Source organism: Atractosteus spatula, chromosome 16 (assembly GCF_055471065.1).
Source record: "Atractosteus spatula isolate fAtrSpa1 chromosome 16, fAtrSpa1.hap1, whole genome shotgun sequence".
In the NCBI taxonomy this organism is placed as follows: Eukaryota; Metazoa; Chordata; class Actinopteri; order Semionotiformes; family Lepisosteidae; genus Atractosteus; species Atractosteus spatula.
The window spans coordinates 4402330-4676883 of record NC_142721.1 but is presented as its reverse complement, the minus strand read 5'-3'; the positions used below and the strand labels follow the sequence as shown (position 1 = coordinate 4676883).

The window sequence follows — 274554 nt, the reverse complement described above, 5'->3', positions numbered from 1 at the left end:
ATTTACTTAGAAGGTGAAATCCCAGTCTATGGCATGCATTACAGACTATGTAACCATTTACTGAGGTGTAAGTACTAACATCTGGTCACTGTGGTGGGCAGTGGGGGTGGAGGCTGTAGCTGATAGGGTAACTGTGTATTCAGTTAAAGGAACATACATTCCAGTTTTCCACTGGAGTTGTGAGGTGTCAAACCATAAACTGGCACTGAATCATTCTTGAGTCACTGTTCAGGATCAGCTTTAAGCAATGTTTATTGGAGGTGTAGCACATGCCAAAGGAGGTCTCTGACCAGAGTTTTTCCTTTGAAAATGTACCGTGATGACGTCAGTGATCCTAAAAACTGAAAAAAAGCTCTGTGGTGCTTTTCCAGTGCCTTGGCCAACTAATGTGTTGCAGTTGTCCAGAACACACAGCCATCGCTAATGTTAAACTGCTCTTTTATCCATCTTTTTCTTTTTCAGTGTCCCTTAAGAGATATTTTTTACCAAGATATTTTCTCAGGATGACAGTGATCATACAGATGCCCTCTCTTTGGATCCTTCTGAAGAGGATTTTAATCCCCATAAGGGACACATGTCTGTAGCAGTTGGCCATGATGAGGGATTCTCCTCAGGACAAAGCTTACTTCTGAAGTGCAAGTGCATTCACTGACTTTAACATGACAGATCGTGATTTAAAGTCTGCACTTGGAACTGTAAGTGCTTGGGTATTACTGGTCTTCTTATGGCTGCACACTGTCCAGATGAGGAAGTAAATGAATCAATTTAAACTCCTAGATCTTTTATAGTATGTACAGTATATTGCAGCTCATTTTTCACTATACCATTTTTGATATTGAATGTAATGACTTATACATTGTTAAATTTCATTTTTCACCTGTATTCCAAAACTGAAGATTAAGACAATCTTTTGGTTTACTTTACATTGCAGAAACTCCAGCTCTCCTACTTTTATACATTTGGTATTTTCTGGAAGTTTGACAAATCAACTTATTACTTAGTTTTGCTAATCTAACACTCATCTTTGTGGTGCCCTTAGCTTATTATCTTTTCCAATTAACGTATTCCAGTTCTGAGGTATTGTTATTTCCAGATCACATATTTGTACTTTGTTTCAGAATGTATGTACAGAAGATTGCTAAGTCTTTTAGAATTCATTTTAAATACCAGCCAGTCCTAACTATATGACTTAGTTGTAAACTCTGCATGATTTTGGAGCTTATCTTAAGTTAAAAAAAAGTTTTTTTCACAATGGTTTGGTGTATAGTTATGTCTTTCAGCCAGTAATCAAATTTTTATTCAAAAAGCTTGTCAATAAGGTGTCAAGGTGGTGCAGAGGTTAGCATTGCAGCACAAGAGCCTTGGGCTCAATTCCGGACCTGGGATGCTGTCAGTGTGGAGTTTGTATGGAAGCCCTATGTTTGCGTGGGTTTCCTCAAGGTGCTCCACCTTTCTCTCACAATCCCGAAACATATCGGTAGGTTAATTAGACTCTTCACACACAAAAAGTGTGAAAGTGTGCATGTCCATGTCTGTGTCGATGTGTGCCCTGCAGTGGACTGGTGTCCTGTCCATGGTGTACCCTGCCTTGTACCCATTGCTTGCTGGGACAGGCTCCAGTGTCCCTGTGACACTGAACTGGAAGAAGTGGTTAGAAAATGGATGGAAGCTCGTTGATAGCAAGGCATTTATCAGTGGGTGTGATATACAGGAAGGTTTCTCCTTCAAGGGTTTAGTTAAGAAACCAAATGCCCATTTGTGGCGTGTATGTTATAATCAATGCACAAAACAAACAGTTGGAGCACAATAAAGCCAGTCATAATTTTCCTCCTTTGGGCAAACAGTTAGAAATATAGTTAGAAATTGTGAACTGTAAAATTACTACTGTATAAAATGACTAATAAAGTAGTCACAGGTCATGACACAGGCTTGACATGTTGTACTTTGAAGTGTTGAATTTGTCACAACTTCTGTGGGACTACATAGTGGAGTGTGGTCAGATGTAATCTTTCTAAATTAGGCTGTGACCCCTCCCTAAAGTGGTGAAATCATTTTAGTGCTAGACATAAATAACATTTCATTTAATGAAACCTTAAGGAAAAAAATCTTCATTCTGGAGAATGTAATGATGGCAGAATATCCCTTTTAATGAATTGCAATAATACTCCATTATTTTCTACGAAGAGAGGGTGTGTTAATTTAGGGAAATGACTATTTACAAGACAAATATATTAGATTCTTAGTTAGATTTCAGAGGAGCAGTTAGTAACTAGCTATAGTTTTTTGGCATTTCAGATCAAAATTGCTTTTACTCACTGGTTGTACATATACAATGCAAATATAACTGAATATGTCAGTCCATATCTATGAATGTTTTAATATTTTTGGCATTAACAATGAATTTGCAGTGACCACACGGCTTAGCATATTTGTTAGTACGGGTGAAAATCTTGAACAAACAGCACTCAGTAATTCCTGGAAGGCTTAAGACATTCTATTTAACCTTTTCCATTCTTCTCCAATTGAAAAATGTTTTCTATAATCTAAGAGTATGAAAGACACAAGGGCATAAAAATGATCATGGAGGCTCGTTTTGTCAGAAATCTTTATAACCACATTTTTAATGTCACAGGCTCATCAAAGACGTGATAACAGTGTGTGCCACTGTCCTTCCCAATACTGGCTTCACATGAGATAAACAAACATAAACAGCAGTTCTAATTAAGTCTATGCTGTAAATAACTTTGGTGTAGTGTATGTCTGTGTTCTTTAGATGTATTTGGGCTTATAGTGTTCCACTGGAGATATTTAAGGAGTGTTCATGGAAGCTTTGATCTTACTGTAGACTCAGAGCTTTTAGAAGGACACTGTAGATCCCTTTGTTTGGGTGCTTGCCACTCAGATACAAAACAGAACACCTTCACACTCTGCCTCATTTTTGACCCTACATGGCTTCAGCGTTTGTAGTACTGAAAAGGCAGGTTCATGTAATTCACCTTTTTCTCCACTAATTCATATCCTATTGTGTGAGGTCTGATTTTACAATTTTACAAATAAGTAACTCTTTCATGAAAAGTTGCCCTGAGCCTAAGTGTGATGTTTTGAGATACTGTAGAGTTGTGTTTGTTTTGCACACTATTGCACTAAAAGGGTTGTAGAGTCTAGCATGAAGTTACCATTATTTTTTAGGCCTTTCTAACTTTAACTGGAGGAGAATCATAGACCTTTGAAGAAGAAGCGTACTCGGGAACTAATAGAACAAAGTATTACAAGGAAGACTCTCAGTGGGGTGGCAATATGTGAAATGAATCAACAGGAAAAAGATGGGCAGTTGCTCCAATAAATCTCAATTATTATTTTAAAAATTGTATTACAGATCAAGATAACAATAGTAAATCAAGGAGGATATCCTAAACAAGATGCAAGAAGACACTGTCAGGTAGCAGATAATTCAGCTTAATTAATTAGGGATGTACAGTTGGAAAGGAAGAGCAACACATAAAAAGTGATGCCAAACATTGATTAAACAGCAAAGGCAGTTAGTGGAGAAATGTCCTCCGTAAACTGCTCCTGCTTTCATAGTGATAAAAAGATAAGGACTGTGCCTCAACCAGCATCTTTAAAATGGTTTATCTGAGGATAGGTTGAAAGAGAACCAGACTAACGGCTGTTTTTTTTTTTTGCTTCCTGAAGAGACTCTGGCCAAAGCGTTTACAGACTCGCTGATTTCCTACTCTCACTAAAGGATTTCCTATAGAAAAGTTCTCGTCAGCCAGCCGAGTGAAGGGCTTACACCTTCATTTCCACCTGCATCCGCTCTGGGCCTCGCACTCAGACCTACATCAGGATGTCAGCCCGGGCACAGCAGACCTTATCCATTGTTGTGCATGTGTCTTCAAGTGCACAGTTCAGGCAGTGCCAATAACTCCCTGTTACAACATTCTGAAGCAGCCTAGGCTATGGTTCTGCACATGATTTCCTATTTTGTTACAAGCTGTCTGCCTTGTAAAACAGTTTTGGGGGCTATAGAAATAAATGTATTAATGTTATACATATCCTTTGCGTGCAGCAACCAAAGATTAACTGAATTGGCTCTCTTTGTTCACAGGAAAAAAAATCACCTCCAGCCTCCAGAAAAGCTAGAAAGATCACAAGGTTTTACTTTCTTTTGAGATGCAAACACCTGTTATTATTGTTACACTAACACACTAAAAGTTGGGAGAATTGTGCAAAACTAGCAGGAACAAACTCCAATGAAAACCACATTTTCCACAAGTAGATCCCTCTTTTAAGCCACCAACCCTCTTTGAAAAGGTAACCACATGTGAGAATAGAGCCCAATCACACAAATGCAATCAACCATCATCCAAATAAAGGTAATTTCCCCATCGCAATCTAGATTTGGCTCGCAGTCTACTGTATAATATTAATTTCCACTCACAACATACATACAAAAAATATGCATATGAATGCACCAGTCATTAAAAGGCTTTAAATGAATTAATTCCCAGCAACCACAAAACTCCTTATTGCGCACCCTGTTAGCAAACTGGGAAATCGCTTGCTAACCTTTCTTCAGTATGTTTCACAGTGACAAGTCACAAATATGGAAAAGTTTATGAGGAATCCCCCCTCACTAACTTGTCATCATTATTTGAACTGTATAATGACTTTTTTCAGAGCTTTTGGATGTTGTATCAGAATTTCCACTAGTTAGCTTCTTCATCTGCCTGAAACAGAAACAGCTGCAGACATTGGTAGAATGGTTAGTGGTTTCTGTTAGACTTTACAAGCCTCTATGGATTGTAAAGATTTTTTTTTTTGTTTGTTTTCCTTCATTTCAAAGTGGCCCTGGTCAAGCGCTATGTAGCCAGTCAATTTTAAATTTGTCCTTTATAATGTTAAAGACATGTCAATTGGTATGTGTTAAAAACTCTGGACTTTTATGAACCAAGATGGCAGAATGATGTGCATATTTGATTAAAAAGAAACTTTCAACATCTTTTTGGGTGTTGCTGTACTGTTTTAATTTAAATTTGATCAACACCCAAATCTACTTCCAATTTGCTCCTTGCAAGTTGCTGTGGTAATTTTTATATCCACACCGGGTCATCAAAGTTATGTTACTACATGACCCTTGATACGAACTGTAAACACACTTCAGACTGCCTTTGTTCAGGTTCAGGTATTTAAATCCAAAACTGGCAGGCACAATAGGATTACATTTTCAAAATTTCAAATTGTGCTCCTATGTAAGAACATGGTGGCATTGAAGCTGATCAAATAAGGATGTAAACTCTAAACAACTGTTCAGAACTATTTAGGGAGTTGATTTTAAACTTGACAGATACTCTGGGGAAAATGTAAGTAATGTATTTAATAAATAATCTGATAAATTGGTGCTCCTGTGCAGACAGAGAGAGCTTTCTGATCACCGGTGATCATTTGCGCTATTGTGTTCTGTATATTCAAACTGCTTGTGTTGGAATACTGTAACTGATCAACATAAGCATTAGCAGGAACCATCGTGGCAATAATATTGCAGCTGTATCAACCAAGATGGCTCGGTTCAAAATACAAGTAGACTAATTTATCTAAAACGTGGCAAATATCAACATACCTACTTTCATATACACTTTCAGTATTTTCAGTCAAATTTGTGATACACTTGATATTGTGTAGTTAAAATATCAGAGTATACTTACAAAGGTAAACTGGTTCTGACCAATCCTACATCACAAAAGACTTAATTGAAACAGATCACAATGTGGTGTAAACTTGAAATTACTCATGATAAATTATTTGGACAATTTACTTTAGTAAGTATACAGTATGAGGTAACAATGCAATCAAATATGGAAATGGTTGTTTCTCCATTTTATGTCTTCCCTGACAGCTTTACTCATACAGATATCTAACTCTACAGATCTCCTGGTGTGATATTGATTACTATAAGCACAATCATTTACAGGAGTTGTGGCTGGCCAAGAAAAATATATATTTCTTCTCTGGTAAGCATTTTTGTAACAAAAATTGCATCTATATTTGCATGATGCATAAAGAACTATTATAACCTCAACAACATTTTGATGTTGCTTGAAAATAGTGCAGTTTTTTTTTGTGAGCACTCAGTTACTATTCTTCGCTATAAGTAGACTCTTGTTTTTAATATCAAAATTTAGAAAATTAATTTAAATTCTGAGGCTGACGTCAATTTGATTAGAAGTAAAAAATGCTTAAATGTCAGTGAAATATGTCTGTTGTTCTTTATAAATAACATCATTGCTGTGTAAATCTAACTGCCACTTGCTTTGTTACAATATTTTGTAATTGAATTTGTGTGTCATGGTTTGATATTAGTAAAAATAATGTCCCTGATGACAGTTAATTTATGACATTTTGCCTTGCTTTAATATTGTCAAAACTGCCTTCAGTTCTAGTTTTAACTGATATATTTTTGTTTCTATGGTTCTTTCTTATATAAGAGATTTTTATAACTATTGTACTATGGTTAATGTGGAGTCAAACAACATCCATTTTCTTAAGAGGTCTGAAAAACTATGAAAAGGGTGAAAAAAGCAAAAAGCATATCACCTTGATAAAGAAAGTATTGTAAGATTGTTGGATATTATACAGTTGACACTGTAGAACTGAACATATGAATACCATTCATGCTTCTGTGTCAAAACATGTATTTTTGCATATTTACATTTTATTGCTAAACACCATTCAGCATAGTCCACTTTCTCTTTAAAAAGTTTTGCTTAGTTAAGCAAATCATGATATTTTTTTCTTTACTGTGTTCTAGTTAATCAAAATTTCTCTTTGACCTAACTAAAGTTTCAAAAGAGTTAACAGTTCCAAAGATTTAGTAATCGTTAAGATTGTTAAGAAATAGTATGCGTGACAGGCATGGTGATAGCAGAGAGACAGTTCAACAAGAACTAGTACTAAACAGAAGAGCACTATTTGTTTTGGGCAGGAATTCTGAATGCAGTTTGGCAAATTATTCATAGACTATCAATTTTATTAAAGACAGCCATTATTGAGCACTCATTTTCAAATCAGTATTTCTATGTCAAAATGAATGCCTATACTAATCACATACAGAATATATTTATCTGTCATTGTAAATATTAACTTTGTTTAATTGATTGGGAACTTTTTATCAAGGGACCATGTTTCTTTCTAAATTTCTGTTTTTTTTCTGACTATATTTTGACGAGCATCAAGACAAATGTTTTTCGGCAAAATCACATTTAAGAAACTGTTAGGAACTAAGAAACTAAACAGTGAAAATGTATACTAAGGCTTGTTGTACTCATACACCACACTGAAATCTCCCACCACTAGATAATGAATGGAAGCCAACCCCAGTAAGATAATCACTTGTCGCTGGTCAAAATAAGGAACAGATGTGTTCGTATGTGGTTACTGAGACAAGTACGCACACCAAGGTCACTGTCAATGTGGCATTTTGCAAAAAATAAACAACCAAAAACAGAACCTGATAATATGCATAAGAAATAGTTTGAAAATGATTGTTCTGACTATCAGTTATGATAAGGGACACGAATACCAAGTTTAAGTGTGTTTTCTTCTGTTTATTTTGGAGAACATGAATGTAAGCGATCACCCACCTGAGAGAAATAGTTATTTCCTGAAGGTGTTTCCAATTGGTATATATAATTTTTTTCATGGAGAGTGAGTATAATGCCGAGAACCTTTACCACAGCTATAGTGGCTATCTCAGCTTTCTTCAAAACAAAGATACTGTGTTAAAGGCAGGAAGAAAACGTACCACAGACATTCTATGAATTCTCTTTCAGACAGCCACTGCTGCAATCCAGAGTGTGACACACTGGGAAAAATATCTCTTTATATTTGTCTGCGAAAATGAAAAAAAGACATGATTTTTAAAGAAAACACATGGCTGAGCGAGACTGTGAAATAACTGGAAATTGGAAGAACACAATAGTTTACAGAAACCAAAAATCCATAGCTTTCTAAAACTAATATTATTCTAATTAATGATTTTATAGATGATTATTACAGATTATTCACAGTTTTAATAATTGGTTCTATTTTTATAAAGAAAACATATCTGTCAGAGCTGCACAAGTTTCTGTAGCTGCACTCCTGTTTATAGTTTGGTTAACTTGTTATCTTGTTTGGATTGTATTTTTTAAAAGTAATTAGAAGTAATTTTTAAAACTTTGGTTATGCGTTTGAAGATGACTTGGACTGCCATAATATTCACAAATTCTACCATAGATTGAGATTTCACACAGACTGCATTAAAACTCTGAACTCAGGTATTCACTTACAATATACACGAGATCTCCAGACACAATATGTTTGCTAGCAGTTGTGATTACTAAAAATGACCATGACAAATACTAATGGTTTTGTAATGAATGCACTATACTATGTTCCAACAGCTTCACAACTGAATTATCTTCTTAGATGTAGTGGTAATATGTTTGTGTTGCAGGACTTTATTACAATTGGCAATGTAGTTCATTCTGAACATAATGAACCACTGTCCCCTGTGTGAGTTAATCTGGCACATAAACCACTTGCTCTAGTGCTCTAGTGGGGTTGATATAGGGAGGATGTGATGAATGGCAGTTATGTCATCTACAAGTACTGTACCTCTAGCCTCATCCAGGGTTGGATACTAGGGTTTGAATCTGCATGTAGAAATCTGACCTCTGGACAGCTTTGTGAACATCTCTCTGTTGAGGAAGATTAGCCTGTGGCACAGCAAACTGGCCAAATGTGTTAAGTCTCTTAAAATAATTAGGGATCATAGGGAAACGTTGTTACTGCAGGTAACGTGACCAATTATAAATTAACAAAGTTGGAAAATTATCAGTGGAATTTTGGGGATGTATAAAATGAGACAGATCAAATCTAATCTAACAAATTAAATGATAGGCCTAATGAATCATCCTTTTTTTGACACTGTAGCTTTACAGTTTTCCTGACCTAATATAGATTCCTCACTATTTTACTAATATAAATTAATTGTTGTAGAGTTTGTACAATTTGTAACATCGGTTTCATCCGTTGTTGGGGTGTTGGTGGGTGGGTTGGTTGTCCTCCTGTTTCAATGGGGAGGACAGAAACTGGCCTCCTTTCCTTTCTGAAAGCTCATCCGCTTCATTCCCTCTGTCTGGGTTAGGGTTAGGGTTAGGGTTTTAAAACCCGCTGTCCTGTTCTGAAATCGAACAAGGCCAGACAGGTGAAAGAGGTTTAAAAAGGTCTTCCTCCCTTGCGGTTTTTACAGCGTTTCCCCATCCATACAGCGATACTACTAGTGGATACCATTTCTATGCACTATTGAGGTTGGCAAGGAAAAACGAGAAAACATATAAAGAGGAGAAAATGTAACTTTTTGCACAAAACACGCTTCTTTTGAGATGATGAGAAGTTCTTCACAGTCTCCACTGACTTTTTGCAGTGTGTTGTTAAATCCAAATGGTATCCTCTTGTTATATTCTACTATCCACCTTCAGTTTTGTGAGCAATCTCTGCTTTTGGCTGAGTTACAGATAACTTGAGTGACTTTAATTGCTGGAATGTGAAAGGATTAATATTTTTTGTGTGTACGTGTATATCGCTATTGGTTTCCCTTTTCTACACATCCAAGGCAGTAACCCCAAAAAGCTCTTCCTTAAACCCTGGGATCAGAAAGCAGACAGCTGTTTTTTATTACTGTCCCCTGCTTCATTGAAACATAATTAGTTTCTCTCATACAGAATTAGACTTCCTCTCAGCCCTCGTCCGACCCTTGATATCCTGTCAAACATATAAACAAAAGTACGGATACCTTCGTGGAAATAAATGTCAGTCCTAAATTGGGAATCCCTGGAAAAATCAGAAGGGACCCTTGTAAATATCAATCTCCCTCTCTCCCTCCCATCAACCAACATTCACTACTGTTCTAATTGGAAAGGGTTGCTAATCAGTGGCAAAGCTGCTCGCTATGAGTGATGTCATGGGTTTTTTTCAGCTACCCTGAGGAGGCCTTTTCCTCCAATTAAGTAAGAGGGTTTCCCCACATCAAACCAGCAAAGTCATTACACTCTTAACGCCAGGCTATTAAAGGGAATCGCTTTGAAATTCATCTACCAGATGACTTCTGTTATTTTTTGTGAGCAGCGAACGTTGAACGCTTTCCCGCAAGGCAGCATAGAGCCCGATCTGTTTGTTTGGAAGCTATTCTGCCACTCTGCGGCCACATTTCTGAAGGTACCACAAATATTTACTGGGTCCCTGCTGTTTGCTGGCAGGAGTTGAATAGAAACATAAACCAGAGAATCCATGCAATTTTAATCCGAAAGTTTGATTTTCCTCCAGTTAAGCCAAGATCCCATTGGCTATGATAAGCAAATCTTCTGAAAGTATGTCCAAGAACTTTTATACTGGTTTCAAAAAGTAATGTCCTTGGTCAGTGCAGACATCTGAATCCTAACAAATTTTTACCATTTCAAAGAGCTCAGGGGGATTTTGAATTTGCGGTAAGTATGATATATATATATATCACATGCTTCTAATTTTACTTCAGGTTTACTACATTCCGCCCACAAGCCACAGACTAGAAATATCCCTTTCAAAGTCTAAAAGAAATTCATAGTTACCAACTTGCAGATATTATAGGAAAAAACAATACTCATATACTCACATAAGAAGTCTGCAAACCCTACAAGCCTACAAGTGAAAACCCTACCAGTATCAATCACCATTCCAAGAATATATGCCGTAGCTGTATACAGTACCTTAAATCCATGTTTGCGAATTCCAAAAACAGGAGGAATGTGTGGATAAAAAATTGCATGTTAGACACAGCTCTTCAAGCCTTAGTTAAATCAAAGTTTTCAATTTAAATATTATTTAGTAAGCATGTGTGATTTTTATTTAATCATTTATCCTTTAATTAAAAAAAAATCCTTGATCCTTAGAGGATCATGGTGAGCTGGGCTTTATTTTAGCACTAGGCACTGGCCACACTATTGACTGGATGCCTTTCCATCACAGGGTGCATGTCCAATCCAGCGCACATATAATCTAGACATACTGTACCAAATAAGATAGACACAATGTATGTGGACTGTGGGAGGAAAATGGAGCACCTGGAGAAAACCCTACACAAATCCTACACCTACAGAATAGCAAACTCTATACTGAATTGAGCTCAAAAGCCATGAGACTGCAGTCTCCATCTAATCACGGCGCCCATTTAAAAAACTGATTTTCAGTTGCGATAATATAAAAATATTAGGAAACTTGTTCTCCCTCAGCTCGCTTTGTAGTTTAAACGTACAGCTTGCAAAAATCACATTTTTTTATTTTCCAGCCATTGATTGAAATAATCTTAAAAAATAAATGCAGTGGCTTGTGCAGTGCTCCTGTGTGGTTCGTTAAAGAAGATAAATCATTAAGCAATCAGTTCTGGGCTTACTGAGCCATGCTGTGATGTCATTCACATTGGATGAGGTTTGTAGATTAATCAACCCATAGCAAGGAAACAAAGAAGATAAGTTCAGTGGCTTCCTCTTATTAGCTGCTTTGATCTACTTCTTGTACGTAATGCTGAAGAATGCACATACTGTAATAAATTTGTTATCACAAAGTTCAGCTGTAATTTATGAGTGAAACTGAAGAAACACTTGGCAAAAATGCTGGAAAAACCTGTCTTATGCCTTTTTATTCAATACTGATATATAAATGAAATATTAGACTGCTGCTAGATTTCAGGATTACTCATTTTGAACAGACACTAGAGCATTCCATGAGCACTTAGCTATCTGACTTCCTTGCACATTCATAATTGATTATCCACATACTTTGGAGGTACACATAGACACACAAAAACACTTTCGTAGGCTGGTAGAAGCCTTTATTTTAGGAGGTGGCATCATCTACTGTATACTGGACATGTACCTTGAAGTAAAAGGCTTTCAAGTGGGTTTTTCAAGTTGTTTGAGATGTACTTATGTACTTAAAAAAAAGTTTGTCTTAAAAAAAGTAACACATATTGATTTTAAAACCTTATCAAAGTTTCGTTTACTAATCAAAACAAATGGTTAGACATCTCTGTGTGTCATTTCATTCAGAAATGTAGAAAAAGTGGTGTATAGAGTAGTTATTCATTGTTTTCAGAATCCTCTTCTTCCTCCTTTTTGTTCTTCTTATGTTCTGACACCTGTTCATCCTGTCTATATAGGTTTGATTGAAGTCATAAACATAAACCCATACTGTAGTAAATTTACTGTAGTAAATTTAACATGTGCATATGACTTCATGTAGTTCTTCTGTGCTCATGTTTACTATTGGTTTACCATACGTTTTCTGTGGTTTCCTATGGTTTTAATGGGCTTTCACTGTTTTCCTACACTGGACCTTGAGAATACCATGATACTGTACGTGTTTTTGTACATGATACTGTACATGTATAGGAATGCTTCTTCATAGTTCATCACAGAGTGATCCTCATGTGCACAGGCCACGTGTCATTCAACCCTCGATTTCCCTTCTTCCCAGTTTCACCCTGTTTACATCTGTTTTACATTACAGAAAAATGTATGTGGTGGCGGTCATGTGGTTGGGTGCCCCTATTCAGTGGTTATCTATGTCAGGTTATGTGTCTAACTTTCAGGTCGATTGAAGAGAAACACTTCCCCTGAGTCTAGCCATTGCATTGTCTGAAGTCACTTTCATTTACAGTACATGTGTTCTAGGACCTGAAGCTCATACAGTTCCCAAGTTTATCTCTTTGTTGACTACTAAATGGCTTGTGACGCTAAGAGTTAGGGCAAAGTATAGATTTAGGACCAGAAAAGTGGGTATTTCATATTTCACAGGTTTCACAGGTGTTTCTGCAATCTTATAATTTTACATGACACCTAATTTTTCTTACCTGAACATCAGTAAAAGCACTCTGGCTAACTCTGAAATAAAAGAAAAGATTGACGTTTCATGTTTTTTTCACTCAGAATTAAGAGACAGACTACATGTCCCCCACCCTTTTATTTTTTCTAATCTAGACTTCCTTAATTTTCCCCTAAACTACAAAGACACTGATGTTGCATCAACATTTGGATGACAGAAACATTGTTGCTTAGAAATCTCAAGCGTATCTGTTCCTAACCATCAAATGAGACACTTGTATTTCCTCAGCAGACTGTCTTTGAGCCTTTGTAGATGGTATCTCATAAAAATAATTTATATTCCCCTGTGTGCAGTCTGTCTGGGCGACGCTGTGGGCACATTTTACGCATGTTTTGGGAGCGTCCAGAAGTTGATGAGTTGTGGAAACAGGTCTTTTCCTGTTTTCATGTGCTTTATTAATAGGGATATTCCCTGCTCACAGTGAGAACTCTTCCTGGACAATGACTCTAATCTAGGCCTCCCACGGTGACAGTAACGGATCTGACAGGGGTTAGAAAGCTCTTGGCACTGCTTGGGGAGCCCCTACATTACTTCTCCTGGTGTCACTGCATACAGGCCTGTCTTGGTACAGTATACTGATATGGATCTTCGGACTGCTAACATCCCGGGTGCCAGTGGGTGGAAACTGTGCCGCATGGGGGATCCATTGTAGCTGTCTGTGTTTTAGGAGTCCACAGATAGAAACTTAAATGGAGACTACCACTGAACAGGACAGCAGTGGGGGTTTTATGTGTGGCGGAGAATTTTTTTTTTTTTAATTTTGTATTGTATTATATTGTGTGCGGCAAAATAAACATGTGCGCATGTTTATCCATGCATTCATCCGTTTTCTAACTGCTTTACCCTGTACGGGGCAACTGTGGAGCTGGAGCCTTTCCCTGCAAAAAAACAGGCTCAGGGCAAGATACACCCTGGATAGGACGCCAGTCCATCACGGGGCACACACAAACACAGAAAAGCTCACATCAAGGCCAATTAACCTCCCGGTATGTCTGTGGCAGGAAACCAGAACACTCAGTAGAAACCCACTCATACTCAGAAAGAGCAGACAAGCTCCACATAGATAAAACCCTGGGAATTGAACCCATGGCCTCAGTGCTGCCAGGCAGCAATGCTAACCACTGCACTACTCCGCCTGCTTAAACTTCTTTGCATATATTTTCAGGATACTAGTTTAAGGGTATTTCTTCCTTAACATTTGAAATATGTAATTATTTTTATTATAAACCGTACCCATCCAATCAGGTATTGCCTGTTGTTTTAACGCGCCTCTCAAGCAGTGACTCTTGCCTCCACTTGGGAGGAAATGCAGCACGCAGAGGGGATCCTCCAAAACTCCCTCTGTCGTTTGACACGTTAAACAAACCTGCAGCGCCTGAAGGCAGCGCACCAGCAGGGGGAGCCAGCGTGTGCGTCACTGGCATCATTGCAGGCCAGCAGGAACCTGGCGGTTTCACAGGAGGTGCTGTCTAATGGAAAACAGAGACACTCTGGGCTGACAAATCCCAATCCTTCCCTGGTGGCTCTTGTCCAGTTGTACACTGCAGTTTGAGGAATCCCAGCCCTAGCCAAGAAGTGACAAGACCCAGGCCCGAGCACCTTGTAGATCGTAGAGCTCAACCTGCGTGCCAAGCAAGTGGCTGAGCTGACTGAATATCTGAGGAGCTCCGGTTTCCTGTATTTAAACTCTTCTCCTTTGAAAATTGGAATCACCTGTTATGTTCATCTTTTCTTCTCCAGCCCACATTGGAAGTGTAGTCGTTAATCTGCTTAACTCCCACTTAACGTCACTAAATCCCCTGTACCAGGTCAGTGAGAATGAAGACTTTACTCTGAAACACACTTCTGCCTGGGCTACCTGGCATTTTTCACACTGTGTGGAGAGTGCTAGCATCAGATGGAAGTGTCATACTGTCAGATAATGTTATAGCCTAGGGTCAGATGAAAAATTTGTGATTTATATTGATATTTTGGCATCAAATGAAAGTGTTAGAAGTGAAGTGTAAGTGGAGGCCAGCACTCTCCAGGCACTGCAGTACTTGCAGTGTGAGAAATGCCAGGTAGCCCATACAGAAGTGTGTTTCACAGTAATGTTTGCCCTGTTTTCATAGACAAGTTCATACAGTAGGTGCCCAGTAATAGGGATGACTGTTGCAGGAAGTTTGGAATCTCATATTCAATGAAAACCCTTCCAGACACAGCAACTCTCAATCTTTTTGGAAATAATAACAAGTCAGATTCATTCAGGAAGAGTCAGTTACCGTTTTAGCCTAGGCTCAAACGAGTAATGTGTGATTTATAATCATGCCTTAATTCAATGTTTTTACAGGGTGAGCTACTCAGGAATCTTGCCTATGTTTATGCTTTTATTTCCTTCTAAATTACTGATATACAGTATTCCTTGTATCAAGCGTTGGTATGAATCTTGACTGTGAATTTCATCTACAGGAAGTTTGTTTTTTCCCATGTACACTATACAGTATATTTCAGTTTTTTTACATCCAGCATTAGGATATTTTCTCTTATAAACACGCAAGCAAATACGTACTGTTACATTTCAGGCATCATTTTCAACAAAGCAGCCAGCTGTGGCTGTGTACACAGCAGCTGACATGATCCTTGCTTTGCACAAACCTCAGTGTCAACAGCAAACTTTTGGTAACTTAAACAGAGTTAGTAGTGCCACCCCCCATTTAAATTTTTACATCTACTCAATCTGCCAGGGTCTGCTGAAAAACCAAGATTAAAGCAGCAATGCAAGCTGGGTTTCTTTAATTAATTGTGCAAAATATATTGTTTTAACCTTTGTGCAAACTGAAGTGCTTATGCCTTTATTTGTTTAAACAGTTGAACATTTGCCAGGGGCAGCCCAATTCGACTGAAATGCAATCAAGTTCATAATCCAATCGACTGTGTTTTGCTCTGACCTTTGGAGTGCTTTTGCCTGGCTTGCATGGATTGTACCTCGGTCGCTGGCCAGCAAGTTTACACGAATGTAGCCAGCGTTTCCAAAAGCAATTCATTATTGCCTGCAAATGTATCAGGAAGAGTCTTTTGATACAAACTGGATGATTCCCTTGATTCATATTGTCTGGGACTGCGGCACTGTGGGCCCTGGGCCATTGTACCACATGGTGGTGTGGTTACAGTACAGTATGTGTTTTTTCCTCTGGCTCACATGCTGCCAGTCTGTGAATGCTAACAGAAAGGGCAAATATATGCAGTCACTGAGGACTGATGCTGATTCACATCAGTCCTCAGTATGTCATGGCACTCTGGTCTTTGGAGTTCAAATTATTTTAGATTTTGGGCATGGTTTAAACAAATTTCAAGTCATGTATTTTATGTGCAGTATGTGCACATGGTATGTATGGAATATGGCTGGGACACACCATGCCTTTCTAACAAAACTCTGAACATGACAGAACACAACACCCACATAGAGCATGGAGGGTTCTGGCAAATATACAGCACAACAAATACAGATGAACAAAAGTTAAAGATAAGTGGTAAAGTGCTAGAGGAACAATAGTAGGTACTTATTGTAATTGGGGGTGAGCATTCAGAGGAAAATGCCAGGAACAAAGGGATGGCTCACATTTTTCCAGTCCTACAGACCATGTTATGTATTTAGGATTTCATGAGCCAAGGCCCTTATACAAATCAATATATGGTGTTTTATCCTCACATAATCGTCAATAAACACATATCTAATTTCTGCACATAGTATTGAGTCATATAAGAATCTGCTGCTCACAGAAACCTGAAATGAATGAAATCATGACACGTACTGTATGACATGTGAAAACCTAAAATGTGGAAGTCTGAACTCTCAGGGCTACATTGCAGCCCTGCAAGAAAGCTTTAGAATCAGTATGAAATGGAACAGTTTTCAACCTGGGTACCACAGCATCCCTATGTGAATGCCACCAATTCCATCTGGGAACTGGAAAAATGTCAGCTTCTGTGACGCACAAGGACAATATAAGGAACATTATATCCAAGAGTATAATTGATTAATTAATTCTTTTTGGTCCTCACTGATAACTTAATCTCAACTGATTAAATTGTGATTAATTCTATGGCCATCAGCATTTAGAATTATCACCACTGCTGGGCACCAGTAGCATTTTCATGACAGTAGGACAGTGCCCTTTGAAGGAATGTCTACAGTTCCAAGTAGCATCTCTCTATGTGCTCAGACCTTCGTTTTGCTGTAGTTGCTGGCCACTTGTCATGCTCTAACTTCTCTTCTAGCCCTTACTAGGATGGACTATTGTGCATCTAAATATTTGGGAGCAATGTGAGAATGCTGTGGAAATCCAGTTGCTTCTTTCCACACAATGCTTCACAACACACTTACTGTAGGAACCAGACATTAAATAACCTTTGGTGCATTGCGCTCTGTAGATTTCCTGCTTTTAATTTCATTTTTTCTTTGAGTCATATAGTGATTATGTGGCAACTTAAATACACTTGTGCAACTTCCACAGATCACAAATCACACTTGTAAAGTTTTGCTGTATAAACTGTTTTTTTATTTTATTCATTAAGGAAAAACTCATCTTATAGCAGGGGGTAAAAACAACATGCTGTAAACACTCACTTTTTGTGGCTGACGAAATTGGCTGTTTTGACCTTATTGTCACAGTTTAATGCCATCAGACATATTGAATCCTTCAGCTTGCGTTCACTGATCTTGTTCCAAGTTCCTGCACTATTAATTTATGTTTGTTAGATACAGCTGTGGCACTGTATGTGAAATTCTTAAGGCTATATTGCTGGACTGTATAATTATATAAATGGCATGACTGTTTTACTAAGCACACAAACAAACATAAATAAACAAAACACCTACTAAAATCTAGATAATTTAAAACCGATTTGTGAAAAAAACAGAGGGTGCCGGGTCCTTAAATTTATTCCACAGTCCTAACAGTCTGATAGGTGAAAGTTTGGTGATCTGGGTTGCAGGAAAAAGTTCTGTCTGTTTTTAATGTCTCGAAAAGAAAGGACAGTTGATACAGCAGTGCTGCAGTTATAAACTAGCACAAAGAGAGTGATTTGTTGGTTGTTCTTTAACCTACCAGCTTTTAAAGGGGAATGGCATTCCTTCCTTTTCCCCTCTTTATTTGAGCATTTACCCTCTATTGTGTAAAGCACACATTTATATGACATGTTTCTTGATTCTGTCTTGGTAAAATCTTTTGAGTTGCATTTGAAACCACGACTGGATCATCTGTGGAGCACCTTAGCTATCCATTTAGCTGCATGGCTTGAACTATTGTCCCGTTGCATTTTCCTTCATTATCATGGCCAATTCCTTTTGGATTTTATTTCCAAACTTGCCCGATGTATAATATACTGCACAAGGCAACACATTTCATAAATAAAACATTATCTGACCTCCATGGCATATACAGCACACTACTGTGAACACATTTAATAGTCTGTAAGCTCCTGCCGGGATCATGTCACCAGCCGTCTGTGACCTGGATTCTCCAACTGGAAGTGCTCAGCTACCAGTGATAGGACTGGGCTTAGTCGGCCAGAGTTTCCTCAGATCCCAGTGAAACAGTGACTGCAGCTGCTTCCCAGGTACCTGTGAGAACAGTGATGTTATTGAAGGACACAGCACTGCCCCAGTCAGCAGTAACCCTCCTCTATGGTCCCATGGAGATAACGCATCAAAAGATGAACTCAATGGGTGGAGAAGCTTTTGGAGCTTCTCTGCCTCAGTGCAGGATTCACTGCTGTGATATGAAACAATTCCAGTTGAAATGGGTATAAAAATTGAACATACAGAAACTCATTAACAAAAAGAAATTAATGCCCGAATAATAGGTATTATTTATTTTAAAAATCATTTAATCCAAAACAGGAAGCCAAATCACAGCATTAAAATCGCAGGTTGGCTTGCCTTGTTGCTTTTGTCACAGCTTGTATTGTTCCTGTTTCAGTTTCCTATCACAGAACATTGTGGATAAAGATGCTGTTTGAAAAAAAATCAATAACCCATACTGCAGACAACTGTGGGAGAATTTTGCATCAGTCATGTGTGTAATGCAAACCATTAATGAAATGTAATGAAAACCATTCATCAGAACCATTATTGGAATTTAATCCAACCGATGCAATAACTTCCTTTTCCAGTCTGGAGCAAAGATTCCGTATTCATGTTGGATTTTTTCATGTCACCCCCACTCACAAATCAGAAACGCCACGAGTCTGTACATCCTAGCTCACTGTGCCCTGTACTGCACGGGCCGCCCGCCCCACCCACTCGTCAAAGCCATTCTTCTCTTGGCACCGTGCAAACTCCAGGGCCACCTGGAGGAGCAGCACGTCTCCCACTGACATCACCATAAGGCAAGGCGGTGGGAGCCCTGGCGATCACAGAGGCTGCTGCTTCCAAAAGAGCCAAGACAGCCCTGACTCTGGTGGCACTCTGCCAGTTGTGCACTCGGGGAAACCCAGTCACAGTTGGATAGGGGCATGAATATAGTATAGGACTGGAGAAAAAGGAGTGGATGATCACAAGTATTAATAATGGGAAGTTTGCGCATGTTACTAATTGAGTGTGTGTATGTTTATTGTAGACTTAGGGTTACCATTCCAAATCAAAGGCATTTATGCAGTCTTGACTGTAATTATGCTAAAAAATCCACTAACAATGCATCAAAAAGAACTACTTTTTTCTTGCCTCATTAGCTACAAGTGAAACCAGATTCTGCTGAAATATTGACAGAGAAAAACAGAAGAAAGAAGTCATTGAACATAAAACAGAGAATTATTTCTTCAACTGCAATAAAAAAGCAACAACAATGGAGGCAAGGAAATTTCCAGTGATGACGGCTGAGGCCAAGTCCAGAACCGCTGCAGACCTGACAAATAAGTGCACAAAGGTGTTCGGAGAGCAATGTGTGAGGCAGGTGGGAGGTCGTCATGAATCCTCTGGGCTTAATACAAGTCCCATTGTCTTCAGTCACTCAAGCTCAAGATCCCTCCTTTTATTCTGCCGTTGGAGAGAAATGTTTTATGAAACCCAGAAGACTAATGTCAAAATAGTCACTTCCTAGGCAGAGGAGTTTAATGTAACTGTTTCCACATGGCCTCAGTTGGCAGTACAAGGGCCTTTCTTGTGCCCTTAGTCATGAGAACATTTACCAGACCATGAGTTTAATGCAATCTCCAATAGACGTTTTTCATAGCCTACGGTATATCCTTTGTTAATTTATCAAAACAAAGGAAATTAAAAATTCTTTTTTTTTTGGTCTTTCTTTTGGGGTGGTGTGGGGAACATTCAGATCACAGAGTGGGTACATGCATTTTTCCTTTTGTGTTGTTTGTTTCTTGACTAATGTAATTAGACGTACCTTGGTGAGTAAATTCTTCAAACTGTGTTTTCTTTTAGCAAAATTGTTTTTTCTCCCCATGTATTGTGGCTTTGTTTTCCAAAGCATGCTCCCTTCTTAAAAACTGCTTCTAGGGCCTCTCAAGCAAGCAAGTTTGACTCTACTTCTCTGGCTCCTTCTCGCTGTCAACTGCTTAAAAGATTTCCTCTCAAAACCCAAGCTGCATTCTCTCTGTGGCGCCCTGAATTTGGGTTTCATTCTCCAAACATGTCCACCTTATTCCTAATACACTACCATCTGCCACCATTTATGGGAGCATTCAATGTGCTCCAAAACAACTCCTTCAGCTCCGAAATGATTGGGGATTATCAGCTTATGCAATAAAAGGAACCAGTGTTTGGCAGTAGAGGAAAATAAGTCTTTTCCGTCCCCTTAAGAGTTGAAGAACAAAAGTGCGGTATGGAGTTGTGTTTCAGCTTCAGCTTTACACGGCCCTACAACTAACTAAAAAGGAGGGCAGAAAACACTTCAAGGAATTACAGTGAAGTAGTTGCCAAAAATCCCATACAATTCTTCCTGGATACAGTTTATTGGTTAACATAAGAAAGCGAGTACAATCAATCATGAAAGTATCTTAAAAATGCAAACACGGTGTTATGTCCAACAGAAGTTTATGTGGTTGACCTGGATGGCAGACTAGGATACAGTGGGATGGAAAAGAGCAACTTAGATGTAGCTCAGATCTCTATGCTTTCTTGTATGTTTGGCTGTTGGTTGTGTATCTCTCTGAATACAGAGCAATATCAATAATAGGTCAATCTGATATTTTGGATTCCAGATGTAATTCCGTATCATATTTTAGAAACTAAGGTAGGCTGGGTCCAGTCCATACTGGGATACTGTAGGTACCCTCTAAGGAAAACCTGTTTGCTAGAGGACGTAAGAATTTCTCAATCAATGTCCCAGGAAGGTGACCAGGGTCACAGTGCAGGGTGGGCCATCCTTGGAATGAAACATTAAACTGTGGTTCTGATTACTTGCTAATTATCATCCTATGGCACTGGTTCAAATATAGAGGTCCAAACACCAATGTAACAGCTAAATTCCTCTCTAGGTTTTAACAGTCTGTACTGTGTAATGTTTCCAAGTATCCCATGTCTTCACCTCATCAGCTATCAAGTGGGGCTTCTGTGCATATTAGTTGTTGCATGTTTCCTCCTCTATATGTAAAGCACAACAAATTAGGATTCTTTGGGATGAACATCACTATATGGATGCAATTAATTATTATTACCATAATTTACTGAGGTCATTAATGATCCCATGATTCCGTTCACAAGAGTAGGGACATCCTATTGCAATCTGGATCTGCACAATATGGACTACCTAATTTTCCATGTTAATTAGGGATACTTTAGGATAAAAATATTATACAGATGTAAGCAATAATTATTTTTTTAACAAACAATATGCTAGTTTCTCCCTTGTAATAGCTTTTTGAGCCAGTGTGGTTGCTTCATGCATTACTTGTCTTAACGTTGTTACTTGAATGAGGAAGATTTGAGGATGATACGTAAGTCAAAAGGCATCACACCAAGTTATGAAATGAATTCCCTTTTTTAATTTGTTCATGCTGTTTCCTATGTTTGTTTAACTTTAATTTCCTATTTGTACAACTTACTTTTCGATTAAATTCTTGGGAATCTTTAGACAAAATTCTTGCATTTAAGCGAGCATTTCACAAAGAGCAAAGCAAATATTTTTAAGTGTAGGTATAAGGGATTTAGGGATTTTTCTGGTAAGAGAAATAAGTGTATATATTGTAATGTTTCGATTCTTATCACAACATGCCATGTATGTACAAAGTGGTAAGCTCAGAGACTCACTCCTGCAGATTATGTCCTGAGTACCCTGAAACTGAATGGAAAACATGCAGGTTAGACAAATTTGTCTTAAAGAAAAAATAAGAACATAAAAAATGAAGTCCTCTATGAAATTTAAAAAGAAAGAAGAAAAAACACAATATTTTGGTTATGGAACCTTCTTCAGGTGTAAATAGAATTTTTCTTCTTGCTTTTGCTGCAGTTAGGCAGTGCCACTGTCAATTTATTTTATTCTGGTCTAGCAGATGTTGCATTGAATATATGAATCGTTTCTTGATTGCTCAGAGAAATTCCAAACCATGTTTGTGTTCACTTTTCTGGCAATGCACTCACTGCCTTTTATTTCCATCCCTGATCTGATTGAAATGCCTAATAAATTCCTTTATTAGTCATACAGTATTTGGTTGGCCTTCTGCATCAGTATTAATTCTACTCATACCATGTTTTCCATTTCAAGTGCATTTTGTAATTTAATAACAACTTAAACTTGACAGTTTTTGACCAAGGGTTTTCATGTGTATCTGACATACTGGAATGTGTGCATGCAAAGAGTACTTGAGTACTCTACCCAACAATTGTTAAGATATTAAAATAATTCTGCATGTTAAACTAATTTGAATTATTACCTTACCAATATACAGTATTGTGACCACAATATTTTGAAAAACTGTCAGCTCAGTCTCATCCCTCTGGACTGATACACATTGTTTATAGCAATTAATTAAAATAAATAAATCTGACTGGATTTTTTAACTCCTTGGCTTATCCTTTTCTTCCCCAGGGGAAGTCTAGAGTTCAAGGGAACATGGGCTAGAGTAGAATATGTTAAGTTTGAGAGTGCACACCTTCCCCAGCTACTAACAAGTTACTGCAACATTGTCTCTAGAATGCTGTACTAAGGATAATGCAGAGTGCATGCAATGTACACTTGACTGGGCATTCAGCATTTATAGGTTTTAAGCTTGTAGATAGTTTTGATTAGGGTTTGTATGTACAGCACAAGGCAACATTTATACTTGTAAGCCAAAACATTGTGAATGTCCAATCACCTTCCCTGGCCTGAACAATGTTAAGTGAATTTTCCAGATCATTTAAAGATTTTTAAATGTTAAACCCTTAAAGAATATTTGCTCTTCAATATATCAAAGTCTTACTTGTTCCAGATTTAAAGTCCCCTATGGTTTTAATAAAAAATAAAATGAATACAAGTTTATTTTCAGTAATGAAATACTTACTTCCCAACTGAGGTGTGTTAATAAACAATGGTGTCTGTAATGGCACATTAGAATAAGAATGAGAATAATTTGCATTCATACATTACATTTCATTTACTTAATCCAGCACTGAAGTTCAGCATATGCCTTGATAGTGTATGGTACTCAATTTGCACTAGCTGTCCCAATACACAGGAGGAGAAGAGAGAATAATCCCAATAATCAGGTGGAGGAGTAAGAAACTGTTAAAGAAGTTGAATCAAGGGGTAAATTATGCAGGGCAATTTGTGTGGGCCCAGCATGGATCTTAGAAAGGACCCTGGAATTAAAATCACTACTGCTCTGAACATAGACAGAACCTCACTTTAACAGCTCGTCCAAAACGTTACTCATGTACTGTAAGTAGGTTCAACAATAGCAAGTGGAAAGGAGCATCTTTATGCTTTATGCATATGATAATTGTTTTAAAAGAATAACAAAGGAACAATTGTATCTGGCTGGACTTGTGTTTTCATCTTGAAAAAATGAATTGCATGCAGAAAAAGGGCAGGGCATGGCAATGCTGGAGGAAACGTGAGTCAGTACAAGTGGTTACTGTACAGGGGTCTTTTCCAACTCAGCCTTTCTTGATACCTGCCATGAGTTGGTTTTGCTTCTGGGAAGCACAGCTCTCTTACGCGTCTTTTGATCGTCTAAATTAAGGTCTAGAAATGGAAAAAATGTGATTTTACTCCACCTCTCCAAGTCAGCGCATGTAAAAACGGCACATGCCTTTGCACACTTCATTGTAAAGTTAACTACTACTTGACTGTGTTCCTGGTTGTAAAGACCCCTTTAATTTGCATTTATGTTTCTTAGGGCAGACAATTAAGAGGAAATAAACACTTTTTTCATCAGAAGCAACTTTTTTTCTCTTCAGAAGCTTCTATTTTCCCTTGTGATAATTCTGCTCTATTGGGTTTGGTAAGACTGAAACAGAAACTATGCACTCTCTGATAGGTATTGTCTGGGGGTTATCCGGTTGTCTACTGCACATTCTGGTCATGGTGAGCTCTTTCCACTTCTGACAACTTTAGATCTGAAAGTACTAAGCTCCTTCCCAGAGATTCTTTCTCCGCATGACTAGCTCAAGGGACATTATCTCCCTAGGAGTTGATTTCAATGTGTCAGACAATATATAGGCCCTAATGTTACAATTTAACATAGGGTCTTAGGTACATACTGTACTATGTACTATTTCACTACTAGGGTGCCACAAATGAAGATCCAGAAGCTAATACAATTATTGTGTAAATCTGTACAAGCCAAAAGAGAAAGATAAAAAAGGAGACAAATACTGCAGATAAGAGCATCGTGCAATGCAATTCCATTTATTTACATGTTTAGAATGGGATACACTGTACATTCATATATTGTACAGTATATACTGTATATTGTATACATTGTATATACTCCTTTCAAATAAGAAAGTCCCAAAAATCTTCTTAAAATTACCAATTAATCTTCCTACCATACCGTAGCAAAGCTACTTCACATGTGGGCCCTCACACAATGGTACCTTGCTGGAGCTTATTGGGCTCATCATAAGAATGAAAAGACAAACACTTAAAGGGAAAGCATGCATGGTATACACAGAAGGATAGGAAAAAATCAAATATGATGCCCTGGCAATGAAGGTACAGGCCACCCCAAATTGATTGGGACTGGGGATTATTCATACAGTATACTGGTGCCTGCTGGACCTTTTAACATTAGGGCCATAACTGGATTTTAGTCCTTGCTGCCTGTTTAACAATTTCTAAGCTCTGTTCCACAGGCTAGAATACACCCCCTCTTCAAGCCTTAAATGCTGATGCAGCTGTACAAGGGAAGACACCTGAGCTGGGTTCCAATTTTTCACCTCTGCAGACAAAATCCTTACTGAATCTCTTCATGTCCTTGTCCTTGTGCACAGCCTCACACAGATTCAGCACAGACAGAGATCCGTTTCCTCTGCATGTCTGCCTATTGTGGACATTCCTGAAAAAGAACACAAGAATTCCCACAATCACACTGCAGGTCTACTATTAAGTCCACAACCACCATATATTTTAAGTACAACATACGATCCAAATTCAGTCAAAGCACCAGGACCTAGCCAATAGGATGTTGCAATCAGGGACATTGCAAATAAACTCACATGATTCCCCAAAACTGCAAAATCTTCCGACGTGGAGGCATTTACATCTGTATTAACCTCTCCTGATAATTTGCAAAAGGCAGAATTTTATAGACTCTTGGAATAATACTATTTTGTTTCCTGAAAAGTGGAAAAAAATATGCAGAGGGAAAGACAAGTATTTGCATAGGAAAAGAGCAAATGCCTAGTAACTGGCAGGAGGGTTGTGTTTTGTCTGCTGGTTTTCTGAAACTAATCAAAAATAAGCAGGTAAAACTTTCCCTTTTCTGAAAAAAAACGCACGAATGAACAAAGAGTAGATTGTAATTAATGGTCTCTACTTTTTTAACAATGTCTAAACAGCTACGACGGGTTAACTTATCACAAAAAAGTGTATAGTACACTGCATGGAGGTCCAGCTTGCTCCAATTATGTGTCATGTGGAGCTGTTTTTGATTAGAATCCTGGCAAACACAAGGTGATTCCTTTCTTAATGAAAAACACCAGAGAGGCTAAATGCAAAACACTAGTTAACAAAGAATAATAGCCTGACTTGAAAAGGTCTCTTGCACTCATCCCACTTCCTAAGGAGTTTCCTTCCTTAAGGCCTATATAGCAAACCTGCCAGATATACATAAAAGTGAGGTCATTTAGGGTAAAGTGGAAAAGCCATCAACTTCATGAAATAAATCTTCAAAATTTTTCTCTGTGTTTTCATCAGGAGTTAGATTTATTAAGTTTTTGCGGAAGAGCAGTTTTTTTTTCAAAGTTCACATAATAATGTGATTTTCTTGACCCTCATGAAATCTGAGAGGCTTCTACTGTGTTTCCCCCGCTTTTTCTTAAATGTTTTCTGCTGCTGCCCATCGCTTTTAATTTTTTATGTGGCAAAAAACCTTATCTGTTTCAAATTTGAGACAAGATTTTTATTAAATGTTCTTCAGTTCAGTACAGTACATTGCACTTTATTCTGAACATCTCTTAGTGATGAAAAAATAAAAACCAAATTTTTTACAATTTTGGCATTTTTGCTTTTGGCTTTCTGAACTGAAGGAGGCCAAAAGAGGCTTTCAATGGGAAATATATATACTTCTTTCTTGGACTTGCATGTTAAGAGTGCAGGGACATGATTCACTTACATTTTGTCCTTCACACCTATTCAAAATCTTCTCATAGAAAACTAGTTACAGGAAGTCTCTGTCAAGGAAAGACTTGCTGTAATTTGAAAGTTCAATATGTACAGTGTCTCATAGTATACTGTATGTATGGACTTCTCCCTGCTGTCCTAGAGATGCAGTGAAAAACTTATTACTTGATTTTTAATTTAAGGCCACAAGATGGCAAACCACCAAGCAGCCAGGTGATAAAGTTATTTGTTACCCCCTGAACTATGACACTTGAAATATTATAGACACCTGGAGAGCACAGGGACTTGAGATTCCATCTCGATGTGCCATGTGACACCCACAACAGACAACACATGCAACAATACATCAACATTCTCGCATTACAAAGCAAAGAAAGTGGCCAGTTTCTCTGGCCTTTGCTTGCTGTGATCTCTGGATTTCCAGTTTTCAATTTAGGGGGATTGCATAGGGGTCAGAAAGCTTAAATGGTTGCCTTGCTGGAATCTTCACTGGCTGACAATGTACAATGAATCATTTATTCATGTGTCACAGTTTGAAACTGTATATTCCAAGTCAGATACCAGACAGCAGTCTTATCTGCTGAATGGGACAGGATACCTTCTATGAGTTCTGGCTCATCATGGGCAACAGTAGAAAAGCAGGTTGAGATGCCTGAATAATTCTCAAGAAGATGCAATACATTTTGTGTCACTTTGAACAAACAGTGCTGGACTGTGTGAGATACTGTAGTCCAAATACAAAAAATTGGCTCCAATCTGCTTTAAATTGAAGGCCTTGCTTGCCAAGATAGAACCAGTCATTGGGGCCTGTCTCTAAGGAACTAGTGAAGGCTAGGAACTCACTTAAAGTTATATTGTTGCTATAAATCTGCCAGATGAAAACCCCTCAATCATAAGGGTGCTGTGGAAATGGGCCGACTTTTATAAGACTCATTTTGGGAAGGTGGTTTTCGTGTAGACAGAACTTGTCTGAGTTAGGCATAAAAAGTAAATTGTGCAGTTCTCAAGTCTTAATGTTGTGTGTTTTTTAAAAATGTATTAATACCCTGATTCAGTTACAATCCTGAAGGCCTGAAGAAGAATCCAACTTAAACTTCTTTTGGAGCTAAATCCCTTTCTTATGCTTATACTCTGATTAAAATGTTTGTTTATCTCAAACAGAAAGAACAGAAATCTACAGTAATAAAGAACTATATATTTGTCTTTGTGGCAAAGAGGAACATCAAAAAGTCATTTAGCAGATCTTTAAAATCTTTAAAAAATTAAAATCTTGTGATTTTGCATTAACCAGAACTTGCATAAGGAGGTCAGCCAACCTTCTATAGTAAGATGCAGTATTTTGGTGACTCATTAGAGGTTTGAATCAGGAAACCTCTGTTAATATGACCAATTTGTTGATTACTTGACTACATAACCTCCTAAAAGGTGAATATTAAATTACAGGCAGGAAAAAGAGTCAGAGATAATCATATGGAGTGCATGCTTATTTAAAAATAGTAACGGAATCTATAGATACATAACAATTGCATATAGTTTTTTTATTTCCATCTAACCTTGGAGCATTGAATTTAAATGAAAAACAAGAGTCCCTTAGTTATATTGAAGCCATGTTTTGTTAATTTTTGGCTGGTATTTAATGGTATTAAATAATGTTTGATACATCACTTTTTACTTGTTTCCATTCCTTAATGTCAAATGATGACAAAGCCTTTCAACATTGTCATCTCTTTTGCAATAGCATAACTAGGCCCCTGTGGTGTCAAATAGAGTTATTCCAAATAGATGAGTGAATTACAGCAAAAATAATGATAGTTTGTTTTTCGTATGTTCCTAAGCTAATTCTGAAATGAAGAGAGGAAGTGCCTTGATCACAAGCACTGAGGAATTTTGCCTGTAGATCAGTAAAAACACAGTACTTAAGAGGAACCTCCACATTCTACTGCCAAAGCTATTCCCAAGTTTCAGTACTGGAGGGGCAGCAGTGGATGTATCTGGACATCTGTCAGCATGTTTGGCCTTCAAACAAAAAATGATTACTAAGTTCATAACAGGATATAAAAAGGGAAAGGAAATTGGAATTAAAAAAAGAGAATCTGACACTAATGGAAATGAAAGATTGAAACCGTTAAGCAGGAAACAGATTTAACCTTAGATGTCCTTCCATAAAAATAAAAAAAATAAAAACCTTGGATGTCCTTTTATTTTAGAATTGTTTTGCTGCATTTCATAATTACCTGAAGGCCAAAAATATTTTAATTGTAATGTGTTCCCATGATTGATGGTTTCCTGATCTGATGGCAGCGGCCGGCACTTTGTTTGAGCTAGTGAATGAGCTGTTCCCTGTGGAATTGCGTACCAGAATCAGGATGTTTGTTTCTTTAGGAGAATGTGAAACTTTATCAGGTCAGTGAGCCAGGTGATGCTGTGTAGGTTAGAGGTTCCCAGACAACATTCAAGTCAAAGTCTGTTCTTTAGCTACATTTTTCTTACATCTCCTTGTGAAGCATCATACATTGCAGAATGTTGTGTATGTTTCTTGCTTTCATGTTTCTTATGCTCAAACTTTTCTTTTGCTCACTAAATGTTACAGCAAAAAGTGATCTCAGAACATACTGTACTGTACGTCTCAGCCATGATTCCTAATAAAAGCAATGAGTATACAGTACATTTCTCTGAAGCATGCATTAAGGTTTATTTTTTCTTTAACTTGTTTCGTCTTTACTGTGGATTATTTTTCAAATTTTTCACTGGTGAATGGACAAAAAATGAAGTTGCAAAACGAACATCACTAACAAGCTGCAGTATTCGAAAGTGAAGAAGATGCTAAGGAAAAGAATACATTAAATTGCCTGCCATTATACTATAATCCATTTTAAACCTTCATGGCTATGCTAGAAGAAATCAGCCACTGCTCTCATGTTCTTTATTTAAAATGATTAATAGCAATGATGTCATAGGATAGCTTTGTACTAGACACCAGTGCACCATTTCAAAATCTCAAAGAGATCCTGTAGTGTTTTTATAGCCAAACTTGATGACATCAGAAACAGCTACAGGGTGCACATACTCTGTAAAGTAACTGTTAGATCACTGGCAATAACATTTTTACTAACAGAATGAAATCGTTTAAATTGCATGGGAAGTTTGTTTTGCCTCTTCTGTACAATGGCTAGCATTCCACAGCCATAGAGAAACAAGACAGAAGTGTCTTACTCTCGTCCTTTCTTGATTTTCCCAGCAGAAGGAAATGTTACTGTAGCTGTGCCATCATGTTACCTTTAGTCACAATACAGTCTTTGTTTCAGAAAGAAACTTGCCTGCAGCCACCCATTTGAATTAAACCGAATAGATTGAATGAGTTATTTTTCTTTGGAAGTCTGGGGTAACCAAATACACACAACTATTTGTTTGACTGGTAAAAGAGTCAGAGTTGTTTTCCCATCTCTTATTAGGCTTGTAACAACATTACATAAGATGTTTTCCATAATCGGATACACCAAGTAGATTGCAGAAGCTGAACTTACCTCGAAAGTAACAATAAACCCTGAAAATAAAGCAAGAAACGCAACTACCACATCACAGTTGTTTATAGTTTGGCTCTTTAATAGCACTTTCAGTGTATATACTGTAAACTACCTGAAGCTAGTGGACTTCGTAAAGTACCACATCACACCTTAATGCATTAGCATGCACCACATTTTTGAGGTTCATCACTTACAATGTCATCGACTATTGTCACAGTACATGGCAGTAAAGTTGCGTTGCCCTGGGTCATTTAGGTGGTTTTATACTGTTTCTTTCAATTCAAAATCTGAAAATTTCTTCCTTGCCATTTCTCATATGTTGTTCATTGTGAATGTTCAATCAAGTATCAAGCAGTCCATTGAAGATAAAATAAGAAGTTGCATATGTGCTAAATATGTTTGTGAGTTGAAGTGATTTTCCTGCCTGAACCAAAGTTTAGAATAATTGTTGAATGTTGATTTTTTAATTCAAGACGTCCACAGTATTTGTACAAAACCATTGTTTATACAGCACACCCTACTTAAAAACTGTTTCGCAATCACCTTCTGTTACAGATTGTCAGTAAATGTCAGTAAATTCTCAGACAAGTGATTGCAAACCCTCTTACTAAATACTAATAGTTCCCATAGTGATAGCACTTTAGATATGATTAGTGAACAGGTACCTTATAAGTCAGAAAACAAGACAAAAAACCCTTTCTCCTGCCATGATTATAATCTCTTCTAACTTTACTATAACTAAGGATTTGTGAAAAGTGTTCTAAAACCCTTGAATATAAATAGTTAATGAGGCACCCTCTAACCACCACATGGATGGGAAAAACAATATTATATATAAAAACAAAAAATGTATGGTGTACATCCATATAGATATGGGATGTCTACATATTCAACAGAAATGGGTCAACAATAGTAATAGAACATGGGTCTTTTCATTTTGTAGTAGGGCATTACTTGCATTAATGTCTCATAACTCCTGTCTGCTACGCTGAGCAAGTACAGCATACTGTATAATATGCTTGTTAGATATTTCTTTTATAAAGAAAAGAAAAAATCCAATACAAACAGTACAAAGAAACAATTGAGCTGAAGTCAAGAGATCATAGCACCACTGAGTTTGCATTAGCAAAGTGTAATATAGTAGTTGTACTTTTTTTCCATAAGAACGAAGTCCACAAATTAATACCAAATGCATTTTGAAATGTCTCCACTAAACCTCATGAGATAGCTGCACTTAGATGAAAGTTGATTTATTATGATGGTGTAAAAACCATAGAAGAATCTCTTTATTAAGATCTGTTTCTGGAAGTGTCCTTACATGATGTGACTGAACTTGTACAACTTATAGTTGTAGTTGAACTTCATTCTATTGGGTTAACATATTTTCATACCTTCACCCAGTTCCCTTTTCTCTACTTTGTCCCTATTCTCCTACTTGAACTCTTTCTGATGTCTCACAACATCTTCTAAAATCAATCACCTCCACCTGTTCTCTTCATCCTTGGCCTACATACAATGTGTTTGTGTACTGTAGCATTAACTAACCCTATACATTCTATATGCCATTTATTAATCTTGTTAATCAAATGCCAGCTGCTGTCAAAATCACTTGAGTTTCACATGTTATCAAGAATTCTACTCTTGATTCTACTCTAAGCTCAGTCCTATTTCTAAATTCCTTTCCTGCCCCAAAAATATTGTTGGGGTTGATGTCTGTCAGCTATTGAGACATCTTCTGATGTTAACCTCCCTGAGTCTTTCCAAACTGGATTACAGCCTCATAACAGCACATCAAACTTGGTACAAATTGTAACTGACCTCTTTCTGAATGCTGATGCTGACTCACCTTCTGTGTTTGTCTGTCTTAATGTTAATGCCATTCTTGTTCTGCATTTTGTTCTTATTTCTCAAATTCTCTGGGATCACCTTATAAAATACAGTATGTACAGTAGGACAGTCTAAAGTGTCTCTTTCCTGAATGAGATGTTTGTCTGTCACATGCAACCACATTGGTGTTGTTCAGTGTTCTGTTCTTGGACTTTTATTGTTTTATCATTTACATGTTTCCTCTGAGCCACCTAATTCTTTCCTGCCTATGCAGATGATTCACAGCTTTACATGAAAATTAACCCCTGCAATTTCCTCTCAGATGTCTCAGCTCTCTGTTTGGAGAACATCAAAGCCTGGATGTGTGCCACGTGTCTTCAGTTCAGTACTTATAATGTAGAGGTCCTACTAACAAGATCCCACTCCCACCTCAAAAATCCCACCTCAAAAAAAGTTTCCTTTTGGTTTTAGAAACTGATGCCTACTACTTTCCCTGCTCTACAAAAAGTCAGAGTTCTTTTTGACAGTCAGCTTGCCATTGACCCACAGACCTCTTCCTTTTACCTCCTCCCAAACATTGCTAGAATATGTCCCCATCTTTCTTTATTGGATGCTGAAATTCCTTGCCATTCTTTTGTTGTGTCTCTTCTTCACTGATCTTCTAGTGTGTGCTATCAATAGACTTCAACTGGTATAAATTGCAGCTGCCAGAATCTTGACCAGAAGCACTTGCCATTATCACATTACTCCTCAACTGGTCTTACTTTATTTTTAAAATGCTTCTGCTCACACAAAAATTTCTGCAGTACTCTGGCCCAAAATACTTATCTATCATTCTTCTGCCTTAAGTCCCTAGAGGAATGATCTTCCATCGCATGATCTCATTGTTGTTCTACAGTCGAAATCTGAAACTCGTGGTGATTGTTCTCTTAGCTCTGTGGAATTCCCTTTCCCTTTCAAAGTGTTCCTCCTGTTCATTCTTTTAGATGAAAAACACATTTTTTAAATGGACTTTTCCATAAAAGTGAGTTTTAATGTTCAGCATTGGTGATTAGTCATTGGACCTTTGTTGGGTTCTTGTCTTGTACAGTTGTTGACACTATTACCTACCCATACTCTACATATGTAAATGTTGATGGACACTGCTCTGTAAAGTGTTACAACCAGACACCGGCCCCAGGGAACAGGGGCAGACACGGAGGTGTTTCAGACCCAAGAACTAGGGTGTCACAGTGCAGGGAAAGTGGCAGGCTCTCTGCACCTCGGGCACAAAGCCTGGCTGAGGCGAAACTGTCTGGCGGAATCTGCGAGCGTGGTCTATGGGCTGCCCCGGGTGTCGGACTCCACAAGTTTGGCCTGGATTCCTAGCCGCCAAGCCCCCGGAGAAAGGGCCGCACGAGGTATTGGACAGCCTGCTGGAATTGCTCGGGATGCAGAGAAGCGGACTAGGACTGGAACAGGAATTAGAACGCAGGGGAGCAGGCCAGGAAAAGCAGATGCAGGACAGAGAAAGCCGCCCAATAGCAGAGGTCTGCTTAGTACCAGGGCACTGTGCAGGAAGCTCATATCAGGGCAGTCATCCAGGAGTCGCGCCAGTGCCAGGTTGAATGGGGCACAGCATTCTTCATTACATGTCAGGGGGTCTCCTGAAAAAACCAGACCATTGCAAGCCTTCAGGGCGGACGGTGAGACGTGCCAGAACCTGGGCCAAGGGAGTCATCAGCTGAGACCAGGACCGCAGCAGGGTCCCAGCTTCTCTTCCACAGTCAGCAACCTGGAGGGGCCCTGGACAGCACAGCCACTGGCAGAGCTCCCAGGTGGAGCAGTGAAACTGGAGACCAGGACCAGGAACAGGAAGGGCTCCACTGGGAAACTGGAAGGCAGCTCAGGAGGCGTGAGTGTTGCACACGTCAATGCCAGATTGCCAAGGAGTGATCAAGCAGGTTATATGGTTCTGTGTGACTTCTCACTACTGCCAGGTGCTCTCCTTGGCGATCAGGGTGGACCAGAGGTGCGGCCGCCGGACACTGTGGGTGCAACACACCCCACCACTATAACAGCAGGGCAACCGTGAAATCAAGTTGATTAGTTTTACAAACGTTTCGATTATATTTTGATTATAGCTTCCGTACACTTACAGTGTGTGTTTGAATTGCTTTTTTTAATGTACAAAGCTTTGCAAAAGATGCTTTCTTTAAAATACAAAACGTTTGACTGATGGATTTATTAAACGGAATGTACGATGTCTAAGAAAAAAAGGTATCACATTAATTCTAAGTGCATGCAAGGATGTTTTTCAGCCATGTTTTTCCTTTGCATTTCTTGAGCTCTTGAAGTTAAGACAACATTAATTCTAACCTGCATGGTAGTGTGGTGATTAGTGCAACTTTGCTCCGGCTTTTGAGTCCTGGGATTGATTCTGGCCTGGGGCACCTGCTGCTTAGAGGTGGTGTATCCTAATTATGGTCATGTGGGTTTTTCCAATTGCTCTAGTTTCCTCCCAGAGGTTAATTGGCATGTATAAAGTGTCACATCCAGCACTCTAACCTGCCTTACACCCATTTTCTGCTGGGTTAGGTTTGCTCTCACCATAAGCCTGTATTGAACTACTGTATGCAATCATTTCAAATGTGTGGATGGATGTCTAGTATGTTTTATTGCTAAAAATAATACTTTTATCATCGTACAGGGTGCATTGTTCTTGAATGTTATTTTGTCTTTTATAATGGGATTTGGAGATGCACTACATACTGTATGCAATGGAATCCATATCAGTTCTGGAAAAGTTTGCTTTTGAGACAGTACTTTAATTTAATTTGGCTAATCTCACTATACTGTTTGAATGTATATCTTTAATTCATTTACATAAAGATAAAAAGTTAAATCACTGAACATACATAAACATACACTGAACATTTTATATTTTAACTACAGAATATTGGAAACCAGAAGCAAAATGAATGCCTTTCCTGTGGAGTTAGCTTTGTTTTAAAATAGGTACTGGCATAAGAAAAGAGGTGAAAAATCTTTCTTCAGAGGAGGTGCTATGTGTCAAGACAAACTGAGGTTAAAAATATTTCTTCAAAGTGCCTGTGAGTAAACTATTTCTGTTCATCCTGAGGTGATTCACAACACATACATTTATACCTCAGGTTATCTAAAATAAGTGCTTTACTGTAAGTGTGTTTCCAAACTGTTCTGCACAGGATCACAAAAACTAATCCCAGAGAGGTTGCCCTGGACTTATATGTATATTTTTATGTTAAAAATAATGTATTACACAACATAGCTTTGCCTCCAACTACCAAATGGAACACAAGAATACAAGATGTGAGATTATAAACAAGTGAAGACTGGTCCATCTTTGTTACATGACTTGAGATGCTTCCTGTGGTTTCAATGTGGATCATTGAATGTGGATCAACCATCCTAGGTTATTGAAGCAGTATTTTAGTGGTTGGTCATTAAAGTGATTCTTTCTTTACCCTCCTGCCCTGTAACAGAATTTACTGTACGTCTAAGAATTCACCACAAATAAGAATGAAGCAGCAACAACACATTTCTTCAGATTGTGCACATACTTCAATAGTTGAAGCTTACCAAGACTGTTTTTTGAGGAAATGGCCAAAAGTGGTGGTAAGATCAGCAAAATGTTTCCACAGTGATTCTGGTAAGTGAGACATAATATTGATTGTGGACTTTAATTTGCTCCTATCCAGCTGTCATCTTGAGGAATGGTTGGAATTCTTTTGTTGAAATCTGCTAGAATCCTTCTCTGACCTCTATTTAACCATATACTGTACTGCATTACCTTATGTTTTAATGGAAAATGTCCTTTTGAGCAGGTACTGTATGATTGCAAGGGAACATGAAGTCAATGTACATAATTATGAAAAAATATAATGACGAAATCTCAGCTCAGGGGTTTACTTCACTTGAAACGATGAAACACGGACCCCTGGACACAAGTGGAAGTCATGAGGATTACATGAGAAAAAACAGGACATACTGGTTATTGCCAAGGGCTGTGGGTCTGTAGAAACTAGCAATACTGTTGCAGCAGAGTCCCAGGGCAATGTTGAAGAAATAGCTGGGTGTGAGCTTTGGATCAATAAGTCTTCTGAAATCAAATATGCAAGGTAATTTGCATGGCTTCCTCTCATGTCTTCATGGCCTTTTATGTTCTTATGTTCTCATTCAAGCTTAATTTCAGAATTCTAAAGTCTGTTTTAGTCATGTGTGCCTGTGTGCGTTGTGTCAAAGACAGGAACTCACGTGAAAATTGGAAAAAATGGTTTCAATATATAGCCAATGTGTCAGATCGAGAACCTCAAACCTACAGTATGTAGAACAGCCTCTGAAAACCATAATCATTGTAATTCAAAAAAATGAATACCATGGCTGCATAGGAAGTTCTAAGGAAATTGATTACCAGAGTCTAGAATGCAAATTGCTTTTAGGAGCTTCCTTTATTTCCTGTTCAGATACAGTAAGTGACAGCTGTTTCTTCAAACACAGATGATGCAAGGGAATAAAGAATTGATGTTATAACCAAGGAAGCTGCTCAACACTGGGAGACCAAAAGAAAGGTTCTCATGAAATATTCAAAATAATTCCAGATCGGCCTAGTTCACAAGGTAGACTGCAATTATATTTTAAAATCCTATGGGAACATATGCACAGTCAGGAAGAAAAGAAATTGCCAGCTCTGTCAAAAAGATGAGAGTTTCAGAACTTTTTGTTTTCTAAAAAAAATTAAAAAGTACAGTAGAACTGCTTCACATCTGTAAATTTTAGTCATTCTTTTTATGTTGTCACAAACTGTCAAAAATATGGAACACTTTCACCCATTAATTACAGTACATAGAAATATTAACAATAATACATGAAGGACTTCGTCTTGAAGACACATGGAAAGCAACTGCATTTTCATATTACAGGTTACATCACTAATACATAGATGACAATTTTGACTCAACAGTTTAACATGAGCATTGGATCTGAGAGAAAGGGACAGGCTTAACATTATTTAAAAGAATTCAGATATTTTTTATTACCAGCAGCACAATGTCCTATTCATTCCTATTACTGTTCCAGGTATCAGGGGGGGGTTCTGATATTGCATCTGCTTAGCATGTCATTGTGTTTTACCACTCTCATGCACGTTTATCACAATTTGCATGGCAACTGTAAACGTCTGCCTTGGCTTTGTTTGAAATTTTGCACTTGTTAAACAGGATTTCATTATGATTTCTCATGGCTGTATTATGCTTTTACTGCCTATTGTTTATATGTTAAACTCTGACAATACTATGATTTTGCATTGCATATGCTAGTATGTTTTGTAAGAGCTCTGTAATCCCACTCTTATAAACATATTATAATAAATCAGTGTATTTTTTCAGTCAAGTATTGCAAACCATCCTAGGTTATTGAAGCAGTATTTTAGTGGTTGGTCATTAAAGTGATTCTTTCTTTACCCTCCTGCCCTGTAACAGAATTTACTGTACGTCTAAGAATTCACCACAAATAAGAATGAAGCAGCAACAACACATTTCTTCAGATTGTGCACATACTTCAATAGTTGAAGCTTACCAAGACTGTTTTTTGAGGAAATGGCCAAAAGTGGTGGTAAGATCAGCAAAATGTTTCCACAGTGATTCTGGTAAGTGAGACATAATATTGATTGTGGACTTTAATTTGCTCCTATCCAGCTGTCAACTTGAGGAATGGTTGGAATTCTTTTGTTCAGTGACAAGTGGCTTCCATGAGTGGACAATAAAACCACTCTACCTTTTTATAAACCAAAGATATAGAAACAATTTTTTTTGTTAAATTCTTGTGGGGTTTTAGAATGTCCTCAAGAGACAACCAGTTTGTATCCATGCAAGAGAGGCATTTCTGACAGATATGAATAGGACACATTCCTCAGAAGAAAGAATTTTCTACCATGCATACTGTATTAAAAGCTGTCAACAAATGCCAAATGCACTGACTTCCGACATGGCTGATAACACATTTCACGACAGCGGTTCATTCTTGAAAATGAAAAACAAGACAGTTCCAAGCTCTGGCGTTGTTCAGAAGAAAGTGAATTGTTTGGTCCTTAAGAAAGATGATGGGGTAGAAGTAAAAAAAAGCATTCCATGAAAACAGTTCAGCATCAAGCACTATAATTGTATAGCTACTACAGAGATGACCATCTCTCACAGGACTTGTGTGTTTATTTGTTTTAGCTGTGGAGTCATATAGAAAGAAAAAAAAGTATAGAGAATGACTACTGCGAGTGACAAGAACATTTCCAGGCAATGTTAGTCTTCACAGAGAAGGAAGCTGGCTTCCTCTCATGCCGTTGTGCACATCTTTATAACTTTGCAAACAATTTCAGCTGCTGCAAGACTTCACAGGAGGTCTTTTTGCTTTCTTTTGTACGATCCTCTAATCTTATTGTATTAAACTGGTGGTCAGGCTTTTAGCCAGCTCCAAATGCTTCCTGCCCCCATTGTGCCCACTTGCCTCCATTTGGCAGTGTTTACTTTATATGCCGGGCTAACATTTGTTCTGCATGCTTCCTTTTTAGCTGTCACATCTGTAAACTTGCTGAAAGCAGGATTTTTTTTTAATAGCCTCTCGATGTTATTAGGCTGGTGAATGGCGTCAACGTATCGGGGGTAGGGATTTACAGAAGAGATCATGTCACTATAAGATGGGGCTTAGACCAACCAGTCAGCAGCTGCTAGGTTCCATCTGAAGACTGATTGTGCCTGCCCTGACCTTTAGGGTAACAAGAGTACATATATCAATAGTAATATGCCATGCCTTCTGTATGAAGCAACATTGAATGAAACCAATGCAAACGTAGGGATGCTTTTATAAAGCAGTGACACGCATTTTTAAGAAGTACATGCTTTTTTTTTCAGGCCTTTGTGAACTTAATAATTTATCTCTTTTTTTTTGCCAGGCAGCTTTCATTGTCAAGCACTTTTATTAAAAACATTCTCATGCAAGTAGCACAAGCTAAGCAGCCCTGATTATGCAGACATTGTTTGTCAACATCCGCTCTTGCTTGCGACACACGCAATGGCCATAAAAAATCGTATTAGTTCTGACATCCAAGAACTTTTCCTGACCCAACTGTATCATCACGCAACACACCCTAGCCAAGTTCACCCTTCATCAAACCCACTGGGCTGCGACCAGATCTGTGGTGTTTATTCCTGGAATCTGCACAATTGCTGGCGTGCTCTAGCCTATTAAAAGGCCTAAAAGGACAAGGCTTGAAGAACTGTGAAAAGTAGCCTTGTATACCACCTAAAACAAAATGTGCATACTTCATCTCAGGGACACAAATACATGAATAAATTAAAAAAATGCAGACCTGATTCATTGAGTAAGAAGAATGATGTGGAAGGTTTTATGTACCTTTTATCTGTTTCCTGTGTTCAGACTCCTGGTGAAGTGAAAGGATTACACCAGTAACAGTGTTGCACATTGCTGATAGCAAGGGCAGCAGATCACTGAGGAGTAAATACAGTAACAGTATGTTTTGTTTTATACTGCAGGAGGGTTATTGTGAGGCCATTAGCCATGGTGTTCATTAGTTCCAATAAAGAAAACAACTAATTGCTTTTTATCCACTCTCTTTCCAGATATTGTTTCATTTTCTATTATGCTGCTGTTTTTTATTTATATGTGTGGTTTATAGTCTGTAGGACTATAGACTTTAGATTTCCTTTCTAAATATTATTTTCCTGGATTAAAATAGATAGATAGATAAATTCACTGGGTGTGTGTTGAGTCTGGAGAGTTATTAAATATGTTGGCCTCAAAAATGTTTCCTTATGTGTGACAAATATATAAACATATCATTCAGTACAGATAAAGTTTATAATCCAGTTGAGCTCTTGGATTCAGTGCATACAAAGTTCACACATTGGTTGCAGTGCATCTAAATGCAATTTAAACATGAAAAGTGGTGACAAAGAAAGTGTTTCAATGTGAAAATCTGCACATTCCTTAAACTGCAGCTCAAATGTATTAATTGGAACATGTTCAGTGTCTGTGCAGGTTTTTAGAAGACACAGAGAGCAATCATTAATTCATAACTTGAAAAACTCAGTTATAGTGATGCTATGATTATCCAATAGGCATATGAAACACCTTCAGATGTTACAACCACACCATTAGTGCATTTCTAAGACAATAAATTGTCAACCGTAATAGTGTAATTGCAGAAAGTCACAATTTTGTAAAAAAGGATCCAGAGCAGTTTCCAATTAAAATGTTATAATATTATTATTACTACAATGATTATTGTATTTGGACACATTCAGTACAGTAGGGTCTTGACATCTTCTTATTTAACATATGAAAATTTGCTTTTGTGCAATTCAGTCTGGCTGACCTGTTCTTGTGTGGAAGAAGAATAGAGAGAGATGAAACCGAGCTCATGGCTGTTAACTTCAACTTACAAAAGGAGCTGAACAACAGACTGGGATCATGGGGTGAATCCAGGTAGTGAGCCTCTCTCTGCCCCCTGCCCACAAGTCCCCACTACCCAGCATCCACAGCTCAGTGTGGTCTTGGTTTTGTATTATAATGAACACTTTCGGTTGTGTTGGCAGTAATAATAAGTAATAATACATATATTTTGAAAATAATTCTAAATAGTCCAGCAGGTGATTGATAATAATACTGTTCCTAAACCTCAACTCCCTGGTCCCGAATGACCATTTATCTTCCGTATTTTGTTCCACCCAAGTTAATCACAGATTGTTATATTTTTCTGTTTTAGGTATATTTGTTTCATTTTTTTTTATTTTTAATCCTATCTTAAAATGTTGCTTGGTGTTTGAGGTTTGTCACTACTGTATGTTAATCAATTGGACTTGAGCAGAAGTAAAAAACACACACAATGTTAGACACACTGATACATCATCTTTCCCATCTATCCTTTCATTATAAATGGATAGTTTTTTAAGAGCTTTTTCATTAGAAATAAAGCAGAAATATTTTAATTAGCACATTAAGGAGTGTGAAACGTCTGTATGAAATAGAAATAATGCACTTTAAGATAGTTTCAGAACCATGTTTCAAAATTTTACTTTTTTTTCAGATAGTTTTTAAACCAGCAAACAAATCGGTTACAGGCATCAATTAGCACTAAAGATTAATGGGTCCAATTAAAAAAAATCATCAGACCCAGGAATCCCTCAGGACCAGAATGGAGAACCACTGCTGTAGGTCACAAAACTGTACTATATGATTAATAAAGAGTCCACAGTCTTGCTTAATGGACAAAACACAGGGGATATTTGGAAAGCATCCAGATTGTTATTATCTTAAAAGGAATGTCCATTAATCCTATGTCCAATATTACCTAAGAGGCTGGCTGTCATCATTCTCATTAGAAAGCAGTGGTCTAATGTAGTAATTGTACTGAAAATGTGTCTGAGCACAGAGCCGTGAGTAATGGCTTCATGAAAGCATGAGAGAAGGCTACAAGCATTCACAACAGGATGATGAACATTTACAGGGATGAGTGTATTGCCCTTTCCAATGTGTATCAGCAGGGAGAAAGGGACAACCTGGCTTTAATAATGTTTCAAGATGAGGGAGACCAAAATGGAGAGAAGCTGTTGCAACCATTAAATTGCCCAGATCATTTGTGTTAGAAAATTTGAACACCCCACCAGTTTAAACGTGCAACATGTGTAAAGTCATTAATGCCCTAGACATTCAAGACCATTCTGGTAGACAATACTATTGATCAGCTGTCACCAACAGCACTATCAACAGGAATTGTTATAAACAGAATAATATAACCAGTAAGCCAAAACGTTAACTTGTGCTGCCTACCATCCCTTTTTTTTATTTTCTTTCCTCTCATCTTTTGCTTATCAGGTTTGTGTTGGTGAGCTTTCTGTTATTTCTCCATTTTCACCTCTTTGTACAGTATAACCTATTTATACAAGATATTTCTTCTTTTTGACCTTCGTATTGTCACGATCGCAAAACCCTCCTCTTAAGGGCGCTCCAGCCCTTCCTCGCTTGCATCATTCCCCACACCTGTTCCTTGTTCCTACCCGTTTCAGTTCCCCCTTAAAAGCCAGACGCTCACTTCGCTCGAGGCTCTGCATTGGTTTCCACATCATGCGAGCCCGGGACCTGGTTGCGCCTGGCTCTGTTATGTTTTTAAGTTTCTATGCCTGTTCCTGTTCCCCTCGCCGGTTCCGACCCGGTTCCTGTTTTTAATCTTTTGTCTTGGATGGATCACCTGGCCAAGGACTTTTGCCCATATTTTGGATTCGCCTATGGCGAAACAATTCTTTGGATTGTTTGCCTCGGCCACACCTTCTCCGTACACCAGCGCACCAGGGACACGCCCCCGTCTCCATTCCCGTCTCCTGCATGACTTTTTCCCCAGTGTATCCTCACTACTTTGGATTGTGTCGTCCGCATAGGGTCCGGAAAGAACACGTATGGTGTTGAAAACCCATGACTAACTAAAGTTTTCATATTTTCACAAAAAATATATGGGCTAATTCATCCTAAAATGTATTCTTTTATTTTTCTTAGAAATACAAAAAAAAAGATATTTCCATAAAATAGGAATCTTGTTTAAAATGACAAGATGTTTGTATATTTGTTAATAAGTATTACTGTGTGGGAGCTTCCATTTCCCACACCGAAACAAAACAGAGATATAATGTCACACTTCTTGCTCACATGCTCATACAATACGTTTCATTTTTAGATTTGGCGTTGGCTCTCTTTTTCTTCCAAAAAAAAACAAAGAAAAACCAAATTTCAACATTTTTACCATTTCTGTAAGCCACGAGTCTCCAGCTGGTTTGAAAGCAAAACCAAACCATAAGTAAAAAAAATCATTGCTGCCTTCTCTCATGTCTCCCAGTAGTCGGTCTCACCACACCGACCTTCGTCTATTCCTATCCAGCTGCAGCAAGTCCTCTCACAACTTTTCCAGAAGCCTTCACTCGTGGGGCTTTCTTCCAAGAGCATCTTTTTCCAGCCAAGCCTACGCTTTGAAAACAACCTGCTTGCCCGAGTTGCTAAGCTGCCCCCCCTTTTCCCTTGCCTCGTCCTTTTGCCTCCACAGAGCTCCAGCTCAACCGCTTCACCGGGGACTGCCCTCTGCCCCTGCCTTCTATGGCCGTCCTTAATGTCTGTCTCCCCTCCTGCACTTCTCACCAGGTGTGAGCAGGAAGGGAAACCAAGTGCGTACATAATAATTAACAAATGTGTCTGGTTGTATGGTACCATTTTTGCTCTCACCAGATACAGAGCTTACTGTTTCTAATGCCACCTGCTTCTATAAAGAAAGAAAAAGAAAATAAAGCCTGAAGCCAGGAATTGAACGACTGCAAAGAACTCCGAAGCAGCTTGGAGTTGTCCTAGCGTGTGCCAATGCAAAAGAGGAGCCCTTCGATCTCGACCTTCCCACACAGAAAACGGCTTGTTGGATTTACCATGATGTCCGCCCTTCTCTCCTGGCTCCTCCTGACGTCATCCCTCCTCGGAGTGCCCCGTTTAGCAGTGCCCCCAGGGCAGCTCCCTGTCCCCTCCTTTCTGCCCATACCTTCTCCCCCCACCTCGCTTTCTATCTTGCAGTGTGTGATCCTGGTCCACTTCCCCCCTACTTCTATTTTTCCCCCATTTCATCAATGGGCATCCAACCCACTGCACCTTTGACTCTGGAAATAACTGTGTTGTTTGTTACTGTCCCTTCCCCATTCCTCTCCCAACCGCTGACGCTCATTCTTAACCTTTGGGGGGCAGTGTGCACTGCACCTGAGGTGCCCACACCCCATGACCCCATGACCCCATGACCCGCACTCTATAGCCCCCTGCACTGACAGCACCTCCACCTTTCATTTCATAGATGGCTTTCTCTGCTAAAGCTCCTTGACATGGGTTACACATCGTTAAACATCTACTATTATTAAAAATAATAATAATAAATAATAGCAGAATATTTAATAGTTAAAATGGACTTGAGAATAATGCAAACATAAAAGCTTTAAAAAATACATCATAAAATAGAACAACTAAGGACTCAAAGGTAAAAGAAGACAGCTAATTAGCTTGGCTGTATTGTTTAAAGTCTTTGTCAAGGATCATAGGACAATCATCCCCTGCAGGAGAGCGAATGTATTATTAACATATAATCCTCTGAAAGTGTAGACTGATGCCTTTTATATTAGCTCTAATTGGTATAATCTAAATTTGATAACTTTTATTTAAAAAAAATACATTATTAATAAAAACAAATGTTTTAAATGGTCTTATATTAACAATTTTGGTTTATTTATGAGATTGTTACACAATGTTTTTTCCCTCCATTATTTAAACAAGCTCTTTTATGTAATACAAAACAAAATGTGCCTTTCTCGATTCAAATTGTTGGCAGCAGCTTTGCATATAAATTCCTGGTCTTACAACACTTGAAAAGGCAGAGAAAAATAAAATAAAATAAAGTCAAGTTTACAGAAATCTGAAACCAAGAACCCAGCGGTAGCGCTTTTCAGAGGGGTCGTTTTAAAGTTAAATAAAGTTTATTTATGTATTCATATTCTTTGCTCTGCCATTGATGTCACAGAGATCTCCAGATCATATTCTTTACTATTTATTTACTTTGAAAAATCTACCCCAGGATAAATCTCATTGAACACTTAATGTCCTTAATTCCCTCAGTAATTATTGTTTTCTTCTTTTTTAAAACCCGTTGGCTTTGGAAAAGTGGGCCTTTCCTAGTATTTATTTTGAAACCGTAATACCAGGAAAAATATCTCTGGGTCAAATTCAACATGCTTGCGGTTCAACGTATTTCAAATCTCGGCTACAAAATCCATGTAGCTGAAGCAAACTTGCATAAGGAATCTAGAAACAGAAGCTTCACTTTCTGCCTCTTTCCATATCTCTTTTTAAAACAAGATGTAACAGGGAAAGATTCACTACATCATTCCCCTGTCCACTGACATGACCTGAATATTCCAAATATAACCTACAATATTTTAAACAGCATATTCAAAATATAAAAAAGAATAGCTGGAAGTTTTCCGGTGGCACATTCCTTTAGAATTTAGAATTCTTCAAGAACATTACGCCAGATAAACATGTTTTCCAGTGTGAACCTCAACAACTAGAGTTGTAATGGTAAAACAAGGTGTCAGGTACTAAATGGAACACGTTTTGGTCCAACAACAAGACATCAGTCTTGTTAAGGCTCTTAAAAGAGTTGGAAGTCGTAAAAAACAGCTGGATGGCAGGAAACAGAAACGTACAGAGGTCTTTAAAGGGGTGAGTCACAAACTAACACAATCTCAAAATCGCAATTCTTGTGGAAAGCAAAATGTTAAAACTAGAAAACAATTCCCTGTTGTCAAGCCTTTCAACATATTATATTATGAGCATATTATTTAAACTTTTTATATAATGTGGAGGATAGAACAGATACAATTGTTCTTTTGCATGACTACACAAAGCCAACATAGCATAAAGGTAATCGACAAACCTTTTAGTACATAAATGACGAATAAAGGTGGACCTGAAGAATTCAGATGACTTAGATGAGTCACCTCCAGAATTATTGGCATTCTTAATAAGATGAGCAAGAGCCGCTATACAAAACAAACGAAACAGGTAATGAGCTATATATTATGCTAAAAAATACAGAAAACCTATATTGTATCCTGATGCAGTTGCTCAGAGAAAACAAGTTTTGTTACTAAGCAGTAATTTTGTTTCTCAAAATGTTAGGTGTCCAAATTGTTGGTGCCTCTTTTGATCTTTATTAATAAACTCAAACAAAATTAGATCTGCATTAATATATTAGTTCAGGTGGGGAGCTGCATGAGCATGCGTAGGCTGCAAAGGAACAAGTAATACTGTAGGTTTATTCCATGCTGAAAAAAAGAAGAAAGAAAACGCAACGTTTTGGCCGTGGAGCCTTCTTCGGGTGTCGGGTGATTAATATATTATATCCTTCATACTCGACTCAGTCTTAAAGAGCTGTATTCTGACCTTCCTAGGTGATTAATATGTTATATCCTTCATACTTGACTCAGTCTTAAAGAACTATATTCTTCCTGTTTAACAAGAGGAATTTAAATGAGGCAACGTGTAGAAAATCTCTTTCTTATCAATCAAGTCAAATGTTCGGTAACCAGGGAAATCTCAGAAAGACAATCCGAAAAATGATATCCAAAGAGCGTGGTCGAAAAGGGCAGGAGCAACGATTAGGAACCGGGAGATCAGTCAAGAAGGTTTAAACGCGCACAAGAGAATACTATGGGAGGCTTCTCAATAGTGAGCATGGGTTGGTGCATGAGGGAACTTTAAATACTGAAGGGAAAGTGACGTGGTTGGATAATTGGTCCAGGAGTGAGAATCTGTGGAATCTGGTGCATGTGAGAATGTGATGGGTTCAGTTAGGAATGAGATCGTGAAACAGTGGTTTGGGAATGTAAAGGCGTTTGCGAGGAAGAGTGCGGGTTGTGACAGTACTGTGCACATTGTGTGGTGTCATCTATTCTTCTATATGTATATATCCTGAGAGAACAGCACAAATAAGAATTCCAATGGTCATGTGCATATGGCAAATAAACTCCTCTCTATCTTCTTGTTATGAATTTATGTTTAATACATTGAGATTTAATAACTGCAGCCCCAATTTCTCAGACGAGTTTTAAATCTCAGTAACAAAATAAATTCATTGACATTATAGAAAAAATGTCCAAAGTTCTAATTAAGCACAAAATCATTGACTTTGTGAAAGTACTGTAAGTTGCCATGTTGTCACCTGCTCACATTCGAGATCTCAAAAATTGCAACATGATGCGGCCCTTCCTGCTCACTAGTCACCATAATGACTAAAGTAATGTGATGTACATATGAATAAATACAGGTTGTGCAGCAGACATTTCACCACAAAAATATTCCAAAATGAGTTAATAAGTAATATTTATCTGCAAAACCATCTTGAAATCATATGAAATATTTCTATTGAATTCAAAGCAATGCATTCAGAAACCTGTTAGCTTATAACGTCATATGGCCACAACATATCACAAGATGTTTTCTTGCCTCATTCTGAATCGCACAATATGGTGCTACACATACTAGGAAATTTTGTTTTTTTTGTGATGTAAATTGTAGGTTTTACAAGTTGCAAAGGAAGAAATAAAGGTTTATTCCATGCTGAAAAGAATTAGGCTGAGGAGCCTTCTTCAGGTTTTGCAAGTTACTGTGTGCATTTTATTTTTATTGCGGTTTGAAATGTACTCATCAGTGCTGATTCTTTCTAACCCTGAAATATGAAAATAGCACTGCAGTTCCCCTTCAACTTCTGCAGTTACTGCACATGCCCCAGTAAATAAACTGGCTCTGTAGTTTACCATTTTCATTTCTAAAATTCTGTGTCATGAAGAACTCTTTCCTTTGTCACAACTTTTCATTACAAAAAATGTGTCTTATTGCGGTACATAAAATGGTCACATAATTCACTAGTTCATGGTAATGAATTCACTGTATTTTCCATGTGCAATTCTGTAATTGTGTATTAGCAAAAATGACTTGTCTAAAAAATGGACAAGAATATAGAAATATTAAACAGAAATATGTTTGCTTAATTTGAAATGTTTACAGAATATAGAGCTGAAGGTTTGGCTGATATTTTTTTAGAAAAGGACTTGGATTTTCTTTGTAAAAATAATAGCAAAATAGTATAATAGTATTTTTCTTTTCATGTAATTTATTTAGACCTCTTTGTCTGCTTTGACATAAAGGAGTATTTTGTTTGAGTATTTTGTAACCGGAATTGACAGAAGGGTGGATGAGTCTATAATCTAAAATACAAATACTATCAGCGCAGCCTAATGTAGGACATATGCAGTTCATCATACAAAATTACAACATTATTATGTAGGATTTTCCTTTGGTTTTATGAAAATGTTTTTTGTAAGATGTCAGCACTGACATATGTTTAATAAGATATTTTACAAGTTAGTCTTTAAATGGGCCTGCCCTCTAAAGTAAAATGTGTAATACATTTTCTTTTTTTATAAAACATTGTGATTTAATCTTTAATTAGGCCCTGTTAAATTGTTTATTGATCTTTAAAAAAGCATAGTGTCACTACGACCACTTTGCATAATGCACTGTGCTTCTGAAGCCTTTGAAAAATACACTTAATTATCAAAATAAGGAAGGCCTGCTATTACTTACAAGTTTTATTTGGTCTTAAAACTCATTCACCCTTGAAGTTCATGCCAAACACTTCTATAAACCTCCCATCTCCCAATCCACATATTTTAATATGTAGCTCTCTTGATAAACATATATGAATTTCTACATAATGATGTAATTTTTAAAGGCCATAGAGCATGATTAAGTCTGCAATTACAAAATTAGAAAAAAAGTTTGTTTTTTTAATACTGGTAATGTTTGGGTTTTATACCCAACCTATTTCGAACCATCAGTTGTTTATATATTTGGCTTACCACTAATCCCCTTGTGCCATGCATGAAGAATCGTGCAGATAACTGAGGAGTTCATCATTTGAGTTCCATCAAGCTCCACAGCACTTCACAGAGGAGCTAGCAGCAACGAAAGGATAGGCATATATTTCACTGGGATCATTTAGAGCTTGCAGACATACTTTGGCCAACTCAAGCCAGGTGAACCCCAGAATCATGTAATCAGTTGTGCGCTTCTGCTTGGGGAATCTTGGACTCCTCAACTTGAGAATCCATCAAGGGTCAGCATTCACCGAACCATCCAGCCATTTTCTGACCACTTCTTCCAATTCTTGGTCATGGGGGAGCTGCAGACTATCTTTGCAAACAATAGGCACAAGGCAGGATACACCCTGGATTGGACGCCAGTCCGTCACAGGGCACATACAGATAGAAACACAGACACGCACACATTCATGCCAGGGCCAGTTCTCCCTGAAGCCAATTGACCAAACAATATCTTTTAGGAACTGGAGCACCCTGAGGGAACTCATGAACATAGGCAGTAGATACAAACATCATGCAGAATTGAACTCAGAGCCCCACCTCTGTGAGGCAGCAATACTAACCACTGAGGCACCATGCCACTCCTGGGGACCCCCTCCCCCCATTTAAAAAAATGATCTTAAATACATTTAGCATTATTTTGGATCTTATCATGTTAAATAAAGGTTAGGAATTGTTAGTGGTTGCAGATGGTTGCACTGTAAAATTGCAGTTTAACAGTTATTATTTGGCTTCTAATATACATCTGTATCGCAAAGCAGAGGTTTTTGCTCCACAAAAGTTCATGAACATGTTTCTGTATTACCAGCATTTTATACAATAGCTAATTTTTTTCTGAATTATTTTTCCTGTTTGTCTGACCTATATGTTTCTAGAGATCATTCTTACCCAGTTCAGGCATGAAACAAAGTGAATTATGAAAGTATGTTCTCATTTTATAAGAAGACCAAACAATGTGTGGAATGTCGCCAAATAAATATTTTCAGTCCCACTTGTGTTCACTGCAATAAATAAGTCCAAGAAAGCTCTGGCATCAGTGAGCTAGTATCAATAGAGATGTTACCCTCTTGAACTTTAGCACAGGCAGCCTTTGACAAGGAAAACGAAAAGGTCAAAATTTCCCATGTTGGTGTCTCACTCCTTCTTCTAAAAGCAAACAAACACCAAACACACAAAAATGTACTGGTCTTCCAAATTTGTGAAATATTACCAATATAGTAGTGTCCCAGAAAGGCCTCTCAAGGTCACAACATATCTTGTGCAGATGTTCTTGTCATGTTTGTGGAACGAAACCTGACATGTTTACCTTATTTCCATCAACATTGTGGAACTGAATCAAATGATTCACTTTCACTTGTTGTTTCAATGGGAAATAGCTTTTGTTGCTGTGTTTCTGGTATAACAAAATCCCTAGGACATCTGTCCTTTCCATTTTGTTGTGCCAGCATTCAGCATTGCAGTCTTTTGAATCCAAGACTTTTTTAAAGACACCCTGCCTGTGCTGTTACAGTTTTTCCCCAGTACCTTTGAATAATTTCTTTTAGTGAGCATCTTTAAACTCATTCAATCTAAGAGGAATTACCATTCACAGTACCTTCGCATGGAGACAGAATTTCTAAAAACAAAACGAAGACCTCCTGAAATGGTCTCAGTCTCACTTCTGGCTGCAAATGGAAATGAGGCACAACATACTTTCGGGGACTGACTGTGCACACAACAAGTGTGAAATGGAAGGCACTGCTTGTTCACTGTGAGACTACCTTCCTGTATTTTAGAGTGAAAGAGACAAACTTTGTGGGCAACCAATGAAATGTACAGTACAGTACATAGAAAGCCGTTAAAATCTTGATGGTTGACAACTGTAAGATGTCTGTGTCAATTCAGCTATGGTGCTTGACTAGAAATGCATTCTATCATTTACTTGTTAACTTAAGATGTTGAAGTTAGCATAGTACTAAAAATATCTGTATCACACTTCCATTCAACTGCAAGGCTAAATATAATAATTCCAACTATCCTAGAAGTGAAATGAATCTTCCTAAAGCTATTTCTTTCTGCCCCATCTGTGGCCAGGATTTATTTAATTACTACCAGATGAATAACTACTTTCTCGAGTGCACGGTGTAGGATAACACTGCACCAGACGTCCCGTGGGATTCCTGATGTTAGGGAACTTCCACAAGGGTAAAGTGTTTGTCCCACCGATGTCCTAATGGTGAGTAGAGTAATGATCCATGTAAACAATATGGTGATCCAATAAGCTCTGAAGGTTTTGGAGGAATTCTAGAGGGAACAAACTAGGTTCTAAGTATGATGTTTTCCTTTCCTTACCTCACCTTCAGGAATGAATTCATAGGCTTATTGAAACCAGGGAAGCATTAATGTTTATGAAGGTCATTTAAGCCATTTAGTCCACGACTGTACAGATGGCTTGATCAGTGGTCACTTACACCTGATTGGGGGAGAGTCTAGCTTGTGGGGGATGTAGAATAACTGTTCACACGCAGCCTGAATCGTGAAGTGCCTGGAAGAGCCTGCACTCAAACAGACCGTTTTCAAGGAACACGCTTGTAAGCAGACCATTCTTCTCATTTACAGCACTTTGCAGTCCCTCCCTCTCTGGGAAAGGCCCAGCTGCTCTCTGAACAGCTGACAGTATCTGCTTTCTGTGGGGTCACTTCACATTCAGCTCAAAGGAAGAAGCGAGTAAACAAGTGGTTGTGTTTAATGATCTTTCAGTTGTGGATACAATAGCCCCCAGTGACGTATCCCCAGTGATATTTTTTCGATGCCTTGACTAAAGTAACCAAATACACAGGCCGATGCTCGGCTGCTATATACTCCCTGGTGATACAGAGCACAGTGCTGAAGAAAAGACCACTTTTTCAACACAGTGCAATGGAAGACAGTTATCTAAGAACAAAACTCCTTGTCTTTGGCAACCCCAACATAGATAAGAATATTTGGGTAGTTAAAACAAAAGGACAAAAAAAACGCATTGAAAGTGGATTCTGTGAATTCCAGTTAAACTATCGAAAGATATAAAAATTCAGTTTTAACATTGCTACATTGGTACAACTAATTCATACTGTGACAAAAAAAAGTCTTTTCTCTCCCTTACTTCAGTATTTTATCTTCCCATCTTTTGCTTTGCTTTCAGCCTGTTGTATTTTTTGTATATTTTCATTTTGAAACCAGTTATTCTGCAGTGGACTTTTCTAACCTCTTTGCTGCAATAGCCTTCAATTCAATCCACAGCATCACAGTACAATCCATGTTTGTGAACCAGGATGACCAATCTAGAGCTATAATCATTGCTTTTTACCTACTGTACCTTTGCAGACTATTCAAAAGGATTTTGCTTCTTCTACTTTCTAAATAAATTTTATGTGGCCTTCCATGTAAACAAAAAACAAATTAAATTAGTAAATACTAGCACACAAGTAAAATAAAAAAATATCTAAGTTGTTTTAGCGGTTTGCCAAGTGTGGATTTATTCTATAAAAACACCTCATCTGAACACTTTCTTTTTTTTCTGTGAAAAAATACATAGCTGTCATTTCTGCTGTTTCTACATACTTGCTTTGCACACATTTTTAATATTTAAAATATAACTGAATCAGTGCAGAAGAAAAAACAATCTAATATAGAGCTCATAAAGGAAGGACAAGGTGCCAATTAACTGGATTTTGTGAACAATTATTTTTTCTATCCAGGCTTTTACATTAGCACAGTGAGATTTAGCTGTATTTCCTTATATAAGTGAATGCAACCAAGTATTAGTCAGAGGTATATCATTCTCCACCCAGTCTCACCAAATAGATTTCATTGTTTGCAGGAAGATCTGCCAGAAAAAGACAATGTACATGGTTGACAACAGTCTGCTATTGTCTCCGAGTGGAAGCACTCTGGTCACACCAGTTAGATCTGATAATACATGTTAAACAAAACCAAGAGTGCTCTATTATAGGGCATTCCCAAAACACATGGAAGTAGGTGTCAGTCACACCCTTACATATGTCTAGGGGAGGGAGCTTTGGGAACTATCCCCATCCGGAACAGTTATTCTGGATGGGGATAATGAAAAATTTGCTATGGTGTTGCATAGATTCACTGAGCAAGACTAACATGATTTCATCCAATGGAGAGAACTTATTTCATATGTACGAAAAAAGACGTATAAGGATGAGATCCAACTTCTGGAAGAAGATCTGAAAACCCCAGAACATAGCCTGGCATACATTAAACATGGAAACTCAGGAACCAAGTGTGAACTTTAGATCCCGAAACATGCAGTACTTCATTGTGATCTGAGAAGCTGTCATGGGCCTATAGGCCTATATATAAGACATAACATTATGGTCCTATATTACATTTTCTGGACATTGTAATTGCAGATCAAATTACAACAAAGGATTGTCACACATAAAAACCATACTGGCAAATAAGATTGTAAATATGAATAGCGTACTCTGACTTGTTAACAGGTTTTGCACTCAGCGTGTGGCTTTCTGGTAGTCGTGCTAGCCTGTTTTGTAAATGGGTTTGTAAATCAGAATCTAAAACAAAAAGGATTGGGTTAATAAGGCATTCTGGGAAAGTGTGTCCAGGGTGCCACTCAGACAGCTTATACTGTCAAAAATGGCTACATGGAAACTCAGGAAGGGACTTGGAATTTTCTAGAAAATGCTCATTAAAAATGGAAACTGCTGTGTCAGTGAATTGGGCCAAAATAACCTCTGGTAAACTTTTGTCCATTACTTTCAGCCCAAGTTTCAGTGTATACGAAGATAATTAGTCCACCCTTTCAATGTTGCAATGCATCTATAGAGGGGTGAGGGGAGGGCTTCTTGGTGCCAGAACCTTAAAAATTGTCCTATCATGCATTTAAATAAGAAATACAAAAAAGGGAGCATTCAGCTGCATGGCTATAGAAATACCAGGGTTTCAGTCACCATGAAATCCAAAAGTGGCAGCCAGATAAGAAGGTTGAGACACAAAAGTATGCTTTAAAAAAGGAGAAAGAGCAAATTGCTGCCCACGTGCATTTTCAAGTTAATATCAACATCTTGATCTTAGTTAAAAATCAATGCAGACATCTGTAATTTGCTCCAATAATTTACAAAGTATTAGATAATGTATAAGATTATAGGGCTATCAAGAGGAAGGGCTGAAAACTTAATCCTAACAACATTTTAACAGTGGAGCACTGAAACTGCCTGGGAACCTACAGGTCTATTTCACTACAATACACAATCTTTTTAGATACTTCTTTATTGTTTTTAGAGCAGTCAACCCTATGTAGGCTGCAACGTTAGCTGTATACGTTATACCAGCTAAACTCATTTGTTTGATTTATTTTACACTGTATTAAATTAAGAAAACGAACAAAAAATAGGGCATGGCTAGTTAACTCGATTTCCTATATCTTCAAGATTGGTAATCGCCATTGTTATCATGACCAATTGATAGCTAAATGTATAAAAGCATCACCCATCGAGTACAGGTATGTAGACATTATATTTTCTCTTTGCATAGGCCATTTCAGAGCTACTTCTTACAATTTGTTCACCCAATGTAATGGTTTGGTATCCAAACTAAGACTGCAAACAGGTCTGCTAATTTAAAGACACTTTATAAACAGATACTCCTTAACATCATGAGACCATTATATCACAGTGCAGTGCAATAATATGAAATTCAAAGAGGGTTAGATTTTCTTTCTTAATTGGAATAAAACATTGGTCTCAAGATTAAATTCTACAAAATTACTTGACAGACTTAAAATACTGAGTACATATGAGACACTCACTGAATAGTACACAGACTTCACAAACAGATTTCATTGCTTAAGTAGCCTAGGACTAGAGATAAGCAAAATAATAAAAACAATTCCAGTAAGTAAAATCTTTTTGGCGAAAATATAGGCTGCAGGAATGTGAAGTATGTTCTTTGCAATGCTGTATTTAATTACCCATATATTCCCATGGTTTTATCAAGCTGTACTCACATGCCAGAGAGTATTTCTTGGGTAAATAACTACTAAAACTGTGCGTTTTGACTTTCCAATTGATTGAAACAGCCTCCACAAACCTGATCTTTACAGAAGGGGGAACTGTAAATGAACATACCGATACCTTTACCATACCATACCATTCGAGTTGAATTGGTTAACACTTCACTCTAGTGAATGTGCTATTTATTGTCTTCTCAGCTTTGACACGGAGGATAATTTCAGACTTTCTTATAAAACACAAGAGGAAACTGGTAGTAATTCCCTGCTCCCAGAACAGCAGGTCGTTCCAAAACATATAAGATTCCAAACTGTAGTGCACAAGGTCACATTGTTTTGAAAGTCAGACAGATAAACATTTGCAAGTGCATGGCTTTCTAATACCAAAAGGACTGTCTGAAGCAAGCTGAAGAAATTGAAATGCCAGCTCTGTACTCCTCAGACATCTTTCTCTTTTATTCTCTCCCCTGTTTGTTATATGATACTTGTTTTCTAGGAGAAAACAATAAGAGTATTTAGTAAAGTGTCACGCAGGGTCTAGTTCGTCTCTTTCGCAACTCAAACCTTTGTTCATCAGGGGGGTTTTCCTGTGGTAGCTCTGTTCTTGTGACATTGTGCATGTTTTCCATTACACAGTTCTGATTTGCATTTTCATCATCATACCTTCTGGCCCTTCGTTTACTGTTGATACACACACATCAAAAACAGCAAAGGGTCACCTGAGAATAAGGGAACACAATAAACTCTGTGTACTCTTTTCTTTCAATGGAAATGAAAAATAGCTCCAAAAGCTCGAAAGCAGATGAAATCAAGTGTGCCAGAAAAATATTATGTCTGAAGATAAAGTGAACTATTTCAAGTCTAGACAAAAGAGGACCACTAACCCAAAGGAAGTACAGAAAAGAATCTCCATAGGTTAGGTCTAAACCACTCAAACCACAGAACAAGCCCAAAAATCAAGAGATATATTTGAAGTCAAAGGGTAAGAAGGTTTCTCCAAGATGCTTCCCTATTCCCTTCTTGGAATTCTCTGTAACAGTTCCATGGGGCTGACATACAGTATAAATGCTTGTCTCCTGTGAGCATTCCATACACATACAGCAAGGTCATCTTTCAGCAACTTACAGTACACCCTGTTCGTTGCTTCACCTCTAAAGAAGCAGATCAAAACTCATGCATTGGTTGAAAGTTAATATAGTTTTAAAAAATGAATGACTAACAGTTTCTGAAAGAAGTTGTCCTTCTGGAAGCTTTAACACTGATCCATCCAATACATTTAAGACCAGCCTTCATATCACAGCTCCTCTCCATGTTGCAGAAATATAGAAGACCTTGTCCTCCTATAGTGACAAGCTAAGCTTACATGTAAACCTGTCACATTATAACAAGGTGCTCTATATGGTAGTTTCTGCATAATTGCGCTGTAAAGTAATATATTACCTCTTAAAAACAGTTTCCCCAACCTCTTATTAATTAAAAAGTATCCCCTTACACAAGTAACTTGTAACTGTTACTTTATAACTATGAAGTATCTTTCCCCACCACTGCTAATATCATTCATGAATCTAAAGATTAATCATTTAATGTACAATAACAAATATACATTTCAATTTCAAGTAAGTCTTGATCCACTGTATTTAACTTCTTGTCATCTTACTTTACCACATTTGCAATTTTTACTATGCTTCAGATTTTTTAAATTTGAGACAAGATTTGTCTGCAATCTGTGGCCCAGCTTTTTTACCATTTCTGCTCTTTTTTCAAGTTTAGAAATGTGAAATAAATCATCTACATTGTGGATTATGGTGTACCATAAGCACCACATTAATTACAAGTTCAGGAATGTTGCCATTTTTTGTCTGTCATTCTGTGGAATTTCAGGACTCAGTTTTTGGTTTTTATGCCACACCTGTAATCAGAAAGCTGACCTTTTGTTAGCTCCACAAAATCATATGTCTTGAATTACATTCCATTATCACATTAAAAGACTTGTCATTGCTAAAATTACACATTGGTATGAAAGATTACAGAACAGCTTAAAACATAGGCAGTAAACTTATTATGATGCTAAAAAAGCACTGGAAAACTTTATACTGTCATTTAGCAAATGTGTTTGCCTGAAACCTTGATTAAGCAGAGAATTCCACCTCACTGTCCTTAAAAAAGCTTTAAGGTAAACATATTGTTCGATACTTGGCTGTCACAACAAAGGAAGATACTTCCTCTTTCCTTTCTTGAAGGCAATGATATGTAATTAAAACACTGACAAAGTGCAACACGCCAAAAAGCTAAAGCAGGTGTATCCCCTTATCCTTACTTCATACTTCAACAGCAACTTTTCTGAAGCCCGTCTAAAACCACAGGGGCCTTTGATGAGGCTTCTTTAAATGTCAATGTCTTTATTATCATCTGCACTGATTATAGCAGTTTTTTTAGAACTCTGCACAGAACAGAAACCCATTTAGGGTTGTTTGACATAAACACTAAGCATTTGCAATTGTGACAAACCTTAATCCCATGTACCGAAACTTAACCGCACTGTGAACTATCCATGCACTAGCATTGTGTTCCAGTGTACATTACCAAGAAATAACTCGTTTTGCATATTGAACAGCAGGACAACATATATTTTTTCTTTCATTTGATTTCCGTACACATCCTTGCTTTCTTCCTTGTTTTCCAGCGAAAACCTTCAACACAAAAATAAGGAAGATGGTGACCTTCCATGTATGGCAGTGCAAAAATGACCCCCTGTAATGTCTGGGATTGTGGGTGGATTTATGCTCATGCATAATAAAACCACAACATCCTAAAACTCTAAAACTCCTTCTTCAAGTAAGAGCTTGTCATTTGACATAAATACACAGGTAACTATCACTCTGAAATCAACAGATTGGTGCACATGATTTGATATTTTAATCAACATACTAGAGCTATAAAGTGTTATAACGACAGAGTGAAGGTACAATCTAAAAGTGAGCATATTCTGTATGATGGGTCAACAACAAACAAAGCTATAAGATGGGTCAGCTATCAGACAACAAAGCCACTTACTGTCACGGCCTCTACATCTAGAGGGCGCTCCTTCTCTGTCCTGTTCCTAGTTTCCCTGTGCTTTTCCTGTCCTTCCAGTGTGTCTTTGTGTGGGGCTATATATTTCCAGGTCTCCCTTTGCTCCTCACTCAGCATGGAGGGTTCGGATGTCTTGAGACCTGCCTAGCACCAGGCCGTCTCCTCCGCGGTCTGAGGGCATAGGTTTCTCCCCGACATCGTCTGACCCCCTGAGCCCGGACTAACCTCCGTTTTGCCCCTTTTGCTGCTACACATAGGGTCTTTATTGTTCTCCTGGCCATTCCACAGCATGCCCCTCTGACATCCATGACAGAATGCTGAGTCATACTTTGACCCCGCGAGCGGCATTTTTTCTATTTTTGTTACCCCGCATCGCTTTAGGCCTTTTTTTTCAGTTCTCCTATTTTAGTGACTCCCAACATCTGTGCCTGTGAGCGGATACCTGGCTTTCCACAGGATGTCACTCCTGGCATCTGTGACAGAATGAGGAGCTTATTTTTTTCCCCAGCCAGTAGTGTTTTTCTATTTTTTGTTCCTGGGTTTTTTGTTGTTACTTTTTTTTTTCACTCCTGGTGTTTGGTTTCCTGACTTCCTGGTTTACGTGTTTCCTGCCCGGCCACTCCTTGCTCTACTCAATAAAGGTTTTTACCCTGGAGGAGGGGGTAGCTTTCAGCTGTGGACTCCCAGAGGTTTCCTTTCAGTTAAATGAGGTTTTTCCTCCCCCCGGTACAGTGCAGCTCATTTATTTTTGGTGCGTCAGGAGCTGCGCTTGAAGGGGGTGGTACTGTCACTCCTTCTACATCTAGAGGGCGCTCCTTCTCTGTCCTGTTCCTAGTTTCCCTGTGCTTTTCTTGTCCTTCCGGTGTGTCCTTGTGTGGGGCTATATATTTCCGGGTCTCCCTTTGCTCCTCACTCAGCATTGAGAGTTCGGATGTCTTGAGACCCGCCTATTACCAGGTCGCCTCTTCCGTGCCCTGAGGACATAGGTTTCTACCCCAACATCGTCTGAAACCCCTTGAGCCCGGGCTAACCTCCGTGTTGCCCCTTTTGCCGCCACGCATAGGTTCTCTTCTGCTCTCCTTGTCCGTGATACATCCGTGATACTTACGGGTAGCTGCTAGATTTAAGCTAAATTTGTGTTCTGAAAATTACAATTGTTATTCATGTAATGGGACTTTGTATTGCATCAGAAAAGACAAATGCAGTAAAAGTTCTCTTCATTAACTAATGTAGTCTGAAGGATACAAACTTCCAGATTACAGGGAATCCATGCATTAGATGTCCTGTATACATTTATGAGAAGCACCACAAAGTTTCAGCTGCATATTATTGTTGTTTGAAACATCATGTTATGCTGCTTGATTTGAAAATGCATGAAGTGAGGGGAAGAGTAACAATAGTTAAATGTGCAACTCATTTGAAAATGCCCCTAAAAAGCAATCCCTAGGTCAGAAAAAAAATATAAAGCATTCAGGTTTAACTAAGTAAACCTGTAGAAATATCTCCATAAAGTGCCAGATTTCTAACTTCCAATAAATTTCACATTACTTGGTAAATTATAGCGGAGCCTAGTTATTAAAATCAATTTTAATAAATAATGACTGCACCATGTTATCCAGAGTTGATAGTAAAGCAATGTCCTCTTTTTCAAGGGAAATAAATCCATCATACCAAGTAGCTGTTTCCAGACAGTAATTTGAAAACATCATTCGGTACACTAAGTCATCTGAGGATCACAAATAATCTTTCCCAGATTGAAATTCCAAACCTCCAAACAGCTTGCACAAATTTGGGTGTTCTTCATAAAGCATTTGTTACTTAAACCTAAATGCATTAAAGAATTCAGATCTGTATGCAAGCTCACATTAATTTGCCATCGGTTCAAAACCTGTACATCTGTTAATTTGCTTTTAAATGTGCATAAAAATGGAACAAGTGTAAAACTGCGTCATGTATAATTCTCATAATTCTCGTCATTCCATTCATTTTCCAGGAAAGTGTTACGTTATTATGACAGCACACATCTAAGACTAATAAAACATATGCAAGTGTTGTTAACGAGTCTGATCTAGATAATTAATGTAAAAAAAAAAACCTTTTCATTTTGCTCCAGTGAATTGGAAGTTATTTCCATACCTAGTAGGCACATTTTAACTGTTTGTAAAAACCATTAGTCACTGTGTTGTTGATGATTGTACACAGAAGTTGTGAGCACTGCTATGGTCTTATTTACACATTTACTTTCTTTCTGTTTTAAATATTCTTTATATGAATCTCATTTACTGAAACTGCTTTTCGGCAGGCACAGCATTTGGGTTCACTTACAGAAAAATGATATAAAGCCAGATGAAAAGAGATTAAAGGAGACTTTATAAAAACAAACAAAGCAAAGCTTGAACCCCTAATAAAAGCTTTTTGAATAACAAAACAAAGCTTGCCCCATAGAGAACATACAAAAACTAATCAAATTTTGGTCTGAAAATAAATTGTTTGACGGTTAGTAGAACAAATGCTAACCAAATGTATCTTCCACCTGAAGAGCATTTTCCCTTTTGTTGGTATCGTGAAGAAAGCCAAGATCCTTTGTTGCCATTATTTTCTGTATTAAATATATTTTTGTGCATTTGGACAATAGCAAATTTATTGTAATAGTCTAACCTATGAAAAAAATTGAAACCAAAACTGAAACACTGTATTGTAATAAGGCCATTGTCCAGTGATCCTAATCAAAACTGGCCTCACAAAGGATGGTTATACTACAGTTTTACTGTTTGGGGCTCTGTGACCTTTGGTTATAATATCAGCCACTTTATAAAAGCAAGCATGGCAGACGTTTCACTAGATTATCAATATTACAAGAACCTTTTGATAACCTTTACATGAATAAGGTTAATTTTAAAAGGGAAAACTCTGTTTACTGGGCCTGTAGCTAGTGATTAAGAACATAAAAAAATAAAGAAAACTGTTCAAAACAGAGAAGGGCTTTTGCTAAGAGGGTAATTAGAATCCTAAAGAAACCAGAAAGCAATTATTTTCTAAAAGCTCACAGTAAGTATCCATTCAGAAAACACATTTCAGTTTCCTTTTTTCCACTGGTGTGTTAAAGATGATGTTGAAATTGTATTCCTAATTATATTCTGAAGTTGTGGTCTCATAGCTTAACCAGAGATGTTTAGTCAGTTGTCTTCAGGATTTTACAAGCCTCAAATCAAATTTTGTTGAAGGTTTAAGAAAAATAATATCTTTATATAAAAAAAGGATTTATATTGTTTATACAAACAAAACTTATTTTTCCTTAATTTTCAATTAATGTTTGAAATCTCTAAAATTGTCAGGATAAGAAAATCTTCCACATTTGTCAAATTATAAAAAGATCGCCTTATCTGGTTTCCAGATTTGTGTGCTGAATAAAAAAATAATTAACATCATGGTTGAAATAATGAAGATCATAGCTCATGTGACATCACAACAAATGTGTTTGCTTGGTTTTTCACATGTATAAAAGTACCGCACCACAAGTAAAGAAAAAACGTTCCTATTTATTTTTTCAGATTTGAGGGTTCAAAACAATTACCTCTGTTGGTGTGGTTGCCGCAGAAACCTGTCCAATGTGGGAACCCATGATCCACGTAAATAATCCCAAAAATTGTTCACGAGAATATGTGATGTTGGAAAAACATATAACGATTGTGGATGACATAACATCTGAATGGTTCCTGTGAAAACATACTGCATTTTAATTGCTGTGAAGTACATGTCTGGTAGATGCGTGTCTTTATATTATTAACTAGGTCTCATATTTTCTGGGACAAACTGTAGGACCCAAAAATCTGGTCATTCATTGGCAGCCAACATTTTAAAATACTTCATGGCAGCAGAAGAGCAGCTGTGTCTCAGCTGACCATAAGGTGAAGAACTTGAGATCAGATATACTGTTGAGTGTGGCTAGTAGAATTTATTAAATACCCTTCCAATGGACTGATTTGTTTTTATTTTATATTTGACATACTCCTTGTCTGAAAATCTTAGATATTTAATACGGCATATGGTAATATCCAGCAAAGTAAAAGAATGAGACAGCACTTCACTGAAAACATATTGCCTTCTTATTATTTGATGGAGGTAACTGTTCAAAGTTCTTGTAGAACATCTGTTCACACCTCACCCATTTATGCACTGTTCAGTAGTTCAGGTGTGTCCTAATAAATGCAAGAGAGACAATGCTGCACTGAGAGAGATAACTTAATGAGTCCTTTCACTGTTCTTTTCATTAACTCTGTATACTTGCAAAATATGGTGCATATGATATCAATAACAATAAAAGGAATCTGATATTTTAGTGACATGGCCTGTACCTCAGGAACGTGTTTTGCGGTTCCAACAAAGACTTACATTAGTGTCTCCTAATACTCGTGCTGAAAAGCATATCCATTGTATATACTGTACTTTAGATAGACTGTGTTCTGAGGTCAGAATGTCAAATGTACGTTTTGCCATGCAATGTTAGGAAATAAGCTGTCTGACTAATATTCAAAAGAAGGTTAGCCTGGGGAAAGAGGAAAATAACATAATAATTTTGCGATTTCAAAAGCACATGCCTTGCGTTTTCTGAATGGTTCATTTTTTCATACAGTATAGGAGAGGTCCACCACTAAAGTATCATTGGGTCTCTTCCACAAAGGTAATGGCAAAATGGTAATACTAAACCAAGCACCTTAACCGTACTAGCCTACTAGATTGACCATTTACAGTATATATGCTCATGATATAAATGTATATTGTATATAGATGTATATTGTTTTACATTTTTTGTTCAGTGTTTTTCTTGCTTTTGAGGAAACACTAGTCTATGGTGATCCTAAACTAAAGTTCTAGCAATTTTGATAGTTGTATGTTCCATAAAGTAACTGTACTGTATATATACTGTATAATAAGATTTCCTGATCCCTGTTTGCCCTAGGAGGGGCAATTTGATATGATGCTGATTTACCAGATTGCAGATCAGATTTGTGATAACGGTTAAACAACCACCAATGAATTTAGTTAGATTCTTTTGAAACTAAGAGTCAGTGGAATATGACTTGTTCAGCCTGGTAGCAACTCCTATGTGTTACTACAGGAGTCATTTTGTGATAACCTGGGTGATATCTGTTGGTTCAAAACAATCAGAAAATGTGATCTTGGCATGGCAAAGTAAGAGCTGTAGTAAAGTATGTGCTACAGGATCATTACATCATAGAGTGACCTATTATAATTACATCACAGAGCGACTTAAAAGATTGTGCAGAATGTTCTATTAGGGAGAATGATGTGTTAGCTGTTTTCAACTCATTTAAAAGTCACAAAATACAGACTGTGTTTTTTCCTATTAATGGAGTTTATAACCGATGTTTGGGAGGGCATTTAAATTTCGCCAATGTCTGCTCTCCTTCTTATATACGTACAGTGTGGTGAAAAAGTAAGGACACCCCCTTAAGATTTCATAGTTTAAAATATTCAGCCATATTTGACCTTCACCTAGTCCTTGCCAAGTCCGAATAGTAGATAAAACTAACCTCATTTGACAAGTGACACACAAAAAATCTGCTTTGTCATTATTTATTTAACAGACAGCATTCAATATCTTTTTGAATAAAGAGTAAGGAGAAGGTTGGTTCGGTTGGCCTCTTCCTTACAGGCAGGCTGCTGCTCTCTCAGGTAGGTGATTTACACCAAACAACCTCTCATGCATTCATCCCTCAATCACATTCATTAGGATCTAACTGAACTACTGAACACGGAGTTTCATTATTCATGGTAATGGTGAGGTGCTTTACGGTGCTTTCTAAATAGTCATGCAACGTACTTGCTATACAAGTATACATTTTAGACATTTAAGGGGGAAGGGTTAAAAACGTGTAGTTAGAAATAATTTTGTAATAAGAAGCACATATCTGCCATCCAAAACAACTGACAGTTTTGTCAAACAGACTTCTTTTGTTCAAGACAAATTAAAAAAAGTGTAGCTTTTTCCAAACTCTTACAGTGTTTTTGTAGGAGTAAGTTTTTTTTCCCCCCAATTTAAGGTTTTACTAGCTGCATGAATGAAAAGAGACCTACTTTTGACATAAGGTTAAGACACACAGAGGTATGTGGTCTTACAATCTCCAGAGCAATTGTGCGCAAAGAGGTGGCTATGTCAACTAACTAGAAGTGGAAAATGAAGCAGAAACCACACAACTGCTGCCTTCAGAATTTATTGTGTGCAACTGTTGTCTTTCAACCAAATAGCTAGGTCATTATTCCAATAAATTAGACAACCGCAAGCAGGAGAAGCCTGTTCACTGGATTATATCATGTTGTAGCATATATTTGTTTCCATGTTAATTTTTCGGCTTAGAAGCATATTCTATTAATTGTGAATCCCCAGGTGATGCTTGCAGAATCTGGATGGTGCTCACTTCAGCAGCACCTGTCTGTGTTGGTGCCAGCCTGGTTCACATACTGGACCAATGACCACTCCAGGCTTTACAGCTGGTGTGTGTGCACAGAGCACAGAAGACCGACAGATGCTGAGGAGACACGGGAAATTCTCTCAAGCCTCTGATGTCACACGAAAGCTATCCAGACATGCAAACGTACCCAGACAACAAACCACAGCTATATCCAAAGGAATCTCACTTTACTCATGGCTTGAAGTGACCTTGTATAATAGTGGTTAAAAAAAGTTAGGGAGAGGACATGTTATTGTCAGTGAGTCACTTACACTGTTAGGGAAAATATGTGGTGATACATGTGAGTAGATTTGCAGAGCAAAACTAGCCAATTGAAGACGTAAAAGAGTTCAAAGAAATACAAACAATAGTTCAAATCAAATTCTGCCGGTAGGCATAGTGAGAACATATGTGTTTCAAAGTTTAGTCAGACACCTTTTGTCATAATGATGGGGAACATATATTGTCTAACGGTCTAAATCAAACACAACTACTCGCGCATTGAAAACAGTCATATTATGGATGATTTAAAATATTTTTTTTATTGTAATTTTTAATGAAACAGCACGCAACAGGGCTTTGCTAAATCAGTAATTACTAGAGAAATGGAAAGTATAACATGGCCATAAATTCTTTAAGAAAGATATTAAAACCATGGAGTCACAAAAGTCATTTAGACATCAATACTGCATTAAATATTAAGCAGCATTCTTTTTCTTGTGAGAGCCTTCACACTGGAAATTAGTCTTTATTGAAAAAGGAACGAATAGACAATTTAGCTAGCTGATGAAAAAGCGTTTTTAAGTCTTGTTTTAGACTTTGCCAGTAGAGGACGATACTACTCTGATCTCTAAGAGAGAATTTGGCCAGGTTACCTTTTTTAAGACTGAATGAAAGTTAGGTTTAATTTTGAGAGCTAAGCAGAAAGAAGCAGAAGTTACCCTATTAACAATGAGCAATAGCATTTAAAATAAGAAACAGTAGGAAAAGTTGGAAATAAATCTCCAACAGTTACGAACAGACAGTTACGTTTAAAACTCTTGATGTACTTCTCCTAATGCAATTGGTTTGGGCTTTATCTTAATTTACAAAAGAATAATACAACAGAAATAATTAATTTTGATTAAAAAATTATAGAAAGTATTGTTTAATAGTTGAGGGCTTTGTTTTAAAAATGATCTCCGTGAACTTTTACTGTTTATCCTGAATATGTTTTTCTTTCAGGCATGTAATGAGACATTCAAAGCATTGTGTAAACAGAAAAAAAACAATTAAACAATAACTTAAACTTCAGGTAATGTATATTAATGTATATTTTTGTATTGTTTTTTAAATTTATTTTAAGGGGATGTTTTCAACAAAACATTAAATATTGTTTTGTTTGGTGTTTGTGTGAATCTGTAGAAATTCTATTTAATTTGTATAGATCCAATTCCATTTGACAACACATTAAATTGAGAATATTGTCTTCCTTATAGGCAATAGACAAAGCAAATGCAAAAAGAAATGCATGACGTGAAGTTACATTCCAAAAATGCAACTGAACTAGACAGTTTTCAAGATATAAACGTTTATTTATATTTACATATGTTTTAATGTTTTCTAGTGCCTTATGTACAGTTATTTCATTTAGCGGTGGACAAAAGTCAGTTTTGAAAACAGCACTTAAGAACAAAAATCTCCATCACTAAATCAAAGGAGTTCAAGTTCCTGCTAATAATTTGGCAGGGGCCTTAATAACTATAAACAACAAATACTCCAACAACAGATGAAGAAAATCATATCTCCATTTTTCTTATTTGCAAACAAAAAAGTTTATGACATCTGAAAGGAACACCTGTAATCACAGATTGAAAATGTGAGGAAAAAAATACAGTCTTTTATGGTTTATATTTAACATAGAAATCAATAAACACTATGGATTTGGAATATGAATAAAATGATATAGCATTAAACAGTTATACTGACAAGGAAGTTGTTAAGTTTAGAAGTGATGCACTGTGTGAGAAGATAAAATGTTTGAGAGTTACTATGGACTATGAGACCTCATATTGTCCAACCAAGGTTATCCATGGGTTTTTTGATAGCCTATGATCTGCTCCCTCAAGTGAACCAAGGACATGGCTTGCTGATGAAATAGACAGTTGTTAATTATCAGCTCTGAAGAGAAATGTGAATTGTCTGTCTGAGGAGTCACCAGAGGGTGAAACTAAAACTGATTTGAAAAAGGGGATAAAAGGTGTCTGAACTTTTTTCTCTTAGGTTAAAGGGTACATATTCAAAAAAACTCTACTGTTCATTAACCTTTTTTCCCCAAAGGCAGCAAATATTGGATAGTTTTAGTTGAACTCTTTGGTCAGTTCACATAAGGACATATGAGTCAGGGTCTTTTTGTGTTAAGTCAGAGCTCTTACTTTTAGGCTGACCTGTTTGTGGTGCAATCATTTCGCCTGATAAGCCTCTGGGCTGACCTCACTCTCATCCCTTCACACAGCAGACTTGCTGAAAGGATGACACCTTTCTAGGTGCAAATCTGTGACGACTGTGATGCAGGATACCATTCGGCCCCTCCAAACAAGAAAAGATTGAGCTTTCCCTGTCAAGTTTCAGGCAAAACTGTATTACTCTTCTGGCCCGTGCTCCAGTATTCCTACATCAATCTCAGCTGCTTCTGAAAAAAAGAAACGCTGGATTTTAGCTGCTTTTTTTAAATTCTATTATTAGACTACTGTTTAACTGCATGACAAGTGGAAGAGCACCACAGCGATGCACTGTAAGTAGCCACAACTACATACGTGCTTTAGAAAAAGCTTGATTTTAAACAGATGAATAGCTTGTCTGTTTAAAATCATTTGCTTTTGTTCTCTCTGTGCATTTATTACAGATCTCTGTATCGACTATTAGCCCACCATTCAACTGTTTCTACCCATGCACACCAAGCACTGTTACATTGCGTTAGTTAATAAAAACAGCACTTAATGCTCAAATGTTCAAAAACTTGTTTTGTCAAACTCAATATCAAGAAGTGTGTAGTAAACAGTTCAAATTACCCCATCTGAAATAAGTACCTCAATGAAGAGTTATACCTTCTGTAAGTCTTTTCAGAGATCAGTAGATTTATCATGGCAGCCTACTTCTTGGACAATAAGAATGAGAAGACACACCAGAGACATGAATGGACTGGTTAACAGGAATGGTCTTTTCTTCTTACCTGATACTGAATAGAAGTTTCAGTTTATAGGTATCTCTCATTATAACATTTCTCTTTCAAACACCAGACAGTGTCAAGTGATTATCAGCGGTGTCTAAATTGTCTTTGCATCTTCATGTACAAATTCAAAATGAAATTCTCAACTAAGATCATTAAATAAAGTTTTCTTAAAGTTTAACCCTACACCCTTCAGCTTCAGCTGTGCTGTTACAATAAATGGAAATGACAGAAGAAGTCAAAATTAAGTATGTGCTGGGACCTGTTATTAGATCACAACTGTCTCTGTAAAAATAGAGACAAAAAAAGACTGTGCTGCAGCGTGGGTCAGACACAGCTGGCTGCCCTTTTCACATTGCAACATCATTCATAGCGCATTCAGTAAACTTCAAGAAGTGTTCACCCTGGACTTCCTAGAGCAGTGAGCCAGATTTCAAATTACACAAAACGTAAGCTGCAGTAATTTCCAAGAATAATGTATTTGATTTGGATAAGCCTACGTAAAATGTGACAAAGGTGCCAACATCAGAGATTATATATGAGTGACTGAGACAAGATCAATGCAAACCTTGCACGAAGCCACTGTGGCACATAGTACAGTTTCCCTCTTTTTTGTGTATCTGTAGATGGCAGCAAATCACTGCTAGCCAAAGAAAAAAGGAACCAAGGTGTATTTTCCCTGTCACTCCAGTCCTTGCCTCCTGCTCATATGTTAAACATGGAATCTAGCGCACTCCTGTAAGACATGAAGATTTGCCACCTTAGGATTTCAAGGCAGTCTTATGCCACAGGCTGTTGTTTCAGACAATTAGTGGGAAGCCAAGTCTCCCACATTCCCGTTGTGAAATAATTGCCAAAAAGCTATTTCACATTACAGCAACCTGGCTCCGTGCTGAGGTGCTTTTCTCAGCTGCGTGAGGGACTGTTAAAAAATTACGTCTCTTGAGATGAATACCACAGACAAGCGCCACGCACTGCATAGAGCATGTACAAGGAGGCGTAGTTTTGTAATAAAAAAACAGCATCTCTCCCCCACACTGCAAAGTAACAGCTGTACATGGAATGGATCAGTATCTGAGCAGACTAATGAACAAGCATTAAGACCTTTCCAGGACAGACAGTCTATGACTGTCATCACATTTCAATTAGCCTGATATCAGACTTAGGTATGTCAATATTTAAGGAGAAGTAAAAAGTTTCATGAGAAAACTTTACAATATATTGAGATTTCCTGTATCTTCATTTGCAAGACAAAAGTCCCTTTGTCACAATCCTTTTAGGAACAGAAAGGTTAGATATTTGAAACCAGCAATTTATGATTCATTGGAGTGGTTGTTATATACAAGAAGAAGCCTGAGGGCATTGTTTGGCTTTGGATTACATAAACTTTAAGTTTATCTAATAGTCTTTTTTAATGTTTCAATCTCTTTTGTGTTTACAGTAATTAGTGTCCTATATCGTGCATCAAAGAGCTGAGGTGTAAAACCCATCCCTGTGCTTTCTCTGCTATTTTTCATATGTATTAGTGGAAACACCCAAACAGGATGTTGTCTCTACACCCAAAAATAATATTGTATTGCGTTACTAAACTTAAAATGGATTTAATTGCTGCAGATCCACGTAGAAGAAAACATATCTATATTTCATTTTCGATAATGATACCACAGAAGGATGACTTAGGGTCACCATGAAATGGCAAAACTATAGGAAAGTCACCTCATTGCATTGACCTGGCTTGATGAAATGTGACATCACAGGGTTGTTCCATGTGATCTGTCACTCCTACATTGAACTTTCGGCCCCTGCTCTACCTGCTCAAACAGTGCTATCTGTTCAAGGACAGCCTCTGAACATTTTTTTTCTTAGAACAGATTCCAATTTCGCACTAAGTAGGACTGTATTGTAGCATCAGTAGTAGATAAAGGACAGGCTGTAACATGTGCAAGAAGGAAATACTCAGGTCTTTAAAATAAATCCATGGTTACACATGGTTACAAGGTGCTGGAAAAATGTGATTAATTTGTAAGTAAAGCATCACACTTGCATTACATTCATGTGCAAAAATGAGAGATCGTCCTTCATTTTCTGAACTATTTTTGTGACCATAAACCCATTTGAAACCAATCGTTGATTAGTCTAGACATAGCTTAAGCTGCGAATAAAGAGAAGATGTATGTTGTGATAGTCTTGCAAGTCCAGATGTGAACATTTGTGCAAGTAAAACTGGGATTAGTAGCTGAGCAGATCAGAACCTCTCTGAGCACTGTGGACGTACTCTGGAAGGTACTTAAAACCCTATGGAATTTCACACTCTGGAACCTTAGCAAGCTTTAATGTAAAAGCAAAAATGCACAACAAAAATACACAATTGGCATACCTGTACACAGTTGCAAAAAGACCTACATGCATTTTTCCTATGGTTCAATTAGTATTCTAGTAATCAGGCTGAATCCCCATGTTTAAAAAATGTTTTCTGTCTACAGTTGTAACATTGACATGACAAATAAAACGAGAACAAATTCGTTTTTAAATGCTTTTCTGTTTCCTTCTTGTTTTAAGGTGTTTCCTAGACAACTGAAAACAAACATAATTATTCATTTGGAAAGCAATTTTATACTTGTTTACTCAGCTGTAATGGCCAAAAAAACAAAAACATAACAAGTAGCTAATTTAGATGCAATGCGTGGAATATCATTTTGTAATTCAGTCTACTCCATCGAAAAGGAATTGGAGTCATTTCAAATTATGACAGAACTTGAGAGACCAAAAAACCCTAAAAGGTTCTTGAAGAAAAAAGTGCTGGAGTCTGTAATGAAAAAAATAGGATATGCAAAACCAGGCAGGTGTTAGGCCCCTGTTTTGCCTTAAACATGCCTTCCTTATATGGGGTTTCTGGCTGGATCTATTGAATTTTAGTTAATCATATTCAAATAAACAGATTAACGATGCCTACGTGAACTGTAGAGTGTCTGTTCTCATCTAAAAGTTAACTGCAGCAAAGCAAGGGCAAAACATGTGACTCCAATGTCATCTGACTGTTTTTAACATGTCCAAGTCACAATTTCCTTTTTCTGTTTGTTCATGCATGCAGGTCTCGGCTTAAAATATTTTTGGAAGTGTAACAGCAACTTGAGTATCAAATGTTGGGATTATTATACTTATCAGATCTAAATTGTATATGAATATGAACAAGAAAGGAAGAAGCAATGGAACTTCACAGCTGTTGTTTCAAAAGACTATATTGCAATGTTTGCTTACCGAAAGGACACAATGTCTTTGTGCTCAGTCTGCACAATGAAAGACAGTTCTTAAAGGGCACCTGATCCTCTCTGGGGAACAAAAGAAGACCTGAGGAGTGCCATCTGAGAGTTATAAGCCCAGTCTTTTCCATAAATTCCCTGACTTTCCAGACAACATCAGACAACACCGCCAGCACAAGCTCGTTTTCTGATTTTTCACAGGTTCTTGGAAAGGTACGATAGACTCTGTGATTGCTGTGCAGGCACCACCTGGAAAGCTTGTGAACACTTCTTTTAAAGGGCAAGGTGTTTAGTAATTTACAGGTGTTGTGTGACATGCCTTGCAGATTAATATTGCAATCATTACAAAAAGTCTATGTAGACTCACAATCTGTTATTTATTGCACACATAGACTTTTGAAGTAGTTTGTTGTACAGCATTGTGATTAACAGGCTGCTCATGCTCATACAGTACTATACCATAAATTATAAGTCCTTATCTTCACGTTTGAAGGCTTTACTTTTGTGTAATAGACAAATGTGTTCAATCAAGACTGTGGATTAAAATGAAAAGCAGGTTACAGACATTTTTATATTAAATGGTCCATTTATGGTCATTTATAAAGGAAATTGGTCTTTGGTCATAATTACAATTGCTAGGACAAAGCAATGCATTGCTGTACCACCCAATACTGAGGCCCAAAAAAGATAATACTGTACCTATATTTGCATTTGGAAAGGCAAAATTATTTCATAATACCGTTTAGTGTCAGTGATCTTTTGACTGTGTTTAAACTGTGTGTTATCTTTGCAGGCATTATCTAAATTTAGTTAAAGTGTTACCAAAGGAGCAAGCCAAGGCAGGGACTGAGTAAAGAATTGTTTCATTATTGTTGCCATCAGAGCTGCCAGTGCCTGGAAAAAAATGGAAAATAAAAAGGTTCATGGAGTCCGAGTAAATATTTACAATAGCATTTCGTTTTGCTTAAAAAAAATGTTATCACTCCTGATCAAAATGAAAACAATAATTCTATATTTTGTGTCTATGACAGCTTCAAATACTTGGTATATTAAGAACTAGAAAACAGAAACTTAAAATTTTTCAAATTACAGTATCAGCATATTCCATACCAGACATCTGTGAATCATTTTTTATTGTTTTTCGTATTTTTTCGTATGTTAGATCATGATCACAAAGCACTTCACACAGTCAGTAGGACACAGTATTACAGTAAAGTTTGACTTGATTTTTTTAATTCACCATTAAAACTCATATACGTATAAAGTAGCTCAGGATCAGTTCAAAGGGTTTTTCATTTCAGGTATGATCATAAAATCCTGACAGGATCATTTATTCCCTAATCTGAAGTTTAAATTAAAGACTTCTAGTGCACGTTAGAACACAAGAAGAGATGCACAGGTAATCAAAGATATGCTGTTGAGATTGATTGTGTCACAGAGGCTGCAGTACATGTGGTCGGATAAGAGAAAGTGAGAGAGAAGAGCTGTCTTAGGTTAGAATATCCTTGCTGATAGCATGGTGGCCCAGTGGTTAGTATTGCTGTCTCACAGCACCTGGGCCCTGGGTTCAATTGTGGACCTGAGCTGTTATCTGCATGGAGTTTGCATACCTCATGTTTTCATGGGTTTCCTCTGGGTGTTCCAGTTTTCTCCCACAGTCCAAAGGCATGCTACTAGGTTAATTGGATTCTGGGAAGATTGGCCCCGGTGTGAGTGTTTGTGTGTTTGTGTCTGTGTGTTCCCCTGTGATGGACTGGTGTCCCACCCAGGGTGAATCCTGCCCTGTGCCCGTTGCTTGCCAGGATAGACTCCAGCTCTCCCAGGACCCTGTATCTCCCTGCACTACAGGTGATGCTTGTCATGATCGCAAACCCCTCCTCTTAAGGGCGCTCCAGCCCTTCCTTGTTTGCCTCATTCTCCGCACCTGTTCCTTGTTCCAGCCCCTTTTCAGTTCCCCCTTAAATGCCAGACGCAGACGCCAATCTGGGCTCTGCATTGGTCCCCATATCATTTGAGCCCGGGTCCTGGATGCGTCTGGCTCCGTCATGGTTTTAAGTTTCTGTTCCTGTTCCCATTCCCCCTGCCGGTCCCGACCCGGTTCTGGTTTTTAATCTCCTGTCTTGGATGGATCTCCTGGCCATGGACTTTTGCCTTGTTTTTGGACTTCTCTTTGGACTCGTCCCCGGATTGTTTTCCTCGCTACACCTTCCCCGACCACCAGCACTCCTTGGACACGCCCCCCCTGTTTTTATTCCCGTATCCTGCATGACTTTTTCCCAGTGTTTTCTCACTCAACCCTGGATTGTGTTGTCCGCATAGGGTCCAGAAAGAACGCTTTTGTGACACTGCTGCTTCAAGTTGACCAAGCAAAACTGTGCACATAGGTTCTGCAGGCCCAGAGCTGCAGTAGAAAATAGGACAAAATTGTGTGCGGTGCAAGTGTGTTACGTTGATCACATTTTGAGTCCTTGCTTTGCTTTGATATCTGCATAATCCTTTTATCTTTCAAAATGACAATGTTCATGCCCATGAGCAAGGGTGACTCAGCACCTTCTGCTTCAGTCTAGGATTAAAGCCATGACTAATTTGTTGTATTGCCAACTTGGAGCCAAGCTGAGATGGAGTGACTTGTGTAGAAGCATACATCATTGTCAGCTACAGCCAAATATCTTTGCCGGTCTGGAAAGTGCTAACATCTCTGTGGTATCCCTGGCAGTATGCACCCCAACATTTGCATGTTGTGCCTAAGATATATACAATGTGACCTGTAGCAAATGTACTCTAACATACAAACTTTCTCGTTAGAAGTTTGTTAACAAATGGTGCAATCATGTCTCAGAATTCACTCAGCCTAGCTGCTGTTTATGTTGAATCTGTGGTTCTGTTTTTAAGGATACTTTAAATAAATATACCATCTACGTATTGCTAATGCTGCTCATCATGGTGGAATGTAGATGAAAACTCATGCAAGTTTCTTTTGGCATTGGCTTGTCTGATGAAAACACATTGGATCGCTGAATAGCCTCATCTTGTTGCAACCTTTCTAATTTTCTTATGAATCATTTAAAAAGCAGCTTTTATTTGGCAGGAAAGATGCTATAGCTCACTTAAACTTACTTAAAATCTAGACCTTAGCTTTCACTGAAATGAACATTTAAGATTAACAATTATGTGCTTTAAGTACAAAATTAAGTTCAAAAGAAGCTGTAGGAACCTGTTACATCCCTAGGCTTGTTACATCCCTTCAAAAATAAAAAGGAGTGAAAGAGCATGTTTTTAACATAACAACAGGGGTGAGAGTAAATTATAAAAACAGCACAATGGCACAAACATATTAATATAATGTATTAAATAGCAGACTATATGGATGGTCACCTACACAGGAGCTCAGCCAAGAGCTCTGTCTTTTATTCTGCTTTCACTCTCCGAAGGGCTTCCAAAGAGCCTGATTAAGCTGGAGGTGAGACCTGGAATGTAGCTTCTGGGTGACTGATTGCAGATGCACACTGCAAAACAACTGCATGCTCTTCACTGCCAGCAGAACGGGACATTCCGGTTCCCACCCAGTCAGGCCAAAACAGGGCAGGTCAGCACTCCGCCTTGTGCACAACATACAGCTGCGGTGCATCTGCAGTCAATATCACCATTGAGTCAGTATGAGAACACAGTAACCTGCCATTGATAGATGAACAGAAGTTTTCCAAGTTGCTCAAAAGGCCTCAAAAAGTTGAAAAACATGAGTTAGGATTCTGTTTCTGCAAGAGATAAAATGACATGCACGAGGCAACTGCAACAGTTATTTAACAGCCTTGGTATGAAATCTGGATCTCTCGAGTACATTGTTATTTTGGCAAATATTTTTCATGGTTTCATGGGAAGAATTGACAAACATTGATACAGGAGACGACATCAATAACTACTTAATTATACTTACAGTATGTTTTGTTTTTGATTCTTAGTTACAAATCAGTAACACTAAAGAGAGTGAAGCCTATAATCTTATATATTTTTCTTTTGATGAGTAAGTTAAGACTATATCTTGTCTATAGCAGAAAATTAAGAATTAAATATAGCACACTGTTCTGTACTGTCTGTCATGCTTTTGCTGGAAGAATGTAGGTCTATGAATATATTTAAGTCAGATACTGAAACAGTGTAGTTGTGGCTAACTCAAAATAACATGGGTTCTCAAAAAGAAAACTGCTATGAATAATGAGACACAATGCATTGGAGACAAAGGGAAAAAAGGTCTATGTTCAGATTCCCCTCAAGGGATTGCAAAATGAAACTGCAAAAAGAGGAAAGATTCAACAGCACTATTCGATATTTCAGAAACTAAAGCTAAGTAAGTCCTCAAAATGGAATGGGACAGTACCAACAGCAATCGTGCAGGAATCTGTTCAGGACCGTGGACAGCTCTCAAGCAGTTCACTGCAAAGGATAAGTAGGAGCTTTCTGTGAGAGGGAGGGTCTCTTTATGAAAGAGGAAAGGCTCGTGGCAAGTGGACAGACAGCAGTTGTCACTTGAACAAGCTGAATGCTGCCTTTGCAGGTTAAAAGTCCTCAAATGTTTGACAACCTGACTGGAACACAAGTAGGTATGGACATGTCCTGTTATAGACTAGCATTGAAGCTTAGCAAATGCAATGCTATATTCATTTGTTATATACTTGTTGAATTAATGCATTTGACTACAGAAGGATGGATGCCATCTACTCAGCTCAGTCATGCCCATGTTAGTCCAGTTTCACTTAATTAAAATCCTTCATCTGTGCAGTTGCAGACTCATTTATAACAAGACACAATCAGCCAAAATGGCCTGGTGGTGGGACCAGGGTCATCGATTGTATTAATAGAAAACAGAGCTGTTGATTGTAGTAGATTCCATCTCTCTTCCAGAAAGGACAGGATTGTTTTTACTAAAGGCGATCAAGCTGTTTTCTTTGAAGAATCTGGATCATATTCCTTTATAATGAGTTATCAGCAATTGTTTGTATGAATGATCAGTTTCTGAAGATGGCCTTATCAATCAGAATATAAAGGTAGCAATTAAAATCACCAGTTGATAATGACCTGAAGCAATTTAATTATGATCAGTCAAACATGTGATAATTTGTTTAGATTAAGTAATTTAGATATCTTTTGTAACAAAAACCTAAAGACACTTCATGCCTAAAGACCCGAGTTGCTTTATTTGAGCAAAGTCCTTCCTTGATTACTCAATATCTTACAGGCTTTCCTAATATTATTTTAGAAAGACGATTCAGGAAGATCTTAAAGATGGACTGGAACGGGGCTCTCAGACAGCAGGGCCGGAGACTCCTGGTGTGGAAAAACTGATTTTTTATTCATTAAGTTCCCTTAATTCTTTTAAGTCACTGTACACTTAAAATAAATGCTTTTGAACTGAAATACATTAAAGGGAGGTGGTGTGATAGAGGGAGGTGGGGTTGAATTATATTTTAAATACAATTTAACAAGAATCAGCTCATGTGAAAAACTAGGCATGTGACTTAATAACTGACATTTAAACTTCTCAGTATCCAAATTTGACAGAATTAAGCGGAACAGGCAGTGACAAGATAAGACTGAATTATTGAACTCTGCAACTACTGTTTGTCTAGAGTGATAAGCGATAAGAAACAATACTACCTTGCCAAGCTTTTTTTTTAAGTATTCTTTCTTTCATAGTTGTACTTCAGTAAGACTTTCTAAATGGCCCCATTGTTTTGATTGGAAATGTAAATGTGTACTTAGGTTCTGCAGGAACTGTAAATACTGTACCTGCCCATGAATATATAAACATTTACTGTGTTTTATCACTTTAAAACTCTACCAGAGTTTGTGCTTGTGTTACAGACCTGCAGAAGACGTGCCCCACTTGCATTGAACAAAATGCATGCAAACTCAGCAGAATTGACTATGGTAGCACATCTTCAGGATATACTATGTTTACATTGAAAATAAACAAATGAAGCTATGATTGATCATGCGGATATGCATCTTAACATGCAGGTATTAATATTTCCTTTTGTAGGTTGCAAGTGGAAGATGGCCTGAAACACAAAGAATTGTGAGCATTAAGTGCTTTGAGCAGCATCAAGTTACATGCCTACTTGTTTTGTATAAGATGTTTACTAGTCACTAGTATATATTTTTTTTTTATATTTGCACTATCTATATTAATGATATAATACTATAACACACCCTGGGTGGGATGCCAGTCGAGTGTCTGTGGGACGTGGGTAGAAAAGAGAACACCTGGAGAAAACGTATATGGCAAATGCCCCCCATTCCAGAATCACACCCAGGACCCCAGAGCTGTGATGGTGCAGCACCAGCCCTCAGGCCAAGATGCTGCTTGAGCAGCTAGGTTAAAGGAAAATGTGAATTCCAGTGAAAGCAGATGGTTTGCAAGTGTTCAGAAAAAAACTTTTCCTCATGTAATATACTTTTAGGAAATATTTGCTTTTCCTCTCCCTGTTTATCAGTTAAAAGCTCAGAACCTGACAGGTGCCATTATATTCTGTTTCTCCAAATTTGATCTGTAAACTTTGAGCTTTCCACCTGATTCCAGATGTTCCATATCATTGGGAAATAACTAACTCGAACCAGGCTGGCGCTGGGTTATCTATAGATGTTTGTTCACTCTGTCCTCAGTGACAGCTGGGCCAAAGCCATTGACTTCACAATGTGTTAAAAACACTCATCGTGCAATTTAATTGTAATTGTGATGAGCTGTCACAAGCATTGACTGATAATAATTAGTCCCACTATCACACATTTTCATTAAGGTCCTGTCTACTCCAGCTGTGCAGGTGGGTTTATTAAGTTAAATTGACTGACAGAAATTGATTTGGAAGTACTGCAACCTCAACAGACCATTCTGGAGAGTAAAAAAAGATTGGACATTAACATCAGAACACCTGCACAGTACATTCAATGAAAGGGCTCTCTTTCCCCTTGCTATTAATTTCAGATGACATAAAGTCAGAATTAATAAGTCAGGGAGACAAATTGGCCCATTAAAATAATGTTGTTTTTATCCTCAATCAAGGAAGCCAAGATTTGTTGTTTCTTCTCATTTCATCACAGAATGTACCTGAAGTGGCATATTCTAGACTCACTACAATTTTACATTTTAAAGGAAGTGATTTATACTAACTGAATTTTCTGGTGATCACAATTCTTAGTTGATTAGCTATACTGCATATTTTGTTTGTTGAAGTGCTGTTTCTGTATAACAAAGCCCTGAAGAAACTACAGGACAGAAAATAGTATTATCAATGTAGTAGTACAACTCGCATTCAGAGAAACCTTTTATAAAATATGTTGCCAATGCAATGTTGTGAATAAATAACAGTGCTATAGGAGACATGAAACATACAATGATAAATAAAAGTGTAAAAAAGAATTAATCATTTTGGGAATGATTACCTTTTTTAGTATCTCCACTGTGAAAATGAAGAAGAGAAAAATTGAATCCAAACACAAAGCTAAAGAACATAACAGTATTATTAAGGATCTATATCCGCAATAAACTACTTCCTCTGGAGGTTTGGGAAAGGATGGCTCAGTGGCCATTTTCCATCTATCAGAAAGTCAGCAGTATTGTCATTTCAAAATCCAGAATATGAATACAGCCCAGTATATCTTTCATTAAGATCCAAACATCTGTGCTTCAGGAGGTGCTAACAACAAGATGAATGGCTGCAGTAGTGTCCAGAAGAATTACTGGCACAGTGGTGCTTAATTTAATTAGTGTTGGATTAGATGAAACACTGAATGTCAGCACCACTAATTTCAAAACAGTTTCGTGGTTGCACTTCATAAAAGCAAATGTTTCTGCATGTGTCCAGAGAGATATCTCAAATAAGCCAACCCTTTGTTGTCACAGTGCTCCAGAATCACTGAACAGCCTGTTTGTGTGCTGTAATATCAATGCATGAATAGTGAAATTATATCAGGCAGTAGTTGCTCTATATATTTTAGTTAAGATTCAATATATTTTTAGCACCAGAACAGATTCCAAAACAGAATGTCCAGTTTGTAACCTCATGTAATAGCACAGTAGTTATTAGATAACAATAAGCTGTTAATTGCAAGTTTAAAATTTGTGTGGGTGCAATACACCGGGGATGTACATGTGTATTTAAGAAGCATTTAAACTAGGGAACTGGGGAGCTGGGAAGTTGGGAACTCGCAACAGATCAAATGCTAGGATCAAGAAAGCTCAGATCAATACCAGAGATTAACTTTAGGCAAATAGTACATCAAATATACCATTACAGCAATAACTGCAACATGGCTTAGGGAGAACAACAGGGGTGAATATTCTACTTTTTTAGAATATTCTAAATTTTAGAATATAAAATATAAGTCAAATAGAAGTAGTGGTGGGATAGGACTATAAATCCATAATAACATGCAAGCTGAGAAAATGACATGAGATGGTATAAACAGATTTCATCTATATTGGTTAAACTGGGAAATAAAAAAATCAAAAGACTTAACACCAGGTTCATGCTAGTTATGATCTAGTGTAAATATGACCTCAAACATATTACTCTATGACATCTGAATGGTATTTATCAATGGTGAAGTAGTAGTAATGGAAGACGTCAACTTCCCACACACAAAATGGGATGTCACCATAGTGAATGCAGATGTAGATAAGTTTGAAAGGGTTAATAATTGCCTTTCAACCCAGTTTGTAGTGACATTTACTGGGGGGGGGGGTGCTCTTATTAACTTATCAACCATAATATGGCAGATTATGATGTATACTTTAAATCGAAATGGTCAAATCTCTAATAGCTGTGTCCCTAAATTAGGGTTTAATCATTTTAGAAGAGCAGACTGTGAAGGAAGGAGGACAATGTCACTAAGAGGGAAATGGGAAATGACAGCTTCAGAGCAGAACAGAATAGGGTTGGTTGTACTTTAAAAACATAATGTAATCATAATAATGTTAAACTCGAGGTTCAAAACAACCTCATCTAAAAAAAAAAAGATCCAAGTGTAACGAAATTAAGAAACAATGTGGTGGAGCAGAGCTCTTTACAGTGTCCCAGGTTTCAGAAATAGAAAAAGAAGGCTACCAAGCTACCAGCACAATTGAAAAAACACTTTAGAAATGCCAAAAGAGAAACAGAATTGATTTTGTTGCTTCTATCAATGAAAGTACTTTAAATTTTAAATGGTTTTTGAAACAATATGAGATTACTAGAAAACTAAAAATAAATATAAATGTACTAATTGATATTTTACAGATTTGTTTACAAAGATGTCAAAACCTGCTCCAGGTTATAAAAGTAGTTATCATTATTGAATAAATTTGGCATAACTGTTAAAGGGGTATTACAAAAACAAGGACAACTTATATCTACTGGATCGTGATCTTCTCTTGTGTTTTCTATTTTTATTCCATTTAATTTACTGTATCATTAATACAATTTTATTAGGAATATATACCTGTCATAAGGAAAGTAGCTGTAAATGATTAAGTTATATAAATGATAAATACACCTAAACTAGAAGAATAAGTAGTAAATAAATAATGGCATTTTAAAGAAACCAACAGAAGAAAATTAGAAAAGGAAGGTATCGTTTAACTTAATTACAAGAATTATTTGAACAAGCATTAAGGTGATTTGATATCTCATGTAGAACATATACATGACATACAGTGCCTTCCAAAAGTATGGGGACAGTATGGGGATCTTTGGTATGAACTAAAATAATAATTTCTTCTGTGGAAAAAACATGACTGATAAGTGCAACACCTCATTCTGGATCATTGATAATGTCAAGGAGCAAGACTGCTGGGACAATTTACTGACAAGTGTCTTGTGTTGATCAGGTGTTTGTTATTTGGCAATTATGTTTATTAAAGAGCTGTGAACATACTAGCAACCTGGTTTACTTTGACTTCAGTGTTTCAGGAATCTAGATGAAAGCATGTAAGTGAAAAGCCAAGAAACTTTATCTTAAGGAAGAGCTGGTAATTTTGACTCCCAGAGGTTTCCTTTCAGTTAAATGAGGTTTTTCCTCCCCCCAGTGCTGTGCAGCTCTTTTTTGGGTGTCAGGAGCCGCCCTTGTGTGTGGTGGTGGGGGGGGTACTGTAACACCCTGTACACCTAGAGTACGCTCTACTTGTGTCCTGTTCCTAGTTCCCCGTGATTATTCATGTCTTTCTGGTGTTTCTTGTTTTGTAGCCTATTTACGTCCTGGTTCTGCTCTGCTCCTGGCTCAGCATTGAGTGTACAGATGTTCTGAGACCCGCCTACCACCAGGAAAAAGAAATAAAATACAGATATAACATCTAAATTCAAACTTCAAATCAAACCTGCATTAGCCAAGCAAAATCTCTGCTGCTGATAACAGAAACAACTACAAAAGTTAAAAGGAAAAATCTAAAACTGTCATTAACATTCTAAACAATTTCCAGAGTGAAGTTTTGATGGTATTAAAATCTTCAAAGCTTACAGAAAATTCTCATTAGTACCAAGAACAGAAAAGTCAGATTACAGTTAGCACTTTGGAAGTACAAAGATGAACTGACCTGGTCTAGTCTGGTAAAGCTAGCAAAATGGTTAAACTTACAAATAATACAAAACCAGAAGGAGTAGTAAAAGTACTGTCAAGAACTTGCAAGACAGACAAATCACATGAAATGATGTATATCATATGGGTGATTCTGAGCTTCAGAAAACTACACATGAAAGGGATCTGTGTGTGTGTGTAGATTCACCTGTGTTCTCATGTTAAGAAATGCAGGAAAGAAAATAGCCGAACAACTGGACATTATGCTTAAGCTTTTCTATATATTAGCAAGACTTCAATTAGTATACCGTGTTCAGTTTTGGTCACCATACCACAAAAAAGAATATTACAGCTTTTGAAAGAAGAGTGGAAATGCTTGGTCTCAGGGGTTTTTCACATACAGACATGTTAAAGGAACTAAACCTCTTAAGTCTAGAACAAAGGAGATTGAGAAAAGATGTGATCCAATTATATAAAATCCTAAGGGGTATAGATAGGGTCACTAAAAAGGGCACCAGGTCACAGTGGCAACTAAGAGACAATCTATTCACATTTCTTTACATGAAGGGTTGTGAATGTGTGGAACACATCCCAGTTTCCCAGCTGAGTTATAGAGGTACAGATGCTTCAAAAATAGTAAAAAACTAATTTTATATTCACTAATTACAAAGCTATATACGAACAAATAAACAAGATGGGCTGCATGATCTCCTCTCATTTATTACATTTCTGAACATTTAATTAGGCTCTTCTTTACCCCAGAATTAAACAGGTTGTCTCCAAATGGGTGAATGATACATGGATCATTCAAATAGCTTTATGTCAAATGATATTTGGTGAATGACAAAGACTGCAGGGTTACAATGCCAAATATGATATATGTATCTCAGCAGGAGAATAGACACCTATGCATATATACTCATATATGAGTAGGTCTAATATGTTTTTTGCTCATTTTGCAGAGCTATTTGCACACTAGGTACTAGTACTTTAGGTGGGTGAATCAAATATTTTTTGTGACCAAGAGCAAATTGTCTTTGTGCTTGACACACAATGTGGATAAATCAGTCCAGAGCATTTCATAGTGGTACTGTCTGAAAGAAACAATACTGTGGGCTTGAATGTCTAGAATGCATCTCAGTTGCAAAAAGAAATACAAAGATTTAGGGGGCTTTACAGGAAATGTGCCTGAAATGTGCCAAAGCTACTAATGCATTCTTGCACTCCTCGAAAACCAAACATAATATGTTAACCTCAGAGTCAGTATTTGAGTATTTGGGTTCCTCATCTCACTACCCTCCACTGTCATGAACTCCTGCTCTTTTTCTTTGTTTTCCTCTAGACGAGAGAGACAAGAATGAACAAAATATTCTCCTCTCCAGGACGCAAACCAGTATTCCTGCTGATGAATTGTGTCAAAATGGGGCCCAGCCGGCACCCACTGAAGGGTCAGGCCACCAGATGCAAGCACTTCCATTATATAATAAAAGCATTTTAAATCATGTCTCATCAGATTTCCAGTGGGACAAATGGAAACTAGCAACCATTATCTCCAGTGTGTTAGCTGAACCATTTGTATGAAACATTGCCCAGTTATACAGTAGGTACTCCAAAGTTGAAATCCAAATGGTCTTTATAATATCAATATATACAGTAGGCCATTGCATCTGGTTTATGAATCATTTCAGCATCTTTTTTACACTGTAATTCTAGTTCAAACATCACCCATTGTTCTCTACTGTTGTGTAAAGAGCACTGAAGAGCTGTTTTTTGACTTCACTTGTATGTCTGAGTCTTTGTCATCCTGAATCAAATCACTAGATATTACCAAGCTACTGAGTCGGGGTGGATGGAGAGTTTAATCCAGATGACCTCTGAATGGCCTTCCTGCATGTCTGTTCAGTAACTCTAATCTGAGTTACTTTAATCCCAATCAATTTTCTCACACCTACCAGAAACTGTCATGATTGTAGTCCCTCCCACTTAAGGGCGCTCCGGCTCTTTCACTTCGGACCTGATTTTGTGCACCTGCCCCTTGTTCCAGCCTCCTTCCAGCCCACCTTAAAAGCCAGACGCTGACGTTAATCCGGGCTCTGCATTGGTTTCCACATCATGCGAGCCGGGGACCTGGATGCGGCTCCGTTATGGTTTTAAGTTCCTGTTCCCGTTCCCCCTGCTGGTCCCGACCCGGTTCCCATTTTTAATCATCAGTCTCAGTTGGACCGCCCGGCTTTGGACCTTTTGCTTCCTTTTGGATTCCCCCTTGGACTTCTTCCTGGATTGTTTGCCTCGGCCACACCTCCCCCAAACACCAGAGCACCAGGGACACGCCCCCCTGTTTTCATCCCCGTATCCTGCATGCTTTTTCCCCGTGTTTTCCCTACTCGTTCCCCTATTGTGTCGCCTGCATAGGGTCCTTAAGAACGCTTCGTTACAGAAACCAAATGCCACAGATGCCATATCCCAGAAGGAATCACTCTGCCAGTGTTCTGGGCTTGCTTTCTTCTGGTCAAATAATAACAGTGGGCTAGTTTCCATACCAATCAATCTGCTGACAAGTATGCAACATGAAAAGACCCAGTCATTAATGTAAGTAAAGACGAGCTCTCCAGGGAGCTGATTTAGAGAAGAATCCAGGTTTTCCAGTCCGCTACTTCTGTTCCCCTAGTGTCCATCGAATGTATGTTGTGTCTATTGCATAATCAAGTTGCACTCAAGTAGACGAAAGTTTAGTGTATACAGTGTGGGCTTTATGACAAGCTGTATAACCACACATGACACTTTATGAAACATCCATATGTCACATCATTTATTTTGGACTTCCTCCAAAAGCTTTTCTAACTGTTCACCAGACTTTTGACCATTCACATTCTTTGAATTTGTATGAGAAGATGTGATATTTGAATCCATATTTTCTGATCACCAAGGGGCTCAACCACTAACAACTCTCACTCTGACCACAATTGTCCCTTTTTGATCTTTATAGTCCAGATGTTGTCCGTTCAAACGACTTGAGCTCCATGGTAGATTTATGATGGAATAAAAAAAACCTGTTTAATGTAAAAAATAGGCTAACTAGTTTTTGGTTTGACATTGTGAAAGTGTAAAGAGGATTTAATGTACATTGGTGAAGAAGTATAAGATCAGTATAATTTTTTTATAAAAAGAAGAAACCTATAGAACTCATGGAAAATGTATGTGAAAATTAAAGCAGGAAGTTTGTTGTTTTATGCTCATCTGTTTTAGCTCTGCTCTGAGGCTTTCTACTGCTGCTGTATAGCAGCTGCATTACCGTATGTTTGAGCTTTGAGCTTTGGGAAAAGACCATACATTTCAAGAACGTAATCACAACCTTGGCAAATACAAACCTGCATCACAGCTGAACTCTTCCAGTCTGAGTTGAGGACAAACCAACTTAGGAGAGCTTAAATAGAACACATTTCTGAAAAGGCACCTGCAGTACTAAAAAGGACCATGTGGCATACTGTAATAAACTGAATTGTGATTGATTTTCAGAGATTTTTTATTGGACTTCTTACAGCTAATCCTTTGAATCTGTTTACTTTCAGATATGAAAGGGCTGTACTGTTTGAATATTTATCATATCAATAGATAAATGAGTAACCACAACTGAAGTACAAATCATCCATTTTTGTACCCTTGATCAATCGTTTTTGGGGGCATGTTAAACAGGTGGCTAGACGGTGACAATTGGCTGTTTGTTGGCTTAAGCATTCAGCTCAGGAACAATTGTGTGTAATGACAAAGAGTTGGAATTCATTATGAGGCCGGTGCTTGTTTTCCTCTGTACTTGCTAGCAGATTTCAGCCATTATTACTGAGGTGCTATTGATAGGAAGGAATGCAACTGAAAACCACATTAACCACTGCGCTGAGAGCTGAACGGTTTATAAAAGAACACAAGCGAGAAAGGCTAAAAGATTAATCAGTGTTTTCTTATACAATTTTTCTGTTCTTCTTTTCTTTTTTGGCTCCTTTTTGCAGCTGTCTTGGTGTCTGTGAATAAAGGCGAAAGGTCGCTTTTAGGAAATTCATTCAAAGTGCCAGAGCCTTCAAAGCATACCAGGCTCTGCTAAGACCTGGAGATTTAGTGGTCTAACTCAGACTTTGCCCCCGACAAAGCAGACTGACTGATGTCATAGGTCAAATTCCTCTGCAGAACTAGGCCAGTCTCCTGTATGTTTGAAGATTGCTGACTAATCAAATGGAGAAGAGGAAAGGGTTGGTGGTAACGTTTAAAAAGGGCTATTTGTATAAGTGTTTATCTCATTGGTATTCCTGATTATTGTGCATCCCATTCCTTTTAAGCCTTTTTATCTTTTGTTTTCTTCTTTGATTGGGAGTAGCATTATTTAAATTGTCTGACAGCAATAGCTTGTGAAAAGCTCTTTGTAGAGTAGCAGAGCAAGTTAATGTCACACAATTTTCTGAGGTCTGTCAATTCAAGAATTGTGCAGTTATCTCAAGGCAATGCTGATGAACTAATGCTTTTTCTTAGATTGAATCGCAGTTTTCTCACATCTTGTTACTTCCTTAGTTAATTTTACTGGAACAGTAGTATGCAAAGAAGGTTCCTTCAATGACATTTCATCAAATGGATTGAGAAAAGTTATCACCTTTGCAACAGGGGTTGAGAAAGTAAAACCTAACATTAGAAAGCAAGTAACACAACAACACTGACATTCTCTTAAACTGTGATTTTTGTAACCCCTTCATATATCCATATGAATACGGCTTCATGGTTCTCATATGATAAAGGCAGACAGTCACAATGAATTCCCCATAAGCATGGTTCCAATCAGTTTATACTTAAAATGAAACTTTCGAGAGAGAAAGAAGAACTTGGCTTGCTTTCTGGAGTGGATACTTCACTATGCAACATATTATGCTGGTAGTTTCTGTTTGCATTTGAGAATGGGAATCAGATTTGCATACCTACAGTAACTATGTCCGCAGTCTAATCGCTGTCAATAGCCCCCAGACATGGCTTTTAGTCCACTTAGGGGAGCATTTTGGAGCACTGTAGAAAACAACAGCCAAGAGAAAAAGAGAAAGTGCTAACACAAAAAAAACATGCAGACATGGTCACAAGAGGCTAAGGCGTGCTGTCAAGAAGGAGAAGTATGTGTTAAGCAAATGTGTGTCAGCTTCAGAAACTGGCAACTTTTAACCAGGAGAACTTTGCCAAAGTTAAAACTAAGTGACAACTCTGTCTAGACTATGTTGCCAAAGGAATTTGTATCTGGATTTCTTTAAGATGAGATTTTTATGACTTAAGTCCCCATATGGCTCCAAAGACTGCTGTCCATCTGGTTACCAATGTGGAGGAGAAAACAAGAACACAAGGGATTGATAACAGAGTCATAACAAAATAAAAACTGAAACATTCCATCTCTGGCTATAAACTACTATTTGCCCTCTGCTTTCAAAATAGGCTCCGACCCTAACCAGGAATCAGAGGTAATGTGATGATGGGTAGATAATCAGTCTACAGCAACTGTCTATGGTTGCCTTACAGTACATCCTATATCTAGAAAATATACGAACAATATATTTGCTGGATAACAAGAAGATAAAATCATGAACTAATGTCTTAAAGTAATAAACCTTACAAAAACTCACTTTAATGTTGATATTTTCACAAATTAAAGAAATAAAAAACCATGAAAAGGAAATTTACTCCTTTTTTGTGACTATAAAAATGTTTGAAAATTGCAGAATCTTGTTAGGTCTGGATCGTGTATTATGGTTGATGCAACAGTGACGTTTATTGTAGCAATTCATGCTGACCTCTCTTTGTCATTGGGAGGTCTTAGATCAACTAAAACCACAACAACCTTAGTTAAAACACATTGGAAACTTTTCATAAAAAATTAGATCTTCTGTTGAACTTAATAAATTATAGTGCTTCTGTCCAACACATCTCCTTAGTAAAAGCACACTCATTGTGGTTTGTGGTCCTGGGACATCAATCAGAATACTTGAGTCCATTTCTAGGGAGGTTTTCTGTCTCTGACAGTACAGCAAACGTTTTATATTATCTCAACAACAAGTTCAATGTACAGAAACATCATTTTCATAGTGTTTGAGGTAATTTATGAAACAATTTAATAATATAAATGGGTAAATGTAATTAAGTTAAGTCAGCTGAACATTAGTATTAGTATTCAATTAGTATTAGTATTAATAGCATGAGCTATTCATTTTTATTTTCATTTAGTGGAAGATGTTTATTAGCAAAACCTTAACAAAAATAATTAAACAATCCTATTAATTCTTTCACACTGTTTATTAACACCTCTGAGAACATAGAGTCATGATCTTTCATGGTGAGGCATGTGAAGTTCCAGGGTATTGAATTTTAGGGCCCAGATTTTCTGGAACCTAGTTACCCTTGAATGTTCAGAACCGAGATTTGAGCAGCAACTAGCAATTTGGCCATTAGTGTGCTTTTTCTATCAACTGTTTCCACATCTGACCTGTAGGTTATATCCCTAAATATTTAGTTATCTTTAGGGAAATCGTGGCATAATGTAAACATTTGTTTTTAAAGCATTTCAGTACAGAGTAACCCATTGATTCAGTTCCTCTCTGCAATGCCAACACAACCTTGTTAGACAGTAAGCATGCATCCTGAAGAACGTATATAGGCATGTCATCACTTTTAACTGTCAGTCTAGAGCACTAACACCTATGACTGATACCAGGGATGAGGAGTCATTTCTGCGTAATAAGATGAAGATCCTTTGCTAAACCCCACTTAAACTCAGAGGCATTTGTCACGAAGCGTTCTTTCAGGACCCTATACAACACAATCCGAGGAGGAGTGAGGAAAACACGGGGGGAAAAGCATGCAAGGGGGCTGGAAGGAAAACAGGGGGCATGTCCACGGTGCGCAGGTGTTCTGGGGGGGTGTGCCCGGGCGTCCATACCTACATACTTAATACCTAAGTGTTAACTTGCCTGGCTGTGGAAAATGACAGTATTGGTTTAAGGGGCAGTGTGTTGACTCTGTGGCTAAGGATCTGCGCCTGTGGCTGGAAGGTTGCCGGTTTGTATCCCGTGGCAGGCAGAGGAATCCTACTCTGTTGGGCCCCTGAGTGAGGCCCTTAACCTCAACTGCTCCAGGGGTGCTGTTTAAATGGCTGACCCTGTGCTCTGACCCCCAGCTTCTCTCCCTGTCTGTGTGTCTCATGGAGAGCAAGCTGGGGTATGCAAAAAGACAAATTCCTAATACAAAAAATTGTATAGGGCTAATAAAGTGATCTTATGTTATCTTAAGATCAGCACTGTCACAACATCCTCGCTTATGAGGAATGAGCCATGGAGCTGCTGCAAGGCTGAAGTTGGAGTGGAGGGAGGGAAGCTAAATAAGGTGCAGAGTTTTGTGAAGCCTTTATATGTAAGAGACTGGTAGTGTGCGAGTAGAATGTGACTTCTTACTGAACTTTTGTTAAACACCACTAATGTATGCTCTAAGAAAATTTATTGTTAATTTATTGCATCCCTGCATTATCTTGAAGAGATAAATGATATGTCATTATTTAACCCTTTAGTCATTTTTACAGGAAGCTTCTCGGAGTTCTCATCTTACTTTTTACTGTTTTGCGACCTGCATGTAGTACTCTGTTCTTCTGCCATTCCTGAATATTATCTTTCTGATTTCTTTCACCGAAATTTCAATTTAAGTAAGAGTTATAGGCATTCAAGCTTATTAATTTTCTGTGAATTTATTCTAGTATTAATAAATCTTTTAGTGTTGTTGCAAAATAAAAAATTAGCTTGCATAAAAAATACAAATGAGTAACATTTAATATCAGGGAGAGTATTCACACATTTCTCAGCAGTGTTTCTTTCTGTTTAAAAAATAACATGACACAATCTTAATCCCCTTACTGGAAGGCAGACCAGCCACAGTGTTCAGTCATACTTGTTTCTGACAGTATCGGCAGTTGGAACAGGCCTTTCGCAGGGCAAGTTTTCCTTGGCACCTGCTCTCAGTACACCCACACAACCGATGCTCCAGATGCTATTAATAACCACGAGAAAAAAATGTCCTCATTCTTTTCCTAATACTTTTGTTTTTCACAGTTGTGCCTTAATTTCCTGACTTCCTTTAATTATCAACAGCAGCACCATGATGAGGCAGTGACCCGGTACGAGCAGCTCAGACATTGTACCACAGCCGATGACCTAGTCAGCATGCGAAGGCTCTTACGTATCAGCAGACCTTTTTGTTTGCATAAAAATAGAAAATGTGTATTCACAAAAACAACAACAATAATAAAACAAAGTACTTTTTATTATTTTCCGCATCTAGCCAAGTGGAAGTCAAAATAGGCAAACAAAGTCAAATCAGGCCGATTTAACATTGAAATTGTGTGAAAAGTCAAACCGTAAGATGGTTTGCGCTTAAGATTATGTATCTAGTTTTTAATTCAAGACTCTAAATGACAGGGGAAATGGGATACCCACAGATGAGAGATGGATGCCTAGCCCTGTTCCAGTTTGAAGTTTTTGGAAAGTTTTAGAAAGTAGTTTTAAAATCCATTCCGGTAACCCAAATCCCACATCTTAAGCAACAGAAAGAAAGAAAAACATGATGAACTTTAACTCCCCTTGATCTGTTATGGTAACTCTCCTTTGACAGTTCCGATGATTCAACAGATGGTTCCGGGCTTTAGAATGAGGATTAGTTTCATCCTGATACTTTTCATTTTTCATTGTTTTCTTTTTTTTCTTTTTTTCTTTTTGAGGATAATCAATTAAATAAGAAAAAAAATATAAAGGAATTCTACAGTCGTATAAGGATAAATGCCAGTGGACTTTCTACAGATTTATCAAATTTACAGATTTCTACAGATTTATATAAAACTTTTAAAGTCAGGCTTTTGAGTGAATTGTAATGTATAAAACATTCCATTGTGAATAATTTCACACATTTCACCATCAATTTCAAAACATCCATCCATTTTCTAACCACTTCTTCAAAATTAGGGTCACAGGGGAGCCGAAGCCGATCCTGGCAAGCAATGGATACACAGACACAAACATGCACACACTCACACCAGGGCCAGTTTTCACAGAGCACTCTGAGATCACCCACACAAACACTGGGAGAACATACCGTATCCATGCAATAGTACCTCTGTTCCAGAAATTTGAACCTACGGCTCCAGCACTGCGAGGAAGCAGTGCTAACAACTGCACCACCATTCAACCCAATTTCAAAACGGATTCCATGTGGAAATCATTTATGTTCCACCTTTAGCCTGACAGTTCCCTTGATTCTTAGTTATCAGGAACTGTTGTCTTTTTCTGGATCAGGGAAGCCAAAGAAAATATTGATTTTTATCGTTTGCAGGAAACAAGCCATGGTGTTTGAGGTAATTTACAGCAACAATGGTTGAATAAGGAATGCAGTGGCACTTAAATGTAACTTGTCCCTATTCTGGCAAATGTTGAATACCTGATTATTTAAGAAAGCCCTGCAAATGTTTTAAAGTTCATTCAGTTTACGAACTTCCTGACATTTTTAATACTAACAATATGCCAAGATTATTTTTTAAAAGTTGTGCATACTTTGAACTCTTTCCCTCTTTCGTAAATTTATAGAGTTTTGTTCAAGTGTTTTTAATATGATTGCAACATATGAATATAACCATAAACATTTTTCTGATGGGCCTGATTTCATTTCCAGTAAAGTCCAGCAGTAGGTTGACTGGAAAATGCTATGTTAATCTAAGAAAAATAGCAATGGTAATTTGAAGCCCATTCACAGCAGAAACAAGAAAAAAACGTACTCTTGTACTCCATGTACGTGCTCTAGAGTATTTTTCATGTTTACTCAGAAATGGTTATTGTACAATGTGTAGCCCTTGGTCTTCATATCTGAAAATAAAATGCCCTGTTATCCTGTTAACTGGGAGGGTCAAAACAACAAGGCTTGAATTCAGGAAGAAAAGCAATCAACTGCATCTCTTCCTAACTGTAAACTGAAGAGTCTAATTCAGGAAGATCTGAGGGCTATTTATCATTTTTATCAGCAGATGGGAACTGCAGGAGACGGCGGTCTGTGTCACTCTGTCTTAATAATCTGCAGGTTTGTATTTCATGTTGTACAAATTGCAGAGGTCGCCTGATCTCTCAACCCTTAATTTCCCACTTCTGCCACATTTGATATAGCAGCAGATATTTAGATTGCCCTCCTCATCTGTGTTTTAACTGCGCCAAAGTCCAAGAAACACTGAAAATCCTGGCCACATTCCCAAGATAATTTATGCCATTTTATTTGAGGGGCGTTTGTTGTTCTTTTGGTGCCTAGTTATCTGTTTAGACAAATGTGACTTTGTGTTTTACAGTTATAGAGTTAACTGTACAGTGGAATATGTTCCTCTTTGTTGATAATGTGTCTTCAATTAGCTTCCATGAGTGTGTGCGCGTCTCTCACAATTAAGAAACACTTTGCTCATTCACTTGATATTTCTGTGTCTGATATCTTTTATTACTGGACTCATTGTTTTCCTTTCTTTTTCTATTATGAAAGAAATAAAAACACTCAGAGAAGTAATCCCAATACTACCAGAACTGAAAGATTTAATGTGAATGGAGGAAGGAAATGGCCTCCTTACCGTGGATTAAAGAATACTCAATTCCATACTACTGGTGTTTTGTAATGGCTCTGTAGAGAACATACAGAGTCAACACTCATTTACCCTAAGAGTTTTGGGTGTGTGGATCATTAGTCCACACCACACTGGACATTAGTTCCTCAGAATCTTTCAAGAAATACCTTGGTGTATAATTAAACCCCAAATGGGTGAGGACAATAGCACAGATAGGCTCCTTATTATTCTGTTCTTTTATGAGCATACAAAAGTGATTACACTCTGTACCTTCCTTAAAAAAAGTCTTAATATCAAGTTTCAGGGTGCCCCAAATGGTAAAGATGTTCCCAGAGTGCAGACTGAGCTCTGTGATCCAGATTTCACAGGTTTAAACTTGGGCTGTGGCCCTAGCCAACTGTGACCAGCATTCTAGAGGTAGAGTTGGGATTAGTCAGATAGAATTCTGTCAGCTTTTGGTGAAGAAGTGAAACCTGTGCCCTCCCAGACGAATGCAGGCTTGCAATGGCATCAGTGAGAGATCTGCAGCTCCTTCAATCAGCCACACCTCTCCTGCATGGTGCTGTGAAACTTTCAGAGTATCAATAATGTATTGCTATAATTGTTGCAAGGGTTAGAGGAGCCTGTCCTTCTGCTTTCTCCCTATCTAACAAAGGAATTGTTGCTGTGAGTTGAGGAGTAAAGAAACAAAAAAACCTTGGGTGGGTCTAAACAGAAAAGTATCAAACAAACTCCTTTATCAACATTGAGGAGACTGTTATAGGTCTTAAATGTTGAAACATCAATTTGGGATATTTATTCTTTTTATGTACAAGGACCTGAGTCCAGTGAGTGGAAAATATACAGTACAAGGAAGCTTTCTGCTGTCTGGTAGATTATTCCACAGAGTCTAGCCTGAGACTACCTCTTCACCTCCCTACATTAATTACATAGCTCACCAGCATGCAGTTAGGTAAATGCTAATTCCAGTTAGAAATTATATACCTCCAATATGGTGTTCATTCAGTCTGTCTGCTGGGGAAGAGATAATGCTTGTTTACCCAGAGAAAACTAATCACATTAAAGGACAATTAAATCATGAGCAGAGGAGATTGGGCCTTGACTTATCAGTCTAATTAACTTCCCCTGGCGTTGAAAGTAAACAGGTTACAATAACACAGAGTGCTCTGAAGATGATTCATAAACAAAAAAGTCATAATTATTTTGTGTCATGCAAAGAAATTATATAATGCTTCAACTTGACTTTGTTCACAGCAGCCCAGAAGGTTTCAGATATGCAGCATGTAAGGCCCTGGGCAGGTCAGAGGACATCATGCGATGGCTGAGTTGAGTCTCTTATGTGCAGTGCACAGGACACAGTCATCCTCTAAAGGAAAAGCACAATCTGGAGTAAATGTTTTTTTGTTAATGGAAGTTTTGTTACTGGAAGAAGTTACAGAGGCCCAGGTGCCATAATATTAGAACAGGACAGACCCTACAGCCTAGAGGCTGCATCAAATCCAGGCCACATCAGGAGCTAACTGTGTTTCAATTTTCTCAGGGCAGAGCAGTTCCAGGACCAGAAGGTTGCATGGAATGAAAAACCTCATCTCACCACATACAAGTGATCTCTGCTGCTAGTCAGACATCTGTGTACTTGTGCTGTTATCAGTGAGAGTCAGTTCTCTTTCTAACACGACAGTCCTGCTGTTTTGTTTTGTACCCACAACTTGTCTTTGAAAAAGGTATATAGGCTGTAACGACAAGCTTTTTAGAGGTCTTGTGTGTGTTGTCACAATATTTCCTGTGCTTCTTCAGAATGGGTCACAGTGCATTTGATGAAGAAATCAACCCTTCCAAATTAATTATAAAATAATTGACCAAAAAGGCGGAAAGAAATAAGCTTCTTCTCAGTTCTTTGTTGGGCTGGTTTATACCATCACTAGCTTTCTGATTTATTTTTATATTTTCTTTTCTGTGTCTTCCTATTCATTTATTTTTCATTCTGCTCCAGTTTGCCATGCTCATAAGCATTAAGCAGCACTTATTTATTTACTAATCTCACATTCTTTAGAGCAGTAATCACAGGCATTTATATCTAGTCACGAAGGCCGACTGCAGTGAGAGATTTAAGCAGCAATAAGTAAAAAATGGAGAGACCAAAATGTAACGGCCACAGAGGTGTGCTCCTACACATGGGCAAGATTTAGCATGTGCCTTGGAAAAGATGCACTGAGCTGGATTGGCTTTGGCTGATCTTAATCAAGTGTAAATTATTTCCATGTTTCAATTACAAAATCTTATCCCAGTTATGTAAAATTGAAAAAGCAAGTTAATGTTTAACATGTCTTGTTGAAATTGCACATTTGCCATATTTGTTTTAGCCTGTAAAACATCTTTACTTTACGCGTGTCCCTTCAGGTACATGTTTTTTGTACTTTTGGCTTCTGTGAGCTAAATGCTTACTTATTAAACATTCCTGATCTTGGCCCGATGGAGTGTGCGCCATCCAGTCCAGTCCCGGTGTGAGGAATTGGAGGAAGCTGGGAGGGTGTGGGAAAAGTGGGAGACTGGGACGCTTGTTCTGAACATTTGCATTGCGGGGATTCTTCCCTGTTCTTCTAAAGTGTAATTAAGTCTCTCACAGTGAACTGTTTCGCTGATTTTAAATGGGATAAATGCCATACAGGAAGCAACTCAAAAAATGACAGACCTGTTTTCAATAGTAAGTGCCAAAATCTCTGTGTGGCAAAAACATTGTTAGTGAATTACGCAGAAGAATATGCAGGATGTTTTAGTTTTTGAATTTCACCTTCTCTGTTCTGTGCTTACAATGTGTAAGGAGGAAGTTGTTCAATATCAAAGAATTGTATACCTTCAAGGACTGCTTCAAATTAGTGGGCTTGTGAATACCAGCTATTGATGGATAAGCTTAAGTCTGCATAATGCAAAGTATTTGTTCTCAGCACATTACATAGGAAAGGCCTGGATTTTAGCTATGAGGGGCACTGACCTATATAACAAAAGGAACAGTGGAGAATTCAGATTTAATGAAAGGTAAATGGACTTCTGATGTTTCTTCCTTCTAGTGATTTGAGTCCTGTGGTAACATGCCTGGTGTAACGGTATCAAAGTCACAGCTTTGGAAAGGCATGATGTTGTGCACTTTTGCAATAGATTTCTGGCCTAGCCTGCTGTGCCTTATTTTTTTCACATGAAGAAAGAAAGCTGTATTGTAGAGTTTAAATATTAAATATTACAGCACTTACACAAAAGTTGGCTGAGGTTCAAATGAATAGACCAGGAAAAAGATTCAGTACTCTGAGTGAAAAACCACAAGAAAGAAAGAAGTACTTGTATTAAAATTTATATTGCAGGTTCGCAATGCTGTCACACAATTTTCCTTTCAGATAATTTAATAAGCAACACAACTGACCGGTAAGAGATGTTACTTTAGAAATCCAGTACCTCAGTTATAAATGAACTTTATATTCTGTATGACATTGAGTGGCACAACGGTTCAGACTTTGGTTCAGACTCCAAAAGGAAAAGTAAAGGTTATTTCCCACTGAAAAGTAAAAAGAAGAACATTTTAGTTATTGAGGCTTTTCTGGGTCTCTTAAAGTAAATTGTTCACTTTTTTTCTTCTGAAACATTCTACTCTTGAACAGAGAAGATTATGATGGGACATTATATACATTAATTCAAAATCATTAAAGGCATTGTCAAATTGTCTCCTGAATGAATAGTTAAATTAAATGAACTAAAGGACATGAGTAGAAACAACATGGAAGTGTATTTAAAACTGAGAACAAGAGGCACACCCAAAGGATTGTGGGAGTATAGAACAAGCTAACCAGACAGGTGTTTGAGGGCAGTGCCTAGGCTTCCCTCAAAAACAGACTAGATGAGATCTTTGCATCATTGTCATTTGTTACCTTCATTTTATTGTGATCATATTTACATTTAACATGGGAATTTTTATAACCAGCATGGGCAGCAGAGAACATTTTAACCACATTCAATTCTAGCTTAAATGTGCATGCTTAATCACATCTACAAATTAGCTAAGGACAGATTAATGTATTACTAAACAAGCTTGTTCAATGAACAGCAAAAAGGGATTTTTTAAAAAGTTACCTTAAACAATCATACTTCATCAGTGGCTACCACCTACTCAGCCTTCATCTGTTTTTCTTGTTCTTCCTGTCTAAAATGAACTTGGAAAAGTGTTCCTCCTAAACAGCTTTAATACTTCTCCTTTCATACTTCTGAATAAGAAGAGGCAATTGTTTCACAGATGTATCTGGCAGAAAATCAAATCCCTGCTCTTTTCTTTTGAAATATATTTGAAATCTTTGCACGGATCTTTCACTTCTTGGGAGCTATTTTAAGATGTGTAGCTTGCTTTGCAATTCTGAATGCCAGAGTATGTTGTTAAATTCTCTTTGTTATTAGTTTGAGTTGTATCGAAATATGATCCTGGATCTCTGAGATAATGCTGCGCTGGAAGCTGATGTTGTGAAGTACTGTGCATTTGAATGCTTCCAGATTGTTCTTGGTAAATCAGACTATCCATTTAACAGCTGAGTTTTAAACCTGATGATGACATTATCATTTCTATTGCTGGCTCCCCAAAGGCATGAATAGCAGTGCATGATCACTGCAGGCTATTGCACAAAAAACATGTGGGCAGGAAAAGGAGAATCTCTGATATTTTGTCTTCTTGGTTAAAACTGGCACCTACTAAATTTCTGTACAGAAAATGGCTAAACAAAACCAGTTTCACATTTCAGTCAATTTTCTTGGTTTCTATTTTGTATTTTTATTTCCTCTTGTTTCCACCTTTCCTCTGTCAGAAAGCCACTTGTTCGTGGGCTATCCAGAATGTATCAAGAGTACAATATGTGAATACTCCTTGGATGAGATGCCCTGAGATGAAATGGCACACACACACACAAACAAGCATACATCTGCGAGATAGAGAAACCAGTCAGCCTGGCCTTCTACATGTCTTTAGGACATGGGAGGACAGCCAAAGAAACCCCCTTCTGTCAAGGGTACAATCTTAAATTTCCACACTGCAAGCACCCACTGGAGTTGAACCCAGAAATCACGAAGCTTTGTGTTTCCATGCTGCACACTTCCTAAAATGCTGAAATTGCTTCTTTGCTTGTTCAATACTCTTTTCTTATCCCTATCTAATTGTCTTTCATATGAAACACTGCACACTGTCAATAGAAAGAATAAGGCCTTTGAAGTCAGAGCAGTAAATTTGGATGCAAGTGATACTTCAAAGAAAGTCATCTGGATTCAATGAAGATGCAAGAGAGAGTGTGGCTGGAAGTGCTTAGTTTCCAAGTGTAGTCAATGGGCTGTTTGCTCGGTTCTAGACCTGAGACACTTAGTTCATCACAGATCATGAAAAGAGGAAACCTCAGGATTATGCGGATTTAGTTATCATCTTGAAAGACTAGACATCACTGCAGGTCTGATGTCAACATGAATAGATGATTATATCAAGACTGGGATTGCGCCACTGCTGGCCATGACCACTGAGTGTCTGCGTAAGTCCAAATATTACTGGAGGAGAGGTAAATTGGTGGGAATGCGTCACATGCTGATGTAAAGGTGATCTCAGTGTTCCACTTTCCTATTTCATTTTTATCAGGATTTGCTAGAAAAGGCTCTGTCTGAGCTGTGTACTCTTTCTTGCTCTATATGCATTCTTCAAGGAATATTAGAGCTCTAAATATTTCGGACCACTATTCCACCATTTGCCACAGTTAGAAATTGAGAAAAGCCTGGGTTTTCACAACACAAAAAATACTGGAAGAAGAAATTAGCTTGAATGTGGATTCAGACATTAAAATGTGGCCAGATGTTTGAGGTCCTCATAAAACAAATTTGGAAAATCAGACTATAAGTAATTTCAAGGTAAAAAAAGTATTGCAATGTAAAAATTACTTTGCAAATAGATATTTTTAGTAGCTAAAAGAACCTTTAAGTATACCGCACCTCTTATCTGCACTATACATCTTACAAAACCTTTGGAAACCAGCCAGGCAGCTCAAATACACATTGTTAATAGTTGCCACAGAATATATTGTTATATCCAAAGACACATACAGGCAAAAAGTAAGCTTAAGTCAACTGTTGCACAGGGGTGAAATATCTTTATATAGAGATTGAACAATGGCTGCCAGATGTCAATCTGAGTCAGCTTTTATCAGCTCGTATATAAACACTCCCCACTCTTTGCATTCTCTAATCAGTCACCTACCTTTTCTCCAAAGCACCCAGCAGAGGCTAAGGGATGAACTGTGTATCAACATGCACTGCTGCTTCAGCACCACACACTGCAGGACCTCAGCATAACAACATTCTTATTAAACTTGGTAAAGATTCAATGACACAAATGGGAAACTGAACCTTGGCGTTTAAGAAAGTTGATTCCCTCAGCTGTGGAGTGCTTAGATCAGAAAATATATAAAAATAATTATTTATTTCACAGCTAAAATATTTCATTCCTTCATTTATGGCTCCTGGTAACATCCTTAACTGTCAGGTTTTACAGGGCTCTGAAACCCTTGCATCATGATTTATGATCTGTAGATGCCCTTAATGGGCCTTAACTTTAACTTTAAATGGCAGATGAATCATATTATTTAGTTATGATGCTTCTGTGAAGCACAGTTCAGCTTAACCTAAGTGTGGATGGCTTTCTTTTTCCTTAACTTAGAATTCATCATTGCTTTAACCTATCGATTTGAATTGAGTGAGTCAGCCGACTGGTGTTTGCAGTGGACTAAAAACCACATACCTCAACCAGTACAAGGTGCGCATATTTTCTTTTGCCATGATTGCACATAAATGAAAAAGCATCAGAGTAGGAACATACTGGGATTGAATGCAAATAATAAATAGACTTCATGCAGGTTCCATCACGTTTACTGTATATCATATTCAAAGTTGTATTAGAACACCCCATTAATAGGGCTAATCAAGTTAGAATTAGTGGCTGGAGTTGGAGGAGTGGGGGGTTTTAAATGCACAATGAGTTTTAGTACAGAAAGCCTGTTTACCACAAACCATTTTATAGTTGGTTAAGTTTGTACTGACAACTTTGTTAGCATAATTAAGGACAGCTGCTCCTTTAATTAGTTCCTCAAGGCTGAAAGCAGTCCATCCTTTTGTCAAGCAAATCTGAGGATTAACAAAAAGGCCACTTGTTGTCCAGGTTAAAAACATGAAGATGTGCAAAATGTACTTGAAATGGTTATACCCTGTCCTTCTTGTCTTTTGAAACCAGGCTCCCCATTATTAAGCACAGCTAGTGCAGAAAGTATACTGCAAGTTTCAAATTTGCACAGGATGCTTGTGAAATCAATTTAATGGTTCTTAGGAACACAACAGTAATCGTTTGTTTTTTTTTGGCACTTATCTTGAAAACTTCAGATAGGAACACACTTGTTAATACCCTTAGTCGCAGTTTGCTGGTGTTTTTTGCCATTCTATTAAATGGCAGTTTTTTAAGTACATATTGTATGGTGCCACACATCATTAACTACTAAGTCTGTCTTTAGTGCGAAACAGAAAGAAGCTGTCATTTAAGCTCTGCCAACATTTGAACTGGCTCGGTGTTAAATGTGCTTGGGTGGTGTCCCATGTACATTATTGAAGCATTAAACTGAAATTGACAGTGTTCGGGTAGGGGATGGTTGGAGGAAGAATTTAACAGTCAAATCATAACTGGCAAATTTCCTCAGTTTGTTTAAACCAACAATGGTTTGCAGTAGCAATTCAGCACTGAGCAATGTTTTTTTATACCAGTTTGGAATTCATTCCATTTCTTGAGTTAACAGTATTAAATATTTGTTTTAACAATTAATTCCGTTTATGCATAGGAACCCAATAATGACTTACACCATCAAATTCTCTGGTACTTACAAAATAAAAGGTAGTTTGCTTTCTGAAAAGAGGCGGGATATTGCTGTTGGACAGCTTTTTAAAAACTCCTACTGAGGGATATTTTCTAGAGACGAAGACCGTCTTCTTTGGAACCTGTTTTCACCTTCCATAACCATTTGCACTATTCTTCCTTCCCTTCAATTTCTTTCTTATCCTCCTGATCCACCCTTTTCCCTCATATTTCTGCCCCTCCTTCATTCACCCACATGTGTGAAGAAGGCTGCGCAGCTCAGTTACTAACGTGAATACTAGATTCTTAAATTTGGCGGTGTAATTCTAAAGGTTCCACCTTAAAGTCAAATTTAAACATGAAAAAGTCCTGTTTTTCTTTTGGTATGAAAATCCAACAAAAGTCATTGATAATGGGTGCAAAGACAGTAAAAATTAGAATGATACTTGACTTGTGGAGTCCCTAAATAAGTACATTTTGCATTTTGCATCTCTTTGAATGTTCTATTATTTATAAATCCCGAAAGGCACTCCTTTTGACCTTCTCTCAGTTTACTATTTATCAAGTACATATCCATCCTAGCATGCCTGCTAACTGTGGGAAAGTATGGACACCAAATTAATGTTACAAAATATTGTACAGTGTATCTATGCAACTTTAAAGAATCCCCCCCCTTTTTATTATAATGTGAAGATCATCACATCTGCACATTGTAGATTAACCCTTCATGTAAGCACTGCATGTGATCAATGAACAATTGTCAGGCATGACTGAGTTGAAGTGCATTGTTTTTCTCTGGGAGATGACATGTAAATTCTAAATGTTGACAGGCGAGACAACTGTAGCATGGCACAAACAGTGCTACCAATTTTTTTTGCATTCAAACATAGTCATTCTCAGCTTACAGACCCCCGCAGAAGGATTTATTATGGAAGTAATTGGTTAGGATAGAAAATAAAAATATACACAGAAAGAAACAGCTGAGAATAGCTTATAGCGCAGACAACAGGAAACGAAACCATCAAAAACGGAATAACAGGAAAAAACAGGGAATATAAACTGCCCCTGTCAGTCGTCTTGTGCAAGAACGTGGCTTTAGACAAGGAGATGTTTACAAATGCCAAAGGTTAGGTTAGTCCAGTCACAAATGCATGCATATTTTCAATAAGTAGTTATAAGAAAAGGGGAAATTCTTCTAACATGCCGAGAGCCAAGCTCTTATAATGGGCTTGAAAATGCAACTCTATTGTGCAATAAGTGCATTTAAAATATAATTCTGTGCTGCAGTCATGAGCACTTTTGATGTAAACAACACTGTTCTCTCAATTTCCTTCATTTTCCAGTTTTCTGATTTTTATCCATCAGCATGAGAGTTTTAGAAAATCTAATCTTACCAGTGTGCATGGTCTTTTGCATGTTTTTTTTTCTAATCTGTCAACCTAAGTTTAAGCCTAAGTTTAAAGGCTAGAAAATCCTTTGTGTTTGGATGTTTCAGACAAATGTCCTTCAGCTCTGTGAAAAGCAATATAAACAGTGAAATAAAGTTATTCAAAAGTTCTTGGCATGATATTCTGGTGATGTCAGATTTTTATTTCTCCAAAGAGCTTCCAAAGTACGTGAAATATTCCTAAAACCTGAAATCAAAACATCTTTATAGTCTTCCGTTATATAATTGTTTGCATTTTATAAGCATTAAACTGTTCCTTTATAAATTTACAGAATGTTAAGGATGGTGAATGATAAATTATCGCCATTTTCACAGAATTAAGATTTGATCTTCTGCGAAACTGACATTTCTTTAGTTAGTGTCTCTTGAAAGAAGTGGCGGAGTAAAAAAATTAATTCTATAGATGAGTCTTGCTATTGAAATTTAAAGTTCTTTGTGTTCTTTTGTTGGTGGGGTGGTAAATGAGGACTAGAAGAATTATGCTGTCTGCGTGTTTTATAAGCCATTCTTTCTGTTTATGGCCAATACTCTGGATTCAGCTGTAAAAATGATTTCCTGTGTAAAACCACAATTTTCAAAAAAGCCACATGTTTCCTCACTTTTATTTTAAAAACTCTGTGTCTAAGACATTTGCAGTAATGACCTAGAACTTGAGAATCATGATCTGACTCTCAATGAGCCTTTAGGTGTATGAGTAGTAGTGTTTATTTGTAGATTTAGTAAGTTTAGCTGTGTTCCTTGTGAAACTCAAAGCTATAACGGCAAAGCCTAAGAAAATGCAGTTTTCAAAGCTGGCTAAAAAATTGTTTCCAATTGAATGATCTCAGAAATACAAAGCCTATAATCAATGTAATAATTAATTAATAATGTACCTAAAATACAGCTTAGCTGAGACATTGAATTGCTATAAAAACATAGTTCAACAAATCCTACAAATATCCAGGTGTATCCTGGTCTTAGTTCAGTGCCATGCTGTGATGCAATTAGAATTGTGGAAGCTGTGAATTAGAGGCTCATAATGAAATTTAGCAGCTCAAAGCCTTATAAACCTGAATACACATATGCAAAAAGTCAAAAGATGTATATATGTCAGTGCTACATATGCAAAATGTATGATCATGCATGCAGATGATGAGTAAAGATAGAACGATAATAATGACATTTAACAGTATTTAATGCCAGGGGCTTGTTGAAGATGTGATGTCACTTTGTTGAAATCTAAGCAACTCAGAATCCTTAGTTAAAAATTTTACTCTGTACACAAATGGACTTCTGCAGGATAATTTGAAACTAATGCAGAAGCGATCAGTAAAACAAGGAACACAATCATAATAATTAACAGTTCGATCATACTGAAGGTAGTCACTTGTAAAAAGAATGAAAGATAAAAACAAGTACTAATAATTCAAAATTATTTGCCTGATACTGATTCATCTTTCTCTATAAGATCTTTCCTTGGTGTTACTATGATACATGTGTACTATATTGATTTAAGGCCTTGAACAAATTTGTATGAATGAGTTGATGAAAAAAAATTAATCTTCATAGCCTTCTGGCACAGGGCAGAATTCTTTTAATGCAAGTCAATGTTAAGTTAAGGATATACAGTAGCTGTTTATGGTCTCTACTTCACTCTGGAATGACAACTTTCTGAAATCTAAAATTGTAGAAAAATGATTAGTGGTCAACAAATTGAGGAATGTCAAACATCAAATGTCTAGCTACTGTTTAAATAAAGGCATTTCTTTATCCTCCAAGAATAGAGAAACGCAAACTGAAAGATGTAGATTCCAGTGAACGTTTACTCACATGCTTCCTAAACACGTTTTTGCCACCTTTTCACATTTTTCTGTTTTGGTCTTGACTGTGATTGTGAAAGATCTATCAATGAGAGCTGATTGATCCTTCTTAAGCCTAGGGGTGGAGCCCCTTTAGTTAGTCTTTTTTTCCAGGTCCTCAGCTTTTGATTATTTCAGAAGATTTGGACCATGACCACCGAGGACTGGCACTGAGGAACCCAGGTCTAATCTGATGAATGTTGTACTATTTGCCATGATTGTCCAAAGTCCGGCTGGCTAAAACAAAATGCCAATAACAGCAGCTGCCTGAAGACTCCAGAGATTTCTATAATGTAGAACTGAAGCCTTAGCTTCACATTCTGGCTTGTGTGTGTTGGAATCCATGTGAGAAGCTTCATAACTGTCAATTCTTGCTCATCAGAGCAACTGAGCCTTCTGTTCTGTAAATCACCATTCTTTTTCTGCATAGAAAACAACTTATCTCTTCCACTCTAACCTACAATTAATATGTGCTGCTCTTCTGTGTGAAAGCTAAAGCCACCCTGTAGCACAAACAGACCTTATGCATTCCTTTATGTGCAGTGCCTATAGCACAATTACTTCTCAGAAAGTTTAAGCATTTGTTTTGCACTTTGGATATTGTGTGTTATGATGTGTAAATGAAGGTACAATATATTCTGATTTAATGTAAAGGCTTTTAAAAGGCATTGTATTTATGATTGTTTTACTTAAGTATTAAGAGAAACTGACAATGAAACTAAATTGACATGGTACAGAAATCTCAATTGCATTTTGTGCTGTCCATCATCATTTAAAATTCTTTTGCTTTCTAGTCCTTGCTTCCTCTTCCTCTTCCCCCAACCACGTTCTTGGCCACATTTACTTTAAGCCTTCATCCCACCCCCTGAACCCCACCTCAAGCGCCTTCGTTCCACCTAACATATTGCCAAGCACCACCAAACAAGCCAAATCTCAAACAAGCCATCAAATAGATCCAAACTCAAAGTGCAATATGTGATACCCAGCCACCCCAGAATCAGCTCATCCTTCCTATCTGGAGGTAAGAGCAGAATGCCACACAAAATGTAAAATAACAGGTTGCCAAAGGGGACAGAGCTTATCAGCTGAACTGCTAAAGATCCTTTGTATTCCTTTTCTTGTTTTGAAAAGGAGAAAACCTCTTAATCCTGCATTAAAACTGGGGTGGGGGATAGCCTCCAGCTAAACAGGACCCCCCATAATCCAGAAATGCAGCAAACGTTTACCTCAAGTGGTTTAAGAGTAGGTCCTGAGAGTAATGTATATGGACTCAGAGGGATTTGCAATACATGGATGAAAGATGCTAAAATAATGGACCAGCTAACATAACCAAAACAGGGTGGGTCAGCAACTGTTTAGAGTGTTTGAGCTGCAGTAATTTCAGATGATTACGGATATTGAACCTAGACAGTCATATGCATGTGGATTTCCTACACTCGTGTTATTTCAATTTAATACAATTGACTGGATATTTATAAAGGCTGCTGTCATTATGTCATGGTGTGTTTTATGTGATCTATGCATTCTTAAAATATTGTTCAAATCTGCCAGTAGAAATAAAAGCGTCTCTTTCAAGAAATCCAAACCAGATGTGTTGACTCTAGAGAAGTAAACCGAGGCACCACTTGTAAATAATGATTTATTTTTTTTTAGACTGCTGTGGTCTTTGTTGTGAAACTTTAGATCACAAATTTGAGGGCCTTTTGTTACAATGCCTGTAATCTTGCATGCCTGTAATAGTGCGCCACGCATGTGTTCTTCAAGTCCTAAAACTTTGCAGGGCAAGGAGATGAATGCGGTGAGAAGCGAAACAAAAGACATTTTGAAATACTTTGTGTCTGCTACCGCATCTGCAACCCTTTTCAAAAACAGCCAGTAAAACGAGCAGGGTTTGTCAGTGGGATTCCCAGTACAAATCCCTGTGACAATCCAGAAAGTGCACAGACACTAGAGGTTTTGGGGTTCTGAATTATTTCCTGCAGCTTTGCAGCCGGGTTTCCAGAGCTGTTAAACAATTAAGGTTAATTGAAGCAATTGTGCTTCCCAATGTTGCTTGTGGCACAAAATAGCTGCGCAGTTAATGAAATTGTGTTACTCATTGCTCTGTGAAAGGGGGAGAACTTAGGGGGACTTTTCATTTTGAAAAAAATGAAAGGTTGAAAAAGTAGTGCAAAGTCATGTTTTTTGGAAGAGTGCCACAGTAGTTTTGTAAGAATAACTTCATTTTTAAAGATAACCTGTGCTGTCAAAATGCCCACCAAACTGTCTCATTCTATTTTCAACGCCCATGTTGTGCTTATTTAAGCAGGTGATGCAGATGTAATGGAAGAATATTCTGTATGACAAGCTGTTAATCCCTACATTACTTTGTACCTTTTGAAGTGCTGTGAGCTCGTATGTAGTCAGGTACGCAGTGGTACAGGTTTGTCCTTCTTTTTTACACTGCATAAATAGCAGGAAGACATATACTAGTCACAAGAAAGGATGACTTTCTATAAGAACTTTATCTGCATTATTTTTATCTGCATTGAAATGGACATAATGATATAGCTTCCAAAGTAAAATAGCAAAAATACTATCTTGTTTGGTTATTGAGTAGCCTATTGATCAAGTGCAGAGAGTCTGCTTCAACATGTTTGCTAGGTTGTACATTCAAGACCTCTTCAGCTGCTTGCCTAAAGACGTGGCTCCTATTTTCTTCTTCTTGGACATTCCACATTCTCAGTTCCTTGTAACATCCATATCAATATTTCAGTAGAGATTTCATTCAAAGCCAGGTGATAATAATTTACTGTAACACACATCTATTATGACAGGAAGACAGCACTTCCATTTCTCTGTAAACAAAGCCCGTGTTCAGCAACGGCAGTGGTGATGAACTACGCAGCTCAACGCAACCTGGTCAACAGACCTAAGTAAACGCTCATGACATTCACCTCGCCTCATGTGAAAGGCATGCATTAATATTAGGACAGCAGTGAGGTTGCGAGCGAAAGGCATGGTGCTACCTCTGCCCATAGATTCAGGATTACGTGATCACCGCAAGAAAAAAAGTGTCTGCTGCTTACTTTGTAATTAGTCCTGTTCTGCTCTTTTTCCTAAGTGGTTGTTGGTGGAGATTTCTAATTGCACGTTGGCAAAAATGAAAGGGAGAGCTGAGGAATGCCAGAGACAGGTTCGCTGACTCAGTGATTGTCATAATGGTGCTTACACAGCAGTGCTACATACTTTCCTCATCTTGCCCCCTTTGGAAAAGGAGCACAGCTTTGGCAGTTATAGTTCAAAGAGTTAAAAACTCAGCAGTATGGATGCATTTCTGAAGTTTGATGGAGTTTAAATTAAGCTGTAAAATAAAAGCACCTGAAGTACAACAGTCTCTAGGTGCTTACTTTTGATGGGTCTCAGATTAGATAAATGCTCAGTGTTTTTATAAACCTACAAATTAAAACACATCCACAAGCAGTAAAGTGCAGACCTTTCTTATGAGCCTTTAGTGAAGCTCAAACTATGTAATTATAGCTAGGGGTGAGGTTTAGTCCATTTTTCTAAAGCTCATTAGATGCCAAACAAAACCCACTTTCCACAAAATGTCCTGAAAGGTTTTTCTCACGCCTCATTAACTGAGAGCAGTGTCTTCCTCCTGGGGGCTGGTGCTGTTACTGAGTCTTGTCTGTCGGTGACATTTGTTGGGAATTGCAGCTATGCTGAGAGCCACTCATTTAGACCTGTAAGAGATAAATCCTGTGACAACACAGTGCATATCATCACTGATTAAAATGATGCCTCAATTTAAAGGCTTTTACCTTCTGACAGTGAGAAACCAGGAAACTATTAAGGTGACCATTAAGAAGAATTATTGTGAGTAGTACTGCATTTAAATGTTATATTTACTGAACTTGTCAGATTAGGCATTTATCACTTAATATCTCACTCTCAAAGCTATCCTCTGTGAGATAATGTCCATCTGAAGCCATGTCATTTTACATGGATTCATCCTTGATGAGCACTTTTAAATCTTCAAAGATTATATTTTATATACTAGATTTACATTTTTGGGTTACAAACAATTGGTAAAAATTCCTCACTAAAGCTCAACAGCAGTTTTATTAGTAAAAAGAAAAAGAAAATCAGTTGTCTACAATATATAGAAAGATTTAATGCAATTTACACATATTCTGGTAATCGTGAAAATAAAGGAATGTGTCACCCATTAAATGCAAGTAACTAGAAATGTTCAATCTAAAAGGACCACTAATAGAAGACTGTCATGTTAAGATAATCATTGGTTGCTATAATTCCATCTAGAAGTATCTCAACAAAATCATTGGTTGAATTATAGGAATCTGACATCCGTGAATGTACCAAGTAAAAGGCAAAATCAGTTGGGCTCCAGGAAGATTTTAACTTTTATGCCTTAGTCAGAAGCACAGTGATTCCAGGATCTGCCTGGGCCACTTTTTGATCTTGACGGGGATATAATTCCTGTGGGTTGCAAATCAGGTTACTTTGCTCCCAGCAGAGTCCACAGCAAAATGAGTCAGGTAGAGCTGCCTTCATTAATGTGTCTTGAGCGGGCCCCAGTGAGGCAACACAGGTGCCAGTTCTGTCCTCTTGGGGCCAATCCACAGTTTCCTTTTGAATAGTGCATGAGTCTGTAAGGAATTCATTGACAAGCACAAGGAAAGCAGCGTGGCACTGACTGACATTCAACATGAATTTTACATGTGGGAATGTTTTTTTTTTCTTTTTTTTTTTAAACCCACCTCCACCCCCCCAACTTTGGAGGACTTCTTTTTTTTTCACTCTCTCATTTTTCTCTCTGTTCTTATTAGACAATAACAAAAAAAAATCTTACATTCACCAAAAAAAAATAATTCAAAAACTTCCTACTAATATTCTTAACATCCAGTGCCATTCAAGTATGTCTCTAATGGGCCCCAAACATTCCTATACTCATTAAGTTTCCCCTGTAAGTTATATGAAATCTTTTCAAATTTAACTTGTGATGCAGCCTCTTGAATCCATCCTTTGTATGACAGTGCTGTACTGTCCACCCATATCATTTTTAGCAATATTTCAGAGAGTCAAAAAAGTATTTTCATATTGAATTGCTACTTTAACCTTTGATAAATCACCAAGGATACATGTAATGGGAGTAAGTGGAATTGAGATATTTAGGTACCTGAGAGCTTTCCCCACTGTGGAGGTCCAGAATGACTCTATGTGCTGACAATACCATAATAAGTGCAATAATAAGTGCAATAGTGATCCTTTATGTGTGTTACATTTTGAAAACATTCCTGTATTATGCCACTTCATCTTTTTCATTTTTTTCTGGGGTATAATAGAGTCTGTTTAAAATTTTGTGCCGAAGCAGTTTGTTATGTATAGCTCTAAATGGATAACTAACATTATGCCACACAGTATCCCAGTCTATGTCCTCTGAACCTCTGACCCTGACCAACAGTAGGAATGTTGAACTCATGCTGAATTCAGAATTCCAGTTCCTTTTGTTTTCCAATTTTGGCAATTAATTCATTAGAGAACCATCTGTACAAAGAGAAGATTATTGTGCCTTAAACTTTTCGTAAAACATTTGCATATTAGGACTGACAGGTGAAGTGTCTGTGAATTTAGAAACTGGTCTGTCTTCACAGTGTATGGCAAATGTGTCTTGTTGTGATGTTTGAAAGTCAATAATTCACACTGCACACTGGAAAAATTAGTCTGTTTACAGGTCCAAAAATGTTTGTGCTTTGAAAGGCACATTGCTGAACACATAATAAATTGGGATGGGGGGTGGATAAACTGAAAAATATGCAGTGGGAAGCAGTTATTTCTAGACAGCACTACACCAATTAGTGTAAAACATTTGCAAAGGTCACTGAGTGCGTAGTCAAAATAGGCCAGGACCCAGAGATCACACTAGCATTCTACAATGAATTTGCTAATCACAAACTCTTCTAAGGAAGTTTCGTGGGCAGAACCATCCTCTAAGAAATGTGACTTTTAATGAGACATGTACATTTTCCCTGAACTTTGTTTTTCACAGTTTATTAAAAATAATTTTGACACATTAATGTCAAGCACAGGTCCTACGAGTTCAGCGGAGAGAAAGCTGACAATCTCAGAAATGCAGAAGAAAGTAAGGAAAAACCAAAGCATTCTTTTTGTTGTGACATTTGCAATACCTTTGGTCATTCCTTAAAGAAACTGGCTTTACTATAGACGCTATATTATCCTTGTTTATGTTTCTTCTACTCATTTGGTATTTAAATGTGCATCAAAAAGAGATCCAGTCTGAAGGCGACAAAATATCACTGTATGGTTATCCCTACACAAGCTACAAAATTACACACAGGTGTCATACAGAACAGTCCTTTAAGTTTCACATGTGTGCGTCTGTGATTCTTGTCAGATGTGTCTTTCTGGTCCACAGAAGTTGTTTGCTAGTGGACATTTTCCCAGTTTTGTTATTCCAATGAGACATCTGCCAGGGAAGCCGTTTCCTTTTGCAATAGCCCTGTCACCGATTCCGCTATTGAAATCTCCTCAGCCTACCCACATCACAGCCTGGGTGCAACTACCCAGTGCATTTCCAGTTTAAATCGCCCACCACAGCTTAACTTACATCTGGAGCACCATGATACTCTAATAATATATGAACATAACAAAGTTACAAGCAAGAGGCAACCATTTTGAGACCTTGTGCTTATTTTTTTTTTATATCAGCTTATTGATCTGAGCATCTCATCTGTACATTTTTGGCTCATTTTCGTCTTACCCTTTGAAAATATGAACATTTAGGCTTCTGTTACACAAATGAACAGCAGCAGCAAAAAACAAATGTTACACCATTGATGCATTAACCAACCAAAACACTGTTACAACCCCTAATTTTTATTTTATTTCGTCTTGGACAAAAATGTGCTCTTCCCCATGTTTGATTGTGAATAAAGCCATTGTTGTAAAAAGCCGCCATGTAGAGTATTGGTTAATATCCCATTAGTAAATTGATTTTGTTCAAATTTATTTTGCTCAACATTCCCATCTGACATTCTGAGAAGTCCATCATTCAGAAGAGCACACAAAGTCAAGTATCACTGGCCTATTGGCGAGTTAATTGAGCATGAAGAGACATTTTTAGAATCATGTTAAAGCTGACTAATGATATTCCCAGTGCAGAGGCAGTTCTCAGACTTTGCCCTGTGTGTACTTTGATTAATGAGAAACAAGTTAATGTCTGAACCAGAAGCAAGAGACCCTTGTACTTATTACTAAAAAAAGACCCCAGCCACACTGTGAGAATGGGAGCATGAATGACATCTCAACTAAAAGACTTAATTTTCATGTGTGATAAAGCTAAAGACTCTAACATTGTACTCTAATCATCTTGCATGACTCTTTCATTGTTTTACAATCTAGCTGCTATTCCTATGTCCCATCTAACCTTAAAGATACAGTTTATCAGCACAGTACTGCTTGACATCTATTAAAGATGTTCATTTTCTTGCATGCAGAGCTGAAGCAATGATTTACTTTGTTTTTATTTTGTATTGTCACATTATTGCTCTTCACCTATTACATTGTATGTACCTTGTATGGCACAATACCTCTTATTTCAGTAGTTTAGGTTGTAACATTTATTTAACTGGATCACGTAGTGCCCTGTAAATTGAAAAACTGTCATTATTTTATGTATTTACCGTAGAATGGTGTCCATGAGCATTTAGCTGCCCAGAAGCCTTTGCTACTGTACATTTTTTTTGTTTTGCATTGTCTCCTAGGCAAAGGTTTCTGAGTGATATTAAACACATTATTACAATTTTATGCATATGCGTACCTTACTGAAGGTACTTTAATAAAAGTTCATTCCTATACCTGCAGCAAGGTTATTTCCAGGATAAATACTGGATCATTGCCAATCATGCAGGGAATATGCTGTGAATAATTCAACATTACTTTTAGAGACTTTGGGTTTTCTATGTCACCAGGATCAGTTTTATAAACCCTCTCAGAGCCTTACATGAAACATGAAGCTGGTCAACAATCTGTCAAACTAATAGTATATTAAGTCAAATTTTATTTATTTATACAAAAGATCTTAATTTATCATGTGTAATTTGCATTATGTATCCATTTTTCATTTGTGTACTGTAATTTGTGAATTATGAAAACAATGAACCTTCTATATGTTGAAAAAGGAGAAACCATCTTTGTCACTCCCAAATATTCTGAACCAATTTTGGCTGCACATCTATGGTCTAAATATAGATGCTTTGTGTGTGTGTGTGTAATTGAGTTTTGTTACAGAACGTCTAGTCAGTTTGCCTGCATAAGAGGGAAATGCATGTTACCTCTTGTTCTGTCATTAAAATTGCTACAGCTGTATAAGGTTGATTGGTTCAAATACTAAATACACACTAAAAGCACAAAGTAGTCCCTATATGCATGTGTGCAAATATGTTTCCTATCTATACAGTTTAAAAAGTACAACAAATTTTGTCATTTGTTCATTTGAACCATCACTGAGCTGAATGGGCAAACATTTTATCAATTTATGAAATATGCCAAAGTAGATACAGATGGTAAAGAGGGCAAAAGTGAAGACATGGAGTGTCTCTTTATGAGCTATAATCAGACTAAACATGTGAAAATGAAATCAGAAGATTTGAAGTTAAATATTTCCAAATGCCATATTGTATCCTAAACTTAGTTGTGTTTCTTTCATACATGTACTGTATATTAACCATTCATCTTTACTTTCAGAAAATCTGAACTCCTCCTTCTCAGAAATGACTCCCAAATTACCATTTGCATAATTTCATGCTTCATGCATAACTTCATGCATAACTTATGCTGGTGGGTTTAACTGCATCTGAAACTCTTTTAAGGGTTAACCTTAACCCTTAGATCACACTTAGATAACCTTAGATCACACTTTACCGGATGGTTTACAGTCTCAGAAACTGTTTTGGAAAGAATCATGGCTAAGTTAGTTTTTAGACTAAGAAGATGTATCATAGTATTGTCAGATGCTTTTTCTCATCTTGAAAACATTAATTTAGCCCCCTAATCCTTCCTTAGCATGCAAGCTCCCATTTTGTGTATGTGCCTTTTTTGTTGCATTTTTGAAAAATCAAAGAAAACATTGTTAAAAAAAGATTAGATTCCATGAAAAAGCGATAAATAAAGACTATATTTGGATAACGTCTGGCTTTTTCTCTTTGCGCAGATGTTGTTTGTGAAGTGGTAACAAATTTGTCTCTCTCTGTGTGCTGCCTTCAGCCTTCACAGCCAACGTCTGACAGCAAACTCACACGTACAAGCTGTATGTGTGAGGCACCAGTTTCAGCTTAACAAAACTGTGATCTTACACTAATTTCTAAACAGCTTTTCTTCACTAATCATCATTCTTCAAGCTGTGTTCTGAACTGCTGATGTCCACCAGAACCCCTACTGACTCAGTTTTGGCTTAATGTTTTCCAACTTCAGAGCTGAAACTATTAATCAGCACTATATTGCTCATCATGATTATGCTGGACCAATAACCTTGATCAAATGACCATAGAATTATGCTTTCAGCCATGAAACCATCATTTTTTTGTCATTTGTGTAATGTGAGGAGAATGATGTTTAGACAATGTCATCAACCAACAATGATTCGAGTTCAGTTGTGCTTGCGTTCCCTGAAACATCACAAGGTTACCCAGTCAGAGGAGTACTGCAGATGTACTGTAAGTAGGCAGTGTTTAAAAAAGTGCTTTAGTCTTTAATGCATATTAAAGAAAATTATATCTGAGAAACTCTGATTCAGACACCAAATCTCTTCCACAGCCTTCGGAAAAAGAAATCCCAGTTTATTAAATGCTTCAGCTTCTGTTCATAGCTGGTCAAACACACGTGGTGTGAGGTTTACTCAAAACTGACCCAGCATGGTGATGTCACATTGCATCAGAATGCCAGGCCATAATCCACAAGACAGAAGTATTGCTGGCACCCAGTAAGGTGTGGTAACTAGTGACAGTGAGCCGGCAACGTACATTTGCAGGGGGTTAGTCATGCATTTACAAGCTCAATCACAAGACAAGTCTTTTAACTGTGAGCCAGCATTGCTAGCTAACTAAAACAAGTGGAGTCCCAGTAATTGTCTGTGTGTGGCAGAAGGAGTCAAGGACCTGAAAAAAAAACAACTCAATAATGTATATTTTGATTATTGAGCATAGAATAGCTATAGGCATGTTTGCAGTCTTTCTCTTAATGGTGAATCAAACAAGGTTGATAGTGTCACAGTGGGGATGGAAAACACCTGAAAACATGCTTTTTAAACACCCAGTCACACAGCAGAGGGAGTAGTTCTCAGGGGCTAGAGCCAAATAATGGCTTTTGGCATTCCTAGCAGGCATTGGAGCACAAAGTGTCAAAATGAACAAAAGCTCGTGTTCAGGCTCAGAAGTGGTTCCACTCTCAAGATCTGCACAAGGCCTTCAACGTTGTTAAGAAAGTGCTATTGCTTGCAACTGATTTAGTTTTTAAAATCCATGCCCTACAAAGCATTATTTTCTCCAGCCATGACAGAATCATTTTCATAACGCCTCTGACCTTGTTCTGAAATGCTAATAGAAAGATGTTTTTTATACATCTAAATAAAGAGTGGTTCTTTTTCAAACACCCAGATTCCATAATGAAATCAGTTTCACTCCAAGTCACAGTATGTGCTGCAATTGTTAGAGCAGAGCTGTAGCATAAAGCTGAGTTTGTATTTCTTCACTGCTCCAAAAAGCGATCTAATTGTCATTTACTAATCAACCAGAGCCTGCCAGTAAGGTTTTCCAATTATGTAACCATGGTTTCTGACTTGTAAACAATTTGCAGGAAGCTTTTTCACCACTTTTTGTCATCAGCAACAAAATGACTAAAGCACAAAAGTAGAAAAACTTGGATATGCTTTTACTGATTAAAAGATAAAAAATGTGTTAAATTGTGATTTAAAACACACCCATAAATTATCTGCGACATTAGGTTTAGATTGGAAATATTGTTAAATGGATGGAGATCTTGGATGAGACTAAATTCAGAACTGTAACAGAAATGTACAGTGTATAGCTCTTCAATATTAAAGGTTGGAACTTCTTTACCACCCTAATGGGAATATCTGTCAGACAAGGGTTCAGAAAACAACTCTTTAGACTACCACAGTACCACACTCGTGACATTGTTTTGACATGTTTTGTACACAGAAAAGAGTTTATTGCAATAATGCTATTCTAATCGTGTCCAGTGCTTAGTGATTAGTAAGGGATTATTGTACAGTCAATAAATGCCTATGACTCTCCCAAACTATACATACGGAAACTGGGGGAAAAAAATGAAAATCGCACATGATAAAATTCCATCTGGTGTAAAACTGAAATGCAGCATGGTCCAGTCATGTGTTGTTATACACTGTGATTGGCTGTCATGTACGCAATGAGAAATTACCACACATGCGTAATTCAGATATATAAAATGATGGGTAGTGTGGTGGATATTTCTGCAAACAACCTATTGTTCCTGGGAGGGAAATGTCACATGACGAGTGTCTTAATCCATGAAAGCTACTCCATGTAACCAGCTGAAGCCCAATTCCGTGTTTCAGTTGGATCGGTATATATGTCTGTTAATAAATAGCTGTCAAGGCAATAATTATTCAATTAACTCACAGTATGACACTCTGTTGAAAATACAGATGTCGGTGGTACTTCTAGAACCGTACCATATACATTAGGCCTTAGTAATCTCAATGAATTTGCAGCTGCCCAAAATCCTGAAGGGACGTAACAGGTTGAAATACAGAGACCCTACTGTCACAGCAGGTGCTGCTCTTTCTAACCCAATCTCCTTGGATAGGTCAGTAGTAAACATGCACTTTTTTTACTTTCCAAATGAAAAGTGTAAAACCCTTCTTACAACCTCTGGTGTTACATTTTAGTATTAGCAACAAAAAAAAAGTTTTTTTTATTTGCTTCTTTGTACTCAAGTACTGAAAACTGGGGTGTTCTTCACTTATATCTTATCTCAAGACAGCAGTAAGGGAGGTCCTAGATTATGGTTATTGGTATAGAATCACTGGGAGAGTGGAGAGCAAGGACTGACCTGGTGTCACACAATGGCCTGAGGAAGGCCAAAGTACTGTAGGTCCGTTTCATAAAAGAATGGCTCCACCACAAAGCACTCAAGTGAAGTAAGTGCAGTTTCTTTACAATGCTTCCCCACTTCCCACATAAGAACCCCGAAGGAACAAACACAATCCTAGTACATCTAGTATGTAAGCCCCTCCCCCCTCTTTGGAAAAAAAAATTCTCAAAATTTCACAAATTATACATCCATAATACATTCATTCAATTGCTTACAAAAGAACAACATCAGATATATCTTAATAACACACAGTTTACATTTCCTTTTATCCCGGTTCAAATAAACATCAATACAAACACTGACATTTCCCCCTCTTCGCACGCATGTGGTTTTAACCATCTCGATAAATTCACCTTTAGAAGCGGGGACTAGGTTTGGCCATCCGCGGCCACCATAGGCTGACCCATCCCGGAAGTACCAACACCGACCTAATTGTATTAACAGTATCATTCATTTCGAGAGCGCTCTCCATTCACGCAACAGTACTCACTCATACCCATATGTAAGTATATGTTTTATGTATGTGAAATGAAGTAATAGCAGTTACTAGTCAAGCCCCGAGTGTGTACTCTCAGGAACATATCTAGCAACCGCTCAACGGGAGGTGTATGAAGAGTGTATTTCCCGTGCTACCTGTACCTCCTCGTAATAAAGCCGAAAGTAAATGAAAGTTACTGCCCTTGAATTGTATTTAAGTACAGACGGATGTATATAATGAATGTTAGTTCTTATTACATGCAAGAGCAAGAAGGTGTGACTCCCACCCACCGTTTTATGCCTGCTCCCTCATGAATCCTGATCACGGTCCGATAGTGACATCATGAAGTTCAAACTGGCCAGAATGTCCAGTTGTTCTATAAAGGAAGTATTGAAAAGGCAGCATTGGCTGTTCTATTTTTGTGACTTATAATATAACGAAATATATATCTAACACAGGAAGCCTATAGGTTGCTGAAACAGAACAATCATCTATTACTATTTAAAAAACTCACTGTGCTCAATTGTTTAATTGTAATGTGTAGCATCTAAAGAAACATTTATAATTAAAAAGTACAAACCAAAAAGTATCTTATATGCTGTTACTGCATGCCTTTTAACAACACATCACTTTCAGAGTTGCTGCTCTAAAAAAACTATTTTCTTATGCAAACTCCTAGTGACTCAAAGCAACCCCAGCCAATCTGTAGCATCCTGTAGCATTTCAGTCACACTAGTGCTCAAATCGTCATCACCCAAATTACTATTTACCAAGACACATGGAGAAATTTCCCAAATAGCTAATTATCATCAAACAAGAAACACTGCTGCACTAACCTGTTTCAGTCCCACCCCCGTTTTCTGCAGGAGTGCCCCATCCATCATCTTCAAAACTAAAGGAATAGCACGGGTATCATCTTAACTCTTTCATTGCCATTGGAAGGGAGGTCCAAAAGTGGATGTGTTCCCGACTCTTAGGGAAATTCAAATTTCCTGTCCAGGATTTGCCAAGGCAGACAGATTATATGGTTTTTTTAGCCACCCAATTGTGTCTAAGATCCTTGCTCTTAAGCACTTTGCTGACACCGTGTACAGTACATCTGTGATTGTCACTATAGTGGTGGCCTATTGGCAATGTGGGGTCCTGTATCATTAGTTTGCCTCACCGTACCTGAGCCATCTGCTAGGCTAATTGAATAGGCATCTTCACCCATTTTAGGACAATGTCTCGAGTCTTGTACGTCCGTAGTAATGTTTTAGAACCTCATGCTGCTGTTAACTGATGTATAAACTGACTGACTACACTGCAAAATCCTGCACTTCACCGTCTTTCCACAACGTGTGGCTGCTGCTTCTGGACATCGGCTGATGTTGACAAATGTTGTGCAAAAGGCTGTCCGGTGTTCTTCCTTCCACTGAGCTATCTGCAAGCACACCTTCCGTGTGAAAACTCAGGAATAGCTGGGCTGCCCAGTGAATGAAAAGATCACTCAGTACATTGGTGTTTAATACAATGATAATGTCCGAGATATGTACTCTGTGCTTGCTCCTTTGGAAAAGAAGGGATAAATCTTTTCCTAAAGGGGAGTCCCTAACACATCAAGACATACAGTAAATCGAATGCTTATATTAGTTATTTTATTTCCTTTGATCTCAATAGAGACTGTAAATGACAACCTTGAGCACAACTATTGTATTTTATACATGAGGTTAATACTTCAAAGCTTTAGCTAAACAACTTCCTTCTCTATAAATGTTATAACTAGTTCTGTTCCTTTAGCTCGATATGCAGTCACTCAACTGGGGACAGGCCTGTCTGAGCTCTACTCCTCTGATATATCCTTGCTCCATCTAGAAGCATGTTTCTTTTTCATAATTACAAAGGATTATATAAACGCACTGCTGCATTTTCATTAATCAACAGACACCCTGCCATTTAAGACTAAATGCAAATGGAATAGGGGGTAATTAGAAGTGGCACAATTCCCAGTTAATAAAAAAATACAGACGTTTGCCACTAAAAAAAAGACCCACCTCATCACAGTACCATAAGTGACCTTTTTTTTTGCTTGTAACAGTGTAGAGAAAGGAAACTCTAGGAGATAATACAATTGGTCACAAGAAAATGTGTCCAAGTGAAAATGAGTGTAATGTCTACAGTCAGTCTCTAGCTGTTCATTCCCTTTCTTTTTTGGAATTGTTTGTCGAACACAGGGTCACAATGCTGAATGTTTCTCTTGCCAGATTCTTGAGAACTTCAGTGGGTTATTCAAGGTCTCCCTGTCAACAACCTTAAATTGCATGCACACATTTTTCAAATATTTATACCGTGTGTCACGACTGCTTGCAAAGGGATTTTAGTCTACATTCGCTGCAAACGAGGAAGCATATAAATATTTAATCTCATGGTACTGTTGTTAATTATGCAAACAGGTAAGCATCTTGTAACAATTAAGTTTTATTATACACTTTTATCCAAGCAGGCTTATAGTACTCAACTTAGTACTCTTAGTACACTCACCATTGCTATAAATCTATGTCTTAGATTCAGAGTGAGAGAGCATTTGCTTTTTAACAGACTGTCTCAGCCACCTGCAACTAATTGATCAACAATCAGCCAGGTATTTAACCCTCATTCGCCATTACCCCAGTGCTCCAATACGTACCTTGTTTCAAGTAGTTCTCTCACACCAAGGTTTCCTGTGAGCTTGCGGTCCAATTTTCCGTTGCCTGTAGTTACCAGTACCTGATCCAGCCCACAATAATTCCCTTGTGTCCTGATCCCACCAGCCGTGCTTTCTCCTTGCGCACCTGTAAAGCAGCAGTCCTGGGTCTCCGGAGCCCCATCCACTTCTCCATTACTTTTGTAAACACAACCTCGGCTCCCGGGTCCCGGCTCCCAACTCCCACGTCTGCATCACTCTCGGATTTCTCCGCCAGCCCTTTGAGTGTCTCTGTGGCCAACCAACCACTGCAGCTCACGGATGGATCCCTATTTCCCTCAACCAGACGCGGTTTTTCAACACCTAGCCACAGCATAACATGAACACAATCAGTTAAGGGCGGTAGGCGTGGTAACTCCAGAGTCCTGTCTAGATTATTTGGCCTTGCACAATCTGGCCATCCTAAAGTTCTCCTTTAATTCCATAAGAGAATCAATTTCTCCCTCATCCACCTGATCTGATATAAACCCGCCATTGGGATGGATCTCAAGACCATATCATCTGATACGTGCAATCAGCATTATGACTGCCATGTGAATGTTGGCGGCTGTGGCTGTTGCTGTGCCAAAGTTCTTTCACGTTCCTCAGATCTGTGCAGGTGCTTCCTGTCAGTTGGTAGGACTGCGGAATCTAAAGGACTAAGGAGTGTGGAGACTGTGTATTGGCCCTGAATGCCCTTTGTATTTAAGAAACGGCAAAAAGGAATGGAAAAACTGGAAGGGAGATCTCTTCAAGCACACAGCAGTTTCTCATATTACATTAAAACAATTGTTTTCCATTCCTTAATTGATCATTAAGAGTGTTGCATTTCTAGTATGTTTAAATATCATCACTCCTGAAATGTGTGTTGAACTCTTGAGCCTTAACCTTGTGGCAAAGCCTCAATGAGGTGAACTGCCATCATCTCATTAAAAGCCCCAGCGAATCAGAAAGATCTGTAGTTATCTTATGTAAGGGTCACATTCCCTACTAAAGGAAGTATGTTCTCACATCTTGATGCCCAGAAACTAAGTTACTTGCAGTGTTGTTGGTCCTGGCTGCAGAAATGTCACTGAATCTCCTTGTGTATCACTGTGTTTTTACAAAGCCCCTCACAATTGATTTTCATCACATCGTTGTAACAATTGTAACATCAATTCTTTCAGAAATATACCATGTGCTTTTGCATCATACTGTTACAGTTGCACAAATCTTTTGGACAAATGGCATGGGAGTAAAGTTATTATTTTTGGAAGAAGTAATATCTGCCCCCAAGAAAGAAAAAAGGGTACTGTACTTTTTTTCAAAAAATAGTCAGCAAGAAATGGAACTCATGCTTATATAGAGTTAGTCTGCATGCTTTTCCTTTATGGTAGTCTGCCATAGTAAAGAAGAATATTTTCTGTGATTTCAGTATGGTTCTTTACCACTTATTTTCCTTCCACCATGGTGGGCAATGGTCGTTTCTAAGGGATTTCATTGTTTTGTGAAACATTGTGCCATTACATTTACATTTTCAGAGCCATTCCTTGAGCAAGTTATTTTATACCACTTGAGGGCAGTAACATCTTGTCTTTGTGTGTTCTGACTGAGTTACTTTTCAATGGACGATCTCAACTGATTCGTCAATAAGGCAAGCCTTACCAGTACCAGCATTTCATAGCTTCCTCTATTTGTTAGTAGGGCGAAAGTCAATACTCAACTCTGCATATTTTTTTTTTAATTTAATGTTGTACTAAGACTTAGCTGCAGTCCAAAAGCAACCCTAAAAGATAAGCAACGAGAAATCATCTCTGAAACCAGAATAGGACCACTGTTCTTCGTCTCTGCAATGAGACCATGAGAAATCAAGCCTCATATTTCTTTGCTTTTGCAGCCTGAATGCCCATTGCTATATGTATAGACAACCTACAAATGTGTTACAGTTAAAACAGCATTTCAGTTGAGGTGAATTTTTTGCTGTTTACCTGTGCTGTCTGCACATCCAATTTGAGCTGTCCTGTTGGGTGGATAAAAAACTAACAATTTAGCTTTACTCTTGAACACTGTCTTTTATATACAGGGGACCCAGAGCATACAACTGCATTTTCAGATTTTTGAATTTTTAACTGAATAACTTTCCCTACCTTTAACTTTTACAGTGTTGAATTTTTGCACTTCCTTTCTTTTTAGACTGACTAAATCAGTTATCCCACAGGTACTCTTACATTCTGATAATCAGAATGTTTCTGAGGGGGTGTACAGTGCAGTGGCGATTCAGTGGATGAGGAATTTGTTTTGAGCTCGGCAACAATTGCAACAATGGATCTCTTTTAAAATATTAATGATTTTTTTTATTTCAATCCAGATACTCCATTGCGTTATGTTTGTTGAAGCTGGCATTCAATAGCTGAGAAAAGCATTGATTTGAAAAAGGAAGCAGTGAACCTGTTAGTGTCTTGCCGAATAGAGGTTTTGGGCAACTCTGGCTGCTGTAAACAAAGCAGGCCCAAGCTTCGTTTTGGCTAGAATTGTGCCATTTTGTCTCACAACTTCTGTGAAACAGCCTTACATAAACAGCTGCAGGGTTCAAACAAATTCCAATTAAAATCTGGTATTCAGTCTTTTCTCTTTAATCATAAAAGAACAGACCTGTAAGAGCAAGTCTGCCTCTTATTAAGCTTCAGCAGCCAACGACATTAATCATTTTTCTTTATAGTTTGCTTTCAATTGGACCTCCCAAATTATGGTTTACGTTTTTAAAATCTACTCTTTTTTACTCTTACCGTACAATCTTTCATCAGCCCACAGTAACGCTTGACTGGGCTCCTTAGCGGTGTTTAAAAAAATAAAAGCTTAGAAAAATCATGCCAGATGATTATTAATGTTGGAGACAGTGGGTTCGAATCCAACTGGCCTGAGCTCTGGAGGACTGTGGTAAAGAAAGACAACAGGGGCTTCATCATCTGCGAGCAACTGGCCTGGTGCCTGCAGTCTTTTGCACCTTTTCTTCCTCTGTTTTCTGCTTCTGTCCTCCAGTTCGCAAGAGAGTGTGAATTTGCAAGCAGGGTCACCTGAGGTCATTCCCATTGAACATGTCTGGAATGTTCTTGGAGGACGTGTTGCATCCTGGCAACACTGTCCTACAGCTATTTGGTAGCTAGTCAGCAACCCAAAAGAACAGATAAGAGTCCCATCAGGTCTTATTGCCCCCTTGTCTGGAGCACGCTGATTGTCAGACAACAGTGAGGAGGGTTGTAATTGTTCACTTTCCTTCACATGAACTGGAAATGCATGGCTGTTTTCTTACCCATTTTGTCAGGGATGTGGCAAGCTGATAGCTCCTGTCATGGTGTGGTCATTGCAAAGGACCAGAACAGTTAGTTAGCAAGACAGAAGAGAACCATTAGGAAGCTGTGATCACACCATCTTTCAGCTTGAAGTTAACTTTAGTATGTCACTCCTGTACAAAAAAAAAAACAATTTCCAATAACAGAAAAGCCAACTCATAATTAAAGAGAAAGAGTTTAAGGAACATAGGGCATAATTAAATAGATATCACAGTAGTAGAGAATTGGTGATCAGAGGCACTGCTTGACCAACCAAACTAATAAAAACATATCCCAAAAGTTAAGTCCAGAAAGTCCAAAAAGCAGGTGGTTTAATGGCTCAGTAAAGAGACCTGGACTAAGCAAATTAAATGATTGAAAATTGAGTAAGATTGTCCAAATGGCCTCTTTTTATTTTGAACCTTATGTGTACATATGCCCATCAAAGGGGGAAGGGTTTTCTTCTGTTCCATTATTCCATTCTTGTTTTGAGTTTTCTTGTGTTGTACTCAGTTGACCTTGCGTTAAGTTTTTCATTTTAGTGTTGTATACCTTACTTTTTCAACAGAGGGTGGGTGTACAGTGCATGGTGTTAGCCAGTCAGAGAAGAAGAAACAGGAGATTTTTACATTTGGATAAGAAATGTCCAATCATATGAGAACTACTTACATAATCTAATCTCCGAGCCAACACACGTGAGTATTGGTTGAAAAGTTACTACAGCTGCACTTTTTTAAATCATTCACTTACTCCATTTAAGTGTCAAGTGTTTAGGCTGTTTAAACTGCTGTTCACATTCAACAGAATGGGGTATTTTATCAAGTTTGTCTTGTTTTACCAAAACTATCTTTTTGGATTTGGTAATTTTGAATTGACCACTAACGTTTAGAATATGCCATCTCTGTACATATGTCACTTCCCAGTTTGAAATGATATGACAAAAACTAAGAACTTCTGTTGCTCAAGACTTCACATGCGCATTGTAAAATAATCCTTCAGTCCATTTTTAATTTACATTCTGTGAAATACTGTGAAAAAACATCTGTTTCAATGAGATCTGACTGGAGTTATCTAAAATTACAATGGGATGCCTGCCACCAACAGGATGTAGAGATGCACCCTTACGTGGAACAAGGTATAAGGAAAACATATAAGAAATACTGCTCTAGGTGTTTTTTTAACACTAATTCACCCTAACAAGTGATGTTTCAGACCTTTTCATCAATTTGTGTAACACAGAAGGTTCCTGAAACTGAAATTTATACTAACACATTTGTCATGAGAGCTCATGCCAACAGGATTAAGGATGCAAGGCCCATTTCAATGTTGTTTTGAACTTGGACACTTGGAAAAATGTATGGTTTCTGTAGATTTTCAGTTTGCGGAGTCAGATTTTCTCAAGGTCAGAGTCTTCTTGGAAAATGCACATTTTGTAATAAACGCACTGATTGTCAGCATAAACATGCACTTTAGAATTTACGTAATACCCCATTACAGGAACTCATTTGACATTTCTACCTAATCATTGAAGTAAATGGTGTATTTCCTGAGATTGCTTAAAGGTTACCTTTCAGATTTTCTCAGTATGAGGCCCTGTGTAGCACAGTAAACATTAATAAGACAGGAATGCTAGGGGATTATGATAAACTGTTAACATTTTTATTGATATTTAAAATGAAGGTACATGAATTGTGCATGTTGAAGGTCTAGCGTGCGGAGGTTAAAATTAATGAAGTACACACAGGCAGGGTGGGTCACTGACATTGTATAAGAATACTTGTCTTGGAAAGCAATCACAAATAGAGATCCCTTCATTAAGTGTCCAGAAGTGATATTTTAAACCAGTTTTTACAAATAGCCAGGTTGAGAATAATTGCAGTCCTTACAAGGAGAAAAGTCCATCACTTTCATAAGCTGTATATGAAATCACTGGAAAAGGGTATAATATGGAAAAAATAATAATTGCACTGGATCCTGACACAACTGAAAAAAGAGCCAGATCTGTGAGCAGGAAACGTGAACATAGCAATTGAACAGGCAACCAACTCCATAGTTTTTCAGTGTGAATTTGGATCCTTGTTCAACTGATAAATTCTGAACGTTTTCTACAGTGGAAGGCTGATAGGCAGACGCATTGGCTGCAGTAACCTCTTAGTAAAAGTGAGTCACATCGCTAGCACACATTCGTATTTAGACAGGAAGTGAAGTGAATATTCAGAATGTAGCCCTAGCTGAGTGTGAGGGTAAGCTGCACAGGATAATGCATGGCTACTTTCACCTTAAATATCATAGAATCCCTGAGCAGGTCTCTGTTTTAAAAATGTATCTTATTTAAATGAGGAAGCTCTCGCATATCTGTAATGAGAAAGTGTTTCTGTTCATTTAAGTGAATTCCTAATACCTTGTACTGTAAAAAGGGATGCACTGTAATGATAGTGCATATAGTCTTAGTCTTACAGACATATGGTCTTACAGTCTCAAAAACATATACATTTTCCATTTTTGAAAACATGTTAGCTGAAATGGCAACACCCAAAACATCACTCTATTAAAATGTATTCTGAGTAGCTGAGGATAGTGGTGGATACTCTCCCTATACCATCTTTTTTCCTGAGTTCGTACTTGCTAAATGTGATAACCCTTCAACAAAGATGGTATTGTAACTCTTTGCCACAGATGGCATTTGCAATAGAAGAAAAATCATTCACTACCTAGCTAGATCATGCCCGGAGCTTTGGCATTTAAAATCTTTTATCTAGTGTATATACAAAATGACAAATACCCCAGGCTTTCATACTCAGGAGGTATAATTCTCACTTGAGGATGTACGCTCTTGTTTGCGATACAACTTTCTCATCACAGACTGCTTGATGATCTGCTCACAGAAAGTTAGTAGCAAAAGTAGTAATAAATTAGGGTTTGAAGGAGAAAAAATATTTTCTGTGCCCCCAGCCCTATCTTGGACTCCATTAGAAGGCAAGATACTTCTCGAATGATAACAGATATATTTGTATCTAATCTATCTACATACACATGTATCCAAGCATAAAGAAATACACTTTTCTACTTACACTCTTACACACTCACATTAAAAAAAAAATTAAAATATCAAAATATTATATACATGTATATAATATTCTGCAGAAATAAATACTAAAGTGGCTTACAAGATAGTGGGTAGAGTACAATCAATGCAAACATTTAAAACTTCATATATTACTGAGAATAGTATACTTCTATTTATTTGTCCAGATTCTCGCGGTTTGCTGAAAACATAAGCTAAGGAAAGTGAATAATAAGAATATGTGCCCACTTCTGTGACAAAACATGCCCGTGCAATCAAGGCTACTGCAGCTTTTTAAAATATCCATTTGACATTTCCGAGGCAAAAAAATGTTTCTTTTTGGTACAAAGCATCTAGAAAAGCATTACAAGTAATACCAGAAAAATGAAAAACACAAAATAAAAGTCAGTTGCGCATCAGTGCTAAGTATATTATTTGGACCAATTTTCATATATATTTTATAACAAAATAAATAATGCCTTTATACAGTGCCATTATTTGTATTAAACAAAAAAAGAAGCTTGGCGGCTCATTATGCAAGATACAGCTCATACTAAGAGAAAATAACATGATGTCCCTGGTAACTAATTATACATATTCAAGTATTTGTTTTCAAGCAAAAGCATGTGAATACTACTGATACACAATAAAAAATGTTAGTTGACATTATTGCTTTTTTTCCCTTTGACTTGAAATTTGTGCCTTTTAAAAATTAAAAAAACAACAATATAATAACAAAAATAAAAAAAATCATAAAAAAGAGAATAATCTATCTTGGAACAGGAATGTCACGGTACCAGAATTTGACAGTCCAAGAAAACATCTCTAAGCAAAGCAACGTGCTAAAATGATCCCACAGTTTTTATTTCTTTCAGGTTGTAAAGAAACAGGACAGTGTTGTTTTCAAAGTCTGTCTGGAAGCATGAATTTCCTCCAGGCAATGCCTTTATCCCACAGTTTCCTCCCACATCAGTGGTCTTCTGGGCAATATCGTGGTACGCTGCAAAAGGCATCTTCTGACTTGTAACGAGCCGCTGAATTGTAGTGTACTGCCACATCTGCACACTGTGACATCCCAGTTTAGCACTGCCAGAACCAAGCTATTCTTTTTTTTCAAGTCACACTTTCCCTAAAACGGAAAGTTTTCTTCAAGTTCTGCATTGTCAAAAAAAACGTGCATTTTCATCTTCCTCTTCTTTGAGTCCATCCCCAAAGCTAGCACCATGACATTGTTTGATAGCTACACGTTTATTGTTCATAAAAAAATAGTGCCTTTTTTTCCTTTAATATAAAAAAAAGATTTGACGTAATCCGTGGCGATGTGCAATTGCAGACGTTTTTTCTGCCTTTTGTTTTGTGATTAGAAGGTGCTGGATCAGGAATCTAATTTAAACAATATAAACTCCTTACGGTGTGGAAATCCCATTAGTTACAGGTGCAAACTAGTTTAAAAAAACTAACAAGAAGAGATGTTTGTATCTCAGTAAATTTGCATGGAATGAAGTCTTTTATGTTGGCTGTTCTGAAGTTTAACCCCCCTCCCCCCCCTCCCCCGAACAACCATTCTTCTGCACTTCCTCTTTGCACTTGCCAAGCAGTGAACTGCTTTCATCTTCTTTGCCTTTTTCTATTTCGGATCCACCTGAATTGCCTTCAGTTTAATTGTTAACTTGCTTTTCATGTTGCGTGTACATGTGTGTGTGTGTGCGCAGCGTGTAAAGGGAGGTGGGGTGGACCGAGGCTCAAGAAGGCTGCCACAGGACGTCAAAAACAAAGCTATAATCCCCTAGTCTTTTTATCTCGCTTGTGCAAAGAATCCCAGACTCATTTGTGGCTGACAGATTTCTCTGTGGAAGACTGAACTGCAGGGGGCAGTTTGCTGGGAAGGGTGATCAGAGGCTTGTGAAAGAGGAGCTGCTCCTGGGCCTTGACCTTCTCCGCCTGGTGCCTGAATTTCCTTGCCCTCAGAATGGCGGGGACGCCTCTCCGCAGTCTCTGTGCTGCCTTTCTCTGCCACACGTCGTATTTGGAATACTTGACCGTCAGTGGCTTCCTTGGGGCTTCCTGCAATTGGAAACAAATGCAATGAGGACAAGTCAGCTCTCTAGACCTGCTTTTATAGCAAACATAATTTCCTACATACAAGTATACCAATAAGCACTTCCTTTGTTACTGAGTGTCCAGACGGGTACTCTAATAGCTTTACTGAAATCAAGGTGGGCCCAGCACTGCAATATTTTTTTAAGAAAGTAAATTGTACTACTTTTTTCTGCCATCTTAAAATACTACTAACATGTCAGCTAGCCTAGTCTGTTTAAGGCTCTCTCTTTATTCTGTTTTTCTTTTTGAAAATTAGATGTGCTGGCCTCCCAGGACTGTGGCCTACTAGCTTACAGCACTACTATGCTTATGCCAGTGGCACTGGCTGGTTCTTTCAGTGTTCTGTCTGCTGCAATGCACTGTAAGACACAAGAGGTGACCATGTATTGTCCCACCAGTGCCCCAGAATCCAGTCCATTGTGCAGAGATGTACCTGAGTGTATTCTCTTTAAAGATGAACATAATTGAGCTTAGATCCCTGTCACTGCTCAGTCTGGTCTTCCTGTCTCTTTCCATCAGGAGAGCAAATGGACTAGTTCAAACCATTACATGCCTAGCAAATAAACTACTAACAGCACCCTCAATGTGAAAAGGTCTTTGGGGGCGAATTTAAGTCTCAAGGTTGCTACAACGTTAAGAACCTCATAATAATGCAGGTGTGTATCTTGATAGATTTTATCAAGTTTTTATGCTGTGGTTTTCTGCACTTCTAACATCCTATTTATGCTTTTCTACACTGGACCATAAGTAAAACTTCAGTTCATTGGTAAAGCTTATTCAGAGACCTCTATTTTGAAATATTATAGATTTCCCATAGTCCAGTGCAGTAATGCACAGTGAAGACCAGTTTAAAGCACATGATACCACAGCAAAATATGAAACCGCAAGAAAATTGAAAATATATCACAATAAATTCACCTTGGTAAACTTTTACAGTGTAGCAGAACTACTAATTTTATTTGCTCATAATTAAACGATTTAACTTATTTGAACTTGCTTTAATAGTTTTAAATGTAACCTTAAGACAAGATAAGATGGATTTTTGTGCCTCCTATGTCCACTTTGCAAAATGTATCTTAATGTGTAATGTGTAGTTTAATGTAAAGCATTTTGAAACGATTGCTTTTAAATGTGCTATATTGATAAAGTCTGTTATTTTAACTGCTCCTCAGTTGCACTAAAATATATTATATTTGTCATGCAATTCAAGGCTTAGATGTATGTCTTGTACCAATTAAATGAACACAGGTTCTAGGATCCTTTGAGTCACCACATATTGATTTCCACTGGTGCTGTATGCTGAAATATGTCATGCACTCAAGACAAAAGAGCTAATACAAGCAATCCAGGCTATTATATTTACTTGATCAGTGTGAGTTTCAATTAAGTATCCAAAATAAAGCTGAAAAACAGTGGGGGGTAGGATTTCATTCAAGGGTCAATGATTTAAAAGTGGAATATATTGTGTATCATGCACAGTCACTTGAACATGTACTGTTTACCTTTTTTGATCTTTTGGTCTTGAGCACAGTACTTTACTAACTTTCCACCTATGTCAGCATTTTATGTCAGGTTCTTGCTTAGTAATGCTTATTATTTTCCAAGATAACATGCTTGTAAAAACAAAATGTCCCACTGTCCTCAGCAACACCATCATATGGGTTTTGCATAAACAAATTCTTGAGTGCAGATCAGAGAAAAGATAGAGCTTTGCAAAGTGTCACTTCCCATGGATACAGGTTCTACACGTACCTTTAGTGCCGGTAATGCAGGTATCCCCTGAAGTGATGTAGAAGAGACGTCTCGTTCTGACTTAGCAGGTTTAGCGCAGTACATTTCCAGAAGGTTCAAATCACAGCTTCGGAAACAACATTCTTCAACTATTCCTTTCTGTGCTCTTCGACTGTTTGATCTGCTTGTTGGCCTGCCTGGGGAAAACAAAAAACAAGACAAAAAAGATTAGCACTTGAGAACAAGTAAACAGTAACTGATGTTTAAGGATTTTTTTTACCATCAGTTCAATGCATTATTTAATCAATGTATCAACCAGAATGAAGCCCTGTTTCTATGTTTTAAAGAATAACCACACAAACTATGGGCAACTAAAACACAATAATTATGAACCATCATAAACACTTTTCTTAATATTATGAAAATTCTACAGGCAGCCTTCATGTCAACAGATTGCAGTCTGACGTTTTTATTTGAGCAACAGCCATTTGTTTACTTTGTATACAAGAGTCAGCTGCTATGTATGAGCAATTTGCCCAGTAAATGGCTAGACGTGTACATTTCATAGGATTATGGAGTTAATTATGGAGTTTGCATGCTTTTGCAAGAAGAGCAGACACTCTGAGGTTAAAGTGCTATCTTATAAGATTATGAGAATGTAAATTAAACAGAACACATATTGCACTACCCATACCATAACCATATGATTTTCATGTAATAACACATTAACATGACCAAAAATGTGACTGACCCCCTGAAAGTTGTATTTTCTTTACAGAAAATATGTATAAAACAAAGAACTCTATTGGGAGCACAGATATGTTTTTTTAATACCAACACTGAAAAAAGACTCATGTTGTTACCTGCTTTTTATTCTCTACATTGTTTGCTATATACATTGTGTCTGAGGCCACATCAAAACCCATTTGTTTAAAAAGGACATTGCTACTGATTTATCTGAACAGTGAACCTGTGATGTTTAGTTAAAAGATTAATCAAAGATCAAGAGATTTTTTTTCAAAATCATACCCTGTGGGAGGAAGTGTTTAGAATAAGGGAGCTATTTAGATATTAGAAAAACACCATCAAAGCTTTTAAAGCCCTGAAAAAATCCTTTGTTATACAGCAAAAAAGGAAACATTGAGCTCTATTGAGTAGTTTTCTTAATAATGGAAGCTACTTTTTGACCTTGCCACCTCAGCGGAGATAAAGAGACAGAGGGACATGAAAGGGGAAAGTCTTCAAAAATCTGACAGAGCAGCAAGTGGTCAAAGTGACAGTAGCAAATTGAGGACCTTGATACCTTTTTAGTACATACAGGCACAAAGTAAGATGCAAGCTCAAAGATCTGTAGTGGATATTAGTGTGATTCAGAGAGAAGGGGGAATATATGGATTGAAAGAGAGACAGCTATTTTTTTACTTTTTTTGCCTTTCACTATGTCCACAATTAGATAATATTCTTTTGGATTGTGTGGACAACAGAGTACAAAGGCTGAGCAAGTCTGCTACTGTCAAAGGCAAACAGAGGGCAAATATGCAAAAGGTTATGATACTGGAAGGGAAGAGTTGGCCATACAGCCTCATGCACATTAATTCTTCAACTACATCAGCGTGTGAAACTGTCCACACCAGCCCTTGGAGATGGATTCAACAATCCAGATTACCCCCAGCCAAACAAGATAATTCACTCGGTAGTTAGGAAAGACAAAACTTGTTCGTCGTCTCTTCATTCTGCAGAGTACCATTCAAACTTCATTTTAGGACGGAAAACAGGCATGCACACATTAGCCCCCAAAGGACTAAAACGGAGGATTTTAGAGGCTGTAAATCTGTAAGCAAAGTAGATGTACTTGCCTTCCTTAATTATTAAAAGTTTTTTTTTTCTTTCGCAGAGCGTAGCCTGGGAACGTTTAAGAAGTGGACAATGGAATGGGGACTTGGGTATTACTTTCACATGCGGAATGTGCGAGTAAACAAACAGCCCATTGTGGTGCGTTCAGCAATGCGCCTTAGCGCATTGTGCGTCCTTTTCATACGCAGTGAAGACAGTGAGAAAATGTGCCCACTCAGCACAATCGCGGGGTCGGAGCCTTTAAGCACAGCTTGTAATTTGCAAGTATGTATTTGCATACCTGCTCGCCAATTGTCGGCTGTACTCCCAAACAACTCACCCCCTCCAAAACAGGCGGGGTATTTTACTGAATTGCTAATTTACTCACGAAACCTACTTTTTGTTGCTTTTCAGAACATAAAATAGAGAAGTAGCGCGCTGTCAAGAGTTTTGCAGTAATGGAATAGGATGTGGAAAAGGCTTCTGCTGGACAATAACTTCAAAATTACTATCCTGGAACATTTGTTTCGGATAAAGCTTGTAATAAAGCTCGGGAATCTTAATGAATACATTTAAAACACTTACTGAAGTAAAACCCTCTGTCTTCACACACGAATTGTAGCGCATCTACCAGCTCTCCACCGCAGAGCGTTTCAGCGTAACTGAATGGTTTAGCCACATCCATAATGTAAAAAGTCAGGGCGATCGTGAACACCAACATTTGTCTTGATGTGGACATCTTTCGCACCTAAAGAGAACAGAGAACCTTGTTAGATTGTCGAATGACGTACTTTATGAGCAACAAGACGACCCCATATCTCCCAAGTACGAACTATATACTCAAAAGCACGTCAGTTGTGTCAATGTGCAGTTTAATGCTTTATGAATACACCCGCCTAATATCTTTATGAGTTAGATATTTTTAAAAGTGTATTATATCCGAAATGTTTGCAAATTAAACATGCAACTCTTCTCTAACTTTATCATTCATAATCTAAATTGTCATTAGACGGTTAACGGTTTAATTATTATTTTTTTCTGAACTGGTTTTGTATCTAAACTGGAGAAATGCAATTTAGGGTCTGACTTTTATACCATCTCTTACAAGTTACACCGAGGGATACCAGATGCAACTTCAAATGTCACACAGGTCAAATTAACCTCACTTTCCTACACCAAATAAAGCACAATGTTATCGCCCCCTTGCGTTTAATATTCAAGCTATTAGATGTTTATCCCATAGTAGCAATCGTGAAACGGTATCAAATCTTTAGACGGAACAAGTTTTAAAGGAGAAGTTTTTATATATACATATTGCCGAAATAGTTTGAACAAATTCGTAGCAACTGATTTCTGGAAGTGTCATTGTAATCAAAGCCCTTCTTTTTACAACTATATATACATATGTTTTGACGTATTGTGTTTCATTTGTATGCTCTACACCAGTAATGCCGTAGGTGGAACACGTCTTCAAAGCAAATACGGAAAAAAATAAAACAATTTCATGCAATAAAAAAGTTCTGCAGTATTACCTTCATTCTTCTGTTTTCAGTTCCTAAGCAGGTATGGCAGAGAGCCTGGTAGCTGTATTTCTGCTGATCCTCCATTTCTGAAGTTGTTTGATATGTATGTAGTTATTTGGTAGTGAAGTAGGTTATGTTCCCAGTTGCTAATGTAGAGATGTTGTGTGAAGCTGCCCCACAGCTTAGGAGACAGACTAAACTTCTGAGTGTTAACTATTATATACCAAATCCCGCCCCTTAACCGCCCCCCTCACCCCAAACCCTTTTTCCGATTGCGCATGTCAGAGCTATTAAGATGTGTAAATGCTAAGTGACTGCAGCGTAGTTCTTAAACTCGAGGAGTTTGCTCTTGGAACAAAATTGATATTGTGCCAGACAATTGTTCCTTTCTGGGGTCCTGACTTCAGTTCTTTTATATCTTAATATTGCGTTATTCCGTGAAATAGAACGTATTTGTTCAGTGTCACTAACGCGAATCTTTCACATCTGTATCTGTTATCAAAATGTATTTTCAAATGTATAAACCGGTCAGAGGGAGTCACTAAAAAGAGTAAACATGCATATGACAAAACTTTTCATAGAAATCCGTTTTTTTCTTTTTAACTGTCTTAAATAAGAAAGGCGGTTTTGTCCAACGTACAGTAATAAGTGTAATATTAATATTGGTGGTCAGTTTAAAAGGAGCTTTGAAACTAACAAAACCTTGAAAGCCAACATCTTTCGACTTTGAACTGCTTTCTTATGTGTGTCGTACTAACAGTGTGCGGTAGAAAAACGCAGGAGTGAAGTAGTCTTCCAAAGACTTCTGGTCTTCGTGTTTTGGCGCTAACTACTGGAGCAATCGGGTACTCGCTGCTGAATTATTGTAATCTGCTGTTGGCCACTGCGTTTAGCACCTTGTGCATTAACATCTCTGCCGAAGACAGTCCGTTTTCTCTTTCCTCAACTTCAACTGGCCAAAACATGCATATGTATCTAAGGCTCAAATGCTTAACTGTTATCTCTGTAAAAACACAACAGAATGTCAAAGGAGAGATTATGGTAGTCAGGACATAGTTTATTTAAATGCCAAGTAAATACCACCTGAAGGCTTTGATGAAATGCGCATAAAAACGCCTTTAAGAAATGCAAAGAGCCGCTTTAGGGCATTGTGTTACTCAGTCTGTTTGGGTTATTGCCTCTTGTGTCAGGAATGCTTGGACCTGTGAAAATGCATGGCGGGTTTGCGTCGATTCATTTGTACTTGCAGATCTAAATTGACCCAGTTTGGATTTCCAAACTAAATCAGTTATGCTTCTGACAATCATGTTAAATTCATATAAAAAAAAATCACTTGTGTGTTTTAAATGTGCGTGAATTTACATTGTGCTTCAGTAACTTGAATCAAGTGTTGCCCAGAGCATCAATAAAGACGCGACAGAGCAATCCATAAAGGGTTTTGGATCTATTCCATACACTTTTATCGCGTGTGAGCTCAAATGTCCTTATGCATTCTGTTCTGCATTTTAGATACAAAGTCCTCAGAGTACAACCAAATACTGCTGGTTGAGATTGTGAGGGTTCTGTTTCTTCCGCGGTAGCAGTTTAATCAACGGCACGGCAGACGAAACCATTGTTTGTAAAGGAAATCAAAGCTCACTGCATGATACTCTCGTTACTACGGTAGTCCTTTAGTATTTTATCATAAACCACGCACACTATGTTAGTAATGAAGGGATTTTTTCAAAGCCAAAAAAAAGTATACCGTAGCATTCCAGGCCTCAATACAGCAAGGCTCCAAATTTCACAAAACGACCCGTTTTTTTTATTCTGAAAGGTTGCACAACACCCGGGCACTGTTTGGTAGGTGTCATAGCCTGCTCGTTATGTAAAATGTTAATTGTCAGGATTTCTTAAATCTTTCCAGCACTTAACCGTGGTTCCACGTGAAATGTTGAACTGGCAGCTGTTTTTCAGTGTTGACCACTCCTGCCAGCACCGAGGAGCCCGGCGCTCGCGTTCACGCAATGAATTATTACTACAAGTGTGTTCGCTGGTGTCTTGAATCTGTTCTGTTGACAGGCTGTAGCGGTGGACTCTGACCTCATCTCTGACATTTCTTACTGTATATACTGTACCTCCGGTGCTGGATTAGATAGATAGATAATACTTTATTAATCCCGTAGGGAAATTGATGTAAAATGCATCATGGCACCTTTTAATTATATATATATTTGTCTCAACTAGATTATGTTTCTCGCTTTCAGTAGGTATTATCATTAGCCAGTGTTGTCTACAGCTAATGAATCACTCGGAAACAACGAAAACAGGGTTGTGCGACGGTTTTCTTCAAAGAAAATTAATCTGACGAAGAAAAGGATAGAAATTTATTGAATACCCTTTTAAAATATCTAATACTTTTTGTGTTGCAGGAAAGAACATTAACTTTAACATTAGATATGCATTCAAAAATAAGAAAAAATCATAAATGACACTGAAACATCTAAATTAGCTATTACAAATATTTAAAAAATATTTGGTACTTTGTGGACTTCACATATACAGACTTTTCTGTAGTGATTCAGTTCTGCCTTAGCTATAATCTGTGGTTTGACCTTTCTAGATACATCTCAATTTTCCACCTCTGGCCAGAGACAAAATGACTTTGTAACCAGCACTGAAGTTTACTCACATCCATGACAGATCATCCATATTTCCTTCATTTTACAAACTTCAAGGCATGAGGATTTTCACATATAACTATTGCAACAATTGTGGGTAATGACTTATTATACTGCCATGTTACAGCTAAGTTACAGTAATTAAGTTAGGAATGTACCAAACTACTGTATTAGAGATTGCATATGCTTCTGAAGCCTCAGTTCCAAACAATGCAAAATGTATTTGTGTCCTACCTATTTAAAGAACAGTCAATGTCAGAAACAGATATAAAATAAAGGATCTATTTGAGTGACTGATTAAAAGCCCTTCGATTACTATTTGTCTCTTGTATCAGTTAGGAGTATATTTCCTCTTTGATCTGTTTTTCTTTCAATACAAAAAAAGCTAAAGTAGTGTTACATATGCCAGGCTTAGTATAACTAAACTGAAGAAAATTCTGATTGCACATTTTCTAGTTTTCATATACCCATATGAGGAAAGTTTGCTAAACAATTTCACCAAAGCTGTCCACCTAACTGATATAAGTGCCTAACAGAATATATAACAGTTCAAGCACACAATTAGTCTGTTGTAATATTCAATTATTCTCAAATAATTCTTTAATACTTTTATAAAAGAAAAATAGTTGCAAAGTTAATAATTGTAACTGTATATTGAATCAGCAAACTACTGAAGATAGGCACTATTGAACATCTTGAATGTAGAATGCCCATATACTACTTTTATCAGCTTGTCTAAGACAATCAAGATCAATGAATAACTTTCCAGTGTTGAAAGAATGTACCTGGAGATAGTGTGATTTGGTTGCTTGTTTGGAAGATAATTTGATGCCGTTTGCCGACTGAGCAGCTTATTCAGTGCTCTGCTTTGGGCCATTCACCAAGACTGAAGACACTGCAGGAGACAGGAAGATCAGGGCCCTCAGAGACAACAGCAATCTAATCAGATTGACCTTTTCCTTAATTCAACCTGAAGAATTGTTCTGAACCCACATTTTCATCTTCTATAGGAGTCTACCTGCCACATGTTGACACAAGCGATAAGGGACTGCTTGCACAAATATGGCTCCTGAACACCGTGATCCTGCCTTTAAACAAAACACCATTGCCAGGCTGGTCAGCAGTCATGCTATCTGATCTGCTACACTAGAGCAATATCACGTTTTGCTATGTTTATAGGCTCCATATTCTTTTGAAGGACTGAGAAAGTAAAAAGGTAAGAGCTACATCTGGTGCTTAAGGTGCCCTTTAAAGGTATTTCGGTAGATTGGAGGAGTGGTGTGTGCATACTTTATGAGCACACAACTGACAGGAGTGGCCTGCACAATGTGTCATGAATGACTTTCGGTTCATACAACTTAACAAAGCATTCGCTGTAATTCATATACTGTATACTATACCTTGCTTACTGTATTTTGTTAAATGTTTTGTATCTGTAGCACTCTGTATTGCATTGTTCACTGTTAGCTACAGTTCATTATTTTGCTATGAATCAGGCTGAAGCAAGATATAATTCAACCAATCATAATCACAGCAAGAGGGTGATCTGTACTGCACTGTATTTGACGTCTCTCATTTTATGACAGATCAGCATGTTTTTTAGCCTGATGTAGTCGGATCTCAGAAACAAAGCAAGGGCGTGCTCTGCTGACAGGGGGGAGAGAGCCAAGAGAGCCTCCAAGAAAAAGCATCTCGAAAAAGTGGCGGCTGGAAATTCTTTTTGTAATCGGTTGGTGGACCAGTAGGTGCTACACTCCTCTGCAAAACAAAGTCCCCACTATGGAGGTGTCATCCTTTGAATGAGACTGAGGTCCTGATAATCTTATTAAAAGTTTGTGACCCTGGTATACTTCAGGTTTACCATCTAGCCTCAGTTAATTCAATTGCTAAAGCACTTTTTCACTTCTGCGTCTTATCTGTTGTTTTATCCTGTTGGGCGCTGCACCTCAGTAGTTGAAGTGTCTCCCTCCTCCGTTTTGTGTGAAAGACTTTTAGAACTTTTGAGCTGAGCAGTGTCATCCAAATGCCCACAAATACTGACAAAATGATAAGATACCGATTCAAGAGTACAGAATAAGACTTTTTTAAAGGATACGCTTAGATTTGATTTATTTTCCATAAATATTCTACACCCTTTTTATCAGTAACATGCTGCCTTTGACACAATTATCTCTCATTTCTTATGTCTCACTTATTTACTGCAATCGCTGTAAGCAGAGCTTTGTTGCTTCCAATACAGTTTAAGCACGTCGGTGTTTTCTGTCCTATTGAACGTCGGTAGTTAGTTTGCCCTGACGAAAATAGTGCAATATCGTCATCTTGTGGCAGATTGCAGCAACAACATCAGGGCTGAGTGATTAATGGTGCTGGTACATCTAGTTAGTAGCTCCGCGTGTACTATGTACTGTCATTGAAATAATACTTTGATAACAATGTAGTAAAAAGTATTACATGCACGTAGCCAAAACGGTTCGTTATAAAAGCAAAAGGAGTGATCTTAAGAAAAGTACTTATGCATGTTAGGATTTAGGCGCGAATGTGTACAAAGTTCTCATTCAGAAGATGTGGGGAAGCGGTAAAAAAGATGTTAAGGTGCAGTGAGACCCGCAGAAGTGAAATCGACCTCAGTTACATCAGGTTAACATAACGCACTGCCTAATATAGCGTCAGCTCTAGTGCTGGTGGGTCGCGCTTCACGAAAATGACACTGATGCTGTATAATGAGATCAAAGAAGGGTAACAAAGTTAACTCCCGACCTCAACGGAATGTCTTACGAAAACATGTTTAAGAAACGTGATCTCTTTAACCAACGACTAGCTATGATCAACGCATATTTATTTACTGATGTGTTTAACGTATCTTGACACTTTTATGCTTTTTTTCCCCTTACATTGACAGTTAATCCGTTGAGATTATATCACCTAATTTTCATAACGAAATACGACAGTAGAATTTAAACCACATTACATGTAAGATCGTTCCAGAAGATGGCGATAATAACCCATTAAAACTTGTACGGAGTCTCTCTGCACAGGGATTGTAATGACAACTGCTTTCCTTCCTGTACTACAATTCTAAATTCATTAGCTACGAAGACAAATCTTTGTTCTCCAAATGTTCAATACATTTTGAATTACACAATTATACAATACCCGCGACACTTTTTTCTCGACCGATTTTCTGTTTGTACAGTATTTTCATTCATTAAAAATCGAATTAAAAATAGAAAAATCAAGTGTAACCAGAACGCAGAACTATTTTCCTTTGGACCCCTCAGATATTTTCTACTTTAGACATTCTTGAGAAACTCTTTTCCCACCACTAGTGTCTGATTTACAAAGGCTCTTACAGCATTCACGTAATAATAATCCTCTGCTGGTAACTAGCCGCCGCTGTGTATTCGTGTCTCAAGTTAAAGACAGACTTCAGAGCCTCTATGATTTACATTCAGGAACGGGTCATGATTAACTGCAGTGCTGTGAGTATTCACCTCCTTATCCCAAGGGGAAGTAAAACCTAAGAAAAGAGTGAACCAAATCCTCAGATTAGGGCTGGGAATCAGAGCACTATCCAATATAAAATTACATTAGGTGTAAAAATGAAAAACTGTCTCTTGAAAAGAATACTTCTTGCTCCCTCAGCTTTTTAAAGCACTTGCAGGGCCATATTGTTTACAGCCAGATTAGAATGTGCAGAAAAGCTTCCATTAACAGCTCGGAGCAGTGTAAAATCCACTTTTTTGCTTGTTGCTAATGGGTATTTTTAAATATTCTTACAGTCAGACACTGAAAGGACTGAAGGAGTCTTGACTTTATAATTCCTGCCACAAATGGAACACAGTAAATTTAGCACAAAAAAGCTTGGCACAGCGGGTTCGCATGTAAAGGTGATCATGAACAAACTGTACAGTCTGTCCTACAGCCAATGGAAATCGAAGAAGTACAGAAGACAGAGAGCGAATTTTAAGTTAAATGACAAGAAATTTACGTGCCGTGAGAAATAGGTCTATTTAACTCGGTGTCTGATTTTTATCAGCAAAATACATTAGAAATATAGTGAACGTTGTTTTAAAAAAAGATTTAGAACACATTGTTGTTGACTATGTAAATATTGTAATATCTGTATTTTTTTCATTGACAGTCTCATTCTAATAATATGCATGAACTGCTTTTGAATGTGAATTAATTGCTTAAACTTCTGCAGATTCTAGTTGTATGAACATCATTTATTAAATTGTTTTAAAAAATGGTTTTCTCGATGCATTATCACAATTTGATACATGGGTGAAATGTAAACAGGTTTGTTATGCTCTTTATTTCCTCAGTCCTGGGAATTTTTGGGTTGGGGGTTAACCCGGATTGCCCAGGTTTAACGGTGCTGCCAGCCTTTAGGGGCCTGGCTGAGGTTCTCCCGGAGAATCAGGGCGTATGTGCTTGACATTAGGCTGCCAATGTTTGGTGATGTGTCTGGGTAGGGATCCAAGATCCTGGATTTCACTTACAGTGAAACTCTACCTCTCTCAACCTTCAGCCAAAGGTCTGGTCACACACTGTTGTCCAAGAGTTCCAATAATAGAACCCAGGCTGTCACAAAGACTTGACTGGTCTATCTGCGGTGCCTGTTTCTGTGCTAGACTTATTTACTCCCAGTTCTGCTAACAACCAGAGATACTGCAGACACTGCCCATTTAATTGCAGTGAACAAATTTCAACACTGCATCGTAAATAGTCTGCGTAACTCAAAAATGGCAAGTTGTAAACACAGAAGTCATATAATTAAGATGCAAGAATAACTAGAAGTTCACTGCTATGGTAAACTGTTAATATCAAGCAGCCTCCATTGCAAAAGATAACCAATATGCTTTTTGTATCTCTTTTCAACAAGGAGTTTTCCCCCTTAATACTGGGGAGCAGTAATTTGTTATACAGTGTACTGAAGATGAGCATTGACCTTTAAAAACCACAGACCACATAAATGCTGAAATAACTGGTCCCTTTTAGACTTTAAATCTAGTGGATACTTGGTAGATTTTTAACTACTTACTGGAGGGGCACTCTTCTACAGTTGTAGTCATGCAGGGGTAATTGTAACTTTTACAGAAGCAAATGCCCCAGACTTTACCCAGCTCAATCTAGGTTCCAATCAGCCACATTTGGTATCTCATGGACCTACAGTAGCCCTGACAGACTATAGGCTGAATCAGTAGGATGAATGGTAGCTGCTTCCTTTTGTGTTTGACTCGGTTGTTGTTGTATGGACTGTATGGACAATGTTGGAATGAGAAGGCTGCCAATGTAAAGCCTAATGGACTACTGTACAGAAAGACATGAGAGATGCCCAGAAATGTGTAAATTCAATTGTTGGAATTAATTAGGAGAGTTAGGTTATGCAGCCGAAATTTAAACCATGAAAATGACTTCCTCCAAGGACTGCTAAGGAATACTGTTTGTACTGTATCTCAAATAAAAAGGAGTTATTACCTAAGAAGGATACTTGTACATGCCAGAGAGGAAAAGGGAAAGTCAATTGAATCATTAATGTGAGTTTTCTTCTTTCTTAAAAGTACCACAATTTGTTAGCTATCTAACTTTGTTTCCTTTACTTTCAGGACATTTCACACTGTTTTACTTTTTTCCCCCTTGACTGCTCAAAGAGCTGTTGGAAACGTTACACAGTATGTGTTTAGCATCAGCAGTTTGAGCCAAAACCATTTTACTGTTTTTCAGGGGTAGTGAAAAGTATTTGAGATTGAAAACACTAAGAGAGATGAAAACATGATGATGGGGCTCAGATTTGACGATTTATAGATGTATGCATTTCCTTCACTTTGGGGGGAGAACCAGTGATTGTGTGATGACACTTTTATTATTTTCTGATATTTCTATTTCTTATGGTTTAAGATAGAAATTAACGAATAAGATTAAACTAATGCTGATCTGCTGTAAGAGGGGTCACTTGTCACTGAGCCTGTCACACAGGCTGACATCACTTCCTTGTAGCCTGACCAGCACCCACTTCTCTTGCAGTGGCAGGATCAGGCCTTCAGCTCCATGGAGTTCACCACCCTCGTGGAAACGGCGCTGTGTGGTCCTGGAGCTGGAGGTGCCTGTCAGAGGCTTTGATTGGCTCTTGGCTGGGGTAGAACCGTGATTGTCACACCCACTCTTTCCTGAAGTCCCCTGTAACTAAACGCTAGGCTAAACTCAATAAACCAATCTGTACTCTTCTGTCTTACCTCATGCGGCAAATTTTGCAGTTTTTATTGGCCAAAGACCTCACTCCATTCAGTTAGTGTCAAAATGATCATCAAGTTTGGTCATAAATTTGCTTATTTAAAATATTAAGATCAGATTTATATATTTAGACCTGATTTGTCTCCTGATTAGACCTAAACAAAACAGTTCTTTTCTGGCGCTTAAATTTTGAAATGCATTTAAAATAAATGTTGTCACTTTTTCAGCATGTTTCCATGGGCTATTATATACAGGTACCTATGAAGTGTAAGTGTTGGAGGTATATTCATAGTTTTGTGATGAAATGACAACTATTTGCTACTGTGTAAATTCAAGTCTGCACAAGCATGCTTCCGATGACCTAGAGCTTCACAGCTGGTGGCCTTTGTGCAGGAACTTGACCTTAAGACTTAACTACAGCTGGTCTTGAACTTGAATGCCTGTGATTCAGTTGACCAGCCAGGTACCCGGCCTCGTGCTTGATAGCTATATCATTAAGAAGGAGCATTGCGACAAGGATGAATTCCTGCAGCCTTATCCAATGACTTTCTCCCTGCCAGAGGTACTGTATGTTGAGCATTAGAGGGCTGACCTACTATATAGAGTCGAGGTCTCAGGGATCTGATCCTACAGACATTTTAACAGCTACTGGGTACATAGATCAATTCTACTCTTTATGATTTACAACAGTGTTTTTGTTTTTTTTTAGAGGAGCAGCAACTGTTGTCTTTTTCCTTTCAGTTTTTAAGGTTCTAAGATAAGAGTACACACAAGGACTCATCAATACTGTTTGTAGCATGCAGAATTTACTACATGGTGACTTAAAACCGCAAAGCAAATCCAGGGAGAAGTCCAGCCGATGAAAGTTACGCTGTTTTAGTGGTTTGGTTGTTTTTTCATTCTTGGACAACTTTCTCTCAATCATCCTTCTTAAAGTAAAAACTATCAGTTTGTTTAAAACATCTTCTGAGTTTAATCAGTAGGTAAATACACAACTGACAATACATTCTTTCACTTTGGTAAATGGTGCTCTACATGTCAAAAAGGCAATGAGGAATTGTAAAATCTTTATCTAAAATCTATAATAACAGACATCTACAGAGACAGTACTGCTGTTACCCTTTCCAAATTCATGTTTTTTAGTCTTAATTAGATGCGCCCACATTGTACCACAATGTAAAAAATGTACAAATGTACACTGATAGTAAAGTTCTTCAGTGTAGTTCCTCACCAGTCCTAAGCAAGGAATTTGAAACAAAGAGCTAGGGAATTTCCAGACTCTCAAAGGGAATGTCGTGGCACATGCAAGTATCTGCAGCGTAAGGCTAACAGCTGTGTCCTGGGTGGGTTTAGAGGCAGGTGGTCATCATCTCCCTGAGGGCCTCAAGAAGTACAAGAACGCAAAGGTCCTTCCAGCACAGAGGCCTGCGAGTCACTGATGCAGACGAGAGCACAAGCTGCTCTCCTATCCTTGAGCTGTTCAGCAGTTATTCATGAAACTTTCATGTACTATTAGAAACTGCAACCATGTGCTCCATAGGCACTGGTTAGGGTCATTTTAGGATACCTAGGAGACTTGTAAAACATGACAGATTGATGCTCTCTGGGAATCAAACAACACTTAGTCTGTCTAATAGCTATTTAGGATACACTTTTTACACAGAACATTCAATAACGCAACTGCCAAAATGTTTGATACCAGAGTACTATGTCTACATGCTACAAAGGTTTAGTCCCATGCAGTGCCTTGCAAAACTATTCAGATCCTGTGAAATTCCATTCTCTGAAATTGCAAAATAATGCCTATTCATTTTCTACACTTAATATTTTATTCAAAAGCTAAATGTTCAGACTGTAGACTTCTACGGCTAAAATAAGTTTTATAGTATATGTCAACTAAAAAACTAAAAGACAAAAAAATGTTGACTACATAAGTATTTAGACTTCAATATTTGGTGGAAGTACCTTTGGCAGTAATTACAGCCACAAGTCTTTTTAGGGAAGTCTCTACCAACTTTGCACATTGCCGTTTTTGCATGTTGTTCTGGTAGATTTGCTCTAACTCTCTTGAGTTGCTTACAAGTGGACAGCAGTTTTCAAGACTTTCCTCAGATGCCCAGTAGAACTGGGACACTCAAAGACATTGACTTTCTCATTCTTAAGCCACTCAAGTGTAGTTCTGACTTTGGGTTTTAGATCATTGTCCTGCTGAAAGGTGAATGTTTGCTCCAGTTTTAAGTCTTTATATTCAATTCCTCTAGCATTTGTCTGTACTTTGCTTTGTCCATTTTCTCCTCAGTTTTAACGGTTGCAGTTCTTGCCGAAGTGAAATTGTCCCATAATGCTAACCCTAACTAGAGAAGTTAAGATATTCTCTGTCTCTTTCTCACCTCCTCATCTACTATCCTTAATACCTTTGTTAATTATATAACAATTATATAATAAAATAATAACAATAATTCTGGCCAGTCAGGGGCCCCTGATCAGTCTGGGCCCCTTGGCTACAGCCTATGCCAGCCTCTCCGTTAATCTGCCCCAGAGAGCATGAATACTTTGGCAAGGCAATGTATACTATCTGGATTCTGTTAGAGATGGCACACGTTGCCTGTAGGATTTCACATGTCAAAATACAGTGCTCACCCACGATATTTCATTATTTAAGCACGTTAGGCAGTTATACTCCACACGATTCACTGATTTGCTGTTTGGTCGCATTTATTGAATAAGTTGACAAATGTATGACTTGTGCTTTGCGACTGGTACCTGTTGACTTATTTTAAATACTCGAGCACCTCCCGTAAGCGCATCTTCTCCCCCGTCCCAGACTGCGTGGCCACGATCGTCGAGTCTTGATTACCTGAGGAAAGAAAATTTGAAACTAAGTTCCTAGCGGGTCAAAACTGATTGTGCACTCTGTAAAGCAGTCGAGTAAACTAACACTAACACATGATCCAAACCATGGGTCGTAAATGTACTTCTAGATGTAAATACAGTATTTAAAGAACTGCTAATTTATGTTTCCTTTTCTGAAAATCGGAGAATTGTCCTGAGGTGCATACTGGTAAATCGCTCGCTGAAACATCAAAAAGATTAATATCTAGTATCTCGCTTGGGCTTTCTGAGTATTGCACATATACTGTATAACAAGCACCTTAGAATACAATATTCATGTATTCATTATATATACATATAATACATGTATATATACATGTATACATTACAATAACTATAACTTCGAAAGTAAACAATAATTCATACAAAGAAACATAATGTGTTGTAAGGACTGAGAGAAAACAACACTAACAAGCGTGTTTTACTGCCGTGTCGTTTCTGCATTTTGGCTTCACCTAGCTGTGAGAATGCTTTCCTAAAAATAGACTAGCTCTCCCAAAGAAAGACATTAATTGGGCTAGCTAGCGCAAGCCGAAGGAGCTATCTGGTTTTAGCACTGTGTCCAGACAATAGCTGTTGATATTGTATTGGTCGCATGTACTGTAAATGTAATTCCCACCCTGGTACGTTTCAATTCCTGTACTGTAGCTAGCAGGTTAAAGGAGATAAGTAGCTTAAAAACTGAGTCTGGTGGAAATAGCCATGAACAACAATTGTGCAATTGACCTCATCCATCGACGAAAACTTCCATCGCCTTTATGCAATTTTCCACTGTGCACGATCTTTGCGGAGGAGACAGTCGAAGTTGAACGGGTTTGATTTAAAAAAAGTCTGGCCAGATGTAAATCTCTATTTAAAATAGTTTTTGTTGTGTAGCTCCTGACTAAAGACGATATCATACCCTGTGCTTTACTGTTACTGTGTTCCAGAATTGCGGCTTTTCAGCATCTTTTCGACTATTGTATGCGCAACAATCTAAAACTGTAGCTGTTCCTCATAGCTACCGTATATGCTGCTCAAGTTTAGTCGGAAATTCCTCTCAAGAAATGCCTAATATCTGGGTATCTACTTTCTTGTGAATTTGTCATGAATTATTACCAAACATATTCAGTGATAGTTCGATAATCAAACAAAAGGTGTCATGATTTGTAGCTTTTCTTACCATGAGATGTAAGCAAGCATTAAATTAATTTTTGAACATGACATTTCTGCCGTTTATATTTGCAGTCATTGATCCCTAGACTATGCGCATCTAATCATTCAAAACACGAATTAATGAAAGAGTATTAATGGATACGTGTAAGATAGTTAACCTACAAAGTACTACTGTTAAACCTAGTAATACCGCCAATCATGTAATATGTTAAATATATCCAATAAAAAGATTTATTAACATGTGACAATTGTCGGCACATTCTGATATAGTCAGCATCAGCGGCTACAAAGACAGCGGAGGAGTAGGATCAGGGTGGCAGAAAACGATCGTTAACTAAAAAGTATGGCAATCATACATTTAGCATTTCGTTTATTCATTATATTATCAATATATCGAGTTTCTAATTATTGACTAAACGTGTTTACTTAATCGTGATCAATACCGGTAACTGGAGTTTTCGACCAATTCAATTTTCATGCAGCCAGCTATATACATATACATATACATTGATGTTGCATAGAATTTTTAAGATGAGAAATTCTTTGATAGAATTTAAGATTTTAGGATGTCTACGTTTTAGTACTATTCAGTTTTAACTATATATCGTACTCCTTGTGATCAGGATCTTTGTCACTTTTCTCTATCCGCAACACGATAATCATCAAAATGCGCTCTGATGTGCTGCTACTCAGTAGGTGAAGCTAAGTAAGCACAAATAATGACTTTTCCGATCGACTCAGAAGTAAGAATATTACTTATTCCAAACACGGATATTAATTTCAAATCGTTTAAGATGATAAAGGGTATCAATCGTGAAAATATCAACAAAAGCCAGAAACTATATTCCACTTTCACCAGAATTCATTTCAATTGGCATCCCTCTTACATTCCCCACTGTATTTTTGTTTTAACTTGAAATAGGGAATTCTGATTATTACTGCGGCATTTCCATACTTGTCTCAGCGTGGAGGACAAAAACAAAATACCAAAGACTGCAAATGTGTTGCAAATCCCATTTCAAGCAGACGGGAATTAGACATTGAAATGAAACGCGAAGGGCTGGGGATGGCGGGTGTTCAATGGTGACCAAGACTTCGCTCTCAATCACGTTCCACGCCCGACTTACTGGCCTGCGTGCTTTAACCTGCTTCTTAAAATCCGCAAAGCGCCGTGTCCAAAGCACATTCTCTGCTCCCCTTGTGAAGAGCAGCCTGGAGTTACGTCAGACACTGGGGGAAAAAGTGCAGGCAAGCAAAGAAGTAAGGAGCTATTTGTAGGCATTGCGTCCAAACCCGGGTTAGACTGCTCACTGCTCCACGATCAATGCAATTAAAAAACATAACTTTACACTTAACAGCATGTGGTAAGTCACCCTTTTCTTGGAAATTTCAGCAGTGGGATGTAGCTTATTTTTCACTTGACAGGGTTTCAGTTGTGGGCATAAATGCGCATGCATAACAGATGCATACTACTAACTTTTTGTGCTGTTAATACTAAATGAACCAATGATATTTTTTAACTCATAGATTTTTTTCTTCATTACATTTTTATGTCAAAACAATATGCCTCACACTCGAAATAGGAATCCTAGTCCCATCCCAGAAGTAACATGGGACTCGGGTCTGAAGGAAATGAACGAAACGTGGAAGGGAGCTATTGCCTGTCTCGGTGTCGCAGTCTTCTTCGTAATGACCATTGGGATCATTTATTGGCAAGTGGTGGATCAGCCACACAAGAACTGGATTCTCCAGGGCGGTTTCAGCGGACTCATCTGGGAAAGACGGACCCACTCTCTTATCATACAGACACTGGCGGAGGATAAGACCTTTGCGGAGATCGACGTCGGAAACTTCCCGGACTCCGATGTGCCGTTTGTGAAAAACCTGTGCTGGCTGAACAAGACCGAGTTCTGTTACACGTGGGATGCAATCGCAGATCTGAAGATCTCCTTCGAATCCGATTACGCAGCAGCATCAGAATGCTATAGCATAAACTGGACGCCTCTGAATTGCCAAGTGGAACTCAAGGTAAAGACACAATCGCGCAGATCTCATTAGTCCAGTCAAAAGGAGGCAGGTTACCGGTGACTGTGGCCTCAATGTTTACGGCCATTTCAAAATAAAGAAATTAGTCATCGGTTATTATTTCCGTGTTTTCGATTTTTATTTCCATGCATATTCTTTATTCATATGATCGTTGTTGTTGCTGCTGTTAATACTTTTATGATTGAAATGTGCAGTTGATTTTAAGTCAGTAACTTGTGATACGCGAAATCGATCCGTGCTTGTCACGTTATTCGTTGTTTACGTATATGTAAAATATGCTTTTTTTTAATTAGATTTTTTATTTTTAAGTGTGTTCTTTGCCCATTTAGAGTGTGTTTTCCGCATAGGCAATTTTGGTTTAAAAAATACCTATACAGAAAACAGTTATTATTGTTGCATTTTACGACAGCTCCCTTTTATGAAACTAATAAAAATATTGATACTTGTAGTCACGGATCTATGGCAACAACAATGCTTATAACTCTCAATTAAGTAGCAAGTTAAATCATTTTCTAGAAACAAAGTACATAACCTAGCCCACTGACGTTAATTATTTAAGAGTTTTAGCAGAAATCTGAATTGCCTGATTATTAAACAAGGAGTAGCTATTGTCTAGAAGGAAAAAAACCCTGCAAGGAATTAGGATTTTATTAATTAATCCCACAGTTGCGCGTAGTGTCGAATAATGTTTGTCATGTGGTGTTTTAAACCCCAAATTTACTGTTTGTTGGGAATATTCTTTTGGATACTGTTTACCAGGATGGATATATAAATTAAAATGAACCATTTGGTGGAATTAAAGTGGGAAAAGAAAAGAAAATACACGCAAGATGCATGTGTATTGGGACAAAGACATTTTCGAAATGTGCCCTAGTTCATACAAGTTCGCCAATTTTGAAAATTAAAATATAATGAATAAAAAACATTTTCCGCGTGCGCGCATATATATGCATGAGTATATATACACATATTTCTGTGTTGTATATTTTTATGTTTAACAGACGTTTGTGTTGACGATCATCTAACACATTTTCAGCCTAGGAACACTTGCAGTTTGAAAGTTTAAAGCCAAGAGAAATAGCAAATTACCTTGTGAGTTCCAGGGGTACAATACCACACAGTAAATAAGTCTCTCTTAAATTGCAGCAGTTCAGGTTAATTGTCTTGCCTTAAAAACAAAATTCTAAGACTGATTTTACGACGTGAAATAATAATCGCAAAAGTGAAAAGAAGATGTACTAGAAGCAGGACATTAAAAGCAGCTTACAGTTGTCTGTAAACTCAAGCATGTGTGAGTATTTTACGAGATTTTGAGGAGAAACGACCAAGATTTAACAATATTTTGGAAATAGAGAATTCCTTTAAAATTTTTTTTTTACAGTGTTACAACACGTAAATGCTACTTAGTGGTTTAGTAGATTTGCGAAGTCTTGTCCTTGAGTTTCTGTTGGATAAGAAGAGGAGTGACATAGCGCGTATTTGTTTTATTCATTTCTCTTTAAAAACAACAAACAGGAAAAAGTTATTTTTTCTGTTTATGATTACTTGCTTAGGTTACATCTTCGGAAATGTGGTCAGTGGTTCCTCTGCTGTCAGAGATGGAACCGAGTGGTTGAATCACTTGTTCCATTTTAATATGAAGACCGACAAAGGAAAATGTAGAACACAAAACATTTATTTCATTGTTTTAATCTACTACATTCAAAGTGCGGAGGTTTAAAATAAAAGCCTTTGGGAAAACAATGTGCAACGTTACTCTGCGTCCCGAATTGACCTTCATGATAATGATATAGGCCTATTTTGAAATTTCCCAGCTGAATTATTAAAATAATAGTCTCTAAACAAAACAAAGCGTCAGCATTATTCACCTTCCAAGAGAGACAAAATCATGAACGAAAGTACTTATCCTATTTACTTTATCCTTCACCCGCATTCCCCGTTTATTCTCCAGACTGCTCTGGATCTAAAGCTCATTTACTTTGGAATATTATTAGTCGATTTAGTATTTTATTGCGGGTTTTTTTCTCCAGTTCCAGACTCCTATTTTGAATTTCATTTTCTAAACTAAAACGTGGTGTAGGCTAGGCTGGGTGGTCTTGTAAGTTCAGTGTAGTAGCAATTGCAAATAGATTGGCTCAATATTTTCAGATTCAAGGTCTAAAGTGCAACTAACAGCTTCATAAATTCAAAAGATTTTTCACGTAATTGAGGAATGCATAGTATCCTGGTGTTTTTCTATATATTGCTTGCTTGTCCTGAATTTGTGTAAATGGCAGCTGTATGTTAGCCATACTGTACATTTTACTTAATGTAATTTAAATATTGTCTTGGAATTAATATTCTGTTTACCTTACACTCAGTATTGTTTTGTATAGCTTTGTTTTCAATAGGCAAGTGAACTGGTATAATTGTTTTTAAAAAGAAATAGTGTTATTCACTAGTCTTCTGTGGATTGATGCAGTTATGTGCTATTTTCTTTCTGGTGTTTTCAGTCTTGACGCTTGATCTTCCCTGGGTTTCTCAGCTCAAATTAATGTTTGTGAACTGGCTGTAAGAGGAAAGTTTTAAAGCTTCTGTTTTTGATCCCTGCAAACTTCATTTTGTAAATATCCTGATGTTATAAAGTGATGCTTATGCAAAATTATAGCGATGTAAATGCTGTCTATGGAGATGGCTCCTCTAAGGTCTCTATATCGCGATGATTTATAAGCGTTTTATTAGTTTAATGATGGCAATTTCCCGTTGTTGTGTTAAATTCAGAAACAAGCTGTTGATTCCATTTTGAGCTACATGGAAGGATTTATTCCCTCAGTCAACATTCTTTGTCTTGTGTGAACGGGTTTAGAGCTTTTTTCTCACCTGTATAAATGCCTTTGGTGCCACTTACTATCGTCTCTTACTAAAACATGAGAGGAAACTATCGTGAGCCATCTCTGCTACAAATTTACTACAAATAATACAAATGTCATGTAAAATATTTTGTTTCATTTCACTAAGTTCATAGTACAGTTATTTTTTCAATAATCAAAATTTAATGTAACCCCATATAATCGTTAACCTTAGTGACAGATCATTAAGGATATCTACTATTTTACTGCAGCCTAGTTATTGTAATTGCATGCATGCATCAAGCATGAGATGTCTTGGCATCAGTTTGCCAATAAATTACAGAACATGTGCTCTATTGATTCTGTATCACTCTGTTTCAGGACTGCTTTTCCATGGCAAATATTTCCTGGTATGGTGGAGCAAGTGTTCATGCACAGAACTGGCCAATTAACAATGTGAATGTTTCATTGCAACCATTCGTTGTGAGTAACCTGAGAGACAACCCCACAGGTTATGGATCAGTCTTAGAACGATACTTCCTAGGATCAACAGGTAAGTCATTCTGCAAGCTAACCTGCTTAATTGCCAAGATCTGTGTTCAGTTGTCTCGTTTATCAGTCTTCATCTGCGAGTGCAAATAAGTCCATGTTGACATGGAAAAAAGATAAATTTTGCCTTCAGCCTAGAATAGTGCAGCCAAGAGCATCATGAGTACTAAGTAGTTAATAACAATTGATCATGCGATCAAGATGTAGAAACTCTGTGTCCATAAAGTTTGGTTTTACAAACAAAATTACAAACTATACAAGCAAAAAGCAATACTCCAGGGAGGCTGATGTGGATGTTAGTTGCAAAGAAAAGGTGTCTAAGTACAGGTGTAGTTCAGTTATTGGCTTAGTTGTACCTGGGATACCCAGTACCTTTACAGCTATTGCCCGACTGCCACTGAATAAATTATAAGTTCTGTGTGGAATAAGAAGTTCTCCGTGGCAAAGTATTGTGAAGGGAGCTGTAGTAAAAAAGGGATTGATTGATTGTTGATTGTTTTTAAGTGAAGTATAATATATTGGCTTGTACAGTATGTCAGTTTACACATGAATTAATTTATTTTTCCTTCTAGAATACTTTTGCAAAAGCTTTTCAATAGGATTTGCAGAAACGTTAAAAGGGGTATTTTCAGTACTTCTGCTGTTAATATACTGTAAGAGTCAGTTTTGTGTAGTCTACACCAACAATGTGCAAAGGAAATATGATAACAAGCAGAATAAATTTTATAAAAGATCTTTTCAAATGATATTTCTGTTTACACCAGTCATACATTTGTTTTTCCTAAATAGCACATCAAAGATATTTCAAGAATAATATTGCCATTCAATATTTTCAATGTACTTCATGCAAATATCCCTGTGCAGTCAAAAGTACAAAGTATATGAACTATAAACTGATCATGTTCAAGGTTTAGACTGCTGGTAAGCCTTGAACTGCAACAGATGATTCACTCGGGACATTGCTCATTGCAATTCGACAGTACTTGCACACAGTATCTTGCATATTGCATGCAAGTGGTATGGATACCACTCTTCTGAGGTCTTTCTGTGACTAAGCATTTTTCTTTCACAGTTAGTATTTTTCAGATCCACAGGGCGTATGCTATTCTTGTGATCTAAATGCAGTGGAATAAGTAAAAGTTAATTTCTTGACCCAAAATCCAACACATACAGGCCAAGCGTTTTTCAGTAATGAAAGAAAAAAAGTAACAAGTTTCTCCATGCTGAGAGTTTTGTATTTAGATAGAGGGCTCTGAGTATTCAATACCCCACACTCGATAAGGACATGGTACAAGACACAGCAAGACAGCACAATTCTTTCGCAAACAGTGAAAAAGTGCTCATGATAAACCATAAGCTCTCTGGCTAAACACTGAGGAGAACACCCCGACAAGAAGATTGAACTTAACTTTACATGTAAACTATAAAATATTTTAAAACTTTCAAAGAATTTTGTAAATAAAAAGATCTTTTGCAGTTTTGAATATATCTTGTCTTAAAACTTTATTGGCCACTTTATTTATTTTTGTTAAAATCTTGATACTTTAGATGTTTTACACTAATAATGCTATTCTTTTTGTGTGACAAGTATTTGTTTCAGTATTTTATGTGCAAATTTATTTTTTTGTTACAATTGTTCACGTGTTCCTGTTCTTCCACAACATTTTAAAAACTTATTAGCCTACACAACATAACTAAAACTTTTGACTGAGTTATTAAAAGTTCTAGTTTACACCACAGACACATAAGCCATCTGTGCAGATTGCAGAACTATCCATTCTACTTGTTTAACCTACTTAGCAGTTCTCAGAGACTCTTTTTGCAAAACATTATTCACACACACTTTAAGCTAACTCTAAATTAAAGCCTGACATATCAATAAATGCTCTTTTTTGTTGCATTATTCTTTACATAGTCACATCATTGTAGTATGTACGCTGTTTTTCAGTTAAAATTGAAAACCGTAATCCCTTTATATAAGACATTTGATTAATATAATCATGCATTTTATATAAAGATAAGATTCAATAATATTAATTTCTATAACTGATAGCTATATAAGAGACACAGTTTTCTAAATGATTCTGTAACTAGCATATCGGTGCATAAAGCATTAACAGATGCCAGTAGTTAATGCATTTAATTCGTCAAGCATCATGATAGCTTCTGGGGACTAAGTGCCCTAGTAGCACTGCAATGTTAGGCATGTGTTGCCTGTGCATCACTTCGGTCTGTGTGTAGCAGTTGGCTTGGTTAGGGTGTATCTGCTGGTATTCCTGAGTGAGATCCCTTTTAATGTTCATCTTCAGCCTTCTCTGTGACTGCAACCTAAGCCCTGCCACCCTCAAACAAAGAATCAGGGCTTATGAAATACCCAGCATCACTAGAGTGTGTTTTAAAATAGCTTCAATAAGTGCTACGTCAAGCTATTGCACCAAGGCCAACGACGAATATATTGAGCTCTATTCTACAGTCCTTCCCTGCTCCTACAAATCAAGCACCAAATGTGTCGCTGCCAGCATTTGAGAGGAAGCTCAACCGGCACAGCGGACCTGTGGACCGTAATCACAGCCCACTGGTTCAAGAATTCTTGAGCGCCTCTTTCAAAACTGACTTCTCTCTGTGTGTAAAGTTTGAGGACATTTTCTATTCTGAAATATCTAGATTAATTAAAGATGAAGATGATGTCGTCAGAAATAAAAGTTCTGCAGCCTTACTTCATACACATTATCGGGGAAATAAAAACAGATTTTATGGTGCATTCATGACTTGTTGACAGCTAAAAAATAGATAGGTCTCAGACAGCAGTGTAAAATGAAATAAATACATTTTTCTAATGGCCAGACCATTTTCTCTAGAACTGAGATTTTTCAAATTTTCTTTCCCTGTAATTCAAGCATTAATGTGATGCCAGAAGATAAAACCAGGAATTGATCGAGCTAGACTTTTTTTTTTTACATTTACTTGTAAAGCCATAATATAATAAAGGCATCCCAAGAGTGTGGAGGTGCTTGGAGTTTTTTGTGTAAAGCACTTCACCCTCTTGTGAGTTAAATGTTTCAAAAACAATTTATACACACCATGGTATTTAAAGAGAGAGAATTCATAGAACTTTTACTAGCATCAAAAATAACCGAGCACAGCAAAAACAAGAAAATACAGGAAAGATTTTTTTTTATTTTTAATAGTAATAAAATGTAGTTCAATCTTGAGTAGTAAAGGTTGAGGATGAGTTGAACGCAGTTCAGCCTGAGATTCCCCAAGCAACAGTTCACAGGTAGCTGTGTGACACTATATATGTATAGATTAGTCTTCCAGCGTCCTCTTGGCTGTCTTTGGAACAGTCCCTTTTGTGACTTGATGGTCACCACTGCTCCTCCAGTCACCCTAAATTCTTTTTGTCAGGTACTGAGGGTCTTGCAGTGTGCTGAAAGACTGCAGGGCTCAAGGAATGCGTAACTTGAAGAAACAACTTATAATTCAAAATTTCTGCTCAGCAAAGATAATGTAATTGAGGAATAATAACTGACACTGTTCACCACCTTTTAAAAACATGGCCTTCCCATTCTGAAGTTTAGACAAGCTGGACGTTTGGCAGGACAGACTTCTTTGTGTTTTTTTTGTGTCCGGTTCATCTCGATCTCGTCCACGTAGGTTGGCGTGCTGGAGTTTGGCAGCCAGGGGAAAAAAGATGAAAGCACTAAGCTCTGTTCCCGACAGCTGTACTGAATGAGATTTAAGTCGGGGCATGACAAGAGCTAAAAGGCGTAATTACTATCATGTGACATAAACAAAAGAGTATTATTAGGATTTCCTAGACAATTGTTTACACAGACATTAACACTCTCATTTATGTAACATCAGAACAGATTTAGCTGAAAGTACTGCAGTTTTTAATCCATTTTCCACCTTCTCAAAGGTCGTTGTTAGTTACTGGAATGTCTTAACCCTTTTTGTGCGTCAATAAAGCCTACAAACAAGCAAAATGCAAAACAGTTGAAAGAAAATATAAGGTGGTTCATCTCTTTGGAAAAGGGGAGACAAAAATACATCTCTGGACAAATAGAACTACGGAAAAAAGTTTACTGTGTACCAAAATTCATGTTTAAGCCCTCCGGCAAGAATTTAAGAATATTATGCCTGGGCTGGGAGAAGCTCACTTCTCGATATTGCTTAGGGCAACCAGCTCATTTGCATGGGTTCTCAGCCTCTTTCCTGAACCCGTGTGAACTCACTCAGGACACATCTCTCAAAGGCCACCAGTATTTCAACTGGGCAGAATCTCCCAATCTCAGACGGGGAATAGAGCAGGTTTTTCAGGCTCTTTCTCCTCTTATTTGGTGCTCTGAGGTTGCAGCATTGCCATGCTCAGACTACGTGCTGAGCTTTGCGGTACTGAGATGATAGCCTGACAAACATTTTTTTTTTCTTTTGTGTCCCAAGTCCTGACATACAGTAGCTGGGGTTATTCACCCCTTGCTGCTTTTTTTCTAAGTTTGCATGTCTTCAACCTTTTTTCTTTTTCACCGTGTCCTCTGAAGCTACGGCTCCACTGGCCTCTCCACTGCCGTTTCTAGACAGTCTCATTCTGCGGGTCGCCTTCACTTTAATTCAGGCAGCTTCAATGCAGCCAGCCTCTCTGCTGCGTCACGGCAGCCTTTTTTCTGCTCAGAAATTCAGGCAGCTTCAATGCAGCCAGCCTCTCTGCTGCGTCGAGGCAGCCTTTTTTCTGCTCTGTAATAACTGGGACAGCTCAATTTTCAGTCAGCCTGCATTATTCACTTCTCCTTTAAGCCTCGCTCCCACTGGCCTTGCTGAAGATGTCCATATACCTGCGCTTGGAGCTTGGCTTGTGGTTCACCACCAACCTGAAACCTCAGAGGCCACAGCATAACAAAGAACTAAAGAAACTTGAGGGCAAAATTAACTTTGAAAGAGTTACTAAGCACTTTTCTAATCCATCCGGCCATTATCAGAAATCAGCTTATCCTGGCGAGGGTCGTGGCTAACTAGAATTGTAATAAAGCTTCGGGTATTAACTCTAGCCAATCCATTTCCGCTTTAGAATTAGGATTGTGTGACATTTGTTTGCTTTGTTGCATTTTAACACACAAGGTTTACTGCTGAAAAAATAGAAAATTGTCTCTAACACTATGTAGGGGTCACACTGAAGGTGCTCTTCACCACATTTTAAACACTCCACCCACCCCCATAAAAATACATGTAATATATATATAGCTAGGTAGCTCACACCAATGCACATTCACATTAATTACAGTATAGCTAGTGCAGGTTGTCTCTCACCATGCCCTGTCCCTCCTGAAAATTGTACATGCGCCCATATTTATCTCTGCCTTCATTAAACCACATATTTTTAATACTAGTGTTATAATATTGAGCACTTTTCACATATGCTTTTAACTCTTAACACATTACGTTTTATAGTTCTGCACAGTTGTGCTCTGATTCTCACAAAATTACATTTGCTTTGAGCTTCCTGACCCCTGTTTTTTCACTGCTATAAATATACACTTGCCAGCCTCATTAGTGTCCCTCCAATTCAGGTGCAGCCTATTGCATTTTTATTGTCCCCCTTTCTATAATCATTCTACACCCATTTTCAGAATGCCAGACTTGTAGTCATACTCTTGGTAAAGCCTAGTCCACTGAAATCTAACTAAAATTCCTCCAACTTCTAGACAACTAAGTCTGAATTAGCTGTAGTCATGGTTTAGTGATGCATTTTCATTTTTATATGAAATGTATAAATATTTTAATTATTTTCTAGTCTTTTGAATATAAAGGACATTACGTTTAGTTATTTTTTAACTTATAATTAAGACTGTTCTAATTTGTTAGCATTTAAATCCATATAATAAGTGTGTGACAACGTTTACTTTACAAGTTAATCAAATACCAAATGCATAAATCAGATAGGGAACCTTTACTGTTATCTTTTATACTGAAAATAAAAAGATCCATGAACTCGTGTATACTGATGTATATTTAAATGGTGACAAAATCATTAAACAAATGTTAAAAATGGAATTTGGAGGATTTATTTTGCTCTTTAATGGTCTGTACTGAGATGGAATGGTGGACTTTTTTCTGCTGTATTAAGGATCAGCATGGCCACATTGTTCAGCTGGGGGAGCACTAAGTAAAGGGCACAAGCAGGCACGAATCACCTCATGAAATCACCTGAGGTCACTTAATGATCTTGGCTATTGACCCTAAGCCTGGTAGATGTTCATACTGTTTATTTAGGACATAAGAACATGAGAAAGGTTACGTCCAAAAGAAGACCATTTCACCCATCTAGCCCATTTGGTTGTCAGTAGTTTAATGATCCAAGGATCCGGTTTGGTTGGGTATTTTGCCCTAGATCTTCATAACCCTATCTTCAGCACGGCTGTGATTCATTAATAACATTTTACAAATGTTTATTCGGTAAACCTCAGATCCATTATTTTTTCAAGGTGGAAATTCATTATTGAAATTATTTCCACATCTTCATTTGCCTGCCCAGTTGTGGGACGTAAGCACTTACAAAATCAGAGCAAACTTTGAACTGGAAAAAAACGTCTCGTAAACCTTTGACTCATTTCATTCCCAAGTTGCTACTGGGATCATAAATATGACTTTGTAAAGAGAACAAAGCATTTGGCAAGCAGCAGAAACAGGCAGACCTGAGTGTTTACTGCTGTTGAAGCAGCATAGCAGAAGCAATGAATAAGGTGCAGGCAAAGGGTAGAGACTATTTAATATCTGTGTATATGCCAGGATTCAAATTCTTGACACTGACGAGTTTATCAAAATACTTAAGGAAGCAGAGAGAGGTATAATGTGTGACACATATTACATTGAAGTATACCTGTTGCATGTTTGCTTTGGCTCAGTTTCTTTAAACGATACCTGTGGCCCTTGTGAAAACTTGTGAACCCAAATGTTTACTATGCAGTTGCTAAATAATTGTGTTCTTTTAAAGGAGTTGTTTAGTCAGGCGGTAGTGTTTAGAGGACAGTACAGTACTAAAAATAAGAGGCCCCGCTCTTAAACTTTGAAGGAACCCGTTTTGGCCATAACTCAAGCTTTTATTCTCTCTTACATTTCACAAAATGACAGTTATTAATTCTCTCTCTGACTGGTTGGCCATATATTACACTCCATCTCTGAGTGGTTTCCAAGGTTCTGATGGCTATTAGCAAGCAGGTAGACATTTGTTCTAACTTTTGAGTTTTAGACAAAATCAATGCCAAATGAACATCAGAAACTGGCTGCCCGATAGGCAGTGCACTACCTAATGCTTTTAAGAAAAAAATACTTTTCTTTTGTTTCCTTCACATCCACCCACCCCTAATTCCCAGACACGACAGACTGATTGCAGTGCTCATCTGTTATCCATCCTGTTCTATTTTAACTGTTTTTTTTTATGAAGACAGTGCATCTTAAATTGTTGAGACTGACAGTTCACTGTACCTGCCCCAGTATATGAGCGTGGATGAATTGTCTGTCAAGATGTGCTTTCTAAATGTGATAATTAGGATGAATGCCGAGATTCTGTATATTTTCTCAGAAAATATGTCCCCAAAACATAAATCAGGAACATGTCTCTACTAAATTGTACACTGTATTGTTTAAACCATGGACTCCAGACCATACCCAAAAGAAAATCTCTTCTCCTTGCAAGCCTGTAGACATGCCTGTGACACTATCCTGGGAATAAAGTGTTTTTTGTTGTTTTCAAGGGGCTGTTGTCAGCTCCAGATGAGCAATCCTCACATTCTCACACGTCTCCCCAGCCAATTAGCCTCACCCAGGAAGTCCCCATCAAACTGATCAGTGAGGCAGGTGCAAGGACCTGCCCTGACTCAAAATACTTTAACATTTCGAACTTTTTCCTGAAGGCTACATTATTAGACATTTAATAAGGTTGGCATCGCTGCCATGCTTTGCTTCAATTCCCAGGGCGTGCTGTATGTTGTATGTTTTTCCCGTGTTCATATGGGTTTCCTCTAGATGCACCGGTGTTCTCCCACAGTCCAAAGACATGCTTAGAGGTTAATTTGTTTCTGGGAAAATTGGCCCTTGCTGTCCTGTCCAGGGTGTGTCCTGCCTTGTGTCTCTTGCTTGTCTGGATAGGCTTCAGCTCCCCCACAGCCCTGTGTTGGATAGATGAATGGAAGTTATACTGTATAAGGACATTTTAACTTTATTGTGCTTCTTTGTTCTGAACTACTAGAGGGTACATTTGCATGTTAAGAGTGCCTTTTGTGAAAATGTGTCTGCAATACTGTATGCTCTCAGGCATTTAGTGGCTGAGAGCCTTCGTCTGGCGAGTGCTTAACATTGAAGCCTCTTTAAAAAATGCACAGAACCTCAATATCCAGGGCTTCTGCAGCTTGCAAGGCAGCTGAGCTGGCATTGAATGAAACAGCTTCATACGGGAGAACGACAAGCGAGCAAGATTTGGCATGTTGGAGAAATCCGAGAGGCTGGAGGGATTCCTAGGAGGGCAGCTACATCTGTGGACAAAATTATCTGGTTCACATAATCTCATCACTTAACATGGCTGCCGGGATGCCATAAATATAAACAGAGAGAGGGGGATGCCACATTGGCTACCTCCTCACAGAAAACCTGAAAATGACTCCTGCTTTTTTATCTTTTATCTGTTACTCTTTAATGTTATGGTAGCTGCCAGACCCAGACGGCTGCTAAGATCAGCTTACCCTGTAGAATGCATCAGCCACCTAAACACCATTCAGTGAGCTACCTGATCATGAGTAAAATCTTCCCATTATCTACATACAACACAAGATAAGCAAATGCTTTAGAGGGAAAGGCAGCTGTTTTGGACACGGCAAGACCTTTTCTCAAGATTCAGTACCTCAGGCCAAAATCAAAAGTATGTTTAAACTTTTCGGCTTCCTTATTACTGAATAAGTAAGTCGGAGTATTATTTTTACCTGCGTAGTTGTGTTTGCCCTGGCTGCTAGGTTCATGTTACTTCTGAAAGGGGTGTGAGAAGTGTTTGTCAATCTGGTTGTTTGGTTTTATAATGTCATCATGGTGTGGTGTCATCAGATTTTATACTGCTGAGGCCTGTATCTGTATGATACATTTATATCATCAGGATAGTTGCGATTTTGTTTACCCCAAGACACACTTAGAGTAGTTTTAGAAGATCCATTCTAATTTGGCTTAATAAAGTGAACTTGTGTAGGTTTACAGATTATTTTAATATATGTGAACTTTATCTCTGATATAATGTTCAGTCACAACAGAATTTCCACACTGATCGTCATTTGTCAGAATAACAGATGATTACTTTTTTATCTGCACTGTGCGATACCATGTTGAATGGCCTTGGTGCTGTGCTGTGTGATACTAATGTGTCAAACCCAAATTATCTTTCCTTTTAAGTTTAATGAAGAACTAATGTGCTCCTAACATTATGCATAACCAAGTCTGAATGCTTACAACAGTCGGATGAATAAAAAACCATTTTACTACATGTATATGCACACGTAGGCTTGCTCACTGGTAAATTATTCTGTCTAAAAGCCACCTTCTACCCTCTACTATTTTGAAAGCAGGTATACCCTGTTACTCTTTAGATTCTTGGAACCTCTGTGAGTTTACTGTATTTACCTCGGTGAATTTACTAGGTAAATTCAGTTGCACTTCCAGGAGAGACTGCCTGATGTTTCATTTTATTTAAAGCTATTTGGAGCAAAGTGAAAACCTAAAACCTGCGTCATGCTTCAGATGGATTTTGGCGAGCAGCTTGCACCGTGAAATCTGTTACAGTTGCTGGGAGGCGGAAAGGAGAGCAGAAGATATGGAGTGTTACCTTGTCCAGTGGGCTTTTCAGCCTTATTCTGAGCTGCTGGTAAAATAGATTCCTAGGCTGGCAGTTTTATTGTACCATCCAGTTGAATCTTACTACTTATATCAGGGCAGTGTTTCTGCAGCACTGTAGAAAGTAATTTTGTGTTCCCTTAAAAAATATATAGACAATAGTTTGCTCTGAACATTTTTTGACCTTATTAAACACGTTTTAAGGTAATCAAATCTTTAGCAAATTGTATTTGCCAGATTTTAGTAGGTCATTCTTTTAAGTAAAAAAATTAACCAAAAACGTTCGCTCGTAGTACGTTCTAAGATTTGCTGTATAAAAGCAGAGCATGAAAGCAATGCTTAAATGAGGTTTACTGGTGTTCATTACACATCCAATGTCCTGCTTATTTACACCTTTATAGATATGCTCATCCAGCTGAATATTTAGGTATCAAAACATTTGATCATTGTTAGGCTTTTTTTCCCTGCAAAAAAATTGGAAGAGAATCTCCACTGAGCTAGTTTTTGTTTCTTTGCACTTGCTGAACTTTGAAATAACTTGAAATCCTTAACTTCGTGAATTCTTTTGCAGTTGTAAGTAATGTCTCTTTTGATGCTCTGAATTCTTTTGAAGCAATGATCATTTTTTATGTTTCTATCTTACAATCATGTTTAGTTGCATATAGAGGACTATAAACAATGATCTTACTGGGCTCTCCACTAAAAGCACTTTACAGGTAATGGGGTCTCCCCTCCACCACCACCAGTGTGTAGCTCCATCTGGATAATGCAACAGCAGCCAAAGTGCGCCAGTATGCTCACCACACACCAGTTATTAGTGGGGAGGAGAACAGAGTGAGGAAGCCATTTCATAGATGGGGACTATTAGAAGGCCATGATTGGTAAAGTCCAGGGGGACATTTGGCGAAACACCCTGGGATTTTTAATGACTGTGGAGAGTCAGGACCTCGGTTTTATGTTTCATCAGCAGGATGGCGTCTTTATAAATCACTATATAGTAATTTAAAATATTTTTTCACATTTGTTTCTTTACATATTGTGATGGTATTTCTTGGATTTCTATTCTTTTTCTTGGAGTTTACTGAGCCATGACCGCAGTTTGCTTTTCTTCACACAATTAATTTGCTCCAGACGTGGACTAAGGTTAAATTACTTTTCTTGTTTTGGCACTCTTTAAAATCTCACAAAAGTAGCTGCAGAACATAACACGAACATAACATTTGCTTAAAGCTCATTGCAGTACTTGGATACAACCAGTACCTTACTTGTTACTGATCTCAGCACTCACCAAACAAACAGTTAAGTATCTAGTGCAGTGGAATGGATTTGAAGTCCCACGTTAAGTAGCCCTGGTGTGAAATCATCCTGGCATTTTTATGATCTGCTCCTCCACCCTGTCATGTTTCCCCAGGTGACCTGAAAGGGTAAAATCATCCCGTGCAGATGCTGTAGATCCAGAATGTGATGGGAGGAGTCTAAACGCCCACACTCTCCGGTTAATTGCTTGTTGTTTTTTGCCTCCTTTTAAAGGTGTAGCTCTGCTGGTTGCTCAGGAGGTCCCAGTGCACATTTCTATTGGCAGCCAGAGGCACTTTTGTGTGCAGACGCCGCCCAGTTCAGAGCTGGTGCCCCTTCAGTATATGGTTTGCGTCAGCAACAACATCAAAACCGTCCACCAGGAAGTGGGAAGCCAGCTTTCTGAGCATGAACGAGTGCTGCCAAACACTGACATTTTACGGTAATTAAATTCCGGCGCAGCCAGTAATGCTCACCACTAGTGTCAGATTGGCCTTGAGACACACTGTGACCTCTGGCTGACCTAAACTTGGTCTGTCGCTGTTGCCATCCCTGAAAATATTTCACTCCAGCCTCCACTCCATACAGAAGGTAATATGCTTTACGAGGCACAGGGGTACTGTATATATTTTTTAATTACCCTTATTGTATTTGAAACACCCTCATTGAAAACTATTACCTATAGAATTTCTGTTTAAGATGAGACAGTTGTGTACATTAGAGAACATAAGAAAGTTTGCAGACGAGAAGAGGCTGTTCATCTTATTTAAGTTATTCATATTCTGTAGGGTTAGTGTAGCCTAAGTTCTATAATTTTTGGAATCTGAAAATGTGCTGTTGTTGAAAGCATAACTTTTTCAGAGACTGCTGTTTTAAAGGAGATTTTCCAGGCATAGTGGAACAGAAAAAAAACAGGAAAAGTGTGTCATAATCCTGTTGTAATATGATACACATAGAGGTGTATGCAGTACTTACTATATATATATATGAACAGAAATAATGACATCCACATGAAAGAATGGTTTACTAATTTTAAGTGTTTTAAGCAAAGTTACTTAAGTTACTTAATTGTTCCCTTTGTATAGGATTGGATCGGAATTGAAAACCACTTCTTTCTGAAACCCACAGATTGCCGTTCTGGAAGCTGTTGGTCAGCGTGGATTCGGGGGTGAAAGTGGAGCGAGAGCTGAGGACGTTCCACAACCGGCTAAAGAGACACCACCTGGGAGAGGGCGTCATCAGTATCGGTGAACATTCCACGATGTTGCTTTCGGATATGGTAGGTTCACAGAAATACACACTTATTCACACGGCTGGGAGTTATGTGCCGTAACTGGATCTCTTAAAAAGAGGGGGTCTAGGTCAAAAAAAGCACGCACAAAAGGTACAGAAAGGTTCCAAGTTCCAAGTCTTTCTCCCAGATTCTTCCAAGAATTTGCATCACTCCACAGGGCCCATGGTTTTGTTCTCTCAGCTCCTCTCCCACTGCTCTGCCGCCACGAAGTCTAGTGAAACCTCCCTCTCTTCCCAGCTGGGAGATGTGGAACAATGTGGACTCACCACTTTCCTGTTTTTTCTCAATCACCTGATCAATTTTCGTCTAACTAGCTTTCTGGGGAGATGTTGCTTGGGCCCATTCGAACTTCTCATGATTTTTTAATATTGTACTCCCTTTGTCAGGTGCCCTTCTCTTCCCATTTCAGCTGCTGAAATGCATGTAACCGATTGTGTGGAAATTATGCAGCCATGCTATACTAAATATGAGCACCTTGACTTGGAGGCAATACAGCAGCTACAGGACACCAAGCACAAATTGAAACAGACACAACACATTTGTACCTGCCAGCTTTTAAGCATCAGCATCTCCACAGATGATGGTGGAGAAGGCTTATTTATCCCTTGAGTGTAGACGTATTGGTGAAATATTTGGAGTATTCATTTGACTTATTTTAATATGTCAGAGATCTGTGTGTGGTAAAGAACATAACCTGATTTGTAATGACATTGATGCCTTTTCAGCTTAAAGATAAACGATAGTGATTTGTATATAATCAAAGGATATATGGCACCTTCAGGAATTCATAAAGGTTTGCTGAATCACAGACAATGATGGCACTACGCATACACTGAAACTTCATCTCTTTTGTGATGGAAATTGGAGGTTGTACACATTACTGTGTACTTGGTAGTATCATTGTGGTTTGAAATGCACTCATCATTGCTGATTCATTATAACCCCAAATGTAAAAATAGCATTGCAGTTCCCCTTTAACAGACCAGGATATTTCATGTGAAAGATCTACATTGACACAGAGACTGCATCCGTCATCAAATTGCAAGTTGGACTGCATTTATTGCAAACCTTTTTTCTAAAAAAGAAAAAAAACAGTAAAACCGTGTCAGGTGGCCCACAGGGCAGCGACCTTTGGTGGTGTGTTTCTTCAAGAACCCCAACTGCTTGTGTTGCTGACCTTCAGTCTCAGCCTCAAGTTGTTGAGTGGATTAGTCTTACAGCCGTCGCCAGGCCACAGGGAGCACCTGTTGTGTGGGCCTCAGGACCGTCAACTGTAGTGTGAAAGGTTGGGGCTGAATGATTTATACTGGCAGAGCACTCAACTCTGAGCGAGCAGAGATGACAGTCATATGATTGTATTGGTGAACTTGAAGAACTTGGAAGTAGGATAACTTTGTTGCAGTGCAAAACAATGAAGCAGTGTACAAGTACAATTATCACAGAAAATTAAATTCCGGGTAATACTGTACCCTACAGCTATGTAGTGTAAATTCAAAATATAATTGTGGCACACACAGCAAAAGAGAAGATATGTGCTGTTTCACTAAAAAGGCTTTTTGTACATAGTTTTATTTTAATGTGTTGCTGTACCTTTGTCATAATTTCGTTTAAAACCTTTTTAAAAACTACTGCTACTAGCTTCAATGGTTGTGTTGACTAAACATTGTAAATACTTCATTTGCTTTAATCTCCTTGTTGCATCATAAGTTTCATGGTTTTATATAAGTAATTCACAGAACTACATTTTAAAAAAGAACATCTGATTTAGTTTAGTTTAGCCAGACCTGAGTAATGAATCTATTTAGATGGATGATTTTTCAAGAATGTTTTTAACATTCTTTTTTAAGCAGTTAAAATAAAATGTATGCTCTGGCATTGGTCATAAAGCTACCTATCATATAGACAATATAATTAATCAAAACATTCAAACCACAGATTACCATCACCCCCCCCCATTAAAAACTTGTACAGGCTCTGCTTATGCTTACAGTGGCAGCAGTCTCTCTTATTATTGTATCCATTATCTACCTGGAGGGCCGGCATGACTTTTTGTTGCTTCACATTGCTTGTCTGATTTATAGGTTGCGCATTCCAAGTTGCCTCTTTTAAAACTTGTCTTAATCAATGCCACAGTCTTTAAGTTCAGGAAAACTGATGTTGCTTTGATGCTTGAGAGTGGACCATAAGGGGTAACCTAAGAGCTTTAAAACTGCTGTGTGTCAGGGCATAAATATTACATATTAAAAGACACCAGCTGTGTTGTTACGTTGGGTTTGACAGACAAAAGAGCTTGCAGTGGTCAGGGGTTTTCAGCTTGAAAGGTTTCGTAAGTGCATAAAGGCAATTGGTGAGAGCAGAGCATAACCTCCAAGTGGCTACTGAGCTCTAGAGTCAAATAGGTGTCTTAACTAGTAGGGAGAAATAAGCAGACTGGATTTACATATATATGTGCACAGTAAGTGTTTTTAATTTTTGTGTAGCATTCTGCAGACAATGGATTTCATACATTAATAAAGTGCCTCACGTGCAAAAACATGTCTCAAGGCACTGGGCAACAGAGTAATTAAATGACTGAAAAATTAAAAGAGTGACTGAACAAGAAAGGTGGCATGTGGTGCAATGATTAGTGTCATTCCCATGCAGCACTTCATCCTTGGGTTCAATTTCGAAGCCGGGGTGCGGTCTGTATTAAGTTTGTTTGCTCTCATATTGTGTGTTGTGTGGGTTTCCTCCCACAGTCCAAAAACAAACTGGTAGGTTAAGAGGCTTCTGGCAAAACAAGCCCTGGTGTGAGAGCGAGCGTGTCTGTGTCTGTCTGCCCTGTGATGGACTGGCATTCTGTCCAGAGAGTTACCTGCTTTGCTCCTGTTGGTTGCTGGGACAGGCTCCGGCTCCCCCATGTCCCTGTATTGGATAAAGTGCTTAGAAAATGATGAGATGGATGATTAAACAAAAATTGGGTTGAGCTGTTTATTAAAATCCAAGAAGGTTGTGCTTTGTTACTGTCGTGGTCCAGAGCTATGTGGTCAAACCACAGTAAAAGAGTAGGCATCCCAAAATCACTGTGTGCTGTAATGACAAAGAATGGCAGGGTCTGCTCAGCATAATGCTCAGTTTGGGATTCAGCACAGTTTGAGTTTGAAAAGATGCAGAGGATCAAGACTATGCAATGCTTTGATGGTAAACAAAAGTATTTTATCATCAATTCTTGAAGAGACAGCGAGTTAGGGAAGATCAGACAAGCTGTTGAGGCTTAGTATGACTAAAAATTCTAGGAATCGAATTTTGAACCTTTGGGAGATTACCAAATGGTGTAGTTTTAACCAAAGTTCAGGAGACAGTCCAATTTTAATCTTGGCCATCCTATGTATGAAAACTCACTGGTTGCCCATTTGCCATTTTAACATTTCTGCATATCAACCCATGGCAGTTGAATAGATGTGGAATAGTCTACTTTACACTGTAGGGGATGTTTGGCCTGTAGACTGAGTAGGGTCATTGGCACTGAAGGCAGTGTTGTTACCATGTTGCCAAATGGCAGAAGCCTGCCTGCCAAGGTAGTAATTGGCTGCTACATTTATCCAGTTAGTCTGGAATGGTTTCAGGCTTGAGCAACTCCTAATGGTATAAAACTGTTTTGAGTTTTTGGTAAAATTGAATGCCAAGTTTAAAATGAAAATATTGGGAGAGAAAGCATGATTTATTTTCTAGAAAATACATAATAGGTTCTACACAAAACAAGTATCAAATGAAAGCGTTCGTGTTTTTCACTTGCATGTGAAATACTACAGAGATTCAAACACCATATTAAGTAACAGCTCCACTTAATACTCTCATTAGCAATGTGATTGACAGAGCTCTACCTTTTAGTGTTATCAGAAAAGAAGACATAAGAATCAGTTGTCCATAAAAACATTACACCAGAAAACACAATTATACTGGCTGGAATAGAGATTTAGAGGAAACCTTGCCAAAACTAACTCTTTTCAGGTAAACCTGATACATGGTAATGTACAAATCTGCCAATGAGCCAGCTAAAGGAGTTAGTCTTGCAGGATAATATTTCAAATGGGTTGTCTGTTATACCATGGGAGATTAGTTTCTTTTCCATCCATTTGCATTCCTCAGCCTAGATTACTTATACATTTAGACAGAGAGGACAAAGAGGAACTTGGCTCTGCTATTTTGAAAGTATGCTTTGTGGTCTTTGTCAAACTACAGAAAAAGCACACCTCATAATAGAGAAACAGGAAACGTTTAAAATAAATAAATCTTATCGGTATAAACTCCTCTTTATATTTTGTGCCATGGCATTTAATTTCATCCCAAACATTTAGAGAGATGTATAAGTTATGGCTAATGCTATGTTTTCTTTTTTTTTTTAATTTGACAATCCAGTATCATGAGTTGGATGAACTGCTTGGCATCATCATGCTTAGTAAGAAACCAGAAGTTTGTTTTAGACACTGAATTGATTATGGTTAAAGTACAACTGGGCAAATGGATTGTTTCGCTGTTTTTATTTTATCAATTTTCTGAATAATGCTGACCATATGTCAAACATAACATGTCCCAAAACATATATTTTAGTCTTTTTAACTAGATTATTTGTCTAAAGCTTAACTAAATGTAATTATTCAGTTCAAATGAAATTATACATTGATGTCTGAAAGAAGGTACTTTGCTTTATATAAAGTAATTCTAGATTTTAATGGAAGAAATGACATAAAAACGCATGATATTGTGATCATATACTTGTATATTGTGATGCCGCTGGGGGTATGGTCATCAAACAGGTCGTGTTAAAGGCAGGTTTCGATACTAAACACCCCAAAAACATATTTAAATGGCATAACTTTATTTAATAAAGAAAATAAGCTAAAATAATTCCTAGCTTGTCTAACGTGTCTGTCTCACTCTTTTTTTCTAACTATCAGGGGTGGCTGTAGTTGATGACCATGACAGCTCATTAACACAACAAAAAATATATTTGCTGTCTATTAAAATACAAAAATATAATTTTCACCCAGCTCCAAAAATTGTACAATTCATGGTCTTGTTTTCTGCTGGCCTTTAGCGTATTCAATTCACCTTCTGTTCAGGGTCCACACTTCGTAGTGTGTTGCTTTGTTTTCCTCACTCTAGTTCATGGTGCACTATGTCTTTAAAATCCATGTGACTTTGCTTTTCGTTTCTCATTTCTCTAGGATTTAACAAGTTTATTCCACCAGACATCTTCCTAGCAGCTCATTGACCTTGCCCCTTATATTACTTCAATATTTACTGGTGTTTTGAGTATCTACATCGAGCATTTAAACAAACGTTGTTACATACGACATGGTGCAGTGATCACAATTTGGCAGTTTCCACTTCAGTTCTCAGTGTTTCCAATTTGGGAAAGGATCTTTTTGTAAGGATTAAGCAGTTGAACTGTCTGGAACAGGGTGCGCACCTGTGCCCAGTTCCAGGTATTATGTCACGCCGCCATTTTGTATGCTGGTTTCCTTTCACTGCCATATCGGTGCAGTCAAAAGCATAACAAAATCCATGATGTGCACAGGAAAATACTACCTATCGACTATACAACCCCTAGTGGCATTACAATATTTGAATGGTGAATTTGAGTAAGTGAATTCATATTTTTGATTTACAAAATCTTAGATTGTCAATTCATATAAATTTGTATTGGAAAAATGTCAGACTAGTAAATCATTAAATTATATTAATTTCCAAACACTTTAAAAAAAAAGGAGTTGTTTTGGGGAGGATAAATGGCATTGTTTTATTGTAGCTCCGGAAAATGTTATTTAACAGAAGCGTGGGAGGAGGTCAAAAGAAAGAACAAGAGGCAAAAAAAAACAACAAAAAAAGTATACTAGAGTTGTGGAAGTCTAGAACAGGCTACCCAGCCATGTTGTCGAAGCTGATACCTTGACCAAGACCAATAGAAAAACTCTTTAATGCTCAAGTTGACTTCCAGTGTGGAGACAACAAGGCCACTTGAGGTCAGAAGCTGTGGGGTTCAAGTGAAACTACTGCACGTAGCAAAGTCTCTATGTACAGTAGCAAATCTATAACTAAACAGTACATCCAGCTTATAGTACTATTGAAAAAAAAATTGAGTAACCCATATTGCGGCCATGTCAGAGAAGCACCAAAGTGATTATTGTTAGTTTCCTTTCTTTCTCTCTGTGATCAGCTCACACCTGTTAAAACAATTTAAGGAAAAAACGCTGGTGTGCCTGCAGTACTGCTCTCCTGTTCATCCTTCCTCACTTCCAGACACAGATCACTACAGTATCCGTCCACATATTGATTTTCTAACCAGTTCAGACTCATGGGGGAGCTGGAGCCTATCCCAGTAAGCACGGCAGGATTCACTCTGGACAGGACACCTGTCCATCACAGGGCACACACAGACATGCACACACTCATTCTAGGGCTAATTCTCACAGAAATCTTCGGACTGTAGGAGGAAAGCACAGCACCATGTTCCATGCAAACACTGGGAGAATATTCAAACCGTACACGGATCGAATCCCAGCTCTGGGATTGAAACTAGGACCCCAGTGCTGTGAGGTAGCAGTGCTAAGAAAGGGTCGCTCCTGACTTACATAGGATTTGGGTTTTGTAAAGACTTGAAGAACCTAACCCTTATGTAACCCGGTTAACGGGTGCATACATATTATCCTGTATAAACAGGTACCTAATCATTTGTGAAGCACTTCAGTTGTTCATGTTATTCCTCACTGATGCATCCTGTCTCTCCATTTCTTTGTCTTGTTTCATAGCAGGACCACGAATCTCTCTACGGCAGGAAAGAAATGTCTTCACAAGAGACGAAGGATCTCTCTCTTGTCAAACTTCTGAACATTTCCATTACTCTTTCTCCGTACATTGGTGTGGACACTCGCCCATTCCAGGTGTCTTTACAGGATGGCACTGAGAACTTCTGGCTCAGTCTTCCCTCTAAGTCACACTCCTATCAGGTGAAGTTTCTTATTGTTACCGTTCTCTTTTTAACTCCCTGGTTATGTCTTCCCAGATGCCGAGAAAACTACCCTGGCCTCTGGCCTAGGTTCTCCCATGACAGAGTGTCTAACAAGGTGTTCTTTTGGTCTTGTGGCTTATAGAACCCAGGTGGACCTAAAACTGTTGATTTAGTGCTGAAATCCAAACACTCATGCCGTCTGGAACTTTGAATTGGTTCCCACTGCAATATTATAAGGGTAGATCCTGTCTTAATCAGTTTTAAAAATGGACATACACCTGCAACCACCAGCAGAAGAGCCTGAGGTACTCTATACTGGGTAATATATTGTGTGGTAACTCATTTATCGTGTTTTCTGTAAAACAGTGTCATTCGCTGTAGTCTTGGAAACTTAAAACGATTTTGACTCTGCGCTGACTTTTTTCCTCGGCTTCCCCTTCTCAGGCTCCCCTCTTAACAAAATGGAAGGGCAAGTTTTCTGTGAAGCTGAACATCACAAACCATGCTGCGGTCAGCTGGTTCGTGGACCGGGTGAGCAGCCTGCAGTCTAAGCTGGGGGTGGAGTACATCACTTTGGAGGGAGGAGAGGGGAACCCCTTTGCAGAACAGGCTATAGCCCCTCCAAAAACCCTGGCGGGTGATGAATACATCGGCCTGTTTGCTGCTGTTGGGGCCCGGATAGGAGACTCCTCAATCGTCACAGCAGGTACAAGGTGCGTGTAGAGAGTGGCACTTTCCAAAGTCTGCAGGAGATTCTTGTGAGGGTTATTAACATTTGCCCCGTGGTCACAAAATGTCTAAAGACATTAGACAGGTCTTTATTTCATCAAAATTCTTAATTTACCCCCAAACTAGCATATCTGCTAGTATTGATGAGGGTGTAAAAAGGATTTTTTTTTTTTGCTCCAAATGTGTATCTAGAAAAGCGGTTAGTACTGTATGTCTTGCTAATTTTTTTATGTTTTTCTTTCCTTTGTATGTCTTGTTTATTGATAATCTTACATTTGCTATGCATTCCATATTCAAGTCATAAAATACTGAAGAGTTTAAAAAATGATATTTGAGGATGGTGCAGCAAATTTAGCAAATTAGCAAGATATCAAATTTGATATTGCTGCAGTTTCCAGACAGCAGAATCTGCCTTCACAGTTATCTCCCCGGATAAAACCTATTTAAAATCCTGTATCTTTTTATGTATACTAGTATCTAATGGGAAACAGCCAAACATATCCTTTAAGATTACCGTAAACTAAATAAGAGAAATAGAATCCTTCCACTAACGTTCAAATACAGTTTACAGGACAGTTCAATCTCCCGAATTTGAGATTAACATTGTAAGTCATGTTTATCCAGAATCTACTCGTATAAAGTTGCCCTGTGCAAAATATGCTTCACAGTTTGTCTCCCTGGATAAAACCTGTTTAAAATCCTTCTTAAGTGAAAAACATATTTTTATTTTCCTTGGCTCTGTTGTTGGTACTTCCATTTATCTTTATTTCCTTTCACTAAATCAGAAGCAATAATCTTTGAAAACTCAGATTAATGGGGTAACTTTAGCAGTAATTCCATGTCTGAAGGATATGCAATTCAGGTCTGGTAACTCTAAATTGTCCCCACAGGGTTTGTCTCTGTGAGGAACATTGCTGGGCTCCCCACCTCATTACTTTTCTATGAGCCTCTCTTCCCTACAACCAATTCAGTAGTTCAGTTAGATCCCTGATGAATGTAACAGAGTGACTAATATATTAGAAGTTATTTGGTGTACGTTGCTCAGTGGAGAGCCTGACTGTGAGGATAATGTTGACCAATCCCACCCTCAGTTTCGTTAGGAATGAGCCAGGGAGCAGCTAAAAGGGTATAGATGGGGTGGTGAGAGGGTCGTGAAAGAAATGCACAAAGTGAAGTCCAGAAATTGAGATGTATATATACACAGGAGAGTAGAAGTAGACTATAGAAAGTAGGGATTAGACTCTACCCTTCTGACCATAACTGTGTTATAAAACTATAAAATTAAATAATTATTAATACACATTATTTATTTACACATATTTACACAGTTTTTCCCTGCATTGGACTGGCATTCCATCCGCGGGGGAGGGGGGGGGTCTCTTGTTCCTCTTAAAGTCATAGAAACCAGGATGAACTGTGGCCCAATGGTCACTCTGACACAGGTATGGACTTGACCTGTTTACCATCTGGAAATGTTCCTTCCTTTAACTTCACACTGACCCGTGTTTTTACACTGATTTGATATTTCCAGCTGCTGAATTTTGTAAGGTCTGGGCAGGAAGGAAATAGCTATAAAACAACGTACAGCCTTTAAAAGACACCCCTCAGTAACACTTGTTCCATAATTGCTTCTGTATTTCTTCCCCTGTGGGGTTGGAGTATAAATAAAGATGAGGGAATCGTTCAAATAAATGACAAAAGTGCTTTCTTTTCCTGTCTTTACAGATCAAGCCACTTGCCTCTATTTGTCCAGATGACACCACTGCAGGCTGACTGGAGCTACTCGGGTATAAAGGGGATTATTCCTTCCATTCTGCACTACAGTCTTCTGGGATACAACTTCTTCATTCCTGATGCAGTAGGTAATACTCTAGCTCACATCCCTTGTCCTCTGAGACTTTAGTAGGAAAATAAATCTTGAGGATATCCATAACATGAAACAGTCACATCATCTTAAGCAGCCTGGCAAAAAAAGGGCTTGATTCAGTTTTTCTTTACTGACTCTTTTCCAGCCATTCCTTGCATATTCACAACCCAGCTCTGCTGCTGTCTAAGCAAAGCAGACCAGATCTGCTCCTTTCACAGTCATTGCTCTGTGTAGATTTGTGAGATTTTAAATTCAGGTATGAAGAGTGAGGCAGTGTGCATGTTAAGTTTTATTATGATAATTAGCTTATTATCTACGTAAGACCTACTTCAATTTGCTTTACCTTTTACCTTAAGTCTGGAATCAGCAATATTTTTTTTATTATAAAAAGCACCCAATTTGGACTAGACTAGCTGTCCACGGCTCCATCTCAGGAGATGGTCAAGCTCCTCCCACAAGCCCACCTGCAGAAACAAAATGCATACATATTGTAACAGATGACGAGAACGTTTAAAACCTTGTCTTTTTTTAAAGACAGGGAAGCCACAATAATTTCACAGTGAAGCCACAATAATGCTCTAAAAGTATTTTGTACAAAGTGATAATTATTAAAATTTCACCTGATTTTGGGGTTTAGCAGTTTGCTGAAGAAGGTGAGAATTTAGAACAAAACTTGTTGCAGAATTGATTTAATTTTCAAGGAGAGTACAGATCCCCAGATGATGAAAAGAATTCTTAAGCTAACAGGCACAGAAGAGGCCTTTTCTATTAGTATTTTTGGAAAATACTCATGAATATGTATATATTTATATAAATATGAATACATATTTTTGCCATTATCTGTTGTATAAGCTCACAGTGTATTTTGATATTCAATCATTAATTAGATAAAATCTCTTGATCTTTAGTTTTTAAACACATTATGAGCTTTGCACCTGTAGTAACATACAGTTTTTGATATTTTGACATTTCAGTTGCATTTTATTTGTCTGCGTTGGCACGGTTTTAGGAGTTGATTACTTAGTTTTAATGTATAATTAAGGTAAAGTGCACTCAGAAAACTTACAAAAATAGAAAATTTCCCATTGTTCTCCTTGCTTTACATTACTTTTTTTTTTCTTTTTTTAATTTTCCAAACACAAAAAGCAGCATATGAACTTTTTAGGAACAGAAAGTATGTGAGACGTTTGAAGGGGCTCATGTTGAAGGTAAAATAAATTTTAACATAATACAGTATTAGAAAGATAAGGAAAAATCAAGTGACCACGCTGCAGTATCCTGCTGGTGCCTGACTGATGTTGTAGGGCGGGAGGTCTGCCCAAGGTGGCTGTTTCAGTGTCTGTACTTAGAGGAAGGGGAATTTGGCTGGATTCTTCAACTAGGCTGTCAGAAATCAGAGAACACCAGAGACGATAGCTCTTCCAAACACTTACCTTTCCAAAATGTATTCAATATTCTATTTCTAGACCATTTATGTTTGTTTAATTAAAGTGTTTCATGAAAAAATGTTGTGAAAAGAAAGTTCGGGCAACGAGATATGTCCCTGCTGGTCAAAACCTGTATTAATTTTCCAAAACTCAGTAAGTATCATGCTCTCCCAAACAGAACACAGAGCCTCTCAACATTTAAACACAATTGGACACAGGTGCTCAAAAGTCTTGTGCCAAGTCTACAGAATCTATGGTAATAATTCAATTTCTCCATGAATATCGTTCGTGTAATTTCAAACTGACGTTACCTCCCTTTTCCTGTTTGAATAAACTGTTGCTCTTAGGATAACATTTTAAGGTTTTTGGACACATTCTGTCAGAGAGAGAGAAAAAAAAACCCATAATATCACAGAAGCCCAAACCTGTCGTTCATCTCCACGTGTTCTCTCTGTTCCAGGAGGATCTCTGTCCAGCGAGTTTGTAACAGACGAAGAACTCTATATCCGCTGGTTGGAGATAGCTGCTTTCCTTCCCGTTATCTCCTTTCACACCCCACCCTGGGTCTGCGGAGAAGACAGGGTATGTGCCTCACACATCACTATCCTCCTCACTACCTCCTTGTATTATAGAGGTTTGCTTGCTAGCCCTGCCAGTCGCAATGTAGATTGAAAGAGTATCCACTGACCTCTAAGTTTTTTTGTATGATTTCATCTTCCCTGGAACTATAAAAAAAAAACAGTGGATGTTGCAGTGGATGTCCCCAGCATGTGAAAGTGTTGTTGTGGCCTGTGGTAGACTGGCGTCCCATCCAGATTGTACCCCGCCTTGCGCCCATTGCTCGCTGGGATAGGCTCTAGCGCCACCATGACCCTGAATTCAATGAAGTGGTTAGAAAATGGATAGCAGTGGAAGTCATCCACTGCCAGTAGATACAGGGTATACAGTCCTTTTCTCCTTCACTTTGTTCTCTCTTTGTTTCTTTGTTCAGAAATGAAGGAGGTGATTTAGGATACATTTCCGTGAATTAGCATTAGCATTCACAGCTATTTAGCAGTTAGTGTACATTTTTTGTATTACAAATTACAATACATAAACTGTATTTCCACACCATGCTAGTATTGATAGCAGTAATAGATGTGAACTCCAGAGTGATAAAAGCATGCCAGGATTTTCCCATGTAAACCGTATAACCATGTGGATTATGGAAAGATTAATTTCATACCAACAGTATGTAACGGTATTAGATTGGTAGCCATAGTAACAACTATATGCCCCACAACATCAAGATTCTGTTCCTTTTACCAATGATTCTCCTGAGCTGAATTTTCACATTTGAAATTGATTTGGATTCAAATCTCTTTTCACTGCATTGAATTTATTTCTCTCCTCTTGATACTTTTTTTTTTGTGGGAGAAATCCTTTATATGTTTTATAAGCGGTGATCTACTGCGTTTGAGTGTTATTCTACCCTTTATTCTCATCAGCTGTTAGACAATTCCACTAAGCTGTGTGTTTACCACTCTGTTTGACTGAAATGAATATCTCATGTGGCTATTGTTTGTGGAAGAGTACACTTGATGCCCATTAATAGAGTGAACATTCAGAATAGCAGTGTTAAAAACAAGGCCATAACTATACTTTTAAGATTTAAGAATTCTACATTTTCTGGCTTTTTATATATATACACATTGAGTGAAGATATACAAGAAGTTAAGATATTTTGTTCTCCACATACAGTAATTGTAATACAAGCAGAGACCTGGAAAAACACAATTAGTTCAGCACAGTTTGTGTCATTGGAAGGAACGCATGCCTAAAAACACTGAGCCCTACATTTACATTTAAAGTTAAACTTGCAAGTTTACATTTACCTGCAGGTCTCATTCCTTCTTGATATGTTGAGGGAATGGTGACTGGTGTTTGTTGTGTATTTTCTCTTTTGGAAACAATTAGTCTTCTCTTTGGAACAACTAATGTTTTGTCTATGTGGGTTATGATAGTCAGTTGTTTTTATATCAAGGTTAAAGATGTTCTTGTGAGTTGTAACAAAACTGTCTCCCTTTTTGCTTGCTTGTGTAACTGGAATATGATCTTTGTTTGTACTGGAAAGAATTATAAGTGCAAAATGAAAAAAAAAATGCTCAGGAGCCAGAGTTAGAAAAATATATATCTATTTTAAGATATTGATATGTTTAAATTCGTGGAAGACAGCTCAGGTTTCTAAGTAAAGGATCTTCTGGGGGTGCACTTTTTCCAGCCCGTTCTCAAGTAATTGCTTGGCCTTCACCCAACATCACCTGTGGTTAAGCTACCATCTGTTTTGCATTAGGTTTTGTTTTAAATTTATGATCGTCAATCGCAGGAATAATGAGAGGCACTCTAGCAGGAATGATAATGAATTTGAGGATAGGCTTGGAAAAAAAAACTTTATTATGACAATTAAGGTTTCCATTTTTAAACTGACAGAAGAGTGACAAGGTGAAAAGACACCACCTTTTTCCAGTTCAGCTTGTAAGCCCTGGCCTTCTGACCCAGATTTTTGCTACAAGCAAAGAAAATAGATGATGTGCTGTATACGTTAGCACTGTGAAATATTGTTCTTTTGTTCTGAGACTTTGGTGCTATTGTTGTGTTTCAGAGCTCTTATCAGTAGTCATAACTTGGGGCTGTCAAGAGTCCTAAGGGTTGAACTAGCATGGAATGATGTTTTAACTTGGCTGAATTATAAAATAAATGCAAGCATGAACTGGTTCTTATAAGGTGAGCCATATGGAAATTAAAATATAAAGAATCCTATTTTGAGTTTCGTCCCGAAGACGTTTTTCAATTGGAAGCGTCCAGCTGGTGCGGTGCCGGCTCTAGACTTCATCCCTCCACCCGTGGCCTCTCAAGCGTGTTACACTCCTCTTTGTCCCGAGGACCATCGTTTTAGGTGATATTTCTATTTCTTTCGGGGGAGTTCCACGTGGTATCCGTCCTCATTCTCTTAGCTGTGGTGCAGCTCGCTGTCGGTTCCTGTTGAGCTTCTGCACCAGTGCAGATGATGTCAGGCTACTTTTCCCGGGTCACGGTGCCTTCCTCTGCCCACCACAGGATTCCCGTCTCCACCAGCTGGTGGCGCTGCTGCCACCTGTGTGCTGAAAAGCGTTCCAGTGTCTTGATTATATGCTGTTCTCATTCAGTACAAGACACAACGCACATTCTCTGATCTGTATATGTATTGGCGCTTCTTCTTTCGTTTCTATGTTGTAATCTTTCTTGTCCGAAGGAAAGGGGAAGTATTAGAAAGGGACCAAGTGCTGTATTTTTCCACTGCATTACAACATCTTTATAAAAAGCCTGTGCTGCCTGTAGCAAGCTGAGTCTCTGACACACTCTGCAGAGTGACAGCAGGGCTCCCAATATTGCAATACTGAAATAAAGACCTTACTCAGGTGAGAACTCTCTCTTGTGGCTTCCTTGATAGGTATATTTCCATGACAGCTCCTCCAACACCTTGTGTATCCGAACAGACTCAATCACACAAAGCTCCTGCGCCAATATCTCTGTCGTAGCAGGAACCTGCATTGGTGGGTTGGTGTTCCTTAAATCCTGTTTGGTTGTTTCAGTAGATTTGACCTGCGGCCGGGTCCGTCATTTGCTCAGCCAGGCATGCTAACACCAAACACTTAAATATTAAGGACAATATCTGTTTAAATTCGCTGTATCATCTAGTTATTTGTCCAAATTCTGTTGTTGAGTTAATGAAACATTCATGAAGCTGGGAACACTTGCGAATGTTGACTTCAGGTTTTGGAGTAGTTGAAAGTCAAAATGAAAACTCAAATACTTTCTGTAAGAGAAGAGTAGACTATTTTGAGCTTAAACAAAAGAAAATCAAAATCAGAACCATGGCACAGAAATTGGTGATACTAATAGAATGGACAGATACTTGATAAGCTTCACAGTCCGAGATAACCCTTTACCAAAGTGATAGAAATGTTAAAGTTGGAAGAAACAGAGGAACTGCAGATCTACCAATAAACACCACCTCATCTGCAAAGCCTGGTGGAGATAATGTTTTGGTCTGGCCATGCATGGCCACCTCTGAACTGGTTCCCTTACCATTATTGATGATATAATTAATGATGACATCAGTAGTATTAATTCTGAAGTATACAGAAACATTTTGTCTGCTTATATATACGAAAACGCCTCCAGACTTATTGGGTGGCATTTCATACGTAATAAGACATGATCCAAAACATGACCAATGCAAAAAAAAATGAATTCATCAGGAAACAAAAAAATCTTAGACTGGCCATATTAATCACTAGAATTCAATTGAGAAGCACTTCAACAATAGGTAAGAACTATGGTTGTGGCAAGAGCTTGGTAAACCATTATTTCAAATGATTATATAAAGTGTTTAGTTAGCTCAATGGGTCTCTGTTTCATGCAGTGATTGTGTGCCAACACTTACGGTTACCTGAAATCACAACGTATGTTTTTGTTAAAATACGATCAAACATATGCATGAAATTACCTAAATATAAAACTTATTATATTTTACTTATCATTTGTATTAATCTCATTATCATAAATACAAATTTGCTTGACTGTAAGGCAAAATTAAGTTTTGATTTTGCTGTTCTAATACTTCGGAGAACACTGTATGTATGAAAATCCCAATAGTGTTAAACAAGCGTAATTAGTTGGAGTGACTGAGACAGTTCGTTGTTTTTTTTTTGTACGATTAAAAAAATCCTTATTTTATATTTTTTAGGTGAAAATCAACAGTATATATTTGAAGTAAAAAGTGGCACAATAAATACAAAAAAGACTCAATATTCAAAATGATAAAAGGTGGTTGGCATGTGTCAACACAAACACAGTGGAAAGGTATGCCTGTTTAACATCAGCAAACACACAAATTAGATCTTTCACAAATTACAGACACTGTTTTCCTTGTGGTAGCAGTGCAGTGAACCTCTTTTCAGCAGGATTACACAAGTACCGGGCTTACCCAGCCTGCTGGGCTCCTGTTTCTATTTCCAGGGTCAGGGCTGCCTCAGGTATGCCTGGAACTGACATGCCCACAGAGCTGCTATATATAAGCCGCGGATCATGTGTTGGAGGTGTCTTACCCTCCCGGCTCTGTTTTCCAACCTGTTTAAGGGCCACATAAACAAAGCATGTGTTGGTTGCAGACCAGTCCTGTCGCCAGGACTTCCTGGTGTGAGGCACACAAATCCCACACATTTGCTGGGAGTCAGCAGGTTTGGACAGATACACACAAACAAAGATAACTTAAGACGGAGACCTCGGCTTAGTGGCCTCCCCCCCTCCCCCACTCAACAGTTTTAACAGATCCCCAAAATTGTTGTTGTTTTTATTTCAAGATGAGAAAGCATTATAGTTTCAAATGTGAAATTCACTTTGAGAGGCATTTTATTTAATGCACTTTCTGGGGTCATTATGTCTGAGAACAGGAGCTATCTGTAGCTCACTCGCCCGGGGCCCTGTATTTTTATACAGCGTTTCATCAATTATATTCTATGTTCTGATACACATTAAAATAAAGGTAACCATACTGAAGAAAATAAATATTATACATTTGTACAGTAGGTTATTAGGTAATAACAAAATGACTTTAAATTTTGTTCTAGGTGCTCATGTTAGACCTTAAAAATGAGTGTCAGTAGTCTCTGCTTGTTTAACTTTTGGTTAAACACAAGCCTTTTGAAAATGAAGAGAACAATGAAATATTTCTGTTACCTACAGATCACTCAATTTGGAAGTTTTCAGGTGGAGGCAGACTGTGCTCTATGCTAAGGGAAGGCTAGGCAGGTGGCAGAGTCAGACGACGGTGGGCCTTTCACAGTCACATTCACAGATCTGTGCCTTTGCAGCCAAGTCTTCTCTGACACTGTTTGGTCTTTGTCTTCACTGGAACTGCTTCTCTGCCAAACTGAATAGAATAGCTTCTTCTCCTTCTCAGCCTGAAAATGCACTTCAAATGAAATCCCAAACCCACTTCTTTCAGAGGAATGTACAGCGTCTTAATCTTCCCTTAGCATTTTTGTTTTAAATAACTTATTACAAGTTGGAGGTGTGGGCTGGGGTTAGTGTGCATTTTGTAGGGGATATTGAAAATTACTAGCAGATTTAGTAAATCCAACTTCGATTTTTCTTTTCTTGTTCTAATTCCATCCCCCAAAATTTACTCCCTGTACTTTCACACGTCCAAAATAAGCCACTGAGGTCCCAGAAATTCCACGAGGATCCTGTTTCCTGAGGTAAATCATTCTGCTTTCCATGTCTTCTGGAGCAATCTAAGATTTGGTATCAGTTTTTAAATACATCCATTTTTTCTTGGATTACAGGTCCTCAATCTCACCCGATCGTATATATCCAGACACCAGGAGTTCGTCGTCCCTCTCGTAATTAAGTACGCAGAGGAGTGGCTGGCTGAGGGGACTCCTATATTCCGACCCCTCTGGTGGATCAGTCCCGATGACCTCCTCACCTTCACCATCGACGACGAGTTCCTGATAGGTGATGAGGTAAGACACTCCTTTGATGCTTCACATTCAACAGTTGTGACATTCTCTTTTCCAAAGTTTAAATTAGATCTGCATCATGTATATTCATTCTTAGGCGTGTGTAGAAAATCCAGCCGTCGCAAAGTTTCTAACTAGCTGATTTATTTGGCTCACGCTGTTATCCAGAGTGATTTACCTTTGCCTCCACTCATACAGCAGGGTCATTTACTGGAACAGTTCAGGTGACCACTGAAGGGCTCGCCTGCAGGGTCTCATCTGGGATTTGAACCTAAAACCTTCCAGTTATGAGTGCCGGCCATCAGTTAACAAGTCCCAGCTCATCATCTGCTGATCATCTGTACTAAACTCCAGGTCATCCACAGCCAAACTCCAGCATGGGTTTTTTAATAAAGATAAAATTACATATGAAATGTTGTTTTATAAAATGCAGTGCACAGATATGACAATAACTTCAGTGGGCTTTTGGAAAATAAGATCATGGCTGGAGAGCTGTCTGAGAAACCCAAACACCATTTTGATCCCAGTTTTGGAAAAGCCTGTAAACCCCAAAGCTAGCAGAAAGCTCTTATTTCTAGGTCTCAGTTGTAACTGGTATTTAGATGATGAGCTTTTTAAGGAAAAAAGTTCAGAATGAATAGAGTGAATCACAAACTCTTCAGCCGCTTCAGTTTCAAGGTTGGGATGATTGGTACACCAGTGTGACCCGAGCGTGTCACATTAAGATTTTAACTTTTTTTCATAACCGTTTCCTATGATTGTAGTGTAGTTAAAACACCAATAAAAGAGATACATGCTTTGAGTGTACTGCAAGATTTCTCAAAGGCCGACAAAGCATGTCAGTGCACAATTTAACGACACTTCCCTCCTGGCATGCTTTTCAAACTCCCTATTTACTACGCCAGTTAAAGGAGAGATGCAGAAATAAACACAGTCAGCTTTTAAGGACGCCCATAGCCACTGCTGAGTCATGTGTAATTTTGTTTTCACACATTGTCACAGCAAGTGCATGAATTCCCACCTATTCTTCTGTTCTGCTCTACTATGCCCATTCTTCTCTATTTCTGTCTAAATTTGAACTCTGGTGCCTGGGAAAGCTGCTGCATACAGTATTTAAACTACAAGTGTGTAGAAAGAGGTGTGGATTACAGCTACATATATCAGTAAGGTGGCTGACATTTTACTAATCAAAAGCAAGTGGTGCAAGAGAGTGAGAAGTGAGATATTTTAACTTGGAGCTTCTAAATCAAAATGGAAAACTGCTTGTGTTTTCTTTAGCGTCTTATGTGGCTACAGTATGTGCTGTTAAACACACCAGACCGAGTTTCAGCTGGCTGAGTGTTGCCTGGAACTGGTTGAGTGGAGGGCGGGCTGACCAGAGGACATCTGGGTGTTTCACATGACCCCTCTCATAGTGTGGAGAGTGTATAGCTAGCTGTAAGAGGCTCCAAGTGAAACCTGAGTTGCACCATTTCTGTTCCAGAATCCCAGTGTGCAAAAAGGCAAACTTGAGAGTATATTTCAGAGGACACTGGTTCTTCTGGGTCAGTATGAAGTGATATCTACTTCTCAATTCCAAGTGTTTTTTTTAAAAAGGTCATACTAATTGGTAATTCTAAGTAGAAAAAAAGAACTCCTTCCAATAGTTACATCCATACAGGACAAGCCATCCAGGACATTTTGCTTATTTTGGTTGCTAATGGCTAATTAATATCAGAACCTCAACCAGCAACATAATGAACATTAAAATCACAGCTGGGCAGCAGTTGAGCAAATATGCCCAACTTTTTATGTAAATAGGTGCCTCGTATTTTCTCTCCACTTCCTAATTTATTTGTTGAGCTTGAAGTAGTTGCCTGTGATGACTATATGAAACTCTTTTGGGATTTTGAATTCTTGAAACATCTTCCTGATCCTGTGACAGTCCGTGTTGTTCAAGACTAAAGAGTTATTGTTACTTCAGCATGCTTGTGTGTGATAACCCTTTGAGACCATCGTGCTGTAGCAATGCAATCTGATGCCTTCTAAGTATTATCTAATGGGTGTCATCCCAACATTACCCTGTGCTGAATGCTTCAATTAGCCTTTGCTTTTCTCTAACTTGTGCAATGTAAGCTGCAGATTTTTCCACCATTAATTTTGACATGAATCACTAACACTATTTCTAGACTGACCAGCTGTGTTTTCTACAAGATCTGTCCATCTAAGATCCTGCACAGTCAACCCCCAGGCTGCCACTGCAGCTTTTTTTGTTGGAAAAAAAAAACACATAAAAAGAGTTTTTAAATTCTGCCTCAACTAATCTTGTGAACATGTGATATGACCAAAAAGCCTAAAATGCTCCGCTATAGCAAAAACAAAGGTTCTCCAATTTCTCTTAGAAAGGAACTAAGGACTCAAGATTAAATTTAAGTTTTACCAAAGTGTGTGTCTTCTTTCAGTCCAAGTCAGATTCTGTTAGTGGAGTGCTCTTCATACTGTGAGAACGTATCTGATAAATCACTGCTGATGTGGTTTCGATTTTAATTTTGTTTACTCTGGGGTGTTTTCAGGTCCTTGTCGCACCTGTGACAGAGAGAGGCGCTGTTCACAGAGACATTTACCTGCCTGGCAGTGATTTCCAATGGCAGGATATGAGCAATGCCCAAGTGTTTGATGGTGGGACGCTGTTAAAGAGTTACCCTGTCAATCTAGAAGAAGTGGCTGTTTTCTTACGAAGAATTTCTTAAAAACCTGTTACGTTTTTTCCCACTCAGGCTATTCAGACTTGCACTTGTTTCAGAGACCATTGACACAGTGTCTTCAGACAATCTTGAGACAAGTCACAGCCTTTTTATATAGCTGTATAGATATGTATTTGCACTTTACAATGACATGATTTCTATATTCAAATTCATGTTTTTTATATCCTTTGATTCATATCATCACAGTACATTTTGGGGATTTTTATTGGTTAGTTCTTTTTGGGGTTTTTTGTCCTCCGAGCAAGCTGTGCATTTACATTGATCATACTTCTACAGTCCTTAACATCTACTGTGACTGCCTTCCCCCACCCAACGGCAACACAAGTTAACCCTTCCTGAATAAGAAGTCAATAAATAATAAAGAAGACCAAATGAGAGCAACAGTAAAGATCTTCAGTCATCGCAGTCAGGAAGACCCCTGTGAATGCAGTTGTGTAAGATGGTTAAGCTTGAACAGCGTTTTAAGTCAGGTGCATTAAAGGTAAGGATTTTACTTGAATTAAACTGACTCCAGTGCAGTTACTGTGCCCACATTTTTAATGTACCTCAGTGTAGGTATTCCATACTTTATACCTTACACAGACTTCTCTTTTAATGAATACTTAATACTACATGAGCATACCTAATAAGCATTGTAAGCATTTATCTTCAAAAATAGGGAATTTAAACTGTTCGAATTGGGTACAATGTGTCGCAAAAGACTTGCATGGGTTTTGAGCCTTGCTGTTCAAAACCAATTTACAAGTGTGCTATGGAAGCCTTCAGCCAGACTCAAAGCTCTCCAGGCTGATGGCTCAACCCCTCTTCTAGCTGCTTCACTCTACAGGTGGCCTGGAATATGTCTGTTTTTCACAAAGAACGCCATCCTTCAGAGAGGAATGAACCTGTTGAACTTTGGGCATATTGCTGTGAAACTGGACATTGAAAAAAGCTACAAAATCAACTGCTTGGATTCATTGTCCCTATGGAAATGTATAACATGTTTTACTCTTTCGACACTGGGATGTCAAGTGGCCAGTCCTCTGTGTTTGCCTGAGAAAACAGGAGGCTTTCTGTTGGTCGGTAATGCAGCTTCCCAGTTCACAATGAGCACCATCTTCAAAGAGATCATGAATCTTTCTTCATGGCTCACTGAATATCCTCAGAAGTGCACTTAGGGAGGTAAAATGTAACTGCTATGGAAACATGAGACTCTTTCTTTCTCTGTGGTGTCCATATGCAAAAAAGACTTTGCAAGAGGTCTTTGCGCTGGTTTTGTTCATGTTGTTCAGCTGTGAAATGCTGTATAGTGTTTGAAAGACGCAGTGGCACGTGTGACCACAGTGTGCTTATTAATCTGGACATGCAGCCGGAGTAGTGGGGCTGTGCCAGTTTGAATTGGTGTAGATTGTGAACATTTGAGCAAGAGGGAACCCATGAAGAAAAGAAAAACATTTGACTTGTTACCCAAAATCGGTATTTTCTAGGAACTGAAAACAGTAGACTCACATTTTACGTGGTAGATAGGTTCCTGACATCGTGCGAATTCGAGCCATATTGAGGGTGATGCTCTCAATTTTGTCGCCAACCTCGTATACACACATTTTTGTAAAAATATTTAGTTTAAAAAGCGAGTCTACAGTATTACCCAGGTTTGTGAAATCTTCTTACGATCCCGTTCTCAATATCACAACTGCATGTAAAATGCACATTTGTTCATAATGAATATTTAGAGTTGAGACACAACAGCTTCCTGTTTTTGAGAGTAATCTTCAACTCGGGCGTTAATGGTATGACCTGAAAAAAAAAAATGTCATACCTGCACTTCGTAATTCATTAAGGTAGTGGGAAACAGTGTTGTCCAATTTGAAAATTCTGCTTCTCTTTCACTAGTTCAGTCTTGTAGGTATTTCTGATATTTGGACTCCTGTCCAAAGAAATCGAAATCATCAACATGAATGTCATTGAAGTGTGACTATCAGTATGTAATATTGTAATCTTCTACATTCATGGCCAAACGTTTAATATCACCCTAATAAAAATAAATGTTAAATAGTTATTTAACGAAGGATTTTACTTAAAGCTAATAACAAACTCAATAGTACACCAACAGCTGCCACTGCAATATCATTGGCAATCCAATCTACAGTATGTTTTATGTCCCATCTGAAGGAGGAGTACACACAAGGTAAATAAATTGCTCTATAATTCCTTGCACTTACAGTATATAGTGCTTTTCTGGACACTCCACTCAAAGCGCTTTACAGGTAATGGGGATCCCCTCCACCCCCACCAGTGTGCAGCTCCACCTGGATGATGCGACAGCAGCCATAGTGCGCCAGACACTCACCACACACCGGCTATTAGTGGGGAGGAGAGCAGAGTGATAAAGCCAATAAAGTGAGTTTGTGGCAGAAGAAGGGCTTGATCTGGGGGAAACGTCTAACATGTAGCCCATCATAACTTTTATATTGTTAGGGGATTGTAAAACGTGGCCACAATTGTAGATTGTGGAGTGTGGAGATTGGTGGGGGTGGGAGGGATAGCTATTATTATGTGAATTTCACCGTAAACATCTGTGGCCTCTGAACACTAGTGCTGTAGCAAAAAACTAAGCATGTGCACAGTGAAGACACACTCTACACTGGTCATGCTTAAATCAGTAGCATCATGAATCCTTGGGTAGTTTCATCCTGCAGGTTAAGCAGGACCTGACAGATGTGTTCAGTCGGGACTTCTATAGATCATTTGGAAAGTAATTTCAACAGCCTCTTGCACTCATAGACCACAGATGGATCCTTTTTCATTGAATGTGGTTGTGAACCCAGAAATGGATGATTTAGGGTGACATTGGAAACTTGTAATATTGGTTGAATCCATGCAATTCCCCTTGGCTTCTATTTTACAATTTAAACTTTAAATTCACCTTTAAAAAATTGTTGTTGAAGAGGTAAAATTAGTAAGAGCTATTCTGTTTTTCAAAATTGAGTTTTCGTATGATAAACAGTATATTCGGTAATATACTGTGTGTAGATATATATAACAATACTACTGAGATGATAAGATAATTCATCCATTCAAAAAAACTTTTTCACCTTTGCCAGGTCAATTTATCAGTGGACAACATGCCCTTAGTGGCTGATAATGTTCTGATGAACAATGACAACACCAGACAGCTCCTCCTCAGGGAAGAGGGCAGACTGAGCCAGATGAGAGTGGCCAGCAGTCTCCACTCTGAGCTTCAGATGAGTTCATTTGTGTACAGTTGTGTAGCAGGGGGGGAGAGATTAAGTTGATCCTGTGATGTGCCTTTGGGGATTTTTCTTCCTAAAAACTATTAAGGAAGAAAACTGTGTAATTGGAGGTAATGCCATAAAAATGTGCTATTAAAATGCCAGAAGCGTTAAACTACCTTACAGCATAATATTTTATTGTGTTTTTTTATATTATACTGTTGTATATTTTGTTTTTGGCATGAACTGGATATGTTTTGGTAATGACAGGCTGAGAAATGAGTGAAATCCCAACATGTGTCTCTGACTGCAGCAGTAACTGTAGTTACGACGGGTAATACCAGGTTATCACATTTAGTTTTAAACATTGAATTGTACAATGCTGAAAAGATTACAGTCATCAAAGCCTGATTTATCAGCCTCTTTTTTCACAACGGTGATTACACTGACTCAACATTTTTTAAGTGAAGGTATTCACCATAAAACACCTAAAATCCTGGTTCATTATTCATTTAAATAAAGAGCAGTTTAAATAAGCCTTCCAGATGTTAACAGAATATTGTACAACAAATGATTGTGTTACCTGGTAAGCAAGCATTATGATCAAATATTTTTTTCTGGTGCCTTATGTTAAAAAAATAAAATACTTTTCTTAGTTGTTTTCTAATAGGAGTAATAAGCATGCTGAAAACTAAGAAAAATTATTTTTTCCAAAAGCAAGGCAGCATGTGTTTTTGTATAAAGTTAGATAAATGCAACCCATCGTTTGCCTTCTGGGACCTCAACATGCATTTCTTAATTTTTATTTTGAATTTCTTTGAAGGAAAACTCAGGTCTACTTATGTCTTAGTACAATATCATGTTGTGTATACTGTAATGTCTTAAAGCTCTTTTTACAAGATACAGTTTCAATTCAAAATGTGTTTTAGCCACTAAATACCAACAGATTTCTAACAGATTTGTTTCTGTTTTTTTTTTTTAACCCCTGATAGGACCTAAGTCAACATCAGGTCATGTTTACTGAAATTATTCATTTGTAGTGCTATGAAAAAGGATATTATTAATATGAAAGGTTACATTTCTATCTGCCATGAATTTATACTTATTAAAATGGTAAATAATATATACATATATTTAAAATGGAGTTACGTGATAAACATTGCATCTTTTTTTTAGTTCTTCATAATGCTTAATATAAGTGACTGAAGTGGCTTCTGAAAAAGTATGACAGAAGATCAAATTGCAGTTTATGTATGGGAATGTTAAAGATTAAATACTTCTATTATTCATATTGTCCACCCTTCATAAGAGAAATCCTTATCTGTATTGATAAGCATGCTTTGTGCCATGGAGAGTTAAAAGGTATACAATATACACCCACGCTCACCCTCCACCTGTCCGTTTAGGCCTGTCAATGTGTATCGGTTACAGCGCTGGTGAGTAAGACCATCACTAATTCCAGTTAAACCTATTAAAAGTTATTTATAGCACTTGTGGTAGACATGTGAAGAAGTTCATATGGGCAATGCTCTCACTCTGCCCTACCAGTTTAACAAGACTACTTCATGTGGTATTAAACAGTACCCCGTTCATCCAATAAGACATCATGGGTTAACACGCTGATGGGACTTGAATGTATGTGGCTTGAAATCAAACTTTCTTATAAATGGGCAGTTTTTAGGCTAAAACTGACCAGAAGGCATAAAACCATCCCATAGTGTGTTCATACCCCATGGTACAAATGTACATACAGAATGTAAAGCACTAGAAACCTTTTGTAAGGAATGACATTTTGAGAGTGCAAAGCTCCATTTTTAAGCACAATTCTTTTGAATATATAAATTAAATGTTTCCCATTAAAAGCTTCTGTGTTTTAAGAATGTTTTGTTTTTACAGAGCTCTTCTGTATCTGAATATATTTGTCCTAACAAGATTTGAAAGGTATAATCTTCAAAATAATGATGCAGTGAATATGCTCTCTGTGTAAAAGAAAACAGACAATATTGTTTCAAGAAATGAAAGAAAACAGATTTTGCTAAAGAATGAATTGAAACTGAGTCTTGATTTTGCCCCAGCTGCTGTTGAAGGTATATTAATAATGTCACAGTGAAGAAGGAGTATTATGTTATTAGGTTTGTTTATCTGTGCCAGTGGTAGCACAATCATTTTTTTCTGTATGTGATAATTTAAAAATCAAAATGTTTTACTTAAATTAATGCTGTGATCGTATGCATGAACATAGCCTGTAATCCAAAAAATGATGTATAATTTTTATTTGTGAAGTGAAGGTAATTAAGTGAAGGTAACCTCATGAAAAATATAGGCAGGCTTATCATTTGTCTAACTTGCCTATATGGCAGGCATCTGGATATTTACAGATGTATGTGTATATTTTATAGTAATCATTAATTACTTAAAATTCTTATATAAATATTATATTTTTTGTTTAAAAAACTAATGACAATAAATTTTATGATATAGAAATATCTTCTGTGAGTGTGTTACTATTTTTAAAAACATTCCAGTCCTATTTGTCAAAATATAGTTGTATATTATTAGTTTTATTATTATATTATTATATATTATTATTATATTATTTGCAATGCAGAAATATAATGTTAGCCAATTGATTGTTTTACAGTAGAACTAACCATTAATAGGCAAATAAAGATAATTGTAAAGACTTCATAAAACTGAACATTCTTGTAAATATAAGCCAATATGGTACAAAATATTGAGACAAGAAAATATTGAATTTTCACCATATCCTGGTGTAAATGATGGCCAAAAGATGTACTTCACGTGACAGATATGACCATTATCTATTAAATGTCAAATAATTTCCCCTTTAAAATAGGGGTTCCCATCTCTAGACTTCAGAATCCCAAAAATGTTAATGTGTCTTTAGACTGTGAACAGCTTAAGGCTGAGGAGATTAAATAAACTGGAGTAGCTGAAACTTGAACTTGATCAATTTAGCATTTCTCCCAGGTGAAGAGCTATTCATACCCTGTGGAGATACTGAAAACCTGCTGAACTGTGGACACCAGGACCAGAGCTGGGAAGCCCTGCTTTGAGAGACTTAAGGCATGACGAAAAACGCCAACAATATCCCTCTGCACAGCACTGTGCACACGGCAGCACAGCAGTGCCATCAGTGACAAACTGCAGGCACAGTGAAACCTACAGCTGGCTACTTTTAGAAAGTGCAAGTCAAGGTTTAAGGTTTCAGTGTCTGGTGGAGCATTTCCAGCTTGGTAATTAGAAATGCAATTTAAAGAACATCGTATCAGGCAGCTTTCTATTGAATCCCCACACTGCAAATTATTACACCAAGGGGCTGGAAAAAAGGGGGTGAGAGAATGTCCCAAAATATAGAGAAATATCCTTTTTTTTGCATTCTATAAATATTAACACTAACATGGAGCCTGAAGAATTCTGGTAGGTTAATTGGCTTCTAGGAAAACTGGCTGTGGTGTGAGTTTAATTTGTGTGAAACAGATCTAAACAAGGCTACTCATCTGATATGGTGCTCTCACCAAACTCATCGCTTGGTCCCATTCTTTTCACTCGATGCAGTGAGTCTGCCTGAACAAACTGGGGCCTGTTTCATGCTTGGAATTTTATTTTTATTTTCACTTTTATGTCTTTCCTGCACTAGACCACCTATTTGCCCGTTCAGCCAGGTGCTGGAGATGTGTCGCAGTGAATGGAAATAATTAGGAACAGAACTATTTACTTTCCTCGGTTATTTCTGCTTTTGTACCCTGAAGTGTCAACACAAGTGTTTCATCCTCATGAAATCTACTGTACTTCTCCCCAGTGGGTGCCAAAGGCCCATTCGGCGTATTAATACTTTTCATCTAACGATTGAAATGTGGCATTGCCGATCCCCCTAGACTCTCCCACAGACGCGGGTGCTGGCCTCTTGTGAATGGGAGTCAGCACGCAGACAGCTGCAGGGCACTGTTCCGCAGAGAGGCTAGGAAGGGTTAAAAACCAGGCCGCCCATGAATCTCGCATGCGAACCAGGCAACTGTCCTGTAACGTAAGCCGCGAGACGGAAGCGAGGTTTCGATGGGTGGTGTTGCCCTATACATGCTTCCTGCTTCCCCTCCTCCCATCCCTCACACTGACAGGTTTATATGTCTCCTTTTAATTTGGGGATTTAAATGTAGAATACTATTCGAATGCATGCGATTCCAGGTTTATTTATAAGCTTAAAAATGGAACTCTCTCAGGACTTCCATTTAAGCCCATGCAATCGGTCGCAAGACGGTTCCTCAGGGGAACCGCTGCTGAGAGAGACGGGGTTAAAGTGAAGGCCGGTTGGCCAGACTTGGCAATTGGCATCCTGCATTGACGAGTCTTGCATTAACATCTGAAAAGCGAAATGTTTTAAAATGTATATTTTCATTCCAATTGGCTTTCACCCTGACTTTTGTCTTTTTAGTAAAAGAGTACGGTGATAAAAGAAACAACTTTATTGATCATATTATATAAGAATTAGTATTGTTTAACCAAAACACTACACACGGCTACAGCCGTCAAGAACAGGCTGATGATTTAATGTATTTCATCATAGTCACAGAACTTCCCTACACAAGTGTGGATTGGTGCAACTGGAACACTAAATACAAGGTGTCTTCTTTACCCAAGTAATGTCGACGCACAGGACCTCTGAAATACATAGTTAGAGGTCCAGGTGTTTTTAATTGTCCAGTGAGACACTATGGTCTTGGTCGCCATATTCCCCAGATCTGAATCCTACTGTCGACTTTGAGTAACAGGACCAAACTGGTTAGGGGAAATCAATCTGCAGATGTTCTATAATTGCTTCTTGAGATATGAAGAGTACAGAATTGCCATTTTCTGAGTCCAAAAAACAATGTGAACATTTCTGTGAATTTTCACAAGTCCAACATAATGGGGGTTATTTTTTCATAATGTCTGTAAACACCAACATTTATCTGAATGTTTATCTGAAGAGAAGAGAAGATCATTGTCACCTTCCCATACATTCTAACTCACTGGTGCTCAGTCCTGCTCCTGAAGTACCCCAGGGTCTGCTGTTTTCTGTTCCATCTGTGATCACAATCAGCAGTGCTTTTTTACTGCCAGTAATTGATCAGCTTGTTTAGGCGTTTTTTTTTCTGCACCAGGCCTTGGATTCAAAAATACCCCCAGTATAGTGGTTTTCAGTCCTGCTTCTGAGTAACCACTGAGTCTTCTTGTTTTTGTTTCAAACAAAAGTGCTTAATTACAGGCTACATATTTCAATTTTCTTTCACAGCTCTTAAAAAAGGTGAGTGAGATGTGTAATTGGTATGACCTCTGATAATTAGTGAGTTAATTGTTCACTGACTGCTTTCATCCAGGTGTGCTCCCTGAAATATAACCAAGTAGGCTTACACCGCATTGACTTACAGTACTGTGGCAGTGTTATTCCTGCAGGGTCATTCCTACCTGTCTGTTCAGAAATTTCTAATTATAAAGTTGAGGAGAGACTGCATCACGTTCTGTGTGTTGACATTCTTGGAAATAACGCACTCTAACAGCGGGCTTATTTGAAAGCAAGGCCTTGATTGCAGAGAAAAGCCTATACATACAGGTCATTTATCAGTGGTGTTTAAGCACCCATTGGAAACAAAAAATATCAGACACAGGGTTACTCTATTGCCACGACTAAGAACCACTGCTCTAAGCAGTAGAATGTAAGGCACAAAGAGTGGACAAGGGGTCCCTCTTGTGGTGATCAGGGGAAACTTATTTTTTGCAGAGCATGTTTTTACTCTGTTATGCACACTGGAAGGAAAAGTACATTCCCTATGTTAAACAAATCCAAACTAAATATTGGCCTGTTAAATGCTAGTTGAGTTCATGTTTCACTTTATAACCTGAGCATGCTGTTTTCTCAGTGGGAAAATCAGGTGTGACTTTAGCATGATGGGGAATACGTTATGAAGGTTATGAGTGCAGGGCTGCAAGATGTGTGGGTTTTTACTTTGCTAGTTGTTAGAATGCGTCTCTGGTGCAATCATGATAATTGCTGGGTCCCAGGTGAGACCCCCCCCCCCGCCCCCTACTTTATTCACTGGAACTGCAGCAGGAAGATTGTCACCTTTGCAAAGGAATGGAGTTTGCCATCCAAAGTTTACGTTAATGGAATAAATCTAATGGAATTAAATTCTGCTCGACAATGTAGTTCTCCTACTCTCAATCCCACTTCCTTCAAAATCATAGAAAAATGGATGGGACTTTAATGACTCTCGATAATTGTTTTATCTCCTTTCTCATGTGTTATGTTGGATGTTGCTCTCCTCATCAACATTTTTCTACATCACTAGAATTCCTAGGTTTCCTACCTAGAAACGGATATAACAGATAGGTAGGTAGGTATTTCTAATCCTAACACCAAACAGGATTCATTCATAAACCTGCAGATATAGGCCACAACACTTTTTGCAGCCTAGCTTATATGCTCTCCTGAAGCAAGGACAGCCCTAAAAGCATGTGATAATGCTTAGTAAAATGAGTGAGAGTTTCAGTTTCAAGGTCCCCTCTCGGATCTCTCAATGCGACTGGCAAGAGGCTGTGGGGTACAAAAAGAACAATTTCTGTTCAGCATTCGGTTTGTACTCCTCCCCACATTACCAGTGTCATTAACTGCGAACAGAAAAGGGCACACTGCTTCGGAAGGCGAGTGAGAATACAGCACAGCTGTGACATATTACAGTATGTTTCTGCACTAGCGGCTGTGTTGATCACTTGCTGAAAAAAGTGTTGCGATTTGCTCTAAGAAGCTTGGGTGACACCTCTGAGCTCTGTTAAGGATGTAAATGATTTTTGTGCCAGCTGTTTATTTTGAGAGGCTGTTAGAAATTTAGGCAGGGGACTCTGGTCCTTTCAGCAAGTAGCTACCATGGCCCAGACATCTGTCTGTGTGTGTGGTCATTGCCAGTCACCGTCTTCTTGCAGCCCGGACACATATGATCTCATAAAGCATGGACAGCCCCAAAAATCATGTGGTGAAAATCCAGTTAGTAAAAACAATTCACATCGTGGTCTCTGAGCCCTTCTCCTACAGAAGAGGTCGGTCCTCCATCATTTCAGTCAAGAACTATGCGACTGTCAGCAACTCTATTTTTTAATATCTCCTTGACCAAGCCAAAGAGCACTGGGAGCAAAATGTTGTGGTCAGTAGATGTCTTTCAACCAGCATATTTATCAGTGACCAACTGTCAATTCCATTTAGATGGATTTATGAAAAAAGGGGTATATTCCAAATTAAAATAACTGTTGTAGCATGGTTTTGAATCCATATAAATCAATACTAGAAAAAAGCTATTGAGTTTTGGCAATCTTTATTGTCCTGGGAAATCTTACTTTTGGTTTCTGAGTTCTTGTACATAAGTTGTGAAATAGTCAGCTTGTGTAATTGTACAATCTCAGCATTAAATCCATGCAACAAGCACTACAGCCATACAAATGTGAAATCAGCAATAATATTCATGAATAACAACAAAAGGATGGAATACCCCTTAACTGAAAATTCAAGTACGTTTTTTTCTTTTTAATGATAAAGTACATACAACACTAAATCTGCTGTTAATGTTGAACTGCCTCACACTTCCAATCAAAAACAATGTGTCCTGAACCAATCACATTTAGCCAGACTTGCAAAGTTTCTCTTTATTCAAAGGGTTATCAGAACCATTGAAAAAAAATGCAACTGTCTTTAGTAAAAAAATGCATGCATGTTTGTTACTGTATTTGTACATAATTTTAGTTCCGTTCATACTTTGTGTTTTGTCAAGTGTAACAAAATGATTCTAATAACACTTACCATTAAAAAAGGAAACAAATGCAACAACAAAAGACACAATTCTTACCATCATTTTCTGTTATCCACTTAAGTCTTCCCAACCAACAACCTTCAGTGTAAAGCACTTCATTTTCTTAAAGATCAATATCAAAAGATGATAACTGTCCTAGCACAGAGGCTCCTAGGAAGCCAGAGAATGCAGGCTTCAGTCTGAGAAGACCTACAATTCCCATTATTTAATATCATCTGTCAATATTGCCTCGGCAAACAATAATGATGTACATCAACTCACCAATCCATTACAGAACAGATAGTGTAACTGATTTAAGGCTTAAAATTAGAAACATAAATGCCCACACAATTAAACCAGTTCTAACATTGAGCTAATGTGATGGTCCTTGCTGAAATTTAGCTGGTATAGTAACTTTGATCCAGACTGGCAAAGCTTCCAGACCAGTGGTTTAGGCAGCAGTACAGAACCAGGACTCACCCAACAGTTCTGGGAGACAAAAAGGGTTAAACATGCTTTTTGCCTGTCTATCTCACCTGACAGTGTAAAACGAGAGCTGTCCTGATGCATACCAACCAGCACAGCTACTATTTTCTGAATTGTGATTTGTCACTTCATCTACAGCTACTGGAAAACAAGTGTCATTTCTGCAATTCATTGCAGAACGCCTAATGTGGATACAGAGTTAAAAACCTGAGTGAGAATGAAGATAAACTATATTTCTACTTTAAATTAATCAAATAATATAGCAGCTTATACGGTTACTGCACACCCATAACAGTGCAAGACCTTTCATCATTCTAGACTGTAAATGCTGTCACAAAATTCCCGTTTCACGTCTGATGTGCCCCTTGCAAATCACAACCTTACCATCTTTCCCTTTCCTTCACTCTTCATTCCAGTAGAAAACTCATAAGGCAGCAGTGCATACAATCTTTTAGAACAGGTCTGAATATCACATACGAAAACTGCTTTTATCCCACAAAATTTGAACATAGCCTTGAACACAATATCAGTTTAACTTCTATTATTTTTAGCCTTTCCTTGTATTTTGTACTCATTACATTAGAATTAAAACCCAAAATACATTTGTACAAGTTTATGGAACAATATTTTTGGAGCCTTTCTTCTTTTAGCTTTTGCCCAGGCAGGAAGTGCATCACTTGACAGGCTTATTGTCCAGCTCAAAGAGGTTGAGGATGTCAAGCATGGCCTGTGTGATGTTGTTTCCAAAGCGATGGGAATCCTGTGCAGAAAAAAATGGAGTTCATGACTGAAATTCAGAAGCTGAAATATACCCTCCCCTGCTATGTGTAAATACATTATAAACTAGACCTTACTGTTAAATACTAGAGCTCTTGAAAAGGTCAATAAAAGTAACTCAGGTTTGTGAGCCTGCAATGAAAATACACTAGAACACTATGGAACAGTCTCCTCTAGTGCAGGACATCTGAACACGTATTTGCCTACAGCTCTTCCCACAGTTTTTTCAGGATATGACAACTCATTTCTAGGAAAAATTGGGATAACAAATCACAAACCTACTCATACAAAATGTCATGAAACAGGTCATCAAAAGTCTTGAAACCTGCAAAGATCAATTATACGTTCCAATAAGTGTGTGGACACTGTATTGAAATCCAGAAGACTGCTGAGGGGTCTCGGCAAAAAAATACTGAAATCCTGTGTTTAAATATCATTCCTGGACCATAATATAAATTTAATTCTCAACCTTAAGTGTCAAATCTCTTGCAGAAGCTGTTTTTTGAGGATGTCTTTAAATTCATAATGGTAAAAACGCTGACACAATAGTAACAGTCGTTAAACCCATTAAATTATTTATAGACCTGTGGGTCTTGAGGTCAGCAGTTTATCTCCCCTGATCAAGTGGAAAAGAACACTGGAAAATTAGTCCTTAAGATAGATCACTGTTAAAGTGAGAGTGAACTTTCTCACAGTTAAATTTCCAAAGTTACAGTGTTTATTTCTAAGCTGCAAGTGATAATCACAGCCCTCATTAGAAATGTGCACATTGTGAGACTTCATGATTCATATCCTTTTGTTAGAGTGGCAGATGTTATGACTCCACGAGGCACGTATAAATAGGAATGTCATCTTGTGACTGCATTTTAGAACAAAGTATTCTACCAAATGCTCTATATTGTGTGAACAGCAAATGCACCTTCCAGCCCTAAGCTGGTTGCATTGTGGCTCTTTGCTCACCGTCTCATGACTGGAGAGTTTGCTGGAAATGTGGAAGTTGATGTGGTTTTCTCCAATAATGATGTAAGACACTCCATATCCATCATCAGCCACCTGAAAAAGACAAGTTGTATTTGCAACAGTTTCTTGCACAAGCACCTTCCTAAGGTAATCCATGTAGTGTGTATGTTTCCTGTGGGTGGGAGATGGCATATCATAGCACAAGTGTCTTGGGCGAAATGAGTGGCCAAAAAAAACCTACATGAAGCCACCATCTTCAATGAAAGGAAACTGAAACTGAAAAAAAAACCACTGGCAACTACTCTCACACAGTTTTTCTGAAAGTACAGTTTTGAAAGACCTGCCATATGAAAATGAATACCTCACCAAAAAGTGTGACTTTTTCCTTGCCTGTCGCATAATTTGATATGACGGACCACCTGGGTTTTTGTCATATATACCACTCAATGTTGGAGACATGCCTTCACGTCATGTCATCCAGCTCTGAGGAGCACTATGTCCCCTGCAGAAAAGACTCACATGAGGAGGACGCGGATTAGCCCTGTAGTCAATGGTGAATGACAAAAACCCACATGGGTGTTTTGGTCTGCTCAATTTTGTGCTTTAGGTTTTGGCAAAGTTCTAATTTTCCTGCTGTCAAGGCTGCTCACTGTGGCAGAGTGAGCACTCACCGGTCCAAAGCCGCCACCGCTGGTCACGTGATTTGGGTTGTTGCGCAGGTCGAAGAGCTCCAGCTGCTGGTGGGGTGTCTGGCTGGTGGACAGCCTCCAGGGCTCTGACAGCACCTGGGGGAAAACCAAAGCAAGTGTAATTCCCCATGAGGGAAAGGAGCTGGTGTGACAGAGAGGCCTGTGTGGAACTATTCACTCCTATTCACTATTCACTAATTAAGAGGCTCTAAGAACTGCCAGGAGGCAAACGCTTTCAGTGTAGAGGGAGGGAAACTGGGAGACAGAGAGGTGAAAATGGCCCATAGCTGAGAGAATAGTCTAGATGGCACAGGTTGAGTTTCAATTAGACTCAACAGACAGATATGTGGTCATTATGAAAGAAGCCAACAAAAAAGCTGCTGCTGCTTTGTCAGGGGAGCTAGTGTTGTTTACAGAGAGTGATCCATGGCCAAAGAGGATCAGCCAGGATAGTTAGAGAAGAAAGAAGATGCCAGATATGAATGGTGATCTGATGCTTGGTGAAGAGTTTAAGTTATTTTAGTGAAGACTGTAATTGGATGACACAAGGTGAGTCTAATCAAAGACTCCAGTGTCTTGTGATTTATGAGAACTTCAAGTGAAGAGTTAATGAGAAGATCTAGTGATGTGTGTGAGTAGAGCGAAGTTAAGAGCAAGCTAGAAAGAAGATTGTACACACTTCCCAGAGAGGGGAGCAATGGGAGAGCCTGAAATAGGAGACCACTTAATCCACAGGAGACTGAAATGCATTGTGATTGTGGTGGTGTATGCTTGTGTTGTCACAGTGAGATTAGGTTTGCCTAATGTTCAGAAGGTGAAGAGAGATTTACATTTTACATTATGAGGCACAGACTAAAATATAGCCACTAAATAAATCCAGTGGTTCCCAAAATGCAAATTGTCCGAGCTCTGGTAGGGTGAACAGAATTCAAGTCTATTGTATTTTTTTTGAAAGTTTAGATTTGCCATCTGTTAGCTTTACTCTATGATACATACACCAGCACAGGAGAGGCAGCGTCATACACACTTTCAACAGAAACAGGCTATTGTCAAAGATGTGCGCTTGTCAGCCCCACAGAGCCAATGGGGAAAAAGCCATCAATTGGTTTTCTCACAGACAACACCACAAGCTCACAGGACCTGGTTACCTGACAAGGGTTGCAGTTGTGATAGTCTGGAAGTCACCTGCCCTGTCAATCTCACTCAACTTCATGTAGTGGTTCCCAGTCCTGGTCCTGGTACCCTACACATCTGTTGTTTTTTGTGGTTCTGTTTTTCTATCTGGTATGTATCATCACCTCTTAAGTTAAAACAAATTTATTGTAGGACATTTACCTGCTTGAGGAATGGGGAGTCAACTCCAAGATACTTGGACACAACGTAGAGACAGAAGAGGTGACGGTCAATGCCTTTTCCAGTCATGGCCAAACGGTACATATGCTGGTGTTTCTCAGCTGCACGTTTAAACAGCTTAATCTTCTCTTCTTTCTTGAAGAAGAAAGCAAAATTAGTAAGCAACTGAAATAGCCAAGTTATTAAGAACATGACAAGAATGAACTTGTTACAACAAGCCTATACTTGAAAATCCTCACCATCCATTCTTATGTATACCATGCATTGATAACTGTATAAGAAATAGTTTCTTACCTTAGTGTCCAACCGGTTTTTAACCACTGCCGTGTATACCACTACATTCTTCTCTCTGAACTGAAGTTGCAGAAACTATCCATCTTACTATTCCCTGTACAAATCTAAGTGAAGACGAGTGTTCTGAGCTGTTTCGGCTGATCTGAAGGGCCAGGTCTCTCTTACCGTTGCAGAGTTCATCATGGCTCGTACAAACTCGCTGCTCTCCACTGTGCAGGAGCGCACTGTTTCTGTCCTCCCTTCTCGGAAGAGACGCGTCATTGAAGCTTCATAGGTCAGACAGAACTTGCCTTTGTCCTGCCAGAAAACCACACACTCCTTTACATTTAAGCAAAAGTAGGCTAAAAGCTGGGTTAGTTGTTTTGAGCATGTCACACCTGAAACTTACTGGGGGAAAAGGCTTATGCCAAAAGGTAACCTAAACCTCCACCTAGCTGTCTAATAACTTACTGTACAAGCTTGTGAACTAGCTACCTTATTATTGTAACTAAAAAATATTATCCTGAAGAAAACGTTATTTGACCACAACGACTAGTTTGGTTATAGAGGATTCATCCAAGTTGTGGGCTACCCATGATGCTGCCCGAGGAAGAGCTCTGTGTTTGAAACGTGTTGCTATTTGCTATTTTCTGTCTGCATCTAGTTATTACGGTGTTCATTAGGCTATTCAGGTACTGTTTTATATTTTGTGCTCATTGAGGCAGTAAATCTGTTTCCACTTTAAAATTAAGTGATAAGTGATGAAGAGACACATATTTGTCTGTGACCAGATGATTCAGGGTTGAAGAAATGTGTTTTTTTTCTACATCTTACTAACACTGCTCTCAAGGGTATTCGAGCTGTGAACCATGATGTATATGTCCCTTCTACTTTCTCTTAAAAACCACTGAAAATGTAGGTTCCTTTCCTTCAAAGTATGTAGATTCAGCCATCTTACCCTGAAATGTGCAAGCTGCAGGGCAATCTGAATGAAGGCATCGGGGCTGGTCTTGCATTTCTTGATTAGCCCCTTCCCAAAGGTGTTGAAGGGGACAATGTGGATGTCAACATCATCGGACAGAGCTTTGGCAACCGTGAAGGAACTGTCTATTACGCCCTGGCACTGGAACACAAGGCAGAGAACAGCAGACCAGTGGGTAAAGCAGTGCATCTTGGTTCCTCTACACTAGTAATGGTCACAGGTGTACAATGCAGGGTTAAACTGGAACAGATAAGTCAAATGTAGTTCACGATAATGGGTGTGCTTAGAATAAATAACTTCAAACAATGTATTTAATGTAGCTAACAAACTAAACATTAAGTATGAAAGGAACTGAATTCTCTTAATTAGTGCAGCGTCTACACAAGTGAATAAAAAAATTCAAAATGAACCAAGAACACAACACAACACAATGTGATCAGCTAGTATATAATGTATTTCAAGCCAGACCAAGAAGCTCCCTTGATACTCATGCAGTGTAAATATGCAGTACACTGAGTATTAAAACAAAAATACAAACAGTATGCTTAAGGATCACCAGGGGGAGACAGACTACAGAATATGAAGGGCTAAATAGCCGACTTGAATCTTTGGCTCTGTAGTGCTTATATACTGGATTTTGCACAGATTAACCAAGAAGAACCTTGAAATGAGGATTTCCTTCAATTAGCAGTCTAACACTGAGCATGCAGAACAGTCAAAACCCATTTTCTACTATACTGAATTATCTATTTTAAAAATACTGCCAAATCGAATCATTTTATACCTATATATATAGTGGAACTGTACATAGGGTTGCCATGAGTCGACGTCGACTCGACGGCACTTAACAACAACAACATAGTGATACTATGACTGAGTTACTGTTATTAAAGGCATTTTTAAGAAATTAATGCAATAGCCTCCCACTAAAACAAATGTTAATCCTTTGTCTCCATCAAGACAGATCTTGATCTGCACAGAGAAACATCAGCTCCTTTATTAGAGAGTCCCACTTGATTTGTTGGCTACCATTCTTAAATGATCTAATTAATCTGAAGAATCACAGCCTACTTTTTCCGTCTCATTAAACGCCTTTGTGATCAAAGGCCTAGCAGTTTTTCTATAATCTGTTGTAGGAACAAAGTTCAGATAAGGAAGCAAGGAGCCTGACAAAGGGTAGTGACACTGACTCCTGTGCTCCTGATCTCTTTGGCACAGACTAAACAGCCTATGGCAATCCCATACACCTGTCCAGATTTGAATAAACCACCCTGCATGTCAGGTATAATAAGGTTTCTGAACTGATACGCAGCCACACATACAGTACATGAGACCATTGCTCCTACATTGTTTTGCATACTGTATGTGGGGGACGAGTAAATTAACTGGGATCTCTCTTGTTAAAACACAACTTTAAGGGGATATCTTGAGCCAAACTGAAATCCAACAAAAACTATTGCAGACACCAGTTCAGAACATAACTGTAGTTGTTAGTAAGTGCATGCCCTAAAACATTTCCAAAGGCCACAGTTACACTCTGAAATATCAGCCTTCTCAACCATTTAAAATTGTTCCATGTGTATCAACCCCTGCACTGATGTCACTGCCACATACAGTACACTGCTCGTAGACATGCTAACATGTCCACATGCACACAGCTTTGAGCTGTGAAAAATCCAGGCTAAGGTGGATTCGTAAATTACTAGGCAGCAATATTTTGGTCAGATATTAAATAAATAATTATGTATACATTTCCACATTACTAGCAATAACATACTTGTCAAATACTATGGTACCTATGCGATAAATACACTAGAGGGTAGGCATGATCGCTCTTGGGGGCTCAGAGTTTGCATTTTGTGGAAAATAGCAAATTAACGTTTGATATTTGTAATATTTTGATTATGTCAATTTGTAATCTTCCAAAAGAAGAAGGTGTATATACCATTGCTGTTTCTGTAAACATTTATTCTAGGTTTAAAAATTTAGAACATTGATGATTTTGTAATGAAAAATGTTTATGGAAGGGATAAGGTTATGTCTTGGAGTATGTTTGTTTCTTTAAAATAACTTCTTTGGGTATTTCTGTGGTTTCTGCACTTCTGTAACTGTTTCAACATCACACTGCTATCTATACTCTTAGCTACACTTTAACCGAAAACTACTACAAAAGCCGACACAGCCAACACGATATAATGATATACATAGTACACTTAACCCACTACTCAATTTTGCAAAATCAGAAGACAAAGAAAAGCTGTGCTTGCGTCCACCACACCTCCAGATTTAAGAGCTCACCTCTTCTGTGATGTCCCACTGCAGTCTCTGAGGGCCGGGAATACTGGAGTTGAGCTCTCCTTTGCAGTGCCCATCCTCCGTGTAACCGAGCTGGAAAGAATCGATTGCCAGGACTTGCTGCAAAACAGGAACAGTGCAGACATGCTCACAGATCATTTCTGCAGTAGAGTAAACCAGCATCACAAATAATCCGCCACAAACTGGTCAAGGGAATTTAATAGTTTAAACTCGGCACAGATTCAGGTGTTCAGTTTCAGGGCACCAACCATGCAAAATCAGGAGAATATCAGCAACAAGACTCTCAGCTGTAACCTTCCTTATAGTATTGACACAGAACCCTGAAGTAGTAAAATCAGAAGCCATGAAATTGCAAGAATTCACTTGTGAGCTACAACAGCTATTATCACCCTGCAATTCACAAAGGGCAACTCAAGCTCCGCAGGTGTGACTGAGCCTGGTCAGTACCTGGGAGGGAGACCTCCTGGAAAAACTGAGGTTGTTGCTGGAAGAGGTGTTAGTCGGACCAGTAGGGAGCGCTCACCCTGTGGTCTGTGTGAGTCCTAATGCCCCAGCATAGTGACAGGGACACTATACTGTAAAAAAAAAAGGTGCGACTTGAAACTGAGGCCCTGACTCTCTGTGATCATTAAAAATCCCAGGACGTTTCTTGAAAAGAGTAGGGTTGTTGCCCCAGTGCCCTGGCTAAATTTCTCCCTGGCCTTTACCAATCATGGCCTCCTAATAATCCCCATCTATAAATTGCCTTCATCAGCCGTCGCATCATCCAGGTGGGGCTGCACACTGGTAGTGGAGGGGAATCCCCATTACCTGTAAAGCATTTTAAGTGGAGTGTCCAGAAAAGCGCTATATAAATGTAAGGATTATTATTATTACCAAGGCACAAAACAGAGCCGAAAACAAACAATTTCCTGTATTCAACTGACATTTAAGTCAAGATGGCAAAGAGGAAGTAGCTCCAGAAATAATATAAATTAAAAATAAAGAAGTTGTGTCATAGTATTAATTTTAGCTAACATATGCATAAGAAAATACAGGATGCTTTCTCATACAACCATAAATCAATTTATAAATGTATAATGTCTGTTAAAATTTATAGCCTCAAGTGTTCTATAGTGACAGTGTACTGTACATATGGTGATCCCATTCATTAAGACGTAGGCAAACATTAAATTAGCTTATTGGCAAAAATGCTAATATTCATTTACACAATTGCAAAAATGAAAGAGAAATCTCCGGATCAAGAAAATGAGGGAATTTGCTGAAATATATGTCTGAAAGAAACTGATTGAAAAGGCCACTAATCACACATTTCTACACAGGTTCCTGCTTAAATGCATGCAAGTATTAGTTGAGCAGATACGATTCTCTTTGCTTTGTGAGTGCAGGAATGGTCTTATCTGTGTCGTACCTCCCACAGGTGTCCTACAATAGGGGCATCAGCCCAGGAGTGCTCTGCATTCAGCCCCATGGTTCCATTCTTGTAGACAATGAAAGTGAAAGATTTATCAAACCACCTAATAAAAAAATAACAAATTTACAAAACATTTAAAAGTTAGCCAAGTCTTAAACACGTTTTGTATAAAGATTAATGCAAATCCATACTTACATTAAAGTAATGTTACTAACTGACCTATTCTAAAGCGACTAATTCTGTACTACAGCTGGGACAGTACAAAATTGTACAGACTTATCTGTAGAGTTGGAAGATATTTTCTTATAAAGTCAGTTCCCATTGGGAACTTTTTTGATTGAGAAACAGTTGTCCTTATCTTTCACGACTTGAACTAGCCCCAGATCTCCATCCTGCTGAAACCTAATGGAACTAGTAAAAAACGCAACTCGATCCTACACACCATTATTATTCATCACATCCACTGAAGGCTATCCTACAAGAATAATGGGATGGAACAAGACTTTGGACACATGCTGAATCCTGTTCAGGATCCTCTTTCTGCTCCCTGCAGCCCAACACAGGGCTTAGCAGGAGTTCTCAATATTTGTCAAAAAATCAAGTTAAAGGCATAATTAAAATCAACTGGAAACTGGGAGAACTAAAGGAATAGGATGGATTTCAGAAGAATCAGGTCAATTGGTACACCCAGCTTATTCGTCAATTCCTCAACGTTACAGGACAGTCTCTACAGGACCAGTTGGCACCAGAATGGCTGCTGTGCACACAATTAGGCCACAGAAAACCACAGGAAGGCCCAGGTGGATTGTGACTGTACTGTGGCACACTGCCTGCAGGCCTCACAAGCCTTTCAATACGAGACAAATCACATCTTTTGTGTCATTAAAATACACGTTTCCTTGGTGGCCAACACGACCCTGGCTCCATGAATAATTACATTTTCATTCAAGCCCGTCTAACAACAAACGACTCTGCAGGTGGTTGTGTCCGCAGTTGTGGGAGCACGTTCACGTGCCCGATTCTTACATCTCACAGGCCCTGCAGAGACCTGCGGCTGTTACATCTCTCTGTTTGCGAACGGGGAGCTCACCTGTCATAGCACTTGCCATGAAGCAGAGATTTGGCATAGTTGCTCAGAGAGTCCACAGGGCTGTCCTTCACGAAACCCTGCTCGGTATCATCCAGAGTCATGAAGAAGGCTGCCTTCTCCACAGTGTCCAAGGCTTGCTTATTCTTCCCTTTACCGAAATAGGCCTGACGAGCACTGGCCCAGGGCACTCTTGGAAAGTAAGTGAGAGAGCAAGGTGTTCCGTCAAGCTCAATTCTGTTTTGACTTCATTCCTACTTTACAAAATATTCTAACAGGCATAACTTATTGTAACAAAAACACTCCTTCAAATCAAGCACTGTCAGAGCACAATTATACTATTCACAACTGCAGCCCTTCAACAAATTTCTGGAAGTTCTTAACCAATGTTCATTAATGATAACGAACAGACAAGCCAGCAGTAATTTTGGTAACAGTAGATTCAGTAAAATCAGTAATATTTTACCAATTATCTCCTGTGTTTAATGTGTTGTTGGTGTTAATATCAAAAAGATATTGACATTTATTAGAAGCAATTAAGTTGAACTTTACTTTTTACTTCCAGATAAATCACTAAGACAGTATTTTATCATAAGACACTTTACACACTGATGATATGATATGATAAAAGAGGACAAGGTGTTCAGAGCAACCTCACCTGTCTCCTGCTGTCAGGGCAGCCAGTTTCTCCTCTCCTGGCTGTGGTTCAGACTTGTCTGCCAGAATTCTCTCCATCTGCTGCTCAATCTCCCTGGGCTTCAGCAGACGCCCATCATGATACATCCACACCTTGAAGAAGCGCCCCTTGTGGTAAACCACAATGTGCTTGCTGTCCCTCATGTGTTGAAGGGTGTCTAGATTCGCACACAGGGAGTGAAAGGAGTTTTCTGTACGTCCAAGCCTGCCACAGCTCTTCACAACACATCAGGCAATGGCTCACAGTCTTGGCTAGAGTTCGCTAAGACCACGAGCAAGCATTGCTTCTTCAATTTGTGCAGCAGCAGCTTCATTTCAGTGTGTGTGGACTGGCACAGAACCCAAAAAGTGCATGGAAATTTCACAGTGTTTCATTCATCTTTGTTTTTTTTTGCTTTTGCTTTATTTCAAGACAGAGGTCTCAAACTCTTTGTGTCTTCTGGTTTTTGTTTCATCTTGAGTAGTCAATTAAACAGTCCACCTAATTTTGTTCTAATTAGACATATATGGGACGTAGGTACAGGTACCGAACTCTGAGCCTGGTTAGAAGTATTGCAGCTAGTTAAATAATTTAACCAACTATATAGCTGAGAATGTGGTTGAAACAAAAATCAGAAGAGGTTATCCATAATTTGAGACCCCTGTTGCTTTATATTAGTTTAACAATCTGGAACATCAGGTTTTATTTTACATTTCACTTTACCACAGGCCAAGTAGTCATTAGCTATCTATCAAAATTCAAACAATGTGGTGCATATATGATATAGTGATCACAGAAATTAGATTTTTTTCTTTGGCAACACAACTGCCTACAAAAGTGGTATCAATGTTCTGTCAATAAAGTCCTTAGATGAAATACTGTGAAATCTCCATCCAATATTTTGAGTGTACTACGTGTACTTTTTCTTAAGTATTTTTAGTCATGTATAGACTTTACTTTTCTCCAATTCCAGAATTTCTTGTTCACAAAAGGGCAGACATTTCAATTTTAGTGAAAAAGAAAGCAACAGAATACAAAATCTGACTACAAACTAATGAGGGCTATTTTAAGGAACCAAGGAATGAAGAAAAAATGTTGATAGAATGATTTACAGAGGCCTAAACAATGTTGTTTCATGAGCAGCACTGACTGAAGAATGCTTTTGAATTGGCTCCCGGTTTTGGTTTTGTTTTTGTGCAATGTTTTAATTTTTTTAATCAAACTTTCCAGCGCTGCTCACTCGGTATGAAACAAGCTTGTAGCCCAGAAAAACAAGACAGGGATTCGTGATCTGACACTCTTCCTCTGAGCTTTAGTCCAGAACTACTCTCTCGCACCCAGGATGTTTTGCGGAAGCTGATGTTTGAGAGTCACACTAAATACCATTGTATCGTCACATAGTAATCAAGCCTAAAGAAAGGGACAGGTTTGTAGTTACATGAAGATAATAATCTCTTGTTTCTATCAAGCGCAAAAACCTGTTCAACTAATCGAAAGCCTAGCTCTCCTCAGTGACAGACTGATTCTTGCATTAAAGGGGCATTTAAAATAATAAAAGACTGCATTAAAAGGGCCTCTACTACTTGTAGACTTTAATCTTGAACATGAACAATGACCCATAAAGAGAAGGAATTACTGCACACTGACTACAGTGAGAAAAACGGTGTACATGTATTGTATGAATTTAGGAAATGTCACTTTTTTTCTGAGAACAGACAGTATTCAACATGGTTTTTTTTAGATTTTATCACTGCTGTCACACAACATCATCTCTCCAATACAATGTGTTCTCTATTCCTCGAGAGTTTCCCACCAATTTGCTTCAAAAGAATTTGTTTTCCTTTCTGCAAGGAATGTAAGTACAAAAATGTGAAGACTCACCGGTTTCTGTGTAGTTAATTTCATTATTCAAAATTCTATGGGCCTTGATTTCAGTGCCTTTAGGGAAGGGGATTAGCATAGGAAACTGGGGGAATTCTCTGGATGAATAAAGCCCAAATAACATCTCTTAACACACTAAGGAAAGCAGAAAGAACACACACAGGACCACAAGCAGGAAGAAGGCTCTCATTCTCTAACTTCTCTAAATGATATGTCTGCATTACTATGCATTAGGGTGAGCTGATAACTAATTCTTCTTCAATATTAAATGTAAAAAAGAAATTAATGAATCTCTCACTACTGCAAAACAGAAGCAGAAAAGGAATTATCTTGGCTTCTCTTTGACATCCTACGGTCAGTCTGCAGTGGAATTTTCATTTATACTGGCTTTTACATATACACCTATAAACATTTCTTCATGTATTCTATGTTCTGCTACTACTATTAATATTGCACAATAATGACATGAACAAAACCCACTTCATTTGTCTGGAAAACACAATAGGTGTGTCAATTTGTTTTATTTTGTTTTGGTTATTTTGAAAACTGAAAGAAAAATGTTTCCACTCATTTAAAAAGGGGCAGACCAGTACATGGCTCCTGCTCCCCAAACTCTCCTACTTGATCCTGCTTATGCTCAGAGTCTCATGTTTAACTACACAATAACCTCCATTATCTACAAAACTGAGAAATGTCTTGCTTACAGTCTGTTAGAAAGACTAAAGCACTTTCATACATACAGTAGATTCTCATTTCAATGTAATGTACGAATTGTCTCAGTAATCAATTTTTATAACCCATCCTGTAACAGGATTTGCAAGATTCTAAGTCAGTGCTTTGGCAGGACAGTTATCAGCCAGCTGAGAGAGGTGATTTATTTCTGCATGCCAGTTTAAGTATGTATAATTAGACTAATGTTATTTTGTTACAGTAATATAGTATTAAGATTTTAATTCCATTATCATTTTCTTTAACCACATGCAGGGTTTAAAGCAACTAGTGGTGAGGAGCCTTCTCCTGATTTCCTGAACTTTCAAAAGCCTTTCAGATGTGTCACCCTAAAAATCAGATCGGTTTTATATCTGGACTCTGAACTGCTAGAGTACTTTGTCTTAAGAGTTGCCTTGACAACTCCTGGTGTGGAACTCCAATTATGACTAAATTTGGGTTATCTTTATTTCATCTATGCCATTATCACAGGTGAAAGCTTATTTATTAGACAGAAATAAGGCAGGTCATGATTCCTGCAGTTGGGTACAAGGACACTGTAAATTTTTAACCCTGCAATGGCCAATATAAGAATAGAACAGTAACACAGAGGAAATACAGTGCACTCCATGACTTTTCTGTGTATCTGTTTTCCCACTGAAAATATGGAAACTATGTTCTTCGTATACAGTGAGAATAATCCACTCTGAGCTGAAACGAATATAGTCTTTTCAGTTCTTTGAGAAGCATATTACAGATTTTACTCTTTTCAGCTTTCATCCTCGTATCAATCTGGTATCAATCTGAGACATAATGTATATAGTTACAAAACTTCACAAATAACAATAAGAATTATTTTCAGTGGTGAAAAGTATCTGCAAGTTATGAAGTCTAAGGATAAAATGAATTTTCCTTCTATAATTCAGTTATCTAATGAATATGCACAATCCATGAAATCCAATATTTAGCCTTCAGCAAGTTTTTCTCACACTTATGATATAGTGTAAGACACTTTATAGACCACAGTTTGTTAAGAAACTCTGAGTTGTACACTAATGTCATAAAATTAGTTACTCAGGGGCTTGAAATGTCTGTACTTCCAGTTTCTCTTAATAATCTACATAAGCTAAAACAGTAAGAAAAATTTAAATCTGTAAATACAGAAAAAGTAAAAAAAAAAGTCATGAAGCCCACTCTAACAATGATCACAATTACAAAATTTCCAGTAATGGTTCTTAGATCCATTTGCTTTAGTGTTTGCGCTTGGCTTTGCGTCTGTCTTTCTAGAAGAGCATGCAGAACAGCCACAGGAGTTGCTTGGTTAGAAGGAGCTAGATAGCACAAAGAGAGGACAGGGAAGGCTCAGACTCTACCTGTGTCTACACCTGGGATGCGACTGGTGTTGAACATACGCTCATACTGGGACGAGCACATTGGAATAGTGTTTTGAACCATAAGCTGAAAAGGAAAAGTCAGAGTCAAGAAAAAAAAACGGAACTAAACCAGACCAACAGAATAAAGAAGGTCACCCGACAGGGTACAGGGAGATGAGCTCAGGCTGGTGGTGAAGAGGTCCCAGGAGAATGAAGACAGAGCAAGAAGCCTGCCAGAGTTTAGACACAAAGACAGGGAGGAGCAAAAATCAAATAAATTGTTTAGTGGGAGAGGATTGCCTGCAGGTGGGAAGGGACCGCAGGGCCGGATTTTGGTGCTCGTAGGCCCTAGGCACTTTCACTCCAGAATGTGCAAAAGGAGGGGTAAACGCCAATTGAATTATGTCGACTGACATGACGCACTTTAAACTATTCTAATGCTAAACCACGTGATTGATGGAGTGAGTCGAGCGACCATCACTTCGGTACTTCCAGTTTCTAGAACAGCCGCTAGATAGCGTATGATTATTGATTTGGAGCAACTAGAGTCGACCGGAAGCATGTTGTTTCAGCTCGTTTTTCGTTAGTCACTAGTGTGACCCTCCTTCGTAGGCCCTAAACATTTCGTAGGCCCTAGGCACTGTGCCTACAGGGCCTTATGGGAAAATCCGGCACTGAGGGACCAGCAGAACCTCCAGAAACAAAAAAGGCTGGAAACAAGACAGGCCTGACAGAATGTCACCAGCTATCACACTGACGAAACCATCATGGGACTGGGATTGGGAAGTCTGAGTCTTGGAACACAAGTGCTAGTCTGACGTACTGTATGTCATAGGAGGGACTGACACTGGGAAGGTGCAGTCCTTCACTCAACACTTACAAGGGCCAGGATACACAGCAGAAAGCATGGATCACAAGCATTTCCAATCTGTTCGCTATCCTGCTCTTGAAGTAATGAAACACTCAGTCAAGCATGAACCAGACAATAAGGAGAAATTCATGGGAAATGCATTTAAAGTACAGGAGACACTTTACACAAAGAGTTGCTACCCAGCTAGGTTGTAAAACCTGATGCCCTGAGATCCTTCAGGAAACAGCGGGAACAGATTGTTTTCCAGAATTTCAAGTTCATATTAACAGACACACAATTATCAAAGCCTTCAAGGAATAAAAGATTATTTAAAATTTGAGCACCTCAATTAACAGCTCCTTAAAATAAAACAATACAATATAATAAAGCCTTATTTAGCTCTTAAAAATGTATGGCAAGAACTCACTATATCAGAATAGTTTTTAGTGAGGATTTTAACCAGAAACACCATCTCTGAAATATTATTATTCATATTTTTAATATTCTGTTATTCATCCCTACATTATCTAACTGCTTCTTCCAATTCAGAATCGTTGGAGCCTGACCCGGCAAGCAACGAGCGCAAGGCAGAATACACCCTGGATGGGACACCAGTCCTTGGCAGGGCACACACAGATACGCACACACGCACACCAGGGGCAATTTTCCCAGAAGCCAATTTACCTATGAGCACATGGAAGAAGCCCAGGCAAACACAGGAACAACAAACAAACTCCACACAAAAGACAGTCCAGGTACATAACTAAACCCAGGGCCTGACTGCTATGAGCCTCTGCTCCACCATTCTGCAGTGCTGTTTTTCTTTTAGCATAGAGATAATTATGGCAGCACACTCCTGACATGATACTTTAAGACAAGGAAGTTGAGCCATATGTCATGGTCATTAATGACTTGAGCTGTGACTACACAAAGTTCAAGACAAAGCAGTGTAAGCCACATGGAAGAAAACAACTTATGAAGACAACAGCTTGTAAAGTTCAGAGGAGATCAATAAGGGCTGAGTCAGTGAAATAAAGAATTTAATATCCTAACCTGCATGTCAGAACACTGCAGTTTGTTTAAGACAGTTCTACAGGAATTGTCCCACTGGTTTTCGCTGATGAGTCTGCTGGTGACATTGTGCCTGCTGTCCAATTTCCTCTACCCGTAGACGCAGCAGTTACTCTCTTACCTGTCTCCGGGCCGGGGATGCGAGATGTATTAAACATTCGCTCCCACTGTGATGAGCAGAGCGGTACGGTGCTGCCCAGTGCGAAAATCTGTACCACAAGCACACACCATGTCCCGGCAAAAACATACCGTTGCATTTTACATGCAGGGTGTGACAGAGCAGACGGTAACAGTACAAATGAAAAGAAAAGAACAACACAGAAACAGAAGAAAAGGCTGTTAAATGTGTTCAGAAGAGCTTCCACGTGCCAGCAAGTCCTACCGTGCTGCAGGAGTTATAAACATTGCTGTGGTCAAGTAAATGGGGCAAGCTGGGTAAGATGGTCTCTTTTCAGTTTCTAAACTTCCATCGATACCTTTAAATTTCAAAGAATTATGGCTCTGAACAGGCAGAGAACTCTGAGCAATTAGATGACGGATTGCCACAGCACTATGAACCTCAGGGACACATGCTGAGGTTTCAAAACACGTCAATACATTGCATCTTAAAAGAAACAGGTTAGCGCTATGCATTATCCCAATTTTATAATCTTATTCTTCTATATAATAGCCACCTTTCTGGGAGGAATTCCAGATATACATGCATTTCAGATCACAAAAGGCGCCTTTGGGTTTGGATTTAATGAGAGGAAAAATTACACTTTTCTCTAAGGTTCAGAGAAAACTTAAAAAAACACATACTGTATTACTTGTAATAGAAGACAATATGCTACCAAGGTAACACTGTGAGTATGGCAGTAACACAATTCTGATGTTGTACTAAATAATAACTTGGTAATGCCGCGCATTTATCAATCAGATGCCTAGGCTGTGGAAATTTTAAAATACAGAAATGTCAGAAACTCCATCTTCAGACTTAAAGGGCTTTAAAACACTAGGACCATCTTACCCTTGTTGGTATAAACATATCCAGGAAACAACTCTATCATGAAACCTGTAGAAACCAGTAGATGGACCCCACCTGGATGATGCGACAGCAGCCACAGTGCACCAGTACGCACACCACACACCAGCTACCAGTGGGGAGGAGAACAGAGTGATGAAGCCAGTTCAGAGACGGGGATTATTAGGAGGCCATGATTGGTAAAGGCCAATGGGAAATTTGGCCAGGACACCGGGGTAACACCCCTACTCTTTTCGAGAACTGCCCTGGGATTTTTAATGACCACAGAGAGTCAGGACCTTGGTTTTAGGTCTTATCTGAAGGACATCCCCTTTTTTACAGTATAGTGTCCCCATCACTATACTGGGGTATTAGGACCCACATAGACCGCAGGGTGAGTGCCCTATGCTGGCCCCACTAACACCTCCTCCAGCAGCAACCTTAGTTTTTCCCAGGAGGTCTCCCATCCAGGTACTGGCCAGGCTCACACCTGCTGAGCTCCAGTGGGCTGCCAGCTGTGAGCTGCAGGGTGATATGGCAGCTGGCAATACGTTCATATCTCAGCTGCTTGGCTGCATCAGCATTATTTTCCTGATTTGGCTTCCTAGAAAAGGTTTCCTATGGATTTTAGAATAAAATCCAAAATACTGTCGCTGCCCTTTAAAAGGGCTTGCAGTGTCTGGCACCTGACTACGTCTGTGACCTGTTGCCTCTTTATACACAGACACGTCATTTGTGGTCTTTGGACTCTGGCCTTCTACCAGTTCCCCAAACTGGGCTCCGGACATCAGGAGACCCTGTGTCCTGTTCCGTTGCTCCAAGCCCATGGAATGAGCTCTCATCCCATATTAGATTGTTCAAGTCAGCCAGCATCATTAACTCCTGTCTTAAAACCTAACCTTTACATTCACACTTCCCTTTATTATATTACAACACCTATTCATGTGTTCTTAATGTTTCTGCATGAGATTTGCTTTATTGTAAAGTGCCTTGAGATAATGCGCCATTATAGAAAATGCTATATAAAATAAAAAAGATTACTACTTTGGAGCTTATGGCAATTGTGTCCAATAACCGTGGTTGGCACTAGCTCTGCCAAAAAGCAAAGTTGTTTTACTGTATTGTTTCTTGGCTATCATTCCAAAACTAAAATCAAATTAAATCTTGCATTGTCAATGGCCGGATACTGCAGGTACACGTACAGTACCACGGGGTAACTATGGACTTACTGGCTTAATCTCCTCTCTGTCCAGCTTTCTTCTGTACAGCATGATGGCGTGGATTGTGTTACCAGCTCTGGCCGCCTGCAGCCTGGTTGGAGTGACATAAAGAAAGTCCTAAGGAGAGAAACATGAATAAGGTCAGTCCTCACTGAGAGCTGCTTGTTCCCTCTTCTGCCTGTTTCTGGAATGAGAACCTGAAAAGGCTGAAGTGGGGCTGAGGAGCAGAGCTGTCACAGGGTAGGGTCACATTACCCCTTTCTCTTTCCTGCTGCATTGTTCTCTTTGAGGCTCTGATTACTGTGTAAAATACCCCACTATGCAACTTGCTAAAATCTGTTCTGCTTCTGTCTGAAGGTCTGTCTGTTGATCCCATTCATCCATCCATTTTCCAGCCACTTCTGCCGATTCAGGGTCATGGGGAAGTTGGAGACCGTTCCGGTAAGCCACTGGACTGGGGGTGGAAACCCACACAAACATGGGGAGAACACACAAACTCCAAGCAGAAAGCACCCCAGCTCCAGGACTGAACCCTGCCCCAGCGCTGCGAGGCAGCGATATTAATCACTGCGCTGTCCTCTTGTTCATTACAATAAAACCGAAATAAATTCCTACTGACGGAATGTTAAATCAAACAACATGGTGAGTAAGCAACAAATAAAAAACTGATGTTATAACACACAAAAAGAATGTAAGCAAGTTACAAAAACAACAGGCGTGAAATTCCTAAACCTTATGTCGCCCTGCCCAGTTTAACAAAATGAAACTGCTGCATTCCCTAATTATATGTGTGATTAACCAGAATCTGAGTTTTTTTCTGGTCAGACATTTTCCCCTTTCTGAGCCCTTAACTCATGCGGTTTCCACTCTGCATGTGTTTACAACAAAACACAGTGTTCCAGCCAGCAGCAGGCAGTGCCCTGAGAGACTGACCTGAGAAAGGTCTGGTGTAGTGTTGTCATGTGCTCTTGAAATGGACAGCGGTCAGTCTGTAGTCACACTCTCTCACACACCTGCTCTGTGATGCATGAACAGCAGCTCCTTTCAATCTCTTCTCTTAACTGAAGCCCTTTTCTAAAGGCTTTCCAGCAGGTCATTGACAAACAAACTTTATTGTAGTACCAACACTTACAAACACCTCAATTACTCAAAATAATCTAGACCAGATTTCCAGTCTCTGACTAGAGAGCAATAACAGACCATCTCAGTGGAGATACAGACCACCAAAACAAAAGACTAAACTTCCACTTGAGAAATTAGCTCAATGTAGACTGAAGGCCTGTTTACAAAAGACCAGGACACACTTAGTGACATGAATGTAATTTCCCCTGAACAATACCCTTTTCAGAACACCAAACAACAAAACTAATATTTAACAGCAGTTTGAAATGAATCTAGCTGCAGGATGAATTCCATTAACTCAAAACACACTGATAAGACGTGTTGGAATAATAATAAGGTGCCTTAGCCAATTTTATATTACATATTTTATCAAACGTCACAAATTGTTATCATAATGTTGTGTTGATGTATTATAAATGTTAAACTATATGTTATACAGTGAGACCATATAGCTATATTCCATTAATAGTAACAGATGCGACATGGAAGTCTCCTGTCATTTATACAAGTATGCTGTCACTTGCCTAGCTTTATAAATTATATTAGGGCCTAATAACACTGATATGACTGAAGGCATAAGTAAAATAAAACTTTTGCTCCAATTGTACCTTACACAACATCACTGGCCTTTTACCAATTTTCTATCGTGTACTTGTGCTTTTCTGAAATCCCGTCTGATAATGTGCTCACGCAGCAGTGAATTAGTAAATAAACAGTATTAACAGGCTGCCTGAAAGTGGCAAAGGTCTCTATTATGTAACACAAACACAACTAGAGCACATACAAAAAACAGGCTCCTTTCAGGGTCAACATTAATTCCTAAATGTTTTTTTTTGTTAAAAAACTAAAAAACTTACATTATTCGACTGTTAGATTTGTTTGTCAACTCTCAATCCACAAAGCAATAAAACCCAGTGTCGACTAACGGCTCAGAAAAATTTCAACATTTTCGAAGTCTAATGAGCTAATGAGCACAACAGACCTCATTTGTTTTCAGTGTGTTTGTGAAGTATATCTGTAGCAGAGACACATATATAGTACAAGCACAAACACATGTGATACTACAACATAATTCACAGAACATGGTTTTCTGGTGAGCTATAAACAATGAAGAATATGAATGGCAGAATTTAAGAAGTTTAAAGTTCATCAGAATGACTGCCAAACTTTAGAAGGGCCTTAAGCACTTGCCAACTTCACACTCATGAATAAAAAACCCATGAACTGAATACCCCACTATAAAATACTGTTTTCTTATCACTCCAACAACACAGATGGTCCACGCCAACAGCCATATCTTTTCTAAGTACTTTAAGATATTAGAAACCACAGAACACAGAGCAATTACTGGGCATGTGTAATCACAGATTAAAATCTGAATAATGGGAAACCCACACCCATCTGACAACATTTTCAACAGGCCTTCCAACGAAAGGTCTTGTGTTCTTGTTATTGACTTGTCTTAAAAAGTGTATTGTACACTTGTCCATTATTAATAGGTGAATTTAAGAATTAAAATAAATAGTACAATAACTGTAGAAAGTATATCGGTATTGAATTTAAGACTATTTAACAGTACTTCTACCTTTTTACAAACTGTACCAAAAAGGAATTTCCTGGTTCTAAATAAATGGGATACAGAATAATGTATGTTGCACATTTTCTGGCCAGTTGTCTGTTTTGACACGTCCCAGGAAGAAAAGGTGATGACCAGACCTAAATGAACGTAACTGAGCAGACACTTGCCTTTTAAAAAATATTTTCAATTTTAAAAACCTAAGGATACACATTAGGTGAAGGTGTCACCTAATGTGTATCCTACGTGTGCAACTGCAGGTTTCCTGTGAATTTCACTGATTCCTCACCATAGCGTAGTAGTTGCTGTTGACCATGATGGGGCCGCGCCCTCTGAGGTAGATGTACTCTTCCCACCAGTCACTCACCTGGAACGCAAGGCAAAGCAATTAAATACAGAGAAGCATGGCTGCAGTGGGAAAATATGTGTAAGCATTTCACTACTACTACGACTTATAATGGTAACTTACATAATTAGTGGCCCACCAGGATTTCAGATTTAAATACCACTGGAGTCGAGGGCCCAAGTTTGCTTCAAAATCTTTCGCTAGAGCCTCCATCCTTTTGTACTCCTCGTCGTCCATGAGAGGACGGGCTGACTCCAGGTACTGTGTAAGAACACAAGCAAAGTGACACATGAGAAGCTATCCATCTCATCCTAAGTGGAACAAGACTTTCATTCAGCTTCTTCCTGAAGGAGCCCAGAATTGTGCTATAACCAATCCGAGGTGTGGAATCCTGTTACAAACATTTGGATCTCTTTGTGTAGAGTTTCCTGTTTTGTGTGCAAAGTGATTTACCTCTTAGTTTCCAGTTATGGCCCTGGGCCCTTGATTTATAGCCCTGGTTTCCAGTAGCTCCCCAGGTGGAACTTTGTACACGATTGCTTAAACCATGCCAATTGGACTTCCTGCCCCTTAAGGTGACTCACTGTTTCTTGTCCATTAACCACTTCCAAATGGATGTGCAAACATTACCTTGGACAGCTTTTAATTTTAGGAATTAGCCTTTTATGAGGGGCATTATCAAAAGCTTTCTAGAAATCTCTATATGTTATATGCTGTATTAGTACCAAATGCCCTTGCTGCTTGATCAAAGAATTCTAGTGAGTTGGGTAATCAAGATCTTTCTTTACTGAAACAACACTGATTTTGAAATGTTTGGTTGTAAATATTATTATACGCCAACAATGAGACAGCTTTCACATCCAGTTCACTCCACTGTGTTTCAGCGCCTTTAAAGGTTAGACCTTCACAACGCAAAACTGGACCAGTGTCATCACCATGACATGTAAGACCACAAACCACACATAACACAGCCAAATTACAGGAAAGAAAGGGTTCAGAAATGAGCCCTTCAGCAACAATATCGGTCATACAGATACTTAACCAGGTCATAAACTTTTACTGATTTCACAGTCCAAATCTAGATTTTCCTGCATCCGTTAAGCATTACTCGTATGGCTCCTCACGACCTGATTACAGCCTCACAGTTTAAATTTGCAGACAAGCCTGACAGTCCAAAGCTATAAGAAATTATGAAAAAATTCAAGCACACACAGCCAAGAGGAGGGTCATCGTCACAAGGACCCTACAGTGGCACAAGCATTGCTGGGATTCAGAAACTCGCACGGGGAAACAGTCCGTCAGTGGAAGAAAGAAAACAGAAAGGTTTGGGGGCTCAGGGGTTAAAAGAAAAGCTTTTTTCTTTCTTGCCCACTGAATGAACCAGCATCACGGTACACGCTACACTCACTCTTCTCATGGTGTCCTTGACTCTGGGCACTGGAAGGCGTGGAAGGGATGTCTGGAAGCTGTACAGCATCGGCCTCCGGCCGGAGAAGAGCTTTACAAACAGCTGTGGAGGAATAAGCACGACACAGGAACGTCAGGCTGAATGGGCAACAGAAAACACCTGTAACACCAGTTACTGTTTTTGTCAGAAGCAATAATGAGGGACCTTTTCTACAACAACAAGAGGTGTGACAGAGCACAACAATTCCTCACTTCTCACCTTCTTACTATGCTGGTTACATTACACAAAGCAGAGATGACCCTATACAGTCTGGTGTCTAATTCAGGTCTCAATATGAATACACAGTGTGGTATTTTTTACCCTCAACAGACCTGTCCCCCACTATGCCACCCTCACGCCTGCTCACTTCACCCCCGAGGTCTGAAACCTTTGTAGGCAAACAAAATCCATGTGAAAAAAACAATTACAACTTCATTATTTTTCAATCCAAGGGGGAATCCTTCGCCCAAGGAATCGCGCTGCCCTACAAAAAGCAGAGCTACAACTACAATGTCAAGGTAAAGAGAATCATCTTCTTCCTGGGCGGAGCCTTTATCCCTTTAAGGGACCTTTAATTAGTGTCCCACCCTGGAACGTCCACCTATAACCCACCGGTCAGACTGTTGCCCCGTATTATAGCCATTGCTATCTAAGGCTCTTCAAGCACAAACTAAAGGCGAATTCAATTGCAGCTGAGCCTTGCAACAACCTCACAGTAGTGGTCAAGCAGGGGCTTGTTTCTTACTCACCATCCAGAATCGGGTGGTTCTTGAAAGTGTGCCATGCTGGCTGTACATCCATCCGTGCCAGGACAGCAGGGTCTTTAAGGCACTCCTCATGGTGTAGATCAGGGCCACCCACAGTCCTGTCCCCACCAGAACGCCACCTACTATTCTCTGGTTCCCATCTGTCAGGTACTTACTACAGGGGGACAAGAGGAGGTACCCTCACTCACAACTGAAGAATGGGTGTCTTATGGTAACAGTAAAATGATAAAGGCGTATTCCCAATGAATGGGGGCACACAGCAGTACATTAAAAAGGTCATCTGGTAAAGAAGTCTCAACAACTCTCCTTTCAAGCCTACTGCCTCTGGATTATTTTGGAAATCAAATGATCTCAGAGATGATTTATTCAATTTAGCAGAGCTCAGCATCCTCAATGGGTCAGAGATGAGTGGCAGGCAGTTGCAGAGAAGGGAGACAACTCCTTTAGAATAGCATTTACAATCATTCTGTTCTTAGATGTGACAAATCTATTTCGCAGCTGATGAGTTAAGCAGTGTAATCTGAGACACAACTGAAGAGAAGTGCCACATACTGCAGCTTTTCTGTATGAAGAGGCAACCAGCATTCAGCCAATTCATCCACTGGATGACCAGTGTAACGAGAATGCACGTCTCCAAAAACACATTGCAAATGTGATGAGTTTTTAAAATTTTCATAGAAAAGTGCTATGATGAAGAATACATTTAAAAAACAGGGAATTTCTCAATCTTAAATTTATTGCAATTATCTTTTTATGACTGCCATTATAATAAATACAACTTGCATTCTTTGCATATTGGCTTTTGGAAAGTTTGCAAAACAAAGTTCTCTGCAGGGTTAGATGAGAGAGTGGCTCTGCACCTGCAGCCTGTCTCTAAAGTGGTTTCCTTCCGAAACAAAATGAATGTGCGCATTACCTTATGGGAAAGTGAGCCCCTATTCTTGCCATCAGCCCAAATGAGGGATCCTGGCGCATGTATGATGTTGTGGACATGTACCCCACCACAACCACCAGCAAGCTTGTGGGGGTGCCTGGATAGACCCCAGTCATGATGCCATTCTGCAGGGGGAACACACACAGCAAGCACTGAATCCCTGAAGGGCACTCCAGTACACAAGAAACTGAAATTCAAAGTTAAATTTAAGATCTGGGTGATCACAAACAAAGCCAGTCCTCTCCAAAACCATCATTATTCAACACTGTGAACCTGGGAGATACATATTAAATCATAAGAGAGATGTAATAAAAAACATGCATCGTGTGACATACTGATAACTCTCATGAGGTCATACTATATGGAAAATGGCAATAAAAATGCTGACATTAATATAAACCGGTTTCACCTCCTTCTTTTCACATAAAGAAACCATTCAGACCAAGTCACGGGGCCTCTACCAGATTATAATAATAATAATTGCTTACACTTATATAGCACTTTTCTGGACACTCCACTCAAAGCGCTTTACAGGTAATGGGGATCCCCTCCACCAGCCCCACCTGGATGATGTGACAGCAGCCAGAGTGCGCCAGAACGCTCCCCACACACCAGCTCTCAGTGGGGAGGAGAGCAGAGTGATGAAGCCAGTTCAGAGATTATCTGTGATCTGGTCTCGAAAGCTTTCTGCTCCAGTGCAAAATTTCCTCCGCTCTCTTCAGGTCGGCCCTTTCAGGGTCACATCTCTAAAAGCTATCTTTCCGGCATTCTGCTTAAGCCACCTGCATGGCTATGAACATCCCCTCCAGACGCACCTTAAATCTGATGAACTTCTTCTTCCAGGAGTGCAGCCCCGACAGGTAGATCTGCCGCAGCGCCTCGTGGCTGAGCCGCAGGTCGATGCCATCTGGGGTGACGGTGAACTGGAAGGCCACGGCCTGATGAGCTTCTGCCATGCTTGCTGGTCAGCTACCCTGGAGAAGAAAACCAAAGAAAATAAGGTCTTATTAGAAAACAGAAGGCAACACTGACTTAAGATAAGATCACTTTATTGTCCATATACAATTTCTTGTATTCGGAATTTGTCTTTTCACATACCCCAACTTGCTCTCCATGAGACACACAGACAGGGAGAGAAGCTGGGGGTCAGAGCGCAGGGTCAGCCATTTATACAGCACCCCTGGAGCAGCTGGGGTTAAGGGGCTTGCTCAGGGGCCCAACGGAGTAGGATTCCTCTGCCAGCCGCAGGATAGAAACCGGCAACCTTCCAGCCACAGGCGCAGATCCTTAGCCACAGAGCCACCGCTCCGCCCCGGACATAAGGACCTACAGTAAATGTTTTGAATATAAAGCCTATTTTGTTTACACTACTTATACAGTAAGAGATGGTTCAAAAAGTTGAAAGATAAATTAAAGATTAACAAAATATTGCTGCAATTTTCTTCAAAGCAATTATTACAAAAGAACATATAATGACTTTTGCATCTAAGATGATTACTCCCGATTCCACCTATTCATATTCTAATGAGTGGGTGTCTATGAAGACTAGATGGGCAATACCGATTTCAGCTGTGCAGGGATATCTAAACAGTTAAAACATGACAATAGAATCCAACATATGTTTTTAATGCTTACCTCTGTATCACCCAAATTATGAATGTACAGCATTTTCCTTATCTAAACCTATTGAAATTTAAAAACATGTACCATTACTGATGTACTATGTATTATCAGGCAAGTGGTCATAAAACACGGGCAACAACGTTCTAATACCGAACAGTGGATCCTTTTACAAATGTTGTGTTAAATGACACCTTAGGTCTCCAATTGCCACAGGAATATTGACTGAACTACAGTGAATATGTGATGCATTAACTTGGGTTTATTCCCAGAGTATTATAAAGCCGCAATAATGATGCTCAAATCTGCAATCTCGCAATTCATCTTTTATGAGAACCTTTATCAGAAACCTTCAGAAAATATTCTCTGAAATACCCTTTCATATTCTCTGTTTTATATCTATCACTGCTGTTGCTTGTTCAACTAACTAAGTTAAGCAAGACCTGTCTTTTGTAAACCTTTGCTGAATATCCCTTGGAACACACTTTCCATACTGATGATCATCTAGTTCTAATTCTCTTTTCCATAACATTACACATAATACAGGTAAGACTTATGAGTCCACGCTTGCTTTGGTTCACAGTTCTGTCTAATTCATTATTTAGTTTCACAGAATTGCATCAGAAAGGCCAGCCCCCAGGTGAGTAAGTGGGTACCATTATAAAATAATGGCCTCTGGTTTTCTCCAGAGACGCAGTTTCTATTAATATGTCAAAGACCTCCAGGAGGACAAGAGGATCCTGTCTTGTTGATCTGCTCCGACATTATGCAAAAAAATCCCAGGATTTGTTCTGATTCACTTATTAACAAGGTGTCCACCATGTCATCTTAAGCTCATTTTTCCTCAAAAACAAACTGACCACCAACTGAAAGGTCAAACGCAAATCACCATTGGCTGTTTATTTCATTTCATGCAACAAGGACGACTGAAGTTTAGAAGTCCAGAAAACAGGAGTAAGAGTTCCAGCCAGGACATTATGGCTGAGAATGACTGATCACAATGGGTGGTGTGTCTGGTTTGACTGAAGGCATCAAGCCAAGTGCTTAATCAGCTCCTCCACATGCTGGCTAACATCACAGGACTGCAGCTTTGTAGATCGATTACAGGTTACGAGACCTTGTAAATACCTTGTCATTTGGAAACTTATTACGAACAGAAACCAAACTTGTTTGCTACTGATTATATAGTTTAACCTTGAAAGAATGCATCTGTTTTTAACTGCTCTGTACTTTAACTATGGCAGTCGAACCACAGACTGCTGTACTGATCCTCACTTCCGCAGGAGAGTCCCAGAGAGCAAGAGCTTTCAAGATGTGAAGAAGCTACCTATGAAAAGGACTTTCATTTATATGTTGTGATATAAAGGTACTTATATTGACACACGCTTCTCTTCTAGACAGTGTACGTAAGCAATGAGAAATGATAGTTAAAATGGTTAAATTTAATACCCCATCCATCCATTTTTCTAACTGCTTTATCCGATACAGGGTTGCAGGGGAGCCAGAGCCTATCCTGGGCAAGGCAGGGTATACCCTGGATGGGACGCCAGTCCATCTCAGAGCACACGCAGCCACAAACACACTCACACCAGGGACAATCTTCCCAGAAGCCAGTTAACTTACCAGTTTGTCTTTGGACTGTGGGAGGAAATCACTGTAACCTAAGAAAGTCTTCAAACAACTTCTCCCAGTATGTTGACTGCCGAGCCCCTAACAAAAGAACCCTGGATTTGTGCTACGGCTCAATCAGAGGGCCGTACAAGGCTACTGTGAAACCTCTGCTTGGCTCATCCAACCGCAACACCATTCACTTAATGCCAACCTACAGAACAGCACTGAAGAGAGAGACAGCACTCATGCAGCCAGTAGAGGTCTGATCAGATGACAGTACACAGCGTCTGCAGGGCTGTTTTCACCACGCAGACTCTTCTGTCTTTTTAGAATCTTGAAAGTTTAGATGAACTCACAGACGTGGTTTGTGGTTACATGTCTTTCTGCCAAAAAACAGAGATTCCTATGACACCTGTGAAAGTTTATTCAAATAATTAGCCTGGGGTAAACAAATCACTGAAGAGCCTACTTGTGTTTCAAGCACATTGCTTCACAACGGGGTAATGAGTCTGTTAAGAGGGAAATCAGATCCGAACTTTGAGCAGAAATTAGAAAAGAACAAATGCAAGGAAAGATATTGAAGGCAAACTCAGTTCTACTAATGGGGCTGAAGGACTAAGGTAATATTTCTAAAAACATAGTAAATATTTATGGTTTTAACACTAGCTAAGATCTGGATGATGAACAAAATAGTTTTTACTTTAGATTTGACAAGCATGGCTTTAGTGGAGAAATCAGGGAATTTATAGAGACACTGCTTCCACCAGGGTTGAATTTGACACATAATATTTCAGAATTTGACAGTTTCAAGAAAACAAAACTCAGGAAAAGTCTCAGACCTTCTAACATCAGTGGGCAGGTACTGAAGTCATGCACTGAGCAGCTCAGTACTACTTTTCACTATATTTTCAAAATATTTGTGAACCAAAAGCACCCAAATTTGGGAAACAGGCTCTGAACCTTTCAGTTTGGGCTGGGCACACCGCGAATACTAACAAAGGCTGGAACTTGCCCTAGATTGTTTGGATGAATGGAGGAATATTAATCCTGACTGCCATCCAACACAAGTAGACTGTGAAAGTGGGGGAAAAGCTTAGAATTAAAGCAGGATACATTATTTTATAAGTCACTCATCTGATACCCCCTGTAATCAAACCAGAAACAATGACACAATGAATGGTGTTTTCTGCATGTGTGTGGAGGTGGTTACTGTATATACTGGTGCCAGTCCTTGGAACAGGTACAATAATTCAAGAAAGAAATTTAAGGACACTAAAGGAAACATTAAGAAAAAACGAGCTGTTTTTTTTTATTCCAGAAAACAATGGAGCACTATATCCTGTATTCTTAAATCTAAACTGGCTCGACCGTCTTTACAACGTATTGAAATACGTCGCTCCTTTACTGGAAAGCATAGCGAGTTGTGTCACTGTACTTGGCCACCATTAACTGCTGGTGAGAAGAGTTTCAATGAACTTGTTTGCACAGGACATCCCTGCAATCAACCTGCTACTGTACATCTGGGTTACAGAACACTACGTGATTATTACATTTTATTTAAAAATGGGGGTTTCTATATTTTCAGCTAGTAGCAACAAGAGTTGTGTAGGGTTGATGCAGCTTTTTTGCCTGTACGTTTAAAATTTAAACTCTGCTTTGTTGATACTATTTGCCCTGTAGGAGTTAAACAAGCAGAAATGCAGTAGTTTTAAGTGCAGTGAGGACTGGAAGTTTATGGGTTTCTAAATCTGTAATCTCAGATGCAATCCTATTTTTAGTGGCTTAGCGAATACTTGACATTTTTCTTCCCAACGGAAACCCCACCGTCTCGGGTGCGGAACTGCGTGTCCATGGAAACGTGTAGCGGGCAGAGCCGTGTGTTTCCGAGGCCTACAAATTGAATGAAGAGGGCCGCCGTTTGTCACCGACAACGAAATAATGTGGCCGTTTTACAAACAAGTAGCCAGTGTTGTCCGATTTCCGCACTGCGCTGCCAAAACTAAAAAAAAAAGGCAGGGAAAAAAAGTTTTGCCTTTCCGCGGTCAAACGATGGCCGTGCAGTAGAGGTTACGTTGCTTTGACTTCGCTTAATGGTGCACCTTGGTTGATGTTACGTGAAGGACACACTCTTCAATTTCCATTCAATGCTGTCTGTAGCCGTGTGTGCTTTACAACCTGCACCCATCCCCCCCCAGCACAAGGGGATCACATGACCAGCTGGGGCTGCTGGAAACTAGGGGAAAGGTTACAGAGCCGAAGCTACTACGCAACTGAGAAACCTGCAATTTTATCACCAGAATAGAAAAGGCATCCTCCTCCTAAAAGCTCTGAATTATTGCCGTGCAGACAGCGAGCTCTGCATTAGCAAGCTCATAACAAGCTTATACGTAAATGCTGATTTAATGCTGTGTTAATCACATTGTTTTTCGGCAATTCTAAAATACAAGCCTACAGTATTAAAAATCATAGAAACTAGAAACACATCAGCGCAAGGCCCCTATATGATTGCATACAATATCTTGGCATATACAACTTAATTCACCTTATATAAATATATGCACCCCCTTAAACCCCCTTGGTCGTTGCTCTGTCTTGTGTACCAAAGTCATAATCATTCCCAGCCTATACCTGAAGGGCTTAATCAAGTGTATATCTGCCTGCAAACTGCGAGTTTTAAGACCGGAGAAAATCAGGAAGATGTCTCTGAAACTTTCACTGCAGATTAAGCAAAACGAGTCCCTAGAACCTTTCTTCTCTCTAAAATGCGTAGCATTCAACGCGTTTTTATATCATTCCAACGCTGTCTGGATGATCTGAATTATGTAGGTGTAATAATAATAATAATAATAATAATAATAATAATAATAATAATAATACTTCACACACTACAAAAAAATGGTCACGTTGAGACTTCAGACGCTTGAACCCTCGCCAATATTGTTGAGGTACAGTAGGTCCTTTCCGGGCGCAATCTGGATACATTTCAAAAGCCAGTCTGTTTAAACACACACACATTATTTCTGTTTCAAGTACGAGAGAAAATGGAAGCAGCACACCAGGCAGTAGGTGACCTCTCTTGGGACACTAGACACTCAGACCCAGACACATGGGATATGGTATCATCCCTTCTTCTGTAAGAGAATTAGCCGCCTGTGGCACCCTGTTCACTCGCTTTTCCTGACGCACAGTTCACCTCAGCAGGTGTAAATGCACTACGAACCGGTGCCGTGCGCTCCCTTGATTTTTCGCAACGCCCAGGGCTCGACCCGCAGACGCAGTTCACACCAGTCCCGGTACCGGGAGGTAAATCTCGCTTAGTCACAACCTAGATGATCGGACCGTGTGCGAGCTGTTAAAATAAAACGTAAACACGGGAGTAACGCGTACTCCCCCCCCCCCGACTTTTCAAATCACTTTCACTTTTGCAGTGTTGCAGTGTGCAAAGTGAAATAACTATTGCCTCCTGAAGGCTGTATATGCATAACTGGCGTTCATCAGCTCCAGATCTACACGCAGCTCACTCTAGACTCTTTTTTTGTTACATGTAGCTAGATCATATGCCGCTATTTGTGCCAAAGGTCATTACCATTACCAGCAGCCATATTTTTCCCTTCCAGCACAGACAGCCCGCTATTCTCTATACTAAGGAACAGATGAAGACGTCAGTGTCTTACCTGCCTTCTTCCTGTACAGTGGAGAACAGCCCGATGTCCTCCTCTTCGGCGGATTAAAAACTTCTGCGTTGCCTTAACAGTGAGCAGTAAGCTAATGAATGGGCGTGCAGTGACAGTGTAAAATATCGACCCCCCCCCCCCCCCCACCCCATGAAAACGTCACATCTTCATATAATTTATGCAAAATGAACTCGGTCACCTTTTTTTTTCCGTGTTGTGGAGGAGACTAAGGAAACTGCGTGTACATAAAGCCTTTGCCCTCCCCGCCTTGTTATTGAGCTTTTCCTCGTATTGCCCACCGCCGCCGCCGGGTGTAGATTTGACCCCACGGTCGAGAGACGGGGGTTGCGGCTCTTTTCTTTAAAAGAAAACTCGTACCGTTTTTCATTTAGCTGTCCTTCACCCGATGATAATGCGGTATCAGCCATGAAAGGAGAGTGGGTCGAAAAATAAGCTGACTTCTAAAATTTAAAACTTAGCTTACAGCTTTGTAAAACCTGATTTGTGTGGCGCGGTAGGGATGACTTTCAAGCTACTCGTATAGATTGCTTAAACTGTCCAGGTTATTGAACCGCAATAGGTAAATAACCCTATTTGGATACAGAGGTTACATAAATCTAAAAAAAACATATATTACCTGCTTCTTACCTTCGGCGTGAACCCATTTGTTAATTTAATGGGAACAAATCTCAATTTCCACAAAGTCTGATTAAAAGTCACGTAAGGGATGTTACATCTTGAATTGCCGCAAGAATAATGACATTAATGTCTGGCGATGTTTATGTATAAACATGCATGAGATACCGTTACCTACAACCTCTAAGCAAAGAAGGATCTGGCCCTCCACAGCAGCTTCTTGGGAATTGTGAGTCGATAGAGCAGGCAGTTATGGCCTCTATAAACTGATAATAATAAAATAATAATAATAATACTGTAACGCTTACGGCCGTCAGGTACTGTGTAAGAGCCGGCGTACCAGAGCAGGTGACGTCACCGCCCTTCCCTGTGATAGCAGGACCACAGCTACTGGGCTGTGGAGAGATCTCTCTTTAGCTCACGGGGCTAGGTCGCTGCAGAGAGACGCGGAAGTCCCGGGTTCGAGCCTCAGTCGGGATGGGGCCGACCTGATGCGGCAAGGGCGCCCGCCTGAGCCCCCGTTGCGTTACAATACATTTATCTGTGTGTGTGGGGAGCCGCTTCGTCTTTGTATATACAGTCGACTTGCAATTTACACGGGGGTTATCTTTTTTTAGTATCTCGTAAAGGCAAATTGTACCCTATAACCCTTATATCTCCCCCCTCCTCCCGCAAATAAAAGTGCCTTAAATAAAGAACCTTAGATAAAAGTAAATGAGACGAATGTATAGACTATCTCTCGTATTTCAGGGAATAAAGTATTTTTTTCAATATTTTGAGGAGACGACCGCACAAGGCTGCGACTGCGTATCTTGAGAGCGCATTAGTTGCGAGTCAAGAGGAAGTGGATCGTGTTCATGGTGCGCTCTTTCTTGGAATTACTTTCTTACCCGATAACTAGAAACCACTTAATTATTAAACCGTGATAAATATTATGACAACATTCCACTGGATTCCATATATTAAATTCTGTTAATCACCAGTTTTCCAGTGGTTTCAAAGTTCCTGATTATATCAGATACTAATACAGCCAGTTCGATTTCTGAGCATTACATCCGAATTTATCATTCATTTGCAATGACCTGCATAAGTCTGTTATGAGAGTGCAGAGTCCATAGGCTGTCAGCTGTCGAGGAATATCCATCAATCCATGTATCTTCGTCTAGATACAGGGTCAAGGAGGAGACAAAACCTAACCTGGGAAGCAACTGTGGCAACATAGGGTTCACCCTGACTAGGATACCAGTCCACTGCAGGCCACACACAGACACAAACACAGACACACAACATGCACAAACTCACACAAGGAGCTCAGCAGGTGTGAGCCTGGCCAGTACCTGGATACGAGAAGAGGTGTTAGTGGGGCCAGCAGGGGGCGCTCACCCTGTGGTCTGTGTGGGTCCTAATGCCCCAGTATAGTGACGGGGACACTATACTGTAAAAAGGAGCTGTCCTTCAGATGAGACGTAAAACCGAGGTCCTGACTCTCTGTGGTCATTAAAAATCCCAGGGCGTTTCTCAAAAAGAGTAGGGGTGTCACCCCAGCTTCCTGGCCAAATTTCCCATTGGTCTTTACCACTCAAGGCTTCTTAATGATCCCCATCAATGAATTGGCTTCCTCACTCTGTTCTCCTCCCCACTAATGGCTTGTGTTTTTGGAGTGTACTGGCGCACTATGGCTGCCGTTGCATCATCCAGGTGGGGGCTGCACATTGGTGGTGGTAGAGGGGAGTCCCCATTACCTGTAAAGTGGAGTGTCCAGAAAAACACTATGTAAATGTAAGGAATTATTATTATGTTTTATCTCTTCTGTTAATTCAATTCAAGAAGGTTTAGTGAATTTTATTTTAGTTTGGGTCATTTGAGAGCTGTGAGTGTGCCAACTTTAAGGTGTCAGGGAACCTATCACTTCTTTATTTGCTTTCCTGCTAACCCACTCTATCCAAATTCTGGCTCAAAAACTCAGCCACCCCTCACACCTCCACGCGTCAGTACCCAGGGTGTGGTAATTCCTTGGAGGGTCAATGTGTTCTTAAATTGTTACTAATTGTTCCCTGCCTCACCCGACACAAACACACAGTCCTGGCCACCAATACAATTTAATTAATCACAGCCTGTTCTTCCTTCAACGGTATGCATTCTGTGACGCTAGCACCTTCATTTGGCTCTTTTGTTAAATATTGTTAAATATCATGATGTGCTCGTTGGATTCAATTTCCCAACGTTCTGAATTGTAATCACTTTGCAGATTTGTGGAAGGCCACCATTTAAGTTTTGAAGATTTTCATTTGCTATTTTACTTTCTGAACATGTTATATAAATGTTTTGGTCAGAGAATAAAATACATTTTATTGGACCTATAAACTATTCTTTCACTGTAAAAGTTGCAGTAGTTGCAGTGAATTGTAGTGGAGAGTTAATCCCAAGGTGTGTGATGGATTTAGAACAAACACAGTAGCTAAGCGAATGAGGACCCTGTTGGCTGAGATCAATGCAATCAAATATGTTCAATATAGCAGGAAGACAGCATTCATCTTGGAAGGGAATATTAGACAAAGGATACCAGATATGTCAAATGCGTTTATGTATATATGTTTCTTTATATTCACTCATACAAGCATTTTGTTACTACAACATATATACACGGGGGTATGGGAATAAGATTCCCGTTTGACATCAGCACAAGTAAGGTGTTATCACGACAGAGCTTTGTATTGAATTTAAATTTCTAGTGAAGCAGAAAAACAAGACTATTATATTTAAATTAACACATTATTAAATACACTGCATGCGTTGCTAATAAACACCGAGTGCTCAGCGCTAAGTGTTGGGATACATTCAATAATTTTTTATTTCCATTTCTGAGGTTTAGAACGCAAGTTTGCAGATTGACCTTGCTAAGATGGCGCCAAACCTCAGCACTTTGAAAGACGGAAGTTGAACAGCAGGCTGCTTCCGGACACGTTGTTGCATCAGATTCAGGCTTCAGAGATTTCATAGGATCGAAATGGCAGCAAGTGGGGATCAGGGTGAGTTGTGGTATTATTATATTATTAATTTGGAGGAGGTAGAGGTCAAACGGGTGTGCTGTAGCCCTTTGCAGGAAATACCACAGAGAACCATGTGTAAAGGGTTGATTTTCAAATCGAAAACACTTTACATTCGCTACATCTCTCTTCTGGGTTTCATTTTTCAGTCACTTTAGGCAGTTCTAGATAGGCTAAGCGTCTTTTTGTTAACATACGATTATTTTCCAAACCAAGTGATTTGATTTTTTTTTGCTAAGCCATGCGTGGTTCTGTATTCGCAAGTAGTGCTACTCCACTTCATACCGACTCCCTCTTTAAGTTCAACTGCTTTTCCTGTCCTGGCATCCTTGGTGACATATGCTATCGTATTGACTCAGTGCGTCTTGCGCTACCAGTTGTGTTGCACTGCCATCGCTTGAGCCGAAACGTTAATTAGGATAGAGGCTTCAAAGTTGTCAGAAGCAAAAAAATGTTAAGAAACCTTTAGTTTCAATTTAGGGGCAATTGTGTGTTTTAGCGTTAAATGAGAGAGGATCAAACTGGGAAACGAGAGATTTTCAAATAACAAATCAATGATTTTGCTTATTGTAGTCCAGAATTCAGAATATAATAATAATAATAATAATCATCTTTATTCATTTATCCATCCATTTATTTTCTAATTGCTTCATCCAACTCAGGGTTGAGGGAGTGTCAGAGCGAGCAGTGGGTGCAAGGCAGGGTACACCCTGGACAGGACGCCAGTCCATCACGGGACAGACACACAGATACAGGCACATACACTCACACCGGATTCGGTTTTCTCGGATGCCAACTAAACCTACCTACCAGCATGTCTTTGGACTGTGAGAGGAAACTGAACCACCCAGAGGAAGCCCACAAGATTATGAGGAATCATACAAACTCCACACAGATAGCACCCCAGGAATTGAACCCAGGGCCCCAGTGCTGTGAGGCAGTATTGCTAACCACTGCACCACCATCCCACCAAGTAATAATCATAATGATCATCATCATCTTCCCCACCAGCACAATAAATTAACACTGCATTACCCAATCTGGACCCATATCTCAAAGGACTGCATTCTGTCCTAAATCCTGCAGTTATCACAGTAGATCGTTTAGGACACATGCTTGGGTCTCTGAAGACTATTCGTGTGCCCTTTGCTGCTGGAGTGACCACACCTGGCAATCCAAACAGAAGCAGAAACAAATACTCGTCATCGCCCATTAGTACCCTGAAAGCCATGAGCAGTGTGTTGAAGGAGAAGGAGACCTCCAGCAGTTTTAAAACACAGCAGACTAGCCGCTGTGCTGCGCTGCGCTGCGGCACTATGAAGTAACCTGTTGTAGGTGTCTGCCCCTTTAGAAGCAGGACTGCGGAGCCTCAAGCCTCTCTGGTGTGTGTGTGTGTGTGTGCCCTTGTGTCTTGCAGCGTTTGACTATGGTTTCTTGCTGCACATAAGCGAGGAGTCCTCCAGGGTGGCGGCCCTGAACGAGTACCTCAGCACCCGCAGTTACCTCGGGGGGTTTGTCTTTTCGCGAGCGGACGCCGAAGCCTTCGCGCTTCTCCGCCGGCCGCCGGCCGAGCCGCTCTCCCACGCTCTGAGGTGGTACAGGCACGTGGCGGCGCTCCTGCGGGACAGCTGCAGTGAGTACGGCCAGGGGGCGCCCTCCTCCCTCCTCGCCTCTTCAGAACCCGGCCCCGGGGCTGTGCTTGCAGGTCCCCTCGCTCTGGGAATCCCGATCAAAACCACTCCTAGACCGGTAATCAATCTTGTTCATGCCCTCCGGGACTCGTCCTGAGCAGGGTTCAGCTCAGGCAGTCTCTGTCTTATTTCGTAACTCCCAGTTCCGTAGTAGATGTTACTGGTCATGGCAAAGCTGCAAACATCATAATTCTCGTCCAGGAGTCTCTGTTCTGCTCTGCAGTGTCTCAGTTTCTGGTCTTCCAAATGTGAGCTCCAGTATTTATTACTCGTACTGAAGATTTGAGGTTCATTTTGAATCTGAGAAGCAGAGGATGCAGGATTGTTTTTTTTGGGGGGGACATTCCTCATTTTTTTCTCTTTGTCATATGTGCACACTGCCAAATTGGCATTTTTTGGCAGAAGTGTGTGATCTTCAGTTGTGCTGCCATGTTGAGTTATTTTGTTTCTATTTTCTTTTTTTGGTCCTGCTGTTTTCTTTGCTCAATTCCTAAAGCACTGAAATATTTTAGGGAAACTGGACATGTCATGTGGTTGTCCTAGTTAAAACACAGCCCTGCCTCAGATCTCTTGATCTAGGGAAAACCATGACTACAGTACAATTGCAACACAATTGCATATGACTTTAAATGACCTTATTTAACTCCTGCTGTGTAGCTCTATGGGAGATGACTTAATTCATGCAATATCACATTAAGGTATACTCTTTTAAATACAGGCCTCTAGCTTAATTTTGTTAAGTCTTACAAGCAAGACAGGACTGGACCCATATCACTACGGGGGTAGAAGACCTCTAAGGAAAACCCGGGTCCTGCTGATGCAGAATTTCCAAACCAGTGCCGTAGGATGTTGACAACTATGCTATAAAAGATGCTGTCCTTCAGATGAGATGTTAAACCAAAATCCTTACCTCTTGGCATAGTTTGTAAGTGTAGGGGTGTTCACCATTCATATCTACACAGCTGGCACAGTCGAGCTGATTTCAGGTTCCCTCTGAATGAAGCAGAAGTAAAACCTGACCATAGCAGTGGTTAGGATTCTGTACTCCTGAACACAGACGGGGACACTGCTGTGGTAGCCTTGAGCAAGATTCTTTATCCACATTCTTCCAGCAAACCCAGCTGTAGATGTTGTTACCAAAAGTGCAGTGCAGAAACAACAGGCAGTTGCCGTCTCTCTCCAGTTGCTTTGCGTAAAAGCATCAAGCAAATCAAATAATGAAGCGTTACAGAGGAGAGGAGGGCACGCACCCCGTCTCGATTATTTGGTTCATAGTGAGTTATTGTCATCCAGCTGAGCCTCCCGGTCCGAGTTCAGAATGCACTTCCCTGTAGTTTGACCAGTTCCAGAACAGCATTATCTTTTTTAGTAATGTGGTGACCAGAGTTGTGCTCAGGATTATAAATGGGTTCTAACTAGAGGATGATGCAATTTTAGCAATCCTTGATTTAAATCGCACAGTTTTAATTGTACAGTATATTCCGTTTGCCTTTCTCATTACTTCCCACACTGTCTAGACTCTAGAGGCTCTGTCACTGTAGACCTTTTACGTCTTCTTCAAAAGTGCTATTTGCCAGGTATTGCCCAGTCAAGAATCTATCTAAATTCATGACAAAAACTAAAACCTTGAATTTCCTTTGTTACTTCTTCAGTGTTTACTATTCCTCTCTTTTGGAAGGATACACTGAAGTGCAAACTAACACTTGCTGAGTGGGTTCTGTTCATTCAAAACAGGGTTGATGCTGGGTTCTGAGTTACTGCAGAATGTCAGTGGTCACTGAATGTCCTGTGTCTGTTGTTTACAGTGTTATTTGGATTTGCTGTACTACAAAACAGACTCATAATAAAGAAGAGACTCAGCTGTAACTACTTCAGGAGCTGATGAACCTTCTTGTGTTTTCCAGCAAAGGGGAAAAGAGTTCAGCCCCCATGGACTCCACCCAAAGGAACAGAACCACCAAAGCTGTGCCTGTACAACAGCCTGACGCGCAGGAAGGTGAGAGTCACAGCCTTTCTGCAGGCATGACTGCAGGATGAGGACATCCCACAGCCTCCGCTACATCCACAGAGTAGGCTCAGAGTACAGTGGAACACACAGGGGCTCAGAGTGGAGACCAGGGAGCTGAGGAACTTCTCCAGCTCTGCAGTCTCACCCCCTTGGTCTGTGCTGCTGGGCTGACAGCACGCCAGTCAGAGTCTAGCCTGTGTTTTATGAGCTGAAGAAAAAATCATTACATTTCCTGAAAAGAACAAAGTAGTCCATGCAATATATAAATACCGTACAGACTTTATTGGCTCTGTAGTAAATATTCAGTTTTTATTTGTTCTCTTTAGAATCAGTGTGGAGGTTTTTTTGTTTTCAGGGAACATGCTGTTTTTTTTATTAGTTTTGGAGCACTATCGTTATTGTTAATCTGAACTAATACAGTCTCTTGTGCAGAGCAGCTGTGCGTCTCCAAGCCCAGCCGAGGTCTTTCAGTAGCCCTGTGTCATTGTGTTTCACGCCGTGTTGTTTTTCAGGAGGAGTTTGTTCCCCAGAATGGGAACAGGGTGCTGTGGTATTGCTGTGGACCCACTGTCTATGATGCTTCCCACATGGGCCATGCCAGGTAGTGTCATGGAGGAAGGCTGTGCTCTTTCCTCTGTTATACTGTTTAGACATTACTCTTTAGAACTGTTTGGAATGCACTGCTATGTCGTGAATTGTTACAGATGTTAATAATAGCCACATCTTAAAGCTGCATACTGATCAAGTGTGGCAAAAAAGATGTTGGCTGTTGTCGCCATGTTACCTGTGTGTTTCCAATGTGCTGCACAGTGATGTGATTTAATACATGCTGTATATGCAAAAGAAAATCACAACTGACTGTCAAATGGGCACAGTTTTTTCAGAATGTGGCTGAAATCATAATTGTGTTCAAAGGGATTGTGCCGTGCACTCTGTAGCATGGATCGTTTTGAAGACAGTTCTCCAAATGGACACCTATAGATGTTGCATATAAATCCTGCAGAAAGAAAAAGTAATGTTAAAACTGCATGACAGCCTTGTGCTTTAATGATAGCGCCTCTCTCTTTCTGTCTTTTGTTTTAGATCCTACATCTCTTTTGACATCCTCAGACGAATTTTAATGAACTATTTCAAATACGATGTGTTCTACTGTATGAACATCACAGACATTGATGATAAGGTAGGACAGAGGTCCTCCAAAACATTAAACAAACAGAAGGATAATTTCAATGTGGAATCTGTCAGAGAAAAAAACAGTCGCAGTTTGATCCACTGTGACCCCCACTTAATGTGAAACTGGGGTAGTTGCATGATTCAGGTGTCATTTTAAAATTAAAATTTTAAAGCTGTGCAAATTGGGCTATACTGTAATTCTATGAAGGTTTCTTTATAACTGACTCAATGACTTTGTGGATTTTTAACATATGTTTCATGTACTAAATTAAAGGTAAAAAAGATCTTCTAGGGCCTCACTGCAGCCATGCAGGCTGGAAGTAAGAAGGAGTATAGTGTTGCTGAAGAGGCAGGGAGAAAACTGAGCGGGTGACATTTTTTTTGTGCACTGACCTGATGACTCACTTCGCAGATCATCAAGAGAGCCAGGCAGAACTACCTGCTTGAACAGTACATAGCCAAGAAACCAGCTCCTGCCCAGATACTGGAAGATGTGCTGACAGCAAGGAAGGTGAGTTTGTATTTGTGCCGTCGCATAAGACATGCAGCGCCAGTATAGTCTGCCTAAACCTCATAAACAAAGTTAGTCCATTTAGTCCATATTACCAGTGGTTCTGTTTAAATCCTCCACAAACATAAATTCTGGTATCATGCCCGGTCTCAACATGGTGTTGAAATAGAAATCTTTGGAGTTTTTAAATAGGTGATTTAAAAATCAAGCCCCCAGTTTGGTCCTGTTGGTCCACTGAGCTCCGCCTTGGAGAGGTCTTGTCTGTTCAGTTGAATTCCATGCAGAGGAACTGAGGGTTATGTACTCCTTCCCGGCAAACGCGTGTGGAAATGTTGGGAGCTCCCTGCTCACCTGCGTGTGCCCTGTAGCCCTTCCAGGTGAAGCTGGCGGAGACCACAGACCCCGATAAGAAGCAGATGTTGGAGCGAATGGACAAAGCAGTGAGCGAGGCGCTGGCTCCCCTGCAGGGGGCAGTACAGAGCCGAGCAGCAGTCACTCACAGCCAGGCTGAGGTACGTCTTTAAGGGGAAACGGCCACCTCACTCTAGAAATCATCCATAACAGCACAGATTTTGTAGGCGTAGATCCCCTAACTTGCAAGCGAAAGCCCTTGGAAAGCAAAACTGCTGTGAGGCCCACACTCAGACTCCCAGTGAGTGAGAGCCCTGCAAGGAAGTGGGGCAACAGGAGCCATCCCATAATCCCTTGAGTCCCCCTCCAGTAGCGGAAGCTCTAGAAACGTGAACAATAAGTCATGTCTCTCGTTCTTTAGGGTCAAATCAAGTTAATCCAAATATAGTATAATAATTCCCATCATTATAGTTTATCATTTTGTAAAAAAAGCTGAATGAATTTGTAAAACACTTTCAAGGGTTTTGTGGCTGAATAAAATGAAGAGGATCTGATAGTCTCATGTTTTTTTCCCCGAAGGTTTTATTGGAAGAAGCCAAGGATCTGTTGTCTGATTGGTTGGATTCCCAGTTTGGCAGTCAGGTGACGGATAACTCCATCTTTTCCCTCCTGCCCAAGTACTGGGAAGGGGAGTACCACAAGGACATGGAAGCCCTGAATGTAAGAGCCTTTTCTGTAAAGATTCTAATTGTAAAACTAGTCTAGTCTGTCATTTATAAGAACGCCTTTTAAAAATACACTGCCAGTAAAATGAAATGGAAGGTTATTGATACTTATTTGTATTGTGCTTTCTACCTGTGAATGTAGTCTGCAGCAGTAGGCATCTTGCACTGCAATATTATTATTTCTGCTACTGAATTATTCAGAGTGACTTAAATTTACACCCATTTATGCAGTGTATAATGGAAGGTGGATGTGTGTGCTGTGTGAGTACAAGCCTTAGGGATCCCCACTGTCACCTGTCACTTCAGCAGCCCCTGTCTTCCTCCAGGTCCTGCCCCCCGACGTGCTGACCAGGGTCAGTGAGTACGTGCCCGAGATTGTGGAGTTCGTGAAAAAGATTGTGGACAACGGCTACGGGTGAGCGAGAGGGACGTATTTTCATCCCGTCGGTTGTGATTGCACTTCCAGACACTGCGTGTTTGGAGTAGGAGGGGGGATCACACTCTGAATAGTCTCGGATGTGACTGGTGCAGGGGGTGCGTTTGCATTTTTAAGTTTCGGCTTCGCTACTTTTATGTCTGACAAACTATTCTTTTGTAGTCTGTGTCCTGTAATCGTGGTGAAATTCAGAAAATGTGCTTCTGTACCTCTCCCCCTGCAGGTACGTCTCGAATGGCTCTGTGTATTTCGACACGGTGAAGTTCGACGCCAGCGAAAAGCACTCTTACGCCAAGCTGGTGCCGGAGGCAGTGGGGGACCAGAAGGCTCTGCAGGAGGGAGAGGGTAAGAGAGGAGAGACAGCGCACGGAACAGCATGAAGCCCCCCAGCATAACCCACAGAGCTGAAATCCCCCCTTACCTGTTCGCAGGAGACCTGAGCATCTCCGCGGACAGGCTGAGCGAGAAGAGGTCTCAAAACGACTTCGCTCTGTGGAAGGGGTCCAAACCTGGGGAGCCGTCCTGGGAGTCCCCCTGGGGAAAGGTGAAAGGGGTGTGGGGAGGACCCCAGTGTCTGGGGGCGAACCCCTGGCGGGGTGCCCACACTGTAAAACAAAAAAGATCCACATGCTTTTTTTGATGTCTTTTGACGTTCAGAAATATTGAGACAAGGCTCAGAAATAGTCATTTCCTCCACCTGGGGGGTTTATTCACTTCGTATCTTTGCTGGGTGCATCTTTGTGTGAATGTTCCAGTGTGTGCCAGGAAAATTTAAAATAGCTGCGGCACCATGAGCTTTATACCTCACGACACTGAGGAGACACTGTAAGGTTTCTGGCATCCTGTCCAAAATAATTTTCACTGCAGGGGCTTCTAGGTTTTTCTGTTGTCTTGGAAACCGGTATTTCATTCTTGCAAATATCCCAGGAAATCACATTACCGAACACAGAAGTGACTCTCGTTGGTCTTTCTGAAAGGGACGGCCGGGTTGGCACATCGAGTGCTCCGCCATGGCCGGCTCGATTCTGGGAGAATCCATGGACATCCACGGGGGAGGGTTTGACCTCCGTTTCCCCCATCATGACAATGAGTTGGCACAGTCTGAGGTAAGGCAGCCTTCCCTTGGAGGAGGTGGGCAATCCTGCTCCTGCAATATCTCTGTAGGTTTTCTAGGCCTCTTTAAAGTGGCAGCACCTGAATAGCTCAGGGAAGCTGTTCAGTTAGTCCCATTAAGCCTGTAATGAGCTCATTGAGCTGTGTTAAGAGGCGAGTTGGAAAGAAAACCAGACACTGGCCCTACTGGACCAGGACTGCCCACCTCTAGATCTAGGGATCTTATCCAGGTGTTGTAGTAAGCCAGAAAAGATTATGTGAGGTTATATCCGTTGGATTGAGATTGGGACACCTGAAGTGTTTTTTTGCTATCAGTCTAGTTAATACAAGATCTTTCCTGTTTTTAGTGGGTTTTTTTTTCTGACAGAGGAATAGTTCTTTGATAGTTCCACAGCAGTGTTACTGTACATATAATGGTTGACTTAACATATGGCAAATGAATAAAAAGAGAAGGTGTACATGCATAGAGAACATTGAAACACAGGTGCTGACGTTTTCAAATCTCTGTGCATGTGTAAAATGACATGAAGATTTTCTGTATGTTAAAGACTTACTGACATGTCTCACAAACATTCCCTTCCGTTCCTTTAAAATACGTGGGGAGATGAGATCATGTGATTGGCTGCAGAGGGCTGGAGTACAGTCTGGGGTGAGGTCATCGTCCACGTCCTTTGTTTCCACAGGCCTTCTTCGAGAATGACCACTGGGTTCGCTACTTTTTGCATACCGGCCACCTGACCATTGCAGGCTGCAAGATGTCCAAGTCCCTGAAGAACTTCATCACTATCAAGGATGCTCTGGCCAAGCACACAGGTGACTCCTTAAGAGGTTGTGTGCTCAGTGAGCCTGCTCCCCTGTGCATCTGTCTTCCAGAACTGCCCGGCTGCAGCTGGACCCATGTCAGCTGCTGCTCCTTAACACATTTGTCTTTCAGCACTGATCTCCAGTCTGTGTTTATGTGATGATTAGTTTTCCCTTCATAACATGAACGTGATTTTTATTGTGATGTTAGAGTGTAACTTTTTAGCTTCTCTTTAAAATTAGTGTGTTCATTTATGTTATTGTTAGAAATGTGCCCAGTTTGGAATCAAACGGGTGTTAATCACAGCTCATCGAGTAATCTGTGCAGTCAAATACAGTCATTGTTATCTATCTTTACCATTAGGGAATGTCTTTTGATCGTACTGCTCAAGGGCAGGAAGGGGGTGCAGTGGTTAGCGCCTCTGCCTACTGGGGTTCTGGTTTCAATTCCAGACCTGGGGGGCTACAGTATCTGCGTGGAGTTTGTACAGTCTCCCTGAGTGTGTTGGTTTTCTCTCACAGTCCAAAGAAAATACTGCTGGGAGAACTGGCCGTGGTGTGAGTGTGTGAGTGCCTGTGTGTGCCCTGGGATGGACTGGCGTCCTGTCCAGGGTGTGTTAGTGTGTGTGCCTGTGTGTGCCCTGGGATGGACTGGCGTCCTGTCCAGGGTGTGTGAGTGTGTGTGCCTGTGTGTGCCTGTGTGTGCCCTGGGATGGACTGGCCTCCTGTCCAGGGTGTGTGAGTGTGTGTGCCTGTGTGTGCCCTGGGATGGACTGGCCTCCTGTCCAGGGTGTGTGAGTGTGTGTGCCTGTGTGTGCCCTGGGATGGACTGGCCTCCTGTCCAGGGTGTGTGAGTGTGTGTGCCTGTGTGTGCCCTGGGATGGACTGGCCTCCTGTCCAGGGCGCACTCTGCTTTGTGCCTGTGGCTCGCCCTCGACTCTGTACTGGGTAAAGAGGTCAGAAAAGGGAAGGATGAAGTCTTATTTCCTCGTCTCCGACTAGTTTCCCAGCTATCGTGTACCATAGCCCTTTGCTCCTGTCGTTCCGTGTCCTGTGTCTGTGCTGTACTGATCGAGTCCTTGCGGGTTTCAGCTCGCCAGCTGCGCCTGGCCTTCCTCATGCACTCGTGGAAGGACACGCTGGATTACTCCCCCAACACCATGGAGTCAGCCATCCAGTACGAGAGGTTCATGAATGTGAGCAAACAGATCTTTCTTTCCCTTTGCCTTCAAGATCGCTTTTGCAAGACACCTAATTACCACGGCCTGGTGTGAGATAATGCGTCTTCGCTTTCTCAGGGTCACTGTTCAGCTTCGTTTGGAAATGTACAAATGGCCATCTTGAATCTTCGGTGCCTTTCCTTTCAATAATGCAACTAGCTGAGTACAGGATAATAATAGCTGGTGCTTTGAATGCCATCTTCTGTTCCATGCGCTGTCCGATTATACTTCTGCTGAATTCTTCCTATCTGTAGGAGATTGAACCAAGGGGAAGGAGATCGGATAGTCTCCATAAATCCAGTGCTGATTAAAATTACAACCACACTGTAATCGCAATACTGAACGAACTGTGGTATGATGTGGAAATATTAGAAACTTTCTCAGAATGTCCAAACGTCCCTTACATAGTAACTGACCTTAAACAATAATGATCTTTTTATGAGTAATTTCTATTAAATTGAAAACTCTTCTCAAACAAATATTTTAAAGATGGGAAGTTATATGACTGTAGAAGACACTGTTGTGCCATTCAGTCCACGTGCAGCAGCAGCTCCACAAAGATTCACTTCCTTCTTACTGTTGCTGCACTTCATTACAGCAACCTGTTGCTTGAAGTTCAATATCTCAGAATAGGATAAATAGCTGTTTATGTGACAAAAATACAATTCTTCCTGATTCAAGCGTTTCTAACCCTGCTTCTGGGCAGCCCTACTCCAGAAGGTCTTTTTAGCAAACCATGAAATCACCAATTCACTATACACTTGGAACAATTTCATTGAGATCAATGGCTGGCGATTTGTTAAATTATTTTCAAAAATAGTTTGGAACATAACTGTGGCCCTCACGGACCAAGTTCCCATATTTAATCAGTGAAGCAGATAATGTGCTCAATTACTTTTTTAAAGCTTTCCCACTCATTAGAAACAGGTGATTCAGGATGACCAATAAGTCTTACTGTTTTTGGAGCTGTCTGAGACCATGATTCGCAACCCCTGCTCCTAGTAATCAGGCCGTTTGTATTTCTGTCATTGCTGTAGGAGTTCTTTTTAAACGTCAAGGACATCTTAAGAGCTCCGACGGACCTCACAGGGCAGTTTGAGAAGTGGGAGTCCCCGGAGATCGAGCTCAACCAGAGGTGAGAGGGCTGATGGACAAGAACTGCTCTTGATTCATTAGAAATTAGATACTCAGACTTGGTCTTTAAAAAAACGTTCAGGAACTTTTTGCTGACATGTCACGGCCTCTGCGTTCTGTGTGCAGCTTCTGTGACAGGAAGGCCGCGGTACATGTGGCGCTGTGTGACAACATCGACACCCGCACTGCCCTGGAGGAGATGAGGGCCATGGTCAGCCAGAGTAACACCTACATCGCCTCTAGGAAGAGTGCCAAGCTGGCACCCAACAGGGTGCTACTGCAGAGCATTGCCACCTACCTCACAGACATGCTCAAGGTGAGAGAAACCTCTGCTGTCCTCTGTGCCTCCTTTACAGGAAACAGTGCAGGTCCAGCAATGCAGTGTTCTGGATATAGGCCTGTAGTATCGCCCGTCATACTTACTATAGCTCGGGTGGAAATCACTGTGTCCAGAACTGCTGCAGAACTACTGTAACAGCCTAGTCTGAGCCAGTTACTCAGTCAAACCAGGCAAAGCCACAGAAGTTTGAGAAGGTACCTGCTGACGTCAATCTCTGTTCCTCCAGACCTTTGGAGCAATAGAAGGCACAGAACCCATAGGATTCCCGGTCGGAGGACATGGACAAAATGTGGATGTGAGTGAGACACGAACATGCCTCCATTTCTCAGCATTCCATTAGAGACAGGTTTTAGACAGCACATGTTTTGGAAAAATAAAGAAGGATTGATTTTGGACAGAAACCTGGATTCCAAAAATGTCTGTGAAGTCCAGGAGTTTTCTTAAAAGAAGGGTGAGACTAGTTTTGTAAACGGTAAATGGAACCAGTTTCTTATTGTCGTTTGTGTTTGTTAATATACATTTCGCTATTTATTAATATAGTCTTGAGAAAACTAGATTTTCCTTGAATTAAGTGGTCACCTAAATGTGGGGAAACAGGAGAAGTGAACCAAAGAAAAAACCCTTACAGCGCTACAGGATGGTACATGTCATTTGTGTATTCTTCTTACTTGCAGCTGGAGAGCACTGTCCTGCCGTACTTGAAAGTCTTGTCTGATTTCAGGGAAGGAGTTCGAAAGATTGCCCGAGAAAAGAAAGGTCTGTGGAAATGTTCTCCTCCCACGTGATTTTGTATGATTTGTAAGTGGAATAAATTGACAGGGGCAGCATGGCGGCACAGTGGGGCTGCAGGTTTAATTCGGGACCTGGGGTGCTATCTGAGCGGAGTTTGTACGTTCTTCCTGTGTTCACATGGGTTTCCTCCCACAGTCCAAAGACGTGCTGGTAGGTTAAATGGTTTCTGTGGAAATGAGCCGTGTCTGTGTTTGTGTGGACTGGGCTGCGATACCCTGCCTCGCACCTGTTGCTTGCCAGGATAGGTTTCAGCTCCCTCTGTGACACTGAATTGGAAGAAGCCATTAGAAAATGTATGGATGGATTGGTGGATGGAATAATTAGATTGCTCCTCACCCAGAGAACCGTAGTCTCTTCCATTGTTTCTGTTTTAGATAATGTTCCTATCCCATTTGGTAGTTAGTAATTAATTGATCCAAGGATCTCCTCCAGCCAGGATTGTTATAACAACATTGCTTCCTCACATTATCGAGAAGATGTAAGTGATGTATCAATATAAACACCTTTGTCTTTTTCATAAGTAGTCTGGCTCAGCATTTCCCCTTTAGTATTTATTGTCTGCGATGCCTGCATGCCACACCTTGCACTGGTCTACATTCAACTCCATGAATCCAGCCAGAATCCAGAAGTGAAAAGGTGTAAATCAGTTATTATTATGAATCGGCAAACCTGGTTTTCATTTCTAGCAAAATGATTGCAGAAATGTTATTGTGAGTCCGTGGGGGTTCAAACACAATGGAATAAAACCTGAAATAAAATAGACCGGGATGTTGCTTTGCATTCTTTGACCAGAAGGTGGCAGCATAGCATACTGATACAGAAAAAACTTTTCTGCCAGGAAAAACTTCAAAATTTCAAACTAAACTGAGGATAAAGACATGCTTAGGAAAGAGGAAACTAAAAGGGAATTAATTTAGGACAGAAACTAAGAAGCACATCTTTACACAAAGATTGTACGGCTCTAAAATAAAGTTCTCAGCTATGGTGTTGAAGCTGATTCCCTGGAATCTCTTGGGAAATGACTGGGAGAGATCCTTCAGTTTCTGAGATGCTAGCAAAAGCCGCAGTAAAGATGGCCCACATTCCCCCCCCCCTCCTTATAACCTTTCTAAATGGTTACCTTCTACACAATATACCCAGAGCACTATTGGTGATTAGCCTGCTAAATGTCAATTTTTAAAGATCTTCAGGCTGTAACTTGACAACACAGGCGGATTGTAAACTTGCAAAGCAGCATTTTAATCACTGTGCTAATCCCTTGAGCTGGATACAGTCTGCCTTGCTGTTTCTGGGTATCCACTGTGTTTTTGTGTTGCCTCAATTGTACAATATTCTAAGGCAATACTGACTTGGCCTTGGCCTCAACGTCACATTTTAGGTCTTAGGACCTCAAAGACCATCTTAATACCCCTGGGGAAGGACTAATTAAGATCTTAGTAAATGCAGCAACATCTTGATCTTCAATTAAAAATAATGTAATTTTTTCTTTTGGTTTCCAGAAATAATGTAGGGTTTCCTGGTGATTTTATTGGTCTTTTATTTTTGTAAAATGTGTATATATATATGTAAAATGATTCTGAGAGTTTTGTAAGTTTTGGACATTTAGGAAATTAAATATGTCTTGTTTCTAGTGATGTGACAGTTGCCTGACATCCCGGTTCAGGTCTCCTGCACACTGGTAGTGTGAAGTGTAGAGGCCTGGATGAGAGATTATAGACTTACACAAATATACGCTACTGGTTCATGTTATTATTATTAAATACTGCTACAGAATTTAATGTTACGAATGTATTTCAAAATACTAATTAAGATCTTCTCTTGTTGGTTCTGAAGTATTTGTGGACTCATTCCTTCAACGTCACACTGAGATAGAAGTCATTATGTAAGAACATCTCAACACTGTTTAGCTTTAATTGAAAAGCAGTTGAATGAAAGCAGTTCTGTTAAAAAGGCTTCTTACAGCATAAAAGAGAATGAGAGAGAGACAGCAGTTTTGATGCTTAGGTGTCTAGTCAGTCTTAAACAGTAGCATTTAAATGACCCTACTCCTCCTGGAGAATATGTTTCTGTTTTTGAAGCAAACAGAATCTGTTGTCTTCACAAGCAAAAAAAAATAGCTATTGGACCTTTAACAAAAGACCAGTGGTTATATCCTGATGAGCTTTTGATTTAGTTTGACTGTGACAGAGTTGGTGAATTATATCTTACTGGTTTACCTGGGTTAAAAAATGGGATTGTTTTAAGAGCTGTGTGGCACAGAAACTGCAGGAGGTTCCAGTCAGTGTGTAGACCCCCACGTGCTCACACAATGATGTTTTTCCTAACTCTCCCTGACAGTGACAGAGATCCTACAGCTGTGTGATGCGGTGAGAGACGACATTCTTCCTGAGCTGGGTGTGCGACTCGAGGATCACGAGGGTAAAGTCAGCAGCATCTCGCAGCTCGCTCTGAATCCTGATATCTTGCACTGACCAGGGTGTCTTCAGACAAGTTCAGCAAGGCCAGCGCTGGGCTGCAGCAAGGAGTCTGCATGTCAGATGACTGGCGTGGACTGTGAAAGCTAAAGGCAGGACTATCCAGTCCTGGTCTCGCAAGGGCAGTGTGTCTGTTAAACCAGCTGGTTACTGGCTTAACCGGACCACTTTTAACAGCTTCTCCCAGATCTTCGGGGGCTGCTGCTTTAAAGAGACCATAAGCCATCTGCTGTTTCTCATTGATTAATCCAGGTGGAGTTTCTCTAAATGAACATATTTACACAGGGAGTGACAGAAAAGAGCATTCCTCCAAGGCAGAGCCTTGTCTCAGTGTCTTTCAGTAAATCTTCTTTTCTTTTTGACAATGTTAGGTGTTCCTCAGCTAACAGACAGCTGCTGCGAGCGAAACAAAAAGTTTAAAATGAAAGCGGATTAATTTTTCCTGAAGGACAGCACGCTCCAGCCATTTTCTAGCCTGCGTCTCCCCTGAAGACTTAGTGTGCGAGTGCTAATATTTCACGACTGCCATGGATGGGCTTCCGATGTGTTTAGAGTGTAAAAGTGGAGCTTAAGCACCGTATGCTTACAGAACACGGTTTCAAAGACATGCTCAACGGTGCAAAGCTTTGTTTAGTGCTGACCCCCGGACAGAGGCGGCACAGCCCGTCAGCCCATGTCCTCCCAGCCGACGGGGAGTAAGTGCTTCTGTGGTGTTTTGCAGGCCTTCCCACAGTAGTAAAGCTGGTGGATCGGGAGACTCTGCTGAAGGAGAGGGAAGAAAAGAAAAAGGTAAACTGACGTTTCTGAACATTGCAGCCAAAATACCGACTTGTTCCTTGAGAAAGCCTCCTGCTGTAGTGCTGTTTGGAAAAGTGCAAGGATTCAAGGAAAGAGAAGGGAAAGCAACAAATCATGAACATGATGTAGGCATGGGAAGAACAATTAGCAGCCTTTTCAGTGCTATAAAGGCACTTAAATGTCTGACGAAGCTTTTCTGTTTTGGGTTAAAATTCCAAACCAGACTAAAGCCACTCTGAGTGCTGTTACTGGTTACGTAACTTAGTAGCACTAGAATATGCTACCTTGTACTGTAAATAACGCACCTTCACAATGAAGCATATAATGCACTAAAAGGTCACTGAGCAGCAACACAATACTGTACATTTTTATGAATAGACAGTGTCTGTTTCATTTGTGACTTTAGGTGTGTAGATCATCTTTTAGGAATTTCCCAGTACCCATTAAACACTATGTGTACACTGCTCTGTATTTTCTCTCAAGCATTTAAAAGATTCACTTTCCAATGGGAGGAGACTGAAAGTATACAATTCCTTCTGAATCTAATGAAAACCGCTGAGCTCTTGTCTAAGGGCAGGTCTTGCATTTTTCTGCAAAATCCAAAAGGCTCAGCCATGCATCAGAAGTGACCTCACAGCTGCACATGTCTGTGCACTCCCCACATGCATAGAGAGGTTAATTCGTTAAAATGTTGGTCCTTGGAGAAAACTGAAAACAGAAATTCTGAGGGTTCAGTGCGGTTATACATTTTGTAGTGGATGTGATTAGGCCTATTCAGAATTGTTTTTATCAAGACTATAGAATACAGTATTGGATATATACTTTTAAATCATGAATTCAGATGATGCTAAAAATCATAAAATAGAATTATTTTGCTTCACTGCAGGTAAATGTGGTCTTCAAATAAAATTACCTTTTCTTGAAGCGAGAATTAACATTATCATGAATGGGCAGAGCAGTAGCTTGGCGGTTAGTTCTGCTGCCACACAATCTGGTGCATCTGCTGTGTGCAGTTTGCATGCTCTTTACTCTGGGTTAATTATTTTAATTGATGCCCTGTATTCACGTGTTAGGGCCCCCGACTAGCTCTGTTGGGTGAGCATGAGACTCATAATCTCAGGGTAGTGGGTTTGTGTCCACATCAGGCGCCAGGTCCTCCATGTTGAAGGTTGGGCACAAGGCTAACAAACCTGTCCTGTAAAAAACTAATGTTGCAGTAACAGCAACAGGATGTACTGTAGCTGCCCCTGCATGCTGGAAGGCATAATGGGCAAAATATCCATTCATGTGTTAGTGCCCCTTGGTGGGCTTGTGTCCTTTCCATGGTGAATCCTGCCTTGTGCTCATTGTCTGCCAGGGTATTGAAAATGGATGGATGGATTATCCTGAAGGCTAGGAATGAAGAAGCCTGTTTTTTTGGGGGGGGGGAAAAAACTAAACCAGATTGGCACAGAAAGCACAAAAATTAGTAATTTGGAAAGACACGATTATTCATCTCCTTTTCAGAGCTCTGCTTGTCTATTTTATTTTCAAAATATTCAGCACTGACAAGTGCCAGCATGTGTGAAACAGTGCTTCCTGTGGGACTGGTATCCTGCACACACACATTTCGGTGTGTCTGTGCTGTCTGTGCGCTAGAGGTGGGGGAGGGGCTTGTTAAAAATGCAGGCTTGTTCCTGCTCAGTGCCATCTGCAAAGCGGTGAGCCAGTGCTGCCGTCTGCTGATTTCTGCCGGTGCAGCACCCTGGGGCTGGCAGGCAGGATTCTGACGGGTGGGGATGGGCTGCGGTGTGCGTGACACAGGGCACAACACCTGCGCTCCAAACTGCACTGCAGTTCCGAATTAGTCAGGCGTAAAACGCTGTATTGCACAAATGCAGGTGGTACCAGTCTTCTTCAGGTCTTGAAGACATCTTTCTTCAAAGCTAATGTTGGCTTTAAAAAGTCTTAAACATTCCTGTTAAAATAATACAAAAGGTGGAGACTGTAGAACAAGAAAATGCACATTGTGGAACAAAAAGTCCAGGGTCCTCATTCTGACTGACCAGTGAGAGACAGAACATTTGTAAGAATCTTCCTCTTTACTTCTTTCTCCTGCGGAGGAGGATGTTTGCTTTACACTTTACACTATTACCTAATAAACAGTTAGCTTCAGTACAGGATCTGATGCTTTCCTTTCAAATGCTCTAGACCAATGCAAGGCATTTAATAACCTTGTTAATAGAGAATATGATTATGGTGATTTGCGTCAAGTGTGCTAAACAGTACAAAATTCTGTTACCCAGTTGCACTGTGGCTGTTAACTTTGAAGAAACTTTTTGCTTAGTGGGGCCAGAGAAAATATAATGTCACCGGTCCTGGGGTCACCCAGCCCATCAGTAATTTCCTCATTGTCTCTGGCAGGTGGAGGAAGAGAAGAGAAGGAAGAAAGAAGAGGCAGCCCGCAAGAGACAGGAACAGGAAGTGAGTGGCCAGCAGGCACAGTGCCACACACGTCGTAGGCCCTCTCCTGTCTTCAGCACAGCGAGCTGATCCGTCTGCTGCTGGACTGGGCTGCGTCCAGCTTCGGCAGCTGAAGAGAGATCTGCCATTTCCACGAGAGCCTCTGTTCCTTTGGAGTGCTCCGGGTCTCCCATGACCGCTCTCTGTTCTTTCCCCAAAGTGATTCCTGCATCTGGGGAAGCCAGCTTTCCCCTCTCCATGTCGATTCTCCCTCTGCCACTGTCCAGCCTCTGTCCAGCTTGGACGCTTGTGTGTCTTTTTTCACTGGCTGTGCAAGGTTATATGAAAAACACTGCATGTAGCACAAAAAACGACAATTAGCTGGCTATTTTCTATCAGATTTAATGCAGTGTGTTGCTGGGCACAAGCAACTCGAGACAGTAAATTGTTTCTGCCCTGTATTTGTATTGGGATACCACGGTTATGCGTTTTCTTACAGATGGCCAAGCTGGCCAAGATGAAGATCCCACCCAGTGAGATGTTCAGATTAGAAGCAGACAAGTTCTCCAGGTTTGATGAGACGGTAAGAATACAGTCAGAGTCTCCTCTCGCTGGCAGGATTTTCACCTCGGGACTTTGGGGGTTTATCTGTTTGTCGCTTAGAGTACTTTACAAATCATAGAATGGCTTTCAACACAGCAGCAGAATTCAGATATAAGTGAGAACAGGAAGAGGGAATCAGTCAGGTTTCTGTGACGCAGAGTAAGCCATTCTATGAAGTTGAACCCCCTTGCCACATTGTAATGAATAATCTATATTTATATAGTGCTTTATAGGAATGCAAAACATTAGAAACCTGTGATTACAAACTTTAATATTGTTTACAGTTAATAAGTTACTTTTGACTGTCCTGCTCATCTGCTATGAGCTGAGACGTTTCGGCATGGCCTTGGAGCAACAGAGCAGGACACACTCTCCCAAGGTTCAGAGCCCAGTTTGGGGAACTGGTGGAAGACCAGAGTTAGAAGACCACAAATGAGGTGTATGTGTATAAAGAGACAACAGGTCACAGATGAAGTCAGATGCCAGACACTGCAAGCCCTTTTAAAGGGCAGCGCCAGGATTTTGGATTTTATTCTGAAATCCTAATGGGAGCCAGTGAAAGGTGTTTACGAGCACCTGAGTTATGAACATATGTCAACTTGTTTAGAACATGTCGAGATACCGCAGCAATAATCAAACCTGAAAAAACACGCACTTTTATTTGCTTCTCTGTATCGTAATGAGGAGAGACGTGGACTGATGCAATACCTTCACAACATTGCAATCTTCAGATGAATGCTCAAATTAAAGATAACATGGAGACTTCTCACCTGAGTGTTTGGACTGATTCCAGCACCATCAGTAGTAAAGCTAAAGGTGACAGTTGTGGAGCTGATATAAAGAGCATGAGATCAGATTTGTTGAGTTTAGATGTACCAAGTCGAAAGTCATCTGATGTGATGCTGGTGACTGCTGTGTCTAGTGTGTGAATAGCCTGTTGGTTCTGAAAAATGCCACTTTCATATACATTTTTTTTTTCATTTAAGAGAGTGCAGCCAAAACCTTTTGGCAGAGTTTTGCAGTTACCTTCACATGCCCAATGCAAAACTGTACACACCCAAAATATAAGTGTGTATAATAAAATGAGGGAAATAAAACTGCTGCACAGTGCCTTTTCGTGCACAAGGAGATTTTGTCAATAACATCATATTGGTAAAATGCCAGTATATTCAAGATCTTTTGAATACCTTGTGTGACATGTATGGTGAGATACAAACATTAAGAACAGCTGTGGTGTGTTTTTACCTATACCATGTGCACTTCGTGTTAGGTGTGTTCCTTAAATGTAATTATTTCAAAGGAGTATTCAACATGCACGAGCACATACAGTAAGTGGAGAATTGAATGCGTATCACAGTATTATTATCACAGTATTAAAGATCCTGGCACCCTTAAGTATAAGTACTGAAATATTGCATGTACAGTTTTAGTTTGAGTTCACATATCTACAAGCAAAGTATTATCAAAAGTTTTCCCCTTTCTCCAAACACGAGAGTTGATAGAAGCTACAATGATCTTTGATTTGATTTCTTGCTGCTGACAACAAAAATATACTGAGATGTACTTGTGTTGCTTCCCGTACACACTTTTTCATTAAAAATACCTCTTGGTAGGAAATGATGGATCTCATGTTATTTGTAGACTGTAATTTAATAAGATTTATCAATTTGACCTTTAACGCTCATTTTATAAATTCAACAGGGTTTTCCCACACATGATTCAGAGGGCAAGGAGATCAGCAAGGGACAAACCAAGAAGCTGAGGAAGCTGTATGAAGCTCAGGAGAAGCTCCACAAGGAGTATCTGGAGATGGTTCAGAATGGGAGCAACAGCTGAGAGATGGATGGCTGACCACCAGGCTGTAACCGAGCACTGATCACTCTGTCCAGATCACTCTACGCAGACCCGACGGGCAACATGATGCCCCATTAACCTGGCCAGGGGGTTTATCATGGGATTTATCAGGAGCATTCCTCACCTTTTCTTTCTTCTGTAAAGTTTGTGATCAAAGAACTGTGAAGTAAATATGCAAAAGACAAGTGTTGGTGTCTATCCTTGCAAACACGTTTGACGGAATGTAAAATGTGTTGAAACCTGATGTGTTTCAGTATTGATAGTGCTGCCAAATATTTGTTAGTTACTTGAACATCATGCTTTGTCATGCTTACCCGTCCACTCGGCGAATTGTGAACAAGAGCAGTACGAGGAACAAGTGAAGGATATGTGCTTTTTACTAATCTGAGACCTTTTAAATGCAGGTAGAGAAGCAGCTTTTTAAGGTTAAGCAGACACAATCTTTGCCTATTTAAGAATCAATCAATGGATTGGTTTCACAATTTTAAGCATTGATTGTTGTGGGGGACAGTATGTGAAAGATCATTTTTTAAGACGTTGGGTAAACATAGTTACCTTTTTTACTTGTCTGTGAGAAATTAACTCTAAACAATATTTTCTTATCTAGAAGACTTCTGTAAAATATTTTAGGTAGTTTTCACTAAAGCTTTGTAGGTGTTGCTTTGCTGGGAAAATCAAGAATGGGGTGAACGTAGACCAGCTGGTTTCAAAAAGAAATGTCATTCTCAGCTTCAAAGGTGGTCCGCATCTCTGAACACAAAGTACTTGCACACAGTGTCGCAAGAGCATTGCATGAATCTTTGGGCTGTCTCTGTACACACTGACCTTGTGCACAGTTTTACTGCAGAGATTGTTGTCCAATCAATCATGTCATTGCATTTAAGTTGCATTTTTTCATTCCATCCAAAAACGTCTCTGACAAGATGGAGGAAACCCTTTACCACACATTTCCAACAGTATGCTGTAATTATTTATACTTGTGTTTCAGTATCCATATGAGGTTCCTAAGCCTCACAGGAATGCACAGCTTTGCAGTTGAAAGAAAACCTGGCAGCTCTCTGCGCTTCTGTGATTGAAATTCTACTATGCCCTTTCTTGTCCTGTGAACACATCTAGTTTTAGTTATCTAACTTTACTACTTCCAGCATTGCCACTTGGGTGATAGACTGTATAATTATTAAGAATAGAGCTATACTAAAACCAGAGTTAGACAATTCTGGGAGAATTGAAGACTAAATCAACCCTTGTTAATGATCACATGTGAACGTTCCATCTGTTCTCTAACCGTTCTATCCCACTGAGGGCTGCAGAGGAGTGGGAGGCTATCCAGGTCAGCAGTGGACGCAAGGTAGGATACACCTTGGATGGGACGTCAGTCCATCAGAGGGCACACACGGACACAGTCACGCACGCTTAAGCCGGTGAAGCCTACTGGTATGTCTTTGGACAGTGGGAGGACACCCAAACCCCACACAGATACTGGAGCACTCCAGGTCTGAAATTGAACCCAGGGGCCCGTTGCTGGCCCATCGGGCCGGCCCCTCTGAGTAATCAATGATTCCACATTTCTTGCATAGTGTGCTGAAAAATTGTAAAAGTTAACCAAGGTTAACTGTACTTCCTCCAAGTTAAGAGACGTATGAAGGTAATTGCATGAAATTAATACTCCTCTAGGTCACAGAAATGAAAAGAAACTTGCCTGTATATTTTATATGTATCTTTTTTGTTTCATTGTAAATGGAGTGAATGGGGATATTTTCGTATCTATAGTAAAATCGTACACATAGAGGAATTTACAGTGAGGTATTCACTGGTATATGTACACAAAAGATGTTTGAGAAACCTTTGTAAACTTCCTGTTTTCATGGGTGGGCTTGTGCATGGAAAGATGGGAAAACAATAAAATATGCAAAATTCTTAAATAGGATAGATCTGTGAAAACAGCTGTACTCCTAAAATATGGTGGCTTTTATATAATTTTTTAGATATTTTTCTTGCCACAGAATAAATACTATTTTCCACAATTATACCCCATAATTACATTTTTTAGACTTTTTATTTAGATTTAGTTAAAAATGTTTTTTTTATAGTCAATAATAACCTTTTCTAATATTCTGCATATTATCATAAGCCATGCCATCAAAGGGTAAGACTGTTGCCTGCAGCAGCAGAAGGGTTGAAAACAAACAGGCCATTCGTTTTTTGCTAATGTCTGGGAGGGTGTGCAGAGCTCTTTATCAGTTCGTGTTTCAGTGCCACATCCCAGTGTCAGTGCTCTGGGCTATTCTTGTTTGTTCTTTTGTGCGGTCATGGTGATACGAGAAACTGACTCTGCACTTGGGCTTGAGGTGCGACTTTTCATACAATGGCTTCACAAATCCTTCTGTGAGACTGACTGGATATCAAGTCACAGGGATTGTGCATTTATTCATTTTTAATTGCCAACTAGAAGTTACTGTCCATTATTCTTGAAGCACAATGGATCAGCATCTTTTAAAAGAACCCTTGTATCCAGCTTTTTTCTCTTTATTTTTTAATCCTCTTAAGTTATATATGCAATATTTAAAATGCATCATAAGCACATTGTATAAAATGCATTCTAGTTTTTTTTTAAGAGAATGTTGTTAAAGAGTAAAGGAGAAAAAAGTTAAACTTTTAAAAGACTGGATTGTTTTCCTTTTCCACCATGTAATTTACTATATTAAGCCTTTGCTACATTTTTTCCTGCAGGAATTAAGTAACCTAAAACTGTCACTTTACCAATTCCCTGTTTAAGCAGTGTTTAGTGTTAATTTGTAGTTAGGGCTCTGGGTTAACACTGTAAGTTTGTGGGTTCAAGTCCCTTCTACAGAAGTTGTGGGTATATTTTTGAGCAAGGTACTGTACTTTGTTTTTATTACAGTTAGCTATCCAACTGAAATCTAGCATTACCAGCTGTAACCTTGTCACTATGGAAACCACGAAAAGGCCTGATCTGATCTATAGAGATGAGTTTGGATTAAAAAAAACAAGTTTTAGCGTAGCACTATATCACGATTTGTCTTTCTTTTATTTAACTCCTAGAGCTCAAAAACTCAAGACAATTCAACATTTTTTTCCAGTGCTAATGAATCTTCAATCTTCAAAAAAAAACAATGTCTCATCCTGGAATATGTTTTGCTTTTTTTGTTAGCCAAGGTTTTCAAGACGGACTCCACCCCATCAACATATCAGCTTGCAAGACACGATGTCTCCATTTCCTTTGCTATGGACAGCTCTGATGAGGAATCGAAAAAGAAGAAGGCTGAGTACTGGCTGAAAATGAGCCTTGGCCTTTCAAATAATCGGTCTCTTTTTTTTGGGGTTAGTTCCTCTTTATCCCCCAACCACATTGTTCAAAACTAACAATTGATTGTGCTCTGTGCTCCAGGTGCAAAACACTTGCTTTCCTTTAGCTTTCTCTGTCAATTCTCTTCCTTGCCGTCATTTGGAAGGTAAGCTTTGAATGCACTCTGCCTTGTTTCAAACCCCCCTTTTTAATACTCAATTCATTTGTTATTTAGTACAGACCTATTTACAACACATTTCCACAAAGTGCTTTATAGGTAATGGGGACTCCCCTCCACCACCAGTGTGCAGCCCCACCTGGATGATGCGATGGCAACCAGAACACTCCCCACACTCTCAGTGGGGAGGAGAGCAGAGTCATGAAGCCAGTCCAGAGATGGGATTAGGAGGGCATGAGCTGAAAAGGCCTTTATTCTGATAATCTGTGTAAGCAAGCAGTACATCTTCCTTACTTATTGCTTCTCCACTCTAGTGAAGAGCAATAATGCAACATTTATAAATGATAAAACGCCATCTATCGCACGGCTCTCACACAGTCGCACATATGGGGGAGACAATTTAGAAACACCAGTTCATCTAGTGCCAGTGTGTTCTGGGAGATAACAGGAGCTTGGGGTGACGATCCACACGACCGAAGTCCAAACAGCAGGGCTCCTTTGTGCTGCGAGGAACCAACACTAACCGTCACGGCATCCAGCCACCCTTAACCAACATAACCAGAGACTCCCAGCCCTTACTCGGTGTTACTTCTCGATCAGCAACACCCATTCGGTACTTACTGCACACGCCTCACCACCTCCCTCCCAGTTAGTGCAACTTGCCCGTTACTCAATTCCTTTCAAACCACTAATGACTGTGATGGCTTAGGCCTACTGCCGTCTTGTCTTTTAACCATTCGACGGCTTTAAAACTGCATAACACATAACACATAAACTGGACTAAGTACTCATCGCCGCCCTGCAAACATTTCTAATTTCGACTCTCTGCCTCCTGACTCCCCTATCGCAGCCAGGTAACCAATGGCGTGCGGCCTTGCTTGGAATTCCTCCTTCTCGTTAGGGCGGCCAGACGACGCTTCGGCCAATCAGAGGCGGCGTTAGTGCGGGGTGAGGACCCTTCGTTGCGGCTGGAAGCGTGAGAAAAAGAAGGGGAGCAGCTCTGAGGTAATACAGAGGCAGAAAAACTCGATCTTGCGGGGGAAAAAAAAATAAAATGTCGTTGATTTGGGTGGTAAATTATTGTTCTGATTGAACGGAGAGGGACGTCAGTGGGAGACTAGATCAGAGAGAACTGCTGCGTAATTGTTGGCGAAATACCTATTTAGGCACATGTGGGGGATTTAAGTGAAAGAAACAGGCGCGCCTGTCACCGAGGGGGAGAGAGGAGGAAAAAAAAAAAAACTTCAGATGGACACTGACAAACTGACTTTGAATGCGTTGTCGGAAGCGTAATCGAGATCACAAACTGATAACGAAGCCCGCCGCCGATCCCCGTCCGTGTATGCGGCTGTGCCGTGCAGGCGGGCTGAAGACGGGCCGTTTTGTGCTGCATTTGATTTAAAGTTCTGCATCTTGAGTTACTTGGCTGAGTAAGACGATTTCACGTCGACGCAGTTTAAACCAACCGGCGCACGCAGGTCGAAATTACACGACTCTTCCAGGAGACAGTTGCCAGTTTTTATATATAACATATCTGTAGCTATTTTTTTTGTTGGGGGGGGGGGGGGGGGGATTGTTTATGCTTTTTAATCGCGACGCGGCGAAGTGTCGCCCTCCTGTTTGACAGCCGAGCGGCGGTGGCTGTCGCCAGCGAGGGTGAAAAGCGACGCTTTAACCGCTGCCCTGAGCCGACTTGTTCATACCGAGCCAGGCACAAAGTTTATATTTCAGCTCAAGTGAAAACTGGAAGCAGGGCTTGGACACACGAACGCGTTGTTTCGTAGCAAGCTGGCTGCATTTGAAAGGCTCTGCGTCCGTCTTGTGATATGGTTTTTAATTAGACGTTTAATGTATTGTTTAAAACTTTTTGAAAGTAAAATGCCGAGGGGAGATCATCAGAAACGATCTTGTATCCTTATTATTTTTGCTGTCACCACCTCTTGAATGTCATTACGCGTCTTTGGTTTGTTTTTGTATTGCGTACAACTTTTGTAAAAGTCACTGGTTTCACATATGAAGTGCTTGCGGTCGAAAAAAGCGGACACACTGTTCACTAATTACTGAAGAGAAACTTTTATGTCCTGAAGGATTTTTTTCTGCTGCACAAATTGAGGTCTATAACTGTTGTTTTCTAGTTTACCTGATTTTGTTTTGTACTTTTGACACCAAGGTTACAAATCATGCTCAATATTTTGCCTTTCTCCCGTATATTTAACCTGAGAATACAGTTTTTTTGTAGGTGTGCAACTGCATTAAATAAACAGAGAAATTATATATGTTTGAATGTCACTGTAACCCAATTCCGAGTTTGTTGATGAATCTTTTATGCACGGTTTTGCGTTGGTATTGAAAGTAAGATTTGTATGGAAGCAGCACTCGCTGTTGTTCAGGAGGCCGGATCTGCTTTCCTCACCCGACTTCCTTGGCTTGAGCCTTAAGGATGATATTTTTCAGGAGGAAATTTTGTTGTACTGAAATCCCAAGTAATATTTTATGCTGAAATAACACCAGCACATGAGATGCACTGTACTATAGGAAAGAATGTTAATTGCATAAATAATAACAGCATGGGGTATAGATCTCTCCTTTATGTACTGGTAGAGCATAGAGGTTGTTTTGTTCACACCGCTGATGAGTCTCGTCTTCTGTTGCAGTCAGACGTGGCCCAGCTTTTGCGATGGAGGGAGAAAAGAATGAAGTCAAAGGTAAATATTGCACTCGTGGGTGATCCTTCTGATCCGTTTTTCAAGCAACTGACAGGGTTCCAGCAGTATCTGCCAGGTCCTTCCTGCAAAACCTTTTTTTCTGGTCATAACCCGGATGGAAAGAGGTGGTCTGCTGGTCTGAAAAGGTGCCCCTGTTTTTGTATGAGCCCTTCACATGGCAGTGTCATGGAAAAAACATGAAAGGGGAATGGCTGTCTGCAGTGGAGCACATCTGGTTTGAAAAGCCACTGTAGTCTGTGTTGCGTGTTGCATCCTGCATGCGAGTAGGACAGATGAAGTCAGGGCTTTCTGATCACAGCAATTCAGTCCGTTTTTTTTTCTTTTCCACAGGATGATCTAAATCCCTTTGGGATATCATCCACATGTCTCTAACCCATGTCTCTAATAGCTGTTTTCAAACTTGCAGGTGGCTATAGTTGTTCTCCCATCATTCCTGACCCTGACTGTAGGTTTGATTTATTCTTTCGAAATGTCTCATAGCAGAAACCGAGCCAAGTGTGGTTGCTGGAATATTATACCCTTTGACACAGAATGGAAAGCACATCTTACACAAGTCACATTCAAAATACCCAAATTTGCATGGATATCCTGCTGCAGCACAACCTCAGAGGAGTGATTTAATTCTCAACAAGTTCCACATGCAGTTCTCTCTGTGGACCCATGAAGCTCTCTAGTAGGGATCTAGAGTTTCTGGAAGGGAATTTAGCAGGCTGTGGGTGCCCTGCTGTGCATTCTCTGCCTAGCTGCAGTGAAAGTGCGAGAGTCTAGGCCAAGCACCTGTTCTGTCACACTCGTGTAAGATTTGCCCAATCACTTTGGGTATTATTTCTTCACTTGCATAAACTAATGTTTAAGCCTGTGCCTGGAGTCTAGCGCAAATGATGTTATACTATTTACTGTACTAGGTACCATCCCATGTGTTGCAAACATTTATTGTGTACCTGCATAAGCATTTTTTCACCTGCTCAAAACAGTTTGGATCTCCATTGTTTTGAACGATTTTGATCGTGGGAGAATCTCCTTTGAGCCATTGCTAACTCCACATTCCCCGGCCAGAAGACCTGCAGCATCTGCTGCAGGGGTAACTGCAGCTCTGCAGGCCTCTAGCAGGTTAGCAGGCTGGGACTTTCTGTTGGTCACAGTTCGACCTGCTCTCCCAGCAAGGACGCTTACTGTGGATGAGCCCTTGCTTGGTGTTAAAACAACTTGCCTCGGTCTGTCCTGGCGGGCCATGTGAATCAGACTAACTCAGAGACTTATTTTACTGTTTTATACAACTGCGGCCGTTTCACAGCATTAGCATAAAACTTGTAGTTAGTAATGGAATCCAATGTGCACAGCGTATTCAGGCAATAAAAAGACACAACCCAGTTCCTATTGTGATATCTGAAATTTGGGTAAAACAAATAAGAGATGCTTGTTTCCTGGGTTTCCCTGATGCCTCTCAATGTCACATGTGCCCTTACTGCAAACAAACAAGTGGATTTTATTATGCAATCATTTCCCCAGAGGAGCAATTGCAGTACTGCTGAATGTTGCAGTTAGTTAACAGAGCTTCCTTAGAGCAGGGTCAGACTCGGCCTGCATACTCCTGTTAAAAAGGTCGATCTTGAACACTTGAAATTAAACAGTAATAATACGCTGCCGTATATTTAGTTCAAAATAAGCTGATTTTTGAATTTTTGTTTGCAGCCTTGAATTTTTTTGTTCATTAACCTGCAGGGATGTTCTCAACCTTTTAGATTTAATATGAATATTGTTAGCCATCACTATCAATAAAGCAGTTTTGAAGTTGTTAGGCTGTGAAGCAGTGATGCTGAAGTTTGCAGTGTGCATATGAATGCTAAAAGACTCGGTGCACGTCGGATAATTTGTATATATGGAGTCCAGTACTGATTTTCCCAATTTATGAAAATTGTTCCATTTCTGTCTCCATTGAACGTGACCTACTGTAGGTTAGGGATACTGTTTAAAGGACTGAGTAATTAAATGTCAGTTGCGTGGTAAGCAATTCATTTTGAAGCCTTGTAGACATGAAGATAGTCTTATTTTCTGGAGCACTCGTGATGCTTCTGGTTTTGCTTCTTCCCTGGCAGCGCTGTACCCAGGTGTCATTGAAAAGGTCACCACTCTCCACTTTTGTGTAGCATGAAAAGCAAGCAGCAGTTGACAAGGGGACAGGTGGGGCCGGTGGGTGACGAGGGACTAGCAGGTTCACCTCCTACACTGTCAGCCGTGCTGATTGTGTTTTTGGGTTTTTGAGATGAGGCGGCCTGTGTAAGAGAGGCTAGACCCTCAGGGGGAGGGGGAGCAGGAGCTGGGTGGTTAGACCTGTCAGGGAGCTGAACTGGTTTCTCTCACTCCCGGTGTGAACTGTGTTCATTGTGCAATTCTTTTATTCTGTTTTTTTTTGGATGAAGATGGACATCTTTTATGAGTGTGTGATCCTGTCCTTTCCTCTTGTTTGGGTAGGCAAGGTGGGAGATCAAGTTATGCAGAATCCTCAAGCCCTGGCAGCTCTTCAGGAAAGACTTGACAGTGTGTCCCACACTCCTTCCACCATCATTGAAAGGTAAGGGATTCATTGTGTCACTGGTGAACTAAACAGTAAACTGGTAAGTCCATAACCCCTTATACAACCTGCCTGAGTGTTTCCTGAACACCCTATGGAATATAAAGAAACCTAGGACATCTCCGAGATGAAGAACATGGTACCAACAAAAACTGTCAAGATACATAATTCATTGTAATCTTTCTTTCTTAATGTGATTGAAGAGGAATGAACAGAGATGACAACATCTCTGACCAAATCCTCAGTTCAGGAGGCACTAATTTCTCTGGAAAATCCCAGTGTTGAGCAGTTCTGGTCAGTTCACGTGACAGTGGGGGCCGGGGTTTTGGCATCTGCTTGCAGTGCTCGCTGTTAAAGCCTGGCTTTGAAGTCGGCACGGGGCCATCCCATTGTTTGTGTTGTGAACTTCAAACCCTCAACTCCCAGTCTTCCAACTCCACTGAATTACAGAGCGAAAGCTAGTGCTGATGTAAAACAAATGGATTTAGAGTGCAGTCTTTAAAATATATAGCTTTAATAGCAGTATCAATTATACTGAACTTCTGAAACATGTCTCGTTTCTACTATTGCTATACGGTTTATTTATAACAAAGCCTTCAAATCAGAAAGTGCCAGATTGGAATTGTTTATCACAGGTTAAAGGTAAAAGTTTGATTTGGGTTCCAGCTACAGCTGCGTCTAAGACAAACCAAGTTTATTTTTGTGCACACACTTGTCACACGCCCCGGAGAAGAGTGAACTTGAGAGAAACCCGAGATGCTCAAGATTCAGAAAGGGACTGACGTCACCCCAGCCTGTTACTTTGTATTCAACATTGGTCTTCTGCAAAAGAGAGAGAAATTAAGTTCAGTTCTTTGTATAACACAGCTTCATGGGACTGTGTTGTCCTGAGCGTGTCTTTAAGTAATTGGCGGAGTGGACAGGAATAGCATGATGACAGTGCACTCTGCTGGCTTCAGATTTATGGACCAACAATGCTGAAGACGGTCAGATAGTAGGGGTGAGAGATTTGTCATCGCTGCTTTACAGACATCTGACCTCAAAATCCTGAAGAACATACTTCGTGTGGTTCATCACCAGAGCTTACTATGTTTTTTTTTTTAAAACTTCATGCCTTTTAATTAACCTTTCCTCTGATAATCCAAAAGAGGAAGAAAACAAAAGGAGCCTCTTGGTTGTTTCAGCACTGGACTGTCCAGATAGGAATCGCTGATGAGAACTTTGTTTGTTGCTGCAGTTTACCGAGGTCGGTCAAGAGACGAGTCAATGCCTTGAAGCTGCTGCAGGTCAAGTGTGCACACATAGAAGCCAAGTTTTATGAGGAAGTTCACGAGTTGGAGAGAAAGTACGCGGCCCTCTACCAGCCTTTGTTTGACCAGGTAGGGGGATGATTGATGTGTTTGATGTGCCTCACTTCTGCACTGTTGGTTAACCTTCTGGCAGCGACCTCTGACCCCAGGTTCCATTCCAGTGCTATATTCATCCCACTAGAACGAGTGGCCTGCTGCCTTACATCGAGTGTGGCTATTTCCACAGCTGGGAACAGTGCTAATGGAGAAAAACGGCAAATGCTGTAGGGTAACAGTAATCCTTACTATGCCCATTTTTTTTTAGATGATAGACCAGATCTTTGGCGCGCTTTATTTGATAAAACATCATTGTTCATTTAAGATGGTTCTCCCCTGCTCTGCAGTCTTCAATGGCTGTCATATGCAAGATGTTACTTCCTGAAGTAAATGTTTCTCAATGCCAGAAATTGTATGGTGGAAATGTAGTTCTCCGAGAGCACAGTGCATGTTTGTCTTGCGGCATTAATTAAGAGAAGAATTCTGAAACACTGCAGCTTTTTCTATGAATGATCAGTGAAAGCCTTCAAAACTACCGTTTACCTGGAGCTTATTGTTCTCCCTGGTGTCTTTTCCTGCAGAGACGAGATGTGGTCACTGGAGGAGTGGAGCCCACAGATGAGGAGTGTGAGTGGCACAGTGACAGAGAAGATGAGGAGGAGTTAGCTGTGAGTGTGTTAGACGTCATTCGCTTTTTTTTTTGTAGGCAGAATTGTAATTGTAATCAAACCTCAATCCTAGGCAAGATTCGCTGGTAATGTAGTGCGTGGAACAAACTACTGTATTCTTTAGGTTTCTTAGTATCTGTGTATTGATTATTGATCTTACAGTGTCCATCTTCAATTAAAATGAGAGAAAAAATAGTGAGTTACCCATAAATGCTCAAATGAAGCTCAAATGTGTTTAATAATATTGAAATGTGGGTGCTGTCATGTTAAAAAAACATCTATGCACCTGTGTTGCATCTGAGGTATTCCGATATTGAGAACGGGTGTGATGCCTCTACAGTGTTTCTGTTCCTCCTAATTTGGTATCATCTGCAAACTTGACTAGTTTACTGACTATTCCAGAATTAAGATCATTGACCTAAATTAAAAAGAATTGTGGTCCTAATACAGATCTCTGCAGTACTTCATTAATTCACCAATTACAACACCCCAGGTTGAGGATTCACTCCTTATTCCGTCTCACAGCCTGAAGTATGAATCTTAATCTTTTATGGGAAACTATCAAAACGGTTCTCGAAATCTAAACGCATTCCTGTATGCCCTGTGTGTATCTGTTACTGTTGTTGTTTGTTCAGAGAGTTCTTCAGAAGTTAGACAAGACTTGTCTTTTAGAAATCCATGCCATTTCTAGGTTTTTATTTCCGTATAGGTGATGCTTTAGTTTAATTCTTGTAACCGTTTCCATTACTTTACATGCCGTAAAAAGTCAGATTTATTGGTCTATAGTTACATGGTTTGACTTTTTTCAGCCTTTTCATGTAATACATCTACAATTCTAAAGTTCCTGGGTGCTATCCCTATCTTAAGGGACTTCTGGAAGAGTTGTATCAGTGGATTCTGATTAAACGTGTTAGAGTAAATCTGTATTTCCACAGCCTATGTCTAGACGTTCTTCTTGTGATTACACCTGAAGAAGGCTTCACAGCCGAAACGTTGTGTTTTCTCTCTTCTCTTTTCAGCCTGGAATGAACCTATTACTTGTTCCTTTGCAGCCTACGCGTGCTGACGCAGCCCCCCACCTGAACTGCTTAGTGTGATTTATATGAAACAGTAGTTGGCTCTGTTTTTGTAAGCACTCGTAAGTGTCCGTCAGGTTAAGTGTACAGTGTTTTTTTTTTTTTTAAGGTAAAAGCAGGCATTGATAGCAGCGCATCCTGCTGCTGACTGTTGGAAAGTTGTTAGAGGCGCCAGTGGAGGTGAAAGGAGCTGCGCAGTGACCTGCTGCGGTGCAGATCTGACCGCGTTCCTCTCCCTCCTCAGGACGAACTGATGAAGAAAGCCACCGTGGAGGAGAACAAGGCGGACGCGGCCCAGGAAGAGGAGCCGCAGGGCATTCCGGAGTTCTGGCTCACAATCTTCCGGAGCGTGGACATGCTGAGCGACCTGCTGCAAGTAATTGTTCCTCGTCTCTTTAGCTTTAGTTTAAAGGCCTGAACCAGTCTAAACGTACAGCGTTATCGCAGAATGTTAAAGGGCACATCTTTTTTTTTTTTAGGCAGAAATTGCCTCTAAAACTCTTCCAAAAAAACTTCAACTGCTGTCGCTCTGAAGTTGGGTCCTGTTCTGTAGGCTAACGAGTTGAGGATAGTTGTTTTAAAGAAGAGTCATCCCTAGAACACATATGACTGTACATGTAGATGAAATAACATAAAGCCAGACTTCAGTTTCAAGAGGAGAGCTGCAGGGTGATTTGTGGAAACCCATTATTAAGTAAGGAGTGTGTATGCTGAGATCTGGCAGAAACCTTCAGTTCTTAGGAGACTCTACAGGAGGAAACACTATGTAATTCTGTGCGAGAAAATGAAGCTGTTAGCAGAAAAAAGTCACATTCTGCAGTAAAAAGACATTCTGTGAGACTTTACTCTGTTTTTCTAAATCAAAATGGAATTTATTTAGAGATGTAGATAACTTGAGTAAATTGCCATGAATCAGTTCATTATGAAGTAGTATTGCCATTTTCTTTTTTGTCTGAGATGCTAAGACATGTTTCTTTTATCATATTCTTTAGGCTTGCCCTTCTAACTCTGCACCCTAGTGTACTAAGTGTTGTTTCTGCCCAGTTACTTGATTGTTTTCCTCAAATTGTTACTGTGGAAATAGGATGAAGCCCTTTGTTAGAATAACACTGACACCTAGGGGATTTAGACTGTCAGTACAGACAGGACTACCAAAGTAAAGGCGCACGTTTCCTCAGCTGCAGAAGCAGAATAAAGAGTTTTACAGAACTGGCAGCAAGTGCAGCTTTTTTTCTTAAAGAGGTGATGAGTAAATTGATCCTAAAGCATGTCTCACTGGTTTCCACCTTATCCTTATTTATGTAATTTGTATGATTTGTATCGCACAAAAACATTGAAACAGATTCCTTAAGTGAATAAAAGTCCATCTCACAATAATTCCTGATTAAGTGAAATAGTGTCAGTGAGGCCAGTTATGGAAATCATAATAAACAGTTGTCCACTTCTATGAAGTGTCATCTCTGCCAGTGAATTTCGTTTGCGTAATACTGAATTATTTCACTTGGAGCAGGTGCCCTGCATCCTGTAACACTTAGTGTTTTCATGTAGAGTAACTACAAGTCAGTGCACATTTGTACTTTGGACAGTGTTTGCTGTGCTGTTGGGGTGCAGTAGTATTTAAAAATTGAGCTTTTCGCATTGTTGAAGGTATATGTATTCCATTAACACGCACACATTGTAAGCGTTACAGCTATGTATTTTGGGAGCTTTCAAAAGGCATTATATAGCATTTTTCGTTTTCACTTTGACACGATGTTAGTCTCTGCTGTCATTTCCCACTACATTCAAAAGGCATGATATTTGTAATTTCTTAAGAATCGATTGCCTTTTTTAAGAGGAGCTTCTACAGGAAACGGAAGAAATATTTGTTACTGCTGTAACAATCCATTTTTTTATCTCTGCTTAAGAAAAGGTAGCCATGGGGATATTGCGTAGTTTGTGAAAAGAACAGCGGGCTGTTTTTTGCGGCTCGGCGTCTGTACATCAGCTGAAACATCAGCATTTTTTCACGTCAGCTGCTTGAAACAGGTCACTGGCAGGGTCGATCGCCCTTGCACTCTTCTTTTTAATAAGTACTTTGGCATTTCTGTCAACTGTCCATGTTCTTTTCTGTATTTGTATACACCTGTAAAGGATGTTGAATTTTGAATATCTTTTTTTTTTTGCAGGGCGACAAATCCTTTTTTTTTAAATAAAAATAAACTTGCAGTCCTCAGATGGTCTTCTGTGGTGGTTCCAAGACTAGGCAGTCAAATCTATTTCATAATAATCCACATCAGCAATCCCTGCTTTTGAGAATTTTATCACTGGAAGGAACTCAGTTTTGTGATCTAATTTCTATTGTGTCTTTGTGTGTGCTTAACTGAGGAAATCTTAATTACTAAAATGTACAGTCTTCGTGTATTTTATCCTGAAGGTTCTTTCATTGTAGTGTGAGAGCATTCACAACTGGACTTATTACAAGTTTAATTTCAGTACATTTAGCTATATTTTCAAAATGCTTTGGCAGAAAGGTCATCAATGGAATAGATGAGAGTATCACTTGTTTTCCATTCTTTTTGTTAGGAACATGATGAGCCAATTCTGAAACATTTGCAAGACATCAAAGTGAAGTTTTCTGATCCAGGAGAGCCGATGGTAGGTGCAGGTTATTTCATAATAACGTCAAGCACTAGTAACTTCGTGATGTTGCTTAACTTTTGCAGTTGCAGTTTTTGTCATTGTTTCAATAAAATGATGTAGTTTGTGGAGCTTTCAAGAAGGAAACGCTTAAGCAAACCTTAAATTGTCTTCGTTATTTGAATGCCTGATTTGAAGATCCTTTTGCTTAATTCATTTTTTAAAATCTACAAGATAAGACTTATAATTTAATGTAAATAGATTGATGTGCAGCTAAACTTGTTTTGTCCTTTTTTTTAAAGCATTGTAAGTCTTGTGACCCTTACGAGTCATCTTGGGTGAAGGTGAAACCAATCAGCAAATAATGATGAGAAGCTGTAACTCTTATGCGTTGTGTGGATTTTCATTTTTTTTTGTAGAGTTTTACCTTGGAGTTCCACTTTGAGCCCAACAGTTACTTCAACAACACTGTTCTAACAAAGGTCTACAAGATGAAGTCTGAGCCAGATCCTTCAGACCCATTTTCCTTTGAAGGGCCAGAGATTGTTGACTGTGACGGGTGAGTAAAGACCTGTCATTTCCCAGAGGGTGCCCCTTGAACATGCTTCTCCTAGGAGTGGGCCGGGTCACCCGAGTAACCGTGGGAATGAAAATGTGTCTTGTCAGGATCGGTACTCAGGCTTCAGGAAGTGTCTTCTCTTTTGTCGCAGCACAGAGATTGGCCAATCTGCAAACACTCATGTTCGCTTAATCCATGAGAGGCCATCAGGACTCTCTGATTTAACAGTGTTAAAAACATAAGGCTTATTAAAAACATAAGGCTTAAATTCCGTAAAGCTTACCATTGGTAGTTGTTTTGGTTCATTAAGTGTAAAGTTGCTTATCAGAATATTTTAGAGACTCATTTTGTATTTCTTAAATAGATTACAATCTATTCTTAGGGTGTCAGTGTAAAGTGTGACTTTTCGTACACTTTTTGTTCCTTTGCCTGTTCTGAGCGCTGTAATAGCCATGAAGGTGGAGTGAGTAAGTTGTAACCAGTCTGGCTGTGCTCACAGCCCTAATGGAATTTCCCCCCTGTTCTGTGTAGCTGTGAGATTGACTGGAAGAAAGGCAAGGATGTGACTGTGAAAACCATAAAGAAGAAGCAGAAGCATAAGGGCCGTGGCACAGTGAGGACCGTCGTCAAGCAAGTGCCCAACGACTCCTTCTTCAATTTCTTCAACCCTGTCAAAGGTACAGGGCTCCTAATGAAGCAGAGCCAGGCTCACTCAGGCACTGCGCTCACAGTACCTCCAACCCTGTGTACAGGAGCGCTTAAACACACAGCTGCCTTGTCATCTACAATGACACATGACTGGTACATGACTAAGCGGTTTTAAATGGTCACCTTCATGCTGTTGGGTTATAATTAGCCTGTTATTGAAATTGCCTTAGACAGAGGTCAGTAGGTAGGAGACCTGAGGCTCCAGCTACCTGAATGAAATCCAGTTAATTTCTCGGTCTATGCATATTGAATTCCTGTCACTGTTATTTTACTCTTAAGCATATTCTAAGCTCTGTGGCACGTTGATGGTATTATACATTTTATCTTTTAATGTGTCATATTTCATATATATTTCATATATAAATATTCAATATTTCCTCATTTATTTAATGGTCTAGAAGACGGATATGAAGGTCTCCATAGGATAAAAATGCCCTCCAGTAATTCGGTGTCCAGTAAGGAAGCAGTGTTCGTTTGGAAGGCTGTACTTGGTGATAGTGACCATGGCTGTGCAGTTTTCTCTGCTTCTCAGTAAGTTCAGCAGTTTCCCACATGGTTGCTGCCCAGCTGTCTTGTGAGGATTCGTTACTTTTCAAAGAGCAAGGCCTCTGTATACTAGTCCCTTTTTCTAAGTGACATGACAGCAGGTGGCAGCACAACCCCACTTTTTTATCACCATCCAGCCCTTGCCAGAAAGCGGCTTATTCCTGCTAGTAAGCCTCACCCAAGAGGCAGAAGTTCAGGGCTCAAGGTGGGCCTACGCCCTCGAGGTTGCCAGGAATGGGACGCTCCAGTTCACACACGTCACCATGCCATTCACACATTTTCTTCAGGTCAGTTGCCACACAGCAATCTAATAGGCCTGTTGTACTGTAAAGTGACATCAGGAAATGTGGTCTTGGTGCCCAGTGGCTCTGTACATTTCCACTGAAGGCTGATGTAAATGAGGCGTCAGGCTAAAGTTAAAAAATTATGATTTTCATATGACTTGTTATGGCATCTGTCCTTGTAGAACAGCACATACTTATTGGATAGTGTCTGAAAGTTACTGTAGCACCTCCCCTGTACCTCTGTACAGAAGTAATCTAATGTAGTGATGCTGACATACAGATTTATAGTGACTTTCAGAGCACTTTTTGACAGTAAATCTTTGCATCCTTTTGTAAATCTCATTTTACTTGCTTCACACGTTTAACATCATACTGTAAAAGACCTCTAATGCTCTTAATGAGTCAGTAGGTTTCATGTCTTTTACATATGAATGATTGATATGCTCTTAAATACTTCCTTAACAGTTGCAGAAGGCTGAGACTTATTGCTTCTCTGTAGTGCTGAATTACTCTATATCTGATGATGGCTAGTGTCCCACATACTAGTTCAAGGGACTCTTGTTGGCTAAGTCTTGAGTAGGTGTGTAAAAGCTGGAGAAAATCCCTTTGTGTCAAATGTGCACGTTGAGTGTGTCAAGGTGTCTTATTAGCAGCTGTGATTAGACCTGAGAAATACCATACAGAAATATGAGGACTTACTGGAAATGCGTGCAGTCACATAATTCTCGGTAATTCTGTGCACTCACCTTTTCAAAGTCAGAGGAAGTCACATGTTCAGATTGCTAGATACCTGGGCTCCCAGCCAGCATTCCTGCCCTTACTGATAAAGGCCTGTGGAAGGGGACTTCAGTCTTCCTGTCACATGAGCTCTGATTAGCTGAACTCTGAAAGCCTTGTAAGATACAGTTTGAATTAGATTGTCGGATAAAAAAAAAATTCTCATCTTATGTTTTTTATGGACCTCACTATGTGGACTCATTGTTTAATTTGAAGCTGTGGTGGCTTTGACAGTGAGCACATGTAGCTGCTACTAAGCTCTAAACCATGTGGAATGTGGTCGGTCAGCTTTAAAGTGTGGGGAAGTTGTGACAGTTCAGAAATGACATTCATGAATTGCACTCACTAGATGCCAAGCGGTCTTACAGATTTGAATAAATTTGCTCAAGTGCTTGGGATCTTTTGCTTACCGAACGTACGTCAGCACATTCAACCTCTAAACTCACTAAAGTGAAACACTTTGTCATTACATAGAATGATGTGGGCTTTCATGTTCGTGTCTTAAAAACGATCTGCTTTTCTGATGTACTATATGTTTTTTTTTCTTGTGATTCCAATCAAGAATCGTAGAAAAATGTTCAAAAATATATTGAGATACATCAAAATCAGCACATGAGTACTGTAAGAGCTTTCATTGTGTTTTTAAAGCCTCTCACTACAGTATGTATGGAAAAACTGTTCTGCCATAGGATGTGGAATCAAGATTCTTTTTATCTTTAAACAGTGTTGTCAGCCACAGTGTGAATTGTGTCATGCTTTCTTTGACAGTCAAAGATGAATGAGAGACTGAATGTGTTTCAGCACTGGTCCTGTGGCTGAGAAAATTCTCCATATCTTGCAGTGGCTTGGATAAAACTGGAAGCAGTTTGTCACAAACACAAATATAGATTGTCATCAAGGTTGAATATAGATTGAGTCTAAGATGACTGTTAGATGACAGGCCTTGGGTTTGATTTCGCATCGAAGAAGAAATGCCTTCTGTGTAGAGTTTGTGTGCTCTGCTTGAATATGTGTGAGCTTTGTTCAGGTTTTTACCCACCTTCCAAAGACATTATTGTTAGCATACTGCTGTCCGGAATGTAATCCTGCCTTGCGCCCTGAGCTTCCGGGACAAGCTGGAAGCTTCTGTCCCTTCTAAAACTAGGTCATGTGCTTTTTGCTGTATTGCCTCTACAGCAGTTGTCTAACATTTTAATTTCTTATTCACAAAAAAACAAATTTCTGTCTTGCAGTGTCAGGAGACGGGGAAGCTTTGGTAAGTAACATTTGAAAAAGTTCCTGAGTGGACTGTGTTTTATAGAGATTCAAACAGGGTGGTGGCTTGGGATTATTTATGATTGCTTAACACTGGCACACCTTTTGGCATTCCTGCTACACATGGATGTGTCAGCTACAAGGTGCACGCTGAACGGGCTCTGCAGATCTATCGGGGTGGCGATAACAGGTCTTGGGTTTGATTTCACACTGAAGGAGATTCAGTGTGAGATTCGCCCTTCTGGTGTTCACTCGCAGAGCCACGTGCGTAGGGCTGTCCAGACATCTCTGATGTCTAATTACAAAAAGTGGATAAATACTTTTTTGTGGGTGATTAAAATTACAACATTGTGAGTTACAATGCTAGAAACATTTTAAAGAGTTTAACTGAGAAAAAAACAATTGGATTTTAGGTTACTTTAAGCAGTTAATATGAATAAATGTTACCTTTTTATTAAAGCAGTTACACCCAAAGTATGCGTTGACTAATTTGATTAGTTGTTTTACTTTTAATGTGTTGAGTCTGAATAATGTTTATTCTATCTTTTGTAGAGCAGCTGTGATTTCTGTTCTTAAATGTGCTCATTGTTCTTCAAATTGATATGATGTCTGTGGTTTTCCAGGATGAAGACTCCGAGTTCACTTTAGCCACGGATTTTGAAATTGGCCATTTTTTCCGTGAGCGGATAGTTCCCCGGGCGGTGCTGTATTTTACTGGAGAGGCCTTGGAGGATGAGAGCGTAGGTGTTGACCTTCACTGCACTTGCTGTTGTTGCCATTGCGTTTTCTGCAGCTGTCTGGGGGTTTAAAAAAATATATTTTTTTTGCAGTTCGAAGAGGAGGAGGGAGAGGAAGGCGAAGAGGAGGTGAGTACAACGGATTTAAAAAGGAAGATTCCATGTGAATATTGCAGAACTGTGATCTGTTTTATTTCTCATACCTTACCGATCAGGTGTGTATCTTCATTTAGATCAAAACTGAAAACTAAACTTGGATTTATTTATTGCATGCAAATTCATTGCATGATAATAAATGTTAACTGACATTGTTGCTATTTCACTATTTATGCTGTAGTGTGACATCAAGGGTTACTTAGAAGTCCATCCTAGGGATTTCTTTTAAATCAGAAGCCTTGATGTTCTAGTCCAGGAGTCTCGGCAATACAATAGGGGTATTTATGCTGTACAGACAGCTGCTGCAGAAATAGTTAATTATTGCTCAGACATTTTGCTCCAGTGGTGTTGTTTTTTGAGGTGCTTCAATACCTCTTGATAGTCCCAGTTTTACAGACTTGCAAAAAAATAGTTCCCCGACGTGATTTTCTGTTCGGATGATGTCATGTTTGTAATTCGTTACCAAACCTGGGTTTAGGATGGAAAAGCACAGTGTGGTTGCCTTGTTCTTCAGCTTTCTGATTATCTGTTTGAAGAGCTCAGTCTCCATAAACAGGTGCTACACTGTACAGTGAATCAGAATGTATTTTAATTCCCTTTTTGTTCTTCATACAGGACCATGAAGAGGAGGGAGAAGAAGATGACGAGGCCGACTATGATCCTAAGGTCAGTTTTCAAAGTGCTTTAATTTCCCTAAGCAACCTGGAATTTCTCCCTAATTCTGAACGAATTTCCAAGATTAGGCTGGTTACCTTTCTGATTTGGCTAAATATCCATTCTCCTACTTCTAATTCATTGTCATTAATCCTTATGAGACAGATTGACAAGGTGTTATCAGTGGTTCTAGAATCATGGCTTGTAGGAAGGGCCAGTCAGTCTGCAGATGAAATAAAGGAAAAATTTACTGATGCGTATATTGATTCCTGTTTTCATCTTTGTACAGAAGATTTATTCCTTCTGAATCAGGAAGGTAGAAGTTGAACCAATTGTTACTAGTTGCTTTAGGTAGAATAGATGGTAGTTACAAATGTGCATAGAAAATATATGTGTAGGAAATATGCTTTCTTAGCGTGTCTGTCCATCCTGCTTCATACCCCCTTTTTATTTTTCTTAATCAGAAAATGTGTTCCAGTGAAATATGTGTTTCAGGACTGTGTAGTTTGGTCATGTTATTTATGAATAGCTAAGCTCATTGCAGACATGGTTTTAGATCATTAGATAATTTAGTTGTTTTGATTACATTGCTTTAGACTTGTCTTGTTATCAACAAGTCCACCAAGGGATCTCAGGTTGGACAAAAGCATCTGGCAAATTGTGAGTAATAATAAATGCAGAAATGAAATTATTTAGAAGACTACAGCCTCTAAGGCTTCTGTAAAAACACAAGACAGCAGGACGTAATTAAATCAATTGTATGGAATTTGATCAGTTTCTTTCACTTGCAGAAATCTATGTTGACATATTTTGTCTTCCTTAAAAAAACAGCATTCACTGATTATTCTATCTTTATAAATTGGTGTTCAATGATTATTTTTTCTTTCTTACTCCCCCTGTATAGGCATAATTCATTCTCACTTCATAAACCTATAGGTAAGGGAGAAAATGGACATCTCCGGTCTTCATCATTTCTTTGTCTCACCCTGTATCTGTCTGAATGTAGCTGTCCTCCTTGTGCTGTGTCCTTAACAGCAAAGCCTGCATGATTAAATGGCATCACCCAGACGTCCTGGTTGTAGGATCTAAGGATTTTGTAGTGCTGCCATGTGTGCTGTTTGAAATTGGAAAAGCACACAGTATGAAAGGGCTGTAATATTTGTGAGCCCTTTGTGGTTTGTTGTAGCAGTAATAAGACCACATTTAAGGAAGATATTGCCACCTCTTTTTCCCACTTTTTGTCCATTATGATTCGATTATAGTTTGATTTGCTGATTGGCGACCTAAATCAAAATATTTTCCTGTCAGAAAAGATCCTAATTGGCCAAGTAAGCAAAAATCATTCTAAACTGGGAACTGAGAGCCTGTGTGCAACAGGTCTTTTTTTCACTTGCAGCTGTCTCTCCTGGCTGTGCTCTCCAGAGTGTCTTTTTTAAGAGTGGAAGTAGGCATCACATCTCCGGAACAGTTTCTTCTTTCTCAGACCAGGAGGCAGTGTTTTCTCTAACAAGGAAGACCTTAAACTTTGTGGTGATTTTATAGTGTCGACAAAGGTTCTCCTCTTTTCTCAGCTGCTTTCTGCGTCCTGTCTGAGGTGACAGAATGAGTGATGTCTCCCCTGTTTCAAGCTACTATTAACACTGTGGCCTCCTCCATATCCGCTTAAGCTTTGAAAATCCCACTCCTCCCATCAGCTTTCCTGATGATTTTCTTTCCTTTCCTTCCCCTTCAGAAAAATCCCGACTCTTCCCATCAGCTTCCTTGATGCGTTTCTTCCCCCTTTCTTTCGCTTCAGAAAGAAGCCACCCAGCCTGCTGAGTGCAAGCAGCAGTAACTTGAAGCTCCCACTGCCATGAGACTAGAGACGCCACGCCACCCAGATCCAACCCGATTCTCCGGTCTGCAGAATACATCCCTCACTGCAAAGCAATCGTCAAAATAACTTTAAAAAAAGACACAAAAATGTTTTAAGGTGCATGACATTTGTTTCCCAGATTATTGCAGTTTTTGCTTTACGTTGTACAGTGTAAACCTCAAACTTTGGGGAACTAAGGCAGTACAGAAGTGCAACCTACATCCTGGGTCACTTTCTTCAGATGGATTCACAGCACCATCACATTCCAGACCCCCTGTGAAAGGAATCATTTTAGCCTACTGATTTCTGACTTATCCACTTGCTCACATCAAAGGTTACTCAGGGGTTTTGTATGCTAAGAATCGATGTTTTAAAGTCCCTCCTAACACGATTCTTCATGTCATTGGGATTGCCTACTTATATTTACTCATGTCATGTTTTTATTTTGAAATCCAGTGTTTCACATATTTAGGTAAAGTTATTTATGTATTTTGTTCCTAGTTTGGATTTTGTATTGATTGAAATGAGAACTGTTTTGCACATCTTAATAGCACTCTGGCAAGCGAGGGGTTCATCCACTGTTAAATCCAAACCATTTTTTTGCCCCACGCCTTCCCCCTGTTAAATATCCATAATGTGGAGCTGCTGCTTTGCCGAAGCATTTGCAAATAACAAACTGTATAAAGTTTTGCCAAATTATTTTTATTCTAGAAACTTAGTGTAAAATACATAATGAAAAAATGTTTAGACTTAAACACGGGAAGGAGCTGGAAATGCACCAGCTGATGGATAGAGACGCATGCCTGGACTTGTGACCAAGTTGTAGACTTTCACGTCCATTCACTGGTAAGCTTTGGAGTGCTGTAGTTCTCAGCATGAGCAGGTGTTAGACTGTGGATTGACAGAGATGGAGAGCTCATTCAGCAATACCTTGTACAGTAGCTCAAATTTACATAAACTGAAATGCTTGAAAACGAATTACTGTCATCTTTACTACTCAAAAGTGTGATGAATTGATGAATGGTGATGCATTATAATATCCCTTAGGTCTTTAGAACATCTAGTTTTTTTCTAAGTCTCAGTAAAGTTTCTGAATGAATTTAGGCCTCACCATGAAAATACAGCAGGCCTAGGGATAGCATTTCTCAAACCCCTACTGAAAGCTACATGCAAAAGTGCACCTTTTAAATTGTTTTAAGCAGCTCTTCCCTGTAACAGAAACAGTTAAGCTAAGGCTGAAATTCAGTGGTTACCAGTCACAACACCATGCCCTTGTATGTAGACGTGTGTTTTGGCCTTACCTTGTTCTACACAATTTGTTACTCAATATGGTGTTTTCAATTTGTACAGAATAACTAGAATATTCTATTAAAAATTGTGCAACATGAATAGTCTGTTTTTTATGTGAATTTGAGTGTATTTATATATATTTTACAAACTGAGCGTTGGTTTGAAATCTATAAAAATAATTTCTGATCTCACATTGGAGTATCATTTGTTGTCCAGCTATCCACTTCCTGTGTTTATATAGCACAGAGAACAGGGCTGTTTGTGTCGGAAGCTTTTCTAGGTCTTGGGTTCCGCAGCACCTGAAGAGCTCGTTAAGAATGATGTGCCGATTTCGGGCTTACATTAATGTTGCATGGGAGACAACCAACTCTGAGTAAAGGAGCACTGCCCTGAGGCTGCAGTCTTTTTATGTGCTGATTTGCAGGGGTTCAAGTTAAGACAGCAAGATACTAGTGATTTTAAATTCACTTCATTCATAAAGTCAAGTCTTGATTCTACAGCAGTTAATATTTGCAGTCCCACCGAACTTTCTAGTTTTAATTCTGGCCACTTCTGTCTTGTTTCATTCAGTTCTGCACTGATGTCCTTTTTGTAGAATTAGTAAATACTCTTTAGCTCATAGATGTTTGGCACAGAGCTTGAGCAATTAATTGAAATTGCCTGTTCACACTTATACATGAGATATTAAAGACGTGGATTTGCTGGGGTATGCACGCATCAAAATGAGGGAACAAATATCTGCATTGCTCATGTTGTCTATGATTTTCAAATAGCTCCTGGTTATTTC

General features: G+C 39.1%; 5 protein-coding genes and 1 long non-coding RNA gene across 13 annotated transcripts; 4 read left to right on the top strand and 2 right to left on the bottom strand.

The window, feature by feature from the left end:
* The first annotated feature begins 115568 nt into the window (after positions 1-115568).
* On the top strand, positions 115569-131916 carry LOC148819397 (uncharacterized). The gene is made up of 3 exons (XR_016094313.1): positions 115569-115686; positions 122240-122366; positions 130461-131916. It is a non-coding gene; the product is annotated as an uncharacterized LOC148819397 (long non-coding RNA).
* Positions 123309-132110, bottom strand: igf2b (insulin-like growth factor 2b). Its single transcript, XM_088934974.1, has 4 exons — positions 131932-132110; positions 130985-131147; positions 128588-128763; positions 123309-126799 (listed from the first exon to the last, which is right to left on the bottom strand). Exons 1-4 carry the CDS (start codon positions 132004-132006, stop codon positions 126560-126562), a joined length of 654 nt encoding a protein of 217 aa, XP_088791100.1. The 5' UTR covers positions 132007-132110; the 3' UTR covers positions 123309-126559.
* A 14000-nt stretch (positions 132111-146110) lies between these two features.
* LOC148819395 (SITS-binding protein) lies at positions 146111-188704 on the top strand. Of its 4 annotated transcripts, XM_088934469.1 has the most exons (11): positions 146111-146227; positions 146447-146891; positions 150119-150290; positions 161681-161888; positions 162575-162725; positions 169532-169729; positions 170176-170444; positions 172186-172322; positions 174215-174336; positions 180123-180302; positions 182852-188704. In XM_088934469.1, exons 1-11 carry the CDS (start codon positions 146223-146225, stop codon positions 183026-183028), a joined length of 2064 nt encoding a protein of 687 aa, XP_088790595.1. In that variant the 5' UTR covers positions 146111-146222; the 3' UTR covers positions 183029-188704. The 4 variants fall into 4 exon arrangements, with proteins under 4 accessions (XP_088790595.1, XP_088790594.1, XP_088790593.1 ...); XM_088934468.1 differs by having other exon boundaries at positions 146166-146891; positions 169535-169729; XM_088934467.1 differs by having other exon boundaries at positions 146166-146891.
* Positions 188705-193602: 4898 nt separating this feature from the next.
* Positions 193603-226471, bottom strand: cpt1ab (carnitine palmitoyltransferase 1Ab (liver)). 3 transcript variants are annotated; one of them, XM_088934718.1, is made up of 19 exons: positions 226307-226471; positions 220217-220375; positions 219384-219526; positions 218450-218621; positions 217662-217763; positions 216377-216514; positions 216197-216274; positions 213219-213326; positions 209066-209150; positions 205086-205281; positions 204431-204619; positions 203338-203443; positions 201909-202025; positions 199587-199751; positions 198815-198946; positions 198338-198490; positions 196985-197098; positions 196314-196406; positions 193603-195336 (listed from the first exon to the last, which is right to left on the bottom strand). In XM_088934718.1, exons 2-19 carry the CDS (start codon positions 220355-220357, stop codon positions 195250-195252), a joined length of 2319 nt encoding a protein of 772 aa, XP_088790844.1. In that variant the 5' UTR covers positions 220358-220375; positions 226307-226471; the 3' UTR covers positions 193603-195249. The 3 variants fall into 3 exon arrangements, with proteins under 3 accessions (XP_088790844.1, XP_088790842.1, XP_088790843.1); XM_088934716.1 differs by lacking the exon at positions 209066-209150 and adding an exon at positions 211108-211195 and having other exon boundaries at positions 226307-226467; XM_088934717.1 differs by lacking the exons at positions 209066-209150; positions 226307-226471 and adding exons at positions 211108-211195; positions 220500-220596.
* A 3438-nt stretch (positions 226472-229909) lies between these two features.
* On the top strand, positions 229910-250642 carry cars1 (cysteinyl-tRNA synthetase 1). Of its 2 annotated transcripts, XM_088934897.1 has the most exons (23): positions 229910-229971; positions 231407-231622; positions 233585-233676; positions 234201-234289; positions 234772-234868; positions 235274-235372; positions 235741-235884; positions 236303-236443; positions 236775-236863; positions 237108-237229; positions 237316-237428; positions 237862-237990; positions 238681-238810; positions 239891-239994; positions 241056-241153; positions 241279-241468; positions 241719-241787; positions 242167-242248; positions 244622-244702; positions 245480-245547; positions 247960-248019; positions 248498-248581; positions 250303-250642. In XM_088934897.1, the coding sequence occupies exons 1-23, from the start codon at positions 229950-229952 to the stop codon at positions 250435-250437; spliced, it is 2454 nt and encodes an 817-aa protein (XP_088791023.1). In that variant the 5' UTR covers positions 229910-229949; the 3' UTR covers positions 250438-250642. The 2 variants fall into 2 exon arrangements, with proteins under 2 accessions (XP_088791023.1, XP_088791025.1); XM_088934899.1 differs by lacking the exon at positions 231407-231622 and having other exon boundaries at positions 229928-229971.
* A 4222-nt stretch (positions 250643-254864) lies between these two features.
* Positions 254865-273866, top strand: nap1l4a (nucleosome assembly protein 1-like 4a). Of its 2 annotated transcripts, XM_088935133.1 has the most exons (15): positions 254865-254945; positions 256595-256645; positions 259139-259238; positions 260476-260617; positions 261166-261252; positions 262573-262704; positions 264894-264965; positions 265367-265506; positions 266038-266183; positions 269054-269076; positions 269699-269815; positions 269906-269941; positions 270584-270634; positions 271527-271558; positions 272418-273866. In XM_088935133.1, the coding sequence occupies exons 2-14, from the start codon at positions 256618-256620 to the stop codon at positions 271530-271532; spliced, it is 1080 nt and encodes a 359-aa protein (XP_088791259.1). In that variant the 5' UTR covers positions 254865-254945; positions 256595-256617; the 3' UTR covers positions 271533-271558; positions 272418-273866. The 2 variants fall into 2 exon arrangements, with proteins under 2 accessions (XP_088791259.1, XP_088791257.1); XM_088935131.1 differs by lacking the exon at positions 271527-271558.
* The last annotated feature ends 688 nt before the right edge of the window (positions 273867-274554 follow it).

Coding starts and splice junctions, on each gene's coding strand:
- igf2b (XM_088934974.1), bottom strand. CDS start 132,006: ATGGAGGATCAGCAGAAATACAGCTACCAGGCTCTCTGCCATACCTGC. Junction 131,148..131,931: donor CTGAAAACAGAAGAATGAAG/GTAATACTGCAG, acceptor TGTTCTCTTTAG/GTGCGAAAGATGTCCACATC. Junction 126,800..128,587: donor CTGCATTACCGGCACTAAAG/GTACGTGTAGAA, acceptor TTCCAATTGCAG/GAAGCCCCAAGGAAGCCACT.
- LOC148819395 (XM_088934467.1), top strand. CDS start 146,427: ATGCCTCACACTCGAAATAGGAATCCTAGTCCCATCCCAGAAGTAACA. Junction 162,726..169,531: donor CGATGTTGCTTTCGGATATG/GTAGGTTCACAG, acceptor CTTGTTTCATAG/CAGGACCACGAATCTCTCTA. Junction 174,337..180,122: donor GGGTCTGCGGAGAAGACAGG/GTATGTGCCTCA, acceptor CTTGGATTACAG/GTCCTCAATCTCACCCGATC.
- cpt1ab (XM_088934716.1), bottom strand. CDS start 220,357: ATGGCAGAAGCTCATCAGGCCGTGGCCTTCCAGTTCACCGTCACCCCA. Junction 204,620..205,085: donor GCCCTGACAGCAGGAGACAG/GTGAGGTTGCTC, acceptor TTACTTTCCAAG/AGTGCCCTGGGCCAGTGCTC. Junction 195,337..196,313: donor AACTCTCCAGTCATGAGACG/GTGAGCAAAGAG, acceptor TTTTCTGCACAG/GATTCCCATCGCTTTGGAAA.
- cars1 (XM_088934897.1), top strand. CDS start 229,950: ATGGCAGCAAGTGGGGATCAGG. Junction 244,703..245,479: donor GCGACTCGAGGATCACGAGG/GTAAAGTCAGCA, acceptor GGTGTTTTGCAG/GCCTTCCCACAGTAGTAAAG. Junction 245,548..247,959: donor AGAGGGAAGAAAAGAAAAAG/GTAAACTGACGT, acceptor TGTCTCTGGCAG/GTGGAGGAAGAGAAGAGAAG.
- nap1l4a (XM_088935131.1), top strand. CDS start 256,618: ATGGAGGGAGAAAAGAATGAAGTCAAAG. Junction 256,646..259,138: donor AGAAAAGAATGAAGTCAAAG/GTAAATATTGCA, acceptor TTGTTTGGGTAG/GCAAGGTGGGAGATCAAGTT. Junction 264,966..265,366: donor CTGATCCAGGAGAGCCGATG/GTAGGTGCAGGT, acceptor TTTTTTTTGTAG/AGTTTTACCTTGGAGTTCCA.